The sequence below is a fragment of the Thamnophis sirtalis genome, unplaced genomic scaffold (assembly GCF_051295495.1).
Source record: "Thamnophis sirtalis isolate CommonGarterSnake01/CBP01778 unplaced genomic scaffold, rThaSir2_p1.2 scaffold_9, whole genome shotgun sequence".
Classification (NCBI taxonomy): Eukaryota; Metazoa; Chordata; class Lepidosauria; order Squamata; family Natricidae; genus Thamnophis; species Thamnophis sirtalis.
The window spans coordinates 56904172-57192529 of record NW_028261389.1 but is presented as its reverse complement, the minus strand read 5'-3'; the positions used below and the strand labels follow the sequence as shown (position 1 = coordinate 57192529).

Genomic DNA, 288358 nt, shown 5'->3' with positions numbered 1-288358 from the left:
GTATAAGAAAGTTACTGATGGAACAAAGACTCCAGCAATCAGTATTGTCAAATGCTATCATAACCAACATACAATTAATTTCATTTCTTTTATGCATTAAAGGTCCAACATTTTGGTTACTCCATTGTGCTGTAGCAGTCCTTGGACTATATTTATTTATCAAATTTATTTGCTACCCATCTCACAGTTCAGGTGACCCTGGATGGCAGACTACCCCTTCTGGTTATAGTAAAATCTGTCTTTTGCATAGATATTAGAAGGGATGCTTCCTTTTATATTAAATGGTTTGATCCAAGAGTGGTATTCACCTACCTTCGCTACTGGTTCACAAATGTGAGCATGCATGCAGGACCTTCCGCGTATATGCAGAGCATCAAAAGCAGGATATGATGACGTCCAGGTGGGTGGGCAGAGCCTCCTGTGGCCGCCGCTATTGGTTTGCCCGAACTGAATAGTACCAGCTGAATAGCACCACTGAATTGATCTCAAAGATTGCATGTCTCATGGGCAAACTGGACCCAACCTTCCCCCTCCATGTGTGTACCATCAGTTCAACACTTCATAAGATAGCCCTCTATGGATTGGGTTCTTCTGTAGCTGGAAAGACACCTGTATAAGTTCATCTTTCAAATATTATGCTAAATTCAAAATGAGTGAAGATGCAATGATAGCCCATTCTCCCACCACTGTGTTGAACATTATTAACAGTTAACAAAGCCATTAATCATTAATGACTTTAAGCTGGGATGGGCAGTAGCAATAGTAGCAATTGGAAGACTACTACTGTACTTCTAGCATTTTTTAATTGAATCCTTTCAAAATCCCAAGAATTACTTTTTTTTTAAAAAATGACAACTATTCTGGCTTTATGTCAACCTATACATGTTCTTATCAGCAAGAAAAAAAGGGAAAGCTGAGAAGGCTTTCATTAAAAAATTATCCATTTGTGATTCTTGTTAAATTTAATACTGCATTTTGAGCAAATAGAAGCTTACAGACAATATAACATAATTTCCTCATTTAGCATTTGGTCTTGAAAAGTATATTGTTATGCTTTTTACATCAAACTCTGGATGGCTGAGCACTGGCTGATTAGTTACTACATAATTTTGTCAGAATATTTCAGAAAATTAATATGAACATGGGAGGACACTCAAACAATAGGAATGCCCGCTGATCTTCTATTAGCATAGTAAGTGAAACATTTATGTGATAAACTTTAGAAATAGATCTTAATATGGCTCAAAGAGAGAACTATATAAAATGGTAGGACTTTTAAAATTAATTTTAATCTGTAATAGCTTTCTAGAAAGTTATGCAACTCTGTGTGTGTCTATGTGTGTATATGTATGTGTGTGTCCTTCTTTCTTTTTCTTTCTTAGTTTAGTGACATATTCAATATAAAAGAGCATTAAATAGAAATTGGTCACAATTACTATATATAAAGAAGGAATTAGATTGGCGCATGTCAAATTTCCATGTATATTATAAAACTATAGCAGCTTTGATGGATAAAAGACAGACAGTAGATCTCTTCCTCTAAGGCTAGAAACTAGAGGAGGAGGACATCACTCAGATATTATATAATCATGCCAAAAGAATCTGCCAATTATTCTATTGGTCTAGGAAGCTATTTAACCTAATGGTAATAATTGCCTGTCTTTTTAAAATACAATAGAAATAGATATTTCTAGTCAAAACCATCTATTTAAATCTATTCTTCCCTTTTCTAACATTATTCCAGTAAGTGTCAGAATATGATCCATCTCTGTGTTCTCAAGAACTGGGTATAAAACTGGTACATGTATAATACTTGAATCAAAAAAGTAATCCTACATATTCCAGTTTTTCAACCTAAAATTAAATTTGCCTGGGTTTTGTATCTACCCAGAATATTTTCTTAGACCTCATGGTCAGAAAGAGTTTGGATATTAATTATCAGTGATTATTTCAAGCAAAAAGTGTAAAGAATGTGTGCAGAAATATTGTTTCCAGCATTGATACTCTCAGATGGTCTGCAAATCACCCTCTAGGTTTTTATTAGTGCAAGTCATGGTTTTAGTTACCAGTGATCTAGAAAATCCTCAGAGCCTAGAGGGGCTCCCAGGCAAACCTGATATGGTTGGTCTTGATATTTGAAACTAGATTGTTGTCATATGGTTTATTTAACAAAATTATTTCAGGTTAATGCACAAGCATCTCTCCCTCCCTCCCTCTTACCATTGCCATTTAAAATATCTCTTTTGTGTTATGAATATTGGTTTAAAGTATTGTTTCTATAAACTATAAAATAATTTCCTGCCAATAAATATACTTATGCAGAATATAATCTTTGAGCAGCAATTGTGGCATATTCTTCTTCCTCTTAGTGATTAGGCATCCCATAAAACTCTTAGTAAACCTTTCTGGTGTTAGCAAGCAGACTGTCTCTGAACATAATTGCTTACTAGTATCTGTTAAAATAAATTCCTATAACTTTAACCATATTTTCTCCATAGGAAAGTTTGGAGTATGTCTGGAACTCTGAATTTCTTCTCTTAAGATTTTTCAGACATCTGTGAAGCGCAGATCTGGTTTTTAATACATCTTATATATTGTATAATCATTTCTAATCATGTCTAAAATAAACAGTTCTTGACTATCATTTATTGTGCTTTTTGATTAATTTGACTGTCTAAACCCAAGAGAAATGACTAATGATTCTTCTAGCCATCGTGTTTCCCAGCAAATTGAAGAAGAGAAATGGAGGATTGAATCCCAGACTTTTATTATTAGCTCTTCTGATCTAGCACAGCAGCAGCAGGTGACATTCAGAAAGGAGGAAAGGGAAGTGACAGTAGATGTTGTTAGATCAGCTTATATCACCCCCCCCCCCACTTAATAACACTTTCTTTTGATTTGTTTCTGTCTGCTTTTCATCTGTTTTGTTCATTTTGTGGCACAGAATTTTTATCTTTCTGTGACATGTACAAACAGGCAGATTTTGTCTTCTCTTGGTTTTCTGTATAAAACATTTTCTCTAAGTTTGAAGACTAGTTTTTCATTTTACCAATGACTCAATGCATCCATCATTGACAAGAATTTTGTTTTTGAATTTACTCTGATTGCACATCTGCTTTCTTATAATGTGGTAATATAGCTAATATAGAGCCATGTACAGTGCTCTTCAGACAGTTATACTTTAGAGTCCATTTATTTAGTGGGTGGTAATTCAGCAATAATTTATTATTTTATTTATCCAATTTATTGGTCACCATTTATTGGTCACCAGTAACTCTGGATCAGTGACGTGCGATGAGGTTTATGACTGGTGAGGCACTGACACAGTGGTGGGTTTCAAATTTGTTTAGACTTGTGGACTTCAACTCCCAGAATTCCACAGCCAGGCATGCTCAGTTCCTATTTAAAGCGACAGCATTTGTTTTTCTCCTTTGCGAAAAAGTTTCTTTCATTCTTTTTCTTCTCCCTCCCCCTCCTTCCTCCCTCTCTCCTTCCCTCCCCCCCTCTCAAACAGACACAGGCACACAGAGAAGTTGGATCCTTCTCTCACTCACTCACTCTCAAACAAACACAAACACAGGAGTTGGATTGGATATATTTTCCAATGGCTTGAAAGCAGTTCCTCTGCCATACCCCCCCCCATTCCCCTGCTGCCTTCCCCAAACACCTCCACCATTGCAAATGCAGCCTGCTGTATGGGTGGGAAATGCTTGAAACGCAATAAAGCCCACCCACTCACCTCCTGCTTGCAGGCTGGGATGAGAGAAGAGGCAGAAAGCCAGAGGGGAGCCGATCCGAGCCTTTGATTGCAAGCAGAGCCACGTTGCCTTTTCAAACTTGTAATCAATGAAGCTGGGCTTATATAGTTTTATCCAGAGATATGTGTGTGTGTGTGTGTGTGTGTGTGTGTGTTGTGTGTGTTGTGTGTTTGAAAAGGCAACATGGCTCTTCCTGCAATCAAACTACACTTGGGGAGGGATCGACACTTGAGGATGAAGTTTTAATTCCTCGCCCTCCCTCTGACCCTTCTCCTGCCTCCTCCTGTAGAGGGTGCTTTTTTACAGGCTTTTTTAAACAGTTAAGCACTAAGCAGAATCATCCACTGTGACTCTGGCAGCAACTAGTTCAGCCTGACCTCAGATCTTGCCTTTTTCCTTTTACATTTTTTTTTCTTTTCATGATGACAGTGGTGAGGCTCTGCCTCCCCTGCCTCCCCTGACTGCACGTCCCTGCTCTGGATGGCTAACAATATTAAAAAATAAAACTAGATAAATAAAATACTACAAAAGTATAAAAATACAATAATGATGTAGAGGGAGGGAGTAGGATGAGTGTGTCAGCTTCTGCTTTACATCTAGTACACCTTTGCACCTTACATCTAGTCAAGAGGCAATTCTGGTGGCCCTCTTTGAAAAAGGACATTGAACTTTATGTGGCCAGTTGCCCGGTTTGTGCTGCCGCTAAGAGGCCGCCTGGGAAACCACAGGGGCTGCTCCAGTCTGTGGCACGACCTGTCGCCCCTTGGAAGGAAATTTCGATGGACTTCATTGTCGAGCTTCCTGAGAGCCAGGGGCACACCGTCATTTGGGTCGTTACGGACTTATTTTCCAAACAAGTTCATTTTATACCTTGCCACAAGATTCCTTTTGCGAAGGCTCTCGCCAAACTCTTCATCTCCCACGTTTACCGGTTGCATGGAGTGCCTGATCGTATTATTTCTGATAGAGGGGTCCAATTTACCTCAACCTTCTGGAAGGAATTTCTTAAACGCATTGGCTCCGCCCAGGGCCTTAGCTCCGCCCACCATCCTCAGACTAACGGGGCCTGTGAGAGGACTAATTCTGTTCTAGAACAGTACTTACGTTGTTTCATTAATTATCAGCAGGATGATTGGGTGGACTTGTTGCCGCACGCTGAAGTGGCCTACAACAATTCTGTTCATACCAGCACTGGTTTTACCCCTTTCCGGGTTGTTTTTGGTCAGGATTTTGTTCCTGTTCCTGAGTTGCCTCGTGACCAGCCGCAAGTTTCTTCCGTCGCTGATTGGAGTGAGCGTCTCAGCCGTGTTTGGCCTTTGACTCTTGCTACATTGGATGCTGCTCATCGCGCTCATAAAAAACAAGCTGATAAGAAGCGTGCTCAGCCTTATCAGTACAAGGAGGGTGACTTGGTCTACTTGTCCACAAAGTTCCTTCAGACCACTCAAAAATCCAAAAAATTGGGGCCTAAGTATGTTGGTCCTTTCCCCATCCTCAAGATCATCAATCCTGTTTCCGTTCGTTTGCAACTACCTAAGCATCTCAATCGTGTTCATCCCGTGTTCCACGTTAACCTCATTAAGCCTGTTCGTGTTTCAACTTTACGTCCACCTGATACTCCTCCTCCTCCTCCATTGTTGATTGATGGTGAACAACACTTTGAAGTCCGTGAGATTTTGGACTCCCACAGGCAGCGTAACCGCATCCAGTACTTAGTTGCGTGGAAACATTTTCCCCCCTCCCACACGGAATGGGTTGACAAGTCCCACGTTCGTGCTCCCCGACTACTTCGGAAGTTTTATGCTGCTTATCCTGACAAGCCTTAATTTTCTCTCTACCCCCCCCCCCCATTTTTCTTCTCTGTTTTGTTATGCGTCTGTTTGTCTGTGTTTTTTTCGTTTTACAGGCCTGATCGCCTTTTTTCCGGGGGACGGCTGGATGTCAGCTTCTGCTTTGCTATCGCTTCAGCTGCCATGAAACGGGGAGGGAGGGCATGGTATTTGGGAGGGGTTACTCATTGTGCTGGTGGAAGTTTCTGGAGTCTATTGATTGATTGGACTACGCATGCGTGGGTGTTTCCTGCCAGCTCTAACAGCACTGACATTCCATCTTCGTGATGCCTTTTGAAGTTATCTTGCACCTGACATTTGGAAGACTTATGATTGGACTGGGTCTATGATGCCAAGGGATGGGGAATGGGCTATTCTATATATCAACTGTGTTCGCGCCTAATTAACCAGACTTCGCTATGCATTGCCTTTAACCATTTTTAATTAGTAAAAGTACATTTGATTTCTACGCATGGAGTCTCATGGTCATTCTTTCCTAATTAACTAATGGAGAGGAGCTGACAGAGTGTGTGTGTTTGAGGGAAATCTGATATTAATCTATCAACCACCTCAACAAGAAGTCCCTCTTTTGGTGCCCCAAACCAGTTGGCAGAGCCAGGTATTTAGGCTCTTGTGGAAAGTCAGGAGGGTTAAAGCAGACCTCACTCTGGGTGCCAAGATGTTCCAAAGGGCAAGCTGAACAGCAGAGTTGGCCCTTCTCCTAGATCATACCAGTCAAAATACCATGGCTGATGGGCTATCAGCATTCTTCCTCTGATGGAGGCAGACCAATCCCAATGAGATGAGATGATCCCTTAAATAGAGGCTATGAGACGGTCCCCCAAGTAGACAGCCATGCCATATATGGCTTTAAAAGGGATTACCAATACCTTGAATTGCATATGGAAGCAAACTGGCAGCCACTGCAGCTCGTGCAGTAGTGGTGTGATATGGGCCACCTTTGGGCTACAGGAACAGCCCGTGCCACTGCATTCTAAAGCTATCAGTGGTAGCTTTAGAATGCTCTTCAAGGCTAGTCCCATATAGAGTGCATTGCAATAGTTCAAACACAAGATGATTAGGTCTTGAATGACTGATTGCAGGATTCCTGAGCGAGGAAAGACCACAACTGGCACACAACCCAAAGTTATTCAAAGGCTCTCCTAGCCACGACTGCCATCTATTCTTTGAGCAGGAGTTGTGAGTCCAGTAGAACCCCCAAGTTGTGAACTGGATCCTTCTAGGGTAGTGCCACCCCATCCAGCACTAAATATCTCAAAATTATGAATCTTGGGGCTCCATGACCCCAAGCTATTCGGTCTTGCCAGGATTCTTACAGCACAACCATTATCATCTTCATAGTTCACGCATGAGATGACTAGATAATCCCTTTGCTGTGAAACCTCTTATTTTCACACTATTTTTGGATACTCATTGAAACAGTATTTAAATTGAAGGAATATCCTTTTTGTTGTTCGATTTGGTTTTAATAAAGTCTGTTTGCTCCACTGCTTTCTTGCTGTGAACTACAGAATACAAAGTCACTGTAGTTATATTTTTATTCCACGGGTAAAATATATCAGGAACCGAGGTGGCGCAGTGGTTAGGGTGCAGTACTGCAGGCCACTTCAGCTGACTGTTATCTGCAGTTCAGCGGTTCAAATCTCACCGGCTCAAGGTTGACTCAGCCTTCCATCCTTCCGAGGTGGGTGAAATGAGGACCCAGACTGTGGGGACAATTTGCTGACTCAATTTGCTAAAAATCTGTAAACCGCTTAGAGAGGGCTGAAGCTCTATGAAGTGGTATATAAGTCTAATAAATAAATAAATAAATAAATAAATAAATAAATAAATAAATAAATAAATAAATAAATAAATAAATAAATAAATAAATAAATAAATAATAAATAAATAAATAAATAAATAAATAAATAAATAAATAAGAAAATAACCAGCACATATGTGTCTGAATCATTCGAGTTATCTGGAATCGTCCAACATTTGGGAAAAAGCCTGCCTCAGGCTGAAACATATCCACTGCAAGGTTTTTTGTTATTCTGACGGAAAATATACAAAAGAAAACAAAAGGAAACAGAATTGCCCTGCTAGTAATTTCAAAAACTGAAAGCTTAATAAAAGGCAGAAAAGGGAAGATTTTGATACTTAATTTTCAAAATCTCATTTTAGTGTGCAGCAACCAGAGTATTAATAAAGCAGTAGAAGAATTTACAGGGACATTTTAATCAAAGTTAACATTTACTGAACACTCTGCCTTAGCACCAACATGTGGTAGCAATGTATGCTACAGGCATCCTTCTGCAGTATCATACCATCTCTGGCAGGGGTGGGTTCTGGCAGCTATTACTGCTGGTTTGCTTGTGTTTGTGCCCCACGCGCACTTGATGAGTGCTATGCAGGCATGCACAATACAATAAAAATTGTTCTGTGCATGAGCAAAACCAAAAACCAAGATGGTGGTGCCTACAGGAGAACCGGTTCAGGGGCTTGGCAGGCCTGGGCCGCTGTCGGTTCCAGCGACCCAGGCTGCCAAGCTACTACCGGTTCGGCCATACTGGTCCAAACTTGTAGGAACCCATCACTGGTCTCTTTCACCAAGCATTTTCTCTGGCAATATTGCTTGAATCTGATGAAGAACATTTCAGAACAGATTTCTGCTTGTTCTAATATGACCAAAGACCATAAAATATTACACATGACCAACTGGACCATGTTGAATTTTGTGGTTCACTCAGTAACTTTTCCTCTGTAGTTTTGCTTCTGCCTCTGAACTGATTCCACAGTAAGCCAGAGATGGTTGGCACATGTGTGCCAATAATAGGAGAAATCATACAGGTGTTACATATTTTTTGCATTGCTCAGCAGATATATTTCAATTGAAGGAATTTATGGGAAGTCACTGGCTCTTATAGAGCAGAATATTTCATTTGTATCTCCAAGAGGAACTTCCCAAAAGTTGGCAGATTCTATAGAAATAATTAAAATGAAAAGAGTTTGTACACAAATGAAGATTAAAGCATCAAGCATTTGATGGAACAAAATGTGCTTCATAAAGTTATACCAGCTTTAACAGCTCAGGGTCTGCCAGCAGAATACAGCCCAATATCCCTGCAAAGCCTTGCTTGGTAACTTCCATTCTCATCCTGTTTTTGTAAGCTGGCAGTGAAATCAGGAAATATATCAGTCCTATTGAAGCTGCCACACTGTGCCAGTGGACTCTATTAACTTGGCAAATCCACTGAGCTGCATTGTCCCAGCCTGGTTATTCTTATTTGCTTCACATTTAGCAAATTGTCATTTTTAAAAGAAGCACAGTATGACATTTCTGTGGAAATTTTGCCAGAGACATTAGAAACAAATAACTACATTGACCTGGTTTGTGAAGACCATCTGACTTGACTGCTGTTCCCCAAAACAACTTATGCCAGTTCTGTTGTCAAATGAATCCATTTTATTGTTCATGCTTATTATTCCGTAGTTTTCTGTGCCATTAGTGTTTTGGGACTTTGAGCCAGCATATGTAGGACATTATGCATTTTATACCTATAACTGGGCTGAGATTTGGTGACAGATGCAAAGTTAGCCAATTAGCTTCTGTGGCTCAGAGCCAGTTTGAACCAGCTTGTTTGTAGTCCATCGTTGTAAATACAGCGTTATACTGTTGATAGAACTTTTGCCATAAAGAAACCCCTATTAATGCCTAAAAAGAAAGTGGAACATTAGGTTCTCAGTAGAGTTCAGCTTGACTGTTGGAAGAACTTATATTGACATGTATTGATAAGAGTGGTTCATGTGATGGGTTCATCTTTCTGAAGTAAATTCATATTTTATATAGAAGCCTTCCCTCAACTTGATACCATTCAGACTGTAAATCACAGAATTACCATTCCTCAAGTGTATTGCCAATAAATACTGATGTATAATGTACAGTATGTGTGTGTGCTTATAAAACAGTACTCAATCAAAGTAGGTGATTCAATGCAACTTCTTCAAACAGCTGATTTCCATTAAAGTATTGCAATACTGCTTCGCTGTTTCATTCGCTGTTTCATATAAGAGTACCCTCTTATATGTATATTATACTTTGGTTCCTAAATTGATACCATACAAAGTAACTAGTAGTGTTGAATAAGAGTTACAAGAATCAAAATCTAGTGAAATCTCAAAAGCCAGCAGATTAGAGAAAGCTAGTTACTCAGAATATGAATCAGTCCCTTCGCTTGGATAATAAGTTAATCTTCTGACAAACCTGCCGATGGTATTTTGCAAATCTACACATGAAGGACTTAATCATGTACCCTGATAAAATGACTCTTAAAAGAGGAGAGATGGTGGAAGAAAAGAATGATTCTGAGTGGTGAGAGCAGTTGTTATTAATTACAGGTTTCTTGGTACTCAAAATGGTAATTTAAGAAAGCTGCACGTGGTGCAATAGAACCCAAATCAAAGTTCTTTTGAACAAAAGCTGTAATGAATACAATATTTGTGCCAGATGAACAATGCTGCAGGTTCCTTGTGCTTCCTGAAAAATATGGTGACATTTTAAATCAGTACCACAAGCCCTAATCTGAAACAGCTTGCTCTTTATAAAATTATGTTTTAGCTAGGAAGTCTTCAACTGATGCTTATAACTGATTCTTTCTGGAATAGGTTGTAAGGAACCATTAACATTTCCCAGATTTTAGTCTTGCTATATGGGAACATCCTGATCTCTCAGAGGAAGGAAAATATCACACCTTTTTCACTAAAAAAAATAGGCATATTGTTCATTATTATCAACACACACACACACACACACACACACACACACACACACACACAAATCAGTTCAGAAGAGGTACATTGGCTGATTTATTAAAATAAGCCCATTGTTTGTTCAAGATCAGGCAGTTGCAAAGCTTCCAAAATAGTTGCACAACTTTAGTAAAAAATATAGTGGCAATTTTAATAAATCATTTGCTGTGTTCTGATTCCCAGATATCCAAAGATTTCCAAAGCATTTCTTCCAAACCAAATTCCTTAAAAATATTTTGATTAAAAAATTACAATTTATTATTATTCTTTCTAAAATATTTTATTGGAGATTTTGATAACAATTATAATAACAATTATAGACACATACAAACTAAATTTGGAGGAAAAAGGAGAAATCGAAGGATTAATAAATACAAAGAAAGAAAAATAACAAAGAAAAAAGAAATATATAAATATCACAACCTGGCAAATTAGCTAATTAGTTAATAACTAAAGTAGATTCATTTGATTGTACAAGGCCATCTCTAGAACTGAATTGCAATCAGTATACTTGTTATATATCCTATAAACTAAAAAGAAAGTACTATGATCACATTATAAGTGTTTTGTGTACAATGTTCTGGAAACAGTTCAATATGTACACTGCAGTGGGATTCAAATAATTTAACAACTAGTTCTCTGCCCTAATGATCAGCAGGGTAGGTGGGGCTTGGTGGTCATGTGACTGGGTTGGCATGGCCAACTCAACATCACTCACATTGATGGGCGCTTCACCTTAGCTGTTACAATGTAATAAGAGTTAACCAGAGAGGCAGTTTCTATAAGCAGAGCAATAAAGATTAGGCTAGAAACAACACCAGAATGTTTCCTTCCAGCCTTCCTTACAGGATTAGCCCTGTAAAGTAGAAAAAACAAAAGGAAATTTCTTCCAACAACTGGTTGTCCGAACTGCTTGGAAAGTTACCAACCGGTTCTCCCAAATAGGTGCGAACTGGCTGAATCCCACACTGGTACACTGGTCACTCAAAACAGGAATAGATGTCATTTTTTAAAAATCCCACCTTTATTCTTTTTTCTAAATAACTCAAAGTGGCAAGCATATCTAATATTTTTCTTCCTCCTGTTTTCCCCATAACAAGGAAACCTGTTGAAGGGATTGGGCTGAGAGTGAGTGACTGGCCCAAAGTCACCCACCCAGCTTTTCATACCTTATGCAGGGCTAGAACTAATAATCTCTGATCCCAACCATGTGCTTATTGTTAGATAGCTAAAATCCAAGGGGTAAGGATTTAGGTGATGGATTAGTGCGCACTGAAAGACACTCCACCTGACTATTAATTCTCCTTTACATACTTGCAATTTTTTTTTAGCATTAGCATTATTAGCATTAAATGAATGTCCTTTATAGCAAATGGTGTCACCTCAGTAAATCCAAGTCTGAAATATATTTTATTAATGAGTTGTAAATCGAATGCCTCTATTCCTAAAAGGTCAAGCTTCCTGTAAATGGTAAAACAGATTTTCCACTTGAGCATCTGATTCAGAATTTCTTGTAATTTGCCTGCTTTAAAATGATACTTTGAAGACAAAACCACTAATATCATTATAGCCAATCAAGTGTGTAAGTGTCAGTGTGGCTTCTCTGTAACCAATTTCTGCTAAATATTATTTGTGGTTAACTGATCAAAGCAATGCAGAAGACCACTTTGAGTCCCCTTAGAACACAATAACCCAATCAATCATTTCTTTACACTCCAAGACCAGCAGATATAAAAACCGACAATCAAGTTAATTGCAGAAAGGTAAAATATGAATCTAACATTCCAAAAGTCCACACATTTCCATCTGTTGTAAAGTTTCTTTGAGTATTCTCAGTAGCATAAGGTATCTGTGCCCCCCTCCCTTACCAAGGAACATCTGAGGGGATACAGCATCCAACTTATCTTTATCTATGCTTTACTATACTTATGTCTGATTTGGCATCTAGTAAAAAACATCTGTAGTTATCTTTATAGTACATCTTCTTCTAGAAAATGAATAGCTAAGGCCACGGGGATCTGTCTTAATGGGTTTGCTACAAGGGATAGAATATTTGTATTGTCTGCATAAAAAACACAGGAATGGGTCATCTGCCAATTTTGGAAGCAAAAACTAGAACTAAAACTGTTTGAACCACTGAACATATATACAGTAAAATCTAAGAACAAACAAGCCAAAATATGCCCTATGTCAGCCCTCTCTGAGATTAACTTTGAATCATGACAAAATTTCACCTTATTTGTAAACAGCTATTTGTGTGTAATTCTTAAATAAGAAAAAACTACTATAACCTCAATTGGTAGAGAATATTTCCACATTTTTTCTTCAGTCTATCTCTGAGTGCACTGTAGAGTCAAGTGCTAGTTAAAATCAACAAAGGCAGCAAATTTGTTCCTTATTATCTGAAAATATGTATTTCAGATTTATGTTGTAGAATTAGGCACTGGTTTACAGGAGTGGAAACTTCCTACAAAGTCTGCCTATTCTTCATCTAATTAAGTAATCTTCATCCAATTAACTAATTATGTTCATGTTCCAAACAATCTAATTTCATGCATAAGATGTTTTGAATAAAGTCCATTGCTTCAGCAAACAAACAGGCTCATAGTTAGAGAGTTTTTGTGTGGTAGCAAATTGATTAACCTGTGTAGAAAAAATCAATATGAATCAATAATCAGTAGTTTCAGTGAGTTCTGAAAAGGGAGGATGTATCTCAAGTGACTTAGCTATTAAAGTAAAAGATCAGAGATAATGAACATTTGCTATGCCAAAGCTATCCATGATGTTTTCCAACTTTTTAATGATTTTTAAATCATCACAATTTTATGCATCCTGCTAAGAGGTAAAGAAAGAATTACTCTCCACTACATGATTTTGTTGGTTCTTGTTTGAATCACCAGGGAGACAGGAGGAAATCACTTTTGTGTAATGACATAAAGCACCAATCTATGTGAAATTCTATAATTTATGACCAGTGACATGCGGTGAAGTTTATGGCTGGTGAGGCAAAAAGGAAAGAAAGCGGCTTTTGCTCGCCTCGCAGCTATGTCCGAAATACAGACATCCCGCGCTCCGCAGCTATGTCCGACCCAGCTGTGGGGCGTGGGATGCCTCTATGTCAGACAGAAGCGGCGGGGCGCTTTCTTTCGGCTTTTTCCCACCCCGCAGTGCAAACACTTCTATCTTGCAGGCGCCGGAGCCGCAGGCCACCAGAACTCGGAGGCTGCTTGAAGCCATTTATACCAGGCGACAAGGCTTAAGGCTGCAGCCTGCAATCATTTACCTTCTCCCTGAAGGTGATCTAGTTCTAAGCGTGGAACAGCATTGCATGCTTCCGTCTCCACAAGAAAGAGGCATTTCCAGCGCAATCTTGCTGTCTGCCATTGAAATCGTTCTCCCACTTCTAAAAGTTACTTTAGTTGGGATCGGGGATTGCTCTTATTTAACAATGAAAGGAAAAGCACTTTAGACATACATAGCCGCTTCTGTCTGACATAGAGGTGTCCCGTGCTCCGCAGCTAGGTTGGACATAGCTGTGGGCTGTGGGATGCCTCTATGTCAGACAGAAGCGGCGGGGTGCTTTTTTTTGGCTTTTGCCCTGCGGGGTGGGCAAAAGTCTCTTTCTTGACAGTGGCCAAAAGGCGCTTTCAAGAAAGAGGCTTTTGGCTGCTCGCCATAGACGCGAGACGCGGGGAGTAGGTTGGGCGGGGGGTGGATGGTCTGGCTGGCTGGCTGGCTGGGGAGGAGGGATCATGGCTGCTCAGATGGCCCCCGCCGCCACCGCCAGCAGCTTGGGTGTGCCAGCTCCATCTGAGCTGAAGAAAGCGGAGGATTGTTCATCGGAGGAGGCGGGAGGGGCAAAGTGGCAGAGCATGGTGGCGGTGAGAAGCAGCATCCTCTGACGAACAATCCTCCACTTTCTTCAGCTCGGATGGAGTCGGGGCACCCAAGCTGCTGGTGGCGGTGGCAAGGGCCACCTGAGCCGCCATGATCCACACACCCCCAGCCAGCCCACCCAGGCAATTCCTCCCCTGGCACGGCGAGCTCCAGCGGGCTGGATGTGGGTGCGAGGGGCCTGGCAAAAGAAGGAAAGCACCAGTCCGCTAGCAGAGAGAGAGAGTTTGTTTGAGTGAAGTAAAGAAACAAACAAACACACACACACACACACACAAATTACTTACAATAAAAAATTACTTACAAATTACAATAATTTTGAATTCCTCCCCCCTCCCTTTGACCCACATACCTTTTCCAGCTGTGTCACAGAGGATTTCAACTCTGCTCTTGCCTGCCATGATGAAAATGTAAAAAGAAAAAGGCAAAAGCTGCTGAAGCCACAGGTTCTCTCTCCTCCTCCTGCAGTTAAGCACTAAGTAGAGTCATCCACTGTGACTCTGGCAGCAACTACCTCAGCCTTTTTCCTTTTATTTTTTTTTCTTTTCATGATGACAATGGTGAGGCCCTGCCTCCCATGACTGCACGTCCCTATTTATGACAGTGTTTCTCAACCTTGGCAACTTGAAGATGTGCAGACTTCAACTCCCAGAATTCCCCAGCCAGCCAACCTGGCTGGGAAATTCTGGAAGTTGATGTCTGCACATCTTCAAGGTGCCAAAATTCAGGAACATTGATCTATGGCACTACCCACCAGGATTTGGTTAACTCCTAATATTATCCCTTCTAAGTCATCCATTATCCCTTCTAAGTCGTCCATTGGACTGGGAATAGAGAAAGCTAGATTCAAGCCCACCCTCAACCATAAAAGGTATCTTTGGTTAGACATTCTTTTTTTAAAAACTTTTCTGGCTTATTGTGGGGATAATTGGAAAAGAGAATGCTGTGTATAATAACTTCTGTTATTGGAGTTATGGGACAAAATGAATGCTGCCAATCAGAATACCACACAGTAATTCACTATTTTCTTAGCCATGATCTACTGAGAGTAGTCTTCCAACAACCCATTTCAATCTGAGAGTAGTCTTCCAACAACCCATTTCAATGACCTGCCCCATGGAGCCAGGAAGAAGTGAACTATCAAAACAAACAAACAAACACCAACAACACCATTTTCTCCCATTTACCAGGTACAAGGAGTATGCATATAAATCTGAATCCTACTTCAGAATAGGAGTGTTTTTGCCAGTGCATTGGCCACTGAAAATGCAGACTATATGGGAGTACACTTCTCTTCAGAACAGAAATAGTTGGCGAAAAAGGTGACTGAGATGAGAGATAAGAAATGGACAATGAATTATTCCCTCAGGAGATGTCAAGAACTTTTCAGAAAATAGATTGATTGAACAAGATATGGGGGACACTTAGTTGTTAGCAAGAAAGGGATTATTCCTTTCCAGATATTTACAAGATACAACACAAACTAGAGATTATTTTGATTTTTTTAAAAAGAAAATACAAATGTATAGTATACTTACAACCATATAGTCATATTTCTTCTGTTATGCACCTTCACCAGCCTATTTCAGAATTAGAGGGAGAAAAAAATAGACCACTAATTGGCCATCTCCACTTCTGTAAGGGAACCACTGTATACAATTCTGTAATACATCTAATTTCATGGTAATCAGCCTGAATTTTCATTTAATTATACATCATTATTCTTAATTACACACTGAATATATTCCTACATTCTTTTTTCTTCAAGGTTTATGCCATTTAGAGAAGTGTGTATCTTCTCTTTTTAGATATGAACATATCAGAATTAGCATATTTTATATAACTACAATTCTCACATTCATTACAAATAGTCCTCACTTAGCTACCACTTGTTCAGTGACCATTTGAAATTGCAGTAGTATTGAACAAAGCCATCATAGTGTCCCTGCAAGAACGGGAACACAATTCAGGGGCTTGCAACTGGCTTGTACTTATAACTGTTTTATCATCCCATAGTCACGGAATTGCCATTTGCAACACTCCCTGCTGGCTTCCCACAAGCAAAGTCAATGGAGAAGCCGTCAGGGAAGGTTGTTGGTTGTTCCTATAAGAAGCTCCCACTTCCACTGTTTTTCTTTCAGAGAGTCCTGCCCACCCAATTGCACTCGTGCCATGCTACAGTGCCCAATCTCCTGCCTACTATCATGTCACACTGCAATACCACTTCCCTGCCTGCATTAGTTTTACAACCCACTTAGAAAGAGTCAGGGGGAAATGTTGAAGAATTCCTTAAAGTGTTTAAGAAATAGAGTAATCACCAGCCATAAATCCATTTTTTTAAAAAACCAATTCGCCGCTAGATTCTTCTGTTCTTTGGTTCCAATTAGCTTAAATTTTAGTGCGGACCGTCTCTCTTTGAGTAATAAAATCAGCTTACCAGTTGAATCCACTCATACCATTCTTAGGGGCAACCTGCAGTTTCGGTTAGCATACAGCTAATCCAGAAAGGAGTTGGCAGGAGGGGTTAATTCCACGCCCCCCCAGAGACTTTGCGATCGTCTCTGAGGTCACTGGATCTCCCCTCACCTTTCACTGTCTCTACGGGACAGCTTCCCTGCCTGCATTCACACCATGCCAGAACACCTAATCCCCAACTTGCATTCTCACTCCACAACATGCCCTGCTCCAGAAATGTAGTCAGCTGGTTCTCTCCAGTTCGGGCAAACCAGTAGTGGCGCTTGCAGGAAGCTCCACCCACCCACCCCAATGCACACGCTCACATTTGCGAGCCAATAGGGAACATAAATGAATCCCACCGCTGCCCTTCTCCCTGGTTTATTTGTGAGCTACTTAAAGAAAAGCTCCTCATGACTGGGACCTGCAACTTCCTCCCCGTTTCCCATTGATTTTGCTTGTTGGAATCTGATAGGAAATTTCAAGTTGCAATCACATGAGGGGTTCAATTCTGAGCTGAAGAAGCTTTAAAAAAACAAAGAAACTCCAGTTGCCTTTTGAAAAAATAAATCTTTGGAATAGCATCAGATGCTTGCTTAACAACTCACAATCTTAATGGTGTCAATGAGTACTGCCATGGTATCACTCTTCACAACCACATCACTTAGTGACAAAAATTCTATTCCAATTGCCAACATTAAGCAAGGATTACCGGTAATTGAATTTGGATATTTTGGGATCTTTGCATGTTGTGTAGCAGAAAGGCATATAACTTTTAAATCTTTTAAAACCCATAGTGGTATAATGATTGTATAATTTTACTAAAATAACACAAAAAATTTTGAACAGAAATTTGAATTTGGGTAGTAATTATTTTTAATTTATACCAATTTTCTTTTTTATTATATTATTATTATTCTTTCTTCGGTAAGCTATACCTAGAAAAATATATATTAAATTTCATTGATGTAATGTATGTATTTGGACAGAGACATCATATTGTTAAAATACATTATTTATTTTCATTTCATAGAATATGGATTCATTTTGCAAAATATATTGAGTATTATAATTAGAACCATAAATCAGAGGTTCATGTAATATATATTTAGAATATATATTACACTAGCTACCACCCAACTGGACTACTGCAATGTGCTCTACATGGGATGCCCTTGAAGTATATTTAAAACCTTTAACTTTCTAAAATACAGTGGCATGTATGATTTTGGATGTGCCATAAAATTAAGGTGACCAGACATCCCGCTTTTGGCGGGACAGTCATGATTTCTAACAATTTGTCCCGTGTCCCGGGGCGTTTTTAAAAAGTCCCGATTTTTCGGGCGGGCGAGCTCTGATGCGGGCAAAAGAAGCCACTTTAATCAGTGGGGTGCATGCAGGGAGGAGAGGAGAGATTCCTCCCTGCACGCACCCCACTGATTAAAGTGCTTGCTTTCGCCCACCTGAGCTCTGATGCGGGCAAAAAAAACGTCCTTTCTTTCACCCGCATCAGAGCTCGGGTGGGCGAAAGAAAGCGCTTCACCCCACTGATTAAAGTGCTCTCTTCCACCCACAGGCCCCAACAACGCTGTTAAGCGCTGTCAAGAAAGAGGCTTTTGGCCGCTGGGTGGGGATTCCTGCGATGGGATTTGGAGTCCTAAGACAATTGCCATTGGGGGCTGCTGCGATGGGATTTGGAGTCTGATGCCCCTGGCGATTGGGGGTTCCTGCAAGGAGATACGGAAATATGGGGGAGCACTGCAGTTGTTAAGTTAGTAACACAGTTGTTAAGTGAATTTAACTTCCCCATTGACTTTACTTGTAAGAACTTTACAAAAGGTGATCAGATGACCCCAGGAGACTGCATAAATGTGAGCCAGTTGCCAAGCGTCTGAATTTTGATCACATGACTGTGAGGAATGCTACAATGATCGTTAGTGTAAAAAACAGTCAGAAGTCACTTTTTTCAGTGCTGTTGTAACTTTGAAGTTACTAAATGAACTCTTGTAAGTCAAAGGCTACGTGTAACCAAAACTGGGTCTGCAGTAGAGAGAGGAGTAAATGCAAGTTGTGGAAAATTTTCATAAGAAGAGCGAATAAAAAATATGCAACAACTCCTGATAGTTTCTCTTTTCTTTAGAACTTATCATTTGCTCCAAAGGAGAGGGACATTATTGGATTTATTATACTACAAACTGACTTCTTCCTTGTATTGCGATTTATTTCCCAAGCTACCAATTCAAATCAGAAAACCCAGATTTTGGAGGGAAATTGGGACTAGGTTTTTGTTGAATATTTACACATGACCGTTGTACTTTCATGAGGAACGATAGTGTTTCAACACAAGGAGAAAAAAATAAATGAAATCTCCTTGCAATTCTTTTTTCAGCATTGCTCAGTGTTGTGGCTCAGCAGGAGCTGTTGGAGGTGCCGCCAGACTCCGACAGTGAGGGGCCCTATGAGTCGGCTCTGGAGGATGTGGAGGACCCTGGACAGAGCCGACTCCGAGCAGGGCGCAGAGAGGCTGGTTGGCACCAGGAGGTGCCTGAGCCTTGGACCAGTGGAGAGGAGACAAGGGAGAGTGAGCCGGAAGCCAGTAGTGAGTTGTTCCTGGATGCACACCATCAAAGAGCTAATAGGCATCAGGAACAATTACGCAATTACAGGAGGTGATTGCACTCAGCTGGTGGTCATTAGGCTCCTCTCCAGACTACAAAAAGCTACTTGTGCACAGGCCCTCTTTGCAGAAGTCAACACAGAATCTAATGTAAAGCAAAGAAACTAGATACATTGTAATTATGTTCATGTTACATTTATTGAATTATGAGTTTTAGCCAATTACATTTTAACATGACAGACTGTATGAAAAGAGTCTATATGATTAGTTTATCGGTATAATGCAAATCCAAACATTGGATTAATTTGTAAACTATGGGCCAATTAAAGAGGTGAGGTGGGTGGTTAAATACCTAAAACAAATTATTACATTTGAGCATTATATTAATAATATATTTCAATGAAATAATGTAACTGAAGTTTTTGCATTTCTTAGGGACACATCTAAGATACAGTGCAATTAGATATACACAAAGATCTATAAATACAGACTGAAAGAATACTTGTACTTTCCACTCATGTAAATTAAATTCCTTCTGAAGTTGAGCTGTTTAAATTAACTTGATAAAAGACATGCAATACCATGAAGCTGAAGATTGAAAATGTCATTGTTATTACTGACACACAGTCATCTTTTTCTTGTAGGCTCTTATTGAAATGCTCTTCTCATGCGCCACTTAAAAAAAAGACTCTTGTACCTCCTTACTGACTTCAATTTAATTCTTCAGACCTGTAGTAGTTCCATATACAAAAACTGAGGGTCCTCACGTATTTTCAATATTATTTAAATTATTTGATCACTAATACAGAATGCTTCCAGTAAAGATTTTATTGTGCAAATCATCCTATTTTATGAGATCATATGGGGAATTCATGCAATAGCATCCTCTTTTCAGGTTTCTCTTTATCTTATTCTAGAATGTAGGATGGATAAAATGCCTTCTTATCATTATTACAGGTATCCATTCAGTATTTCTTCATCCAATTATTACTATTAAATCATTAATATGATGCTAAAGCTGACTCTCAGGGAATCCATTTGTTTCTTTTTACACTCCCTCTTCTTCATTTCCACCTCAGTAGAGCAGCCCAAGAAAGATTTTATTGCTTCTGCAGATTTCAAGATACGTGGCAAACACATGCACAATTTACTGATGAATGAAAAAATATTTTTTAGAGAGGGGATTGAAGGGCTTTTTGTGAATTTGTCATCTGAAACTCAGCAGGCTGGGCATTCAACTGTAGAAAGTTTGCGGACAGCAAAGAAGAGCATTGGTTGAGGTTTCTCTGTAAGTTCTAGGCTCATAAAATGTAGATTTAACTCTAATTGCAGAATATAAATAGAACCGAGGGGGGAAAACTACAGATAACCCTGAAGAAATTGAATTACCCAGATGTATGTATGAAGGCTTGAAAATGCTGATGATCTAGAAACAGTCAGAGAAGATGTTGGGTTATTATTTTCCATACATATCTGATTTAGTTAATAATTGCACTAACAGGTCCTAAGCAGATTTGATAAAATTCAAATTCAGAATGTATATGACATGTGCTCTCCATGTACATATGCTGTGGAACCTTTCTTCCCATTGTTTAAAGTTGGAAAAACTTAGGAAACCTTTAGCATAATAAGAAAACATATTTGGGATGGGCATGACTGATAGCCGTAGCATTTTAAACCTAGAGTTAAGGTGGAAGATGGATAAAGTAGTAGCAGTGGTGGCGACTTTGACTTCAGGGTGCCAAGAATTCAGGAGAGTGAGGAGTTCAAATATTAAGGGAAAGAGTTTTGGAGGGTGCAAGATATCAGCCCTCCTGTAGTTTTGCAAAGGAGTCTGTTGTGGCCCAGCAGGAGCCGTTGGAGCTGCCGATGGACTCCGATAGCGAGGACCCCTATGAATCTGCTATGGAAGATGTGGAGGACACTGGGCAGGGTTCAGACTCAAAGCAGGGACCAGAGAGGCTGGTTGGCCACCAGGAGGTGCCTGAGGCATGGAGCAGTGGGGAAGATCAAAGGGAGTTTGTCCCTGACGCCAGGCAACAGAGGGCGGAGAAACGGAGGCAGCAGTTACGGAGACAGACTCATAAGAGATAATCAAGCCCAGATGGTTGTGGCTTGGCCTGTCCCAAGAGAGTATATAAGAAGAGACTTTGGGAGGAGTCCTTTTGCAGGACACAACCATTCATAATAATCTGGAGAACTCCTTGTCTGGTCTGGTGAACCTTTTTTTTACAGCATGCCAAAGTTGCTACATGCATGCATGCTCACTCAATCTCCCCACCTACCTGTGCCTACACACGTGACACCCCCCCCCCCGTGCATACATGTGCAACCCCTCCCCAGCCTCCGGAGGCTTTCCTAAAGCATGGAGAGGCAAAAAACAGCCCAAACAAGCCAACCAGAAGTTCGGGAACTAACTTCCAGTTGGCCCATTGGGGCCACTTTTCACCCTCCCTAAACTCTGAAGACTTTCCTGACGCCTGGGGTGGGCAAAAATGGCCTCCCCTGGTCTTCTGGAAGGGCAAAAAAATCAGCTGGCCAGCACATGCATGCACGCCAGAACTGATGCCACTAAATATGGCAAACAGGTGGCACATGTGCCATAGGTTTACCATCACGGTCCTAAAGGATTCTAGGGAGTGGCTATCCTAACTCTCTTCCTCTGTTTTTTATCTAGCTGTGATGTCTGATCCCCTCTTGGAATTTGCTGCTTCTTTATAGTCCATCATGTAGTCCTTTCATAGGCACCATTATGAAATTAAACTGTTAACTCACTTAACTGTTTAACTTGATAATGGGCATAACATTAATAGGTTTATAACAATTTTTGAAAACCAAGATAATTAAAAGATGAAATTATTTGCCAGCATGATCCACAAATACATAAATGCATAGAAAAGAATAATTAAAACAGTAACAGTAATACTGCAGTGATCATAATAATATATACCAACATTCTTTCTCAACTCTTGCCAGGCTTGTTCCAGATAGGCTGCACTTTGTCATCTATAATGCCAAGCCGGCATGTAGTTATATTAGTTAAATTCTAAGCATGTGAGGAATTGACGGAGAGGCCCAAGTGTGATTATCTAAGAAGTGAAAACTTGGGCCAGATATGAAACACACAGAAAGAAGAAATTCAAAGAGATTCTGCCTTAATGATTCACTCCAACTGAAGCTGAGATTTAATTATAATTTTCAAGAAACTTGAAATTTAGCATACTTTTCGGAACCCATTTGTCTAGTGGCACAGTACTGGAATGCTCCATCCTGCCAGCCCCTCCTCACTCGCTCCCCCCACCTGCTCACTTGCTCTCCCTGCCCGCTTGCCCGACCCGCCGCTCACTGATTGGCTGGCTCACCAATCGCCCAGCCTCTACGAGCCCTATTTAAACCGCAGTGCAGATGGCCACTTACCTTTGTTTCCTTTTTGGCTCTCGTGTCATTGCTCACTAGCTGATCGGATCCTCACTTGCCTTCCCTTCTGCTATTGCTGCCTCCCTCTGATAAGTAAGCTGCAACTAACCACATGGGGCGGGGAGTGGCGGCAGGCCAGCTGGAGCGGCCTGCCATGGCACTGTGCTATAAGCAAGTCTGCTGATCTTTTGCGGCCTTCGCGAGGATCCCGGGCTCACTTACAGTGCAGGGCCATGTAGCCACCAGTAAACATGAGGGGGCAGCGGTGGTGGCAAGCCAGCTGGAGCCCATCTGGGAATGAGGTCCCTGCTGCCGCTTCATCTGAGTTGCAAAATGAGGCAAAGGGGCCTCGGTGCCCTGCCACCTGGGGGCTCACACCGGCCAGAGCTGAAAGGTTTTTCTTGTGGTGGCAAGTGCGAAAACCTCAAGGGGAGTTGTGGTGGATGGAAGTCGAGAGTGCCTGTACCCTGGGGGTAGGTGGAACTCCAGGGGGGTCTCCCATCCAGCATCAACACATGTCAGGGCTTCCACACGTGTGGCTGGGGCTCTTGGCTCACCCTTGTAAAACTGCACCACGGTGGTGACCGAGTTCTGGAAGAGGTGCCAGAGCTTCTGCTGCTTGGGCTCTGGGTGCGGGGTGGCAACACGGTGGTGGCTGCTTCGTTGTCATCCTGCAGTTTGGGTGGCAGAGACCTGCCCCCACCACAGCCTAGGCCACTGCAGTCATCTGGGTGGCCAGCCACTGCCATTTCCACTGGCTGAACCAGTGCTTGGGCCCATGCAGCTCCTGGATCTCGGCCTCACCTTCCTCCTCTGCTGCATGATCCTCCATCGCTCGCTCCTTCGCCCGTTTGGGCTGCCTCAGCGTGGCTCCAGCTACCTTCGTCAGACCACGCCTGGCAGCTGCAGTGACGTCATCAAGATGAAGAGTGAGAGGGAAGAGTCCGGCTGGAAAGAGCGGGATGGAAAGGAAACTTCAGAATGCGGCAGATGCCAGGCTCAAAGAATACGGTGCCTGGAACTACCTGAGAAGGGGCAGGAAAAGCGGGTGCTGTAGAGATCATGGTACCAGCATTTGGGTTGGTAACGCAGTAATCTCAGGAGCCAACGCGTTTGAATCAAGCTTTCAGGTTTTTAACTTCCCAATCTAGTGTTCTGAGAAATCTACCATCTCTGAGGCACCTTTCATTTTCAGGAGGAGGAGCAGGGTGACTTAAAGTGGCACTTCCTTAAAACAAAGCCTCTGAGTAATTGGGAAAGAAAGGCGTGCTTCTCGGGCGGCAGTTTTTGGCAGATTCCATGGGCGGATTTCTTTCCCAGTTACTCAGAGGCTTTGGTATACTCCGCCCTCGCTCTCCTCCTCCTACAAGCGAAAGGTGCCTCAGAGATTCGGCAGGCAGCTCAGTGGAGACAATGGTCACAATGACTTCATTCTCCAGCAATGTGAGGAGCCATTGCCACCGCCGCCACCCCCTAAACCCTCCTTGGAGCCAAGCTGAGAGGGAGTCCCAAAAGCGAAACCTCTCTCCTTTCCAGCCATCACAATCTCTGCAGCGCCAGCTTCACCTGCCCCTTTTTCAGACGACCCAGGCAGCTATATTCGGAGTATAAGATGCACCCAGATTTTCACCTTGATGCGTCTTATACTCCCAAAAATACAGTGTGTGTGTGTGTGTGTGTGTCTCCTTCTGTCTGTGTATTCAGGTATTTGCCATATATGACTAGTGCTCACATAACATGATAGCATGAAGCTCCTGAGAACTCAACAGCGAACTGATCCATTCACCTACTTCACATATAACTCAAAAAATCCAAATATATGTTCTACATGGATATATATACATACTGTACATACACACACATAAATGGGATATTTTATTTGTTTGAAGTTCTTGCCTACCAGTGAGACATAAACCTCTTTCTTCACTAGTTATTCATCAACTGTTGTTAAAATGTGAATACATGTCCAAAGCCGTTCCAGCCAGCTGGAATATAGCCCAATAGAGAATCATTCATTAATAGCAGTTTCTCCCCTGAAGTTTCAAACATTTCTTAGCCCTTTCCCTCTTCCCCAGCAATACTGAAAAGAGGGAGAGATTGAAATATCAAGCAATGCCACTGTGCACAGCATGCCATGTTTCACTCTGCAAAATCCTTCCTTTGATGGACCTAGTGCCAGGCAAAGACCAATAAAGCCTACATGGCAAGAGATATACTGCACTGAGCTCTCCGAAGTGCTGTTTGGAATGCTTTCTAAAGGGATGGGATATTATCCTTTTGGGGAAAATATGTGCAAATCAAGCAGAACAGATTGAGTGTGGTCAAAAGCCTTCACCTTTGTGTGTGGGGAGGAGGCAGGACTAGCTATTGTTATAATCACCTCCCCATTGCTTACATTCCAAGCATTTATGTTGCCACTTAACTCTAATTGAAGGATGCATTCATAGTGAAATTACTAGACAAGAGCTGGCAATAAGGATTTAATTTTCTTTTGCTCAATACCTTATGAGCTCAGGCAAGTTATTTAATTGCACTGGCCCTGATCCAGCACTCAATTGGGAAGACTTCAGCACCTTCTAATCAAAACAGTTTAATGAGCTTATCTCAACTATCAACAACATTGCTGTGTTAAAACAAATCATCATCATCATCCCCATCATCCACGCCTAACCTATTGACTCTCTGCGTGCAGAAATAGCAAAACTGGCAGATAATAGGAATCATAACTGGCTTGCTTGTTTTAACAACACTCTATTTATATTGATGATATTCAGGATTGTTCATGTATTTCTCCAGCTGGTAATATTTGACGTTTGCTTACAGGTTATTATCTTGCTTCAAAGTTAAATGAGATTACAACTATTCACATTTAGGAGAAAACAGATCTGGAACTGTTGGTTTTTGGACATATAGTATGTATGGAAGTTTTATAGCGTAAGGATTACAGTCCTGGATTTAGACTAAGGAGATCAACTTCAAATCCCTACTGCGTGACTTTGGCTAGTTATTCTATCCCCTGGTTGTGGGGATATTAGACAGATTGTGCCATGAGAACTTTCACTTTGAGCTCTTTGAGAAAAGGAAAAATATAAACACTATTGTAATCTTCAGCAACATATTTTATATTAACTATTTTGCTTGATTAAATTGCCAGAGATTGCTGAACTCTTACATAAGCCACTTTTTGATATTGTGCCTGATCATTTTCTTCTAATTAAACAAAAACATTTTTATCACACAATGTGGCATTTATTTTATATGATGAAGAAGGTTTTATTTAAATTGGTTCTCTGTGAGCAACAAAATGAGATGGACAAAAAAACCTACAGGTAATCCCCGAGTTACGACAGTTCACTTAGCAAGCATTTGAAGTTGCAACATAACTCCCCCCAAGTACTTACGACACAGTCCCAAGGTTACACATGTTGTAGCACTACGGCACTCGTTCACTCTTACGAATGACCGCAGAGACACTTTTCCTTGCCTATTCCCATCACTTACCTTGCAAAGATGTCTCCTCTACAGTCTCTCTGCTGCGGTGTCTTTGCCTGTGCCTGGCACCCAAAAGTGGAATGGTGAGAGCAGAAGGACAGCAAGACCCCAAAAGTGGCAGGCAGCCTCAGTGAGTCTCCTCCAAAATTTCCAGTCTTGGTGCCGAAAAGTATTTGCACGCTGACAGGAGGCTTTGGGACAGCAAAATCACCTTGCTTCAAGCCTCCTGTTGGTGTGCAAACACTTTTCATGCACAGAATGGAAGCTTCTGGATGCCCTGATCTCACACAACTTCAGGCACCCATTCTCTGCAAAAGCAGAGAAAATTCAGAACTGTAAGTATGCATTTTAACAGCTAGTTCATTCACTAAGCTAAAGACTTTGGCTTCACATGAATGAAGCAAATAGTAGCAAACAAGCATCAGGCATTTCGGCTACATGGTCCTGCTCCTCAAAGTAAAAGGCACTTTTTAAAAGATATTTAAGTAATCATTGAAATTTATGGAAAACAAATGGTGACAGAAGATAGCTCTTATACAAGAGAGTTGTTAAAGCTTTGAAGAATGAAAAGGATTAGGAAAAGAAAATTTTAAGAAAAAAAAGTAATTGAATTCTAGAACATTATTTGAAGGGACTAAAAGACAAGACTGGAAAAAGTAAAAGGGAGGAATCTAAAGTTTGTATATTCAATCTAACTAAGTTAAAATAAATGTGGTGTTATTGCTAGTAACCCTTAATGGACTCCGATAAAGGAGAGTATTTGTAGCTCAGGACTGGACCAAGGGGTATTTGGTGCTCTCTGATCTTGGTTGTTTTGCTGCAGACATTTCATTACCCATACTGGGTAATATACTAAGTGCACAAATCCTTAATGGACTTTTGCTGTACCATGACTGAAATGAAAAGACTATTTGTTTATAGATGGGATATGGGAAGAAGAGACCATTTGTTGACCGTTTTTAAAAGATGGTGATTAGTTAGAGCCGAGGTGGCACAGTGGTTAAATGCAGCACTGCAGGCTACTTCAGCTGACTGCAGTTCTGCAGTTCGGCTGTTCAAATCTCACCGGCTCAGGGTTGACTCAGCCTTCCATCCTTCCGAGGTGGGTAAAATGAGGACCCAGATTGTTGTTGGGCAATATGCTGACTCTGTAAAGGGCTGAAAGCCCTATGAAGCAGTATATAAGTCTAACTGCTATTGCTATTGCTATAGTTACTAAAATTGTTTGTACTTGTGAAGAAGAAAGTAATTTCTTTATATATTTCTCTGCTGTTTCTTTATCATATGCTTATTTTTTTCTTCTGATTTTCTATTCTATTTCTATTCTTCTATTTTCTTCTATGTTTAATTTATATTAAAAATTAAATTACCACTCATTGCTGTTATTGTAATTGTAATTTTAATAAAGTTACTATTAAAACACAAAAGGTTTAAGTAATTGTTAACTAAAATGGAAATCTTGATTTCATATTGATATAGCCAGTGGTTCTCAACCTTTTCTTCACCATAGATCCCCTTTAAATTTAAATATCTTTTATTTATTTAACAAATGGGGGTACAGACCATGAGCATGGACCCCCAAGACTTAACTCAAGATTTAAATCATAATATTTATTCAAGCCTTCATGCACCTCCTTTGATCACAGCATGTCACACACAGCCAGGCCCAGGGCTCTTTGGCCACAGGTTGAGAATCACAGATATAGGCAATTGCATATACCGATATATTGAGTAAGTGAATAAGTTCCCAGTCTAAGCAAGATTGCTTCTTATTTCTACTGGAGAGCCGGGGGAGAAACGGACCTGCTTAATTTCCTTCCTGACAGCAATTAATTCACGGAGGAGCTGTTTTGCATTTCTAGATATTTAATAACAGAGCAGTCCATCTGTCTCACAGCAGATCTTACGACAATGTTTGCTTCTGATTCAGCACTGAGCTCAGTGAATCTCTTCAGTATTCTAAGTAACGTAGGCTATCTCAGATTTGAAAGAAATCTGAAGCCATTCCTTTGGTTTCTAGCTGTCCATGATGGACACTGAGTTCAGAAGTATTTCTTCAAGAAATTCTGGCTTTTCAGAATATTCAATCAGACAACAAACTGGCCTTTTGTAAACACAATTTCCCTTTAATTGTTTTTACCAGAAGTGGGTTGCTTCTGGTTAGACCCTGATCTGGCAAACCGGTAGTAGTGGTGGTAGGAGGCTCCGCCCACCTGCCTGGATGCTTTTGCACACGCGCAGAAACATTGTGTGCAAGCACAAGCAGGCAAGTGCTCATGAGCGAACCAGTAGTAAAAATTAGCAACCCACCACTGGTTTTTACCCTTTATATATGTGAAATGTATCATACTGTCAGTAAAGAAGGAATGCAAGCAACAGGAAAAGTCAAACTCTACTTCAGAATTATTATTAATAATAATAATATTAATAACATGTCTGTATCATGTACTCCAACATTCCTCCTCCTTTTTTAGGAAATCATTTGTACTGCCAAAGGATATATTTATCTTTAAGGTTGAGAGGCATAGCAGCTATGTATGCATTGACTAAATAAAGCAATATGCAATTAATGTAACCCTTCCCGTGTAACTGAAGAACCAAGTCCTTCTTCACCAAATAAGGCTATCCCTGCTGAAGCTTCTACAGAAACCAACACATAATTCTTGCTGCAAAAGAGTATCAGAATGGGCGAGATATGTATAAGGCACATCAATTATTTCTGTGTGTGGAGGAAGGGAGAGGGAGGGAGGGAGGGAGGGAGGGAGGGAGGGAGGGAGGGAGAGAGAGAGAGAGAGAGAGAGAGAGAGAGAGAGAGAGAGAGAGAGAGAGAGAGATCTAAAATCTAACACTCATCCAAATCCAGCAATAAGAACACTTGACATGCAAAATAAATTTCTCTGAGTTGATGATTGTTACATTGCTGGAATACAGGAGAATGTGGAATTCTTGGGCATGAATGATATATTATGCATAGAGGCCAACTTTTCTTAGAAGAAAGCAAATTGTGATTCAGAGCATTGGGGTGGGGGATGTGTGCTTGTGTCTATGGTGTTTAACTTCTAACCTGCCTTCTGTTTTTTGCTAATATTCCCTTTATATCTTCTCTGTAAAGGCATATGTGCTTTTTCCAGATGTATCTAGTACTCTATAGAGAGAAAAAAGCTGAAAGGGCAGCCGTGGGCAACTAGCACTAGGACATTATAGAACCCTTAGCCTCCATGTGGTTGTTGGCCTAATTTTAAATCCCTCTCCAAGAAAGTAGGTCAAGCCAGATATCAAAAAATCTATCTGTCCTTTGCCTGCAGGCTGCTACTCAAAACAGAGAGAGAGAATGCCTTGAAGAAAAGGAGAATGGGGGGAAAAAAGGAAAAAAAATATGTTAGAGCAAAAGGGGATATCAGACGAAATTAATGTTCCAATCCACATTTGACTCTGTCACTTCCCACTAGCTGTTTCTCTATGTACCATACAAATACAGATTATCTCTGTGTGAACACAGCTTGGGGGTGGGGGTGGGGAATGTAATAGGAAAGAGGTAAATGAAAGAAAACATTCCCCTATCGTGTGTATATGTATTTTGTGTGCTTTTGTGCTGTGCTGTGAAATATTATACAAGAGACACAGAAAATAAGAATTTTAGTTTCAGAATAGAGCTTATTGACCAGGTACTTTCTCAATTAGTCTGTGTGTTTGTCGTGTACATTTTTTTTCCTTCCTTCCTTCCTTCCTTCCTTCCTTCCTTCCTTCCTTCCTTCCTTCCTTCCTTCCTTCCATCCATCCATCCATCCATCCATCCATCCACGGCATATCACGATAAAGCCAGTTTTGTATTGTTTGGTGAAGACAAATGTAATTAAAGCATTTAAAGGCTCTCTTATGAATAATTTTAAATTTTGAAAAAGTTTCTGCTTGCTTGGTCATACTTAATATGACCAAGATATGAAAAATAACCATATGAATCATGTGAATCTGGAATGACTTAATATCCAATGATTCTTAAAACTGTATGTCTCATGGTTATAATACAAGTCCTCACTCTCCTTTGATCCTGCTTAGCATTTTTCTACTTCATCTATATAGCCCTTTGACTATTTACTTCTTAAATCCCTTATTTAAACGCTGTGCATGGCAGCTGAATTGGATTGGGCAGTCCTTGTGGCCATGGGGTTGCAAAGGCCCCCAACTTGTCACCTCACAATTTAGCATCTGAGTTAGAGTTGCCAAGGCTGAAAGAAATGACCCACCTATTATTGGCAACAAATTGGGATACCTCCTTAGCCACCATGTTCTGATTGACCATATGCACTTAGTGTTTTGTCAGCTGTTTTCCAAGCTACTTAAAAAGACGGGTTTAGTACTCTTTTGAAAAAGTCCTAAACCCATTTAGTTTGGTCTTGAGCAAAGTTTTGCTGCTCTTTTATCAAAGTGGTGATAGACAAGGGAATGATTGCTTATAGTGAGAGAGTTCCTTCACTTGACCTCACAACTATTTCTCCTCACTCCTCTCTCCTTTTTTCAGACTATTTTTAAACAATGGGTGTTTAAAAGACTAGATCTATATTCAAAAGCAGATCAAACAAAGAGTGCTGATTCTAGTTTTACATTCAGAGCTGACTAATCCAAGTTAGTTACAGGGCATTTTGAAATGTAAATAGGATAACCCTGTGTCAAGAATTAGTGTGAAAGATACTTTTGCATTCTTCTTCTAACTCAGTTTTTTACCTTTAAATTCAGCCTGCTCATAGAACTCTCAAAGAGTTTATTTAAATCAGGTATATTCAGCTGGAGGGACGCGGTGGCTCAGTGGCTAAGACGCTGAGCTTGTTGATCAGAAAGGTCAGCAGTTCAGTGGTTCGAATCCCTAGTCCCACGTAAAGGAGTGAGCTCCCGTTACTTGTCCTAGCTTCTGCCAACCTAGCAGTTCGAAAGCAGGTAAAAATGCAAGTAGAAAAATAGGTAGGAAAGGTAGGAAAGGTAACAGCATTTGGCGTTTAGTCATGCCAGCCACATGACCACAGAGACATCTTCGGACAGTGCTGGCTCTTCGGCTTTGAAACAGAGATGAGCACCACCTCCTAGAGTCAGGAACGACTGGCCCATAAGTGCGAGGGGAACCTTTACCTTTTACCTATATTCAGGTGGAGGACCCTGGACTATGTCTACCATGCCCACCAACCTCTCCAAAAGTTACCAACATTTACCTTTTAATATAAAAGATGTAGATAAATTAATGGTTCCTCCACCTTCTTAGGGAGAATGATTGGCAGCAGTTTTCCAGCCATCAGTGCTTGGTGGAGAAGAAATGAAGTCAGGAGGTCTCCCAGTTGCTTTCCTAGTATGTTCCACTGTAAAATAATAAGAAGCACCAACTCCTAGCCTTGTAACTAAGGCAGAATATGCCTCATCAATCAGACAGCACGTTTTGTACCAGAATAGTTTGAAAGTGTCCTTTTAGCTGTGCCATATATTGTATTTAGCAGAATGCTGATGGATTTAAAACAGCATAGCAGATTAAAATATGACATATACTTGTCATATCAAAGATTATACTTCTCCTATAGCTGTGATGGTGAACCTATGGCACATGTGCCAGAGGTGGCATGCAGAGCCCTCTCTGTGGGCACACGTGCCATCGCCAGCTGTTCTTCTGGGTTCTGTCATGCGAATGTGCCGGAGAGCTGGTCTGACACACATGTGCATTGACCAGCTGCTCTCTTCTGGGTTCTAGCACAAAGACCAGCTGTCTGGCATGCACTGGCCAGCTGCGCTCTTCTGGTGTTCTGACATTCCTGCAATCCAGGACGCACCGGCACTCCAATTTCAGCACTCGGTGTTGAAAAGGTTAGCCATCACTATCTGATAGCATCCATCAAGCTCCTTGCTTACCTGACTTGGCGGGTTTTTTCCAGTTTATAAAACATTATGTGGTAGGTCTAGTCCAGTGGTTCCCAAACTTGGCAACTTTAAGACTTGTGGGCTTCAACTCCCAGAATTCTCCAGCTAGCTCTGCTGGCTGGAGAATTCTGGGAGTTGAAGTCCACAAGTCTTAAAGTTGCCAAGTTTGGGAACCACTGGTCTAGTCTATAGCATCCACATTATTAACAACAATAAATCCCAGATTATTTTTAAAATATAAAAATTATAGGAACCTTTCTGTTTATACTTGCCCAGAGAAGACGGAAAAAAGACAAAGAAAATACAATGGCAAAATGTCAGGCAGTAATGACACGGATTCCAAAATATGTTACACTGAATGAAAACGATCGGCAATTTTTTTAAAAAAAATCTGTGTAATATTCTGTGTAATATTGAAAGATATGTAGGCAGTAATCTAAGCAATCATTGAAGATGACCATTTTTTGCAAAGAAAGTTAGCATGGAAAATAAGCTGGTAATTTTATCATTCCAGATGTAGAACAGACCAAAAAAGTCCATGCTATCTTCTTGTTGCCTCACGCTTATTTATATTGAAAGTCCATAAAAGCTCAGTTTTTACTTGATTAGTCTGCCATCTTTCCAAGGTAGCAGGGAAAGGTTAGAAAGTTAGAAATGCAATGCTGTTTTCACTCACAGTTCTGTGCAAGGATGCCAGAAAACATCTTCCATCAGTTGTGTCTGAATGGATTCCTACACTACATCACTGATAGTGTGTAGTGATTTCACATATACTACATTGTCACTTGAGATCCATGTGTAAAAGCAGACTTCAGTAGAAAATAATAAAATGTACTTGCAAAAGGAGACCAGAATTACAAGTTGCCAAGTTACAAAACACAACATAAACCTGGAAGGAATTTGAGAACAGAAGCTGAAAAAATTACAACAATTAATTGCACCAAAGAGGTGTAAAAGAAATGTGTCTGCACATTGCCAGAACAGACTTTTGGTCACCTTTAGCACATTTTAACTTTGTTTCATGGGTGTTTAAAGAGATGTAAAGGCACTTAATTCCTACAGAATTTTATTTTAGCTTGAGTAGCTTACCACGTACAGATAACCACGCAAGTCTCTTGTTGCTGATAGAAAAGATAATAAAAGGATTAAAATAATTGAAGAAAACTACACACTTTCAAGATTATTCTTATGGGTTTTTTTCCCCAAAACAAAATGAGTGAATCAATAAGCAGCAAGTCCAGCTTTTCCAAAGTATAGAATTGTCTCTGAGAAAACTGGGTATCATATTTAATAATTTCACAAGTGCACATGTTCCTTCTAGACATCCCCCAAACAAACATAGGAGCACATTTCTTTTCAGAAGCCCATGCGTTATATGACTGCTGAAACGTGCTTCATTTTAAGCTGCTTTCGTGCCTTTGCAGGGCTAAAGAAGAAATTTGAGCAGTTCCACTTCAAATGTCTTGCACTTGGACGGCTCACCTATTCTAGGGTTGGGTGCTAATTTGGTAACCTGCAATGGATTTTCCACCCAAGAATGATGTTTGCAAAGTCACCTGTCAGACATTTTACTTTCTGCTCATTATGGCCTTCATTTTACCTCATCTTTACAAATGGCCTCTTGACTCATTTGCGTAGACATTTCTTTAAGAAAATAAAAGGACAATAAAAAGAACAATAAAAAAATTATTGTTGATCCTATACTACAGTAGGAAGGTGTAATAAAACAGTACAAGGTTTCTAGATTTTTTAGTATTTTTTGGTTGGACTGCAGAGTCATAATGTATAAACAATATTATAGATATCAACTGTACATCAAACATTTCCCCTAAAAGCAAGCACTTTGAACAGAAAACTCCTAATTCCTGGGCTAACCTGCACATTTCCTTCTCTAAAATTTCAGTTCACTCTGTGTTCTAGTAGGAAAGGAAATGGCAAGAGAAACTAAAAAGTAATGAAAAATATGCTTATGGTCCTCGCTATAGTGTCCAAAAGTGTGAGTCTGGTAAAATAGCCATACTTGTTTAATTTCTTCGGCCCCGTGAAGCTGGATGGTCAATGGTGACTAGATTTAGTTCCCCACTTGTACAATAATCACAATAGGCATTGTTTCTATCACGTCCCCCCCCCCAAGGTAAAAGTTAATGTAATTTCTCATTTTTCCACACAACATTCTCTAGCCTTTCACTATAGCTACTTGGTGGACCATATGATTTACAATAAAGTTGCTACTCTTGAAGGGCAGGAAATGACTGAGTTTTCTCTATGTCACAGCTAAACAATTAAAATTGATTTACTTAGACAGAAAAGACATGCAAAAGTTGATAGGGATTAGACTGGTTAATAGGAGCAGTCTAACAATCTCTCCTAATCATAAATTATTTTATAGTCGCTTTCATCAACCTGATGCCCTCAACATGCATTTGACCAGGCATCAGAAGACCTATAGTGCAACCACAGTGAAGAGATGAATTGTGGGAAAGTCTATTCAACAATTTACTAATGCACCAGGTACCAAGTGTGAATAGAAAAGGGTGGGGCATTTGTTTAGCTTCGCAGCATACTTTCTATTTGTATATATGCAAAACTGATGCAACAGTTCTCATTTCAATGTGTAAATTGTAGCACTAAGGTTGCTAATTTTTTCAGGTAGAATTAACTGCAAGTATTCTTTTAGAAATAGAATTTTTAAAAGGATTTGGCAGAATTTTCCCCCTGTATATTGAAATAGAAAAGCAACAACCTAAAAGTCTCTTCCTAAAATTCCTTCACCATCTACTTTGAAGAACATGACTTTCCTGAAGTGCCAAATAAGACTACATGTTCTTGGATTATCTGTGTAATCTGAAAGAACATCACATTGTGGTGACAAGGTTTACAAATACTAACTGAGAATTGCAAATTAGCTTCAGCTTTTTGTATCAGGGCAGAATGAACTGCCTTTTTTAAAATTTTTGCAGGCCAAACTGTGCTTAGTTTGTTTTTTGTAAAATGAGGACAAGGTGATTAAAACCAGAGTGCTTTTTCTAATTTCCTTCTTTAAAAGGGGAGCATTTGGAAAATTTCAAACGTGTTGCCATTGTACCTAGGCAGATTTACAACCCAGGGTTTTAATAACTGCGAAATCTAGGCTTCACTGACTTCATTTGTCAAATTTATCAATAGTAAAACTGAGCAGCCCATTGCCTTCTTAGAAGAGAAAAGCATATAGAGACTTCATACTGGTGCAGAATAAAGTCTATAATGCATCAGTTAGTAATGGATCCAACTAATAGCTTCAAAGAACACTTTGGATGGTAAGATCTAACTTATACAAACTTAGCCAGTGTTGTAGAAAGGGATGCAGTGCAACCACAAATGCTCCAGTGCCCTTCTTCCATTTTTCTCATATAACAGCACCATCATCCTATACTAACTCCTGGAATATTTCACCATAACCTATATGGCCCAACGACATTTCTCAATGGTTAGTGCCCCATATTTATTTTGCCTAAAATATTGCAAGCCTGTCTTATAACAGATGATTTGTGAGCATATCTGTGCCAGTTCTTTCAAAGACAGTACTGCAAGTCTGCAAATCCTGATCATTGTAAACAGAATGCTATCTTATATCTAGGTGTATTTGTCTAGAGGTTTTTGTTTCAGTGCAATACAGAAATGATTGTCATTCAAGGTCTGCATAGGCTAAATTGTGTGTGAGAGAGAGAGGGAGAGAGAAGTCACGGGATCTGTTAGGACCAGCCTTCCAGCTTAGGAATCCACAGTCCCGAGTGCTCCTACCACCACTGGGGTGACTTTGGCCTTCCCTTTCCACATCCTCTGGTTCTTCCTTCAGGCCCTGGTACTTCTCCAGCTTCTCATACTCCCTTTTTTCCCTGACATTGTTGTTCCACAGAATCTTAGCCCACTCATTCTGTGGAATCTCCTATCTGAACTTGCGAGGGTCTAGGACTCTAACCAAACACTATGTAGATGTTCCTATATGTAATGCCTCTGTGTGTGTGTGTGTGTATGTGTGTGTGTGTGTGTGTGTGTGTCTGTGTCTGTGTGTATGTGTATCTGTGTATAAATGTATATGTGTATCAGTGGTGGGATTCAGCCAGTTCTCACCTATTCAGGAGAACCGGTTGTTGGAAGAAATCTCATTTTGTTTTTTCCCCCCACTTTACAGGGCTAATCCTGTAAGGAAGGCAGGAAAGAAACATTCTGGTATTGTTTCTAGCCTAATCTTTATTGTTCTGATTACAGAAACTGCCCCTCAAAGGCAGTTTCTGTCTTAGAGTTAACCCTTATTACATTGTAACAGCTAAGGCAAAGCGCCCATCGACATGAGTGACGTTGAGTTGGCCACGCCTACCCAGTCACATGACCACTGAGCCAGGCCTACCCAGCTGGTCATTAGGGCAGAGAACTGGTTGCTAAATTATTTGAATCCCACCACTGATGTGTATACTGTATGTGTATATATGTACATTTAGATTTTTTCATTATAGTAAAACTATACAAAACGAAAAGGATAGTAAGTGAGAAAAAGAAAGAAAGCATATAATCATGCTTTTTTCATCCTTCTTTCGATCAAGTATTCATCATCTTAATCTTTTCCCAATCCTCTTTGATTCTTTTTAATCCCCAAATCTTGAAATAATCAATTCAATCTCTTTTTTTTTCTTTCAACAAAAAATCCATATAAAGTTTCCAGTCTTTTTTTTTTTAACCACCCATTCTATTTTTTTCTCTGACCAAATTGGTCAGCTTCACCATTTCTGCAAGTTCACTTAATGTTATAATGCAGTCATCCACGTATGTATTTCATTGCTTTTCCAACTTTTCCCATCAGCTAAATCATTTTTAATGAACTTGCACTTTTGCAAAATATCTTGCTTCTTGTCAAGGAAACAATTATGAAACTGGTTCTGTTCTTCTTTGTCAACATAAATAGACACCACTGGTAGCTGTTGTTATGACCCACGATTGGCACGCAAGCAACACTTGCTAGGAGAAAGCTTGTCAGTCTTCATTCAACCACCATCCCCACATACATCAATTCTCAATCCATTCTTCAAAGTCTCTGCCCACAGGGCACACCTACAATCCAACAAGGCTTGGACCCACGTGCCTGAATATGCTTTGTGCAACTTCCCGGCAGTGAAACTCCACCAATGTCAAGGCAAAGGATTAAATCTCGGTCTACACCAGCAAGGATTCTAGAGCAAAGTTCTTCTAGGAGCCAAGGAGAGTGTTGATGCGAAATACAACACTTGTTCCTGACAAAAGCCCCTCCTGAAATGCTTCTTTCCAGGTGATCACCATGAGGAGGAGCAGGGCACCCTCCTCCCAAGTAGTCTAGTCACCCTGCATTGACTCTGCCTCCTTTCCATTCTCTGTTCTTGGGGATTAGGCAGAAGAATTTGCTCATCTACGGAGCTTCACAGTTCCTCTGCTCCATTGCCTGCCCTTTCCATTTCCTTCCCCCTTCCTTTTCAGCCTGTGTTCTCTCTTCCTCCCTACCTATTCTTCCAAAAACCAGGGGATGCCGTCTCATCCCCTGGTCACTCCTACGGGCCATAGGGATTGCGCTTCCCCTCTTTCAGCACCAGCTCCATCTCTTCCTCCTCGGACCTGGGTTCCAATGGGACTATGACAGCTATTGTTTGCATTCAAAATTCAAAGCTGCAGTCAGAGGTACATGGTCACCTTCCAATAGTCTGTAATTGTGTTTCAGTTCTTTTAAACTGGTACAGAGACTTTCCTGCACAATATTCCTATTGTGCAGGAACAAAATAAAGTGCAACCAGGAAACCACTTAGTAGAGTACAAACATGTAATTGTAAAACTATTCTAAGTGGTTACCTTACTGCACTTTATTTTGTTCTTTGATCTCTTTGAGGAAAGTTGACTGCATACAGGCATACTAGCATCTTTCACTTTTCATGAGCTAAGTGAGAGCATATCTTGAAAAATTAGTGGGTTCCCTCCCTCCACTTTCATTGGACCAAAAATGTCTCTGTGTATGAGGCCCATTGATTTTAAAGGTTTGTCTTATTTGCATAAATCTGTGCTTGTGGATTTAATTTAAACATGCCATCATGTTTTATTGTAACAGGGCATGATGGCACTATAAATGTCTTTGTTAGTTGTTGTCTCTACAGTTCTTTTATGCCTTCTGAGTATCTATGACCCATGTCTTTTGCCACAAGTGAATGCTTTCATTGTGTTGCCTATTGCTGTGAGTATCACTGCATTTCTTAGCTGCATTGGCAATTAAATTTTACTATAACACTGGCAACAGGAGCATCATATTTCTTTAAAAAGACAGAAAACTATAGAAAGAGAAATGTCCAACATCTCAAAAAGGGTAGCCAAGGAGTTCTCATCAAGACTTTGTGGTGTTATTCCATGACATTTCTATAGCTTCAAGGAAATTCTCCATTTTGCCTATTGGTAGGGCTGGCCCTGAAATGTGTGCATCAAAAGCAGTGTGCATGTTTTGCCTGCGGAATCTAACCTCTAAAGTCTATACATGGCATATAAAAAGAATCTAATGGTTTTATGAAGATATTCTTTTTAAGCCATGCAAAATAAGTAATCTTTTAAAGAACACAGCAGAACATTAGTACATACTTAATCAGCTGGCTAGCATACTGCACATAATATTTCCCTGTTATTCCTGAACTGTACAAAAACTTCAACATATTTGTAACTTTTCCATATCTGGCTGTTGAATGATTATGCAATGTACATAATAAACTGTTAATAGTGTCATTTGGATATTTTAAAGCCAGAGAAATTTGCCCAAGAATCATTGATGCTGCATATATCAATTGTTCTCTCTCATCAAGCTGTGTCTTGCAAGATTTAGGATTTAGCATCTGTACTTTCACAACTTGCCACAGAAAAAGGACCCGTGACGATAATTAATACCTAATGGCATGTAAATGCTGCTGCTTTAGCTGTTGCATGGCAACCGACAAATCATAGACCTGTCAGTGGGCAAGAAAAGAAAAGAAAGAGACATTTAAGTCAGAAGAGGCATTCACCCTGTTCCCCCTACCAGCTGATCCATTTTCTTTTCAAGCAGATTTCTTTTTCTCTATTAGAAGTTAGTCCTGATTTTGTGGAATAAAAAAACAAAACAGCAAAATGAAGTGGAAAGCTTGAAACATATAATTCAGCGAAACAAACCTTTTTTTATTTTTTTAAAAAATATTTCTAAAAGCTAGTTAGAATGTTACAGAGTTGTATTTCTAAAATGAAGGCTTTAATATTCCTACAGTTCAGACCAGGATATATTTTGAGTTACTTTTGGTAGATTTTTAGTTTAAGTGATTAAGTTATGTTATGATCTCACAAACTATGGAAGAAGATACTGCCTTGATTGAATGCTTGCTTCTACAAAGCTTCCTTCCTCAGTCAGTTATTTTTAACCTCTCTAGGAAATAACTAGCAATTTCCAGTGTAATTCTGAAGTGTGTTGGCTTTGCAATGTAAATGAGAGCAAACAATAGTTCACTTGTCCTCCATCTAAATGAGCAGTGATAATTGCCTTCCATCTGGGTATGAATTCCTGTTGGTTATGTTATAATTAAAATCAAACTTGGCCCCTCTATTGCCATTCTATTATCACATAGTTCTAATGGGTTACATAAAATAAAAGAATTTTCTACTTATTGTACTGTGGGAGGATAGCAGTAGTTATCTGAAACTGTTGCCTTTTAGATTAGCATATAAGACATCATTTTTGTTTGTCTGGAGAAACAAAAGCATAAGATGAGTATTAGCAAAAAAAGAGAGAAAGTACAAAAGTCAGGAAAAACACATTTAGAGCACAAATCAAGTAAGAACATTAAATGGGTACCTTTGCTTAGTCTATCAGTGGAAAGGGTTGCAGTTTGTGTTGTGGTCCAAGCAATGAATTTGGACGTCTGCTGGAGTCCTTCAAGAGAACCTCAACCAGATTTAACCATGAACAGACGCAAAGGCTATTCCTTTGTGTCTGTGATAAAACTAACAATCCAGTGAAATTAGCAAGTAATCTCAAAAGTGCTTCATTGCCAAGCCATCTCTCCAGCAGCAAGCTTTAAACTTGGACCTGAAGGAGTTAATTCTTCCATGGTGAAGAGCTCTATTGACAATGGAAAGGATTAACACTGCTGGAGATCTTATTTTCCTAAATAATGGAGTTGATTTCCGCATAAGGCAGTTTGGGGAGGAATGAAGACCTATTTCTATAGCATCCTGTCATCATCTGCATTACAAGATGGGTACATCTACAAATAGTGCAACTTGGGGGTACTTCCTGCATTGAATAGACCTGTCTCTTTCTTGTTACAGGCACACTGATTCTCAAAGAGGTTTAACATCACCAATGTTTCTTCCTGTGAGGTTAGGCATGAAATTAAATGTAAGTTAGCATCAACTATTATTACATTAATTAGGTTTGGTTAGGTTAATTTGATAACTGAGGTGATTACTACACCTTCCACAATCTCTGATAAACTAAAATGCTATGTTTCTACATTGCTGATACTAACCTACTCTCTTCCATACACCTGCTGAGACAGTCACTGTGTTTTGAAACCATAATTGTTATACAGCCAATCTCTATAAAACAAGGTTTAGTGAAATGCGGTAACCCCTATACTGAAGATGTGAATGCCCTCAATTCTTTCTTTTTGTCTTCCCCAGTTGCTTACTGTTTTCCAATTTTAATTCTTCTCTTCAGGCCTTCAGTACTTGACCCATGAGAACCAGTTCAGTTTGGCTTGATAAAAATAAATCGTGGCTAATGTAAACCATGACTAAACATTTTTATTTTGTTTTTAATTAAGCAGAAAAAAGAGGAAAAGGGAAAAAGGGGGGAAAAAGAATAATGTACAGTATGTGTGTGAGAGATCACCTTCATTTTGGGGGAGGGGGAGAGTTCACAAAAAAACCCAAAGGATTACTAATTAATTTTTTTTCTTTCCGATTCTGAAAAAAACATTAAGTCTCTTAGCAGCAAGAAAGTAGTAGATATTTTTCAACTGTTGTACAGCCCTCAATTTCCATGTAGCACTGTATAAAATTTAAAAGAATATGAGTATCTGAAAATATTAAAACCTTAAAACCTAAATTAACAATATGACTTCTTTCCAGAATATAACAATTATTAAAAATTGCATGTGCTGAGTGAAACATTATTGGACTTCACATGATGGTTTACTTATTCATCTTCTGTGCTATAATTGATGTACAAAATGTCTGAAATATTTTTCTATTGAGTAAGTATTAGTTTAAGATCTACTGAAATATTTGAGACAAACATTAAGATAGCCTCCCATTATTTATTTACAATGGAGATTTCCAATTCCTTTTTCCATGTAGTAAAATAGTGGAAAATATTTATTACAAACCTTTGTAGTCATCAGGAAACCATGGTTTAACATGAGATGTAACCAAAAGTCTTTATTGGTATGTAGAGAATTGCAGCATTAATTTCCTAGATGGAAGGCTAGCTTGATAAATTTCTTCATTAAACACTAGAGCTAGAGAATTTAATTGAGCTCTGAATCAGCTCACAGATTCTACTTAATATGCTTCCTTTTTAAGCAGATACTGGTGAGTTGGCAACTACGCATATGAAACATAGTAACAGACATAACTGTGTAATTTATATATGTAATCAAAATTAAATACCCTTAATTAATGGATTCACTGCTTTCCAGAATCTGTTTTTTTATTCTTTTCCTATTTGTTGCACAAATGGTTAATTTATGGTTCAGTTTGTTGCACAAACTGAAAAATGGATTGAATAAATCATGTTTCATTATGGGTCTTTTGTACAAACATAGCCATTTTCTTGGGAACTGACCTAACTAAATTTGATAGGAGTTTTTCATAGAGTCTCTAGAGTCTCTAGAGTCTCAGCATGTGAGACTGAAACTTGTATCATCCCTGACTATTTGATGTAACCTGGATTTTAATAAAAGATGCAGATTCCTCATCCATATTCTATACAAAACTACCAAGTGTTTGCATGATCTAAAAAGATCCTATTAAAATAATGCATTAATGAATTTATTGACAAAGAAAATTCTCTTCTCATCTGTAGATAATATGCCTTTGATTGTTTCTGTCGCAAAAACAAGTTAAATAATTTCAAACATTTGGCTCATATAGTAGAAGCAAAATTTTTAGGGCTAGAATTTAGCTAAAATCCTGCTGGTTTGTCTAGTCTTTTAATGTTATTTTTAGATAGATTGGAAAATGGCTTTCTCTGAAATAAAAAAAATATTTTTCTAAACCTGTCTTCTCACAGAAAGGGAAAAGAACATTTTTGAAGTAATGAGCAAAGAAATGAAAGATTCATTTGGATTATGATAGTTGTCATGCTCTAAGCAATAATGTGAAAGCCTCATTGGAGTAACCCAGGTCAAAGTTCACCCTCAGTCATGGAGGTTTAGGAGATGATGTTATGTCAGTCACAGTCTCTCAACCCAACCTGCCTCAAAGGTTTGTTGTTATGAGAAAAAATAAGAGAACAGACATTGCGACTTTAGCTCCTGAATAAAAGCTGGTATTTAATCAAGCAAAGACAATAAATAATAATATCTAGGTCCTAGTATTACTGTTATGTAATTATTTGTAGAAATCCACAACAAGCTATGGAACTGCATACCTTGGCTCAAACATACCTTGTATCCTGAGATGGTATGGTAATGTGAAAAACACTCACAGAACTATAATATGTAAGTCAACAGTGTCCATCCAAGTCTGATAGACTGCTTTTCCATGAAATGAACATGAAACCTCGATGCTAATTTTACTCCAAATGTCTCCTTAATCTGAAGTTCAAAGGAGATGACCCTTTTAGTGGTGGCTTCTTACTTCACTAAATGATAGCAACCAGCTGATCACATTGCAGCCAAGAAAACTATATTAATGTATTTGTGAACTCAGCAAGAACTGAACTCTACTCAATGTTGACTTTTACTTTTAACCTCAGTTATGATAAGTATAATCTTTATTGTCATTGTACTTAAATACAATGAAATTGATGGTTGCCACCTGGTCTGTTCATTAATGTTGTTTGGTACAAAAGACATTTCTGTTCTCCATACCTTTTTAACATCACTTCTACATTAATATTTTGCTAATACTGATTTGATGGTATTTACATTGTAACATTTTTTGATCAGTCTATTTTCATTAGTTAAAAGCTTTGCATGTGTGATACACTTCTCTTTTAGCCCTGGGGGTCACTTATAATTCTTCCAAATAATGGGGCACACTCCAAACTAGAAGTGGGGAGAAAATAAGATCATATTTGTGCTGCAATAAAGCAATGTATCATCTGTTGTGTTGTGATATCCACAGTCCTTGGAAAGCAAAGGACTCTCTTCCGTCAGCTGTACTGGAAGGCGGGTTTCAAAAAACCCTTGTGCAAAAAGGATGAGTGCCTGTCAGACTGTGTACATCAAACTATTGACTCATATATTACTCTGTTTTATCTCCTACAGAGATAAGGGGAGTGAGCTCTTAATATTCCCCATCAGACCACTCTCCAGACTACCAAATGATTTTTATCCAAGTCTCCTTCTGGCAGATAAGAGATCCTAACATGACACATACTGTGGTTAATTTTGCATTTGCAGCCTGCCGAATTCATTCTTCTCTAATGGGAAATTCATTTTAGATTGGGCTTGGATTATACTTTGTCAAGCAGAATATTGCATAGATTTTATTGATTGCTTTTACCTTCTTTTATTGTTATCTTAGTTCGGTTTAGGGGTGAAATCCAGCAGTTTCTGACAGGTTCTGGAGAACCGGTAGCAGAAATTTTGAGTAGTTCAGAGAACCGGCAAATACCACCTCTGGCTGGCCCCAGAGTGGGGTGGGAATGGAGATTTTGCAATATCCTTTCCCTGCCATGCTCACCAAGCCACGGCCACAGAATCGGTAGTAAAAAAAATGAATTTCACCACTGGTTCAGTCCTTCTGTTCATTGAATATAATTGTCCTATATTGTATATTATTGTTTTTATTCTGATATATTCGATTAGTTTGTGACATACAAAGTAGTATTCACAAAGACACTGTGCTTTGTAAAGCATAGTTAAATCTAATGTTTTTCAGTATCACATCTAGATTCTAGACTGAAATTTAGTCCTGGGGCTGGATGATATAGAAAAGGCATTGCCCAAATTCCAACATTTCTAAGAGAAAGCCAATAATTCTAAAATCAGGAGTTTCTACTGAAAGTGAATGTTCTGGTTTGTGTAGTGACTTTGCCAAGTGATTTAGCAGCCTTTGTGCTTTTTGCCTTTGTGGATTTTTTCTATATAAACGGACACCACACTAATTCCTAACTAAGGCCCAGTTTATTGTTAACAACCAAGTGAATTGTTTATGTTACTATGGCTGTTTGGGCCACCTCCAGTTCAGTGGCAGTGAGGAAACAAGTAGAACTTATGGCTGCTTAAATAGGTTTAGTGACAATACCTCTAAGTTGGTTACATTGATTTTCCATGGTACTGCCTGCTTCTTTTAGTGTTTTTTGAACACAAGTGTCAAAACTCTTTTTTTCCCCTTGAGAATCCACTATCTGGGCCTCAAGCAGCAAAATTCTCTGGATCAGCCCTGGGGGTTGGAGAGTTAGCAAACTTCCTCATATTATTTCCAAAATCAGCTGTTTTGTTACAATCCTCTTTACATAGCTTGGCACTTTGGATGCTAAGATTCTTGAGGGCCAACCAATTTGATTCAAGCATACAGAAAAATCTGTCTTAATCACCTTGAAAAAGAAAAGAAACTCTCAGAAAATGCCAGACAGGATCACTAAATCCTTGTGTATCAGTTTGTATATCCAGCTGTTAGGAATCCTCAGAGAGGCAATATGTCATTGGATATTAAGTATCTTTTCTACCTCCCGTGATTCCCTGAAAATAAGGCAGGATCTTATTTTCTTTTGACACCCCCCCCCAAAAAAAATAAGCACTTGGCCTTATTTGTGGGGAGGTCTTATTATTTTTGAGGGGCAGGAGGTGGTGAGTGTGGTCACCTCAAGGCTGCTGCTGTGTTGCAATATTTTCAGGGAGATCTTGGCCTGCAATTCATCCTCAACCAAGACAGGCTTCAATAAACTGGCGTCTTCCCCTGCCCTTTCCACACCCAACCATCTAACAAGATTTACAAAGTATATGTCTTCTGTTGGAGGCAAAGTAGAATGCTCAGTCCTGCATGGGATCAGAGACACTTTCTGTAAGCATAGCCCCTTTTGTCTCTGGTCAGTTTTATCTACCAACAAGTTGGACAGTGAAAGTGTGTGCTGATTTGTAGAGGCGAGATAGCTATACTTTTTCTATCACAAATGTTTCCTTTCTATTCCCCAAGCATTTCTACTCTAGCTCCGTGTAAACAGTGCCCTGCTATAAACACTCATCCATTCTTGTAGGCTGCCTTTTGGAAAAGCACCTTTGGACAACCAGCAGCTGGTAAATTTATGGGGTGGTCTACAATGGAAAGACTAGAGCTTTCCATGGCTTAACCAGATTTATTAAGGTTTAACACTATGGTCCATCTTTGTTTAACATGAAGCTGAAAGTTTATGGGATCATTATGTTCCAAACAGAAAATGGAGGGCTCTGAATGGCTACACTTGTTGTCTGTATAAGGGAAGGGAAGGGAAGGAGGAAGGGAAAGGGTCAGTAAAAGTGATGTTTCTAATTTCCATGATATTATTTTAAAATGTTTTAAGTCTGAACTACAACAAAATGAGGTGTCAGAAGGGAAACATAGCTCAAGAAGGAACCTAGAGCTGAGGCACCATTTACTTAGAAAGACCCAAATGGTTTCTACTGTGGTGGCTGACCGGCGAATGCTGGTTCGCCAGCTAATGAAAAGGAAGCGAAGATAGTGAGATAAACAAGTCCCTCGGTTTATGATAGGCTGCACACGCAGAATCAGGACAGCACCCAGTGGTTCTGAATGGACGCACCAGGGCACCGCTGGCAAGTGTTATGTCAGCATTGTTTTGCAGCCACTTAACCATGCCAGCAGCCCCGCAGTCTTCCGTTGCGTAGCTGCTTTGTAAGTCCCTCTGCTCAAGGCGGCATGTAATCTAAGCCCACAACATCCGACATGGGGATAATATTATCCGACCTCCAAGAGGCCATTTCGAATGAAAGCAATCGGGAAAAAACACCAGGACGGAAAATACACATCAACGGCTCCACCTCCCGGGCTGCAGCTCGGATCTCGGGGCTGGAGGGAGGCGCTCCGCGCTGGGGCCGAAGGAGTTAAGCGGCGGCGGAGGGTGCCGCTGCTGCTGCTGTTGCTGCTGCGGGGGCCGCCGTCGTTCGTTCGGTTCGGCGCCGTTCTCCTCTGCCCAGAGTCGGGGCTCGCTTTGCCAGTGGGAAAATGGCGACGGAGGGAACCAGAGGGGAGCCCGGCTCCAGCGGCCGCGACGATCCAACGGCAGCGGTAGGCGAAGCAGCTCGCGGAGCCCTGCGGGGAGGCGAGCCCGCGTCCTTCTTCCCGCTCGGCCGAGCCCAACCGAAGTGCCGAGGCAGGGCAGGCTTGGAAGGGACGGGAGCCTTGGCGTCCGGCGTGCGGGGCTGGCGAGGCAGAGCGCAGGGAAGGCGCGCGGGGCCCAGAAGGGGCTGGGGGGGAGAGCGCGCCGGCTTAGCTCGCTCCGTCCCCGGAGGGCGTCCTGTCTCCTGCGCTTTTGGGGAGGGGAAGCCTCGGGGAACGCTGAGCGGGAGTTCCGCAGTCCCAGGACTGCCCCCCCGCCCACCCCGGCTTCGATCTCGGCCAAGATAAGAGGATGGGCGCGGGACCCTGCTCGGAGCCGATCCTGGGCACTGCAACATGCGTGGGGAAGAGAGAGCGAGCGCTCGGGGAAATATGGGCGGAGAGCAGGGACTCCTCCAACCACCCTGCTCCGGGTGTCTTTCGATCTAAGGGCGGCCGGTGAGGGTCTCCTCGGAAGGAAAAGGTTAGGCTGGGAGACCCGGAGCTCTTTCTCCCAGGCGGCTCCCCATTGTTCCTCTGCGGCTCTCTAATAGGTCTGGCAACGCGACCTCCTACTTTCCAGTGGGACGGGGCCATCGACGTCCACAACCTGCCGTGCCCCCGGGGTGGACGGGTGATCGGAGCGTCTCAAGGAGCACACACTACTGTCCCTTCTAGGGTTGACGATCGCCCTGCCTCCTCCGCTTTCCATTCGAGTTGCCTTCCCCGCCCCGCCAAGCCTGGGGGTATTGTGCGAAGCCTTCCAGATTTTGGAGCGCGGCGTTGCCTTTCAATCCCTAGCTTTCTCGAATGAGGATCGCTCCAAATTGGGAAGGATACGCTTAATAGGACGGAGGGCGCTCACTGAAGACAGACGGGGAATCAGCCTGCTCGGGCTGTCCTTTCTTCTTTTCCCCGTATAACGTCAGGCAGACATTTCAAAGTGGCAGATCTGGAATGGTCTATCTTTTTTTATATCTTTGCTCGGGGCTTTCTCTCACGCGAATACAAGCTCTTTCAAAATCTCCCCAAATACAGATAATATTAGGTTTGTCACTTTATCAAATATTCAGCTTGGCAGTCTTTCCCATCCAATACCCCTTCTCCACCCCCACCCCACCCCAGTGTCCTAGGCATGCCCTTAATAATTCTATAATTCTTCCCTCAATTTCTAGTTCACTTGTTTATCTGATATAATCTGGTGGCGATTCTACGGAACTGCAGAAAAAAAATCCATGCTTTGATTATTCCCCTGAAAGCTGTAAATCAAAAACCCCTTGTCAGCTGAGCAGCGTGTGTTGCTTGTCCATGAGTTGGAAAAGGTATTTCTCACTAGCACACTTTGAGGGAAAGGAGCAGAAAGTGAGGTTTTATCCCTCCATTTAAGGTTGTTCTTTGGAATTAGTATTGCATTTGCTCCAGTTGGCTCTTTTCGGTAATTAAAGCAAAAACGAAAACAAAATAACCTCAGAGCAGCCTTTCACAGTCTGGTTCTCTTCAGATGTGTTGGAGAGCAGATTCCCAGATTCCTGTGTGGTCTGGAAATCTTGCCCTTGTAGCTCAAGACATTTGGGGGAGGCGGGGGGGGGGGGGGGAGAGAAAGTTGAGGAAATCTGATGAGACGATGGTTATAGAACTTGATCTTTAGACAAAATCTCTAGGGCAATGAGATGATTAAAAAAAGCAGTCAAAAAGAAAAGTAGGTCACACCAGTATTTCCTGCACAAAGCACAGGAACATCAGGATGTGTATATATTCATTCGTACTAAAGACATGAATTTGAGAAACTAAATTGGAATGTGGAATCCACAATACTGATTGTTTGGAAAAATAATTTCTGGGGCTGATGAAAAAGAAATACCAGTTTTAAGTTTTTTAAAATATATAATTCACTGTATTTATTAGTTTTACAATACACATATTTTGATTAAAATCATTAACTTGAAATATTGCTGATCTGCTGAATAGATGCTGGGGTAGCAATAGAGTTACCCTGCTGAATGGATTGTTCCCACCTAAAGCCAGGCAAGCTTCATAAAATAAATATTCAAGTACTGTATTTAGGAAAGGAGAAAAATGCCATTGAAATCCATGATCCATCCAGTCAAGTCCACCTGACCTATCAGTGCTTTTTGCCTGCAGGATTAGGCTTCATGTAGAACTATTTCTTTCTGACTCTTGCATGGAAATGCTTGTAATTGAACTTGGGATCAAAGTGCGCTATAATTAAACTAAGGTCCCTTTCCATATTGCAGAATGAATTAAACATATATGTAGATGACATTAGCAATGCACTATGAAAGTGGAAACATACTTTATATACAGAAAGTCAAGGTATGGAAATGGATTTCTACATGTAGAAGGAAATTTTCCTGCCTATGCACCCACCCACATCCTCCCAGTATAAGTCTTCTGATCTGTTCCGGAGAGGCTTACCATCCTCTGGAGCCAAAGAATGGGGAATTTATCAGCAGTCAGGTATCATTAGATCCTATCCCTGGAAGGCTATTTATAAGCAGTTCCCTACTAAAGGTTGCTGCCTTGATCAATGAAGTATTTTCATTCTTATAACTAGTGCCTTTAAATTAACATAAAAAGAGAGCCAGCTCCAGTCATAATGGCATTTTTAAAAAAACTGGGGGGACAGGGGACGATCACATCTTGGACTAAGCCTCATTGCTATGAGTGGAACTTGTATCTCATTAACTGTACCTAAGATTGGCCTATACAACAGTTACTGGTGTTTTGTATTGAAGAAAAGCTGATTTCTTTATTAATAGCTAAATTTTGTATTGTTGGCCAGGTCTCATACTGTTTTGCAATTTAGCAGTTATCTTTCTACCATTGGGCTTTCAAATGAACTGAAATTTGACTTGGTTTTTACAGAATCTAGCAATATCATGTTATAAACGGGGGGGGGAGCAATTGTTGGACAGCACCCTTCTTTTGTTATTAAAGTTTTGGGATAAGAATACCATTTTGAATTTGTTAGCCCTCAATGTTTTATTCTGGCTCCTGCTTCAAAACATATTAATAAAGGAAAAACCAAACAGAACCCAGTAAGTTTTAGCAACAATGTTAGCAGGGTTTTGCTGGGGAAAAATGTATAGAATATTATGAAAAAATAACTCTGCCTTTGAATGTCAGCAGGAAATTTATGACTGGGAGAGGAGTGAAGAGGAAAGCTTTTTTAATAGACATATTTGGGAATGAAGCCAAAATTCTTCCCAATCTATGTTTTCCTGAACTAAGCAAAGCTTAGTTGGGGGTGGGTGGGAGGGGGGTTGCAAACCTTAGTATCTGCTTTGTTTCCATGGTAATACTGACAAGGGAAAAACATGAAGCCATGATTCACCCCCTCACACCTACAAGAAGCTCTAAGACACCTTCTCAGAAAAACATCTCTAGAAACTGTCCTGGAGGGTTGATGTCCCCATGATGTCAGACAGGCACAGGTTTCTCATTCCGCCTTCTCAAAAGGAACACAGGTTGGATGCTTTCCTGGTGCCTTTTAACAAGACATTACGAAATCTGCAGCAGAGCGGATTATAAGGAGATACAGTAGTATAGTAACTGGATTTTCTTCAAGACAGATTCTGATTTTTTACATGAGATGAGCAACCTTTGGTTTTTCAGAGGTTTCAGCATCCACAGCGTCCACTGGTCCTTGGCCATGTTGGTTGCCACTGATAGGATTACCTTCATGTGATTTATGAAGTCACATTTCCTGAGTAACAACAATGCTAATTATTGCTCCATTGCATAGGAAAGTTCTTGACTGTGCTAATTCCACATGCCCCCCATGTGAAATTTGTTTTAAAAAATTTGCATGCAACTATTCATATGTAGTGATGGTACTATGTGCTACAGATTTTTCAAGAAGCTTGTTTCTCTTGGTTTCTATTTTATAATAAGAATATAATAATCTGCCTGAAACTGCTTGTGAGCTATAGTTCAAGGATTGTTTCAATCACTACATTATATAACAGAGCTGCTGCTTTCTTATAGTCATAGGCATTGTCAATTGATGCTAATTAGTTTACAGTAAATTAATTCACTATTAAGTTAATGCAGGTATTTCTGGATTTTAACTTTTTCAGAGACTGTACAGATCTGTGAATTGCAATTTTTTCCCCAAATCCCCTCTTGGGAATCCATCCTTATTTTACAGACTCTCATGTGGTACCTTTTCATGGATCTGATTATATTGCAGTAAATTCTAGACATATTCTAGAACCACAGAATGTGGAGGGGTTTTATGTAGAAACATAAGAAGGGGATTTCTGGTCCTAAGTGCTATGTCTCCTGATGGTCAGTTCCATGCACTTAGAGATTTATAAGAATTAGCAAGAAAATTCTCTCTTAGTTCTCTGGCTGACATTCTGCAGTAGTGATTTTATATTGCCTGTGATTCAAACAGTGATTTTATATTGCCTGTGATTCAAACGGTGGCACACAGCAATCTAGATTAGAATCAATTGTCTTTTCTGAATAATTGGTCTAATTCTCTTTGAAACTAGTGTTAGGGGCAACATCACATCGTGGCACGACATAACCGCGAACGTCAAGCGCGCCGACAACACCGCGGTGCTAAAACCGCGATGTCAAAAGCGCGCCGACAACAGCGCACCGACAACAGTGCGCCGACAGAAGCGCGATTTAACTTAAGGTAAGGTTTAGGGTTAGGTTTAGGGTTAGGTTTAGGGTTAGGTTTAGGGTTAGGTTTAGGGTTAGGTTTAGGGTAGGTTTAGGGTAGGTTTAGCGTTAGGGTTAGGTTTAGGGTTATTTTTAGGGTTATGTTACAGCGCGCTTCTGTCAGCGCGCTGTTGTCGGCGCGCTGTTGTCGGCGCGCTGTTGTCGCGTGGTTTTGACGGTGCGGTTTTGTCACCGCGCTTTAGTCACACACGCTTTAGTCTACCGCGGTTTTGTGGTGGAACCACATCACATAGGATAGCAATAGCAATAGCAGTAGACTTATATACCGCTTCATAGGCCTTTCAGGCCTCTCTAAGCGGTTTACAGAGAGTCAGCATATTGCCCCCAACAATCTGGGTCCTCATTTTACCCACCTCGGAAGGATGGAAGGCTGAGTCAACCCTGAGCCGGTGGGATTTGAACCGCTGACCTGCTGATCTAGCAGTAGCCTGCAGTGCTGCATTTAACCACTGCGCCACCTTGGCTCTTATGGCAGCAATTTCCAACAAATTCTTGCTTCACAAAGAGCAGAGACCAAATTTTTAAGGCAATATTTCTCTCAACCTTGGCAACTTCAAGATAAGTGGACTTCAACTCCCAGAATTTCCCAGCCAGCAGTGTAGCTGGAGAATTCTGGGAATTGAAGACCATGTAATTTGAGGTTGGCAAAATTCAGAAACATTACTACAGGGACATTGAGCTGAGAATATATATGTATGTATGAATGTGTGTGTGTTGTGTGTGTGTGTGTGTGTGTATACATACATATATACATACATACATACATACATACATACAGCCATATGCTATCCTGCAGTTGCACTTTGCAAAAAACATGGTGAACAAACTTTTTTCTATGGCACTTGTCCTTAGCTTCACTGGGAAAGTCTTGATAAGTTTTCATGGTTTATTTAAATATAATTGGTTGCACATGTGAATCTTGCAATAATATGCATACAATCCCTAATCATGGAACCAGCAGACAGTAGTCAATGTTCTTCAGAAGAAAGCAAGACTTTTCATTCTTTTCAAAATAAAATGGCAAAAATATTGTGATCTTATTGCCTCCTCCATCAGTGCCATCACACATTTATGTTAGGTCTACAGTTACAGACTTTGTATATAATACATCTTGGTTTTATGAAAGATGTCCTTGACACTTAGGTAGTATACTAACAGTGTACTTGAAGCATCTTGCAGACTGGGAATGTAGCTGACATCTATTTTGGATTCATTATAAAGTTGCACCATGGAAAAGCAGATGTGTTATTTTGATTTTACTCTTGCTTTGAAACACCTAATTAGGTCAACTAGCAATAAGGGCTTTATATGTAGTTTGAAAGCTTGCACTGAACAGAATTGCATCGGCAAGAATTGTAAGATGGGTATGGGTTAAATATCCCATTTATGATTTATTTTAATACCTGTAAATAACTACTTAAAGGTTATATTTTGTAGATATGGGGCTATCGGCCTGCAATCTTCCAGGTTCTTGCAACTCAGATCTGATTTTTATATAAATCACCAGCAAACACGCTCTTTCATATAAACCATAAGTACTTGTTTCCTAAATAATATGTTGGCTGCAGCTATTATTCCCAACCTTACCCATGCAATTCAGATAAGAATGCACTGAAATGCATTTGGGGCTACAGCTAATGGTTGCATATGTATATGTATATGTATATGTATATGTATATGTATATGTATATGTATATGTATATGTATATGTATATGTATATGTATATGTATATGTATATGTATATGTATATGTATATACCTGGATCAGCTATCACAAGCTGCAGATGGGAAACATCAGCAGCTATCAAAATACTGAGTTTGACAGACCAGTGATTTCACTGAATGCACAGTATCTTTTTTGATGTTCTTAAAAGGACTGTGGCGCAGGAAGGAAACTCCTCTTTTCTACTTAATTGTGAATATAACAAGATAGCACAAAGCTGTTAACAGCCCATCTCAAGTGTTCAATGACCTTGAGAATGTACCTGTTTAATATTATTCATACTATGGTTTAACAATGTAAATAGAACCAGCAGAAGTGTAAAAATGTCTTACTGAGCATTTTCATTTTTCTTCTAAAACCTACTAGATTTATACACAGGATTTTCAGATTTCTTATGAAGACCTTGCTGTGCTAAATGTTTAATATATTTAGACGTTTCTAGGTAGGCTGATTCTGGCACAGATGTTATCCTTGTGTTATATTGGCACAGTGCTTGCTGCAAACATACTTTGATTTTTCCCCCCCAGCACAGGTGAGCTTTTAATGATGCTCAAGAGCAGGAACAGACCTTCCCATAGGAAATAAAAGCTATTATAAATGCACCTACTTTCCTTTTCAAGAACTTTATCTACCACCCATTCTGACAATTTCAAATCAGCTTCTTTTATTTTGCCACTTTTGAAGTCTTGGGAATGATTTGTCAAATAACTTGGTGGAGAGCACTAGGAAAAAATAATATCCCCAAAGGAATAAGTTTGAAGAAGAAATGAAGAACTGTAGTTATACTTTTGTTCCTTTTAAGCAACTGAAATCTACTGTTCTGAAATTCAGAATAACAGAATATACTTTGAAGAGAATTTGCAATAATCTTGCCCTACTCTAAATAATAACAAGATGGAAGCAAAGAAAATAGGAAAACTCTCTTTGATATCATGCAGTTGCCTGAATTCTACAGTCCAAATTTAGTAGCTATAAGTATGTAGCCTTTTTCATGGATATGCAGACTCTTTACCCATCTGAATGTGCAATCTGTCATTAATGTAGCATATTAAATGAGCTGACCCATACCTCTCTACACTAGCAAACTCTACATTGCTGTATAAATAAAACATATGTCACCATTCATATACATGACTGCAATAAACTCCTTGAAGCTAAACTTGTTACTGAGCAAACATGAATAAATTGCTGAGTGAAAAGTTATCAAAGATTATCATAATCTGCCATCTCAATTATAACCCCTGTCCAATATCAATAGCATGGACAGGACTTAATTGTCAGGTGAGTGCAGATATATTGTCATAAATTACTGGTGCATTTGTGCATGTCTGTAAGGCTTGGCAGTGAAGTCACCAGGAGGCATCTGGTTATTAATGAAACTATATATATAGGTTCGATTCCCAGCAAGGGTATGGCTAGCTGATGAGAGCTAAATAGCTTGAAACAGATCTATACTAGTCTCCCTTTATTTATTTATCAGCACAAATATAACATTATATATATATATATATATATATATATATATATATATATATATATATATATATATATATATATATATATATATATATATATATATATATATATATATATTACTGATTGTTTCTTTGAATTGAATATACTATATTACATAAAATGATGTAACAACTAAAACTGTTCTGTAATAGTACAGAAAAAATTACATAATATTCCTATATAATATATTTCTATCAAAGGCTGAAATACCTCCAGTGTTATAGTAGCTGCAGGATCACAAATCACACAAAAGCTAATATGAAGAGAGAAAAATGTTTAAGGTGTGCTGAAAGACAAGAGAAAATGCATGTCCCTGCGAAGAGGAGGTCAGAGAACCTGTGTATTTGTTGATACAGCTGCCTTGGCTCAGAATAAGGCAACCTAGGGCCCTCCAGATGTTGTGGATTGCAAGTCTGATAATTTGAATTGCTAACGCAGTAAAATTCTAGGTAGGTTTGTTGTGAAGTCAATTCAACAAAATTTACTTTCCTGTTAAGTACACTTAGGTTTCTAGACATTAACTTAGTCCTTAGAATCAAAAAATAAATAAATAAGGAAACAATTGGTCCATTGCTGGGAGAAAGTGGCAAGAAGGTGACAAGCAACAGGGAGAAAGCAGAACTATTTAACTCATGTTTTGTATCTGTCTTTACACAAAGGGATAAAACATCCAACATATCAAAAACAGCACCAGAAAAATCAGATTAGGAACACACGTTGAAATAGGGAAGAAAATGGTGAGTGAGCTCCTGTCTACCCTAGATGAGTTCAAATCACCAGGACCATCCAGATTACACCCCAGGGTTCTGAAGGAACTGGCAGACGAGATCTCAGAACCACTGAACTATATCTTTCAGAGATCCTGGAGCACCGGGGAACTGCCAGAGAACTGGAAAAGAGCTGATGTGGTTCCCATCTTCAAAAAAGGGGAAAAAACAGATCCAGGAAACTACAGACCTATCAGCCTGACCTCAATACCAGGAAAGATTCTGGAAAAAATAGTCAAGCAACATAGATTTAAAAAGAACCCCAATGGTAGTAAGCAACAGTGGACAGGTGAACAATTTAAGTTTGAAGATGTGTGATGAAATCAAATAGATAAAATGTAATCTTTATTGTATATGGTATCTGATCCTAATATGAACAAGTAACCACCAGGAAATCAATCAATATGAATATTAGATTTAAACAACTCTACTTCAGAATATTGAATTATAAATATACTTAGTGAGAAAATAAAAAATCCATTCAAAGTGTCTTGGAACTGGATTGATTTTATTGCATTATAACTTTATTCTTATTTAAACATGCAAATGGAATAATCTAGCAATTACAAATCTTATATTCATCTTGCAAATAAAGTCTTAATCAGATAGGATTTCTGAATATATTTGCTAATATAAAGAAGGTAGGTCCCATGGAAAATGCACCACCATACACACAAAGCAGAAGGCTTTAGTGAGCAAGATTTTGTTTTGTTTTGTTTTATTTTCCCAATCACTGATTCAGACAATTCAACAAATAAGTTTAAGACCGGCCTTGAGTGACTGTATAATTAGAATGGTGTAATTACATATTTAAATAAATATTTCCGGAATAGGCACTTTTGGGGACTATAAAAACATAAAGTGCTATCCAGGATTCCTCCTTGCTGTAAGCCAAAGTCAGAAACTGCAATATAGAAAGTCAGTAGTAAAAGGTCCAACCTTTTAGTATAGATATTTTAAAAGACTTCGAAATCATGTCTGTCTTCAATGACCAAGCAAAATATATGGCCACAGTACTTCCTGTGTTTTCCCAACATGGCAGGTCTTTAATGTGTAGAAAAACACCTTGGGTTCTGTTTAGCTTCATGGTAGTTATGGTTTTTGAGATCTTCATGTAGCCAGGAAACCTCAAACTGCTTACCTACTTCTTAGAAACAGTGTGACTTGAATTATATATGTGCCTTAGACTCTCCTACATGGAAGATGAGCAGAGATTAGCTCCTGTATTTACTGAGAGTTTTATTGATGTTTTATTGCAGTGGGATTACTTGCTGTTTCTAGGAGCATTAAAAGCTAGATGTAAGACATGAATCAATCCAAGCTTTCCACTGTGGGGTGGATAGCTGTCAAAGCAAACCCATCATAATATATGGCATTCTCAAATACATTGGCATTTATGTAGCCACAATTATTAGTGGATAAACAAGGAAAAAGTAAAACATTCAAGTTGAGCTGAATCCCTGATGAATTATTGCAGTTTCTTGATCATTTTGGAATTGTTCAGTTTCTTGCTTGCTGAAACTGAAACTTACAAATGAACCTTGTTGCAGGAATAATTTTATTTTACTACTTCATTAGATGGAACATCTTCGTCGAACCTCATTTATTTACTTTTATTTTGCAGAAAAGAGAATTCGATTTGGACAGCCTCAGCAAATCAGAATTGAGGATGCTTCTGAGTATTTTAGAAGGGGAGTTGGAAGCACGAGATCTCGTGATTGAAGCTTTGAGGGTATGTCACTTATTTATTTATTATAGATACATTTTTCAGTCTAGAACAAAAAGTGTTGCTCAGATGTAGTAAAGATTCTATTAATTATAGATGTATAACTAAATTGCAGTAGCAGAATGAAGGGTACTTGATGAACTTTGGAATTTTTGTTCAGGCTCCAGGATTGTTGGCATAGTGTTAAGGCAAGATCTTTCAAAAGATTATGCTGCAAAGTTTGATTAAACAATACACTAATAATGAAGACAAAAATACTGGGCATGTTTTACTATGGTCAAATCCTTTGAGGTTCATAAATTCAAGTACCATTTGGATTTCTTGAAAAATCTAGTAAGCTAATTTATCAAAATCTTGCAAATTACTACCAAAATAATTTTTGTATATACTGTATTTTTCAGAGTATAAGACGCACCCTTTTTCCTCAAAAAAGAGGTTGAAAATCTGGGTGCGTCTTATACATTGAATACAGCATTTTTTTGCCTCCTGAACCCCCCCTTTACCAAAATGGCCATGCATAGCCTTATAGAGGCTTTCAAAGAGCTCCTGGGGGCTGGGGAGGGTAGAAATGAGTAAAATATGGGCCATTTTTTGCCCCCCCAGCAGCATGCTCTAAGCCTCCATAAGGCTATGCATGCAATTTTTTTTTGACAGAAAATGGGCCCATTTTCGCAAAAAATGGGCAGTTTTTTGCTCATTTTTGCCCCCACAGGAGCACTCTGCAAGCCCTCCCCCAAGGCTATTAATGCCTTTTCTTTAAAAAAAAACCTGCCCATTTTCACGAAAAATGGGCCGTTTTGGGGAGGTTTGCAGACTGTAAAAACTTTTTTTCCCCTTTCAGAAACCTCTTTAGTTAAAGTGATGGATTAGAATTAGATTGATAAAGTGCTGTGCCAGCAGAACAAAGTCTTAGGTGCTGCAGATTGTCAGTGATTTCTTTGGCCATCACATGGATATATACACCTGGAAACCTCTCCCTACCTACCTATCTCTTTCTATTTCTCTCTCTCTATCCCTCTACCTACCTACCTACACCCTCTCTCTCCCTACCTACCTACTGTATTTCTCTATTTCTCTCTCTCTATATATATATATTTCTCTCTCTATTTCTCTCTCCCTTTATCTACCTACCTAACTACTCTCCCTCCCTCCCTACTGTATTTCTCTCTCTATCCCTCTATCTACCTATCTACTTTTTTTTTTAATTTGCCTCTTCAAAACCTTGGTGCGTCTTATACTCCAGTGTGTCTTATACTCTGAAAAATATGGCAACTAAAATCTTTTTCACACCCATTCTCTTTCCCACCTCACTCCCTCTGGAATCTCTTCTGTAATAGCTTTGTTTCCCACCTGAATTGCCTTAGTGCCACCTCTGTATTTCCTAAATCTGTACGCATTTCATCACAACCAGATGATTTTTGGGACTGGGGTGGGGTAGGGGAAATCTCTTTTTTAATGAATGGATAGAAACCATACACTCCATAGAGGAACAAAGCGTGAAGGTTTATTCTGGTTGCTACTAGAATGGCAACTAAAATTCTCAGCACCAACTACTGACAGTTAAGCTTCTTCTGCCTGTCTATATGTGGTTGTTCCATCTTGATTAATTAGTGTGGGCTGTGATGTCTTGTATTGTTTTATATTTTATTTTATTTTTATTTTTGTTGACTCCTGGCAACTGCCTGCCCTTCAAATTTTTTGGTAAGATTTCAGAAATGGTTTGCCTTTGCCTGCTTCCTAGAACTGAGAAATTCTGACTAGTCCCATGTCACCCAGCTGAGTTTGTGCTTACATTGTAATCCCGACTCCTGGTTTCTAACCTAGTGCCATAACCATTTCCCCAGACTGGCTCTCTATTCTGGACTGTGATAGAAACAGCTAAATAAATAGTGAGAATCCTGTGTAATGTTTCTATTTGCAGATGTGGATTTTCTGAACAGAACTGAAGGGGCATCCCCCTCCCCACTCTTGCAGTCCATCATTTTTGCATCTCCTTGCATGAAATGGAATGTGTCCCATAGACACTTTTGCATAAGAAGATTCTATTAACTACTTGAAAAGATTACTCTAATTTAAGTTTTAAGTGACAATACTTCATTTGCCTATAATGGCTTTTCATATCCACTGATCTCTGTATCATTCCAATTTTAGTATATGTGCTGCTGAAGCAGTGGTGGGTTGCTAATCCCGTTCCAACCAAACCGGTTGGAATGGGGCCGGCGGCATCCTCGTGCACGTGCGCAGTTCACACATGTGTCTTAGCGCCTGCGCGATGCTCCAGCTGCTCGCGGAGAATCGCACAGGCGCTGTATGTGCCATCCAGCTGCTCGCGGAGAATCGCACAGGCGCTGCATGTGCCATGCGCCTGCGTGGAAGCGCAGAAGCCTTCAAAGACCAGTAAGGAACGCAGGCAGGCGGGTGGGCCCTTCGCTGTTCCCGGAAGTTACTTACTTCCGGGTTCGCCGACCAACTGGTTCGCAGGGACTGCCGCGAACTGGTTGAAACCCACCCCTGTGCTGAAGTGAGCACAGATATCCACTGATCTCTGATTTCTCTGCTTCAACTATCATTATTTCACTTTACCATACCTATTAGGTTCAAAATAAATTTCTTCTAAATTATAATCTCTGTCAGATTGAAATCTTATGTTTAAAAAAAATCCTTCCACATCCTGAATATTTTTGCATTTTACTTAACAGAGGTATTCACTGACATTATCTGATTCTCTTCTGTTGTGAGTTTTTATGGGGTTTTTTATATTTAATTTTGTGCAACCAAGCAGGCAACACAAGTCAATCACGGTTAATTTAGGAAACAAATGAATGTTTTTGTCATAAGTTATCTGCCAGCAAGAAGAATCATATATGGAAATTGTTTCAGACCTCAGAATACTCAAAATGTGATAATTGGATGTGGCAGTTATATGTCATTCTGAATTTACCGGTATAAACAATTGTCATTGTTTTGGAGTTACATATGATATTTGAGATAAGTCCCATGGGATGAATGAGATTTCTTCCCGAATTTACATAGAATTTAAAAAGGAATTTCTTAAACAGTTACTTCTATCATCCTCTGTAAAAACAACCTCAAAGTATACCTATGTGAATTGCCTTTTCATAAAGGTTTAATTTTGAACATATTATTGGTAAATGTGGGAGACTGTGTTGAGGAGATGGGGGAGAAGGATAACTCTAGATCAGTGTTTCCCAACCTTGGCAACTTGAAGATGTCTGGACCTCAACTCCCAGAATTCCCCAGCCATTTGCTGGCTGGGGAATTCTGGGAGTTTAAGTCCTGACATCTTCATGTTGCCAAGGCTGGGAAACACTGCTCTAGACCCAAACGAGCAGCAGATGGAAGAGGCCCTTTATGGCTTATCAGAGAAACCAATTCTTAGCTTGTCATGAAAAGAGTCTAGGAAAAAGAAATGAAAAAGCTTCAGAGACATTAATGAACTCACTAATTAAAGAGAGCTGGAGTTTTCCTACCTCAGTCTTATTCTATACTCTTAATTCTTGGCAGTAAAACAAATTAAAGAAAGTCTGTGTGAATCTTGCTTCCTGAGCTATGTTCTGCAGTGAAGGGCTTTATAGTAAGATTCAGGGGAATTTTGCACTTTGGGGAGGCAATGTTTTCATCTGAGTCCCTATGAGTTGTGAGCTATAATTAGTTCTCAGTAAGCTTTCTACCATGTTTGTATCATGTTAATACAAGGGTATTGAAAGGGAGATGTCAGACTATCTAGTGTGACATTTAAACAATTTTCTTCTCACAAATATATAGGATTGTGGTATTTAAAATGATATTTGTCACTAGCAGAGTAAACAGATTTTCTTTAGAGTCACTTTTCAGGGTTCAGGTGAGCTAGGTAGCATATAAATTTAATAAATTCATAAAATAAATAATGCATGCTGTGAATAACTAGCACATGAATATAATCCATCTAAAAGACTTATATTGTGCCACAGCATGAGCCACAACTCTGGGTAATTCACCAGCAACAAAAGAAACAGGACAAACCAAAGACAGTAAAATTGACCCTAGTGTTGGACCAACCTTCTCCAATGCATCAATAAAGACAATTTTCAAGCTGCATAATATTGACCCTATCCCAATGCTAAGTAACAGCCAGCTTTTTATGGTCTTCTAGAAGTGTACGAAGGGGATGCATCGCAGAGGGGGAAAGTGTTTCACAAGACATGGGCTGCTATGGACTGCCCTCTCCCCATAGATGCAGATTTAAGGGGGAACAAAAAAACAGAGTTTGGAGCCCAGTCCCCTGCTCAGGCTGAAAATCCTATAGAGATGACAGACAATGGGTTGTCCAATTTCTTCTCAAACCCCCCCAGAACATCTGGAGGCAAGTCATTCTACTGATTAATTGTTCTCACTGTCAGGAAAATTTCTCTTATTTCTCTCCTTAATTATTGCTCCTTCTCTTGTCTTCTTGTGCTTTGAAAAGTAAGTTGACTCCCCTCTTCTTTGTGGCAGCCCCTTAGATTAAGGTGACCAGATTTTCAGATTGGTAAAGAGGGACACTATTGACCGGGGGGGGGGGGAGGGCTTGATTAAAAATTTTATATTTTGTCAAACATGACCCAGGGCACTAAAACCATCAGAAATATGAATCTGTTGCCAAACATCAAAATTTTGTTCACGTGACCATGAGGATGCTGCAACTGCTAAGTGTGAAAATGGTCGCTAAGTGTGAAAATGGTCATCAGACACTTTTTTCAATGCCATTGTAACTTTGATCACTAAATGAACTGTTTGAAAGTTAAGGCTAGCTTGCATTATAATGCCTTATGCTGGCTTACATTTTCAAGAGAGAGAAGCTAAACTCCTTGTTAGAATTGAAATAGAAATGAATAGAGTAGAGTAAAATAGAATAGAATAGTTTATTAGCCAAGTGTGATTGGACACACAAGGAATTTGTCTTTGGTGAATATGGTCTCAGTGTACATAAAGAAAAATGAAATAGTAAGATAGTGGGATCCTTGCTGCACCAAGCTCAGAAAGCAGCGATCCCACAATCTCCTCCACATCTCCTCTTTCTGAAAGAGGAGGTGGGGGTGGGGGATCCTTGCTCACCAAGCTCAGAAACCAGCGATCCCAGATCTGCCCCACACCTCCTCTTTCCGAAAGAGGAGGAGGTGGGGAGATCCTTGCTCACCAAGCTCAGAAACCAGCGATCCCACGATCTGCCCCACACCTCCTCTTTCGGAAAGAGGAGGAGGTGGAGTGTGGGATACTTGCTCACCAAGTTCAGAAAACAGCGATCCCACGATCTCCCACATCTCCTCTTTCTCCCCTTCATTCTCTTTTTGGGGGGAAGTAGGAGAAAGGACAAAAAGGAGAAAGAGGGAGAAATGGCTGCAGGGAGAGCGGCACCTGAGAGAAGTGGGCAAAAAAAGAAAAAAAAGAAAAACCTTCCAACGGCTGAGCCTCTTGGCCCGGGACCGAACCTTCTCCTTGCCGCGCTGCCTGCAGAAAAATGGTGTGCATCAGTGCACGCACGCACAGGAAGGGAGGGAGCAAGCGGAGAGAGGGAAACCACTGCCCTCTAAAGGCCACATCGGGAATGATACTTCAGAGAAATAAAAACTTTTTTTTTAAACGGCGTCCTTTTTAAAATTGTTTTCTTTCTTTTGGAAAATCGGGACTTTTTGAACACGCTGCGGGACATGGGACAAATTATTAAAAATCATGACTGTCCTGCCGAAAGCGGGACGTCTGGTCACCTTACCTTAGATATTGGAACACTGCTAGCATGTAATCCCTCTAATTCTTCTTTTCATTAAACTAGAATACCCAATTTCTGCAGCCCTTCTTCATATGTTTTAGCTTCCAATTCACTAATCAACTTGTTTGCTCTTCTCTGCACTCCTTCTAGAGTCTGAACATCTTTTTTATATCATGCCGCTCAGAACTGGATGCACTAGGACTCCTTAATGGAAAGGATCCAGTGTGTGCCCACACTGTCTGACCTGGTAGAATAGGAAGATACCCTTAAGGATAGGTAGTGCTGCAAATTGCCTTGACCCATGCTATGAAGGGTTTTAACAATGAAAAGCACCACTTTGTATTGCACCCAGAAAAAAACTAGACACCTGTGTAGCTTACATAACAGCAGATTACTTGGTAGTTAAGTTGCTTGCAGTCTCCATAATTGCCAGTAGCATGCCTAACAGCCTATTGAGAATACTTGAATTTGTAGTCTAGCTCCTGGAGGGGTTCAAAAGCTTCTAATAATGCATGATTATTTAGGCTATACCAGCTCTATATTACAGAATCCATAAGAAGATCCATAGAATCTCATCTGTTCCACTATATCTGTTATTAGTAGCCACAAGTCATATGGTGCCTGGTATTAGTAATAGCAATATGTGTATATTCCTTCATAAATCTAGTGGTCTCTGCTCTTCCTAATCAATGAATATAAGTTCCAGGTTTGCTGTAAAAGAGAGAGATGGAAGCAGATCAGTGATTTGACAATATCTAATGTCAGAATTCCAGATTTAATAACTGGTATCTTTAAATGGAACTAGAAAATCTTTTGCTTGAAACTCTGAAATGCTGCCATCAATCTGTAAAGATGCTACTATGTTTCCTCCAAAATAAGCCCTATCAAAAATAAACCCTAGCTTGATTTTTACATGTGCACCTAAAATAAGCCCTACCCCCAAAATAAGCCCTAGGTTATACCCTGCCCACTCCATCCCACTGTCAGGTTGTATGAGGTGGGACAAGGCACATTTGTAAAAATAAAGTTGGGGTGGGGGTGGAGCTGCCCTGGATGCCCCGCACCAGTTTATCTTAGGACTGCTGCAACCAGGCCTCCCGTAACCCGGCACCTGTCATGCTGCTTCCTAGCTTCTTCTGTAGCCGCTTGCAGCTGCTTGCAGCCAGACACCATGTGACTAGTCATGCCAGACGCCGTGTGGCTTATGCTGGTGCTGCCACTCGCAGCAGGAGGCCACATGGCACATCACACTGTCATGATCAGAAGCACTGGTGCAATGTGCCATGCGGCCTCCTTCTGTGAATGGTGGCACTAGCGTGATGCGCCATGTGATGTCTGGCTGTGAGTTGCCACAGAAGAAGTGGGAGGCCTGACTGTGAGTAGTCCTAAAGTAAATGGGTAAGACATTCCCCCAAAATAAGACCTGGTGCTTATTTTGGGGCCCAAAAGAAAATAAGACGGGATCTTTTTTGGGGGAAACATGGTACTTTGCTACATCTGATTTGACTTGCTGTTTCGTTTTCTTAATATTTCATATTTCATATAATCTAGTAGAATTTGGATAGAGAAATTGAAGCCATGCATAGATCTTATAATATAAGGTCCATGCATGTCTTCACTTTCTCTATCTAAAGCATATCATGCCCCCCCATTCCCCCTTCTCTCTCACACACACACACACACAGAGACATACACACACACACACACACACACACACACACACACACAAACACACCACTGCTATGAAAGGAAAAAAGATCTGAGAAACTGGATTGGATTAAATCATTGGACTAGTTGTTTGTGGTTTATGCATATGGTGATTTTTTAAAAATAATTAAAGCATCAACTTTATTTTGCCATCTCGGCTTAGATAAGATTGTTGCATTTTCACTTCTAATTTCTTTTACTTTTTTACAATTCTTCAGGTGGCAAAATATTAGCATTCTCTTAGCTTGATCTAATTTACTCTTGTCATTCAATTTTAGCTACGTTTATCAATTAATGGCCCAGATAGAGATGTACTTTCCTATTTGCATTAAAAACAATATTCAAGCAATCCTATTACTTAGGAAGTACCGTGTTTCCCTGAAAATAAGACAGGTTCTTATTTTCTTTTGACCCCCGAAATAAGTGCTTGGACTTATTTCCAGGGACGTCTTATTATTTTTGAAGTGAAGGAGGCGTGAACATGGTCACCTCATGGCTGCTGCTGTGTTGCAATATTTTGGGGGAGGACTTATTTTCAGTGAACGGGTTATTTTAGCACATGCGCTCAAAAGCCCGATTGGGCTTATTATCCGGGGAGGTCTTATTTTCAGGGAAACAGGGTATTGCAATGCTTATGTAAATGTATATGGAGAAACATAGCCATATTATACCATTCTTTATGTAAATGAAAGAGTGTTTTCAAATCTTCCTCTCCTTGCTAAAATTAATAGGAATATTAATGCCATCAACTGAGCATCAATGAAAATATTAGTGTTTAAAAATACAGAACCCTCTAAAATGGTTTGTGTGAAGCCTATAAAACACAAATAACTTGTCAGAAAAATATTTAGTTTTAAATGCTGTTTCTGTGTCAGGCTTGAAGATTAACATAGCCCACGCAAAATACACTGTGTTCCATAAATGGTGATGTTTCTCTAATGAAGCAGCATATGTATAATAACTCCTGAGAATTGCATATTCTGTATAAAGATGCATTATGTACACATTGTACATGGCTTTCTGTAGGTATTACATTTCATGCTTTATAAACCAGTTACATTTTGTTTAGATTTTATCTTGTACAATTAAACAAGAAAAATGTTTTATGACTACCAGTACACTTTTTGGTGATGGTAGGAATGCAAGAATATTTAGCATTTTTTTTTCTTTTTGTTACGTTCGTTTCATGTGGCCTTTCTTTACATACTATCTTAAGATATTGTTATCAAGTCTACTTAAATTCAGAGGCTGCCTTTTGATATGAAACAGAATCTAATATCAAGACCACATTGCAAGGAGTTTCAAATACTTTGACCCTAATCCTGAAATGAAATGCAGAATCCTCGGAGACAATTATGGAACTTTTTCCTGGGATAACTGCGTGTAATTTGATTGACTTTGTCTGATATTAATAGTAAAGTAAAAATGCTAAAGTCTTTGACTTTAGGTTATGTGCAAATTCCAATTTGTAAACTGGGAAATAATCTCAAAAATACACTATTTTTTTTCCTTTCCTCTCCAGATAACAATTCTCCTTTTACTTATTTGATTCAACCACACTTCTGTGAGCTGCTAAGTGTGAAAAATGCTGTTGTGATAATTTCCCAACTCATTATTTAGAATATTATTTTTTTGCATTTAGAAGTCCAGGTTGAATTTTCTGTGTTCTGCTATTTCAAAATACTTAAAAAGGCATTTTGCCAAGAGAGACAAAAGAGCAAAGGGCTGATTGAGTAGAAAGAAGAGGGAATGAAAGTCAACAGAATGTATAAGAAATTAACCCAGGGGGCTCGGATTTTAGGGTTCCAGAAATAGCTTCTTATTTTTGAAACACAATTTAAAGAGGATAATTTCTAAAAAAATTGTTCACCATTATAAGCTTGTTTGATATTTTCAATTTTGAAGCCAAATTTATAGAGACTTTGTAATATGCATCACTTCTTTTGTGAAAAGCTAGAGAGAAGTATAGAGAGAAGAATGGATTTCTTTAAAATCCATTCATTCTTCCTCCTTAATGAGACTACATGTGTTGAAACAATTAAATAATTTGGTTCTTCAGAAAACAATTATGTATACCAAGAGCCCTAATTAAATATAGTAAAATTAGAATGCAGGCAACTTCATGCAACAGGTTAAAGATATATCCACCAATAAAGTGGCCTCAAACCTTTGTGATACCAGGTACCAGTTTCAGGGAAAACAATTTTTCCATGGTCCTGCAGTGGGGGTGGGAGGGGAGATGGTATCCCACACATTCCATGGCGTGGTTCCTAATAGGCCACAGAGTGGTACCAGCTCACAGACTTTGGGGTGGGGAATCCCTGTAATAATATATATATGCATGTGCATGTGGGCGCAGATGCGTATGTTAGCTGAAACTGCATTTATTAAATTGCTTGGAAATTTGAAGATTTTTTAATGAGAAAGACTAGCTTTTTCATCTGAAAAATGTTTTGGAGAAAACTATTTCTTTGTTTATTTGTATTCCACCTTTATTATTTTTACAAATAACTCAAGTCAGGGAACATACTCATACTATTGATATGCAATGCTCGATCCTTGCATTTATATAAAAATTTATATAAAAAGTGGAAAATCCTATTCTTATTCTTCATAGCTAAATGTATGATTTAAACCAGACTTATAATTAGAGTAAACTTTATTGTTAATATTTTAGATTTGAAAGACCATGTGCATTGAATCAGAAAATTAAAGAATGAAAAGTTATGACAATATACAGTAGCACTGCAAAATCCTGAACAAAATTTTTAAAAGTGAAATATTGGAATGATTTCTCTTTAGGAATCTAGTATTATTTTTAAATGTACTAGTTTAGTTTTTGAAATTGTGGGAAGAAAGTCTGGTCCCGTTCCAAGCTGGGAGAAAGATGCTGGAAATAAAATGGAGGCTGATTGGAAAGAAGGCCTCTGTTTATTTGGATACCAGAAACATCAGTGAGAGAAGCCTGTTTCTGGAGCAGCTGACAAATGCCTGAATGAGTGGATGGATCTTTATAGGTTTCCGGGGGGAGGGGTATTTGAGATGCTCCAGAGGTTGTGCAATAGTGTCTTTTGCTATTTCAATCGTGGTGGGTTAATCCTATTACCTACTGTTCTGACACCAACCCCCCCCCCCGTTCCACACCAAAGCACACTCCGAGCCAAAGATGAGTTACAGCATTTAATTAACAGACAGACAGGTCCTTGGCAGCAAACCAGCATAGACAAGCTTGGGCAGCAATAAACACAGATAAGGCTTGGCAGCAATCCAACCTGCCAAGCTCACAGTAATGTCTTCCGACATTCAATCCTGCGTTGACTTCTGCAAAGAGGGGTGTGTGCACAAGGACTCTTTTTATAGTCTGGAGAGGAGCCTAATGACCACCAGCTGAGTGCAATTACCTCCTGTAACTGCACAACTGTTCCTGACGCCTAGTAGCTCTTCGATGCTGTGCATCCAGGAACAACTCGCTACTGGCATCCAGCTCACTCTCCCTTGTCTCCCCCCACTGGTCCAAGGCTCAGGTGCCTCCTGGTGGCCAACCAGCCTCTCTGTGCCCTCCTCGGAGTCGGAACCCTGTCCAGGGTCCTCCACGTCCTCCAGAGCCAACTCATAGGGCCCCTCGCTGTCGGAGTCTGGTGGCAGCTCCAATGGCTCCTGCTGGGCCACAACACCTACTGGTCCTAAAACAGTGGTCACCAACCAATGGTGGTCCGCGAGAAAATTTTGGTGGTCAGCAGAAAAAGTATTTGCATTTTTTATATTGCACTAAATACTATTTATCTTTTTTTAAAAATTCATATTAGTGGTCCGTGAAATTTAAAATTATGAATTTAGTGGTTGCTGAGGTCCAAAAGGTTGGTGACCCCTGTCTTAAAGGTTTTAGGATCTTTAGGACCTGTCCTTCTTAATCCCATCAACTGGAGCTGAAGGTGTTTTGTTTATGAATAGATTCACCCAGTCTTTCTTAATGGGCACAAAATACCATCTCAAAAGACTTGAGTCTTCTGCTGAAGGCCGCTAAGAAAGTCTGCGCCTGCTTTCTGCCTTTAAAGAACATGTTTTCTCTATTTCTCCTTTGGGTAAATATTCGATCCTACTTCTTTTAATATTAAGAATAGAAAATATTTTAATCTGTGGAGGGGGGCTTCCTACAAAATAAATAGCAATATTATTGTTTTTGATCTTTGTCTTTTTTTTTATTATTATTATTTTTTTATTAAATGTTTTTTTAGTTTTAGTTTAAAGCTGATACAACATCTTTCTTAATATATCAATCAATTACAGATAGTACAGAAAAAAAACAAAGACAACAATCAGAGAAACAAAACAAAACACAGGTATCTATTATGAAAAAATAGGAAGTATATCAACTGGTTACAACATGTTCTGGTGCTTCTCTTCGATTAACTCCCATTAATTCAAGTATCTTAACTCGAATATTTGCCATATCAACATCATTATACCTCCGGTTTTAATTATTGTAATTATTTAAACATCCTTCATCCTTAGTTATGCTAAGGAATTAGTCCATAACACATGCTGGCAGTTCATTTACTTATTTGTAAAATCCTCTATTATCATCAAATCCTCATATTCTATTTTAACTAGACATCCATAATATTCAATTATATCATATATCCTAACATTTTCCCAATATTGATTAACATTTAATTATATGGATTTTATTTAATTTTTTAATAGTGCTAATTATTATAGTTAATACTCTTTATGTATACCCTAAAGGTATTTTCTCATATCCAATTGTTAGTTATCATATCGACTCCACATTATATACATTACTATTAATATCAATTATTATTCAGCAATATCTGTTACACAAAAAAGCAATTAGATTTAGCTAATTTTCAGTTATATTCATCAATCTATCAACCAATTCCAAATTATATATATTGCTATCTATATCAATCATTATTCAGCTATATCTATTACAAATTGAAGTGATCCAATCTAGATTCTATTTTAGCTAAACATCCATAATATTCAATTATATCATATATCATAACATTTTCCCAGTATTAATTAACATTGGATTGTATGGATTCTATTTAGTTTTTTAATAGTGCTAATTATTATAGTTAATACTCTTTATGTGTAATCTAAAAGTATTTTCTCATATCCCATTGTTAATTATCATGTCAACTCCACATTATATACATTGCTATCAATATCAATTATTATTCAACAATATTTGTTACACAGAAAAGTAATTAGGTTTAACTAGTTTTCAATTGTATTCAACAATCTATCAGCCAGTTCCAGATTATATATATTGCTATCCATATCAGTCATTATTCAGCTATATCTATTACAAATTAAAGTAATTCGATCTAGCTAATTTTAGTTTTTATTGTCCATCTGTCAGCCTGTGTCCCTCCAGCCACAAGGTTTTCTCCGTCCAGTAGCCATTCGTTGAATAAATTTACCAAATGTTTCCATAAGCAAGTCCAAACAAAAATATTTCGGCACCTTTGGATTCTGAATATCAGTGATGAGGTAATAAAGTTGTTCTTGGTTTATAAAGCTTCCCAATTTAACTTTAATTCTCAAGGGTGGATTCTCCATTCCTTCTGCGCACTGTCCCTTTAAATGAGCCGTCTTTATGGCTTCCCCCTTCTTCTCTTCCTCTGAGATAGACCAGACACCATTTCTCACATTTTCCATTTGTGTTTCAGGAACATTTAAGCATTCAACGTTCTCAGTTTTAGCTTCATATTTTAGAATAAATTGATCCATTTTTCTTTCCAATCTTTGGTAAGAATGAAAAAGTTCTCTACACGCAGAGAAAAGAGTCTGAAATGAAGTCTTGGAAATATCTTGGGACGCCATGATGTGTCGTAATTAAAATAAAGGCTCTCTTTTTTTTCCCCCAGAGGCTTCAAAGCACTTTTTAACTTTTTTTTTTTTAATCTCTTACCAGCTGTCAATCTTATCTAGTTGTAAACAGAGCTGGATAGTAAAGTAATAAAAATGTCGAATCGTAGCGGGCTAGTTAGTAGGAAATAAGTTTTACGATCCACTTAGGAAGATTCAGAGGGGGGAGAATATCGCGGAGTTTCTTGAAGCATTTAAGAGGTAGAGTAACCACCAGTCATAAAACCATTAGAAAAGCTAATTCGCCGCTGATCTTCTGTTGTTTGGTTTTCAGTTAGCTTAATTTTTAACAGGAACAATCTCTCTTGAATAATAAAATCAGCTTACCAGATGATATCACTTCTTCCATTCTTAGGGGCGACCTGCAGTTTCAGTTAGCACATAGCTAATCCAAAAAGGAATTGGCACGGGGAGTTAATACCCTCCCCCAGAGATTTGCGATTATCTCTGGGGTCCTGGGTCCCTCCCCACCTCCACTGTCGTCTCCGGGACAGCTGGGGTTCAAAGAACCCGTCCAAAAAATCCTTTGGTATAGAGGAATTTCAGGAGTAGCCTAAAACTCCATCTTCTCACTGCTAAGCCCCGCCTTCTTCCGATCTTTGTCCTTGATATTCTATAAAAGTATTATGTACAGTATGCTTGGGCCAGAGCCAGTCTCTTTTAAGGCTTTGGAAGAAACTAAATAACAATGTAATAAAAATGGATTTTGAGTATTACCATTGGGGTCAGGAAGAAGAATTGTTTTGTACTTTTATTTCATTGGATTTTTAGAAGTGATTTTCCCTGTTTCATCCTTGTTATTGGGTTAAATATGTGGTTGTTAAATACTTATTTATGTGTGTTTTGATGAACAATTTATTATATGCTTTTTAGATGCTGTTTTTCCAAATAAATGTCATTTTTTTGTTTGCAGATGTCCTGAATGTATTTTTTATGTGTGCATGTCTTGATGGCATAAAAAAAGTTAAGAAAAATATTTGTTTTTAAAATGTAGTATTAAATAATTTATGTGTTCCTCCTAGACAGGAGTAATCATTTCATGGTAGCTGTTCCAGTTAGTCAGAATTCCCTTCAGTTTATTAATGCTGCCCCCCTTTTTTCCCCCCAGAAGGCAGGTGAACACATAATGGGTTAGAATACTTTTGATTTCCCATGAAAGTTTAATGATTGTTGACTCTGCATTATTCATCTGAGAATATGGTTTTACTGTATTGCATTGGAGTGTTTTAATTTTTTAATGCATTTAATTATTAGAGGACATTGATATATTGTGTGTGCGTGTGTATGTATCTATTGCAACCACCTCCCTTGGCCAATAAACCCTGCCAAGGTTTAGATATGAATTTTGCTGAATCAACGTAACACGGAAGCCAATGACCCTAATTACATATTATGCCACAATATGGTTTAGCAAAAGATAGCCTGCCCTCTCTCTGTCCAGGTTGTGTTTTCCTCTCCTCCCCTGCAATCACTGTATCAGTTATCAGTGAAATAGGAGCCCCAACATTTTTGTAGTGATGAGCATACAGTACTGGAATTTTGAGAGATGTAATGGAGGCTCTCACAACACTGCTGCCACAGAAGGAAGAATTTCCTGTTCCCGTGCAAGGTGTATAATGCCCACCTATTACGATGGTCATTATAGACACAAACAACAAAATGCCACTGACAAAATATGCTCCATTTCTCAGTTAATCCCTTGAGGTTAAAGACAATTAATTTGTTCCAGAATTTGCTCGAGGCAGAACTATAATGGAACTCGGATTCTATGGATCTTATGATAAACTCCAAATTTTTGCTCAGCAGAAAGCCCCATAATTGACTACCAGAGATAGGTTTCTGCCTCCAAAGCCAACCTAGCCATGAAAACACAGAAAAATATGTGACAACATTAACACCTCCCACCAACAGGGAAAAAAACAGCCAGTAAAACATGCCTACATACCTACCTACAGTACATAAAATCTAGACAAAACATCCTATCCCATTTTATACCAATACTATGAAATTATGGAAAACTTTGAACATTGCATTTTTTTTTTAAAAAACAAAACCCTACACATAATTAGAGATGCACAGCACAGCCAAAATTCTTCCTTTGTTCTCCACTACCCTGAGACTTTTCCCACAATCAATATGGAGTTCATTGCCTAGTTCATTGTCTTCTGTCCACCAGCATACCTTTTTAAAGATAGTGGTCAAATTTTGAAAATGGGGGATTATAAGAAATCAAAGGTATTCTTCGTAATACAAATAGCATTTGTAGCATTCTATCCTCCCAAGAAAATCAGGTGAACTAGAAAGCCATGAAAAGGGGCATTCCTAGAGACAAATAGGTATCTATAGTTCCTCTGTTGGATTCCCAGATTTAGGGAATCACAAAGGTTAGATGTTACGAGTTTGTCACATGGATGTTACTGCAAATAATAACACACTTTTCTTGGTGGATACATTTAATTGTCAAGCATAGAATAAATGAATTGCCAGTTTCAGCCATGGCTATAGAAATGTAAGGAACATAAATAAATACTTGTATGTCTGTGTGGGTGCCATTTTGCACATTCTAACATAAATTTAATAAAATAGCCCAAAAGTCAGGGGTGTGGCCCTATAATGTACTTAGGGAAGGTAATTATCAAAATCAACTAAAACATTTTGTCCTTTTGGTTAAGTTTACATTAAAAAGTTTTTCCTCCCACAGAAAAATGGCATTAATTTGCAGTTATGTTTGCTTTGGTTGTTTTTAAAAAAGATGTCTTTGTTATTAAAAATCATAGTGTGTGTAGGCAACAAATCATTGCCTAAACTCAAGTTAAATAATAGGCTCTCGGGAATTTGCTCAGAATATCACTGCGTTTTAAAGCAGTTCAGGCAGACAGCTAGGGAAATTATTTCAAAACATGTGATTTGATTTCAGAGCTGAAAGTTCTCACTTAATAATGGCCTATAACTTAATAGATACTTCAATTTGTTGACCTTGGTTCAGTTTATTTGGTATCTGGAAATGCGATGCTTCCCATGTAGATTGCTAAAATAATCTTCAGATTCCTCTATTGAACTTTTTGAAACAAGAGATGGATCTGTAACTAAGAGTTACATGGCAACCTAAACTCTAGGTCAGATCTGGAAAAAGGTTTCCAAATGTCATCTTGTCAATATAAAAAATATTCCTTTCTACAAGTAATTCCTGAGTTACGACAGTTCACTTAGCGACCATTCAAAGTTATGAACTAAATGCCCCAAGTTTATGTTTATGACAGAGTCCCGAAATTACAAATGTTGCAGCATCATGACAGTCGTTCACACAGAGCCTCTGCATCATTCGCTCTGCCTATTCCCGCCATCCCCACCCCCCCAAAAAACCCAGGTCTCTACAGGCACCAGACCTACGGATATTTGCTTTGTGAAGATCTAGGGAGCTGTCAGTTTCTTGGCCTGTTTGGTGTTTCAGGCTTTCGGTGCATTGGCAGAGAATGGACGCCTAAAGTACTGAAAGATCATGTGAGATCAGTAGTGCAAGATCTCCATTCTCATCAGCAAAGGGTTGAAGAGGCCTTTGCTGACAAGAACAGAGACCAAAAGGGATGTAAGCAGCCATCCCAGCCTCAATTCTCATTGGCAAAGGCTTTTTGCAAAAATGACCAGAGCCTATAGAGATGTAATCTCTCATCCCTGTAGGCCTGGGCAAGCCTTTCCTCCAAGTGAAAGCATGGCAGAGAGGCTGAAGAGGAAACAGCTTCCTTGAGCATCAAGAGCTGCGTAAGTGACCCAGTCAGGTAGGATGGGAAGGGGGAAGCATGAGATATCTCAGTGGGTCAGAGGTGGGTTCCTACCAGTTCACACCAGTTCAATAGAACTGGTTCGTCAAATCTACCGAACCGGTTAGAAGAGGTTCCACCAGTGGACCCGGAAAGCAGGCCACACCTACAGAAGAGGTTCCAAAATTTTTTGAAACTCACCACTGACACACACACACACACACACACAGAGAGAGAGAGAGAGAGAAAGAGAAAGAGAAAGAAAGGAAGAAAGAAATAAAGAAAAAAGAAAAAAAGAAAGAAAAAGTGAGAGAGAGATGAAAGAAAAAAAGGAAAAAGGGACAGAGAAACAAAAGGAAGGAAAGAGAGAGAGAGAGGAGAGAGAACACATGGCCGGCAAGCCACTCCCACCAGATCACATGGCCGGCAAGCCACTCCCACAAAGAAGGCCACTTCCACAGAGAAGGTTCAAATTTTTTTTGAAACCCACCACTGCAGTGGGTTGAGGAAACCACTAGCCTCCCCTCCCCCATGGTCTACCCTATCCTGAGATACGTTATATGCACTTAACAACCCACACATTTGGTTAGCAAATGCATGGGTGAAAACAGAGAGCAGTCATATTTGAGTTATGTGATTCACTCTTCCGAATCCTTGGATTATGAATGTAATTGGCAGGCTCCATTACATTTGTAACTCAAGGACTACCTGTATTACACACCCCATCCATCCAACACATGTTATTCAAGCATAGGATTCCTAAGGAATAGGAAGACGTTTTGACTTCCAACTCAGGACTCAAGTTTTCTTTCTTGCTATTAATAAAGGAGATGCTTCCTCCCCCCCCCTTCCTTCCTTCTCTTAGTCATAAAATGTTATTTGAACAACCAAGATTCACAGAGCCTGTAAAAACAGTTTTAGTTGCTTCCTTGGTAGCCACCTGCTTTCATGGTCATCCATCATTCTTGTCAACTGTAGATATTGCACCAACAATTGACATTCTCCAGGTACCCCTGGCTCCATTGGTAGCTCTTTTCTAGGAATGATGACTACTTCAAAATAAACATAGAAGTGTTGATGATAAAGAGTGAAAATCCTGATTAAAAAGCAAGCTGCAAAACAGGCCTTCAAAGAGCTGCTAGCGATTATATAGTTAGTCCTCATTTAGCAACCACAAGTGAGTATGGCAATTTGTTCATTAGGTGAAGCAATCACTAAGCAAAACCATGACTTTCGACTTTTTCATATATTTCATATCTGTGAATGGTTGCTAAACAAGGCAGTTCTGCAAGAGAACTATCTGCACAAATTAGGAAGAAGTAATCCTGTCCATTGTGTTTAGTACAATTGTAATTTCTTACCAATTGCAAATGAATATCCCAAGATCACAAAGTGCTCTAACTGAGTTTCTATTTTAAGATGTTCTTTTATGGAGGGCAAGCATTTCAGTCCCTGGCTTTCATTACAAAATTTAAGTGTAGCGAGTTAGAACATTGCTTAATAGCTCTCACCTTTGCCAGCCAGTATGTTCTGCTATTCTGGCAAGAGTTGATGCTTATTGTCTCCTGACAGTTTGGAAAACTGCTTTTCCTGCTGGTAAGGCAGGAGTTTGGTGTCGAAGCTATGAGGGACAGGAGATACAGCCACTATCAAGAAAACAGCCTGATTTAAAAAAGACTGAATCCAGGGCAGGAATGTGAGATGAGTAAACATATCAGACAAATGTATATGGAGATTCTCAGTCATCCAGGTCACAGTTGTCCTAAGATGCTTTTTCAAGAGGCACCTGGACTTTCTGGTTTTTTTCTTTGAAGACATTTTGCTTCTCATCCAAGAAGTTTCTTCAGCTTCTGAAAAACCAGAAAGTCCAGTTGCCTTTTGAAAAAACATCTCTGGGAATATCAGACAAATATTTCCCTAGTTCTCAGGAAGATAAAGAGAGGGAAGAGGGAAGTGCATTCAGACTTGCAAGATATTGATACTATAGCTTTACAATAAAATGGCATTGAATATCAAACCGGATCTAGAACTTGAGAACTGATACTTATATTAGTCTTTCCAACTCCTGTATGGAAATTTCAGAATTATATTGGAGACTGACTACATATAAAATGTGTGCTCTAATTATTTAGATGAAGGCCTTCAGTTTAAATTTCAATACAACTTTAATCTATTTTTATGAAATTTATCCATATTGGTAAATGAAAAGAGCATACATTATTTTTGGGATGTGTCCATGAGTAACTCCTTTCTGCATTAGAGATCATCAAAGACTTAGAAGAATTGGGTAGAAAAAAGGATTACCCTTGTGCTGGATTATTATGTAAAGAAATGTAGCTGTAACATTCATATCCATTTTTGTTGTTGCTGTTTGAAAAACAGAGTATCCTTTAATTATAATTTAGAAAAATCCTTCCCTATCTTCAGTGGCTTTGTTATAAATTTGAAATTGTCCTTTCGGAAGCATTTCAAAACATATCTCAATAAATTAATGCATGCAACACATAGAGGGAGAATGAATATTGATGCCTAGACAATCCTGGCACCTGTTGAGTCATGCTTTGAGAAGTAGTACAGATATAACCATAATTAATATTAAATGTTAGGCTAACCATATATATTTTTTACACCAATGCTGGATGGAACAATAGATCTGGATTTTTCTTTACACATTTTTCGGTTACCAGATTTTAGGTACTTTGATTAAAAATTGTAGGCTAATCATATAAGTTTTGGGGGGAGGGGTTACAAACGAACAGACAGACAGACAGACAGACAAACAGACAAATACAATGAGAGTTTTAATAGCAGACAGTAGCTGTAGAATGTACTGATTTCAGGATGCACATAATACAGTTAAGATTTTTGTCAGATGAAGCCAAGAACGAAAAGTGTCTAGTTTTTACAGTCTTTCAGAATACAAACATTACATCTTGAATAAGTTATATATGAATATCTTGAGCAATATCAGTTTTACTGATTGAAATCAGAATTATACATTGGATCAGGAAGCTAAGAAACAATCAGCTTAGTAGCCCAAAATATTGCTTTAGTCTTTGGTTTGAAAAATGATATGATTCTCATATTGAACTAATTAGGTTTTTTTTTTATTAAACAAGAGTTTCCTTTTCTTCCATGGGCTGCATTTTCTGTTGACTTCAGTCCGTGAATGGTGTCCCCAGTACATATTATTTAATGTCAAGCTTTCTATAGCTGACTTTTTAAGGCACCTGCTGCAATTTAATCTGTCTTCTTGGGCAGCCAAAATTACTCATGAACTTTGCTTTCATTCTCTACTCATTTCTAACTAGCACCTCCCTTTTGACAGAGGCTACTACATTAGGATGGAGGAATTGATTCGAGCAAGATATAAGGGTTTATGTGCATATAATTGAATATTCTTTTTCCAAGGTAGTTCCTATCTGTCTTTCGTAATATACTAAGAAGAATTCTTAAGTCAAATTAAATTTGAGAGAACTTTGAATCTGGCAAATTATGCCTAACCAATTTTAGTGTTACCTGGTAGTAAATAGAGCAATTATCTCTTGTGATAACAAAGATGAAATCTAATGGCAACAATCAAATGGAACTTGATAATCCCACTGAAATCAATGATACTTAGGGGGCTTCACTTTTTATTTTTAAACAGTATATCAATTTAAAAATACAAAATGTCTTCCACAAGTACTTGCTAGTAAAAAAAAAAGGAAAATATTTACAAAATTAATTATGATTCAAAACACAGTAGAGCATTCTACTGGAAGTTTAGCAATAAAAGATATAATTTACCCTTTTATTGAATTATCTTTTGAAAGTAATAAAACTGCTTTAAGCTCATAAATGAAACTAAGGAATAAGGGAAAGGCATATCTCCCTAGGATACTTCTTGAAACTTTTTATTGCTTCAGTGATAGCAATTGCCTATCCTATAGCACTTGCCATATTCACTGGTGGAAGAAACAGAGCAGAGCATCAGCAGGTAGCTTGAAATGTTGGTCTTCTTTGAGTAAAAACAAGTTATTCTTGGCCTATGTGGGTCCCACACACACATAATTCCTTGAACATCGTTAGAATTCAGATAAATGCATTACTTACCTTAAGACAGGGGTGGTCGACCATGGCAACTTTACAACCTGTGGACTTCAACTCTCAGAATTCCTAATCTAGCAGTAGGGGTATGGTTGGCTCAGGAATTCTGGGAGTTGAAGTCCACATATCTTCAACTTCCAGAATAGCTGCCCACCATAGTTGCCCACTCTTGCTTTAAGGAGTTGACTAAAACAGATACCATCATCATCATCTCATGGACAAAATGAATAAACAATATAAATTTAATAAAGAAATAAATAAAATATTAAATAGATGACAGTTCTGGGACGAAGTTGCTCCATAGTGCTCATCTGGTTGTATAATTGTTTTGCAATATTTCAAAATAGATAAATTTATTTATTCTGCCCTTGGATTTGAGAATGGGTGTTTTATACCTCAGCAATAAGCAAACTTGATTGATGCCCAGATTGGTCAAATAGAGTTCAGGAATTCAGTAGAGCACTAACACACATGCCTGGGTCGTCTGACAAAAAGGCAATGACAAAGCATTTTTATTTGCTGCCAAGAAAACTACATGGGCACAAACATGTATTTACCAAGGCTTTGCGTTTGTCTCAAAAAAGTATTCACTTTTTAAGAATAAAAATCAACTGGTTGATATAGTGAAAAGCCTTGTTGCAACCATTTCAACCCTACAGTCAATGATTCCAAATTATTGAACTCATTGGAAGTTGTTCTACTCAAGTTAAAGAGAAGAAAGTGGTGATATGATAAATATTTAAAATTTATTCATTATGGGGAGGGGTAATCAAGGAGTATCCTTCCCATAACACCATAGTCCAGTTCATTTAACAGTTCCCAAAGTGTTATCTGTGGATAAGTCCTTGATTTGTATTTAATCCTTTATCTGATTTTTCTCCTTTCCTTTGGCTGTCCCAGCAGCTTCTTCTTAGGGTTCTCAGGCAGCCTAGCCACTGGATTTGAGCGTAGAAGGTTTTCAACACATGTTTATGAGAAATAGGGAAGGATTCATCCTGCAGACTTACTGTTGCAATAAGTCACTCCTGGTATATATTTCTCTGGATATGAAAAAGTATAGCTGGTGACAATATCTCATGAAAGACACTGATTAATGATCTCCTGGATTGGTAGAGGGGAAGGTGAACTCTAACTCACATCAGCTCTAACACATTTAGAAGTATGGTTTATTGGTGCAGTGGCAGTGGGTTGAAAGAATGTCTGCAATTCAGCTCCTGAAATGTCAAGCACATATGTAAATGTCTCCTGAATACATGTACATTACTCATAGTTTATTTTTGGTTCCTCTGTAATGCAACTCTAAATTGCTTTCCAAGAAAACATGATCTCAAAGCAGCTCAAAGATTGCTTTAAAACTGTTATATACATTTTCTCCTCTCAATCTAAATAATATAAAAACTGAATAGCTAAGAATATTTGACTACTGAATGCCAACCCCTAAGGTGCTTTCAGTTTGTTAAATAGGAAACATAGGTTTGTTAAGTGTAATCTGGTAGACAATGGAATATACTGGATAGTAATTTGATAGACTTGTTTTCTGGCAGGGCTCTTTGTACATTTGCTCCAGGTGTATATCACATAGTTTTTCAACAAGAGCAATTCTTATATCTTTCCTTTCCTTTCCTTTCCTCCACTCCCCTCTTCCCATTCCTGAAATAGCTCAATGTTTTATGAAAATTAATTCATATATTCCTCATAGTATGGAGACCAAATTATAATATAAACAAAGTTTTATTTAGCCAATCATTTAACAGATATTCCATTCCATTTTGTTCCTTTCTTCTAGGATTTTTCATTTCATCTCCAACGTTCAGTGTTCTGTATCATCTGGGCACAATCAGTCTGCATAGGTCAGCAATGGTGAACCTTTTCTGGCTTGCATGCCATAAGCAGGGAGAGTGCATGGGTCATGCGCGGGCATGTCACACCCATAATGCAATGTGTGATACATACCCTAGCACGTGTGTATATAATATTAGCCGAGGAAATGGAGAAAGAAAACAATCTGGGTGCAGCCAAAATAATTTATTGAAAGTTTGACAGATTCTATTAGACATTTAGTTGATTAAAGCATACTAGATAATAAAAAATTGCAAGATCTACTGATTTATGGTTGAAATGCTGGTATTACATTTAAAATACATTTTTTTACATTCTGAATCTTGTTATTGATAATTTAGTTTGCTTATTGTGAATTTCCTTGAAATTAGTTTCCTTTGGGGAACAGTTGCATTTAAACTAAAATCTAATCTGAGTTGGGACTTTTCATTTCTCTAAGGAGAAAGGTTATGTAATTATGATTTTAAAAATACAAAATCAACATTAAAAAAGAACTATTAAAGAAGCATAACCTGATTGTTCTTATTATTTCCATTCTTTAAAAAAGCAAACTTTTTGAATAAAGGAGGTTTCCTTGGCAACCACTATTTCAGCTAATTCTCCAGTGATATCATAATTGTATATGTAGCAATATTCTGTTACTATGGAAACAATGGAAAAATGAATATCATTGAACAAATGAAAACAGTTTATTCATGATCAAGTTTCCTATAAAAACACATATTTCAGAATTAAGTATTCAGAGCAAATAAATTGATATTGTATGTGTTTGTATAATATAATCTCTAGAAAATAGTCTCTGATTTTCAGCTATTACAAAGAGAAATACTGAAATCTAATGGATGCACATGTTCTTCAAAAATTTAGTTCTTGGCCATTCTTTCTTTATAGCTGTGCCTCACCTGAAACATCAGTTTTACCCTGAATTGTAGGGTAAGAACAAGATGGAGATGAAGAAGGTTTTCTCATATATTTTTTTGCATGTTCAAAGTATGGATCTTCTCACAGCTTGTTTCTAATACTTTTAAATATGTGTTAGGCTACAATTTCCAAGGAATTTGACTTAAACAATCAAGGCTAGAATATTGTTTTGAGGATAGGTCAGGGCAATACTGGCAATGTTCCCTCTATTTTTTTTTCAGTGTTTGCGGAAAAGTATAGTGTTTGAGCAGCACATTTTCATGCCTGAGCACCTGAATTTTTTTTAGCTATAATTGCCATCAGAGCAGATGTTGGGGAGGGGGGCAAGGAGGAAAAGGGTCACCTCCCTTTCCCTCAGACCTCCAGGAATGCAATGCCTGAGAAACCCCGGATGTGCAGAGAAACGCAGGCTACAACCAGCAAATCGCGTTTTCCCAGGAACCGACGAAGCCCCAGAGGACCAATAGGAATTCTCCGTTCTGCAGCGTCATCGGTCTCCAGGCAGAGTCTTTGTTGATTTCACCAATCACCAGATGGAGGACAGAGTTTGGTGCAGAGAAAGAAGGGAGGGAGGGGAGATATTTTCAGTCATATTTTAAGACATTAAAAAACACTGCGCGGCAGTTTGAAACTTCTGCACGATGTTTTCTTGTTATGTGCACGGCCACGCAGCCACGCAGCTTAGAGGGAACATTGAATACTGGTAGCAATGGGAGGGAGGCAGACCTCCATAAAAACAGTATACATAATCCTCGTTTAGCAACCATTCATTCAGCAACTGCAAAATTATGACGGCACTCAATTAGGAGAACAATGACCAGACCTTGAAGTGGTTACAGTGTTTCATAGTCACAAGATAGCAGTTCAGGTACTTGGGAATCATTGTGCAATTACAATGATCACAGCATCCCAGTCATATAATCACCAACCTTCACTGCTGGCTTTTGACAAGCAAAGTCAAAACAAGCAAATGGGGAAGCAATAATGTAACATAATGTTTAAGGATCACATCTGGAACTGTTGTAAGTTGGCATGGTCATGATTATTCACTTTATGATTGTGTTGCTTCATGATGGAGTTGTCAGTCCCAATCAAGATTGCTAACAATGTATTTTTCGGAGTATAAGATGCATCTTTCCCCCCAAAAGCGGCTGAAAATTTGGGTGTGTCTTATACACCAAATTCGCCCTGCCCACCCTTTGGCTTCTGCCTCCTAGAAATTTACATCCTTGCAGCAAATGGAGAAAATGGGGCTTGCGGAGGAAGCAATAGGCTATGGCAATCCCTGCAGCCTGAAACTGCTAATGATCGGGAGGCTGGTGCTGAAATCGAAAGTGAAACTTGCTGTTTGCTGTACAGAGGTAAATAGCTGGGAGGCAGAGGCAGAACAGGTTTTATTTTTCATGCTAATCAGACAGTTTGCTGCAAGGAGCTAAGTCAATAACTATAAATGCTTATAGAATGTTCAAATTATTAGATTTATTTTTTAAAGACTGCTTTATTATTGTTCTAGACAACTTAACAAAATGAAGATGCATTTAAAATAAATGCTTGATCTGAAGAGGCCTAATGCTGTTGTATTTTCTTTTAAACAGCAGAAAATAATGTATACTTCCAGAAAGCCACATCAATTTTAACAACATCTGTACAAGTATAGTCTGAAATGTAACACCACAAACAGTATATATCTTCTGTACTGTTTGCTGTTTGCTGCAAGGAGGAAAATTGCCGGGAGGTAGAGGCAGATTTTTCTCCCCTTGTTTTCCTCTCCAAAAGCTAGGTGCATCTTCTATTTTGGAGCATCTTATACTCCAAAAATACAGTATATGTGTGAGGCTGATGGAATGCAAATTTAAGAAGAAATGTAAATATCTTTCTTTGAAAAATTTCTTTCATATCACAAATATGTTTTAGAGCCGTGCTGGCACAGTGGTTAGAATGTAGTACTGCAGGCTACTTCTGCTGACTACCAGCTGACTGCAATTTGGCAGTTTCGAATCTCACCAGGCTCAAAGTTGACTCAGCCTTCCATCCTTCTGAGGTCAGTAAAATGAGGACCCAGATTGTTGGGGAAAATATGCTGAATCTGTAAACCACTTAAAGATGGCTATAAAGTACTATGAAGAGGTATATAAGGCTAAGTCTTATTGCTATTGCTAATATCACAATAGCATGCTACATTTCTGCTAATTTCATATTTAATTTATTTATATGAATAATTAGATCCAAGATATATGAGTGGGATAGTCCTATCTTCAGACTTTGTGGTGAAGGACAGAGTTGTTGTTTTTTTACTTCATTCCATGGGAAACTATTAGTAATGTCATTCCTAATGCAAAATAAAGAATAGAAAATAAATGATTGTAGAGCTACTCAGAGTAGATGTAGGTCAATTTCTTCCAGAAATACCTAAGAATAAAAATTTTCTAAAATAGTACAATTTTGCATTGAGATTCCTAGATAAATAAGATCAGTGAAGGAGCAAATCAGTAGCTGCTCCCCTGCTCCTCATTTGGTTTTGGTTTTTTTGCTCTAAAGGGCAATTATTTATCAAAATTCAAATGAATAATATAATGAAAAAATATACATATTCAAGTTTATACATGAATTTGGTATCCCTAAGAACTACTGTATATTCTGTGCGGTAAATTTTGTATGTGAGGAAGAGATTAGTCAAGTTTGATGAGTCTTCTAAATGTATAATTCTAACTGCATAATACAGTCTTCAGTAAGAAAAATGTATTTCTAGCTGTTTGCTTATTCCATAACTAAAACAACTCTGAAATAGCCAGACTACATAAACTATATACGGTATGTGCTTGTATAATTATAAATTCAGGACCTTTTGATATAATACTTACTGTTCTTTCTCTCTGATAGTATTTTGTCTTGTATGTCAGCAGCAAAATCACTGTGCTTTCGAGTTGATAGGAAACATTTCAAGGTTTTTGAAATATAAGGTGCTTGTGACTCATGTAAAACTAATTTTTTCTATGGCCAGTTGAAGATACTATTACTATATAAAGACAAACTAAACATGCATTCCCTAGAAAATGTTTCTTAAGTTGTTTGCAAGGAAAATGTTTAAGGAAGTTTCCAGTGAGTTCTAAATTGGTATGTTGATCTTGAAGGAAGTATTAGGTTTAGACCTTGGCTTACAAAAAAAGGAACATTTGAGTATTTTTAGGAAGGCAAAGAGTTTTTTAGAAAAAATAACTCTATTTTCTTAATGAAATATGATCTGCTTATAAACCTCTGATTTTTATTTAAAATCTCATCACATACAATTGAATTTATTTCTTAAAAATCATAAGATTGTATTGTTGTGCATACAATTCTAGGGAAGGGAAGTACTTGTGTAAATACCTTAGATTTAGATCCTAATTACACCTGATTGAAAATATCAAGAGGCTCATATGTGTTTTGAATGGTGGAAGCATCTTGGTGGTGGGATGATAGAAGTGAAGATACCTGCTGCATAGTAGAAGATAACTGAAATAATTTATTCCACTTTCTCAACTCTCTGAGATAGGAGGATGAGGATGGTGTGTGTGTGTGTGTGTGTGTGTGTGTGTGTGTGTGTGTGTGTGTGTGTGACATTTCCAACTATTCCTGACTTGCACCCATTTTAAAGCCTTATTTCCCAAGGTTTTCAGAAAACATACATTTTCAGGCAAATGATTTGTGCTAGCCATGTGAACTGTATTTGACATAGTTTTCTCTATAACTGCTATACATTGTTATTGTGCAGTTAAGTAGCCTCCCATATTTGTCACCTCCACTCTTCCCTGGCAATATTTCTAAAATGAGTTGTGTCACTCTCTCATCAATATTTTTTTTTCTTATCTGAAATCTGCTTGAATAGATCGTATGAGTTGGTTTAAATCTGAAACATACACATATCTCCAGACTGGTGTATTTATCCACCAAAATTTACTTACATAACTCAAAATATTTTGTTTCACTTGTAATTGGAGATCTACTGTAGTACTGTTTTAAGAGCCGAGGTGGCGCAGTGGTTAGGGTGCAGTACTGCAGCACTTCAGCTGACTGCAGTTCTGCAGTTCAGCGGTTCTAATCTCACCAGCTCAAGGTTGACTCAGCCTTCCATCCTTCTGAGGTGGGTAAAATGAGGACCCGGATTGTTGGGGACGATATGCTGACTCTGTAAACCACTTAGAGAGGGCTGAAAGCCCTATGAAGCGGTATATAAGTCTAACTGATATTGCTATTGCTATTATGCAGACTGATCTCTCTCTTTCTCTCTCTCCCCCTCTCTCTCTGAAAGAAATTAAAAATTGTCTCACTTTGACCTTCTTTGGTATAAAAGAGAAATGAAAAACATTGCCAAGCTTTCAATATTTTCTTATTAAAGCCTGTATTAGTAGAATTTTGCATTATTTGCTTGTGACTTCAATTTCCTGACATGGCCTCCCTTGAAGTAATCACATATATGTATATATTGTTTGTTCCACACGGAATGCTACATATCCCAGTGGCATTTGATTCTATTTTTTAAAAAAATTACTGGTTAAAGAACAATCATTTTTATATCCATAAGACTGATTAAAAAGCACTGCTGCCTCTATTCAACTTAAACATGCCTATCTTCTCTTCCTGAATACTCTTAAAAATCTTGGTTCTATGAGGGCACAGGAATGCAAGTTGTGTAGCACTGATTGGTCAATCTCACTAATGCTAACAAAAAAATCTTGGTTTGCAAAATTTAAAAATGAAGGAAAATAATAAACATTTTTTATGAATGCAGTATACAAAAAGGGAGGTAAATCTATTTGCCCTAGAAGCCAGTTGACTTTCATAAGTACTACTTTAACAAAATCTTGAGAAGATTTTTGAACACTTTTTATTGATATTTCTTAAAAATTCCATTTATAAAATAGTGAGTTACTCTCTGTTAATATTTACTTTCTGTGTTATGCTTCAAAGGAATGACATGTTATAAAGATAACTGGCACAAAACATACATATTCTAAAATGTGTTGATTTATTATTAAAGACTCTGAAATAATTTGCAGTCATCTAAACATGATGCAAGATGTTGATTGCTTTACAGCAGCAGGTATGTGTGGTTGTTACGTCTATGAATATATAATTCAACTATCATTAATTATTTGTGTTTGTCTCTTAATTTAATATTTCAGGCACGAAGGAAAGAGGTTTTTATCCAGGAACGGTATGGAAGATTTAATCTTAGTGACCCATTTTTGGCTCTGCAGCGAGATTATGAAGCAGGGGCTGGTGCTAAAGAGAAGAAGTCTATCTGTACCAACCCACTCTCTATTTTGGAAGCTGTTATGGCGCATTGCAGAAAAATGCAAGAGAGGATGGCAGCTCAGTTGGTTACTGCAGAAAATAGGCAAAAGAAGGTATCCTTTCTCTTATTTTCTTTTCTAGATGTTTACTAGGAAAAGAGGACATATTTTTTTACTTAAGTCAAAATAGACTTCTGTTTTAAATGCATTTTATTATTGATGGTGTAATGCTAATAGAAGAAGGTAAAATACTAGGGTTGGAAAAGACATTGGAGGTCTTCTAGTCCAAACCCTTGTTCAATCAGGAGACCATATATATTCTAGACAAATGATTGTCTAGTCTCTTCTTTAAAACCTCCATTAATGGATATATTGCCTTCCTCCCAGCACACACATTTCCACCCTCAAATTCCATCCTCAATGGTTTCCCTTTGAAGAATGACTGGTCCAAAATCTCTACAGTTCAGGGCAGAGTAACTCCAATTCTAGTCCAACACCATAACCCTGACTCCACGCTTTAGTTTAACTGCCTTTGGCAAGAAGAATTGTTTCTTCTACTATTTGTGAATAGGCAGAAAACACATAAAACTTTACAGGTAGCCATTGAGTTATGACACAATTGGGACCAGAATTTCCATTTCTAATTTACATCAAGGAAGATAATCCTACTGAGATAGAGAACCACTATCATTCACAATTATAGATGGCATATTACAGGTAGTCCTTGATTTACAACCACAATTGCTGCAATGGTCATGTAAGTTTGAAAAGCAGTCATAAGTCACTTTTTTCAGTGCAGTTGTAACTTTGAATGATCACTAAATGAATTGTTGTAAGTCGAGAATTAGCTATAGGGTATCCTTTGAAGATTGTTCAGATATAATTTTATTGCACAATTCAGCATCCCTAGTTAGTAGGTCATACCAGATATAGTTCACGTGAAAGACAAGGAGTATCCTTTTTGTGAATAAACAGGTAGTATTTGCGTACTGAATATTTTTTTAAGCGACTGTTTGATATCATAATGGTTGGAAAAAAGACACTTTTGTGACAATCCTCACATTTATTACCATTGTAGCATTTTGTGGCCACATGATTGCTATTAGGCATTTCACAACTGGAGGTCATATATGATAATCACAGCCTCTTACAATCATGTGATCACCAGATGCTGAAATTAACATGCTGATTGGAAAGAAAGTTTATTGATGGACAGAACCACACACAAAGACAGCTGTGCAGTTTTGGGTCAGCTGAACAACCAGCTGCGCATGCGTGAGAATGGGAAATGGCTGCCGAGCTTTATTGCTCAGGCTTGCTGGAAAAAAAACAGAAGAAGCTCTGGAGCCAGGACCTCGGACATGGTAAAAGAGGGGATCCTGCAAGAGACCGGCTTTCAGACAATCCAGGGGGGCAACTACCTGGGGGGCTGCTTTCGGGCAGCTCCTGGACGGTGTTGCCACCCTCGGTGGTTTCTCTGTGCTCTTGTGCTGGGGCTGGTCGGCGACGGAGACGGCATTGCGCGGGCGGCGACAGTCTTGGCCTCGCTGCCGTGGGAGGCGTCGGTGCCGGCACGACAGTTTGTGCCCCGAGGAGGGGGTGAGGAGTTTTACAGTAATGTGTACTGGGACTGGGCAGCTGGTTTTCTGCCCCCGCCACAGCTCTTTTGCCCCCCCTCCTTCCTTCTTTGTGCGGTGTTTCTTCTACCTTGCTGTTGCCGCTGCAGGGCTTTGTGCTGCCCTACATTCTGCTTGTTTGGACTGTGGCTCCGGGATCTTCGCGCCTGGCCTTTTGCTGCGACCAGTGTCATCCGCTGCTACCTCAGGAGTGCCGCCTCAGACAGCGCCACTCTTTGGACCATCCTATTCCTGGCGCCATTACTCTGAATAGGCGGTGTGCCTGGGGATTGGGTGATTATTTCCTCCAGCAGCCGCCATTTTTGGTCCCGACTGGTGCCTTCTTCGCCTTCTTCTCTTCAGTCTATCTTCTGAACAGTACCAACATTGCAACGGTTATAAAGATCTTCTGGCGTGCTGGCAGCTTCTACAGCTGGTTCGTGTCACACGCCCTAGATGAAAGGAAACGACAGGAAGTGGTGGAGACACGGGCATGGATTCAGCACCTCTTCCAACTGGCACACCCCTGCAGCCGCTCCGGTCACCCTAGACTCTGGGCCCACTGGCCTTTTTGCCCCATTTTGCACATTTCTGGACCCACAGGAGGGAAGAGAGATCAAGGAGCTCTCCCTTCTGCACCATCATTAGCTCCGGCTACCCGAACTTACGCTGATCCACTCAGGCGGAATTAAGACCTGCGCCAAATTTTGCTTGTGGAGTGTGTGCTGTGTGAATGAAGATGAATGAACCCACTTTTAAATTAGGCCCCAATTTTTGGGATTTCTGAGTGGTCTGAAGGAACTTTGTGGACAAGTAGACCAGGTCACCCTCCCTGTACTGATAAGGTTGTGCATGCTTCTTATCAGCTTGTTTCTTATGAGCGCAATGTGCAGCATCCAAAGTAGCAAGAGTCAAAGGCCAAACACGGCTCAGACGTTCGCTCCAGTCAGCGACGGAAGAAACTTGTGGTTGGTCACGAGGCAACTCAGGAATAGGAACAAAATCCTGACCAAAAACAACCCGAAAAGGGGTAAAACCAGTGCTGGTATGGTCAGAATTGTTGTAGGCCACCTCAGTGTGCGGTAGCAAGTCAACCCAATCATCCTGCTGATAATTGATGAAACAACGTAAATATTGTTCCAAAACAGAATTGGTCCTCTCACAGGCCCCATTAGTCTGAGGATGGTGGGCAGAGCTAAGGCCCTGGGCGGAGCCAATGCGCTTAAGAAATTCCTTCCAGAAAGCTGAGGTGAATTGGACTCCCCTATCAGAAATAATGCGATCAGGCACTCCATGCAAACGGTAAACGTGGGAAATGAAGAGTTTGGCGAGTGCCTTAGCAGAAGGAATTTTGTGGCAAGGTATAAAATGAACTTGTTTCGAGAATAAGTCCGTAATGACCCAAATGACAGTGTGCCCTTGGCTCTCGGGGAGCTCGACAATGAAGTCCATCGAAATTTCCTTCCAAGGGGCAACAGGCCGGGCTACAGACTGGAGTAGGCCTTGTGGTCTTCCAGGTGGCCTTTTAGCGGTAGCACAAACCGGACAACTGGCAACATACAGTTCAATGTCCTTTTTCAAAGAGGGCCACCAGAATTGCCTCTTAACCAGGTGTAAAGTTTTGACGAAACCAAAGTGACCCGCCAATTTGGAATCGTGAGCCCGTTAGAGGACGACGAGACGGAGAGAGGTGGGGACATAAAGTTTGGCTCCGATCCACGGTAAATCGTCCCTCATCGTGCTCTCATCCAGATGCTTCTGGAACCAGTCATCCTGGGGAAGGGCGCGTTTGAGGGGGGCATTCGCCCAGGTACGCCTGGTGCGCCAGTTGCGTCCCTACCTGAACCGGGAGGCCCTCACAACAGTCACTCGGGCCCTCGTGATTTCTAGGCTGGAATACTGCAACGTGCTCTACATGGGGCTGCCCTTGAGGTGCATCCGGTGACTTCAGCTAGTGCAGAACGCAGCCGCGCGAGTGATCGCGGGTGCACCCCGATTCACCCGCATTACACCTATCCTCCGCGAGCTGCGCTGGCTACCTGTCGATCTCCGGATGCGCTTCAAGGTGCTACTGATCACCCATAAAGCCCTACATGGCAGTGGATCTGGATACTTGAGAGACCGCCTTCTGCCAATTACCTCCCTACGACCTATAAGATCTCATAGGTTAGGCCTCCTCCGTATTCCATCGGCCAGCCAGTGTCGGCTGGCAACTACAAGGAGGAGGGCCTTCTCAGCAGCGGCCCCGACCCTTTGGAACGAGCTCCCCGTAGAGATTCGTACCCTCTCCACCGTCCAGGCCTTCCGCACAGCCTTGAAGAACTGGCTCGCCCGTCAGGCCTGGGGATAAGGACCATTACCCCGCCCGAATGTTGTATGCATGTTGTTTGCTATTTTATTATGTGTTGTCGTCTTAGTGTTGTATTCCCCCTTCCCTGGTTTTCTGTGAGCCGCCCTGAGTCCCCTCAGGGAAAAGGGCGGCCTACAAATAAAATCAATTCAATTCAAATTCAAATTCAAATTCAAATTCAAATTCAATTCAAATTCAAATTCAAATTCTCGGAACAACACAGGAGCAGTGACTTTAGGGCGTGCAGGCTCAATGAACCCCCGTTCCAAATTTTTATCGATGAATTTTCTCATCTCTTCCATCTCCCTTGGGGCTTTGGGAGCTTCACCCCGGGTAAAATGTCAATTGAGCAATCAGTAGGCCTGTGGGGCGGAAGTTTATCTGAAGATTTCTCACTGAACACTCCTCTCAGGTCCCAATAAACCTTAGGAATCTTTTCCTCTCCTTCAATCTTCTCCTGCCCTCTGGCGGCCAAATCAGAACTGCAGCTAACAGGCTCTGAAGAAACGCCCTCCCCCTCCGGAGGTGTTTTCGTGCGAATGCGTAACCAACCCTCCCTCCAATTTATGCGAGGGTTCCACTTTCGAAGCCAAAGGAGGCCCAAAATTAGTGGTCTGTCCATCCCAGGGGCCACAATAAAAGAGATCAGTTCGGTATGGGAGCCCATTTTCATCTCTAGGGGTTCAGTAAAGAAATGGGCGGGTCCCCCCCCCTGCTATGGACCCATCTACCTGGCAAAAGACAATAGGGGTTTTTAAAGTTCTCAACCTGAGGCCCAGTTTCTCCACCATAGCAGGATTGATCATTGAGCGGGAACAGCCTGAGTCAAGGAGGGCGGGAAGGCTTTCTGACCCCCCATCGGGCAGAACTCTCAACTCTATTGGGATTAGCATGGGGCCTTTGTTTGAACTCACCCAGCGAGGCGAGGCGTCATCATCGGAGTCATCAGAGGAGCTGGTGGAGACATCAGCTTCTCCCTCCAGGGCCTCGCTGAATTGCAGGGGGTTGGAATCCACAGCGAAGGCGGCTTCCTTTTTCTTCTTGTCTGGGGCCTTGCTGGATCTCCCCTCCCTCTTGGCAGGGGTTGGGGCGGTCGTGGGTAGCTTAGCCCGGCATTTTGGCGTGCGATGGCCTCCCTTCCCACAACGAAAGCAGGTGAACGGTTTAGCTTTTCCAGAGGGGCCTCCCCTCCCTTCGCTTCTCACTCCGAAAGGGGTTTTGCGGGTTGGGGGGGAAGATCTCGATGTTTTTTCTCTTTCCCTCTCTCTTTCTTCCTTTGCACATCGGAGTCTTATTAAATCAAGTTCAATATCAGCTGCATTTTCATACCAAACTGTGAGGCGTTTGGGAAGGTGGCAATTAACACATTGTTGATAAATATCTTCATCCAAGCCCAAAGCAAATTTATCCAAAAGGGCTTCCTCACTCCATCCTCTCATATAATTACAAAGGTGTTGAAACTCCTGAATGTACTGAGTCACCGGCCTGCGTGAGGGTCATAAATTTCAGTTTGCCCCGTTTCTCAGTTAGGGGGTCATCAAATCATCTCTTGAACGCATTAAAATTCCTCAGGAGGGGGGAATTGGTCTGGTGCAACCCTATCCACCAATCAGCGGCCTCGTCTTCCAAAGCAAGCAAAATCATGCGCACTCTCATGGCATCTGATTCAAAATCGGGCCCATAAATTTCCATGAAGTTATAAACTTGCATGATGAAAAACCCCAGCTTCTTAGGATTTCCATCATACTTTACAGTTAAGGGGGGGACATTAGCCATTCTGCGTTTTCTGGGGGGTGGGGCCCCTGGCCTGGCAGCACCCCTGACTGGGGGGGTGAAGCTGCCCGTGGGTTTTCTTGCTCCCACCTCCTCTCAGCCTCTTCTCCCTCCCCGAATCTTTGCCCAGAGTACCTCTGTTCCAAGTAATCAGGTTGACCTCTTTCCTGGGGTCTTCGTTCGGGCCCCGCTTCAAATGGCCTTTCCTGATGTTTCCTTCTGGTAACGGCCGCATCCCAGTTTGCACTATCTTCTCTTTGTCCCACCGACAAGGACCAATGGAGGGTTTTTTTTTGCAGAGCTCATTATGTCCAGCTGAGCCAACTCCTCGGGTAATAATAAATCGGCGGGATCTTTTTCCATTTCTTTATTGCTAGCATGCGAAGACATTTTCTCTGTTTCGTCTTCTTGTAGTTTTCACCCCCCACGGAAGATTGTATTCTCCTGGTAGGGTGTTGATGAGACTTCGCTATCTGTCAGCTCCTCTCCATTAATTAATTAGGAAAGAAAGACCACGAGACTCCATGTGTGGAAATCAAGTGTACTTTTACTAATTAAGAATGATTAAAGGCGTAGCATAGCGAAGTCTGATTATTTAGGCGCGAAAGCGATTGATATATAGAATAGCCCATTCCCCACCCTCTTGGCATCATAGTCCCAGTCCAATCATAATTCTTCCAAGTGTCAGGTGTGAGATAACTTCAAAAGGCATTACGAAGATGGAATGTTGGTGCCGTTAGTCCTGGCGGGAAACACGCATGCGTAGTCGGATCAGTCGGTGAACTCCAGAACCTTCCTCCAGCACAATGAGTAACCCCTCCCAAATACCATGCCCTCCCTCCCCGTTTCATGGCAGCTGAAGCGATAGCAAAGCAGAAGCTGACAGTTGGATTACAACTCCAATTAACAACTTTGATTACTTATATAACACCAAACTGGTGTTGAATCATAGCAATCAGACATATTTTTTTCATGAAATTACCAATTTATCACTCAAAAATCTCCCAACATCATTCAGTATTGATCATTAGTATAAAGCTGATGGTGATACATTTGGACAATCATCGTTTCATGATTTCTGCTCTAAATCTTAGAAAATTATTGTTGTAAGTTCCATATCCAGATACCTTTCAGCAAAGATGTAGGAAAGCAAAATACTTCAGAGGGTTAAGTTGTTTCTTCTGAATGGCCTTGGATTTATCAATTCCAATTTTCCCACTTCTTTCAAAGGGAAAATTAGTGCACAAACAGGAAGAAAATCCATTATAGTTTGTGACATCCAATCCTTAATTTAATAAACTAAATGTTGAAGAAACTAACATTTTTTAATCTCAGTATTAGAGACATTATCCCTTTCTTTATTCTAATTCTAAGATTCTACCATTATTGAAAGCAAATTAAATCATGCTTTTTGCTGAAGTTTTCATCCTTTCACAAATGGAATTCATGTAGAGCACATGTGATTATTGAATTTATAATCTGTATTCAAGTTGCAGCTCTCAATCTAATAACAGTGTTGGAAGACACACAGAAGGCAAAGTGGCTGCTTTTTGAACCTGACTAAAGTCAAAGCAAACCCACAAATGGCTAACATATGAAAAATAACACTTTTGGGCTTCTTTGAATGAGAGGGAGGAGGGAGGAAGAGAGAGCATGCACGAGCCAAATAGAGGGTTTCTGCAGTTTGATCTAGACAGGTTAATATTAGGACCCTTTTTTATGAAAGCAGGAAGTTTGAGGATCCTGGGCTGAAAGTTTGATAATGGGTTGATAGGTAAGAAAATGTCCAGAACTTATTAAATCAGTCTTTTCCAACCTGTTTAAAACTGAAACTTGTATGTATATTTTGGAACAGTGGGAATTATATCAAAACAGCTGGCAAGATCCAGGTTGGCAAGAATTGTCCCTGATGGGATCAGATATTTAATCAAAATTCTCTGTTAGGGAAGTTCCCCGTTGGAAGAGTGAGTGCGTTCAGAGAAGCGTTGTGAGAGTGGTGTTGGAGAACACCCAAACCACCATACAGAGACACTGCAGTTTAAATAGGCTTTTACTTTCGTGGAAATAGAGGTACCAGAGTCCATCAAACAGTCCAAGTCATACACTGTTAAGTCAGTCAGTCATCAATGTCTTTCAGTTAAGGGATAATCCAAATAACATAGTCCATAATCATACAAACAGTCTGGTACACAAAGTTTGCTAGCAGTTGCAAAACATACAATAGCTCATGCTGATCACTATACGGCACTTCTAACAGCCAGCTTCCAAACACTCAGATCAGATCAGCATCTAACAGTGATTCTGGCTCCATCTTATGGCTGATTGAGGAAATAGCAACCAATCGCATTTACAGCATGATTTAAAGAAACAGGTACAATATTGTTACATGATTTATATATTGCCAACCCAACCATTAGATTATATTCCTAATATTCTCTATGACAGAAAGGAATAGAATTAATTCCTTCCTTCCCTCCCTCCCTCCTTCCTTCCATTGATTTGCTGCCTATCTCATTTCAAAGTGACTCTGGATGGCTCATAGGATTAAAAACGTAAAACCACAAGATAAATATTTCTCAAGTGATAAAAATGGAATTACAATCAAATATAAAATCATGCAGTATAAAGATTGTCTGGAGGTGTGGAAACTTCTAATGTAATTAATAAGATTCTTTACATGGATTGCCCCTGTTGCTATATAGGACAGATGGGGAAGAAGCTAATCACCAAATTACAGGAGCGAGTAGTTAGATGAGGAGAAGTGATTGATAACCTCATATTGCAATGAACAAGGACATGCATTCAATTCCACAGCTACTAAGATTGTTGTCTGTGCAGGTACAAAAATTGCCAGAGAAATTATTGAAGTCTGGGAAACAGGCCCTTTGTCAGTCAACAGGAGTGCGGATTTATCATCAGTTTACCAAATACTTAGGAGCTGAGGGCACAGCTGCATTAGGAAACAACAATCAATGACTTAATAACTGGCTATCAACACCCCAGTCAAGAACTAAAAACCACGCACAACCAGGCATCACATAAATACTACATGTAAAACAGCCCAGTGCTGACATACTGGAGATCGAGAAGTTCCCTGAGGTTGGGCTCCAGCATAAGTGCAAAACTTTGGGAAGAATAAATCCTTGGTTTATGTCTTGTTATTTTTCATATCATTTTCATTCACAACCCAGTCTGTGACCATTTCACAATATAGTATGTTAAAACAAACCACTGAGAAAAAAGCAAAACTAAAGTAGATTGATTTATGCAGCCTATTCCATTTTTCTTTTTTAATTTCATTTTTTAAATACATTATTTAAACATTATCAAAAGCTATCTGTCCTCTTCTTCACGTTACCCAATGGTCTGAGTTATGTAGTGCAATATGATTTTAATATATTTAAATGGCTTGCAAGATGCAGGGTAGTAATTTTTGAAGGGTTAGTTTTCTACACATGAGAAAGTTCACTTTTATTACTCCTAATTGTACTGATGCTGCTATCTTTTATCCCATCTTCTGTCTTATAAACATTTGTGAGAGGTTATGAGAGTGTCACTCCACAGACAGGCAAATCTAGATGCACCCCAGAGATGATGCTGGCACACTGACTGAAAATTTCATTGGAAGGGCATTATCACGGGGGCAGGGTGTGGGAGGCAGGATTCAAAAGACCTCTTGCTTCCTTTACATGACATCAATAAATATCAATCCAGTTTCAGTAACTCTCATTTTTCACTTGAAATAATATCCTTTGTTCATTAAGAAAAGAATACATATAATTTTTAATCCTACTTTATAACTTACTATATTATGAATACTCCATTTTTAATTAATTTGTGCTATCGAGTTGGTGTTAGCTCTTAGCAACCACGTCAGTTAAATTTTTTACACATGATCTATTCACAGCCACAACTCTTAGCAGTGCATACATCACTACTCTAATTGAGGTCATCCACTTAGCTCAGTGGTTCCCAAACTTGGCAACTTTAAGACTTGTGGACTTCAACTCCCAGAATTCTCCAGCCAGCAATTCTGGGAGTTGAAGTCCACAAGTCTTAAAGTTGCCAAGTTTGGGAACCACTGACTTAGCTGATTGTCTTCCTTGGTACCTTCCACCTTTTCTTGCATTATAGATTTCTCAAGGGAGAAGGCTCGAGGGCTTTGCATAATGCATCCAAAATACAATCATTTGAACCTAGTAATCTGTGTTTCAAGAGAGACTATTGGATTGATTTGCTTTATTATCCATTTTTGGTTATCTTGGCTATTCAGGGTATTTTCAGCAGTCTTCTCCAATACCACATACCAAAGCATCAATATTATTTCTATCCTACTGCAAAGTCAAACTTTCTGTTCACCTGAAAACCTGGTGCTAGAAAAACTCTGTTCTTTATAGATACAGACATATCATGGTATCTGAACAGTTTTTCCAAGGCCAAGGTGGCGCAGTGGTTAAATGCAGCACTGCAGGCTACTGCTAGATCAGCAGGTCAGCGGTTCAAATCTCACCGGCTCAGGGTTGACTCAGCCTTCCATCCTTCCGAGGTGGGTAAAATGAGGACCCAGATTGTTGGGGGCAATATGCTGACTCTCTGTAAACCGCTTAGAGAGGCCTGAAAGGCCTATGAAGCGGTATATAAGTCCACTGCTATTTATGGCTGCTATACCAAGTGCCAATCTAAGACATACTGTAAATATATTTTGTCACTCTCTGTGTTCGTGTGCATGCATGTGTGTGTGTGTGTGTGTGTGTGCATGCAAACAAATCCCTGCACTTTTCTTGACAAGATTACAAAAGTGATTTGCCATTGCCTCAGAGAGAGAGGGGGGAGGGAGGAAGAAGGAGGGAGGGAGAGAGAGATTGGAGCAAGATTACACAACTGGCTTCATGCCAATGGCAGAACTAGAATTTAAGATATTTTGATTTCTAGCCTGATACCACAACAACTGCACCAAATTGGTTCTCTTGACAGGGGTGTGTGAAACATAAACAGTTGTCTGGAGTGGCAGTTGCGCTGCCATAGCTACTTTCTTTATTTTCTACACCCTATGGGGCTTCTCTTTAAGATCATCTTCTTCTTGTGCTCCACGAACAGAGGAGTGGGAATGACTAGCAAGAGATCTATTCAGTAGTGCTTCCCAGCTGGCTTGCCTTTTCTATATGGAGCAGGAAGCAGATGAACCAACATCTTGCCCTTCATCTCTGGTAGCAACATGCCATAAATGCTCCCTGATGCTGTTTCTGGTTTTATTATTAATTAAATATATTTAACGTGGAAGGTCCTAAATTCTGGAGAATGAAAGTGGAAGAAAACACTGCTGGTTTTAAAATTTCAAACTCAAGGTGTTTCCTATAGCTAAGCATTTGACATTCCAATATATCATAATGTCGATGAATGTTCAATAGAAAGCTTTTGTGATTTGTTATCCCAATGGTAAACATTCTATCCTAAAGACATTGTCTCCTGAGCAAGGACATGGGAGATCTTAAATATGGCTATGTTGAATCTTCAAGTGGTCTCAGATGCACTCTAAAGCATATGCACAGGAAAGTACAGTTAAATAATTTAAATACATAAGGTTATGGCTGACAAAACATTGTTTTGATTTGATAGCCCTTTTGAGAGATGTGTAGGATTTATCTCTCCTTGATTATGTGTTTACTCTTGAAAGTTCATTAGAGTCATATTTGGCATTGAATTGAATTCATTGACTTATTTGCTTGTGGGAACAATTACAATGAAATTCGAAAATATGGGAATTGCACTGTGCCAGCCAACAAACATGCCTGCCAACTTTAGCTTGTTAGGAAAGGAGCAAATCAATGTCTTGATTCAGATACCCTGCAAAAAAAATCACCAAAGAATCTTGCATTTTAGAGGAATAATTTGTACCAGCAAGATAAGCAAACTAAGTATTTGAGCAGTCGGACAGCAATATATTTTTTGATCATTTAAATGTTGCTGTGTCTGAAATCTGTGATACTACTTACTGTATTTGAAGGAGAAATAAAACTCTAACTCTAAGGATGGCGTTAATGTGAAGCTTTACCTTTATCTATTTTAGTTCTTTGCACCACCCAGCAGTGGTCACAATAATGCAAGTTTCTACTGAGATTCCCAAGCTTCTCAATGTGAAGCATTGATAAAAATCATAAGAAAATTACAGGTATTGTAGTTCTTGAGTTACAACCATTCATTCAGTGCTCACTCAACGTTACAGCCATGCTGAATGAATGGTACTTATGCCTAGTCCTGAAGTTTGTTTATTTATATCTTGGTTTTATTCTATTTTCCCTACTACAACAACCCTATGCAGTGTGTTGAGCTGCGAGACAGTGAGTGGTCCAAAGTCACCCAGGTGGCTTTCATCTCTATGCAGGACTAGAACTCACAGTCTGGTGTCTTACCACTACATCAAATGGCTGTCAAATTAATTAGAAGTCATGGTTGTTACAGCACCCTTGTAGATGGGTATGTGATCAAAATTCAGGTGCACTTACATCCACAGGCGCATTTCAACACCTCCCACCCACCTATCTTCCTCCCCACTTCTGCACTCCCCCCCCCAGTTGCCCATCACAATCTTCTTGCTCTCATTATTCATCAAACACACCTGGGCTGACACCCTTCACAAAGGACTTGCTGGCCATGGGAGGCCTTTTTCCTGAAGTCATATTTGAGGGCCCAGGCTAAGCACACCCCATTAACAGTGGGAGCAAAAAGACAGCAATGGTGGTGGGGCCGCGGGGTGCAGGGCAGCCAAGCCAGAGTGCAGAGTAGTGAAGGTAGCTTTGAGGGGGGCTTTATGCCACATTGTAGGTTGGGCTGAATTGAGCTGGACTGGGGCTTTGAGTTGGAATGGCTTGACTTGAGGTGGGACGTTGGCTAACAGTTGGTGGGATTCAGTTAACAATAGCAATGAGGAATGATAGGATTGCCATTACTAAATAAGGTGGTCACATGATCTCAAACTTTATGACCATTTCACTTAGTGGCAAAAATTCCAGTCCCAATTGCTGTTAAAACTTAGGACTACCTGTATTTTGTTTGTGCCCCATTACACTTACTCATATGCTCTCCCACTTGCGAAGGATGATACTTCAGAGATTCTGATGCCTAACATGACAAAGTAAAAGGTAATTGACATGCCCCTCAAAAAGCATAAGGGTAGAAATCTATTATCGAGTCTCAGTGCTGAGAGAGCTGTTAATTGCAGCGAGCTATAATAGTCCCATGATTCTTATTACGACAGTAGCTTTCTGAGAACTGGAGTAGCCATGTACATCTATTTTATCTGGAGCTATAACTTGACAGTCCTGGGAAAACTCCATCACTTGAGAGACTTCTGGTAATTCCTAGCAATATGAATTTTGAGACACTACTGAAAATATACATTTACAGTATTGGTTTGAATAGTACATTTTTAAACATGTATTAAATCAAAATAGTAAGAAAACACACAGAAAGAACTGAGACATGAACAAAGGCAAATATACATGTCTCAGGATAATGTTGCAAGATTTTATCTGGGTCGGTCACCAGGACCAGAGATTTACTTTTGGACTTCTGCTGGAGTCTGCAACTGAGATCATTTTTGTAAGTTTTGTCCTTACTTATCTCTTTGAACTTTGCTGGAAAACCAGCAAAACCAAATCTTTCACCCTCATTTAAACTTAAAACTGACTATTGGCAATTGTTATAATAGTTTGAGTATTATTTAGATACCATTACTGCTTCTGAATATGCACTAACATACTTTGAATATTTCTTGTGGTAATGAGACTATTCTGCATTTCTTTGTAGTTGGAAATGGAGAAATTGCAGCTACAAGCCCTTGAAATGGAACATAAGAAGCTCTGTGCTCGGCTGGAGGAGGAGCGTGGCAAGAATAAACACGTTGTCCTGATGCTAGTGAAAGAATGCAAACAACTATCCAGCAAGCTGGTAGAAGAGGCCCAGAAGCTGGAAGAAGTCATGACTAAATTTGAGGAAGAGAAAAAGAAAGCCAGGGAGTTGGAGGAATCTCTGGCTGTGGAGAAACAACGGAGCACACAGATGGAAGCCCAAATGGAAAAGCAGCTTTCTGAGTTTGACATTGAGAGGGAGCAGATGCACGCCCGCCTCAGCAGAGAAGAAGCTCACACAAGTGACCTCAAAGAAGAGAGGGAGAGAATGAGAAAAACAATTGAGCAGCTCAGCAAGGAAACTGATGCGAAACTCCACCTTTCTCTTCCACGAAGGAATAAAGAGAGAGGCTTCGTTTCTGTCGCCACTGGAACAGAGGGGCCCATTTTGAGGACGCTTTCCTGCCAGACAGATGCAGTATTAATAGACAGTGGAAATGAAAGTGTTAGAAAGTTGCCTTTAACAGTACCCATAAAGCCTTCAACCATCCACCCTTTGCTTTCAGGGCACGCAAAAGTGAATATATCCTCCAATGCAGCATTTGTGAAGCCCATCATAGACAGGCATTCATCCTGCGGCGACCTTCATCTGTCCCCTGTAACTTCAAATCTATCTCATAGTCAAATACGAATTGAGGAGAATGGACCAGTGGCTTCAACTGACTTAACAAGTCTGCCTTCCCCATTTCCAGATCACATTGCATCCTCTCCGGCTCCCAGTATAGCACCCCAAAGCTACTTACAAGCATCATCTGTCCCTTCCCCACATTCTCCATCTGTTAGCACTACGGGGCATCAAGGTCTGAATCCAAGGGTCCAGGCAGCCAGATTTCGATTTCAATCCAATGCTAATGATCAAGATCAAAATGGAAACACGACTCAAAGCCCTACATCAAGGGACGCCTCACCCACAAGTCGAGACAACCTAGTTGCCAAGCAGCTGGCTCGGAATACAGTCACCCAAGTCCTTTCAAGGTTCACGAGTCCTCAGGGTGTGGCACCTGGGCGCCCAGGAATGTCACATTCAATAGATGTTGGCACTTACCCTCCCCCCATTAGCAGAATGAGTTTAAAGACTCCCAGTGTTTCGAGGATTGACAGAGGGAATCCCCCTCCTATTCCGCCCAAAAAGCCAGGTCTTTCACAGACTCCGTCTCCGCCACACCCACAACTTAAAGTAATAATGGATAGTGGTCGCTCCCCTAATGTAGGTGCCAAAACTGAAGGCAAACTCCTGGTTTCATCTTCTTCCTGTTCACCTCAAGGAATCAGGGTAATAAATGAAGAGGTTATGTCTAGGTCCTCACCACAGCTGCCACCAAAACCAACAATAGATTTATCTGTGGCATCTGCAGGCTGTGCCATTCCATCCATGGACATGCCTCAGGTGGGTGCCTGGCCTCCCCCATCCCCTGGACTGAGCCAATCTGCATGTTCTGACAGCTCCTTTGTCATTCCCACCACCATTGCCTGTAGCTCTTCCATAAACCCTCTTAGTGCTTCATCCTGTAGACCATGTGATTCAGACAGCCTCCTGGTAACAGCCTCAGGTAAAGGGTGATGTACCCACTAAACTCCTTCCTTTTTTTTACATTGTCATATAAATATATATACATATATATTTTTCTCCCTAGATTCCTTTCCCTAAGATTTCCTTTTGCCTTTTTCTCTTTCCTTTTTCCCTTTCCCTGTTGCACTTCCACTTAATGCCTACTAGGTTTCAGGGGCATGGGAAATTCATTTGCTTTAATGAATTCTGGTTATTTTGTGCAGCCAACCTGTTTCTTTTTTCAAGGAAGTTGAAGAAATATCTTAGAGGCATTGTCTTAAAATCGGAAGTATTTTTCACCTGTTGTTTGATACTGTAGTATTTGGGGGTGGGGGTCTGTTTGTTTAATCCATCCCTTTATAGTTCTTTCCTCCGTAAGAATTGAAGGTACATTTTCAAAATAACTCCCAGTGCAAAAAAAAATAGGCCAAATGAAGAGAAAGGCCAGAAAATCCTTTATTGCTTTTGCTGCTCACCAGTCTTTGCTTCCTCTTTGTTAACTGCTTCATCTGATACAAGAGAGCTGCCAAGAAGCAAAATGATTGAAACATTTATATCCTGCCCTTTTGGAGAAGTAGTACTGCTCCTAGTCAGTTATACCGTTTAAAAATGACAATTTCATAACAATGATAGTACAAAACAAATTGGCCAAAGAGAAAAGGTCAACTGTTCTCTACTGTCTGCAATAAATCTTCATCAACTGTTAAAAAAAACAGCAAAGGAAGAGAAGAGTATATTCCCTGAGTGGGATACAGTGGGATTTTTTTTAAAAATGAAAACACTTCATTGGTTTTATGGTGTGTTTTCTCTACTTTTCAGTAATGCTATTGATTTAATTTATTTCTATAGCATTCTGCTATAGTCATTGTAGTTCCCAAGGGAGAATTGCATTAAGGGAACTAGGTGGAACCAGGCTGTTCTTATGCCATTAGTGGCTTGAAAGATTTCTGAAAGATGCTGCAAAGACTGGGCATTTGCTTGGTAAGAAGGCTCTTATATGTTGAGCTCTTGCTTTGAGCAAGGCACAGATAGAATCATGCAGCCCTGTGTTACATAATACAGGTGGTCCTTGACTTACAACCACAATTGAGATCAGAAATCCTGTTGCTAAGTGAGGCAATTATTAACTAAATCACACTTGATTTTATAACCTTTTTCTGCCTTTGTCATTAAGTGAATCACCATGGTCATTACACAAATCATACAGTTATTAAACACATATGGCTTCACTGTTGACTTTACTTCTCAGAAGTTGGCTGAGAAGGTCACAAATGGAGATCACATGACCTGGACACTGCAACCATCATTTGTCCATGCCAGTTGCCAAGCTCCCACTTGACCATGAGGATGCTGAAATAGTCATAAATGCAAAGACCAGTCCTAAGTCACTTTTCTTCAGAACCACCATTGTAACTTTGAATAGTCACTTAACAAATGGCCATAAGTCAAGGGCTTTGAGCTGAAAGTCACGTCTGCAATAGCTGCCTACCTTATTGTGTGGGTCCAGAAGAGTCCATTGGGGATTACAATAAAATAGGGGCTATCTTGCAAATATTTGTGACTGGGGAAACTTTACTTTTCTCTATCAGTACTGTATAACAGTAATGTAATTTTCCAAATGAAAATCTGCAACTTTAAGAATATAATTCTATAGTTTAGCATGATATACATAGCACTAGCAATAGCACTTAGAGTCATATACTGCTTCATAGTGCTTTTACAGCCCTCTCTAAGCAGTTTACAGAGTCAGCATATTGCCTCCAACCATCTGGGTCCTCATCATACAGATCACTAATATGCTCATGCTCACTACACATCCAGCTCTAATCCTCAAAACTTTGGTATATCAGTTCAAATAAGGATCATTCCTCTTATGGAATTATTATTATTAGAAGAATAAATTCTAATTATAATCTGGAAAGTAGTGATGCACAGCAAAATGATGGGCAGCATAACTCTTTAGCACCTAGGATCTGATGTGACATGGGAAGAATCCCTAAAATATGCAGAATTGCTCTAATATTCATCTAATGTCAATAGGAATAGAACATTAAGAAAATATTCAGTCATAATCACAAACTTTTTTCATGGTGGGTATGTGCTGTGCTTGCACAAGATTTCTATTCCCACCTTTATGGCTGGAGAAGTGCTAATTAAATAATTAATATAAAACTGAGTGGATGGCCTGATTCAGTGTATTATACATTTGGTTTCTTACAGGCTTTTTGGGAAGATAAAGCAATAAACTAAATAGAATTAAGTTAAAGTTTTCTTCTGCGTGATTACATTTGGGGTTCCTGTTAAGATTTAGCAACATGTAGAACAGGTCATAAAAGAAATTGCATTATTTTTAAGAAACACTGTATACAGTCCTTAGATCAGTAATTCTAGAAATGTATTAATAGCTCTTCAGAACAATCTACTATAGTTCAACTGAAAATGGCTATAAATTATAGCCCTAACTAGCCTTTGCCATTTTATTCACAAAACCCTTATACTTCCAAACATTTTTTAGCATGCAATTTTCTGAGAAAATACTGTTTTCATTTGCCTGCCAGATATTTCAGGCTTACCTGAAAACTAGTTTATCAGCTAGGTATATGGTTAGTTTAAAACTTATTAAAAGTAACACTTGATTTCAATTAAGCATAATTATTTTCTCAGTCTAAAATGCTTTAAAATGTTTTTTGTTCTAAACTCAGTGTAAAGTCTTAGCACTTCATTAAATGATCTTCAACTGAAGGTACATTAATCATTCTGAAAGGATCTATTAGATTAATCACATAACCATAGTTGAACTTATTGTGGTTAAGTTTTGCCATATTTAATGTTTTGGTAGTTTAATAAGTCAATCATGTTTTTGAGTAATTGCTTTCTATTTTCAGTGATAAAAGCAGACTTAAAGAGTTATTGGTCTGCTTTGTTTTGATAAAGCCAGGACAGTGTAACTTCTAAAATTCCTATTCAACAATTAATAACCAAATGGTTCACCTATTAACCAGGCCTCTGCGGGTATAAAATTCTCATATTGCACAATATTTTATTTACTTTTCATGTGATGATTGCAATTCCACGTGGTTGATTTCCCCCCCCTCACTTGTGATATCATGTGAATTAGGGGTTTTGCCCAACTTCATGAGGATAGGAAGGGTACTCTGTATTTGTGTGCACTGAGTACTTAAAGAAATTGAATCTGGCATAGGACCACATTTGCTCTTTAGGTTGAGTGTGTCCAGTTACATTCTGCTGCACCCCCAAAAATAGCATATGAAGCTATTGGAGGCTTCGCTTCACTGATCTAGAATAAATGAATTGCTTTCTCTCTAGTCTTTATCAAAGCTATTAGTTATCTAGGAGAAAATGGTGGGGGGAGGAGAGAGAGAAAAAAAGAAAGAAAGAATTTGTAGCTCTTTACAGCTTTGTAAACAGACTTTAGAATTTATTGCCTTTAACTCTTTATGGAAGGTGTTTTGAAGATTAGCATAACATTTCTTAAAGCCAATATTTGCTAAGTTTATGAACAAAAAAGATAAATTCTATAATGCTCTGAACAATTGAATTTCCCATGCCCTGAGCTTATATTTTCTTTTTTCTTTTTTAAACATCCTTTCAATCAACCTACATGATTCCATGTGGTTTGTTTCTAATATAAATAATTACAGGAAAATTTGGGAATGAATTCTTTATTAACCATCTCCACAAACTGAAGCTGATGCCAGAAGCTGTTTTTTCTCCTTGTTCCTTTCATTCTTCATCACTGCATGCCCAATTCTCCTTTCCAGATGCTTTATGTTTACTAACTTTTGCATATAAAGCTGCAAAGCTTATTCATGTTTCCTACAACTCCCTCAGTGTATTCAAAGCTCCTGCTTGTTTATAAGATATTTGAATTTAGCATGGATGAACATTATACTTAATTAATATGCAGTGCAACTATTACTACTTGATTTTTAACTATTTAACGTTGTTTTATAAGACTTTTTAAGGTCTGTCATGGGGCTGCTTCATTCATGTGTCCCTACATTGAATTCAGGTTTCCTTTAAAATATATGTGTGTGCCATGTTTTGCATGCAGCAATCTACCTGTAAAGTTTCAGGGATTTTTCATAGATACTGCATTTAACATTGGAATCCTATTAATTGCAAACAAGCTTATAAAGAAGATGAAATGTAAGCATTGGCAAGAAGAACAATACTGTATAATTAATAAACACATAGCCCATAGTACTCAGTTGATCTTTAATGAATAACTGTGTTCCTGAAATAGAAATATTTCCTAGAGCTTTACTCCCAACATTGTTTTCTGTGTGGTCTCTACAGATAGTTCTCAACTTATGATGACATTTGGGACTGGAACTTTTGTGGTCATAAACCCAGTTAGTCCCAATTTTATGACAATTTTTACAGTGATCATTAATTGCATCCATTTTCCCCAATGGTGTTGTTTGTCATTTTTTGTTTCTGGAAATCAGCAAAAAAAGGCCACAAATTGCATTTATGTGACTAAAGGATGCAGTCTGCTATAAATGTGAGCCGACAAGCATTCAAATTGTGCTTAAGTGATTATGGGAGTAGTGCAGTAGTCATAAGTGTAAGTCACTTTTAAGGCCATTGTAACTTTGAACCATCATTAAGCAAATGGTTATAAGTTGAGGACTACCTTTATTACAAACCCATGCTATCATTTGATTGTCATAGTTCACAATAGTGCTGAATAAGATATTGATGCTGAAAGTTTATTTCCTTTTTCTCCTCCTTTTGATATTTAAAGAAAAAGCATCCAACACTGTAGGGAATTAGGAATAAATTCATCATTAAATTCAGTCCATAAAAATAAGTCTTTAACTCTGTGGTAGACTGTGAAGTGGGTTAGTCTTCTATCATATATGGGCTTTGAATTATTGCTAAGAATATCATCATAGCAAGAATGGGTTTCTTCCACAATAATCATATTACCTAGAATTCATCATCCTTGTTTATTCCATTTTAAGAAAAAATGAAATTATTTGTCAAATTAGCATCCACCACTATATTTTCAGAACCAAACTGGGTTGCTTTGTGACAAGAATAAGGACTCTATTGTACAAACATAATTTGATGAAAGTATATAATTGTTTCTATTATTTGTATTTTAAAGAGGGAAGCATGAATTACAATTTGGTATTTAACATGAAGAAAATAGCTGATTCTCTCCACACAACTGGTCTCAATCGATCAAACTGAACAATGACAAAATTGAGACATATTCATCGAAGTTCTAATTCGTGATCTATCAAGGGAAACAAAATGGTTTAAACTACAAAAGTTGTTATTCTGATTGTTTTGCCTATATTCTGTTTCTTGTTTTTAATTATCATGAATGATTTTGATAGAAGCTTTCAACAATTGCTTGTAGTTTTGTAGATAAAAGAAATCTTGTGAAATTCACATGATATGGTTCTGTATTGTTTCCTTTCCTTGGTGAAACACAAAACTTTCTGTGATGGCATGCTCTGCAGGAACTTGGTGCTTCAAAACACAACATATTTATGTTCAGAAAAGCTAGCCCTTGGGTAAAGGAGTCATTTGTGTCTTCCATGGATACTGCAACCAAGAAGCCAATTATCCTGTGCTACTGAGAAATATAAGTTGTCTCCTTCTGCCCCCAGCATCAATGATTAGCCTGACCGTGAGATCTCTGTTGGAATCTTGGCTTGGGAATAGAATTATCTTCTTTTTTTTTTTAATAGAATAGCTTTCTAGAAGGATGGCATACATTAATTAGGAACAAAAGTAATATTTGTAGAGAAAATAAGAAACTATTGCTAGCAGTGTAGCAAAAGATCGATTACAAGGCAAACTTCAAGGTGCTGATAGCCTTCTTGCTCATTTTCCTGCCTTTTATTTACTACTTTATTCTTTGTTTACCTTTTTTTAACCCATCAATGTGCCTTGCTATCTATTTAAGTTTTCAGTGCCTCCCTTTTGGCCCACTAAATATTATCCAAGGCCAAAGAGACCTACTATGACTCCACTATCAAGAACCAATGTGGGAAACTATGGCCCATTTATGACTTGTGGACTTTAATTTCCAGAATTATGGCTGGTTTATGGCCCATATTTCCCCACCCCTAATCTAGAGACTGATTTTATATGCTGATTTTATTTTGTATCTATATATTTGAAATTACTTTCAAGCCCAATCTTCTTTATCTTTTGTAGACAAATCTGATTATTACCATTGTAAACATGCCATCTTTAATGAAATTTACTAATATTTCATAATGGACTAGAAACCTAAGTATAAATGCATTGCTCTACTTGGAAATTATTAATAATGAATTGTAATATCAATATGATATTAAATTGTTTTCTACATTGATATTTGATAGCATAAATGCCAAATTGCAATGCAAATGTTACTCTAAATCCTACATTCCCATCATGGTACCCTCCAGATGTTTGCAAGGAATTATGGTGATTGAAGTTGAACGTACTGGGAAGACATCCTGTTGTGGAAGATGGCCATACATAATGCTTTACTTTAAAAAAAATTAATGACCTCTTGGCAATAGAATAGGAACAGCTTATATATAATGAATGTTCTTCAAAAAAGAAGAGACATTCCTTTGTATTTACTCATTTTTAGTGAACAGTTCACAGTTCCAAGCTTCTTTATTTTCATTCCTCTTCTCTATTTCCTTTTGCAGCCTTTTGATCAAGGAAGAGTTCACAAAGTTTTCCGCACCATATACAGCAAACTTCATGTCCTTAATAAGCTGTCCTCTAAAGCTGTTAACCTCTGATACTTGGAATGTCTAACCAAGATAACCTTTATGATTTTCTAAAATTCTGCTCTGTCAGTTGCCTTTCTTAAAGGATGATGTGGATCTTTGCCCAGTAATGTTTTATGACTTTTACTAATTGTGCACTGTAATATTCTTTTTAAAAACATCACAAAAAATGCAGCAGTGCCATTAAAAATGAAACTGCAGAGTGATTAGACCACCAGAAAAACAAGTTTGCATCAATTATAGGGCTTTCAATTGTTTCTTCTGAAATGCAAATTTCTTTAAATGTTATTTGTAAGACATGGTATTTCAGAGTTTTTAAGAAGGGGCATAATTCTGTGTGAAATATCTCACAGTTTTCCTGCTAAATTTAGCTAACTTTAAAATTGGAGAAACTTGCTATTCAAATAGCAGTAGCAATAGCAATAGCAGTAGACTTATATACCGCTTCATAGGCCTTCAGGCCTCTCTAAGCGGTTTACAGAGAGTCAGCATATTGCCCCCAACAACAATCCGGGTCCTCATTTTACCCACCTCGGAAGGATGGAAGGCTGAGTCAACCCTGAGCCGGTGAGATTTGAACCGCTGACCTGCTGATCTAGCAGTAGCCTGCAGTGCTGCATTTAACCACTGCGCCACCTTGGCTCTGTATATCTATATATAGAGAGAGAAAGGAAAGCAGTAGGCTTCCTCCCATATTTGGGCATACCAGGGGTTGTGACACTAAATACATATATATATATATATATATATATATATATATATATATATATATATATATATATATATATATATATATATATATATATATATATATATATATATATATATATATATATATATATATATATATATATATATATATATAGTTTCCTTGTGCTCATAGAATTACTTTTTCAGTTTTAAATAACAATAAATATAATCTTTTAGAGCTAAGCGTGACTTTAATTCTCTTGGGATGCAGGATTTCAAATAACACAAGAGCTGACCTCAGTTTTTACAAAGCCAAAATCTCAGAGTTTTCATTTGTTGAGCATTATGTATAACTTGCAAAGTGTGCAGCATTAACTTCTTGTGTGTTCTCTCTAATGGATGTTGCTTTTAACTCACAGGCTGGTCTTCCTCCCTAACCCCTTTATTAATGAGTGGTGGTCCTGTTCCCCTGGGTGGCAGGCCCACCCTTCTTCACCAAGCTGCTGCCCAGGGAAATGTCACTTTATTGTCAATGCTGCTTAATGAAGAAGGTCTGAACATTAATGATTCCTGTGAAGATGGCTGTTCTGCCTTGTATTCTGCTGCTAGGAATGGACATACAGGTGTGGCATTTCTCAGAGATTTTATTATATTGGGCCATTATCTAAATGCTGTTTTCAAATTAGCAATTTATATTGCAGTTCCAAATATTATGAGTAGGTAACCTATAGTCTATAAGCAACATATGCCCCCAGAGTGGTTTCTGCAGGTCTCAAAGCCATCAAAATTACATTGCTGAAATTGATGAGAAATCACTGATTATCAGCAATGTAATTTTACTGTGTATTTGTAAAAAAAGAAAGTGTGTTAAATTTCATAACAATTATTCTGTGGTCCTGCAAAAAAGACATGATAAAATCTTATACAACCATTGTACAGGCTGCGTAGCTCCTCTTCTAGTACCATGAACAGCTCCGGCTGTTTAGCATCAGGATTTTGTACGTAACACCAACAATTTTGCACTTTGCATTGGATGTTGCATATAGAGATTTGTTTCAAAATGTTTCTAGCTTCTGATTCAGACTGCTGTGAATTCTTCATCAGCACTGAATAAAGGAGACTTAGAAAGTAATTTAGTGGTTCCCTAGGCCCACAATGGCTAAGAAGGAAATAACTCTCACAACAAATATGGATATTTGTTGGGAGCAAATCAACAATCTATATAATCCAGTATCTTGTTTCCCACAGAGACCAATTCTCTGGGAAAATCTTAAGCAAGGACAAAACATAGTAATCAGCAAGAACTCTGCATTTTGATTCTCTAAAACAGCCATTATAACTAGTAATCTTCTGTATACTTTTTCTTTATGTGTTTGTCTAATGTCATAAGCTAAAGGTCCCTATTACATCTTGTGGCAGAAAATCTAATTGTCAGGAAATTTCCAATCCATTTTGCTGATGCCTAAATTCTTATGGCAGTGCACATAGTTCATTAAGGCTGCTATAAAATACAGCATGCATATTTATTTATTTCATGAATTTGATAGCTGCACAATACCAAATGGCATTCTGAGTGGCACATATCCCGGTGACCTAGGATTTAGTCTATTAAATTTCTCAAAACCTCTGAAGAATTACACTGCAGGAAATTTTAAAAAGCAAAGACTTTTGGAGCTGGCATTAAACTTAATTGTAATTTATTCCTCCTCTTCCCATTTTCCCCTCCATATATTTCAACTCATAGATTGTGTAAGATTGCTGCTGACTTCAGAAGCACAAGTTGACCTTATTGATAAAAACGGATTTACCCCCTTGTGTTCAGCAATCGCTCAGGGACATTGCAAGTAAGTAATTTGCCAATTATATCTTTCTTTTTTGCCAAACAAAATTGCATATGTTCTTTAAGTTTCATTTTTGGGGTGTATAAATTTTGTGAGTGAATTAATGCAAAGAAATGCTTAGCCCTCCTATAATTCTTCCTGAAGTATGCATTATTGAAATGATTTAGGGCTTTTTAAAAATGATTATGCTACAGGGAACTCATGCCTAAAATTGATTTTTTTTTAAAATTAGAGATGGACACCTCTCTACCTGTCAGCTACTCTTTAAAAAAGAGTAGCTTTTTTGGTACCTCTTCCTGGACTTATGCCATGACTCCATGGAATCAAGGGGAAAAAATGCTTGGGATAAGCAGGTGGCAAAGGCTGCAACCATATCACTTTTCTCTTAGTGCCTCAATAACTGAAATATGTATTTTCCTGAGCACCGCTATTCCCACATAGCCAAGGAGAAGTCAGGGGTTCTTTAAGGAGCAGTCAAAAATAGAAAAAGGAGGTCCATCCAGGCACTGCACATCATTAGTTTTTTTATATGTGCAGAGACACATTTAAAGGTTGTAGACCCCTCTCCACCACATAGTTCACATTCTTGCTTTCATATGTATGTAGAAAAGGGAAAATTGGGGTACTGTACTTTCTTTTCTTCAAGAGCATCTCTAAAGTGAAGCTTTATATTGATTTATAGTTGGGTTTTTCTTGACAGCCTCATCAGACATTTCTTTGCAAGCACAAATTAAGATGAAATGAAAAACATGGGCAGTTACTGGTAGTCAGTGAAGAAATTGCATGCATAGAGATTTTCCCGTTGAACCTTCAAAACTAATCTGCTTAGAAGACAAAACCTTCTATCAACTCCACTTAACTGCAGACTATTGGAATAGAACAGGGTGGTATATTTCATTTTCTGCAACACCTGAAAAAAATGTGTAAAAGTTTAAACTGTTTGCAAGAATGATGGATTGAAGAAATCTTTAATCTTTTAAAGAAATTGATAAAGATGAATATTTGATGTCCTTGTGCTAGAATTGTTATTGGTGTGCTTGCTAAGAAGCAACAGTGAGAACTGGACATGGAACCACTGATTGGTTCAAAATTGGGAAAGGAGTCCGGCAAGGCTGTATACTTTTGTCCTGCCTATTTAACTTTTATGCAGAGCACATCATGAGAAAGGCGGGGCTACATGAATCAAAAGTTGGAATTAAGATTGACAGGAGAAATATCAACAACCTCAGATATGCAGATGATACCACTCTAATGGCAGAAAGTAAAGAGGAACTCTTGATGCGGGTGAAGAAAGAGTGTGCAAAAGTTGGCTTGAAACTAAGATCATAGCATCCAGCCCTCTCAATTACTGGCAAATAGATGGGGAAGAAATGGAAGTAGTGACAGATTCTATTTTCCTGGGCTCCAAGATCAGATGGGGACTGCATCCAAGATATTAAAAGAAACTTGCTCCTGGGGAGGAAAACTATGGCAAATCTAGACAGCATACTAAAAAGCAGAGATATCACCCTGCCAACAAAGTGTGTATAGTCAAGGCTATGGTTTCCCAAGTTGCAATGTATGGCTGTGAAAGTTAGACCATAGGAAAGGCTGAGCGCCAAAGAATTGAGGCCTTTGAACTGTGGTGCTGGAAAAGACTCCTGCGAGACCCTTGGACTGCAAGTGATCAAACCGGTCCATCCTAGGAGAGATCAACCCTGACTGCTCTTTAGAAGGTCAGATCCTGAAGATGAAACTCAAATACTTTGGTGACCTAATGAGAAGGAAGGACTCACTGAAGAAGAGCCTAATGCTGGGAAAGACTGAAGACAAAAGAAGAAGGGGACGACAGAGAATGAGGTGGCGGATGGAGTCACCAAAGCAGTTGGCATGAGCTTAAATGGACTCCAGAGGATGGTAGAGGACAGGAACGCATGGAGGAATGTTGTCCATGGGGTCACAATCAGTCAGATATGACTTCGCAACTAACAACATACTTGCTAACATACATGTGTAGGAGATAAAGATGAAGTATCTACAGTAAAATGCATAATTCTCCTGACCCTCAGAAGGCAATTATAACCTCAATCATCTCTTCCGTGGGGTGGAAGCAAGGGCAGCTTCTTTTGTCTGCCAGGTAGAAGGACCCATCCATCTGTAGACTGATTTTATCTTGGAGGCTAACTAGACAGGGTGGCAAAGAGAATCTCTTCTCTAAAGATGTCTGCAATATTAATTAAATCATTTATTGACTAAGTGAAAGAGGTTTTCTTTCTTTCTTTCTTTCTTTCTTTCTTTCTTTCTTTCTTCCAATCTGAGCAGCATATTAAAACGGCACAGACTTTGATGGTGATTCCGGTTGGTCTATCACTGCAAAACTGTTTCAACAAATTAGCAACTCCATAGCAACAGAAAAGGTAGCATTGCAAAGTTGTGAGCTCCAATGTGCATTCATGTTTGCCCTTACCAGCTACGTATGGGCCCTCCCAACTCTCTCCCTCCCTCTCCCTCCCCCCCTCTCTCCCCATATGATGGGAATGAAGTAATGGATTAACTACTCGAATTCCAGCACATGACAGAGTCCAATAGAATGGAGATCAGGGAAGGGGATGGGAAAAAATACATTGCCATAAAACATGAGAGCTGCCACAACTCTAGAAGGATTTAATGGGCTCATTTTCTAACCAATAATAATACATTAGATAATGGGCTATCATCAGGCTATGCCACGGTTACCCTGAGGGAAACATAGAAGCAAAAGGCAAGTGGACATCTTTTAAAGCAGACCTTTGCAGCAGATCTCTTCTAAATGATTCAGCATGTCTCTTCACAGAAATCTCAAAAGTAGAAGACATTTCCAAATTTCCCTGTAGGCCTCATTCTGATTCAGAAGGCCATGGCGGTTCAGTGGTTAGAGCGTAGTACTGCAGACTACTTCAGCTGCCTGCCGGCTGCCTGCAATTCAGCAGTTCAATTCTCACCAGCTCAAGGTTGACTCATCCTTCCATTCTTCCAAGCTCAGTAAAATGAGGACCCAGATTGTTCGGGGTGATATGTCAAGTCTGTAAACCACTTAGGGCTGTAAAGCACTGTGAAGCAGCATATAAGTCTAAGTGCTATTGCTATTGCTTCCTTTTTAAATAAGAACCAAACAAATTCATAAAGAAAAACAACAATAAGTATATCAGCCAAAGAGCTTTCTGTGCCCCAGGCTTTCACAGCCATCTCTTCAAGTTATTGGCCTGCTCATATATCTCATGTTCATATAAATATCAGTACTTTCACTTGGACTCCAACATCATAGATAAAGGAGACATTCTCTAGTGATCAGAATAAAAGGATTAGGTCCATAAGCCACCTAAATTGTAATAACATCCTCTACAAATTTATTGTTATAGTAGAACTATTAAGAGCTTAAATTTCCTAGAAGGATTAGTGAATTAATCCTACAAGCACCCCACCTCTCAATGCTCCTTCTTATTTCTTCCTTAGAATTGGCTAAATAACTATCAAAAGCATATGGGAATTTGGTAGTGAAAAGGAATAAGACAATCCAGCAAAAGGACTATACAATAGGGACCAAAATTTAGTCTTTGTGTTAGAATCATCCAGACCTTCCACTTGGAATCACCAAACTTTGATATTCTTCATTTCAACATGTAGGCAAAATGTACAAGCAATCTGCCACACAACTCTGCCACTTTAAACCATGGGTGTCAAACTTGATGGCGTCACATGACGTATCACAATGTATTGTGACTTTCTTGCCTTTGCAGAGCTGGGGTGGGCGTGGCCTGCACATGATGCATCCGGCCCGCCAGTTTGACATGCCTGCTAAACTCTGCTTGATAGGAAACAGTGCAAGGCTTTCAGCCCAAGTGCCATACATTCTCAATGTGGTGTAGCAGTCAGCAGCTTGTCCACCAATTAAGGTTCTGAACACTTCTCAAGTGTAGCCCAATCCCTTCTCAAGGCAGAGTGCATTGTGGCAGTCCCTTGAGCAAGAAGATATTTGGGTTTCTAGAGAGCAGTAAGAAAAGAAAAGGGAGTCACAATCCAGCCATACTAACCGTTTTCCTTTGTATCATATTTTCCAGGTATTTGGAATTATAATACCCAGAATTTTCCCCCAGGAAGGGCATGTTAAGGGAAGGGTTCCTGTTTACAATAAAACAAAATGGAAAGTTCACAGTACCACATTTGCCAAAGCAGGAACTCTGCCATTCATTATAACTTTCTGTCAAATGGCACTTTGCTCCTGCTCTTAAAAATACATTTTGAGGCTGGGTGAATAAGTGGGTGGAGTTGGGATTTTTTCCCCTCTTTAAATACAATTAAACTTTTAAAAATGCTATTAACACTAAGAGCATCATATTATTTCTGTTAAGGCAGATACCTTCCGAATATTTAAACTAGAATACCCATAGGCTTCATCCAGCATAATTAAAAGACTTCCAAGAACTATTGGAATTGTAGCCTTAAATATCGAGGGGCACACAATTTGTTCATGTGTTTAGCAACAAAATGAAAGACCATGTATGCACTGTTCAGCCAATCTGTACCTCTGACATAAATAGCAGAAAAATTCTCACATCACATTGCAATTATTGTAATAGATGTTTTAGAAGTTTTTCCTACTAAACTAGAATTACAACACTCAAAGGTAATTACTGTATGTTTTATCAAGTGCGTCTGTAGATAAGTTTCAGTCCACCTTTATTTGTGTATATATATATATATGTGTGTATGTATGTATGTATGTATGTATGTATATACTTATTGTAGCAATAGAAGTGCTTACTTGCTACCATTCTGTCCAAATTATTCTAAGCTTAAAAAAATGGAGTTAAAGCAATGTAGAACAGTGTCCAAAAATGTTATATCAGCAACAAGTGACTTTATACTTGCCTTTCTCAGCAGAAAGCATCATACTTCTTTCTCAATGGATTTCTCTATCATTTTTAAAATAAAGCATTATAGAGCAGGAGTGTCAAACTCAAGGTCCAGGAGCCAGATCCAGCCCATCATGTGGTCAGATCTGGCCCACGGGGTCATCCCGGTCTACTCTCTGATATTTTGAAAAATCCTCCTTCATTCTTATATATCTTGAGGTCCTTTGATTAAGTCTTGCTATAATAGATGCTTTTTATTCCTCTGTTTTATGCATGAATATTATCTCATCTTAATTTCAAATTGGTTCAGCTAGTTCTTGCTCTGCTGATCCCTTTTCTACAGGCTCAAACTTAAGTTGCTTTTTAGTTCATGGTATAAACACTTCCTTATAATTGAATCCAAGATGGGGGCTGCAATGCTGTTTGTGTGTGTTTCTGTCTGTGTGTGTGTGTGTGTGTCCATGTGCCCATGCATGCACAAACACACATTTATCACCAGTGTAAGGGTTTTTAACCTATGGTCCATGGACTCCTGGGTGTCTATGGATAGATTTCAGAGGATCCCTGAACTAGGATGGGGAAAAATACAGTTTGATTTTTTATGACTTTATGTATTTAAATATATTTTTTCTGAAAAACATTTTATAGATTTGACCAGATTTTCAAAGAGGTCGATTGGAGAAAAAGATTAAGGACCCCAGTGGATCCACGTAACTAAAAATAATCTTTGAGTGGTGCAAAAATTACAAATACGGAGTAGAAATGGATTTAGATCATTTGAAATGTATTTTTGGTTCTTACATTACATAATCGGAAGACAGTACAGTTATTTAATAAACGTTTGTGAATTCTTATCCAATAACTCATCTGTAATCACTTCAAACTGAGAAACCAAGTAGTAAGGCTGAAGTATTTAGAGCTCATATTGAAAAAATTCTGGAAAGGGATTTGGCTTAGGCATCAGAGTTAACTACTGTAGAATTGCCATATGTGGACCTAAAGTAGATTTTTCCTCTGTGCCAGAGGAATTTGGTTTTTTTGCCTGTAACATGTGCTTTATCATTCTGTCTGAGAAAGACATGCAAATAGCAGTGCCACTATCTTCCAGAAAACTCTTTTTAATCCAGCTTTATTTTTTGAAATTTGGATCCGACACGGTGGCTCAGTGGCTAAGAAGCTGCACTTATCAGTAAGAAAGGTTGGCAGTATGGCAATTCGAATCCCTAGCTCCACGTAACGGAGTGAGCTCCCATTACTTGTCCCAGCTTCTGCCAACCTAGCAGTTCAAGAGCATGTAAAAATGCAAGTAGAAAAATAGGAACCACCTTTGGTGGAACGGAGATGAGCACCGTCCCCTAGACTTGGGAAAGACTAGTACATATGTGTGAGGGGAACCTTTACCTTTACCTTATTTTTATTTTCAGTGTTTGCTGGTTAAGCAATGAAAGGGCTGAGAGACAACATTGTTGGGCATTAATTGGCCTTAATGGAGTTCTGCTTCCTGGCATAGTGCACAATAACCAGTTGGAATGAGGAAACTTGTCTACAATGAAATATAATTCAGAGATGTACTAGACAGCACTGCTTGAACATGTCAGAAAATGTTATTTTATGATGCATAACAGAAAAGACAACAGATATTGTTTTCCCAGTGGGCCGGGTGCAGAGCAATAATGATGCTGTGTAAAAGTGCCCTTAGCGCTGTGGCCCATTCTTCCACAGGAGAAGCTGGTCAGGTGCACTAACCCTAAGTCTTCTCAAGCCTGGCTCAGGCTTTTTCCAATATTCCTACATTATTTATTGACAGTGTTAGGGATGTAATATTAATCTTGGGTTGGCTTGTTTTGGAGAATGTTTATCCTACTTTATTTTTGTTACAACAAGTAAAATTATCCTTTTTATTATTTTTATTTTTATATTTATTATTATTTATTAAGGATTATTAACCCAGGACTAATGTTTTTGTCAAGGGGGGAAGTATGTCAGATCTGCCAGTCTTGCCTTGACGCCCCACTGGCATTCTGCCAGTGTGTGTGTGTGTGTGTGTGTGTGTGTGTGTGTGTGTGTGTGTGTGTATGGCACAACCAAGGACCAGAAGCCAGACTGCAAATGCACAATTAGCCTCTTTAAACCCCTCCTATTCTTACATGAAACACAAACCCCCAACCAATCAGAACATACCTCCACCCAATCAGGACACACCTCCACCCAATCAGGACACAGCCAAGCTCTCACCCAATCAGTTCAAACCCCCACTGGCAGTTAAAAGGAAGGAACAGCCGAGATCTCACATTGCTCCTGGAAGCACCAAGCCTGAAGATGACGAATGAGACTTCGTCGAAACATCGCCAAGACATCACCAATTTTACGTGGGAGAAAACCCAAATAACTAGAGACCTACATGTATCTGTCACTTTAAATGCTCAAGTGAGATATGATTGGATGCTGTTGCTTTAATCAGCCATAAGAGGGAGTAGCAACTACTACTGTTCTGTTCCTGGTTGTTCCTGTATGTTCTCCGTGCTTGTTATTGGAGTTGAATACTGTATATCGGATGGTGGCTACTCTGTATGTTAGTTACCTGTTTACATGGTGAATTGTGAGTTGAGCATCTGTGTAATGGCTCCTCTCCTAACTTGAGAAAGTAAAAACTCTTGAAAGGGATTATTTCAAAAGGAACCTTTAATCAGGCAGGATGGAAACCATTAGAGGCAAAGCAGCATCTGAAAACCTTTCGGCCATGCAAATGGGATTAAGCTGATAATGACCCCTCCCCTTTATCCAATGCAGATTCTGACCAATACACAAGTGTGAAGATGCTTCCTTAACTCTTCTGCCCTGGGAGTCAATAAAGCACACGTTCCCATGGCTATTTCTAGTTAGACATCAAAGTTATATACCCCACATGGCTATCATAAGAGATGGTGGGACCTTCAGTCTCCTGGTGACAGGAAACCAGTTGTAAAGTTGTAAAACTCAGTTGTTTCAGATGTAGCTAATGATTTAACTCTGAGGCTCCCCTCCTCCCAATTGAATGGCAGTATCACTTTTGGGGATCTGACAATCTGTAAACCAATGTGTTGTATCATAGACTGTGTATATAATTCAAGACTACTTATCGCTTGTTTTGGAGAATGTTTATCCTATTTTATTTTTGTTAAAACAAGTAAAGTTATCCTTGTTTTAACTTCGGCAGCTGTGATTGATAGTGTGACTATTCAGCAGCACATTCCTTGCTACCTTCTGCTACTCAACTCTAGTCTCCAAAAGGAGATATACTTAACAGACAGGAAACCTATTTTTGCTGATTATATTTTGCAGAAGAATTGGCCAAAAATTCCTTCCTTCTTCAGCTCATGAGGTGTCCTCAGTTTTCTTAAGCTTATGATATTTTAAACAGCCAAGAATATTAGCAATATGTAGAATATTAGCAATATGTAAAGCACAAATAGATATCATTAAAAATAATAGGAATATGCAAAACTCATGGTAAATGTAACAGGCTGTCTCAAAAGTTTAAAATTTTTTGAAAGAGAACTGTGATTTAAACATGGTGAGTAGGCTTGGGACTGTATGGCATAAGCCATGGTGGCACAGTGCTTAGAATACAGTACTGCAGTAATACACTTCTGCTGACAGCCGGCTGCCTGCAGTTTGGCAGTTCAATTCTCACTGGCTCAAGGTTGATTCAGCCTTCCGAAGTCAGTAAAGTGACGACCCAGATTGTTAGGGGCAAAATGCTGAGTCTTTAAACCGCTTAGAGCTGTAAAGTACTGTGAAGCAGTATATAAGTCTAAGTGCTATTGCTATTGTTACAATATTTCCTTCAAATCTATTTTGAAGGAAATAGGATTCTATAGAAAAATAATCAATAAACGGTATTATTTCTTTGAAGCTGCATTTTATCAAAGTCTGTTTCTCTTGTGGAAGTATAGTTGAATGCTTTTAAGGAAATTGGAAAAAGTACCCAATTAATTATTTTGGAACAACAATGAGAAGCAGAGTCTTGAATTAAGGACTGTTTTACTCTCACTTATTCATTTATATTACATTACACCTGTCTATGAAAATGTTTTTGTAAGAAATATTGAATATGGATGTTTAAAATTCTGTATCTGCTTTAAAGATTGCAGTCTCCCTTATATATTCTTGCAAATTCTGCATTTTAAAGTATTTGCTCCTGTGTAATTTTGTTTGTTTGTTTGTTTGACGCTCTTTATTTATGTTTGCTTCTTATATCTTCTAGGTGCACTGTTTGTTTGGAGTTGAATTGCTCTGATTTATTTATGTATTGGATTTATCTAGCCAGTTTATATAACTGATCAACCCAGTTTAAATGTGTGCATGCTTAAAAAGATTGTAGTTAAATGACATTGTAAAGGTCAGGTGTTTTTCCAGATTTTTTTCTTTTTCCTAATCTGCTTTTGTCAATTTTTCTTTCCTTAGATCTGCAGAATTATTAATCTTGTATCATGCCAATGTTAATCATGCTGCTGAAAGAGGAGAGACTCCTTTACATTTGGCCTGTAGAAATGGAAATATTGAATGTGTTAAACTTTTACTGGAAGCTGGAGCAGGTAGAAGTGCAAATACCTCTGTAAGTCTGAACTCTTTTTCAGTCAACATTTCTGTTGAGATGTATCTAATTTTTGTTGGTTTGTTTTTTGGACATAATCTCCCTTTTGTTCAGGAGTTTAAGGCACATCTATATAGTACTTTTCTTCCCCATCATAGGAACCTGTTCTGACCCCCTCCTCCATCCAGTAACGAATGCCGAGACAAGCTTAACTGGAATGTCCTTTAATAGCAAGACCAAAATCTCGGTGGCTGAAAGCCAAGCAAACAAACAGATAAGGACCTTGACAGCAACTCAGACAAACCTTGGCAGCAATCCAGCCTGCCAAGTTAGTTACAACAGTTCTCTTTAGTCAATGCATTGACTTCTGCAAAAGGGCTGTGTGCATAAGCAGTTTTTTTATAGTCTGGAGAGGAGCCTAATGACCACAAGCTGAGTGCAATTACCTCCTGTAATTGTGTAATTGTTCCTGATGCCTAGTAGCTCTTCGATGGTGTGCATCCAGGAACAACTCGCTGCTGGCTTCTGGATCACTCTCCCTTGTCTCCTCCCCACTGGTCCAAGGCTCAGGCGCCACCTGGTGGCCAACCAGTCTCTCTGCGCCCTGCTCGGAGTTGGAACCCTATTCAGGGTCCTCCACATCCTCCAGAGCTGACTCATAGGGCCCCTTGCTGTTGGAGTCTGGTGGCAGCTCCAATGGCTCCTGCTGGGCCACAACAGGAACCCTACAAGATGCAATGGGCTGAGAGAGAGAGAGTGACTGCTAATAACCAAGCAGACAACTTTGTCTCCCAAAAGTAGAGAAGGGATCTAGGGGATCAGCCATATTGGACTTAATTCTCACTAACAGAGATGAAATGATGAGAAAGTATTGAAGCTACAGGAACCTTGGGGGAGGGAGAGAGTAATCATGAAATACTGGAATTCAACATTATTCAAACACAAGCAATGGAACAAAGTCTAACTAGAGTCTTGGACTTTAAGAGAGCTAATTTCAATAACCTTAGAGAGAGCTTGGGAAGGATTCCATGGATGAGAATCTTCAAGGAGAAAACTTGGGGAAAACAAGAAGCTTGGGAAACTTTGAAAAGTGAGATTATAAAAGCCCAGTGTAGCACAATACCAAAGAAGAAGAAAAATAGCAGCTGTCAAAAGAAACCAGCATGACTGCATAAAGAACTCTCTAATAAATTGAAAGGAGAAGTATAATAAGTGAAAAGAGGGGCACATAACTAACAGAATATCAGCAAATAGCCCAAGCCTGCAAAAATGAAGTGTGGGAAGCTAAGACTTAAAATGAACGAAGGCTTGCGACAAAAGTAAATAACAAAAAAGCTGCTTTCAATATGTAAAAAACAAGAAAAAAGTCAAGGAAACAACTGGTCTATTAATGGGAGAAAGTGGCAAGAAGGTGACAAGCAATAGGAAGAAAGAAGTACTGCTCAACTCATTTTTTGCATCCATCTTTACACAAAAGGAAAAAACAGTCCAACCTATCTAAAACAGTACAATAAAAAAACAGATTAGTAAAACAAGTTAAAATAGCCAAGAAAATGGTAAGTGAACACCTTTCCACCCTAGATGAGTTCAATTCACTAGGACCAGATGGATTACACCCCAAGGTTCTGAAGGAACTGGCAGACATGATCTCAGAACCACTGAATTATATCTTTCAATGCTCCTTCAGCACCAGGAAACTACCAGAGGACTGGAAAAGAGCTGATGTAGTTCCCATCTTCAAAAAAGAAAAAAAATAGATCCAGAGGACTATAGACCTATCAGCCTGATCTCAATACCAGGGAAGATTCTGGAAAAGATAATCAAGCAACGAATCAGCGAACACCTAGAAGCAAACAAAGTGATAACCAAAAGCCAACATGGGTTTGTCAAAAACAGATCATGCCAGACAAATGTTATTGCATTCTTTGACAAAGTGACAAAATTAGTGGACCAGAGGAATGCTGCGGATATAATTTACGTTGACTTCAGTAAGGCATTTGATAAAATAGACCATAACCTACTACTAGAATAATTAGAAAAATGTGGGTTAGACAGCATCACCACAAGATGGATTTGTAACTGGTGGACCAACCGCATTCAACATGTAGTCCTTCAATAGAATTTCAGCTACATGGAGAGAGGTATGCAGTGGGGGACCCAAAGGCTCCGTTTTAGGCCCAATACTCTTCAACATCTCCATCAATGATTTGGATGTGGGAATAGATGGGGAATTCATAAAATTTGCAGATGACACCAGGCTGGCAGGAATAGCCAGCACTCTAAAAGATAGTTTACAGAAGGATCTTGACAGACTTGAACATTGGGCCCTACCTAACAAAATGAAATTCAATGGTGAAAAAAGTACAGTTCCACATTTAGGAGGAAAAAATAAATGTACAGGTATAGTATAGGTGGTAACTGGCTCAATAGTAGTAACTGTGATAAGGTTCTTGGAATCCTAGTGGAAATCACTTAAATATGAGCCAGCAGTGTGCTGCAGCTGCCAAAAAAAGCCAACTCAGTTCCAGGGTGCATTAACAGAGGGATATAATCAAGATCATGTGAACTGTTAATACCACTTTATAATGCCTTGGAAAGACCACACTTGGATTACTGCTTCTAGTTTTGGTTGCCACGATGTAAAAAAGATTTTTAAGATTCTAGAAAGAGTGCAGAGACTAACAACAAAGATGATTAGGGGACTAGATACTAAAATATAAAGAATAATTGCTGGACTTGGGTATGTCTAGTTTAATGAAAAGAAGGACCACGGGTGACATGAAACCTTTGCTAGTTGACAAAAGCAGTGTTTCAATATCTCTGGGGTTGCCACAGAGAAGAGGAATTCAAGCTATTCTCCCACTCGAGGGCAGGAAAAGAAGCAGTGGGACGGAAACTAATCAAGGAGAGAAGCAACATAGAATTAAGGAGAAATTTCCTGACAGAACAATTACTCAGTGGAACAACTTGCCTCCAGAAGTTGTAAATGCTCCAACACCAGAAGCTTTTAAGAAGAGATTAGACAACCTTTTGTCTCAAATAGTATAAAGTTTTCTGCCTGAACAAGACTAGAAGATCTCCAAGGTCCCTGCCAACTCTGTTATTCTGTATTCTGTTATATATGTACTCATATCTACTCTACGCACTATAAATACCTGTTCCATGACATTTTTGGAATAAAAGAAATATTTCATTTTTATATGGCAAACCTTAAACTAGGGGTATTACTGGGCCACGGCCTGTTTGGAACTGGGCCATGTAGGTAGCAGGCAAGATCATGCGATGACTATCTTGCACTTGCCCACAAAGCTTCCCTCATGCAAGCAGGGGCCATTCTCAATCACAAGAAACTATCCTCCCACCAGCCGGGCCGCCAAGCCAGAAAGGTTGGGGACGGCTACTTTAAACAAGTTTTAATTGGCACTTTTCCCCCAAGATTCCTGAAATAACTATCTTTCTTATTCTCATGCTTGGCAGCTATAAGATAAGAAGTGACATTGTTCACAATGTTTTTCTGTCATCTTCATTTGCATGATTTCAGTGTTAGAAGAGTTTTGCTTTATGTCTGCAACAAAATCTTGGACACGGCACATCACAATAAGACAAGGGTCTTTTATTGCTCTGCCTTTGCAGTTTGTCTAAACTTTCCACACCTTCATTTTCTACATGGAGTTACCCATTTTGTATTATGAACAAGTTAAGACATTGCCACACTTCAAAGCCATATTCACAAAGGACACAATGAATAAAGGTGAATCTTGAATCAGATGAACTTCCATTGAAAGGAGTGTGGTGCATTATACAATATATAAAGAGATCATCTGCTTTAAATATCCATATTCTCCTCTCCTTACAGTATACGTTTCTATTTCTAGGCACAAGGATTCAAACATGTGCATATCTGTAAGCTGTGGCTACAGTGACTTTCATGATAGGCTATTGCATTTCACAAAGTAACAATATATATCGTGCAGACTTGATAGAATCTGATTTTGCTGTATGTTATAAATGTATGTATGTATGTGTGTGTGTATGTAATGCAATGTTTAATCTTACATATGAGTGTTTTGTTACATGCCATGTTAGATATTCAGAAATAAATCTACTGATTTCAAAGCAGATATATTCAGGAATGTTTTTTTTTCTCTTCAAAATTCAAGTGCAATCCCTAAATCCAGGGATATTTTTAAGGGATATACAGTATTATTGTTTTTTCCAAGACAGTTTTTCTTTTCTATTTCTATAGACATGTGTATATGCACACACATATACCAAAAGAAAAAAGAAAAAAGTTGCAATTGTCTCATTTGGACCTTTTTGCTTACCTGTTGTTTTTCTTAATGTCCTGTCCTCCATTTCAAAACTTGAGCATTGTTTCTAAAGCCTCCAAAGTATGATATCAATTTATATAATAATCAGATGAATATTATTGATAGGTAAATTAATTTGCACAAGCATAATTTAACATCAAAATCCCATTACATTTCCCCAGCTGAGCCACACCATTTAACAAGCCTGACAAATTTCATGAAAAAACAGCAAATTCTAAATTATTTCTTTTGTTTTTAATGCATGTTTAATATTCAAGAAAAGGAGAGAGATGTGGTAATTTATGTTGCAGATATCAAAAAAGTAATGACATGGAAAATGGTATTCTGGCAGCAAAATGTATGTAGTCAGTCATGCTGTTAAGATGAAGTATTGTTTTTTATTCACTTCCATTGAATTTCAGTCAAATAGTATAATGAATAATTATAGTTTTAATTACTTTGGGAGATAATCCACAAGGCATAAAGAACTGTTTGAAATGGATCTTTAAAAGTAATACCAGTTATCAATATTATTCTTTCATCCTTTATTTGTAATTGCATTTGTGACAGGAGAAAAAAAGCTAATTGGCAAAACTATTTCCCAATTGAGCTTGACCACTTGACTTTTGACTTTGGTTGAAACACAAATTGGGGCAGTCAGTTGCATTTTGAAGAAGCAGGTTGCACTTTCCCCCCCAGAATAAGGAATATTGGAAAATACTGTAACTTGTAATTTGCCATTTAAGGGCAGAGAAGCCTTATTCTGTCAAATGTACTAATTGGGAAAAGGGGACGGATTAGTAATAAAAAGTGTAAGATTTACGTAATTTGAAGAGAAACCAGAGAACAGTAATAAAGTAAATATATGCATTCAGAGGTTGGTGTTTAAAAGAAATGAATCAAACAAAATTAAGGTTTGAAAATTATTTCCAAAGGAATTGTACTTTCTTTGTGCTTTGTGCTTTCTACATTATGCTAAGGTAGAAAAAGACTTCTGGCACTGCATAGTGCCAAAAAATAAGCATACACCTATATAAATATATAAGATTTGCAATAATAATAACAACAACAACAATAATAATAATTAAAAATATTGTGAAAATGTCCATTTCAGAAGAAACCAACACCTCTTCTACCAGTCCTTGATGAAAATCGAATCCAAACTAATATTCACCCATGTAAAGAAAAAACTTTTGGAAAGAACTGTGGGAAAACCCAGTGGTGGAACATGATAACACTGCCTCCTGGATCTAGGATATTCAACAACAAACAACACAAAGCAAGATGGAAAATATTGCAATAAAAACTGACATGGTGGCAAAACAAGCAAAGAAGGTCAAGAACTGGAGTGCACCTGGCCTGGATGAACTGCATGGATACTGGCTAAAACACCTGACAAGCCTCCATCATCGCATGGCCACTCAATTTAATCAAATGCTTCAAAATGCAACAAGCGAAGAATGGTTAACAGCTGGTCAAACATATTTGATAATGAAAGATCCAGAAAAGGGCACAAAACCAAGCAACTAGTGCCCAAATACTTGTCTGCTGACAATGTTCAAACTTTTTACAAGGATACTGGCAAATTCAGTATTCAATCATCTGATGGAAAACAGTTTGTATCCAGTAGAACAAAAAGGAAATTATAAAAAATCAAGAGGAACAAAAGATCAGCTGCTCATAGACAAAATAGTACTAAAAAATGCAAAACAAAGAAAAACAAATTTAAATATGGTGTGGATTGATTACAAAAAGGCATTTGATTCATTACCCCACAACTGGATTAACACCTGTCTGGAAAATTTTGGAATCAGCAAAAATATTTGCACATTTTTGAAAGCAAATATGCAAAAATGGAAAACAGTTCTAACAACAAATGGGGAGAACATTGGTGAAGTCAACATCAGACGAGGAATCTTCCAAGGCGATTAACTTTCACCACTACTGTTCAACATTGCATTAATTCCACTGACAATAATCATATGAAACACAGAACTGGGATACTAAATCTCAAGCCAACATGGCAAGATAAACCATCTACTATACATGGATGACTTAAAAATGTATGTGAAAAGCCCCACTGAACTTAAATCAATACTCAACACAGTTCAACTGTTCAGCAGTGACATCAAAATGAACTTTGGGCTTGAAAAATATGCTATATTATCCATGTGACAAGGAAAAATTGGAAAAAAAAACAACCAGAAGGAATAGAACTGGGAATTGGAAATATAGTAAAAGCATTAGCAAAGGATGATGGTTACAAGTACCTAGGCATATTGGAAGCAGATAACATCTTGAATGGAAAAGTCAAAGAGTCAACGCAAAAGGAATACATCAGGAGAGTCTGCAAAATATTAAAATCAAAGATGAATGCTGGAAACATAATTAAAGCCATTAATACATGGGCAGTTCCAGTGATACGCTACTCAGCTGGATTCATCAACTGGACTCTGGCTGAACTGGAAAACTTGGACTGGAAAACATGCAAACTTTTGAATATGTATTATGCTTTACATCCACAAAGTGACATCGACAGGTTGTACCTGCCAAGAAAAATAGGGGGCAGGGCGCAATTGCAAATCCATCAAACTGTAGAAGAAGAAAAATGAAGTTTAAATGATAATGTGAACCAAAGTGCAGAAAAAATTGCTGCAGGCTGTGAAAACTGAGAACAGCATAAAAACAACAGAAACAAAGGCAGAATATAAGGAAAAACAGCTGGATGACAGATTAAATAGATGGAAAACCAAAGCTTTGCAGGAACAGCACTTGAAAAACATTGAAGGAAAACGTGATGACAACTTAACATGGACATGGCTTAAGATGGGAACCATCAAGAAAGGAACAGAAGGTTTAATACTGGCTGCTAAAGAACAAGTACTACAAACTAATGCCATGAAAGCGAAGATACAAAAATCCACTGACAACCTAAACTGCCGACTTTGCAATAACAACGTCGAAACTGTTTCACATTTAATATGTGAATGCAGCAAAATTGCACAAACTGATTACAAAGCTAGACATGACTGAGTTGCTAAATTAATCCACTGGTCATTATGTAAAAAATATGATATACCTGTATTCAAAAAGTCATGGGAACATAAAGTGGAAAAAGTTATCAAAAATGAGAAGGTGAAGATCTTGTGGGACTTTCAAATACAAACGGATCATCATTTGGAGCACAAAACGCCATATATCACGGTTGTAGAGGGCCAAAATGTACAGCTTATTGATATCACTGTTCCTGGAGATGCCATAGTCAAAGAAAAAGAACTAGAAAAAATAATGAAATATCGCAACCTGGCCATCGAAACTGCACGGCTATGGATGAAGCATGTAACAGTGATACCCATTGTCATTGGGGCACTTGGCACCATGTCCAAGAATTTTACAAGATACAGCAACAAATTGCAGCTTCCTGCAATAACACCAGCGGAACTGCCAAAAAATGCGCTACTCAGAACATCTTATATTTTAAGCAGGGTCAACCGTATCAACCATTAGCACCAGTCACTGGTATTTGTAATGCATTTTTTAATGTTCAGTTGGCTGAATTTCATGTTTAATGAATAAAGTATATAATAATTTTTTAAAAATCCACGTATCAAAGGTAGGACAGTGAATAAAAATGCCAAGTATAGTCTAAGCATCTAGCAACCAACCAGAATAATAAATTAAATATCTGACAAGGTTCCACTAATGACTATAATTGTCTTACCGGTGAGCTGCACAATGGAAGTATAATGTATAACTGGCAATGAAAAAATCCCAAAATTTATTCCACTATCAAGAAAAATATGATCCATATAATAGAACTTGCAAATATTTTATCCAATAAAGAACAGTAAGTTGGAAATCTGGCCCAATTATATGTGATCTACTGGAGCCCTTCTTGAACTGATATTATTTAAGAGATTAAAATGCAATTTCTAACATTTCCAGATATTTATCCCTAGATCTGGCATTAATTTTGCCTAGATTAATGTGTCTGTTTTACCTCTGAAACTGCTACAAAATTAAAAGGTAGTGCTGGGGAAGAAATATAGAGGGTTTCCTCAGGGACTTATACTTTCATACCACTTCAGTCTTGTGTATCTCACTAATAGAGGTGAACCAGGAGAGTTCATCACCTCCAATGCCACATTTAGATTTAAGTGAGGACATGAATTAAAATACTTGTTAGAGTCATAAGAATTGCCTTTAAAAAAACAGAACCAGCATATATGTTATAAACGGTTATATCTGTAACTGTAATAGCGGCTGCAATTTTTAAAGAGGCTAAAATATATTTTATGCAGGGACATATGAAAGATCATCATACCTCATATTTCTAGAAGTTAGTGGGAAGTGTATAAAATAAAGCTGAAGTTAAAGAAAACAAATGCAAAATGCATTTCTCCAAACAATAGAAATTGCTATAGTAAGCATATATTTATGCCTGCATTAATATTCCCATGTGGAAAGGTTTTTTATACATTTCCTAGGAATACAAGACATTCTTATCAATGAGCCTCCTGTACCATGCTTTTTTAAATACGAGTTTGCTTCCTACAGCTAAAAGTATCCTTTGCACTCATTCAACTCATTTTGCCCTATTCCCTAATGTATAGTCTTTTCTCTCTCTTTCTAAAAGCAGCTAGTGCTATCACTAGGGTCAAAAAGTCAGATAAAACATTTTCTTTTCTGATTAAATTCTGATATGTGGAAGGTAGTAGTAGAGTCTTTACCAAAAGTATTGCAAAAACATGAGTTATTAAGAAGAGAACAGTTTAAGAAAATTTTTGCTTATTTGTGCATTCATTCATTCATTCATTCATGATACCAATTCATTTATCTAGGATGCTGAGCTTGTTTTCCATTTGTTTTTAATTGATCTAGGATGGCTGGACTCCATTTCATGCTGCTGTTGATGCTGATAATGTTGATTGCCTGAAGGTTTTGATGTATTATGGAAAATCAAGAGATGGAAGCATTGAGAGTGAAGCAGATGCTAACAACATTTTGAACTTAGAGAGTGAAGACTTCTTTAGCCATAAAGCAAAACCCATTGTTTCTGCAGATCTCATCAATCAAGTGAACAAAGATGGCTGGACTGCAGCCCACATAGCAGCGTCAAAAGGCTTTAAGGTCAATTTGTTTATTTAGCACATTGTTTAGGATATTGAGCAATCAGATTTAAATGACAATTGTGCTGGTATGCATAGCTGATATATTTGAGGCAAAATTTTGTCTTAATTTAGGATGCTATTTAAAAAGGGGACAAGGTTAGTCTTTGGGATTAAAAAATATGAATGTGTTGCCATGAAGGTGAAGGATAATGTAAACCAGTTTTAAGATCGGAATAATGATTGAGGTAAATATCCTGCATTATAGAATTCAAAATTATCTAAACGAAAGACAAACATAAACATTATTTACAGATTCATTGTCACCGAAGAAAGATAAAGCAACTACCTATTAATCTAATTCATATGTTTGTATTCTAATAATTGTGGCCAATGTTGTGCCTTGTGGAATTAACAATAGGGATTGCTGGTTTCCTAATCGTTGGTTTATATTAAGATTACTTTCTAAATGCTATGCTATTCCTTATCTTCGAAGGGACATAATAGAAACATTTTAGCTGGGCATAATGGAAAGATTAAATTAGATGGGCAGGTCATAGATCTTGTACCAGTATTGCCCCTTCACATACAGTATCCTAAAATAGCCAGATCAAACTGGTGTGCTACTTGGCTGATTATATAAACTGCAATGGACTCCACAGTAGTAATGGCTATCTGTTCTGACCCCCCCTCGTTCCACACCAAAGCACACTCCGAGCCACAGATAAGTTATGGCATTTAATTAACAGACAGACAGGTCCTTAGCAGCAAACCAGCACAAACAAGCTTGGGCAGCAATAAACACAGATAAGGCTTGGCAGCAATCCAGCCTGCATAGCTCATAACAATGTTCTCCAACATTCGATCTTGTGTTGACTTCTGCAAAGAGGGGCGTGTGCACAAGTAGTCTTTTTATAGTCTAGAGAGGAGCCTAATGACCACCAGCTGAGTGCAATTACCTCCTGTAACTGCTCAACTGTTCCTGACGCCTATTAGCTCTTTGATGGCCTGCATCCAGGAACAACTCACTGCTGCCTTCTGGATCACTCTCCCTTGTCTCCTCCCCACTGGTCCAAGGCTCAGGTGCCTCCTGGTGGCCAACCAGCCTCTCTGCGCCATGCTCGGAGTCAGAACCCTGTCCAGGGTCCTCCAGAGCCGACTCATAGGGCCCCTCGCTGTCGGAGTCTGGTGGCAGCTCCAACGGCACCTGCTGGGCCACAACAGCTATCTGTATAGATGGTGAAAAAATTGCCTGGTTATAAACTGCCTTGTTTCCAACTTAAAGCAAAATAGTCCTTAGACTTTAAAGCTGATAAACATTCATCAGATTTATTACAATCAACTCATTGGGCTTTTTGCAGGAAGATAGTATAAATCATTTTTCCCCTCTGAAGTAAATGAATGCAGAGGAAAACTTTTTCAAATCTGGGTGCTGTGACATATATTTTTTCCTATTTAGTTATATCATAAAAAGCCTGTACCATGGTCTTCTTCAACCCAGTGCTTTTTGATAAACACTATAATTTCTATCATTCTCCAAAGTTCACTTTGCATATTCACTCTTTAGGAATAATGGTGCCTGTAACCTAATCCAGTCTATTTATTATCTGCATACGTATTGGGTATGTTTTGCTTATAATAAAAAAATAAAACGCTTTGGGGTGGGGGTGGGGTGTTGTTGCAATATGCTTGTCCAAATAATTTGATGGAATCTCATAATGCAAAATGTCTGAAGGAAAGCTGGTTCTTTTTATACATAACTTATTTCAGTGATGAGAAGCATTCATTTTAAAAGGCGATAAAAGCTGAATCCAGTTCATATCGATCCCTTCTACCCTTCAAACTATATTGTTATTATCTTTCCAGAGCTGTCTAGAAGTTTTATGTAGCCATGAGGGACTGGAGGCTGAAAGAAAAGATAAGTGTAACCGAACAGTACATGATGTTGCTACTGATGACTGTAAACATCTTCTAGAGAATTTGAGTAAGTTAGCAGTCTTATATGAGTACCTGAATGTTTCTGTGAAAACCCAAAAAAGATTTCTCTCTATTTCTATGTAATATGACAATAGAGAATGTTCTCTGGTAGAAAGCCTGAATGAAGGAATGGTTATGGTATTGTCCAAAGACTGGGTCCAAAGGAACTGGGCCAGTGAATGACCATGGCTCAGCCATGGTCATTCACTGGCCCTGTGTCTTTGAGATGTTGACTAGATCTTGTAGTTGTAGAAAGATTGCCATGACACTTTCAAATGATATAATGGTCTTTAGAGATTAAATGTAGCCCCAGAGAGATCTAATTTGTTTGATATTAAATCCGGCTTCCCCTATTCATCCTTATCAAAAATAACAATGGAGAATAAATGCTTCTTATCTTTCCAAAGATCAAAAGACCATCCTAGGCAGATATGGAGCTACTCTAGTAATTACTTGCTGGCATTGTTTGGGCTCCTCCTCACAGCCAGATAGGAAATAATGAGACCATGAGACTATGAAAATATAGATAAGATGCAGGCTCTCCATGATGGTGATAACTGTTATCATAGCACCACTGATGCTTTTGTCTGGACTTTCTCTGGCAAGAGAAAAAAGAAGAGAGGGGAGGCAAGAGAAATAAATCTTCGACAGGAATGTTGGAATGGCCTGGGTTGTTCATATCATGTGAAAATGGCCAAGGAGAGAAGCTGTGCCAGTTTCTGTTTATCAATCCAACCTACTTTACAGAATTGTTTTGTGAGAAAAGTTGAAAAGGTAAAAGCTCTCTATGCCATTTGAAGCTCCTTGAGGAAAACAGGACATAAACCACTTCATCTCTCTATGGAGATGGTCTAAAATATTTTTAAAATAAGGGTGGATTTTGTAAATAGAAGGTAAAATATGCTGTTACATTTCAGACATTCACCATGTAATACTTTTTATGGTGTTTGCACTCTTTTCTCTTGAGCCATCTTTGTCAGAGATTTTCAGACTTGCCATAATTTTTAGCCATACATAGTACAGATTGAAGGCACCTTAGAGCACCATTGATTATTCATGACATTTAATCATTTTAGCACTAATCACTTACATTCTTTTATGTCCCATTGACAGTAAAGAAAAGTTGTATAAACCGCTCTTATTATTTCATGCCAAATTTGTATTTTCTCAAGGTAATTCAGTGAGACGATATCATTATTTCAATTTTGTAGACCAATCTTATACTTGTTTAGGGTTTTCCACTGAGACCATTCTCTATTGCATTGCTCATGGCTTCTTGCCAGTTTATAATCATGTTACTCAAATGCCAACGTGAGATGCGTCCTTTGAAAAGACTGGTACTCCTCCTTTCCCAGGGATACTGTTTTTCTGTTATCTGGAATTTGGACTTTGGAAAACAGTCAGAGAAAATTCACCATATATGCTCTTTTTGTAGTCATCCTTGTGAGCATTGTGGTTTGGCAGAACTCCAGTGTTAACCCCTCTGTCCCATTTAAAAATTGAGCTGTCTGAAGTAGCATATCTAGACACCTAAATTAGCATGGAATGGATTTTTCCCCAAGGCTCTCACATGGAACTTTGAATGGGAGGGTTAATTACATTTTGAGCCTTTTTACATCAACTGAGAATTGGCTTATGTAACAGCAAAGTATCTTCAAGCTTTTACCTATTGTAGCAAACCACAACCAGCATTTTAAATGAAGGAATAAAGTAGATTTTCCCCACTAAAGCAGGGGGGGGGGGGAGAGAATGTGCAGAATACAGGCTGTGCTGAAGAAAATAATTTTAAAGTATTCACTTTTGCCATCTGTTGCAACTTTCTTTCCTAACCATACACATTTGGAATGCCATCCCACTTCATGGACCAGAAAAAATTAGCAAGAGTGTGTTGGGAGAAAAGATAATCTAATGGTTCCAATAAAGTTTCCTTTTTGTTCTCTTTAGAGATGAAGAGTGTATGTGTGTGCACATGTGTGCGAACAAAGGCACAGGCATATATGCATGCTGCCATATAGGGCAGCTTATTAAGAAATGATCAGTAGAAATACATGTATATTTTAATAAGAAGTATTCTAAATATACATATTTTTAGTTTGGGATTTTAAAAAAAATCTACTTCTAATTTTTTTGAATTTGTTCTTAATTGTTAAGCCAGCATTTCTCAATTAGATGACTTGTTTATATAAGTTGGATGGCAATTATCATAAACACTAGTAAAGATGTGCTCTCTGGGGATTGTGGATCTGTAATCCCAATATATTTGAAGGATGCCAAGTGAGGGAAAGCTGATATGCAGTAGGGTAAAGTTATTATTAGAGCAAGAGCCTTCACAAGATGTAAAATTTATGATTTGGTTAGAATCATAATAATATGGTTGGATATTCTTGAAATTTAAAATAGGGAAAGCAATGGCCTTCATGGTTTTTCTTTTGTACAAAGATTAAGATAAAAACCGATAAAATACAAGTAATATGGATAAAGGTGGAAAGAGCTGACTAAAAGTAAATAGATACTTTAAAAGATAAACTCTCTTGAACTGAGCTTGATTTCTATTAAGGGGAACATATCCATGCAGTTTTGTTCATATTGTAGCTATTGTCCTTCATGGATATTTTTTTTCAACTTCCCATTTTAACCTACATCCCTGAAGTTTTCCACAATAGGTGAGGCTAGACAGGAAGGAAAAGGACAGCAAGAATCTACTAATCAACCAATCACTGTCCTGGAAAAAGGCCCCCACCCCATTATATTATTTGTGGGCAAAGTGTGTAAAGTTGGAGCATTGTAACTTATTAAAATACTTTCCCCCATCATAGCTCTGAAGATTCTCCACACTCTTCATTTCTGATTCAAACAGCACATAAAGCATGAAATGAAAATATAAATTTGTAATATTTCACCTTTTTGTCAAAATGTAAATAAAACTTTCAGGTGATCTATCCAGCCATAATGTTTTTAAACTGTACTATGCAAATGGCTACTGTACTGTCTATTATGACCTGAATCATTTTAGATATATTTGATATCCATCTAATGAAAAAAAGGATCATAAAATAATCAGATTATAAAGCTAGATCTGAGACCACTGCTGGGTACATTTTTGCTGTAAAGTAAAATACTTTTGATTTGAAAAATCATAGCTTCTCTTGGAGTCATATTTTAATGTATTTGCAGAACTAGCTCTTGAATCCAGGAATGAAAAACATTTGAAAATGTACTAGTAAATGCTATGCCTCTGTTGCAGATTTTTTCAGTTTTTTAATTCTACCTAAACAGATGCTTTTAAGATTCCTTTACGGATTGCTGCAACCCAGATTGAACAAACTTGCTATGGTACAGATGATCTTGATATGGAAAATACTATATGGATGTTAAATATACGAAAACAGACAACCTGGGATGATTTTTCCAAAGTGGTGACTCAGGCAGTGATAAACCATTTCCAAGCAATTGCCTCTGATGAATGGAGAAGCCTGGAAGACTTGACATCTAATAACACCACAGAAGTCAGTATCGGCCTCACTGAGAACAGTATATTATCCATCAAACTGGGTAAGCGCTGGTGTTTTGCAGATCTTTCACATATAAAAAGTAAAACTTGGGTAAAGCTAAGCCAGTTACAAGAAGCTGGTAGAATATAAAGATTGTCTTGAGATATAGCACTCACCAGAGAACTCAAGGAAAACTTGACCTTATCTATTATTTCCTGCATCTGAGTGATAATAAACCTATACTATAACATCACATGCTGCTATAATGTTGATATTTGGCTTTCTAAGAAAACTTACTGTCTTGTACTAACCCAGTCATTGATTTGTAAAGCATGTGACTTATTCAGAGCATCACATTTTAATATAATGTATAATATAATGTATGTACCCTGATGTGTGATCATTCATCCTTCCCCCTCCCCTCAGTATCTGGCTTATTGGTTTATTTGGGAATTGATTTGAATCTGTGTTAAACCATGATTCCTGCTAAGCATATCAGAAAAAATTAGGAATTGGAATGGAGTCATTGTTTATTTTGTTTGTTTTTATCCCATCTTTATTATTTTTACAAAGAACCAACATGACTAATACACTCAATACACCTTCCTTCTCTTTATTTTCTCCACAACAACAATTCTATGAGAGGGTTAGGCTGAGAGAGAGTGAATGGCCAAAAGTCACCCAGCTGACTGTCATGGCGAAGGCAGGACTAGAACCCAAGTTCTCCAGCTTTGTAGCCTGGTGCCGTAACCATAACCCAAGCTGGCTCTATTTCTTTTCCTCAGTAAAGGAGAAAGTGTTGACAGGAATACACAAGTCTAAAACTTTTCTTAAATAATAGAAGTGATAGATTGGTTTTGAATTACATATGGAAAGGACAGTGAAGTTTATTTACTTACCTTTTACTCCAGAAATCAATTTATACCTTTGTGATGTAACTAAATAAATAACTTCAAACACTCTGCATGAGGTACATCCCTTCTGTCAACATTCTTTATAGAAAGGTATAGGAATGAATGTCAAGTTTTTCATCTAAAAACCAGAACAGGTTTCAGTTTGATTAGCTGCCAATATCTGCACTTGAGGGACCTAAATTCTTTCTCAACTATAATTCTTCTGTTAAAGTAAATTTGGAACAAATTATTATACATATCACAAATTGCAGTCCTATTTAATTATTATTGTAGGAGTCAAGTTATCGCTGATAAACCATGTGGAATTTATACAATTCATGTGGTCTATAGAATAATATGCAAAATGAATTTATATGTATTGTCTCCTGTAATTTTTTTAGTCTGCATTAATCTTTGCATAATAAAAGATATGAATGCCAAATTATAAATTAATAATAGTTACAATAAAAAGTAGGGTAGAAACTTCATTAAATAATCTTTACCTTTGTTTGCAGAAATCCAACAATTTCAGTTATCAATTTTTTACCTGACCTTTATTTCAATTTCCAAATATGATGGGGAAAATAATGGACTGTTTAATCTTCCTTAGTTGTATTGTAATATAAAAGTTAAAAGTTATAAAAGACAAATATAAAAGTGTGTGATGTATTATATAAATTGCATCATAATAGAACTATTATGTGCTGTGGGTATGCCTCTGAACTTCTTTCTTTCTTTCTTTCTTTCTTTCTTTCTTTCACAGGTAATATTTCATGGTCAATAGGTCAGACTTTTCCTCAGCCGCCTTGGGAATTTTTGAAAAGCAATGAGGTGGAATACATCATCATATCTTTACTTGGTAAATTAATTTATTTCTGTTTATTTCAAGGCAGTTTGGATTAATTAATTTAATAAAAACCATAGGTATAGGTGAATGCTATGTATTTACAGTAGTGTGTAATTTAATATTTAGCCTCTCCTAACCTTGAAATTGCATTCATTATTTTTTATCCTAAAGGTCCCCAAGAAGGATATCTGCACAGTGTGACTTATTCATCTATGATCCATCTTCAAACATTACAGAATTACCTCAGGCTGGTATGGGAATGCTTAATTCTTCTTAATGATATTACATTTCTTTCTGACTCACCATGTCTATAAATATGCTGAAACAAAATCCTCTAAAATACTCTCATTTCCTACCTAAGCATTTGAGAAAAGATCTATTGAGATCTACTTCTGTCAGGACTCCCTGATGTAAATGAGAAAAAGAGAATCAGGAGTTTGGCCACTGAAACAAACTAATTTCTTCCTCTGGAGTATCATTTATGGCAGGGATGGGCAACTATAGGTTCTTTATGACCTGTGGACTTCAACACCCAGAATTCCTGAGCCAGCTGGCTCAAGAATTCTAAAGTTGATGTCCACAGCATGTAAAGGGCTATAGTTGCCCATCCCTGATTTATAGCATTAAGAAGCAGATTGTTTGTGACAAAAAGTAATGGTAACATTATATTTAGCTTTAACTGTTTGAATAACTATGACTGGAATTTGTGACATTATTTTGAGATTGGAAGGTTGTGTCTACTTTTCTCCCTTTGGCTATGAAAATTTTATTTTCCTCCCTGGTTCCATTCAATTGTCTTGCAGAAAATCTATATATGTGGTGACTAGGAGTTGGTGGGACATAATAAGTCAATCAATCAATTCATTTCATTGCTTAGAATAAATTGTGAAAAGAGCCATTCAGGAGAAGCAGAAGCTTTTTCCTGGATATTTGACTGTGATGAACTTACTCTAAATTGAATCAAAACATTAGCCTATCCCTAAGATCACCAAGACTGGTGATCTAGCATGGCCTATATTCAGGTACAATTGAAGTTTAGATTATCTACATCTAGTGAATCACAGATTCCCCACCGCTGCTCTAAGAGTATTAGGAAAAATGTGCTGGATCAGATCAAGATTTGAGGCAGTCTTTTTCTAACAAGGTGCTTTAGTTAGGAACCCACATATACCAGCTGTCCCCATGTTCTGCCACAGAATATGAAATCGTAACACTCATGACATCTATAAGGCAGGAATTCTGGATCCTGCAGGGAGCGCAGTGGCTCACAAGGTTAATGGGCTGGACTGATGATCAGGTGGCTACCATGGGACAGAGTGAGCTTCTGTTACATTTGAGATCTAGTTGCTACCATGGGACAGGGTGGGCTTCTGTTACACACACCAGCTCCTGCCAACCCAGAAGTTCAAAAGTGAGCAACTGCAAGTAGATAAATGGCTACAACTTAGGTAAGCAACTTAATAGGGATGTGAAGTGATGGCAGCAGTGATGTTACCATTCAAGTCTTTCAATCCAGAAGTTCTTCAGGGCTCGCAACACAACTGTAGTAGTAGTACTGGAGCCTGCAGTTTAAAGAGGGGGAAAGAGTTCAGTAATATTATTCGAATTGTCCCAGCTCTAAGTGTAATCATTGTCCATTTTGATGTTTCTATTGGCTCAATTTCTGATGTTACAGGAAAGTTATTTTGCTAAAAAATTAAGAAGCTGTTTCCTACCAACATTCATGAAAAATAAAAGATGAATGCCATCTATTTAGTCTAAGCATGAAAGCTAGCTAAAAATAAGGAATCCACCTACCAGATGGTTTAGAGATCACCATTGTTCAATGCAAAAGGAAAGGGAAAGGAAGGGTTTTGTTAAAGGCTGAAATTGTATTCTTACTTTCCTGGTAATAAAAACAACTGAACTCTACTTTTGAGTATGGACTTAGACATTTACCCCATAGAACAATATGTGTGTGTGCCTGTGTGTGTGCCTGTGTCTGTGTTTGTATGTCTATTCATTTTGAAACAGACCTGCCAAAAATACCATCTCTTAGAATTGCATATTGTACGTCAATATTACTGTGTTTCTCTCCTAGGTGGAACAATACCGTAATATTATCTTTCATGGTCCAGAAGGAAGTTTACAAGACTATGTGGCTTATCAGATAGCCCTGTGTCTAAAGGTAAGAGGATAAAACTGCACAGCATTTGGAAAAATGAAAGAACATACTATCAATATTTATTATATTTGTAAATTTTTGACATAGCACAAGCAACTGGCTGCAGGATTCTGCTGTGATATAGTCAAAGTGAAGATAGATGCTGATTTATCCAAGAAGCAACTTGCAGAAGTATTCATCAACAGTGGTATGAATTAATTTCTGACTTTAAGCTGTATGTTTATTGGTGTTTTCACTGGCAAAGCTACTTTTTAATTCAGAAAATCTTGGAGTTACAGTATTTAAAGTCCAGCAAACTATAAGAGAAGCATTTTTTTAAATTGGATTGTTTCATTGGGGACATTGATTCTTTATAGTATGCTATGTCGAAGAGTGGCTTATTTTTTTTTCTAATGATTGAGATGTGTCCAGGGTAGGGAAAAGAGTAGATTCAATAGATTAATGGCTTTTCTCTAAGATGCTTTGTTTATTTTCCCAGCATGACAAAAAATCCGCCATATGGAACATGTGTGTCCCATAGGTATATGGGACACGGAGGGCTATTCATTGTAAGGCCCTCCTCTCTATGATCAGAACTTTTCTCAGGTCATTTTCTTCCTGATACTGATAGGCCACTTCTGAAAAACCCAGTCATCTCAAAGGGACTTTCCAACAATTGGAATATGATAGGCCACGGATGCAAACAAGTAATTATATGAAAGTATACTCCATATAACACCATCGAACTTATTTCCAAGAGAAATCAATTACATTATAAAGCATGCTTTTATCAAAATATTTGAAAATTAGAAAAAAAGAGAGAGAGGCACAATGAGAACTATTAGTATTTTTTCAGGGATACTCATTAAATGTAACTTGTGAACTATTTTAAAGAGTACAATGTTGAAAACATTGTTTTGGTTTTTCATTTATATAGTTATTTTATATGGAGTCCCCTTGTGATGGAATATCCATGTGTGTGTGTGTGTGTGTGTGTGTGTGTGTGTGTGTGTGTGTGTGTGTATGAAAAGACTGGAGAGCTTGAAGTCCTTGTAGGGAATGAAGCAATGGAGGCCATATCCCCCCCCCAAACTGACTATTGCCAAAGAGAATATAGCCAATGTCACCAGATTGATGTCAGATGCAAGGAATCACCATGAGCTGATCAGGGTTTCTTCTTTATTGTTGCCTTCCTATTTACAAAAACCTCAGCAGATTGAATATATTTTCTTGGGAACAACCAGAAAAAGGCTTCAGGAATTCTCATTGGGGGGGGGGAGAGAAGTCACCTGTCGCTTCATTCCCTGGAAGGATTCCAAGCTCACCAGTGTTTTTTATTCCTCCCCCCACCACACTTTAATTGTAGAATTCACCACACTTCTATGTGTCTTTTCCTGCTGGTAATTCATTATAATTAGAATAACAGAGTGTTAATAATTAGTGTATGGAGCAACCATATAATTTTGTTCATGTGCTATCTTTAGAGCAGTCATCTGTCCTTCTCTTTTTTACTCATCATTAAATAAGTATCAGCTCTTCATGTTTGGTAATTCAGGTTGTTCCATCCCCCATCAAACATAATGAGAATACCCTCTAGGCATGTGAAATGGGCTTTCTTTTTCCAGACACAATAAACTCTTGTATATTTCCAGGTTGCTTGATTCCAGTGAAACAGCCTTCAATAAACAACAGAATCATTATCATTTTAGAAAATTTAGAAAAAGCCTCACTATCAGAATTACTTGGGGAGTTTCTTCAACCTCTTGAAAATCGTGGCTTGGATAACCTCTACACTGTAAAAAAAGGTATACAATGCATTATTTCCTTTGGATGGGTTGTAATCAGGAGTTGACGAGAAAAGAAACATTAAAAGAATAGGATTCCATTTTTTTTCCTGTCTCCTTCCTATAGTGATTTTTTTAACTCCTTTAATTGATTTACATTTGGATTGTGATTCTTTATACTAGAACTATATAAACTTATATTTTAAAATTATTTTAGCCAATGGAGTGTCATATGCATATTACTTCCATGAGAACTGTTACCTTATGGGGACCATTGCAAAATCTCGGCTTCAGGGCTCCGACTTGATGGTTCAGCAACATTTTCACTGGGTTCAGCTAAGATGGGATGGAGAACCAATCCACGGCCTTCTGCGGAAATTCTTGCGAAGGAAGGTTTTAAGCAAGGTAGGAATCTCACGTTTATGTTTGAGACAGTTGTTCACAACCAAATATATTTCACATGATTACTAAAGTCAGCTTCACATTATGTGAAGCTTCACTCCTAGTGATCTCACGTACACATCATTATGATTGAGTAAATTGGTGCAGAGATAAACTTTTAGTTTTGATGGATAAATTTTAGGAGTAATCACTATCAGAGGTAGTAATTTTCTAGAGCCCAGAGGCAGACTGTACACCATGCTTTATCATTTTTGAATAGCATAGCTGCAGACCAATATCAGATTATGGTTCATCAATGATATTGTCAAACTGTTAAGCTGACACTTACTGTATAATTGGATTGTTTCCAATGAAGTTATTATTGCTTTTAAAAACAATTCCATGTTACCTTATTTTTTATCCTGATTCATAGTCAAGCCACAGAATAAAAGATTGTCTCTAGGCACGTTATTCAAAACCTACTACAGGTTTTGATAAGAAACAGTATGTTTTTGGTTTGATTTTTTTTTTTGTAATAGAAGAGAATATGTGTAGTTCAGGGTTGAACTTCACAGTAAGTTTTATGCTGACTGCAGCATATTTTGCTAATAAGGAGAGCTCCAAATCCTCAAGTCTAACCAGTGAGAGATGGTACATCATCTTATCTTCAAAGTATAGTCATAAATATTGCTACTTAATAGAGTGAGTGGGAATGCCAGTTCCTAGTGCAAAAAGGATATTCTTTGGCCTGCACTATTAATCAGACTTGTTCCTCAAAAGAGGCCATGTCTGATTTACAGCGATTAAGAAGGACATTAATACTTGGCAACCCCAAGATTGTCTCTTCATTGCAACTAAAAGTTACTCATAAGTTTGTGTTTTGCTATTTAAAAAAGTAAGCTAAGCTTATTGTGATTATAACACTTACATTCCCCACTTTAGAATGTTCAGAGCCCACATATTATTACAATAATCACTACAATAGTCTGTAAAAAGTAGGCTCAATGTGAGTCATTGCAATAATTTGCAGTTTGAGACTGAAGTTGAAATTTCCTGGTTCTCGATTCAGTTTCGTACAGAATGGGGGGGGGGAATCTTAATGCAAAATTAAAAATGTTGTGGCATCACAATGCTTGCTTCAAATATGGGACAAGGGTAGCAATACTACAGTAGTTCTTGGTCTTGTAGTTGATCATAAGCAAAAAACAAGCCAGTTTGTTCTTCACTTTCCCCAATTTGATTAATAAAAATCCTCCAACCTCTTTCTTTATGTCCTTGTACTCCTTTAATGGACCATTCATGAAGTTGAAAGGCGGAGAGAATTGCAGCAGTGACGTGTAGTCAGGGGAGGCAGGGGAGGCAGAGTCTCACCACTGTCATCATGAAAAGAAAAAAAATGTAAAAGGAAAAAGGCTGAGGTAGTTGCTGCCAGAATCACAGTGGATGACTCTGCTTAGTGCTTAACTGTTTAAAAAAGGTTCTAAAAAAGTGCCCTCTACAGGTGGAGGTGGGAGAACTTCGTGCCTCATTTAGTCTGACTTTATGATCACTCGAGCAGAGTTAAGCAAGGGTTAAAAGCTGAAAAATTCTTTATGTAGATGAGGCACTCGGTTCTCTTGCCCCCTCCTGTAGAGGCATTTTTTTAGAGGCTTTTTTAAACAGTTAAGCAGAGTCATCCATTGGGGACTCTAGCAGCAGCTAACCCAGCCTAACCTCAGCAGGTCTTGCCTTTTTCCTTTTATATTTTTACATTTTCATCATGGCAGGCAGAGTTGAAATCCTCTGTGATTGTGAAACAGTTGGAAAAGGAATGTGGGTCGGAGGGAGGGGGAGGAATTCAAAATTAATGTAATTTGTAAGTAATTGTATTATTGTAAGTAATTTGTGTGTGTGTGTGTGTGTGTGTGTGTGTGTGTGTGTGTGTGTGTGTGTGTGTGACCCGCTTCTGCTGGTGCGCAGTCTGTCACTTTTTTTAATGTCGGACATAGCGGCAGGGCTTTTGGCGTCTCGCCTCTATGTCGGACATAGTGGCAGGGTGACTTTCTGCCTCACCAGCCATAAACCTCACCCCACGTCACTGAATTGGGAGAGGAGGTACCTGCACTCCTCTCCTGGTTGGAGTTTTTGAAGTAGCCATACTCAGATAATTGAACAGGGGATAAAGGATAACTAAAGGGGGGTAAGAGTTTTCTTGGATAAACCCCAACTTTTGAGTCAGAAAATGCAGACCAAAATAGATGTTTTCCAAAACTAGCATAGACAATGGCATGCCAGGAATATTTAGGTGGAGGAGCTAGGCTTTCCAGCTGGGAAGACTCTCTAAAGGCCATTGACATACTTCTTTTCACAGTAAAGGTAGCTGTATTCTGTAATAAATTTGCAGCCATGCCCAAAGTCTTTGAATATTGTAAGTGAGTTAGCCCCAATAGCGATCTGGGAAAATCAAGATTTGGGTACAGTTTAACTTAAACCTACAATATTACCATGTTCTTCTTTCAGTTAAAAGGTAAGTTCTGTTTTACTAAAAAAAAGAGAGTTCTGTCTTAGCCTTTACCTAGAAAGTGTGTATGTGTTTGTGTGTATTCAATAAGATTAATTTGAATAAATTGTGGATGTATATTCAAAAAGCTAATCTCCTTAAGTCACAATGCATTCATGCTCCTGCCTGTTCTACTTTACTGAAGAACTATATATATTTTAAGCCTAGATGGGCATAACAATGCTAAGTATATTACCTTTTTAAGAGCAATTTCAGTAAATGCCAACTTCAAGTTAGCCTAGCATTTAAAAAAAAATCTTTCTATAGTCAGTTTTCCCAATCCTGCTATAGGCTATAAAACACCGAGATTAGACAGTTGTGAGTTTTTTCTCCTTTTTGAAAGGAATTTCCTTTATAGCTGTTGCTTCAAAGCATGATATTATACCTTAATTGAATACTTAGGTCAAGTTCTTCTGCAACATTTTGGACTTCATTTCTATCTCTATTACATCTCTCAAGTGCTCTTGATTTTGTACAAATGTTATCATTAAAATAAGCCAAATCAGACAAGGATATCCATGGGCCCATCACTGTAGCACATTCACAAAGCAGCACATTCAAAACTGAATAAATCATTTTAAGTTCTTAACAGCACCTGGCTGATAGCTTGTGAAAATGTTTGTTTCCAGCAGCTTATTAATAGTGTTACAGATTTAAGAGGATGCTACATTATAGGAGACGTAAGATATTTACCTTGAAAGTAATAGTGATGTTATGTAGAAGCTAATTAAATTACACTTAAATTATTGTAGCTTAGGGAGATGTCATAAGATGGTGCAGAAGAAGAGATTTAATTCTTTATTGATAATCATGGATTGGCTCATGCAAAATTGAGATCTGGGCTGCAGAATTCCATTTATTGAGTTTTTATATCCTTCACATTGATTTGTCTTAATCACTATAAAAATATTTCTTAGTAGGACTTTTGGGGGAAGCTTTGATTAATGGTGTATGGTAACTGGTCTTCCACTGATGGTACTCCCAAGTACAGTAATAGGAGTACCATCAGTCACTATGAGAAATGTAAAAATCCTAGAACCAGTAGCTTGGAGTGTTAGAAACCTGGTAGTTGACCCTCTCTAACATGCTAAAGCTGATCCTACTTCTCAGTGCCAATTCATATATCCTTGGACAAGGATATTTGGAGAAGGCCTTCAGGAAGCAATGGTCTATAACTGTGATGGTGAACATATGGCATGCTTGCTGGAAGTGGCACCGGTGCATCGGCCAGCTGATTTTCACATGCACAGGTGCATCGGAAACTGGAAGAACAGCTGGCCAGTGCGCATTCACACACCAGAAGATGACGGGGGCCAGATGGCTGTTCTGGGACACCCGAGCCGGCCAGGTGCTCCGGACCGCAAATGCACCGCAGGCTGGGGCAGTGCAAGAAGCCGGCTCGGGTGTGGGTGGGAGGGAAGCCCTGGTGACTGCCCCAGGAGGGCCGGAGGAGAACATAGCTCCTCATGCATGGAGACACACCAGCCAGGAGGCAGTCACACTCCCTTGGAAGAAGTGGCAGGAGACAGGGGGTCTGTGTTGGCTTTTTCTGAGGCCGGGAAGGGGCTCTGGCTTTCCAGTGGAGGGAGGCAGCATTCCCTGCCAAACTTTCTCTCCATGTCCAGAGCTGTGTAAGCAGGTAATCAGTGGGGATGTCCCGCCACCCTGACAGGGACCAAGGGGCAGGCAGGAAGCACAAGGACCCCAAAAGGGAAGGTGGAGCCAGCGCATGTATGCCAGACAGCTGATCTTCATGCAAGCCAGAAACTGGCAGATCAGGTGGCATGCATGCACCAAAAGCCAGAAGATTATCTGGGTTTTGGTGTACGTGCACACGCGCACATACTCTCCCATTTTGGCACTCAGTGCCAAAAAGGTTCACCATCACTGGTCTATAATAATTTGTTAATCATACTTACAAGTTCACATTTCTTCTTAGAAAAAATGCTATGCACTGGTATACTTTTAAAATTGAGAAGTCTGAACAATTGAGCCAATGTAGCATATTCCACAATGACCAGGGACGTGCAGTCACTAGAGGCAAGAGAGGCAGAGCCTCACCAGTCTCCTCAGGAAAAAGAAAGAAATTTAAATATTTTTTTTTAAAATAATTAAAGCCAAGATAGTTGCTACCAGATTCCAGGTCACAGTGGCTTGGTGTCTGCTTAAGTGTTAACCAAAGCAGGAGGCGAGAGAACTCGGGGCCTCTTTTCCATAAGGAATTTTTCACCTTCTAAAAGTTAATAAAGAGTTAAAAGGCAAAGAAGTTCAGATGGAAAAGAGGCACTAATTCTCCTGCCTCCTGATTTGGAAGCAGCCAATCGTGTCTTCTTGAGCACGCTTACGTTGGGCGGGGCGTGCTTCAGAGGAGAGAGGAGTGGGCGAGAAGGAGGAGGCTGCCTCTTTGCTGCAGACCTGGGCGCTTGGCTGCTCCCGCGATGCAAAGTGCCCCACCATCCCCGATGCTGCCGCCCGCTGCCCCGGCCTGCTTCTCCAGGCTCCGCCGCTGGAAGTCCCGGATCGCCTCTGGGGAAAGGCTGGGAGAGAAGCGGAGTGAAGCTTCTCTGCGGCCTCCTGGCACTGCCCAGAGGCTCTTGCAGGAGCACGTGTCAGCGGCTGGCGGCCTGGAGCGGCACAGCCGGGGCCACTCCAGGCCGCTGGCCGCTGACACGTGCTCCTGCAAGAGCCTCTGGGCAGCGCCGGGAGGCCGCAGAGAAGCTTCGTTCCATTTTTCACTCAGCCTTCCCCCAGAGGCGATCCGGGACTTCCAGCGGCGGAGCTTGGAGAAGCAGCGGACGCAGGCCGGGACAGCGGGGGGGGCAGCGGGGCACTTTGCATCGCGGGAGCCACCAAGCGCCTTTGCTGCAGACCCAGGCGCTTGGTTGCTCCCGCAATGCAAATCCCCCCCCCGCCGAGGCCGACCGCTGCCCTGCTGAGCCTCACCAGGTAACAACCTCACCGCACGTCACTGACAATGACATATACATAAGTAGCTCCACTCCCCCATTATACTGAGGTAATCTCACTTTCCTAATTAAAAGATTGGATTTTTCCTCCTCTTTGTGCATTAAACCACTTTTTTCCTGTTTTGACTATTATATTTGAAAGTCACCTTCACCTCCATCTGGGCTAATTCTGAACCAAGCTCCTTTGTGATCTGAATCAATAGTTTTACAACTCAACGTGTGAATGTCTGAGAATTTTTTCACCTCATCAAATTAACTATTTTCTCTGGCAACATTATAATGATGTGATTAGACAAAAGAGTCATTAGGAAAAATGTTTCTATCCCAAATGCCTTTTATTTTTGCCCAAACCATGATGTGTAACAGTCACCTGCCCCAAGATCACCCCCGTAAGATGGTTTAAACAGCACATTCTGCAAGTTATCATTTGTGTAATATTCTATCCTGTTTCCTCTTGTGACTGCATGTCAGTTGTAGGAAATATGTGTAGCAAACATTTCTGTAATGATTCAGTGGGAATTTAGCACAATAGTTTCCTATAATGTTGACAGGGTGTGTTTATTAGACTGGGCTGTTTCTGGATCCAGTCCAATGGGATACAAACTCCCACTGAAATGTGCAAGAACCTGTCTTTGTACATATTTTGCTCATTCTTATAGGGCTTGTCTGGTTCTTCATTTATTATCATTGGCAGAACCAACAACATACTTACAGTTTCAGCTGTATACATATAAATGCAGATAGTCCTTGCTGAACAATTTGTTCAAAGTTACAATGACGCTGAATGAATAGTAGTTAAGACCAGGCTTCAACGTCATAGTCACATAATCAAAACCGAAGCACTTGGTAGCCTGCCCACATTTACAATTGCAATGTGTGCTGCAAATCCCTCCCCCTGCCTATGCCCCCCCCGCATCTTTGCCCTTTTGACTAATATGCACTCTACCCTCTATCTGCCACACCTTCCGCCCTAAGCTGAACTTTGCTATCTTCCACTGCTAAAGGGGCACACCCAGTTGAGGCAGCTGCTGGCCCTTTGCAAGGTAACTTGAAAAGTTTTTGGTCTACGATGCACCATTTCACCCAGTGCAGACATAAAAGTATTAGTAATATATCGATTGTGAATCCAGTTACCATTATCTAAGGACTTCTTTTTTGAGAACATACCTATACAAATGGCAGAAGGAGAGCTGAATAACTGTGTAGTAACTAAAAATCAGAAGACATCTTATAATATCTTTATAGAGTAATACAATAAAATTCTAGCTGGCTAGTGAGATAGGTGGCATAGAATATGGTAGGGTAGGTAGGATAGGATAGGATAGAATAGAATAGAATAGAATAGAATAGAATAGAATAGAATAGAATAGAATAGAATAGAATAGAATAGAATAGAATAGAATAGAACTCTTTATTGGCCAAGTATGATTGGACACACAAGGAATTTGTTTTCGATGCATAAGTTCTCAGTGTACCTAAAAGCTATAAGTGATCAATCATCATCATTGTCATCATAAAAATGCATTCATCATACATCATAACACTTAGTGATAGCCATAGGATACTAGATAAGCAATCAACATAAAACATACTAGGAAACTAAATAAAACGATATAAATCGGAAAGATACAAGCAACAAAGTTATAGTCATAAATAGAAAAGGAGATAGGTAATAAGAAGCATGAGAATAGTAATACAGTCTTAAGGAATAGTTTGACAGTGTTGTGGGAATTAGCACCTACCTCCCAGAAAAATGAAATATTTTGGGAAATATTAAAAAGGCAGAATATTATATTTCTCTAAATGAGAATTAGAGAAACATGTTTTTAGAGGCAGGAAGTAACCCCAGATCTTTCTTAATATATCACAGCAGTTGCCAGTATGTAAGAGATAAAGTTCTTATTGAAAGAAGAAGACAAATTCATAAGCAAAGCAAATACTGCAGGCAGAGATCCATTCAAGACAGGCTATTTCAAAACTGTTTGCAGCAACGTTTGACAGCTAACAAAGGCAGAGTAATAGGATCAGAAGCAGCCCCTCACCCAAGATCCAACACAGGATGAAAGCCACTAGGCACAATAGGAATTGCCCAACAACCTTTGAGAAAACAAGCCCCTTCATTGTACCATATCAGAGCAGTCCAAACTTCATCTGGGAGCTCAGACAACTAGCGATTGATCAGATTAGCTCAGACAATCACCTAGGATTTGCATTTCCTCTTTTGCCTATAGAACTTGTATACGTTTTCCATCTATGGGAGTTGTCCTCAACTTATGACAAGAAGGGAGCTCAAAATCTGCATGATCAGTCATTACCATTTTAAATCAAGTCTCCACATGACTAAATTCGATTTTACAATCATTTTGCAACAGTTATTAAGTGAATCACATGGTGGTAAATCCAAATGCAGATTATCCAGTGGCTGTTTTTCCCCATTTTTTAAAAAAAAATTGCCTCAAAACAATTTAAATATTTCAAACTGCAATCATCTAACCATTGGATGCTGCAAAGGATTATATGGTGACATTAGTGTAGGATTGGTGTGACTGTTGTAACTAAGAGGACAGGTCATAAGTAACCTCACCCTCTTCCCTTAGTGTTCTCAATAAAGTTACTTTTATTGATGTATTAGTAGGTGGTTCCAGCCTGACAGATTCTCCTGGGAACATCTGGGAAAGCCTGCTGGGCTTCATCCAGCTGTAAAGAAAGAACTGCCTCACATTGTTGCCAAGTGTCTTGGAGAGTAATTATCCTTCCCTTGGCCTATCACTCAAATATTACTAGCAAAACAACCTTCCTAGAAATTCCTCAAGTGGAATAAGAGGAAAAAGACCACCACCATCACCCTGCACTGTCTTTGGCTCCAAGAGGCAGTTTATTTGAGGGTGGAATCCCAAGAGCTGCGGGGGACTCAAAGGCTACAATTCATGTTAATTTAGTTTTGCTACTTACATTGATCCTGGGATGATGGTTCCCACAGTAGAGGGGCTGGTTCAGTGTCAGCAAGAAGAGTTGCCCGTGCAGGTCCAAGTGCTGTGAAATTGAGAAAGAAAAAAACATGTTTGCTCATTTCTGAGAATCAAGAATCTCTCTGCCAAAGGATTTCTGGGCCCTTACCTTCAGAATAAAAATGAACTGCTCTGTGGTGGGAGACTGCCGAAGAAGGCTTCTGAGCATGAGGCCAAAGGCCTCCTCCAGCAACTTCTTCTCCACCCGAAAGGAAACATAAGAGATAATGCTAATACTTCAGGAGAACATTTTCCCATCCATGCAATCAGAAAGGAAATCCCAGAAATGTTGGTTAAAATGGTACCTCAGAAACATTGTCCTGTACCTCCAGGGTAGCCATTCAGTAAAAAACAGAAAGGTCCATCAGCCTGGATTCTATCGGTTCATCCATCGTTGGTGTGATCTTGCTGTGGGACTAAAAGGAGGAAGAGACATCAGTGCCCATATTAGTGAGCAAGCCTCAATTTCATTTTTCTCATAAGAATAGGATAAGATGGCTCAACTGAATGGCCTTCCCTTTCTTACTCACTGAGTACCCCAAACAGAGTTTCCTCACTCACTACAAATGTAACCAAAGACTGACCCGAGATTGTACATCAACAAGGCAGTTAATCTGGTTGTGAAGCTGTGGTCCTGCAACAGAGCCTGCCAGGAAACAGAAGTGGAGAGAATCACAAAATTCAAGCTCAAGCAAGTTGCTCCAGAACTTCTTCTTTGTCCCAGCCCATTTTAATCTGCTATGTTGCTGCAACACCTCTCCTTTCAGTCCAAAGGAAAATTGCCCCCATGTTAAGGATCCTTTGGAGCCTTTTCTAAACCTTCTGATAATTCATAGTAGCTTTCCTTCTCTCCCTTTCCCTCTGATATCTCCCCATCCTCCTTGACTGCCACCCATTAACTCCTCCCCCTTCCCATCACATTTTTTTTATTTCTGGGCATTGGGACCCTCATTTGTTCACTTTTCTTAAGGCGAAACAGTGCAGTGATCGCACTGAGTACCTGAAACTGCATTCTCTATACCCTCCCTCCCCAGTTCCCAGTATATAGATTTGAACATTCCCAGAAGAGTCTCATGGAAGCATAACAACTTGTGGAAAGTTAATGTGGATTCAGAAGCTTCGTGAGGAGGGGTGCTTGGGGGGTTGTCTGGGTTATTTTATTTCCTTAGCAGTTTAAATTACATTTTTATTCTCCACCCCTTTTTTTCCCAACCACTGGTAGAATGAGTTCCATGTTTGGTAATAATCTGTATCGTCTTTCTGTTTAATCTTCAGTGTAAGTCTGTGCTTTAACACAGGTCCACCATATGTGGTAATATATCCCTGTTTTTTGGTTACATGTCCAACATTTGCTAGACATTTTTTAAAACATTTTAGCTAACCTAGCAGGTGGTAAGTGCCATCTATAAAATATTTTATATAAGTTTTCCTTATAAGACATTGCTATTGTTAATTGATAATTACTTTCTCATAGGTTTTGCCATTTCTCTAATTCTATATTATATCTAAAGTCCCCCCCACACACTGTATCATTGTGTCTTTTTACTTGTCCATCCTCCATTTTCTGATTTAGTAAAAAAATAATAGCAATAGCAGCAATAGCAGTAGACTTATATACCGCTTCATAGGGCTTTCAGCCCTCTCTAAGCGGTTTACAGAGAGTCAGCATATTGCCCCCAACAATCTGGGTCCTCATTTTACCCACCTCGGAAGGATGGAAGGCTGAGTCAACCCTGAGCCGGTGAGATTTGAACCGCTGAACTGCTGATCTAGCAGTAGCCTGCAGTGCTGCATTTAACCACTGCGCCACCTTGGCTCCTTAAAAATGATATTTTTAAATTAGTTTTCAATAGAATTCAACAATATCTCATCAAAGGCAACTGTTTCCTTTATAAAAGCTGTACATTTTCATGTCTTTATCATATCTAGATTGTATTTGCAATTGAGGCCCACCGTGTTAATTTAATACCCTGGACCTCAAGTTCTTGCTTAGATTTTAATTTCTCTTCAATGTCAAAAATGTCTTTATATGTCACAATTTTTTCAAACTTCACCAGACTTGGTGAACACTTCCATCGTTGAGAGCCATTCTGGGATTCTTAAATAGATCTTAATTTTTATTTTTTCTCAGACAGATAATAGTGAGTATCTTATGTAGTTATTTTGAAAGTATCTATGAATTTTATTCTTCTCATACCATAAGAAAGCATGCCATCCCAGTTGTAGATCATGTCTTTCTAAATATAATAGTTTCTTGTTTCTGGGGGTTATCTATTCTTTTAGCCATGTTATAACACATCCTTGGTAATATAAAAACCAATCGGGTAGTCCACAATCCTCCATTTTCTTTAGATTCTTGTAACATTTTCAATTTAACTCTAGCTTTTTCCCTTGCCAAATAAATTTCAAGATCAATGTGTTCAAATCATCGAAGAATTTCTTGTTTGGAACAGAAAAAATAGTTTTGGTAGGATATTCATTTTTACAGTAGCAATCCTTCCCAACATTGATAGATGTAGATTCTCCATTTTTCTAAATCTAATTTTATTTGGTTAAATAATTTTATATTATTATCTACTTTTATGATTGCACATCTTGCTGTTAAATATATTCCCAGATATTTAACTTTCTTAACTATTTGAAAGTCCACTGTTTCTTCCAGTTGTTCTTTTTGTTTCTGTGTGAGGTTATAACTTTAGGTTTTTTCCCTCTGTTTATTTTCAGTCCTGCTACTTCTCCAAACTCCTCTATCTTTTTTAATAGTTTAGGAATTGTCTCCAACAGTTATTCTGCAATGAATACCAAATCATCTGGGAATGCTTGTAGTTTATATCTTTCCTCTCTTATCTCCATTCCTTTAATTTCTGTCTGATGTTCCTGTTCAAGAGTTCCAAAGTCAATATAAATAGTAAAGGTGATAGCGGATATCCTTGTCTTGTGCCTTTCTTTATATTAAAATTCTCTGTATAGTCCCCATTTACAATTACTGTTGTTGTTTGTTTATGGTATATCATCTTAATTACATTTATAATCTTTTCTCCAAAAAATGCAATTTAATTGATGTATCATAATTGCCAGCTTACTTTATCAAAAGCTTTCTGAGTATCTAAAAAAATTGCTGCCATTTGTTTTCCTTGGTGTATTTCATTTTATTTAAAGCAGCAATCCAATAAATATTCAGATAATTAATGTATCCATGGTAAATATAATTAAAAATCAAAACTGTAAAGAACACAGAGTACCAGCAGCAGTAATGGTAGAAGTACAACAAATATACAAGAATAAACAATGTTGAATTAATATTTTTAAACTTAGCAACAATTAACTATTCATGAAATAAATAGTTTAAAAGAAAGAACGTCTGGAACATGAAGAACGACCTTTGCTACCTTTGGTTACAAAGCATTAATTGAGAAACAGCACCTTGTGTTTGAGTTTTAAATTTTGTGTCATCTTTTTCTGTATTTAGGGTGAGGGCAGGGCAAGAGGAAATCATTTTGAATTTAGAGCTATTCCTCTTTGGGATAAATACAGTATTTGTAACATATTTTAAAGGAAGATGTTTGTACTGGTAATCATAACTTGAAGCTAATTATCAAACAGTAAATTCCCAGGTGCTAACCTGCTCTCAAAATCCTTTTTAAAAATTGTTATTTCCTGTGATTTGCAATGTAAATGGAAATTGCTTACTTTCTTTAAAGAGCAACATAAGATTATCATTAAAAAGTAATCATTTGTTCTGTTCTATGCAGTTCAGGGGACAAATGCCACCTCCCTGTGATCCTGTGTGCAAGATGGTTGAGTGGACGCTTACAGTGTGGGATCAACTGAACTTGTGTTTGTCACGGCTTGGTGCACCCGAAGCTCTTGTTGGGCCCAGACATTTTCTTTCTTGTCCGGTGATGCCTGGTCACAGTCATGCAATAGTGAAGTAGGTCTTTTATATAATTCTTATTAATGCCATCCCATCCTTTAAAACATTTTAATCTCCAGTATGTTCCAGCCCTCCAATTAATCACTCTTTGCTCAGTCATTAACCTGGTTAATATATTACTTTTGCCCAGGTAGAAATAGTTGGTGCTGGGACTGCGGAAGCTGCTGCTTGTGCAAAACCAGTTCTGCCATTGCCTGCTGCAGTGGATGTGGTCGCTCTATCAGTCACTGAGGCTGGATGTGGCTGATTGTCAGACTGGGAGGCTTGGACAAGGGCTTCGTGCACCTTGAGGGTCTCAAAAGCCCCCCCACATACACACATACATAAAATTGCATGGACTTGTCCAAGACAATCAAGAGTGGTTCAAAGATACCTAACTAGCTAACTAACTATTGGTAACTAACTAATTAACTAACATTTGTCACTAAATATTATTAAAAGTATATTAATCAGCAACATATATTTTAAGGGTATCACTCAATATACATTTATATGACGTGTAAAAGATAACCAAAATAAGATAAGGTAAGGTAACATTATGTAAGATGATAATAAGATGAGAGGAGAGGAGATAAGGATTTTAAATTTCAACATTTATATTTAATTATATTTTCAGAAAATTAGAACTCATAGTATTCATTAATTCATAGCTGCTATATGGATAATAAGTTCTGTTTTAGGAACCCCCCAAAATATAAAGATCTTTTTTTCACTTTTATCATTGATTTATATATCATTGTTAGTTTTTGAGGTTTGTGCAAATGCCGATATAGGATCTTAGACAAAATTCCACAAACCACAAATCTTAGTTTCCTATTAGAGAGTTTTTTAAAGCCCTTGCAGCAGAGTGTATCATTCAGCATACATTTATATGACATGTATAAAAGATAACCAAAATAAGATAAGGTAAGATAAAGAACACGCTTGACCACTTGTGATCCCAGAGCTATATGCAGGCTCCCAAATCTAATAATCCAGAAGCCATCTAAATTTTGCTGCTGAATTTTATCATTTATTTTTACCCCAACATTTTTATTCATAAAACAATCCCAAAATATTAAGTTTTTAATACTAGTATATAATTTTTAAAACATTTAATAACTTTCAGTAAAATTTTATTTATTATCATTACTTCTATGCCGCTTCCAGCATATGACTCTAAGCAGCTTATAATGCAATTACAATACATCAAAATTATTAGTCATATTTAAATATTGACTGTTTAAAAAAAACTAGGGTCACTGTGCCAGACTGGATCAGATGGGTAGGGTTGAGATAAGCTTAACCAAATCTCTGACAGAACAGATGTTTCTTAAGCTGTTACTTTTTAATATTCTCAAAGGGAAAGCATAAAATACTAGGAAGTAATTATACTAAAACATTTAATTACTTTAAATCAAATTCTAGCTTTTGCCTGATCTTGTTCATCAGAGATGAGTTGTGGTCCTTTGCTCCAAAGCGCTGGGCACTTCTGCCTTCCATTAGTAAGATGGATAGTATGGTGAGCAAGTTCTGCTTACTTTTGGCCATCATATCTAACACTGCTTTTAAGACTTCCCAATAGCTGAACTGTAGCATACAGATGGTTGTTATCAGAAGCCTCTCTGTCAAACTTTAAATTTGGAATAAGGATGCATCTTTTGGGAATTTTTGCTCTAAAGATGAAAAATTATATTTTAAGTCTCAGCATGTTATGGAAGAAAGAAAGGGGGGGAAATCACTTTAGTAAGGATTTTTCAAAGGTGGTGAGTGACTGTCAGAAACAGTATTCTGTTTAAATATTAATTTTCTTGGTAAATAAAACAAGGTGCTAAAAATAAACAAGCAGAAAAATGGCGAAGCATGTGTTTATCCCACAAATGTCAGCATTGCTGATATTCTATGCTTCAGGGGTGGGTTACTACCGGCTTTGGTACTGGTTCACTTCCCATGAACGTTAGATGTATTTAAAAGTTCTAATACATCAATGCTTCTCTTTTTGGCTTTAATTCAGACTTTTTCCATTTCAATTTATAAGCTGGTCATAAGGAATATTTTGAAACACAGCCAAAAGGAGCTTTCTTAGAGGAATGGTTAACGTAACCACTTGCCTCTATCTGTCAGAAGAAGACTTATGGTTTTGTTAAGACTAGTAAATCTATCATAGCATAAGCTATCAGCAGTGCACTTCATTAAATGTAAAATATTTTAGCCCAAGGTATCTCTTACAATGATCCACAAGCTTAGTTGTGAAATAAGGAGTTATAAATGCTGAGGTTGGAGGAAAATTAAATGCAGGAAGTACAGCCTTCAGTTTAACTCTTCTCTTTGTGAAGAGAATTAATTCCCTCTTTGTGAATTAGGGAAGGCAGATTTGTTCAAATGCAACATACACAACAAAGTTAGTACCACTCCCTATTTTTAAATGAAATCCTTTTATAGTCTTGTCCCTCTCCCACCCACTCCCCAAAAGGGGGAGAACTCACATTTTTCTAAGTTACTTAAGAAATCCTAAATGCAAGAGCCAAAATCTGCCCAGCATTAATAGGAAAGTGTGAACTATAATGAGATTTATCTTTACTGGTATATAAGCAATGAAATGCTATAACTAACATTAAGTTTCCTGATATTTTTCACTTGTGTATACCTTGCTTTCTGTTTCAAAAATATTACTTTTGTGAAATAGTTGGGAACACTGTTATAATTTTCTGAGGCTTTTGTGTGTTTTAAATCAAAGTCATTCTCTAGCGTTGAAAAGCAATATTGTGGAGTAATACACAGGGGAGGACCCAAATACCTTATTTTTCTGAGTATAAGACGCACCGGAGTATAAGATGCATCAAGGTTTTGAAGAGGCAAATTAAAAAAAAAGTTTTTGCACTCTGCAAACCTCCCAAAAACGGCCCGTTTTTGGTGGAAAAGGGCATGAATAGCCCTTAGGAGGCTTGTAGAGTGTTTTGGGGGGGGGGGGCAAAAACAAGGAAAAACTGGCCCATTTTTTGTCCAAAAAAAAGGGCATTAGGAAGCTTATAGGGGCTGAGAGGGCAAAATTGAGCAAACGCCAGCCCATTTTTTTTGTCAAAAAAGGGAATTAGGAAGCTTATAGGGGCTGGGGGGGGGCAAGATTGAGTAAAAAATGGCCCATTTTTTTGCTAATTTCTGCCCTCCCCAACCCCCAGGAGCTCTCTGAAAGCCTCCTACATGCTATACATGGCTATTTTGGTGAAGGGGACAGGGTTTCAGGAGGCAAAAAAATGCTGTATTCAGTGTATAAGACACACCCAGATTTTCAGCCTCTTTTTTGAGGGGAAAAGGTGCGTCTTATATTTCAAAATACAGTAAGATTCTACCTTCACCATAGAAATGCTCTGCTTTACCTTGACTAATTATTCTTTTTTTGACCCGCCTATCTACTTCACAAATTCATTATTACAGGAGGAAAAAAGAATGGAGTGCTGTGTATGCAGCCACCTGAACTACTGAATAAAAGCATCCAATCAGGGTCAATCACCAGAGTTTTAGTATTCAGAGCTTTCAGACTCATGCTGGAGCCCATCCTCAGGCAACTTTTGGTGGAGAGAAGCCATAGTTTTTAAGTGAATAATTGCAGTTAAATCAGTAACTTGGTTGTTAAGTTAATTCGGCACAAGAAACCATTGGTTGTCCTCTGACACCACTGGGTGACATCGCCAGATCTCACTGCTTTAGCAGAGTAAGGAAGATACTCAGAGATGATTCACACCCTGGTTAGTGTGTCTTTGCACTTCTACCATCAAAGTATAGCCAGCCGAACAAACAAGTTTAAAGATAGTTTCTATCCTTGGGCTGTGAGACTTTTAAATACAACCACAATCACTCCATGCACACGCTAGTTTTTTTTCTTTCTCTTTCTTTTTTCGTTTCTGTTTTAATTTTGCACCAGTGAGGTTAAAACTAATTTCGTTGCATTTAAGTACAATGACAATAAAGATTATACTTATATTTAAGTGAATCTGACTTTTCCATTGACTTTGCTTGTCAGAAAGTTGCAAAAGTGATCACATGACCACAGTATGCCACAACAGTCATAAATACAGCGGGCAAGCATCCAAATTTTGATTGTGTGACTAGGTGGTGCAGTAACAGTTGTTAATGTTAAAAGCAGTCATAAGTCACTTTTTCCAGGCCCGTTATAATTTCAAATGGTTACTAAACAAACTCTTATAAGTCAAGGCCTACCTGTATTTGCCTTGATTCGTTCTAAATAAAAGTTGGAATATAATTCAATTTTTTTATAAAAAATGACCAACACATTCCTTTTCTATAATCCATTGGTTTTACAGACCAGGCCTTTTTGTGCCAGTACAATGTCAGAGTTCCCTTCCCCTTCAACAGCTTTGGACAACTAATTCCTTAGCAGTTTGAGGAATCAGTGCTTTGAGTCAGAGAGCATTTGATGCTGATTTATGACCCCAAACTGCAACTAATATTTTGTCAAAATTATGCTGCTTCTTTGAGTACTTTTTTTTAGTGGATCTCACTCTTGTTGGAAAAATAACAAAATAGACATGCTGCCACATTGAATGAACTACTATAGATAAAATCATTGTCATTTGAATAGCAAACTGGTGGTTAGAGCTGTGTTAGCACTGCCCTTTTATTTATATTTGCACCAGTATCTGGAAATGACAGTTATCTCTTCGTCCTATTTCTTTTTTTTATTGAAAATTTAAAAAACTTTTATAAATATTTATCTCCCCTTCCCCACCCTCCCCACCCAAACCCATCTCCCCCCCCCAACTTCCCAGAGCAAATACAGGGTATAAATCTTTAACAATCATATTCTAAAGTAAACTAAAAAAACTTTAGCATCATCCTCACTTGTACTTTAACTCCTCTTTTGCTAGGCTAACTCTAAACAAATTATGTCATTCCTTGCTTCTTCAATCATAGGCTATCTGGAGTTTCTTAGTCCCATATTTATTTTGAATATAATCAATCCATCTTCTCCACTCCAGTTTATATTTCTTGTCTGAGTGATCCTTGAGATATGCTGATATTTTAGCCATCTCTGCTAAGTTTGTTACTTTTAATGTCCATTCTTGAATAGTAGGCAAATCTTCCTTCTGCCAGTATTGCGCCACCAATAGTCTTGCTGCCGTTGTTAGGTTCAAAATCAATTTAGTCTCTATAACAGTACAATCAGTAGTTATACCTAACAAGAATAACTGAGGGGTAAACTTTATCCTCTTTTTAAAAATATCTTGCATAATCCACCATCCTATTTCTTTTTTCGTTTTGCTTCAAGGTGGATGTCAAAATTGTGGAATGCCATTATTGCTCCCCGAGTTCAAGAAGCAATTATCTCCAGAGCTTCCCTTAGAAGACCACCTGTCACACCTGGACAAATGGCAGTCAAAAAACGCCCAAGCCAAGGGCAGCAGGCAGTAGTGAAAGCTGCACTCAGCATCTTGTTAAATAAGGCAGTTCTGCATGGATGCCCTCTTCCCAGATCAGGTAAACTGTGGGAAATGTGTAAATCTCTGGAACATTTACTTTTGCTGTTGTGATCTTTAGTTTTCTTTGTATAAGTTTTTTTTGTTAATCCCTGGGATCATGAGCTTAGAATGAAAGTAAGGCCAGAATGAAACTAAGTGGGAAAAATACACTTTTAAACAAAAGACTTAATACCTTGACAATCACACTGCACTTACTTAATACTTTGGCAACCACATTGGACCACAGTATTGTCACCTGCTTCTTTCATTTCCATTGTTACAGAAATGGAGCTGTACATTGCAGACTTTAAAGGAGGAAACTTTCCTCTCTCTATGGTATCAAACTATAAGAATTGCACCAAGAAAAAAGGAGAAAATGTTGCTTGGAGAAAAGCAAACACAAGTCCACGTAAGAAGTCACTCCACTCGTCAGCCCAGTCCTGGAGTAAGGTAGAGGGAAGTGCAGAAGGTAAAATATTGGTGGAAATTGGGAGGCAACAGAGATAATTTATTTGGACACTTGAATGAAAACTCCTTATTGACATTTTAAAAACCCAGTTAAGGGCTTTCATTTTTTTTACCTTTTTTATCAGCTCTGCTTAAAGTAACTTTGGAACATAAATTTTCATACTTGTCCAGGGATAGTTGTAACCCTGTTCAAAGATAGGGGAAAAAAGATGGGCATAAAATATGAGTTTTTGACTTACGATCCTTTCTCTCCCATAGGTATTAAATCAAATAATATATTGAAGGAAAATGGGAATAAAGTGTCTTCCTTAGAAAAAAAGTGAGTTTTATGTTTGCATGTGATGTCTGGTCCCTCCTCAAGGAGATTTAAGATTACAGTTTTTTAGCCATCGAATAAATCAATACATCGTACTTGTCACCTAGTGTATGTTTCTCCATTATTGCACGGAAATTATAGCAGTCAGTACATCTTACACAATTTTAGTATGATGGCTGGATTTTGTATTTAAGACCATGTTCTCTTTTGCAAATATAAAAATCTTTCCAATAGTGCTAAAATATTGCAAAACTTTTTTTTAAATCAGTTGGGAAAATGTGAATATTTTATTGTGAATATCATATTGGAAAATTCTACTAAATTAAATTCTATTCTATTAGTATCCCAATATTAATGTGTGAGTGGGGGCAGTTTTAGAAATTCTTTGCTTGGTCTATTTGTTGATGGCTCGTGCAGTTTCTTGACTGGAATATTGTTTACTTGATCGTTGGTCTGAAATTCCCTGGCATTTTTGGACTTGGCCTGGTCTACGATTGTCATATTTTCCCAATTGAAACTATGGTTAAATCTATATATATGTTGTGAAATTAAAGAATTTTTGCCATGTCTTCTGACTGCCAGTTGGTGTTCAAGGAAGTGTTCTCCCAGTCTTCTGCCTGTTTGTCCTACGTAGTGGTTGTTGCAGTCCTTACATTGTATGTTCTGGATGACTCCTATTTTTTCTTCTGGGGTTGCTGGGTCTTCTGATCTGCTTAGGATGTTTTGAAAGTCTTTAGTTGGCTTGTGTGCTACCCTGATTCCATGTGGTTGTTGTAGTCTATTTGTGGTTTGTGAGATATTCTTGATGAATGGCAGTGTAATTCATATTCGTGTTTGTGTTTGTTTTGCTGAATTGGTTTGAGTGGCCGGGGATTTTTTGATAAAGTTGCGTGGGTATCCATTTTGCTGGAATGTGTTGTACAGATGATCCATTTCCTTTTTCTGCTGTTCTGTGTTGCTGTAGTGTGTTTGGGCTTATTTGAATAAAGTCCTTACACAGCTTGTCTTGTGGAAGGTTGAGTTGTTGCTTCGGTAGTGGAGCACATGGTTAGTAAGGTTGGTTTTTCTGTTGACTTGCATTTCTAGTTTGTCATTGTTGTCTCTGCTGATCAGGATGTCCAGAAATGGTAGCAAGTTGTTGTTTTCTTCTTCCCTAGTAGATAGTTTTAGATATGAATAAAGTATGTGCAAACTTTTTTCCAAAATATTCCATTTGGATTGATAATCAGCTACTGTATATTTCATTTCCATCTGAAATAGATTTCTATTTATACACTACTAAATATTTTTGTGAAGTCCTTAGTGATCTCTGAGTTTTGTTGTTTATTTTCAGACATTTCATTCCCTGAGTAGATAACATCATCAGTCACTCTAGTGAGTGCTCTCTGGCACTCACTAGAACTGATGATATTACCTAGCTGAGTGGTGAAATGTCTGCAAGTGAAGAATCAAGCTAAGACAGCACCAAGGACTCCAGAGTTGAACTCTGAGCTACGTATATTATCTTCAAATGGTACCCTTTATTTTAAAACCTGTTTGGAAAAAAACAATGAGTTCCTTTGAATTGAAATTCTTTCAGCCAACTAAAAATTGTCTTAGGTTGAATTTTTATTACATGAATCTAATTAACTTACCCTGTATACTTTCTCTATTAAACTAAAAGAGATAAACATTTTCTTAATTCCATTTTATAGATTGTCATCTGATATGTTTTGCAACATAATTTTGTTTTTCTTTCCAAGATCTCCCGAAGATGATCCATTAAGTGTGTTAAACCTGGAACAGAGACTGACTATTGGTTCAGATGATGAAGTGGATTTTCTACAGGAACTTCAGAGTATTTGTTTAAGCAAATCAGAATCTGACATCAGTAAAGTATGTATTATTCTTTTCCACAAATAGCAGTCAGATCTAAGTTTCTCTATATTCTATTTTCTTTCCTTGTATTTTCTCTAACCCCTGCAACAATTTCCAAGCTTTCTTATATAATTTTTCTTTTGATTCTTACAGTTACATGTATCCTGTGCCCTATTTTGCCCTATACTTCAGCCTTCCTTCCTCTTACCATCTGCTGTGGCAGTTCTTTTCAAAGTATCTTGCATACAATCTGTCTTAATCCAAAACAACCATTCCAGGGGTGGGTTGCTGCCGGTGTTACTGTCAGCTCGCAACCCATCGCACAACGTGCATCTGGGAACTAATGAACAGCATACGCATGCTGTTCAAAGTAAATTGTTCTGCACGCATTTACGGCACAATTTACAGTGAATTGTGCATGAGCAGTCACTAAAATCCAAAATGGCGGTGGCCAAGTGGCAGTGAGGGAACCAGTTTGGGGGCTTGGCAGGCCTGGGTTGCTGCCAGTTCTGCGACCCCAGGCCTGAATTCCACTACTGGTTCAGTCGAACTGGGCAGAACTGGTAGCAACCCACCTCTGAACCATTCCCTATTATGTTGCCCTGTAGAAGTCTGACTAGCACTGAGTATATATTTGGCATGTTTGTTTTAAAATGTTTGCTCATACCTAGCTGCTGTTCTTTTCTGCTACTGCCTTTTCAGTTACATGATGACTATTCTGTTTTAATTGAATTTTAGGGCTATATGACCATTTTTTAAATTTCACTTTCATATCTCTGAATGAAGGAGCGCTGATACATTTTTCATTATCATCAGGGTCATTAGGTCAAATTCAGCATGTCCAATAGTGTATTTTTCATCTTTCATCCTCCTTTTTTCTCTTCATATATTTTGAGTATTCATAAACCTTGTTCTCTTCCATTTTAGACACAGCTTTGATTTCTGACCCTCATTTTGCTCTGATAGTTAAGCCTTTTTTGCAGAGATTACGGGAATTATTCCACCTCCATGCCAACTATAAGCAACATTTCTGTGCTGTTGGACATTGCCTTTGGGGGAAAATACAAAATTGACAACTAGCTGGTGTTCTACTCCTTCTTGTTCTTCTTTTTCTTTGTGCACACACGTACAAAGAAACACACAAACAAACCCAGACAAAATAACCTTTGGGGGGGGGGGGGGGCAGAAGAAGAAGAGGCAATAGCAAAACACAATATATCTTCACTACCAACAATCCTGAAAACTGGATAGTAGAGTAAGGTGGAAGTACTTACTTGTGAGAAATTGCCTGTCCCCAAAATGTCTTTGTATTATTTCTTCTGGAGCATCAATTGAACAAAACTAATTGTCCCTTCCCTCTTTTCAAGTGTGTGTCTCCTCCTTAGTGTTTCAGATTTCATTTTGCATTGCATAAATTAACTCATGCTCAGACAGATGTCATCATGCAGAAAGTTTTAAACATTTAAATAGTGATGACAACCAGAGGTTTTATATTGGGTTAAGATTTTGTTTACAAATTGCATTTGTCATATGGGGAATTGGGGAAACCCCTATATGTGTGTCTCCTCTGTGTTTAGATTTCATATATATTGTATAAATTAATTTACCACACAATGAGGAGACTTTCCAAATTTCACTAACAAAATTCTTGTGTGGTCTTTGTGCTCTCTGAGCTTGGTTGTTTTCTTGCAGACATTTCATTATCAAACTAAGCAATTTCATCAGTGCTAAAAAGATTTCTTGCCAATGTCATGGATTTATTTGGCTGGAGCCAAAGTTGCAAGACAAAATCTGAATCCCAAACTTTCTCACCCAAAGTTTGCAAGACTTTACTAAATAAATATAGTAATTTAAAAAGGAAATATTGGCTTATCGATGTTATTTAAACATTACATTTTAAATTGATGGAACATTTAACATATATTTATAAAAGACTAGGAATACATTTGGTAATTCAAGACAAAAATGTATAAATCTTTCATGCAATGGTGTATTTTAATACAGTATCCCTATGAGTATATTGTTGGTAAGGCTTTATATTTTAAGAATTCCAATGTAAGAATGATCCTCCCCTCTTCTTGCTTTATCCATTTTTCACAGATAATAGATTCAGAGGATGAGTTACTTCTGACAATCAGCACTCCTCAGAAGGATCCAGTCTTTTCAGCAAACATCAGGAATACAAACATCACATCACAGCAGGTACATATGAAGCTGCAGGTCATGTGATAGAAGTTTGCAATGTATGTTCAGCTCTTTACATTTGAAAAAAGTATGATAGTTCTGAGCTAAACTGAGCCTATGTTATGGGTGAAATACAATAGTTCAATCCCAGTTAATAATCTAATAATCCTATTCAGGATTAATTGCTGTTTTCAAAGGGTTTTAAATCCTATTCAGGATTAATTGCTGTTTTTAAAGGTTTTTAACAAAGTCCTATAGCTATAGCACTTTATTGCAATAATTTAATAGATTATATAATTGAGGCCAAACTATCTCCATTCCAGAATCACTTACTATCTTGAATCTATAACAAAATTATGGAACGGTTAGATGAAATTGGCCTTGTATATTAGATGTTTTCTATCAACGAGACAAGGAAAAGCATTTTAAAAAGAACACCTTCTGAAGAAAAGAGTTGAGCAGCTCAGCATTTAGAGGAGAACATTGGTTTTTGGCCATTGAAATACACTGGTATCATGCAGGGAGCTTTCCAGATGGCTGCTATTGTCATGGAAACCAAGAAGACGTAAAGGAAATGATTGCCTAAAATAGAACTGAAGGAGGAAGGCTAATAGAAGATGTGGAGTTGTTGAAGGGCTTCTCTGTCCTAACCAACCTTTCCCCCCCCCCACACTCCCCGCCTCCCCAATTTTTATCTGGAAAAGAGGGCAGAAGGAGACAAGCAGAGAGTCCAACTTAGAAACATTTGCAAAAAAACCAAAACACTGAGAACTCTGAAAGGCTGAGGCCTTTACGAGATTCTGGTTTTAGGTAAACAGGAAGATCCAGAAGAAATTGACAGAAAGGTTGCAATTTAAAAAAGCAGGCAATGTGCAGAAATGTTCATCAGTGACTGAGCTAGTAGATGTATTCTGGAATTTTGCATTATTGATTTGTTTAAAATTTACATAGCTTATAAACTGCTTCAGCCAAAATACCTCTAAGCAGCATATACAGTAAAGGTAAAGGTTTCCCTTGTACATATGTGCTAGTCATTCCCGACTCTAGGGGGCAGTACTCATCTCTGTTTCAAAGCCGAAGAGCCAGCGCTCTCTGAAGATGTCTCCGTGGTCATGACTAAACGCCAAAAGCACATGGAATGCTGTTACCTTCCTACCAAAGGTGGTTCCTATTTTTCTACTTGCATTTTTACATGCTTTCGAACTGCTAGGTTGGCAGAAGCTGGGACAAGTAACAGGAGCTCACTCAATTACGTGGGGCTAGAGATTCAAATCGCCGAATTGCCGACTTTTCTAATCAACAAGCTCAGCGTCTTAGCCAGTGAGCTACCATGTCTCTCTCCATATACAGTACTCCCATGCAATGACAGAATGAAAAAATAGAGTAATAGACAAGCTCTTGGGTCATCATTTCAGCTATATTTATTGACCAGATTTCTCAATGCTTTCAACAATCGCAACACTTCTAATGTACTTGAAAAGTTCTTAAAGATTTACGGAGACATTTAGAGATGGATCTGCCTTGAAATTAGCCCTTATTGAACTGGATAGCACAGGCAAACTTTAGCACAGGATATATTTTATGATATTTAGTCTTATGTCATAAAGTGTTTTAGGATCATGTTTATGTCATAACATGCTTTATAAAATTTACCAAATGTCATTTCCTTGGAAGTCCTGGGTCGTAGGTTTTCTATGCATTCTGTAGCTTTACCCATTTGAAGTAGGTTGGTTTAAAAATTGTTGCCCGGTGGTGCACCATTTCACCCAGTTAAAGGTCACAAGAACATGGGTTTTAGAAGTATATAGATGTCTATTGCAAGAACCAAACGGAATCATTCTCATCTCATGGCATATAGTTCCCAAAACAACATAGTTTGTTGCTTAGTGTGGTAGGGAGACTCCATCTCTTAAGTCAGTTCCTGAAGGGTTTCTGAAATAGCGAGGTCAGGAGAATTTTCTATAGCCCCACAGGCTGGGTGGTCATTTTATCTCAGAGTTCCAAAGGAGAAGAGCACCAGTGGAAAAGTAGGGATTCCCTTCCTGCCCATTAATGTGTCAGTGACTTGGAAATTGATTGTTATAGGGACAAAGGAGAGAATCCTTTTAATTCTTTCAATTCCACTTTTGTATTATGTGTGAGCTGCTTAGAGCCTTTGGGGAATTAGACAGCATACATATTGGGCAGGCTAAGATTGCTGGGATAAGAAGTCCTGCTTGGGTCCTTCACCATGTAGGACTTCAAAGGTGGCAACCAGCCACTTTGAATTGCATCCGGAAACCTTTAGTTCTGATCCAGATAAAATGTGAAGAACCTGTGAGTACTGGACCAAATGTAGCTTTTCAGTAGTCTTCAAGCATTGCTCCATATAATTTGAGAGGTGACCAAAGTACCAATGACTGCAAGCAGGATGATCATAGCCGATGGGAGTTATGCAAAGGCCCCTACTAGTTATAATGGCACCTGCTCAAATCATATCTCTGAGTTCAGAAGAAATGTGCAAATCAGCTGGAGACATTTTATGGAACTTTTGACAGAATTGCCTGCTGTCATCTTTAAAAATATCTCCCACCACTGCTGCCTTAAACTGAAGAAATTAAAACTCACATACAAAGAACATTCCATTAGGACAGCCACAATAATCCAGGCACTGCTACTTAAGAAAATATAACATTTCTGTTCATTTGGAGGGAAAGTGATGCTCCCAATATCTGAATGATTTCTTACCCAAACAATATGAGATTAATACAATTCCATCTTTAATTTACAGGTGTCATGATCTCATAATAATGAGATGACAACTATATAATTTTTGGATATATTTAATTACTACTACAGTAGTGCTTCTGTTACTGCGTCTACTGTAGATAAAAATTAATTACAGTGACTTACTTGCTTAAAAAGAAATAAAATATGTCTGAATCATGTCCAGAATTGTGCTCTGATGCAAAGAAATCTCAGCAGCATTTAGCAGCTTTCAGCTTTTCCTTGGAAGGTCATGCATTTATTAGCAAGTTTCTCTCCAAATTAGAAAGCCGCAGACAAGCTTTGAAAGAATCTGAAATACAGAAAGCAGATGGCTGAACCTAGATACGTCTTCCATCTTGCTTCTCCAAACATATTCTCTACTTGAAAGATGGCAAAAGAGGGGAAGAAGAGACATACTTTCAAAAATATAAATAGGAATATTATCCTCATTTCCAAGCTTCAAGATATGGTGGAAAAGAGAATCAGCGTTATCTGAAATCAGTAGAAATCCTGTTCGTTTCCTAATAATTTCTATATGGAACTAAGCAAAATGTATTGCAATTCTTTAACGTACAGATTTATACCTGCTACATGTTTCTGGATTACAATTCCCATCAAATCATGTTAGAATGTAATATATTGATTCACTATTACAATTCATGTTTTCCCATTCTTTCTTCGTCTGTGGTTTCTCTACCATTGTAGAGATAACATGAGAAGCATTAGGATTCAAAGACATTAAGGTGACCTGTGAGTTACAGAATGAGAAGGGAAGAAGCTAGACCTTATTTTTATTTGTTTGTATTCCACTTTTATTATTTTTACGAAATAATTCAAGGGGCCTATTTTCCTTACAACAACCCTATGAAGTGGTTTACACTAAGAGAGGGGGAGAGAGAGACTATCCCAAAGTCACCCAGTTGGCTTTCTTGGCTAAGGCAGGAACTACCCCATTGGTTCCCTATTGTTGGTTTCCTCACATTTTAGACAACCCCAAATTCCCAAATCCATAAATGGAAATTAGGAACATTCAGGAAAATGATTTCTGGTTATGTTGGCTACAGAATATATATATATATATATATATATATATATATATAGATAGATAGATAGATAGATAGATAGATAGATAGATAGATAGATAGATAGATAGATAGATAGATAGATAGATAGATAGATAGATAGATATAGATATAGATATAGATATAGATATAGATATAGATATAGATATAGATATAGATATAGATATAGATATAGATATAGATATAGATATAGATAGTGAGTGTTATATTTGTGCTGATAAATAAATAAATGCACAAATGTAACAAATGTAACAAAAAGGCAACAGTAAAAAAATATTGGGTTTCTGTCTGGATGGTCTCTTGTGACGAGCCGAAGGACAGAGAATGGAAGTAGTGATCTTCCTCCCATATTTGGGCATACCGGGGGTTGTAAATCTAGTAGATGATAGATAGATAGATAGATAGATAGATAGATAGATAGATAGATAGATATAGATAGATAGATAGATAGATAGATAGATAGATAGATAGATAGATAGATAGATAGATAGATAGATAGATAGATAGATAATTATAATTAACTGCAGGACCAGTTTGTTTGTTTTTTTGGTTGGACTTTTTCAAAACATCTGGATGCTCCATTAGGTGAGTCAACAAAGATTGTATCTGTGTGTATAGTTTTTAATCAGATAAATTTTTACACTTAAAAGATAAACGCAAAAATATAGAAAAGGGTAAGAAAGAAAAGACATAAAAACATTTTGAGAACCATAGAAAATGAAGCAAAAGGAAAAAATAGTTAAAGATGTGATTTCCAATCTTCTTTACAGCAGTTATAGATTTGCTTGATATCACTTTCCCCCTTCAAAATTATTTAACATACTTTACTTCCCTCCATATACAGTCTGTTTTTAATTTAGAAATCCAAAAATCACCACTTCGTTTTTATCCTTTCAGTTAAAGTTCCACAAAGTGCTTTCAGTCGTTCATAAAAGTAGTTGTTCCCTCCCTAATCAAACAAGTCATTTCTTGTCAAGTCACTTAGCCATTTCTGCAATTCTACCATCTTCACAGTCTATTCCTCCATTGTGGATACTTCTGTTTCTACCTTTGAACATATAACAACTTCCCTCATTTCATGCATAAAAGTAATCATACATACGTCTTTTCTAATTAATTATCCATAGTAAGAAACATGTTGGTTTCCTCTGAATGTTGGTTTTGCAATTTTCTGAATCATTATATGAGAGGTAGGTAGGTGTGTGTGTGTGTGTGTGTGTGTCCCAACCTCTTTAAGACTTGTGGACTTCAACTCCCAGAATTCCCCAGCCAATCATGAGAGTTAAAATCTACCCACCTTAAAACGACCAAGGTTGAGAAACAATGTCTTAGATCATTCTTTTCATGATACGTATATCAACACTACATTATTTTATAAATGTTCTTTCCAGAGTTATAAGACAATGTTATAAACATTTCTGATGCTTTGCACTATGGAAGACCCTTGATGCCTGTCACATAGGAGCTCTTACCATCCTTGGCTTGCTCTCTATCACCAAAGAAAACTCTCACATTTAGCTGATTTGGAACATCAGTTAAAAAAAAACAACTTTGTGTGAATTCAGGCTGCTCAATCACAGACTGATGTACTTTCTTTGCTATTGTTTGGGCAAATGCATGTGATGCTATAAAACATTATTCTGTTTGCAGGATGAAAATTCTGGGGTCTGTCCTCTCAACAGCAGCAGCCAGTCTGCGGAATGCAGCAACCATAAATCCAAAAAGGAGTCTTTTCAGAGTGGCGGCGGCAGCAGCATTTCAAGAGTGAAATCTTTTCTTCCTGTGCCCAGAAATAAAATCAGCCAGTTTTCTCAGAACATTAAACGCAGCAGCAGCAGCAGCAGCAGCAATACAAGGCAAACGCAGGCAATCTGTGACTAGAAAGAAGAAATTTGGAACATGCACACACCCAAAAAAAGCAAATAAAGATTTGTTTCCTTTTCTGTCTTTCCTAATGAATTATCTTGGAAAACAAAACTCATCTACAGGTGTAAATAATTTTTAACATGATTTTCTCAATTCTGATACACCCATGGGACCACAGTTTTACTTTTATGCGAACAAGCTGTTTGTAATGAAAATATTATCCTGTATTATATTGATTGATCTTTAGAAGTAAATGGTGATAGCTCCATAAATGCTTTTTTTAAAAAAAATCTGAAAATGCTTTTCTGCTTAGTTATAATTAAGAGATCACCACAGAAAGTGTGTGTGGGGGTATGGGTGTGTATAATAAAAAAATTAAATAAATATATTGGATCTGATCCATAGATACTTGTATATAATAAAAGTAGTACTCTATGGAATGCTTTGGTGAAAATGGGGTGTTTCCACTGAATACAGATGCAGATAACTGGTTTGAAACAAAAGGCTGTCTATCAATATTCCATTGTTAGTGTAGCCAGTTGTAAATGTGCATCATTTTACATACTCCAAATTAGTATGCTGGTCCATATTGCTGATCTGTATTGGATTTCCATCTAGTAGGATCTGATGTAGATTTCTCTGCATGGAAAGCTAAGCAGTTTGGTCTGCTTTCCCCTCCTTCCCCCCCCCCCTTTATCATGAGATCCTGTAAAGTGTTTCTCATGAATAAAGTCTATTCTGTGTAACTTCCCAATTACCTACGAAGAGGCTCGCTTCATTAGGACAATAAACTTTTATCTACTTATATACTGAATTTCAGTGTTAAATTTCATACTTTGGGTTACATAATTCTGTACAGAAGTGGCGTAAAGTTAATATATATGTCAAAGCAAAAACAAAAAACAGGTTCACTTTCTGAAAAGTGGATGGCATGTGGCAATAATGGGAAGAACTGAGACTACAGTCTAGTTATTTTTAGTGAAAAACTGCATTAAATATTCCAGTTACCTATACTATTGGGTAGTTTCATTTATGTTTGTTGTTTGGATTCTGTGTCCTTTTTTGTTAAAAGAAAAAATCCTACAGCCATCCTTAAGAATAAAGTCTGATTATTGATCTGGTCATTGGGGTGGAGTGGGGAAGGGCTAGAGAGAAATCTTCCTTAAACTCACCTCTAATTATATCATTTCCTGTAATTATTATGGAAAGTTCCTCCTATTTTCCCAGTATTGACTTGCCAGGAATTTATGCTATTTTACTCAGAAAATTTTCTTCCTTGTTAGCAATACAGCTACACACAACTGATAATCAAGAAAGAAAGAAGCTGCAATAACTTGGGAAATGAAAAATGTACCTCTTTCTTACATGTTGTCTGAAATGACATTTCACCCTGGGGAAAACTTCTGTCCTATACTGCATTCTTTTCCTAGAGTGTATCTTTTCAGTATTCATAGTGGACCCTCCTATTCCTTCTTCCAGGGATATCTTTATGAAAGACACAAATGCCTTAAGAAAAAGGTTACCTGAAAAATTGCTAGGTACTGACTGACAACACTCTAAAGCTATTCAACCCAATATCTTTGCAAAAGCATTTGTAAAAGTCAAGCAGTTAAGTTAAATAATCTGGAATTTCATCTGTCATACCAATAAAACATTTTGTACTACAGTTTCTGCAATACCTTTGTTTCTGTATTATGTGTGTTTGGGTAGTCAGGTTTTTTTATTCTGTGTCCATACCCTAAAACTGGAATTTGACACTAACTTTATTTTTTGAATGCTTACTGTTTTCTTATTTTAAAGCAGAATGAAACAACTTTATACCCCACAGGCTGCAGGGGAAGGTTAATTAGGGCTGAAAGCTGGCAAGTGAGGCTTGGGCTAATTTGGAAGGATTCTCAAGATAAAACCAGTCTTGACTTCCAATAAACACTGAGCTTTCCTCCTTCCACAAAAACATTTTCACACACACCTGGTAGTCAAATGCATTTCTGGAGACAATTGGAACATGGAGAAAAAGGGGGATAATTCTATAATCCTCACATTAAGAAGATAGAAATATAGCAATACTGCTACAATACTGAATGAATGAAATTGTTCTCCCCCTAGTACTGATCCATTGCTTTGGATAAAATTTTTAAACAATTTTGTCAACCACATGGACAAGATTCTGAAGTCCACATGTGCTTGAAGTGTTCCATAGGTATTTTTCCACCATACTTTTATACACCTTGGTCTTTCAGCATTATGCATGTAAGATAATTTCTAATAAACAAAAATTTGTTTAATATGATTGGGTTAGGTGTGTTGAAAGTTGCCTTTGGGTAGTTCATACAATATGAATTTTGAAGAATTCAAGCCATTTAACAGGTTTCTTAAGCAAAAACAATAAGCATGAAAGTGTCTATGGAGATTCTCTGTCAGCCAGGTCATGGTCAAAGAATGCAAATGACATGCAAGGAGTATAAATGCTTCCATTCCCCACCATCCAGTCAGAGCTGAAGAAGCTTGTTGGATGAGAAGTGAAATGTTGTCAAAGAAAAACATCCAATTACCACTTGAAAAAGCACCTTTGGGATAATAAATAGTAGATAGTAGACAAAATGAAAAATTAGTTAAACCTGACTTACATGAATGAAATGGAAATGGCTGATGCCAAATAGCCAAGATTTTAATAGCTTAGTTATTAGTCCTAATGCATCCACTTCTCATTTAAATTCCTGTAAAATAGAAGAGCACCAGCCTGGAATTCAATCTAGTCATTTTCTTGAGTAAATTCATCATATCGATGATTGAAACTAACAAGTTATTTTTTTGGTAACTCCTGCTACTCTGCACTATTATTGACTTAGGGTGACTTAGCCATTAAATTGCTGCTATCTGTCAACAGCCCCTTTTAAATACAGTTTAAAAGTATTCAGGCTGTCGCAATTCCAAGATAAAGTTCTTCTGTTAACATCTAGAAAGTTATCTAAATGAAGAAACACAGATTCAATATTGTCAGAAAGATGTCAGAGGTCTGAACCAAATCGCAGGTAATAGAAAGGATGCTTCAGGTAATTTAACATTTTCCACAATCCTCTGCAATTGGTCTCTGCATCTGGGAGAGATGGGAATGGTAAAACATCTGGAAGGCATCCGTTGTTTATCTCCCTGACTGTAGTCTTGATATGGTCTTCATCCTAGGCTCAGTGTTTTTAAAATTAGCTTGCCTCTCATGCAAGCTCTGTCAGAATGTGAAGCTCAAATGTTTGAATGCCCACTGTGTTCTCAAAATAAATCATTGCTGTGAACAGGATCAGCACATTATATATCTGGTCCCAAATTGACTGTTGTTCAGAAATCTCTACACTCCTGCAGTTCAAATTCCTGAGAATACAAGAGACTAATTGACTAATGTTTTTCTCAGTTTGATATCAAGTGGTGTATTTGATTTTTAAAAGATGCCACACACTGGTGTATTAACCATTACGTAGACTAAGCACATGCTTAGGGCACCAGGCCCAAGGTGGGGGGGGGGACACCACAAAGTTGAGAAAGAAGAAAAACCAATGAAGATTTGTACAGTATGTATAAAGGAGGGGCACCAAGTTTTGTCAGTGTGTAGGGCACCAATGAGCCTTAATCCACCACTGATGCCAGGCAATTCTTTCCCCAAATATATAGAAATGAGCATCACTATTTGAAGGAGTTTAGAGTGTTTCCAGAGTTGACTTACATTATGCTGTCCCTCTGCCCTGTTCATGGAAACTCAGTTAATTCAAGACCCCACCCATAATGGGGGACACACGCTTGAACTGATTTTTGTCTCTGGGCAGTGGATGAATGATCTAGATTTAGGGGATATTTCTATCCAACCCTTGTCATGGTTGGATCATTTCCTCATCAGGTTTGACTTCCATACTGCTACCCCTCACTGCAGGGAGGCGGAACCGACTAGATGGTTCCGCCCCAGCCACCTGATGGACCCTGAAAGATTCCTGATGGAGCTTGGGACTTTTCCTGAATCTCTTGCTCACAACTCAACCGAAGCCTGGGATAGGGCGGCCACTGGTGCTTTGGATCATGTTGTGCCTTTGTGGCCTGTGACCCGGTGTCGATCCCGGGTAGCTCCCTGGTTTACCAAGGAGCTTTGGGAGATGAAACGCCGGAAAAGACGCCTAGAGAGTGGTTGGAGGGTCAGCCAGTTCGAATCTGACCGAACACTAGTAAGAATTCATATTAAATCCTACTTAGTGGCGGTAAAAGTGGCAAAACAGCAACATTTTTCCACTCTTATCGCATCCGCAGATAACTGCCCAGCTGCCCTGTTTAAGGTGACACACTCCTTACTTAACCAAGGAACTGGGAAAGACCCCTTGCAGGGTAGGGCTGAAGAATTTGTTCAGCATCTGCAGGATAAAATCACTCAGATCCGGACCAGGCTTAGACTCTGATTGGGTAGATTCGGGCGAGTCGACGGGGATGAATCTTATAGAGACCATCTGGGATGAGTTTGACCCTGTGACCCCTCGAGGGCATGGACAGGATAATGGGGAGACTCAGTGCTGCCACTTGTGTGCTAGATCTGTGTCCCTCTTGGTTAGTCTCAGCTTCCCGGGAGGTGACATGAGGCTGGCTCCAGGCTATTACCAGCACTTCGTTGAGAGAGGGGTTCTTTCCCACCACCTTGAAAAAGGTGGTGGTGAGGCCCCTCCTTAAGAAGCCTTCCCTGGACCCAGCTTCTTTAGCCAACTATTGTCCGGTCTCCAACCTTCGCTTTGTACCGAAGGTTGTCGAGAGTGCGGTAGCACATCAGATTCCCCAGTACCTGGATGAAGCTGTCTACCTGGATCTGTTTCAGTTGGATTTCAGGTCTGGATACAGCATGGAGACATCACTCGTCGCGTTGGTCGATGATCTCTGGCGGGCCCAGGACAGGGGCTGCTCCTCTGTCCTGGTCCTATTAGACCTCTCAGCGGCTTTCGATACTATCAACCATGGTATTCTACTGCGACGACTCGGGGGTTGGGAGTGGGGGGCACTGTTTTATGGTGGTTCTCCTCCTACCTGTCGGATCAGTCGTAGTTTGTGTTGACTGGAGGGCAGGGATCAACCCCGAGGTACGTCACTTGTGGGGTGCCCCAGGGGTCGATTCTCTCACCCTTCCTGTTCAACATATATATGAAACCACTGGGTGAGATCATCCGTGGTTTTGGGGTACGGTATCATCAATATGCTGATGATACACAACTTTTCATCTCTACCCCAAACCACCCAAACGATGCCCTCAACGTGATGTCCCGATGCCTGCAGGCTGTGCGGATCTGGATGGGGAGGAACAGGCTCAAGCTCAATCCCTCCAAGACTGAGTGGCTGTGGTTTCTGTCATTCCAATTTGTGCATCTTGTTCCATCTTTGATGATAGGGGGAGACATTTTAGCCCCCTCAGAGAGGGCCCGCAATCTGGGCATCCTCCTGGATACATGGCTTAGTTTAGAAGAACACCTGACGGCCGTGACCAGGGGAGCCTTTTACCAGGTTCGCCTGGTACATCAGTTGTGCCCCTTCCTGGATCTGGATGCTCTGTGCACAGTCACTCATGCCGTCGTCCTTTCTCGCCTGGACTACTGTAACGCTCTCTACATGGGGCTGCCCTTGAAGAACACCCAGAGGCTTCAACTGGTCCAGAATGCGGCTGCGTGGGTTATCATGGGGGCACCTAGGTGCTCCCATGTTGCACCCCTTTTAAGCGGCCTGCACTGGTTGCCAGTTGTCCTCTGGATGTGATTCAAGGTACTAATTATGACCTTTAAAACGCTCCATGGCTTAGGCCCAGGATACCTGTGAGACCACCTACTGCCACCGGTAACCTTCCACCGTCCAGTGCGATCCCACAGAGTTAGCCTCCTCAGGATGCCATCGGCCAGACACTGTCGGCTAGCGACCCCCAGGGGGAGAGCTTTCTCTGTCGGAGTGCCTTCCTACTGGAATCAGCTGCCCCCGGAGCTTCATATAATCCCCGACCTCTGGTCCTTCCAACGTGCCCTAAAAAGTTGGGTTTTCCAGCAAGCCAGCCTGGCCTGAACAAAACAAAATAAATTATTGATCATTGTTAATTTTAATTCGAATTTTTTAAAAAAATGTTATTGTTAATTCTAATTGGGTTTGTTTGGGATATTCTATTTAATTTTTTTAGCTTCTGTATTGTGTGTTTCTTTTAATGTTATATGCCGCCCTGAGTCCTTGGGAGAAGGGCGGCATATAAATCCAATAAACCAAACCTAAACCAAACCAACATACATGAAGTCTACCATATTCCTCCTGCAGACCTGCACCCTTCTTGCCAAAACAGTAGAGCTGTACAAAGCTTTGTGATCAATGGTAGGCATCCTTCATCAGAAAGCAGATAGATATGGCTTAGAATTGCTATTCTAATTTAATTATATCCTCTTCATTTCTCTTAGTTTTTGCTTTCTTAAAATTTGTAATAAATTTTTCATCCTTGAAAGAAAAGTATTTCCCATGTCTTGTTGTGCATTTGGGATTATTTTTCACAGAGCAGAATTCAACATTGTGCATTTGTTTTACTGCTGGAATTGGTGGTATTGCCAAAAAATAACAAAGTTTAGTCATAGTTTAGGTTTCTTCTCTGTCTTTTTCCCCATTTCCCAATTTCTGCATATATTTCTGTCACACTCACGTCACAAGAATAGCTATTTTTTGCACGGGTATCTGCAGAATATGGTTATAAAAGTGAAAATGGCAGCCATAAATATATGATTGAAGCTTTGCCTAATTTTTTAGTGAATTTTATTTTATTTAGTGAATTTTATTTACTATACTTTGTGAACACCTCCACACATACAGTACGCTTCAGAGCAATTCCGCTATGAAAATCTCTTACCATTTGCTTACACTGTCTTTATAGCAACCTTTTTCAAAAACCTTTCTCTCTTTGCTCCATCTCAATCTCTAGGTGCTACCTTATGTTTTAAACTGAATGCAAGTAGTCAGTCTTTGTTTAGTGACTGCCTTGTTTTAGTGACCATTCCCAATTAAAGGTGATGAAAAAGTAACTTTACCACCACTCCTTACCTTTACCATCTTTGCAGAAAAGAAAAACAAAAGACAGCTGAAGTAACATCATTAGCAATTTCACTTAATGACCACTTCACTTAATGATTGAGTTGCCGGTCCCAATCAAGGTTGCTAAATGAGGACTACCAATAGCTTAAATAGGATATTATATCAGCACTGTATAATTTGGTTTTTTTTTTGCGTTTTATCAATCATCATATTGATTTTATCATTTCCTATAACCTTCTGTTTTATGAAGATGAGGAAAGTCATCCCTCGTAGAAGAAAGAAGTACTTTGAGAAATATTTAAAAAGACAGAATATTATATTTCTTAATATAATATTTCTCTTAAAAGATAAATAGAAATCTTAAGGGAGACAGAAACTCAGCCCTAGCTGCCTGCCCCCAGCAGATATTTGGTCCCCATTAGAAAGACTGGGCCACCCTATCTACAAGACAAAAGACGGTCAGCCTCAGGGAGATGGGATAAGCCCTCACTCAAGATCCAAACCAGGACAAAGCCATTAAGACACAATAGGAATTGCCCAACACCCTTTTAGTACAGAAGGCCCTTCATTACATCATCACCCTCCAAGCTTCAACCAACCTGGGAGCGCAAGACAAACATGGCCCCACATGGCCCCATGGGAGTCTGACAACAGCCAATAGAATACATGGCCTTGCACAGGAACAGGAAGTTCAAATGCAAAGCCCAAGAGAAGGTATAAAAGCCACCCTCTCTCAACTCCATGGGTTCAGATACCCAGAACCACCCATGTGCTTCTGCTTCATAAATAAATGGGCCCTCTTTCCAATCAGCCTCCAGTCTCCATTATGTCTCCAGTGCCTTTCTCCTGGCTTGAAACTTAACCAGATAGTTCTTCCAACAAAGACGAGTATTACGTTTGAATTTTTCTCTTTTTGTTCTTATAGTGTATTGCTTCATATTAAGCAATATCTTTATCATTTTTCTGGCTGAACAGATGCAGAGTTTGGTTCCTTTCCTTTGGTTCCATGAATGAAGAAATTATTTCTTTCCAAAATTTGAATAAAATCCTGTGGTTATATAACCTTGTAATTTGTAATACCTGATAAGATTAATATATATTTTTTAACGGAGCTTTTTCCAGTGGGTGCACATTTTCCTGTGGGTAAAGATGCACAGTAAAAAACCTGACACAGCAGTGTGCGCTCCAGTTGTGAATTAATTCTAGAACGTGTCTTAGTGCAATGAATGCTCAGGAGATGCATTTTGGCAAAGTAAGCCAAGGCATTGAAAGAAGACAACAGGAGATCCTTTGGTGCCTTATTACATTTGCTGGCAACGTTACCTAGCATTTTATCAGAGCCTGAATATTCCGTGCCAGAAAAAGACAAGGTTTAGATAGATTACTTAAGCTGGCCTTTAGGATGTAATTATCCTTCTGAAAACACACTTGGGATTTGTTCTGCATGCTGCTGACTTCAGGCTGGGACTGCTTTGTGTCCTTTTGCCTCAGACAACTTCTTTTACCTTCTCCTTGGTTACATGATTCGTCCAACTGCCGCTGTTGCAGTGACCAGTATGGATTCTTAGTAACCAAAATTTCTCTGACAGCTGCTTTCTGTATCAGAACTTGCATCCCCTGATGATGCACCAGATTTTCTGAACCACATTTCCTAGCAGCTGCAGCCAATAGTTCGATGGCATCAGAACAGCACATGCTTCACATCTGAAGCCTTTCTTTTCAGTACTGTAGTGTAGGCATAATAAATAGTAAGATTTCCACATTTTGCAAAAGCATATTAGGGTATCTTCTTACTCTTTGGTTATAGGAAACTGCAAATAAACATAAATCATACAATATTTAGATTGTATATTATGAAAAAATGAAACAATTTTGTAGGCATAATCTTTAATAAGCTTTTGTGCTGCAAGCTTCTTTTTACCAAATGAAATGCACAGGTGTTAAGAGAGCTACCACATCTGGGCCACAAAGACAGATACAGAAAACTAATTCTAATGGTCACCCAGAATCTTTGAAACTTAGACCTTATAGATGTGGAAGTAAATATGTAATTAGATTGTGATTGATAAGTACTTTTCCATATACAAGTAAACTGTGTAACCATGTTTGTCTAAAATCAAGATACAAAACACTTGCAATAAGAAGTATCTGGAACAACAAATAAAAATGTGTCAGCTCTTCGGCACCATCTAGTGACAAGAAAACAAAACATTATTACCCTGCAAATTATATAAAATATAGAGATTTTTTAAATAAAGGTTTTGGTCATATATTGGATGCTGGTAGACTGACAATTCAGGAATTTTCATTTAGCACGGTTCACTTGAACAGTGCCTCATTTAATTTTTATTATGATCATATAGCAGAGGTTATAAACAATACTTTCAATTTATTAACATATGCTGTGCAATAATGTCAGTGAATCATTTCAATCATTTTTTTTAAAGTGCCATGTTGGCATAGTGGTCTTTTATACCACCTGATTATAACCACAGCAGCAGATGGTTAAGCCTGTTGCAAGTGCTACCTAGTATTTTTATACTGATAATATGGTCAGAGATCAGTAAAAAAGAATTACATTTTCTACAGTCTTCATTTAAATCTGCAGTGTATATGATCTGCCAATTTATCTATGCACCAGAAGCATATTCACAGCAAATAAAACATGGAGGGTTGTGTCTCTGTTATAGTCTTGTTATCCAACCAGCTCTTTAAAACATACACTGAATGGGTAGGACTCAAATACTTTAATAGCTGGCAGCTTAGATATTTATTGGGACCAATTTCTTTTTAATAGAATGACTGATCAGATGTTTCTGGGAAGCCCACAAGCTAAGCATTGAAGCCATAATTTTTTGCTTATTTTCTAGAATTTTTAAGGTTCTTCTAAAGGAGCATTTGGAAACCTTTGCTCAGGAGAATCTTTGTGCAGCTCTGGCTGTGTAACAGTTATAGATGTTTCTGGAATAGAATGCTATGGCAATAGTCAATCATGTCCACTTGATACTGCAATGCTCTCTGTGTGCATCTACCTCAGAAGCTGCAGGTTGTAGAGAATAGGATGGCCAGAACTTTACAAAACAGATCAGCAAAGAAACACCAATGTTGAAGTCATTGTGGTAATTGCTGGTAGGCCTTTGGATCCAAATAAAATGCTACCGATTGCTTAAAAAGATCTATAGCATAGGACCAGGATAGGTCAGGAACTGCCTTGTGACACTGCTGATCTGATTTCAACCCTGGCTACCAAATCAAGACTACAGCTAAAGTCACTGTAGAAATAAAATAAAATAAAAATTGGTCTCAAGGTGTTGCATTACACAACTTCATTGATCAGGATCAATGTCAATACTGCACATTAAAACAATTAAGATGACAAAAATAAGCAAAATGTATAATGCAGCAGTTAGTAGCTAGGATTTTCATTACAGATTTTTCTCTAAACGTATAAAAATGTAAAATAAAAACAATCGTGATGGCCCTTTGAATTCCAATACAATTTGTAATACATTTTATTTCTAAAATATAGAACATTCTTATTAAAGGACTGCCACAGTAACTTTTAATAAAGTTATGAAATAAATATGCTAGAGAAATTTCAGTTAACTATAAAATAGTGTGGTATAAAAGATCACAAAAGTCAAGTAATTTTTTTTCTTTCCACTAAAAAATTACAAATTCTAAAAATTAAAAACAATGTTAAATTTTAAAAACTGAAAACAATGCCCAGACTCATTTTGCTGTCTATAAAAACAATAAATGCTAATTGCTCCTGATCCATACTCAATAGAGAAGTAGACTAGCAATTAACCCTTTCTTTTACAATGGTTATGAAGCATCAGCTACTGTATCTTACAGGAGCAATCTAGCAAAGGGTACACAGCACAACTTGATGTCTTTCCTCTAATATAGGAAGATATTAATCTGACAAACAGAATGGACCAAATACCAACAAAGTTGAATTATTACAGAGCAACACAAATGCAATTCATTAATTGCATCTTCTTATTTTTAAATTCATATTTTCCTGGCTATTATAACAGATAATATATTTAAAATTAAATATAATGTCTATCACATGAATGGATGTAACTTTGTTTTTTAAAGTTATTCAGCTTTCATGTATTTGCATTACAAAAACTGTATACCTTTCAATCACATTTTTTCCATGTCCTTTTCATACATAGGAAAAACAATTTTAAAATCCCTAATTAAATTTATGTTCTTTTGAATATTTAAATGCCCAATTTTGTCAAAAACTAAGAGCTGCTAATTCCTGTATTTATGTTAATCCAGAACATAAATGTTCATTTTGGCTGACATATCTATAATTTGCACAGCAATAAATACAGTTAATGACCCCTTTTGCAATGATTGCAAAAGATATATGCTTTGTCCCTGGTCTGTTCTCTGATAAAAACAACAACAACAGACCTTTAGAATCAAACTTGCTTATGGATTTACTGTAGATTAAAATACAAGTGCAAACTATGCTTGTTTTGTATGACATTCACATACTGTAAAAATATGTACTGTGATATTTAAAAATTCAATTTATGAACTTAAAAAACTTGATTATCATCCTGATCATCCCATGTCTGTAAAAAGAAGATATTTCATGAAAAAATTCTTTGGGATCAGGTCTGACATATATGTCCTTGATACTTAATTTGACCCTAGCATTGTAAAGCATTTTATGCAGACAGATCACACATTCATTAATTTAAATTCCTAAATCTGTTCTTGTTCTGTCATTTTTAGTCTTGTTCTTTCTGTTCCCATTTGTTCTGATATTTTTTCTCAGAACAATTCAAGGAAGCTGTATGCAACAGCATCTTGAGGCATCTTCACAGCCGGGTTTCTTGGATGTCCTCCTCTGTTTCCTCTGGCAAAGCACTGATTTGAGGCCTTGACCTTTGCTTGCTTGAGTCCCTGGGATATATTGGGGCGAGCATGGCTCGATCGGAATAGCTGATTGCTTTACCGAAAGGATTCTTTTCAAGAAGCTTCTCTATTGTTTCATATTGCTTGACTTTATTTTCTTCTATGACCTAATAAATGAGAATGAGAAAATAAAATTTAATTATTTATTGATATTTTCAGGAATCAACTGCTATGTTACAGAATGACAATAATCACCAAAATATTGGTGGTTTTTGCATTCTTCACGTTGTGCAAGAATATTATTTCATATCTCTAGAAAATATACATTTATATATTACACAGAATGAATTAATAACTGCCATAAGTAGGCATCTTGGACTATAATTGTAATAATTCTGTAACTAACTAGGAAATAAGCAACATTAAAATCAATGAGTTTTTAAAAATATATTTCTATCACTTTGTTGACAATTATCTTCAGATTAGTTCCAAGAGCCAGACACAGCATTTTTCCATTCAGCCTGCTATTGTCTTCCTCCTCCTCCTCTTCTTCTTCCTCCTCTTCCTCCTCCTCCTGCAATTTTATTTTATTTGAGCATGGTATCTACATTATCCATAAGCTAAATAATATTATTATAGTAGACTCAATCTTCAGAAGGTCTTACACTTCCATCACATACTAGTTTCCCTTTTCCACCATATGTTGAATCTCTCATAAATTATGGGTTGTGCACATAACAACATTGCATATTAATATGCAGTTTTACTGCAGCTAGTGCCAACTTGCTTTAAGAGAAGGGGAAAAGGGGCGGAGGGGAAGGGGAAATGGAAGAAAATACAGTCAGGAAGGCTTTTTCACTGTTACTCATGAAGAAAATTTCCGCAAGCTTTTCTGCTGACCTCACCTTCAAAGAGTGACTGTGCACATGACAGGTGGGTAGCTGAGAACTTCATTTGGAGGAGACTGTTGAAGGCCCTGACAAACTTGGTATCATTGTTAAATAAAACTTATGCAATGAAGACAAATTCTTCTCCCTTTCTGCCAAAAATACTTTTATGTGTTTGGGTGCAATAAACGAAGAAAAATAGTGAAGTAATAGAAATAAACATTTGGAATAGGTATACATCAAAGCATTCAACACACAAACATAGTTGATTTATAATGTTTTCGCTGTGAATAAAAGTATGCATGAAACAAGTTTATGAAACAATATGTGCTGTTTCTGACTTATAGGTAACATGTTCTTGCTAGCATAATTGTGCAGTTGAATTATAAGGTTTTTTTTAAGGAAGGTTGTGTTCAGGACAGTTAGTGCTTTAATACAAAACATGGTGTTTCTTTTTATGATTTCTTTTAAAAAAAGCCAAAAGCATTTTGAAGGTCGTCAGTTTCAAGCCAGCAACAGTAGCATTCAAGCAAAACTGTGGGCTATTTCACTTTTTGTTCCAGATTTTCAATTCCTAGCATGCATAGAAATTGTTGTTTAAAAATATTGTTTTGAAAGAATGACTATTTAGTTTGCCTAGTGAACTGTAGAGGGAGCCGAAAACAAAATACTGCTTAGTTTCCTATTGTTATTCTGTCATATTCTCCAGTTTCTTCTTCAGATTTTGCCTGGAATCTACTTGTGTGTATTTGAGTTTTGCCAGCTTGGCCTTCACCCTTTCTTTCTCCCTGCAAGAATAGAAGAGGAGGAAGAGGAAGCTGATTTTACCAATAACACTTACTTTCTAATTAGTTCAATTAGTTCAATTGTTATGATGCCAACTTGCTTTCACAGTCCTCCAAATTGCTGGTTGCCTGTTATGTAAACTGCCAACTTTCCCAATATGCTGTATACCTCTTTGCCTGAAACGGGTCACTCTGGGAGGAGGGATGCTTAGCTTGGCACATAGGAGAAAGAAATCCTTCCCAGTTCTTCCTCTTCTATAGAGAACTACCTTTTACCTTTTAAGTGTCTAGGCGAGAAGCAATATATTGGAGCTAGCAAAAGGAACTACATTAGATTGCTGAGTCTCTAATTAAAGGTTGTAATGTATTAAAACCTGGAAACTCCAGGGAAGGGAGCAGAAAAACATTTACTATCAAGACATATTTATCTCTAAATATTGGGTAAGAAATCTGATCTAGAAATACTATGTTAGATCACTTTTACTCTGGAATGTATGTCCCTGATTTCTACTGTTTCTGATGCATATTTTCTCTACAGAAATTCAGTGGTTATTAGCCTTGAATAAAAGACTATGGTTAGCTCAGAGCTTTTTTTCTTCCTTCTGCATTATCCCATTGGAGTTTCTGTTGAAATACTATCTGGAACGTTCACAGCTCTCTATCGTTAGCTCCCCTACCATTTATCTGTTTGTCTATGAGTATCAAGATTGAAGCGCACTTGCAAACATTAGCACTTTCAACTTGCCAAAGAACTAGGGAGGAGGGAAAGGCGAGATGGAATGCAGGCTCCAGACTTCAAGCAGAAGATCTGTGAGAACCGAGGTCACATCAGCAGGTATCTGCCAAGACCAGAGACTTTTCTCAAAACAAAATAATGACACTCAATTGGACAATGTGACCTGCTTTAATTGGGGGAGGATCCATATTGCAACTATGTGGGTTAGCTAGAGCTGGTTTTGTCAGCGCCAAAATGATGTACTCAAAAAAGTTTTGCATTCAAACTTTGGAAGATCTCAAAGGTGTTTGCTTTGATTGGGTTCATCAGTTGGAACGTTAACAATGAGTACTGTACATAAAGTTCAAAAAAGAGTTTTATTTTTCTTTTTGATTTCTGTTTTTCTGAAAGTAAATTAATTCTGTATAGATGTAGAAAGCTTGATCTATTTCTCAAGCAAGAGAAGATTCTAGTCACATGTCTCATGTTATGAGCCAGGCGGTAGACATAAAATTTATTTTATTTTTATTTGCCTTCCTTTTCTTTACTGACTAGTAAAAATAGGTTATATAATTCCTACCTATTTTGCACACCTGAGTTAGGAAGGAGGATGCCAAGTAAAGATGTGTTCCTAGAAGAGTGGCTTCTATTAAGCAGCTATACCAAGATAGGGCAATTGAGCCCAGGATGTATAGACCCAGAGTGCTTCTGAGACAGAAAATGTAAGGCCTCAAGCCATTTGTCCTAGAGATACAACTTTGCTACTTCAATAGCGTTCGCCACAAGGCATTTTTCACATGTATTGGATCCACACTGACTAGCAATTCTGGAAATTCTAGTCTGGGAGTGTCAAGTTGTGGGTTGTTGTCTTCCTGCTTGCTATTAGTTGGAATCCAAAGATGAATGAGGTTTTCAAACTGGCATTTATACAAACACAATAAGCCACATCAGAGATTGTGGGGATTCTACATAGTAGTTTCTGATACTGGGAGAGGTAGTGGTAGCTGTAAAAATAAAATGAGGTAAAATGCATTGGGTGCAGTAAATTCTATTATATCTCTTAGGATTTACTTTTTTAATCACCACTCACCAAATATCGCTGGCATTCTAGCAGAGCTTCTAATCTATGTTCTGATAAAATCACTGTACAGTTTGCAAATGCTTGCTTGAGCGTCTTTTTAATGACTTGGAAAGTCCTGAAAGAGAAACATTTTTTAATATGTGAACAAAGGCAATATAAAAATGTGGTCAGAAGCCAAGATTTTTAGCAGACATTTTTACAATGTTTGTCCACTTTTATTACATTACTCTATGGTGGATAAAGTTCAGATGCAATATCATAATGATACAAATAGATGAAGTTAGGCCTAACTAGTTACTAAGATAACTTTCATAGCAAAACAAACCAAAATTAAGTGTGTGCTTATTTTATGTTCCTGTATATATTTTATTTCTTGCCTTAGCCAAAGAAAGTTAGAAAAGGTTAGTATTTGCTACAACAAAGAAAAAAAACAGGCAATTGGTTAAATAGTTATTTTTTCGCCTAAAGCAATCACAAGACTATAACAATAGTCACAAAATTACAAGGATCAAACAATTATCAAAGATCAAACATCATTACCAAGCTATTTCCTACAGTTTAGTGAAAAGTTGTAATAATTAACTTATTAGCTTACATTATTGTACATCTATAGTGTTTTTATAACAAGAGAATATTGCATATTGCCCTTTATATTACATATATTGCATTATATTGCAGACTGACTGAACTCAACAATGTACATTGGGATATCATTGGATTAACTGATACATGTTGACAATGCAAAAATGTAGTTGAATTTGATAGAACTAGACATCAGAGGTACCAAAGATGGACGATGTGCTGGAATTGGTTTTCTCAACCAAAAACTTTGTGGTACAATTTGAAAGTATATGCCCAATGTATCATTCAATTGGACAAACAATACAAGCTTATGCTCTAACAATAAGCTACAGTGATGATAACATCGAAGAGTTTTACAATACTAATGGTGACTTTAATGAAAGAATAGGAAGAACAATACCTGGGGGAAAAGTGACTGGTCCGTATGGAAGTAATGAATGAGTTAATAGAGGTGACAGACTAGTAGATTTTGCTGAAGGGTAGAAACTTTATATCATGAAGTACAAGAAAAAAGCTAGCAGAAAATGGAATTAGAAGAGTCCATCTAGGTCAGTGATGGCGAACCTATGACACGCGTGTCAGTGCTGACACGCGTAGCCATTTGGGGTGACACGCACAGGATTTCATGCGATTCATCCTCGGCTCCTGCACGGCCGTCGAGGATGAAAGAATCTGTGCTGGAGGAACGGGGGGGCAGGACGTGTGATCTCCCCCGCCCACACTCACTTACTGTATCACCGCCGCCCCTTTCTGAGCGCAGGGGCTGCTGGTAAGGCGTGCGTGCCGTGCGCACACACGTCATCAGCGCGGCGAGGGAGGACCCGCAGGAGAGGAGCGCGGGAACAGTGCGCGCCTCTCTCCAGTCAGGCCGGCACAGAGAGTCTTATGTTTTTGTCGAAGTGACACACAACGCGAGTTATGCTCGATTTTTTGCCGATTTTTGACACACCACGCCAAAAAGGTTGCCCATCACTGATCTAGGTACACAAATGAAATTGACTACATCAAGTCAAGTGATAAAACCATATTCTGCAATTGTACTGAGTGACATCAATTGTTTTAATGTTGGAAGTGGTAGAATGGTATGAGCTAAAGTGAAAATAACAGCATATGAAAATGATAAAGAAGTCACAAAACAAAAAACAAAAATAAAGAGTAATAAGCTATTAGAAGAGACCAGCGATTTCGAGATTAATCTATCAAATTGCTTTGCTCTATTGCAAGATTTGGAAGAGATTAACATTATGGACCAAAATGAACAAACAGCCTTGAATTTGCTACTTCTACAGTACCAATCAAAAAATACTTTGTACAGTAAAAAATCTCTGATGAAACTATTGATTTAATGAAAAAAACAGTGCACAATGAAGAATATTGGAAGTTTCACTAATAAGGTGGAATATGTTGAACTTTGCAAGACCATAAGAAAATGTATCCAAGAAGAAACACATCAGTTTAACATGAAGCTTGTGAAAAACATAACTGTAAAAAACCAAAGGGATTAATAGAGCAAAATGTAAGTTTATAAATACAAGAAAGAAGCATTTTGAGTTAAAACGTGAAGAACAGGACAGGAAGTGTTCGAAATAATTGGAAAATTCTACTGAGAGCTATACAAAGATCAAGAGTAACAAAAGTGTTCATAAGTAACAACACCCACCCACGAAAGAGGAAATGCCAGATATCCTAGTGGAGGAAGAATCAAGTTTGAAGGTTTGAAGGTTTATTATTTATAGGCTGCCCTTTTCCCTGAGGGGACTCAGGGCGGCTTACAATTTATAGGGAGGGGAATACAAAACAATAAGATATAAACAATACATAAATTAAAATAGAACACAACATTCATTCATCATTCGGGTGGGGACGGATTACAATCTTTATCCCCAGGCCTGACGGGATAGCCAGATCTTGAGGGCTGTGTGAAAGGTCTGGATGGTGGTGAGGGTACGAATCTCCACGGGGAGATCGTTCCAAAGGGTCGGAGCTACTACTGAAAAGGCTCTCCTCCGCGTAGTTGCCAGTGCCATAAAATCAATTAAAAATGGCAAAGCTTCAGGAAATGATTGTGTTATGGTTGAAATGCTGAAAGCTGGCAGTCACAGTTTACACAAGATACCAGCAAAACTATACTCTAGGTGCCTCAGAGACGAAAAATATACGCAATGCATGGGAAAATGCTGAAGTGATTTTTATGCACAAGAAAGGGAACCAAGATGATTTAAAGAACTATTGCAACAATAAGCCTTCTTTCAGGCATCTACAAGGTTTTCACCAAGATAATATAAAAAAGAATATTGAGAACATTAAGTGATGCACAGCCAAAGGAGCAGGCAGGGTACAGAAGTAGCTACAGCACAATAGATCACATCCAGGTTGTTCAGCAAGGTGAAAATGTGCCTTAATGACCTTAAAGTGGAAATCAACATAGAAGAAGGTGTATAACAAGGCGATACAATATCACCTATCCTTTCCTCAGTGTGCTTTGAAGAAGTATTTTGCAAACTAGAGTGGGCAAAAGATGGAATAAAAATCAGTGGCCTATTTAAATCACTTAAGATTTGCAGCTGGTATTGTTCTTTTCTCAAAAGATCCAGAAGAACTACAAAGACACATACAAGAGCTACACAAAGCAGGAGAACTATTTGTTTTAAGTTTATTTGTTAAAAATAAGCCTTAAAAAGACTCGGGTTATGTTTAATAAATTCATCAAAGAAAGAAAAAATTGTATCTGGAAAAGAACAAGACATAGTAGACCACCTCATATACCTTGGTCAACAGAGCTCAATGGAAGGTGGTACCATAAAGGAAATTGAATGGCATGTTAAATGTAATTGGCAGGCATCAGGCAAGCTAAGTATAATTTTCAGGAACAACCTCCCCTATGTCTGAAGAGAAAAGTTTTCAATCAGAGTGTGCTACCTGCTCTAACATATGCCAGTGAAACATGGACACTAACTTCACAATTGATACAAAAGCTACAAATGACACAAAGAGCCACGTAAAGATACATGCTCAGCATTACAAGGCAAGATAGAAAGAGCTGCACATGGATTAGAGACCAAACAAAAGTATACGGTATCAAGAGAGTAAAAGAATTGAAGTGGAAATGAGCTGGTTACATAGCAAAATGAACTGATGGCCAGTAGACCAAGGCATTCATAGAATGGATCCCACTTGATAAAAAGCTTCCATGAAAGAGACCTAAAACAAGATGGATCAATGACATCACCAAAAATTGTGGGCCCAATTGGCAAAAGAAAGTTCAGAAGAGTATTCGTTAGAAACATGCAGAAGAGGCCTTCATCCTGCAGTGGATAGACAATGACTAAAATGATTGCATACTGACCTTTATTGTTGGAAATTATTACACTATTTTAAAGCTTGAAGAGTACCAAATATTACTTCTGGGCCTAACTAAATAGAAGTTTAGCTTTAATACTTTTATACTTGTTCAACTTCTGCCTATCATCTAAATGTTAAGGCTGCAATAATAATCCTGTGACTACCAGCAGCAAAGGGGATTAGAATGGTGATGGGTGCACTTTGGAAGATCTGAAGAATCAGATTGGAGACAGATTATCTTGAAAATAGTCTGCATGATCACTAAGATTGGCACCAACTTGATGGTACACAATAAATCAAAACTCTTCCAAGCTCATAGCAAGAGACCAATTCAACTAGCAAAAAGTGAAAAATGAATACAGCACAAAATATAATACTTCTTTTTAAGGTAGAGGTAACTTACAAGTACCTTAGTTATGATTTAAAAAAAAGCTGTTCACTGCCTGGGCCTTAAATGTTTTTTGGGATGTAACACATACTTAGGTCCTGTTCTTTTGGAGACTTCATATGAATCCCAGGTGTCAATATGAATACTGGTCTTCCATGGCATATGTCTGCTAAATTTACACAACTACATCACCCATCCGTTATAATGCTTTTAGGCAAATACTTCAGTCTAGTGCCACCCAATCGTTCATTCCAAATCATGACAATGCAGTATTAAGATCAGGTACTGAATCTCTGTAGGTTGTTTTCAGATAATAGTGAATTTCATTCCATTGATCTATTTATTTAAGATGCAGTTTTGCGTAATGCTAACAGCATAATTAACATTGCAGAGAGTTGCCATATATTTTATATTTATTCTCTAGATCAGTGATCTCCAACCTTGGCAACTTTAAGACCTGTGGACTTCAATTCCCAGAGCTTTGCTAGCTGAGGAACTCTGGGAGTTGAAGTCCACAAGTCTTAAAGTTGCCAAGGTTGGAGACCACTGCTCTAGATCATTTAAGCATTATGTATTCAATGATGGAATTGGGAAGGGTAGTGCAGGCAAGAAGGTCTTGGAGATTGAATGAAAACTTCTTTAGATATGAAAAGTATATTAATGATTGTAAAAAATTGTTATCTGAATATTTTGTTTTGAATATGAATAAGGGTACATCTATGGAATTCATATGGGATGCAAGCAAAGTGTATATAAGAGGAGTGCTGATGAATACAAATAAAACACATAGATATAAACAAGGGCTAAAACGAACAGAATTGGAAGAGGAAATTAAGAGAAAAGAGTTGGAGTTAACAATGAATCCAGGCGATACAAAGGTTAAGGAAGCTATCACCATATTAAAATCTCAATTTGACATGTTGATCTCTGACCAGGTAGCCACTAATTTATTATATGCAAAACACAATACTTTTTGTAATGCAAACAAACCTGGCAGATGGTTAGCTTATCAGACTAGGAAGAAAAGGAAAACTCGAAATATATCTAAACTGATTTACAGAGGGAAGGAGGTGTTTCAACAGGAAGAGATTCAAAAGGCATTTCGGGAATTTTTTACAGAATTGTATAAAGGGGATAAAATTAATGGTTTAGATATAAACAAATATTTAGATAAAGAGAAAATACCCTCAGTTAGAGAAGAGCACAGGCAAAAATTGAATCAACCAATAACCTCGGGGGAAATTTTGCAGGTAATTAAGCAATTAAAGTTAGGGAAAGCACCAGGTACAGACGGTTTGACAGCGGTTTACTATAAAAATGTACAGTTAGAAATGGTAGAACCTCTTAGAGAATTATTTAATAAGATTCAAACGGAAGGTAAAGTGCCTCCATCTTGGAAGATAGCGTTTATATCTTTGATACCCAAAGAAGATCCAACCAAAAAATTATAGACCTATCTCATTACTTAATGTAGATTATAAAATTTTTACTAAAATACTAGCAAATAGGTTAATGCTGGTTATTCAACAATTGATACACACCGACCAAACAGGTTTTATACAGGGGAGACAGATGAAAAGTAATGTCAGATTAATTATTAATGCATTAGAATATTTGGGAAAGAACAACCAAATCCCTGCTGCATTCATATTTTTGGATGCTGAGAAGGCCTTTGATCGAGTTAACTGGCAATTTCTGTTGAAGATACTGCAAAAAATGCAGATAGGAGATAATTTTTTACAGTCAATTAAAGCAATATACCAACAGCAAACAGCACAAATCATAGTCAATGGAAGTTTAACATACTCTTTTCAAATTGGAAAAGGTACAAGACAGGGCTGTCCTTTGTCCCCATTATTGTTTATTATAACTTTGGAAGTATTGTTGAATAAAATACGGGGCTTGGATGGTCTAAAAGGAATCAAGATTAGTCAGCAAGAATACAGAGTGTGCACTTTTGCGGATGATTTGGTCATAATATTGGAACAACCGCAGGAATCCAGTATGGTTTTAATGAATACGATTAATCAATATGGTCAAGTGTCTGGTTTTAAAATAAATTTAGGAAAAACAAAAATATTAGCTATAAATATGAATACTAAACAAAAGGAAGAACTAGGAGTGATGCTAGGATGTGAGGTAGTTAAAAAAGTCAAATATCTTGGAGTTAATATCTTAACTTCAAATGGGAAACTATATAAGCATAATTATGAACCACTTTGGCATAGTATACAGACAGAGATGAAAAAATGGGAGAAATTGCACTTATCTTTGTTGGGTAGGATAGCGGCAGTGAAAATGAACATCTTACCAAAATTTTTATTTCTCTTCCAAATGTTACCTATACTTTAAAAAGATGTGAATCTTTTAGAATGGCCGAAGGGTATCAACAAATTTGTATGGGCAGGAAAGAAGCCGAGGGTAAAGATGAAAATAATGCAAGATGTATGCGAGAGAGGAGGCTTGAAACTACCTAACTTAAAACTATATTATGATGCAGTGGTGCTAACTGTAATTAGTGATTGGACTCATTTAACTAATGATAGAATATTGAATATTGAGGGACACGATCTGATATATGGTTGGCATGCTTACCTGTTATTCAACAAAAAATTGGACAAGAATTTTAAAAGTCATATTTTAAGAAATGCTTTACTGCGGGTCTGGAAAAATACCAATACAAATTAAATGACAAGATACCCATGTGAGCAATTCCTAGACACGCAATTGAAAATATGAATATAGCACAAAAACAGGATAGAATTACCTACAGACAGCTTCTTATCTTGGAAAGGGGGGTACTACAACTAAAATCTTTAGAGGTATTAAAAGAGGAGAAGGTAGTTCAAACATGGTTCCAGTAAGGGCAATTACAGGCTAGGTGGAAAATAGATCAAAAAATTGGTTTTATTCAAGTTGAGGATAATCTGTTTAAACAAATAAGAGATCAAAGCTTAATGCATATAAAGAGGATATATAATGTATTAATACAGATGGATTCGGAAACAGAATTAGTTAAAGATTGTATGATAAAGTGGGCTCAAAACATTGAAGAACCAATAATGCTGGATACATGGGAAAGAATCTGGATAAGAAATGTGAAATTTACACAAGCTCAAAACCTGAGAGAAAAATTTTATAAGATATTCTATAGATGGCATTTAGATCCTAAAAAGCTGGCTTCTATGTATCCGAATTTACAGCCTAAATGTTGGGGATGTGGCTCTCTCGATGCTACATATTTTCACATATGGTGGACCTGCCAAAAGGTTAAGGCATTTTGGATAAAAATATGGTGGATTATGCAAAATATCTTTAAAAGAAGGATAAAGTTTACTCCTCAGTTATTTTTACTAGATATAAGTATTGACTTTACAGTGGTAGAGACTAACTTGATTCTGCACCTAATAACGGCAGCAAGACTGTTGGTGGCGCAATACTGGAAGAAGAAAGACTTGCCTACAATTCAAGAATGGACATTGAAAGTTACAAACTTAGCCGAGATGGCTAAAATATCGGCATATCTTAAAGATCACTCAAATGAAAGATATAAACGAGACTGGAAAAAATGGATTGACTATATACAAAATAAATACGGGACCAAGAAATTCCAGTTAGCCTATGCTTAAGATCAGAAATGATTTAAATTGTTTAAAGTTAGCTCAGCAAGAAGAAGCTAAGATCAATGTAGAGATGTTATTAATTTCTTTATTTCTTTTTTCTCAATAGATTTTAGACTGTGTTTGTTAAAAATCCATACCGTGTACGGGTTCTGGGAAGTCGGGGGGGAAGGAGGAGGGGGGTTGGGGGGGAGGGGGGAGGGAGGGAGGGGTATACATTAGGCTAGACAAGAATTTGGTGGTAAACTAGAACTATTTTGACACACAAAAAAATTGTACTCCAATGTCTCACTGATTGAGGAATGATGAAATGTTTGTTTTAAAAGAAAATAAAACTTTTTGAAAAGTGAAATCAGTGCTAGAAGAAGGAATTGCAAGATGGTATCCAAACTGTTGAAAGCCATTTTTACATTGAACTATAAATATCATACACTTTTTAAAATAAATCCAGTATGTACTTTTGTAGTGTAAAATTCTGAATGCCGGAAAATCAGAACCACTTCACTATAGCCAATATATACAAATATAGGTAATCCTCAAATTACAACCACAATGGAGCCCATAATTTATGTTGCTAAGTTAAAAATTTGTTGAGTTTTGCCTCACTTTATAACTTTTGTTGCCACATTTGTTAAGAGAATCACGGCAGCTAAATTAGTAACACAGTTGTTAAGTGAATGTGGCTTCCCCATTGACTTCTCTTGTCAAAAAGTCACAAAAGGGGATCACATGACTAACACTGCAGCTGTAATAAATGTCCATTGTCAAGCATCCAAATGTAAATTATGTGGCCATGGAGACACTGCAATGGACATAAGTGTGAAAAATGGTCATAAGTCAATTTTTCATTGCCGTTGTAACTTTGAATGCTCACTTAGCGAAATGTTGTAAGTCAAGGACCCACCTGTAGAGTATTTTTGTGGTACTTACATTGGATCAAGATGAGCACTTGGTTCATCAAGAAGAAGAATCTTAGCTTTACTGAGAACTGATCTGGCAAGACACATCAACTGCTTATGTCCATGGCTGAGGACATAGCCACCATCAATAAGAACAAAATCAAGCTGGCCTGGGAATTGCTCTATTACAGATTTCAGTCCAACCTGAAAGCATAACAATTGTACAAAGAGAGGAGAGAAAAAGAAACATTTTGTATCATACAAATGGGTTTGTTTTATTTCAGCAATTAAAGCCCTGGAGCATTATTCATAGAGCAATGTAATACTTCATATGCCACATGAGATAAAGCTAGTACAGGGTAATGACACAAAACCTTTGGAGGACATGGAACTCATTTAGCATATTTGGGAATTAACATAAAGGTACAATTTGTTATCTTAATTCTGACTTTGTAATTCTGGTGCCAATTTCTGGTTTATTTGTGCTCTGCCCTATGAAGTTTATAATTCATCTGGACTTAGTATCTTGAGTTATAGAAATTCTATTTTATATGCTGCTTCATTCTATACCTCCCTAACTATAAAAAATAAATGTGGCTTGAAGCAGAAGTACTCTCACAGCAAGGAAATGTTTGTTGCTGGCGCTTTAACAATTTCCCCTTCTTTGCATCTCTCTCCATGGATTCATTTCCTTGTTCAGTCCCCAGGAGTCACCTCAGTTGCAGTTGTGCCATGATTTTTTTAAAGAGACATAAGGGGTTTATATCTGTATCTAATAAGGATTACTTGTTAAATACAAATCTTTAGTCTAAGTAATGTATGAGAATAATTCAATAGATGCAATTCCACAATTAGGCATAAAACCCCAATTACACAACGTCAGCATTCTATCATTTCCTGCTAAAATCTGTTTGGCAGATGTACTTTTATATACTGTATATTAAGGAACCAAGTATCAACAGTTCTTCTGTTTCCATACTAATAAAGTTTTAGTACTGAAAAAAGTGAATATTGACTGAAAGAATGACAATAGAGAAAAGGATATTTATACAGGGGAGTTTGGCAGAAACGTTTACCAAGTTAACAAGCCTTTCTGGTGAATGCTAAAAATGCTAACAGAAGCGATGCTTCAAGATATTCTTTCTTAAAGCTGAGAACAGCCAAATATTGAAATGGACAGGTATGCCCATTTTTCTCTGCCCCATTTTGGTTTCTACCAAGTCCAGCCCAATGGTGGCCATGGCCACCTAATGCATATGCAAAAAGAATAGGGCATTGCTTACACTGTTTCAACTACCTCTTGACTTTTTTTTGACTCCCTTGCAGATGTCCCTGCTGCTGTCTTATGGTAAGGAACATATTGATGTTGAGGTTCCTTTGGCAGTCTTAGATTGTATAAAATACTTCAGTCTACCAACTGAACATGCACAAAAAAGGCCATATGATGAACAGTCTTAGAAAGACTTATTTTGGTTGTTCAAGAATCATATGCAGTTCTTCTCCCAACTATATTTTAGGATCTTAGGGGAAAGAGGGTTGTAAATCCCACAAGCAAAACAAAGAAACCCTGTCCTAACTGGAGCTTTAAAAAAATAATGTTCAAAAGTGATGTTTTCATGCTTCAGAGTTCTGTTTGGTTTGATTTCCATAGAAATTCTGGCAATCCCGTGTTTCTATTTCAATTGTAATTTGAAGTTTGCTTCAATTTTGATAAAATGATGGGAAATAACTTTCTGCTTTCTTTCCCTTGTTCCATCCAACCATTCAATTTTACTTGGATTTCTTGGTTGTAATATGTCTCAATGATATACCAATCATGTTGTTGTCTGCTTTCATGATTATCTTTTCATCTATGCAGTCTGAGATTATGGACAATCTGCTCAAGGCTATCTCTCAACACTTATTAAATTATGTACTTATAATATGATACTAACTATTCGTTGGATGATGTTCTAATCTATGCTGGCATTTCAGTTCCAGGTACTCTTGATAAGGCTAAATAAGGATTACTGAAACAAACAATGCAAAGAATCAGTTTCATCTAGTGGTTAAGGCACCAGGCTAGAAACCAGGTGACCATGAGTTCTAGTCTCACTTTAGGCATGAAAATCAGCTAGATGACTCAGTTCCTCTCTCCCAGCCCAGCCCACCTCACAGAGTTGCTGTTTTGGGAAAACAGGAGGAAGAAGGAGTTATGTTCACAGCCTTCGGTTCTTTACAAAAAATAATAAAGCTGTGTTCTAAATAAATATTTATAAAATAACCCCCTAGTATCATTTCTGTAACCCTTACAAAAGACCCAGAGAAGATGGGATTGGATTTTTTTGTGTGTCTTTTTAAAAATATACTTTTGAGTTGAGATAATAGGTAAATAGTGTCCTTAAAAGGTACCATTGCAGCCTTTTATTATCCCCGAAGACTGGTCTCAAAATAATCCCCAAACCACTAAAATAAAAAAAAAGTCACTTGTTTCCAAAGAAAACATTAAAAATGTTTTATCACCAGATGGAGCCATTACAATGTAAAATATTACACCCTCGATTGATGAAGGAAAAAGATGCATCTTACTTTGTGTGTGTGTTTTTACTTTAACTTCATTAAAGTAATAATGTCAAAATTAAAACGTAATTAAATAAATAAAGTGAAGGTTCAGTTTGTCTCACAAAGATATGCTGCTGTCAAGCCAAGATAGCTGTGCATTGGTCTCACTTCAGTCTTTTTTCACGCTTAGTTTTAGAGCAGAAGTACCTATGATAGCCTTGATAAATTATCTACACTTAGCAGTTAAGGACACTGAGCTTTCTGTCAGCTAGAAAGCTGACAGCCTGGGTTCAAAACCCTAGCTAGCACCAAAGGATTGGGTGAGTTCCCATTATTTGCTCCAGCTCTTGCTAACCTAGCAGTTTGAAAGCATGCAAATGTACCACCACCTAGAGTTAGACACAATTGGACAGGGAAACCTTAATCTTTACCTTAAGGACTTAGAGTGTTATAATAAAAACTATATGTAATTTTAAAAAGTACAATAATATTTTGTTTTTCTGAATCTCAGTATTCAGTGGTCCGAACTATGCTACTTGTGAGACTGCTGAATAGATTGGGATTGATATATTCTGTTTTTTGCATTTACATGCCACTTTTCCTCTTTGATAATTCAAAAATGCATATATCTGGTAAGATGAGTAAAGTTTCCTTTCAGTCATATTACATGTTATTTTTTTAAATTATGTCCTTGTAGTTTTCTTGGCAACAATGCAGAAATGTTTTGCCATTTCCTTCTTAGGCGTTTTTCTCTTTAATTACAAGTCGATAGCCCTGGCATACCCTGAATGACTAATTAAGTCTGATTCACCTTAGTTTCCAAGCCCAGTCAAGATCCTCCTAACTCTAATCCTTCTAAGACACATGAAAGGAATCTCTAAATTTCATCCTTACCACAAACCTGTAAGATAGACAGAGTTGAAACAGAATGACTACTTCAAGGTCATCTAGTAAACTAAGTAAATAAGAACTGAATCAGTATCTGATCCAATTTCAATATTTTAACTACCACATTATCCTACAAATATACCCCAACAATTGTAGGTTTTTTCCTTAAGATGCTTGTGTTTCATCTCCAAACACTGGCTGAGACACACTTAAGTTGTCCTTAGTTCTTCTGAAATAATAACAATAGTATTAGCAAAAGCACTTAGACTTATAGGGCTTTACATCACTCTCTGAGCAGTTTATAATGTCAGCATAGTGCTCCCAAACAATCTGGGTCATTTTACTGACATTGGAAGAATGGAAGGTTGAGTCAACTTTGAGATGGTCAGGATTGATCTCCTGGCTATGGGCAAAGTTAGCCTGCAATACTGGTTTCGAACTACGTCGCCATTACAGTGCCTAATAATACAAAATCTATTTTTTTTACCACCTATTACACAGGAAATGAAATAGTTTCAGGTCAATGAATGATACTAGTGTTTACTGACCATTTCAAATTGATGCAGTAACACTCCACACATACATGCACACTCCCATCTGTGGCCATTCTGTTATTGTCTCTCTAAAGAGATTAACATAGATGAGTTCTATTTGGTGATCCATCTGAACTGGCAGATAGCAAATATACTGCAAGTGCTTGTAACTATTTGGACCTTATTTATTTAGCACAAGACTGAAATAAGAAAACAATGGACAAATGGGAACACCCCTCCCATTTGGAATGGGAGGGAAGGTAAATTTTAAATAAAACTCCGTTTGATTCATGTTATCAGCTTGATTTATGGTAAAATGAGTAATAAGATGAAAGGAATCTGAGGCTTAAAGATGGTAAGCAAAATTCTACAGACAGAACTGCTCTGTTCTTGCTCAGAACAATAATTGGCAGATGGTTTTCCTGCCAGCTAGTGATGGGCAGAACTCATCATAGAAGGAAATTTATTTTCAGATGAATAATCTGTTTCGTGGCAAATATAGTTTTAGGCCTGGGGACTCTTCCAACACCACTGCACCCACTGTTTTGAAGATGATTAGAAAACTATAATCAGTTCACAAATTCCAATTAAGGTTACTGTGCTATGGTACATCATGACTTCCACTCTATTTCCACCCAAATGCTGATGTTTTTTCAAAAGTGTTTAAATCTTTTATATTTCAAGGATCACCTAACTACATCGACCTGTGGGCTAATTTGTGAACTGCCATCATCCTGACACATTAAGTGGTAAAGAGATGCTTATATAAAGAGATGCCTTAATTAAGCTGTGCATAATTTTTTGTCTGTCTTCTTAATTTCCAAAGACTTAAAAGTTTTCAAAACATTAGCATGTTAGCTCTCTTTTATATAACCTTTCATAGCTTATTATATACAGTATATTCAAATCAGTGGTGGGTTGCAGGCGGTATGCCCTGGTACGGGTGTACTGGAGCCAGCCCGGAGCACTGGATACCATTCCAGGACGGTGCTCCGGAGGGCCCAGCCATCTGCCCGAGCTCCTTACCTGTTTTAAAGCTTCTGTGCTGCTGTGCACGTAATGGCACATACAGCGCCTGCGTGATGCTCCACAGAGCAGCTGGAGCATCATGGAGCATGGTGGAGGAGCTAAGATGCATGTGTGCACTGCATGCATGTGCACGCATGCTGCACGCATCCATGAGAACACCGCCAGCCCCGTTCCAACCGTACCAGTTGGAACAGGATTTGAAACCCACCACTAATTCAAATCTACAACTCCAGATGAATTCAGCTGGAAAATGATATAAAACATATTATAAAATAAACATTAGAAAATACATTAGAAAAATTCAAAAAAAATGTCATTTTGAATAATGTTTTATTTCTAAGTTTATACTAGTCATGGAAGGTACTGGAAGCAGTAAGTTACCAAAATATAATATGATATCTAGAAGTGCTTAAACATTTTTTAAAATCTGTTAAATTTTTAAAAGCTTCCGCTGAACAGGATTTCCAGATTTTATTGTGTAGGAGCATACCTTATGATGATAGTTTATTCAGAATTCTAGTTTTGACTTTCTATCCTGCTTTGATTTTACTCATTCCTGAATGTATCTTCACAATCAGAGCATTGTACATTGACCCAGCTCTTTGCCACATTTCCAAATCTAGCTTCAAGTTCAAACCCAATAAACAAACAAATGTAGGATATAAAGACAATGCAAAAGTAAAACAAGCAAGAGTAAATAAACCCACCAAGGCAATGGAGATTCTAATGTTATTAACTTTTGAGCAAGCAAATAAAATGATTTAGTGATTTTCCTAATTATATGTGTAGTTCTTTTATCAAGGGAGTGCATTTTGTAAGGAACAAGGAGAAATCTATTTTATAAACTGTCAGATAGATGAAAAAGTTCTTGGGGCGAGTATCTTCTCCTATTTATATGTAGAAGCCGAGGTGGTGCAGTGGTTAAATGCAGCACTGCAGGCTACTTCAGCTGATTGCAGTTCAGCTGTTCAAATCTCACCGGCTCAGGGTTGACTCAGCCTTCCATCCTTCCGAGGTGGGTAAAATGAGGACCCGGATTGTTGTTGGGGGCGATATGCTGACTCTGTAAACCGCTTAGAGAGGGCTGAAAGCCCTATGAAGCGGTATATAAGTCTAACTGCTATTGCTATTGCTATTGTTTGCTTATTTATGTGAAAATTGTGATCTGTGTTTCTAAAATGGATACTCATTCATGTGTACCTTATAAAGATCTTGCTTAAGAGTTAAAGAACAAAGGTGGACATCTCCTACCTCTTCAGCAACATTCCATAGTTCTTCATCACTCCATTGTCCATAAGGATCCAAGTTTTTTCTAAAAGATCCAGAGAATATGAACACTTTCTGTGGAAGCAGAAAAAAAATTGAAACAAAAATATTGTTAAAAATAATGTCACAAGCTAGAAATAAGAAATAACTTTTAGTTTTCTCTGAATTAACAAATCAGATACTTGAATTTGTTAATAGTTTTCCTTTTCCCAAACAGTGATAATTTTCTAAGAAGTACAACCAGGGATTTGTTTCCTTGAATAACCACTATAGATAAACTTTATGAAACTTATCTATTAAGTACCACAGAGTTCACTGGTGGTTTTCTATTTTCTATTCTCAAAATAAATGAAGATGTTTCAGTCCTCTATAGTTTTCATTTTGTAGCTATATCATACTTATATACTATCTAGAAATATATAGGACATAATAGTATAGCATACCATAGCATACCATAGCATACTGTACAGTACAGTGGTGGATTTCAATTTCTTTTACTACCGGTTCGCTCGTGCGCACACACTCGTGCAATACTTCATGCGCAGAAGCATCCGGGTGGGTAGGTGGCGCCCCCTGTCACCGCCACTACCCGTTCGCCTGATCTGGCACGAACCAACAGAAACCCATCTCTGATACAGTAGAGTAGGGTAGGATACAGTATATGATTATACTATAATTGGCTGATTTCTCTAAACATGGCTGCTAATCAGAGTCAAGATTCATAAGTACCGTACCTTTAAATACATTGAGAAGAAAAAGAAATTCCAGAAGATAACAACAGCAAGTTATTAATTTATAGCCAAGACAACTGCTTAGGCATGCTCATGAAGTCACAAAAGTTTCAACTTGAAGATGACATTACATGTTCAGTTTTATTGGTTTTAGGTAATAAATTACTTTGTTAATTGTTTTAAATAGTAAATAATCAAGAATCTAGTTGGCATAGACTATTGGGTCATTTGTGATATGGTAAAGTTTTACTTTGATTTCTTAAATTTGATCTTCTCTACTAAAACTACCAAGAGTTTCCTTGGCAGATAAAACGGAAGTTGAAACCTTTGCTTCTTCATTGTCTTGCCTAATTCCAGCAATTAGGTTGGGTTGGGTTTCCATAAATTTAATGGCTTTTCCTGTGCCTGAGACAATCCATTATTGGCAACTATAACTTCCAATCAGATCACCAGCCCAAGTCTGCTCAGTCTTAGGGGCACTAACCTACTAATCTCAGCACAGAGGCAGAGCCTTCTGTATTGTGGCACATCAATTGTGGCATTATATCCCCCAAGAGGTGCCCAATAGGTCCCCATCCTTTCAAACTGCTATGAGCTGCTCCAATATTTTATTTTGCTAAGTTTTTGCTTTTTGTCATTCCTGATCTTTTTTTCCCCTGCATTTAGTTGTATACTTGGGCACTGGGTAGGATGAAAAACAGCATGTAAATAATTATATAATATATATAAATACTACATAAATAAAATGGTAATTTTTACTGAGGAGGGAGGCATGTTTGTATTTGTCACATTAACATTTGCCATTTGACAATGATCTTTAATCAAGCATGTACATATTCAAAGCACTCATTTGCAATACACACTTGCAAATCAAAATCTATGCTTGTTGGCTTAATTTAATGAGCTTTATTTTTCAAGTATAGATGCATAGAATTGCAGCCCTAGATTAATACTCCAAAACAGCTTTCTAAATTCCCTTCAAGAGAAAGGGAATGGTTCAAGGCCCACAGACCCTGTTCAACCAATATCACATACCTATCCAACATCAAGAAACAAACACTTCATGAGAAAATGATAGGAAAGCCTTTCTTTGATCTCTGCAGAAAATTCAAATTATCCTATGGTTCCTGAGAATAGGTCCTAAGTACAGAACTTCAGCACTGATGATAAAAGAGAAATGCTTGAAACAAAAGAGCACATGTTCTTCTTTATTAAATTTATATGGAGCATTATTTGAAAATCTATTCCTAGTTAGAGAAAAATAACTTGCCTGAGGCAGGGCCTGTTGATTAAGATCTTTGTTGTCTTATGCTTCTGTAGGTTTCTTTAACTTAATGGAATTAGCCGTGTTCTCTATGGTATTAGTTTCTCGAGATTAGTGGGTGTGGTTGTACTAATATAATAGAGAAACTATGTCTGGCATAGTTTACACTTGGCTAGGTTTGTGAAGATCAATTAAATAGTTTGGAATCCTATGATGACCATGAAATTTAACTGAACGAACCAGTTTGGGTTTTGTTTTTTTTTAGAAAAGGAAGCAATAGCTTCATAATACCTACAATATCTCTTACCAATAGTTATCTAGTATGCATGAGATGATGTATTTGCTTTCCCAAAAGAGATGAATTTCCTAATTGCACTGCTCAGTTTGCAAAAGGAGACCTTGTAAAATATTCCACTTCTATTCTAAATTTAGAATATAATTTTTCATATAGTTTCTTAATCTGTTAAAATTTATTTCAAAACGGTTTCTGTATTGGTATGTTCTAGGAAGTGGGAGCAGCAAGTTAAAGAGAGAGATGCCTATGCTATGCTTCTTACAATTTCAGAATTTAAAATAAAGTATTAATTTGTATTATTTTTTATTTTATTTCTGGGTTTTGCTCTGCAAATTTTCTTAACACTTCATATATGCAAATTAGAAATAAGGGCCATTTGCTCAATTGGCTGAACCCAAGGCATTGAATTACATAAAGTTTATCAGAATTAAAATGCCATATTTTTACATCCAAGTATAATTGCATTTCAATCTTTAGGGAAAGATATAAGTGTAGTATAATCAATTAATCATAATCAATCAGCTGTAAAACTAAATAATGTCACCATGTAAGTCTTCAAACTAATTATCCACTAATATTTGAATCACAATATTTTGTACTGTTTTATCCCAGATGGCACATTTTTAGGGTTGCAGGTAAGCAATTCAGATCAGTCATTCTTTCTGGCATAATCCACCATTTCTTGCTTTATGAACCAGTGGGAGGGTGAGAGTGGTTGGTTTTGCATGAATGGTGGGCAAGTGTAAGCGAGCAGCTCCATTTGCGCAAGCCACGGGCATGCACACCCGCTGCTTATGTAAATGGAGAGTGCACAGATGTGCTTGCACTTGCCCAATGCTTCCATGGCCCAGTTCCAAACAGTTCTGAATGGTCTGGGGTTGGAGATCCCAGTCTTAGAAGTCATGAAAGATCAAAATGACATCAGGCATGTCAAGAAACAATGACACCATTTGTGCAAGGAAGGAACCTGTTAATTACAGATCAGTTCAGTATTGCTTGACATTGATGCCAGACATCATGTTTGAACAGTACATTAAGTAGGAATGAGCGTATCAAGAATAAATCATGTCAAACCAAACCAATTTCCTTTATTTGATAAAGTGACTAATGGACAAAGTGTACTTTGAGTTTAGCAAAGTCTCTCCTGAGATTCCAGTAAAAAAAGATATGACAAAATGTGGATTGGATTGCACCATCCGGTAGATGGATACCAAGCTGGTTGAATCACCCCAACTGAACAATAGTTGTTCTGTGTCAAGTTGGAGGAAAATGTTGAATGACATATTATAAGATTCCATAATAGGTCATTTATTGTTCAACATATTTGTCAAAAGATTTGGATTAGAAAATATTATCAAATTGGCAGTGACACAAAAATTGGGGGGGGGGGGGAATAGCAAACGGCTTAGATGCCAGTATCATGATTCAGGAGGATCCCTATAAACTGGACCAATAGGAAGAAATTAATAAGATAACTTCCAACAAAGGGAAATGCAAAAGTTTATATTTTAACATTAATATTCCCTGCAATGTAGAATCCTGAAGATCCTAGGACTTTTTGCTTCTTGTTTCATAATTCAATGGTGTCCTTTAAAGCCTATTATTCATGCTTGCTCAAAAACATTGTATGAAATTTGATTGTATCTTCTATCCTCTCCTTTTAATTAATTCCTGTATTCAATTCAATTCAGTTTATTGTTGTCATAGGCCATTTCAAGCAAAGTGCTCTGTAAAAATATGTGTATGTGTGTGTTTAAACTGTTTTAGTGGGTGATAAATAAAGTTTAAGACAACATTAAAATATATTTATAAAACAACCTAACTACCAGCTTTAAGTGAGATTCAGGATTCAGACTACATTAAATTGTAATGTAGACACTAAAATTTTACTAAGTATGAGATCTAAAATTACAACAAAGTGACTCCTGTACTTGTACATTTCCTTTCAGTTCTGGGTATAACTGTTAACATTGAAAGCTAATCTTAGCTAATCTCCAAACGCTAAGCATGGTTAAAGTAGGTGATTACTTTGAAGGGGATCACTAGAAATCTCTCTGTAAAAGAGACTAAAAAAATTGGATTAGAATATATATGATTTTCATCTGCACTGAGTTAAATTATATCCTATTGATTCATGTCATACTGGAGAGGAGGAGAAATGCTGTGGATTAGAAGATCCTTCAGCCCAGAGGTGGGGAGAGCAATGTTGGTTGTAATTTTGATTGTAATTTATGAAATGAATGGCTTATATTCAATCTTATCTGATGCATCTTTGTCTTTTTGCTGAATTTTCATCTGATTCAGAAGAAACATGCAAACTATGTCTCCATGAAAGACAGTCATTCTTCTGTGCTTCCTTCTCTAGTCACATACTTCAGTTTGTCCACTAATTTTCTACTGTGTCATGATTTCTATATTGGGAAAACTACAATTTGCATATGTATTTGCCTTACAAATAGATTTAGTTTGAACTGCATTTCATCTTCTTTATCAACAAAATATATGCATTTAGACTTCGTCCACTTTGAAGTATGGTGAACTGTGATTTAGCTGAAATTCAAACATATATGAGTCAACCAAAGCAATGAGGTAAAAGACACTGCAAATTCACAACTGTATCAAACAACTTATATTCGCTTCCTGTATGTCTCTTAATGAAAAATCTTAATATTGAAATGCATCTGAAGGTTTTATATGAATAAAATATATTGATAGGTACACTTGGTCTGGTCACTTTCTCTCAGCCTTAGGAGGGAGGCTCTGGCAAGCTGCTTCTGAAAAACCGTGCAAGGAAACTATAGAGATTTGGCCAGGCAGGCTCTGAGAATTGGAAACCATTGAATGGAAGAAAAAACATTCACAAACTGGTACAGATTTACCTGAGGTATTACTCCAAATGCTTTTCTCCACTGCTGTACAGGGATTGTGTTCCACGAGACACCATCAATCTGGATATCTCCTTCTGTATTCAAGATTCTTAAAAAGGCAAAGAGCAAAGTACTTTTCCCTGAGCCAGTTCTTCCTAGAAGGCCCACCTGAAATATTGATTAACATAAAATATTGAAGGAACTGGCATTCATAAATTTGGTGAAATTAACAAATTCATAAACTAACATTTAAAAAAAAAAACATTGTTGGCTCTTCTGTTTTGTGGTTTTTGTTTGGATAAGGTTTAAATTAAAATATTCTTACCCTTTGTCCTGGACCTATTGAAAAGGAAATATTTTCTAACACTGCCAATCCTCCATCTACATATTTAGCAGTAAGATTCTTCACTGTCATTTGCCCACCAGATGGCCAGATGTGTTCTTCCTTTGCATGCACATTTTCAATGATGACAGCATGAGAAAGCTCCTTATTTTTTGATGCCGGTAAAGGTTTAGATTCTTCTGTTGGCAGATCAATGAATTTAAATACTCTACTCACTGACCGCATCTGAAAAACCAGAGAATATTTATCTTAAATGCTATCCTTCTTTAATATATCTCTTGGTCAAACATGTATAGACTGATATCACAGAGAAAGTATGAGTGAGAACATCACATGTTAATACGTTTATCTCTATATTTTGTTATTCATATTGTGAGTACAGACTATTTGAACTGACATTTCTTTCTTCCCAAGCCAGTTCCTTCTTTAATGATATCTTCCAGACCTTTGGAATTCTTGGCTACTGAAAATAAAGCACTTCCACACTGTTTAGAGTCCCAAATCCGGGATGCCACGGTATGGATGGTCATTTGATGATAGCAAAAAGCTATGCATATTTCTTTGCAGTAATTTAGTGGTGAGCCTCATTTTTGCAGTCCACTTAGGCTAGTCCAACACTGCCGGCATTTTACTTCCTAACTCAGTGATGATTTCATATCCTTGCTTGGAGATGCCATGAAAAGTGAAAGCCACTGTCCACCCAATCACATTGGCACTTTGCAATTTGATAAATTTAGTGCTGGAGAAGGAAAGTGATAAAACCTCTAGATTTCTCCCCCATCTTTTATCCTGAGCTAGAAAGACTCAAAACTAGCAATGCCATACAGGACCTGAAGCTTACAATTAGCAACAGGAGTTTCCTACGGTGGGGAAATTGAGCCACAGCATCTCTTCCTCCAACTGCTACTCTCCACTTAGTCCTTCAACACTTTCAGTTGTGCTGCAATTTTTAACAACCTTTTAAAGCATCTCAGCCCTCAAGTAGCACTCTGCAACACTGCTGAATTGCCAGAACACAGAAATCCTATGCTCTTTTCCAATTAGCAAAAAAAAATATGTGGCACAAATCAGTATATAAAATTGTAACAGCTTATTGGTTCCAATTAGAATTAAATTTGATATCTAATTTACTTTTTATGAAGTTGTTTTGGATAGAGGGCATGTTTCCACAGTTGCGTTAGTCATTCTTCTAAATGTACAATTAAATAACTTTTCTAATAAAAAAAACTATAAAGAACTCTTGTCATTATTAGTATGTATACTGCCAATTCATGTATTTGGAAGGAAAATATAATGAAATTTAATTTTAAAAATCTGAGATTACAATGAAATTACAGCTTTCAAAATTTGTTACATTCTATTGTGAACAATTTTTCAGAAATGCTGAGATTTGGAATGTTCCCACTATATATAGAAAAACATAATCTTTTTTCCCCCAAAATTTTATTTTATTCAAAAGTAAGTTAAAATACAAAACTCAAAAAAAAACCAGAAGAAAAAAATCCCACAACACATTGAAGACATTAAAAAGGTGCAAAAAACCCCAATGCATAGATACACATTATCCGCCCAATTGAATACCGATTAATACAATATTAATTCCCACCCCTTGCAAAACAGCCTCCCCCATTTTTTTAAAAAAAAATGGTAAATCTATTTGCAAATTATTGGTCTGTCTCTATGTACTATATTAATGACAGAATAATTAACAGGAAGAAAGATAATAACACAAAAGATGATATTAAGCTTTCAAAACTCTGTTATCAAACTGTTATTGTAAACTACTCATAGAAAATTTACTATGGAATCTTATCTACTCCAAATCATCCCAAAAATTAAAATAATTCATCCTGGATCAAATATCCATGCTTGCTTCTTAATCTTTTATTAATTTTGTCTAATTAAGTATAATAGATTTAGTCTCCCTAATCAGTCTATCTTCCACAAAAGTTCAAATAGAAGTGATTTCCAGTTAAGTGTAAGTCCTTTTGTGCACCTAATTTGTCCAAAATTAAATGTCTCTATATGTCATCTGATCCATTGTTGCTCTGTGTAACTTGATCAGGCAATTTAAAAAAGCACAGAAGCAGAAGGAAACAGGAAAGGCATTTTCTGGATATTTCAATCCAAGGTAAAAAACAAAAAAAAAACAAAAGAAATAATCTCCAAATATTTTGCAAATTCAAATAAATACAGAAATCCAATATCAATATAAGTCAAATGAAAGACTTTACCATCCCCAAAAACCCAAACCCGCACCTTGTTTCCTTGCAGCAAGAATTAAGGTTGTTGAAAACAACATAAATAAAAGTGAAAGCAAAAGAAGAACGAACAACTAAAGTCCAGCAAGGAGTTGAAACAAATCAGAATTCAACCAGTAATCAACTTTCAAAAGCAAATAACAAAATGAAACACTAAATTCAAAAAATGAAAGTTAATAGTTTATGTGTGCGATACGCCCAATGACTTCCTACATAGGTCCATCACGGCGGTCCAAAAGTCATCTTGGCTCATTCCTAAGTGCTCCCATTCAAATCCTGCTAAAACATTGCCAAAAACACTGGCTCTGGCAGCAAAAACAACAGATCGTGGTATTAAGAGAACAATTTGGGATTTCTTCAAGCCAAGGATAAAGCAAGAACAAACCAAATAAAATTGAAATCCAGATATACTGTGTGAAAGAGGATTTTATTCTCAAGAACAAAAGTTCTGCTCTTGATGGTAGGCTATGGAGAAAATGGTGCAGAAGAGCTTGGTTTTATAGGAGGACTGGTCCTTTGTGTGAATTTGGGGTGTGGTTTGTGTATCTGTTGGTTTCAAAGTGTCCTTCCTATGCAGTTTGGGATGCCGCTGCTTTGAGCTTTGATCCTGTGTGAAATCCAGAAAAGGTAGATTGCTTTCACCCTCAGATATGCAGATTCCATCTCTGGTGTCTCCCCGCACCTCAACAGAATTCCTAACTTCCCATGGAGCCAGTGAGTAGCCAAGAAAGGGGGTGGGGCCGATTGGAGGCCTTTTAAGTTTCTAACAGTGGGTAAGAGAAAGAAAGTCCCTTAACATTCAGCAGCCATCCTGGGAAGGAGTTATTTGTAATTTTTTATTCATTGATAATAGAGTTAAAATATGTAGATGGCATATTTGTACTGTATTTAATTCAACAGTAGTGATACTTAAAACACAGCTATTATGCTGACCTGTTAATTCTAAGAAAACAATATGAGCAATTCTCATGTACAGCATAAAGTACATTTTAGGAGAAAGAATCTATTCATGGTGGCGAAATAGAGGAAGAATTGTGGTTAGCTAATTACTTTTCTGTTAGTCTGTTTCTTATGCAATGGAATGTGAAAATAGCAGCTTGGATTTAAAGATCACTAATAAACTTTTTTCAGTACAAAATGCAGCACTTGCTATCTAGCCTTAGACATGATGAACATATTACACCTGTGGGGCCAGTTTGAATTGAAGCTGAAGTTCATATAGCCCAGAGAACTGAAGCAGAAGTCCAAAACAATTATTTCTTTCTCTTAGAAGCACTGCAAATATAGGGGAATGGATTGTACGTGCAGAATGATTAAATGTAATGGATGACAACAGTAGTGATAAACAGGTAATAGTTACATTGTTTTAATTGTGTAGTGCTGATAACATGGCTGCAATGGAGGTCTACAGAAGTATTTATTAATTTATTCCACCAAGAAAGCCATTTCTCTGTGCATCAATGCAGTGGTCAGTTTCTTGGCAGGTAAGGGTTATTGCAGGTATATGATTCCTGTGTTGCAGCCTCTGCATTGGCTTCCAGATACTATACATTTAAAATATTGGTTTAATTTACTAATCCTACATGGTTTGGTTCCCAGGGACCTTCGGAGCTGTTTCTTCCAAGTGGAATTGACTGATCCAATATGCTCTTGATTTTATTTTTTTTACTAGTCCCTCAGTTTTGTGAGGTGAAAGTCTAAGAGTCTGCAATTAGTGTTTTTATACAATAGCCTCTATTCTATGGAATAGCTTACTCTGAGTATCTACTTTAATGGCTTTTCATAAGTCAGTGGTCTCCAACCTTGGCAACTTTAAGACCTGTGGACTTCAACTCCCAGAGTTCCTCAGCCAGATGGCTGAGGAACTCTGGGAGTTGAAGTCCACAGGTCTTAAAGTTGCCAAGGTTGGAGACCACTGTCATAAGTGGTAAGGCCAGAATCGTTCAGGTAGGCTTTGGGAGAAGCTAGGAAGATTTTCTTTGTGATGGAAGGTCAAGCAAATCGGACGAATCCAAAGGAGGGAGCTCTGTTACAGAAAATATGTCTTAGTTCAAGGCAGATGATATGTGTGAGAAAAAAAACTAAGACTAAGTCTGATTAGAGAATTGCTTTAGAAAGCATCAACCCTTTAAGGTTGGCCAGTTAAGGAAGCGAGTCCAAAAGGAATAATGTCACTGTGGAACCTTGAAAACCTGATATAATTTTTCTCTTGCCCTCTTACAAAGCAAGGCAATCCTGAACATCTTTCATGCTCCCTCTTTCCTTTAAGGACTAAGCTGGTATTCATGTAACCATCCTTGAATTCCCTCTTCAAGCCCATTTCTGTACTCCTCTGTAGACAGGTCTTCAAGATTTGGTTATTCTACCCCTTAATAAGGAAGAAGATCATTCCAGAAATGCATGTGATTTTTATTTCCTGACTTTACCAGCCTCATAGTACTTTAAATATTGGTTTGATAGATAAATTATTGTTACATTCTGAGTTTTAATTAATTGCTGTGTTTTATTGTTTTGTTATTTATTTATGCAAGTTGTATGGCTGCCCAAGTGACTCTAAGCAGCTGACCACAGTTAAAAACAACAATGCTTTTATATTTTGTGTATTAACTGCTAGGAATCCATTACATGCTTACAGAGGTATATTAAATAAGTAAATATGAAACTTTCCAAATTGAAACAGTTCCCTGACTTGAAAATTAATCATTTCCAGCAGTCTCTTAACTGCAACTATGCAATTTTGCACACTGATGTCTGTAAAAATAAAAGGTACAGAAGACTTAGGATGTGCTAAAAAATAATACATGCAATGATGAAAAAGCAAATTTAAAGAAAATGTGTGTTTTACAAATCAATATATCAATACATGCATCTTCAATTATAAAATTAACAATTGCATATTCTACAATGTAAGTTATTTTATAAGCTTGCTAAATTAATATAAAACATTTATTTTCTTTTTTTCTTTTAGGTAATTATTATTATATCTTTTCTTAAAATATTTACTTTCAAAGAAATGTTTCTTACCAAACTGTCTACATCGATGCTTGTGTTAACAGCCCATTGCAATGTTCCCATAATGTTCATGGCTAATGTAAGAATAATGCCGACTTTTCCTTCCCCGCTACCTATAAGTAAAAAACATGTATAAAATCCCAGCATAAAACAAAATGTGCATATGTGCAAGCTTGCAATTATACACACATATAAAACTCATCCACACCTTCATACATGGGTAAAACTGCACAGAGGGAAAGAGAAGTGATATCAGCTCATTAGCAGCCCTTAAATTTAGGGCAATCACTTGCAATGGGAAATTAGCAGTAACAGTTTCAGATACACATGGTCAGAAAATGTTATCTCATTTGTAACAGCTGCTGTCTCGTGGAACAGTTTCCATACCCCAAAATATGGCAGATTCTGATATTTTTGGCCTTTTGGAAGTCCATGAAGACGTAACTCTTCACCCTAGTGCTGTACTGAGATGTCAGATGAGTCAATTAAGAATTCTGGCTTGCATCATGGGTTTGTTATATGCTGCCTCAGTTATTATATAAGTAATCCTGAAACTTATAACAGTTTGTTTAGTGACCATTCAAAGTTACAATGGCCTTGAAAAAAGTGACATGACCATTTTTCACAGCTATGACCTTTGTAGCATCCCCATGATCATATGATCAAAATTCAGATGCTGGGCAACAGGTTCATATCACAGTTGCTGTGTCCCGGGGTCATGTGATCACCTTTTGCAATCTTCTAACAAGCAAAATCAATGGGGAAGCTACATTCACTTAACAATCAAGTTGCTAACTTCTCAACTGCAATGATTCACTTAACAACTGAGTCAAGAAAGGCCGTAAAGTGGGGCAAAACTCACTGAACAAATGTCTCACTTAACAACAGAAATTTGGGGCTCTTGTGCTTGTGAGTCAAAGATTACCTATATTGTGATTATTTTAATTTTGTTTTAGTCTTCCCTTGATAAATATTTCATGGTTTTTGTGCACTGTTTATGTATGCAATATAGGCAGCCGTAACTATTCTATATAAAAAAATAAAATAAATACCGGTAAATACATTCATTTGTCACTTTTGATTAAATTTGTTACTGATTAAACTATCAGTATATAGTGTCCATTAATTACTTAAATCTGCATATATTTTTCTACATGTAACATGTCTTACTCTTTTTCTTTATTTAATATAAAAGCAAAGATATATATATATATACCTGTAGTAAAAATAGACACAAAGGTCACAACGATGAAGAAGATTACAAAAATCATTTCTATTCTCATCTGAAACCAACGTAAGGTAGATAAATACAGGAACCAATTCGCTGTATGCAAATTTAGAGCTTTATGGAATAATGTTTCAAAATATGGTTGCCTTCCATAAGCTCTCAATGTCCAGAGTCCCTTTAAGCTGGTAACAAGATGTGTGAAAATTGGACTTCTAGCTATAAGGAATGCAAACATGAAAATAAAAATAATACATGTTTATTATTTCTTTAAAAATGAATTGCATAAAGATTCAAACATAACTAATACTTGTGTTTCCATCACATAGAGCCAAGGTGGCGCAGTGGTTAAATGCAGCACTGCAGGCTACTGCTAGATCAGCAGGTCAGCGGTTCAAATCTCACCGGCTCAGGGTTGACTCAGCCTTCCATCCTTCTGAGGTGGGTAAAATGAAGACCCAGATTGTTGGGGGCAATATGCTGACTCTCTGTAAACCGCTTAGAGAGGCCTGAAAGGCCTATGAAGCGGTATATAAGTCTACTGCTATTGCTATTGCTATAGATTCTTTACTAGTTACATCATGTCATGGAACATTAAAAATTGTATGTAATCTTCTGGCGGCTATATTTGTTTTGATACTATAGCCCTTGATAATACTGTTTTTAATATATTTATTTTAATTTTTTACATTATGTATTTGAAATTATACAATTGTAAGTTGCTAAGTGTTCTATGTGAGACAGTAATCATTTACTAATGTAAACTTTCTATAAACAGATAAATATACCAAATTTATTTTTTATCTCTGTTGTAGTATAATTATGTGTATGGTTCTCTTTCTTTCATCCTCAAATTTAGCATTCTTAGTCTTACAGTGTGTGTGTGTGTGTGTGTGTGTTGTGGCCCAACAGGATCTGGTTGAGCTGCTGGTGGACTCGGATAGTGAGGAACCATATGAGTCTGCCAGGGAAGATGTGGAGGACCCCGGGCAGGGTTCAGATTCGGAGCAGAGACCAGAGAGGCTGGTTGCCCACCAGGAGGCACTTAAGGCATGGAGCAGTGGGGAGGATTCAAGGCAATTTGTTCCTGATGCAAGACAAAGAAGGGCAGAGAAACGGAAGCAGCAGCTCCGAAGGCAGACTCAGAGATGATAATTAAGCCCAGGTGGTTGTGGCTTGGCCCCTCCAAGAGAGTATATAAGTGAAGAAGTTGGGAGTGGTCATCTGCAGGACACAACCATTTCAAACAGTATTGGAATGCTCTGTCTGTCTTGTATCTGTGCCTGTTGGATTTTGGGTTGCTGCCAACTATTATTGCATGTGAGTCTTGTCTGGGCCTTCAGCCAAAGGAGTCAATAAATCCATGATTAAAGAGTGGCAAACAGCCAACCCTGTGTCTGGGTGATTTGCAGGTCAGAGGGGGGGGGGTCTGAACATTAGTTATATATATATATATATATATATATATATATATATATATATATATATATATATATATATATATATATATATATATATATATATATATATATATATATATATATATAATCTTGACAAGGATTGAATATTTGTAGAGAACATTATTCAGAGAGATGAGATCTTAAAATAGGAGTTGGATAAAAACAACAGAGAAAATATATTTTCATTTTATTTGTAACTATAATAGATCATACCTTCAGACTCCAGTTGTTTTAGTTGTTGAGATGTGTGCAGGAAGTATGCTCTTAACATAATGAAGGCTCCTATCACAGGCGCAGCTGCCAGGAAGATATAGGGTTCCATGAAAGAGACGACTACTATAGCACCAATCACAATGAACATTAACTGCAAGTTGAAAGAAAAATACTACTGATATAGCAAACTTTCCACAAACTTTTACAAGTTATGAGGAAATAATTTTGCTAAGATGACTGTTGTGGCCCAGCAGGAACCGTTGGAGCTGCAAACAGACTCTGATAGCGAGGGGCCCTATGAGTCGGCTCTGGAAGATGTGAAGGACCCTGGACAGGGTTCATACTCCCAGTAGGGACCAGAGAGGCTGGTTGGCCACCAGGAGGTGCCTGAGGCATGGAGCAACGGTGAAAGCCAAAGGGAGTTAGTACCTGACGTCAGGCCCTGGAGCAGTGGAGAGGAGCCAAAGGAGTTGGTTCCAGGTGCCAGGCAAAGACGGGCAGATAAGCGCTGACAGCAACTACGGAGATATAGGAGATAATTGGGGCCAGGTGGTTGTGATTAGACTCCTCCCAAGGGAGTATATAAGAAGATACTTTGGGAGGAGGCTGTTTACAGGACTCAACTATTATACTAAAGTTGGAGAAGCTCTGGTGTGTATTTCTTATCTGTGTGAAGTCTGGGTTGCTGCCAAAATCTTGTCGGCATGTTAATTTACTGTGAATAAATTGTCTAGCAGTAATCTTGTGTCGGCGTGACTCACCTTACAGAGGGGATCAGAACAGATTACTATGATAATATTATCCTCCTTCCATATGATGCCATTCAAATGTTTTGAATTACCATTCTAGTCTCTGTAGTCAGATCAGTACAATTAGTCCTTGACTTACAATCACAATTGAGACCAAAATCTATATTCTTAAGTCAGACATTCACCTCATTTTATGACTTTTCTTATCATAGTTGTTAAGTGTATTAAAGGTAAAAGATAAAGGTTCCCCTAGCAAATATGTGCTAGTTGTTCCCGATTCTAGGGGGTGGTGCTCATCTCCGTTTCAAAGCTGAAGAGCCAGCGCTGTCCGAAGACATCTCTGTGATCATGTGGTTGGCATGGCTAAATGCCGATGGCGCACGGAACATTGTTACCTTCCCACCAAAGAAGGTTCCTATTTTTCCAATTGCATTTTTGTGTGCTTTCGAACTGCTAGGTTGGCAGAAGCTGGGAGAAGTAATGGGAGCTCACTCCATTACACGGCGCTAGGGATTCGAACTGCCAAACTGCCAACCTTTCTGATCGACAAGCTCAACATCTTAGCTACTGAGCCATCGCGTCCCTTTAAGGGTATTGCTGCAGTTGATAAGATAACCTAGTTAAGTGTATCTGGCTTTCCCATTGACATTGCTTATCAAAAGAGTGCAAAAGGTGATCACATGACCTTGGGCTACAGCAATGGTCATAAGTATGAACCAGTTGCCAAACATGAATTTTGATCACATGATCATGGGGATCCTACAAAGGTTGCACTTTAAAAAAATGATCATGTCACTTTTTCCAGTGGTGGTGTAACTTTTTATGGTCACTAAATGAAATGTTGTAAGTCGAGACTATCTGAAATTATACTTCAAAATATCTGAAGGGCAATAACAGATATTTAGCATTTTGAGTTTGTTTTCAATGTCCCTTCTCTTGAAATCTAATTTGATCACTGTATGGATCACTCAGTCTAGACTTCTTACATTTTGATATAGATCCTAATGATTTATTTCTACCATGCAAAATTACACAATTTGCAATCTTGTTAGCACAAGTCTTTGATTCCTACAAATATTTTAATGATTTTCAAGATCACCGATACAATTCCTGGAATATTTGAACTGAGAGTATATACTGCTTTCATATATAGTAAATCAAAATAATCATGCATTTATTTAAAATTAGATATTTATTTTAATAAAAGGCAAAAGATTTATATGATTTGAGGAGGACTGGAGGATGAGCTGTTGCTAAACAGTGAGACATTAGTTTGTAAAAATGTATTTCCTGGCTAGTATATGAAATGGCATGACATGCATTGTTGCTAAATTATGAGATCTGAACCACATAGAATTGGTTATAACCAAGTCTCGGCTGGTAGCAGGAAGATGAAATTTAATAACAATAACTTTATTGAAATATTAGGTTAAATTTATCATAAAATAATTATATTATTTTATTCAGCCAAATGTACCCCCTCAGTATAGATAAGAATCCTACTGGACAGTACCATCACCACCAAGTCATAATGATGGCAAACATGATGAAATCATGACCGAATTCTGCTTTTATACACTGTTGTTCCAATGGGTACATAAATATATAAAACATGCTGTTTACAATATAAATTATAACTGAGTACCCAGATTATTGGGATCAATGTGCTGTCAATGTAAACTGATCAGAGTGTGCTATAAAGCAGGGGTCCCCAACCCCCAGGCCACAGCCCTCTACCAGGCCCTGGCCTACTCAGAACTGGGCCATGCACATAGCTTGACTTGCACAAGTGATGGCCTGGTTCCCCTCGTCCCCACCAGGCCACCAAGACATAAAGGTTGCGGACCACAGCTATAAAGCACTATGAAGTGGTATATAAGTCTAAGTGTTATTGCTATTTCTGGCCAGGAGTGGGCTGCTACGGGTTTGCCCAGGTTTGGGAGAATCCATAGCGAATGTTATGGCCAGGTTGGGGGAACCTCCAAATCCTACCCAGCCCAACCCTCCCACCCTGCCTCTCCCCCTCCCAGGAGTCTCTACACAGCCTGTTTTGTATGCAAGGTAAGTGCTGGGCCCACACGGAGACTCAAGGTGGGCAAAAAACGGGCCTCCTGGAAGTACTTGAAGGCTGGAAATGGACCTGTTTCTGGCCTCCAGAGCCCAGGGAAGGCAAAAATACTCCCCACCATGGTGCAGGAGGCTGACTAGGCCAAGCCCACCATGGCCACATCCACCCAGCAGCCGGGTAGAGAACCCGTTCCTGAAATTTTGAATCCCATCCCTGGTTATGGCACGTTTTCTCTCGCGAGAATAGAATAGAATAAATAACAGATTTGGAGGGGACCTTGGAAGTCTTCTAGTTCCTGCCTAGGCAGGAAACCCTACACCACTTCAGACAAATGGTTATCCAACATCTTCTTAAAGACTTCCAGTGTTGGAGCATTCACAACTTCTGGAGGTAAGTTGTTCCATTGATTAATTGTTCTAACTGATGTGTATCAGCTAGAATAGATGTGCATCAGAGTACATTTCACCCAAAACAGTATCCTAAGAAAATCATATCTTTCTAAAAGCTACAAAATGAAGAAAATAGTTGTCTTTACTTTTGTCTAAGGAGCTACTGTTCAGTGGTTTGCTGAAAGGTATTTTTAGGGACAAAAAGTTCAGGATAATCCTAACATAACTGAAGAATCATGATTTATGCTGTCTGAATTTTTGCAATATTTATCATAATATTTACAAACCTGAATGAGGTCAAACATTGTAAGTGGCAATAAGTCATCCAGTATTGCTATATCCTTTGAAAACCTGTTAAGTATTCCACCTTTATGTTGAAGGGAAAAATAAGTTAATTATCAACTGTATATTTTATCAATATTGGTTAAACTAAACAATGAGATTTTTGAATAACTAAAAAGCTAAAATTCTACTTAACATTCCCAAGCTTATTTGCAGTATATTTAAGTATATAGTACTAATTAATACTGGATTAGTTTACATTTAGATTAGCTATAGGAAAATGTTTACATAAAAAGATTTATATACTAATTTAGGATTGTGAGAGGACATGTACCTAATAATTTTAAGTTTTTTACACATGGGATAACAATTCACATAAGTAATGCAAGATGGCAAACATATATAATACTCGTTTCCTCTTTTTTTCTCACAACATCCCATGAGGTGGGCTGGGTTGGGAGAGAGTGACAGGCCCAAATTACCCAATCAGCTTTCATGCCTAAAATGGGACTAGAACTCAGTCTCCTGGTTTCTTAACGACTAGACAGAACTGGCTCTATCTACTGTATCCTGCTGTGTCCTTCAAACTTAGGGCAGATTATAAACAATATAAAATGAATAAATATTTGACACTATAGATGAGTTTAAGCAAGCATAAGATTTACCAATTGTTTCCTTATCACTTAATACACTTATGACGGTGTTCAAAAATAATTACTTCTATTTTTATCAAACCTCACTTGTGAAAAATGTGCTGTGTGGTGAAGATAAGTTCTGTTTACTTAATTTTTTAAAAATTGAGCTTGCAATGACAGAATGGGGACCACTCAGCGCAACCAACTCACTGCCGCCAGCTGGCTACCAAGTCACCTCTGCCAACTCACATCACCAAGTTGTTGCAGGACAACTCAACACAGCCGGTTCACCACAGGGACAATTTGCCCTGGGCAGCTGGAGAACCAGGCATGTGGGCAAGTGAGTGGGTGGGCATAGTGGGAGCAGCCAGGGGCTTCCCATTTTCACACGCCTCCATTACCACTGCTGCCACCGCTGCGCTGAGCTCCAGGCTGTTTGGAGTTCTGGCCATTAGACGGCAGTGGCAGTATTTGGGTTGTTTGACAGTGGTGGGCAGGGGAGGCAGAATAGGCAGCGTATGCAGCAGGGAGATGGTGGAGACCTGGCATTTCCCATTTTCAAACACATTTTGCCACTGCTGCATCATGTTCCTCCCATTCATTCACCTGCCCACCCAGTTCTCCTTCCAGCTGCCCATGGCAAGGTGTCCCCACTGCAAATTGGCCATGATGTTCTGCAATGACTTAGTGGTTGCAGTTGGCAGAGGCAATTGGTAGTGGTGAGCTGGCCATGCTAAGCTGGCTGTGCCAAGTTGTCTCATTCTGCCCTAAATGCCTAGCAAATGCCTTTGCTATAAATGCTTTAAGATATCTCTGTTGCATTTTAAATTCGCCACACTTATACATACATTAAGGTGACCAGATTTTAACATTGGTAAAGCGGGACATCATTGATCGGGGGAGGGGGGTTCTTGATTAAAAAATTGGTCTATAAGACTCAGTCTCCTTCAATGTAGTATGTAAGCACAATCATATTAGTTCTCTTTAGGATCTTTCGGTATGAGAGGACTGGAAGATAGCTATTATGTTCTCGGGGATTTTTTGGTGTCTTTTTTCTCACTGCCCCAGATCCACTACTTGAAGATAAGACATACTGGTAAGCAAGGTTTTACTTCTAATCTAAATAACGGTTAAACAAAAAATAAGATCGAAGGAGAGCAAGTTGTTCTTCTGTTAAAGAAACAAACTCACAATCTTTGTCCCAAGGCTTTGATGCCGAATGCTAATTCAGCAGTGGGTTCGTCTGCTCAGCTATACAGGTTGAGTCTGTACAATCCAGTATTTCAAAAGAAAAAGAAAAAGAAACCCAAGAGGTTTTAGGCTCATATCTCCCGATCAAAATTGTGTGTGAGCAGACCAGATAAGCGAGCGCTGGGGCATCCACTCATAAAAAACAAATTTTAAGATAATCAGATCGTTTTGAGCACCGACTTCTCCTTCACGCACCCTGTATTCGCTTCGCCTTGCCTCTTTCCACACCTGCGCTCTGCATATGCCTCCAAGATGCAGACCCCCTTCGGACACGCCAGGTTTCCCAGAGGCTGACAGCCCAGCCTCTCGGTAACCCAACTGCCGATGGGAGGGCAGCCAGTTGCGAACATAGTGGAGGGAAGCGGGGAGAAGAAGCCCACCTCCTCCTCTCTCGAGGTTGGACAGTGGTAGTGGCTCTGCAGGTGGCAGCAGTGGTATCATTTCAGGATTGGGTGACTGTTCAGTTGCTTATCTCCCACCCGCTACTGGAAGGGTTTGGGCATGTCCTCAGCCAAGAGGTAGTTGCTTCGCTGCTGCCGCTGCACCCCCATGCACCCATTTTCCTCTGTTCGCTCCTGCATCATGCTTGGACAGAACCACTGGGGGTTGCTGGTGCTGCTGCCATTCTTCGTGCTTCGCAGCGCAAACCCAGAAAGGCGTCCAGCTACTCCGGAGCATTTGAGCTCTTTTCTTTCTTTGCCGGCTGCTCCGGTTCCAGCGCAATAACGATGAGGTGGCACAGGTAGTTGCTGGAGTGTGGCGCTGCGAACACCCTGGCCGAGGCTGAGGGTGAAGGCTGCGGGGGTCCTGAGGGCTCGAAGCGGGGCTCTCTGTGCGCCTGCTGCCACCATCACCCCCACTGCGACTGGCTCTATAATACGAGTCGTATTATTGCATGAGCCAACAACACCCGCTGCTTGTCTTCCCACTGCTCATTGTGATTGGCGCCTGCCTAGCTTTGCTCGCCGTCTTCTTTTTTGCCTCGGGGCTGGTAAATTGCCCATCGCTTAGAGTGGCGCACTTTGGCAGGCAAAGAAATTTGCCACCACCTCGAGGAAGCGTCCCCAGCCCTGCAGAGTCCCCGGCAGTCTTGCGGGAGGTGGCCTTCCGTTTCGCTCTTAAAATCGGGACTTTTTAAAAACGCCGCGGGATGCGGGACAAATTGCTAAAAATTGGGACTGTCTCACCAAAAGCGGGACGTCTGGTCACCTTAACATACATGCTGTCCAATATGCTACATAGCATGAGAGGATCTAATGCCAATGCTAATATATGCAGACATGTGTGAAAGCTGGGTAATGGACCTTGATTAAGAATTAATGCCTTCTATTCTTAAATATCCAGACTGCATCCTTTATCAAAGATGGTCTATCTATGATATTTTTGGATTTTTTAAAACTGATTATTGCAACTTGTTTTGAGAGTGTTTGCAAATTTTGAATGATGGAATAAATCACAAATGTCTCCTTCGCCTAAACTTAATATTACCAAAGCATGTAAAAATTATTGCAATTGCATAACATTTAGTTACCTGCTTTGAGTTTGTTGAAGGAAGACATAGGCGCCTGAAGTACTGCATGAAGCATCTTGCGGTGAAGTATTTTAGAAATTGTTATAAGAGTATGTACTAGGGGTATGCCTCTAAAAATCCCCAGGGCTAGCAAGGTATCTGCCACCCCTACATAAATGTAGAAGATATAAAAGCTGCTATTGCTAGTAACAATAACTGGACTGTTTCCCAGTACTTCAGAGGAATAGTTGTTTGTTGATTCTGTTGTATTTGGGTGAGGCAAACGAGCAGATCTATAAAATAGACACAAACACATAAGTTTATAGTCATTCATAAATTTACTGTCACATACTGAGTTTCATTTTTTCAAATCATGATATGTCATACTAGCATTGAAATCACAATTTAATAGTTTCTGAGAATGCTGTTTTGATAAAATTGATTGTTTTAAAGAGACATGATTTGAATGTATGATTAAGTATTAGAAAAGAACCAAATAATAATGATTACAACAGCAATTTTGATGTCTTATAAAGTTAAAATAAGACGTCAAAGTTCTTCTTGTTAGCATTATTCCTCATTTATTATTATATTAGTAATATTATTATATTACCACACTTGATAAAAAATATTCCAGGACAACAGGAAAACTGCTATTTATACATTTACATAGGAATAATCCCACTGAATTCACAGAATATATTTTTAGTAGACATCTGCAGGTCATCTTTGAGAATAATTGGAAAGCACAAAAACCTTTAAAAGTGCAGAATTGGGCTGTAGCAAATAATAATGAATTATCCATGTAAAACTAAGCAAGGCCTGGATTAAAAGAGTTTCCCGTTAATAGATTTTTTAAAAATGAAAGTGGCAACCAGATGAAAATTTGAAATGTAGGAATAAATTAAAGGGAGCCCAATTGGCGCTCATGGAGAATCTTGAAATACAAATAGCAGTTTTATCATTTTATGGCAGGGAGAGAAGGAGAGAAATTCTATTCAACCTTCTCAAAAGTACCATTGATATCACAGAACAAGCCATGCATTAATTATATTTATGCATTTAATATTATGACTAAAAGATAAAATCTTTGAGTGGAGCTCAACTGCTGATGACTCCATGGGACATCCATGACAATGGAATGGAAATGGTTTTCCATTATCATCTTCTGATATGTCTTTTTCAACTTCTTTGCATCGCTTGTTCTGGGCATTTACTAGCATACCAGCTGAGTAGACCAGGCTTAGCTTGTTGAGATCAACCATCTAACTGGACATGTGATAATTACTTTGGCTTTAAATATTAAAACTAAGTCCCATTGAAATGTTAGAGTTACATAACATAAACAAATCTTTAACATTGTGCAATAAATACTCACTCCCTGAAATGCCATACCCCAACCAGGGAAGCAGCCACCTAAAATAGAAAATTGATAGTTAATTCATACTTAGACGTCCCATTTTTGGCATTATATATATTTCCCAAGCATTCTATAAAATGTATAAGTTCACATATTGATAGTAACATGTATAAAGTCAGCCAGAGATTTTATGCCCAGTGTTACTGTAATTTATAAAGTGACCAATTATAAAACAGAACTGCCAAACTGCAATTTAATAATTCTATACAAGGAAATTATTTCAGATGCTGTAATTCTATTATCTACAGGCCTGTTGAAGTGCCCCTTGAAAATTGGATGCATCTGTCAATTTCAATTTCACTCAGTTCCCAATTTTATTTCTTCCTGTTTCCATATTAGCTTGATGGTTTTTTTAAAAGAATAAACGTGTATATATATTTGCACATTTGTTTCTCCCAATGTATACATTTCTGTATTTTATTTTCTCTATGTATATTTTCCCGATGCATATTAAGTTATGTATTTATGTAGATCACTCAATTAAAAAGTTAACAGTATCAAAATATCCTGGTGTCTAGGCTAACATAGTGAAAAATTTACATTTGAGGTGATAGCCTTTTGGTTTTAATGTGTTTAATGGTTTTTATAGTTTCTTAAATATTTATTGCTGGGAGCTGCCAAGTTTTAAGATAGACAGCCATAGCAATATTTTAACATAAATTATAATAAACTTGTAAAATACAAGTATCAATACATTTGGTAAGTTTTTGTTATATAGGTAGTCCTTGCTTAATTACTATTCAGTCAGTGACTGTGCAAATTTAGGACAATGCTAAATGAAGGGAGCTATGGCTGGTCCTTGAAATTATAGTGATTGTGATATCCCCAGTGAAAGCTGCAAAAGGCTTAAGGGAAGTTTTGTGGTGACCTCACGAATACCCTGCAAAGTTCTAGCAGGTACCTTGACCAGGGATGTCTCATTAGAAGAAAACGGTGAAAATCAACTGAGGAGGACATGCAGGTGGCAGTAGCAAAGTAGCCAAAAGAGCAGAGGTAAAGGGCAAAATGGGTGGGGAGGGGAGACTTGAAGTGGAGGTGAACACAGCAGAGAAGGAGTTTGGCTAATGACCAAGGAAGGAAGTTTCTATCATTCTTTTTTTTATTAAGAGTCCTGTTCTTCTATACATCTTGTACAGCATTTACGAAATGAGAAAGCTTTTCTTTACAATTGTCACATAAGCAATTTTAAAGTAGAATTTATTATTATAATACTCTTACCTCAATTAAAAAAACAAAAAAACATATAAATAATACAAAAATCATTTTTTTGTGGATGCTTATATATCTGAAGTATGTATTCCATGAAGTGACTGCATTCATGGTGTCTGAATCATCAAAGAAACATTCCTGGCAAAATAATGGAGAATACAATTAGACTATTCTATATAACTACTCCTTATTTGTACTCTATTGGTTTCATCAGTATAAGCCTAGAAGCTATTGCTATTGGTTTTCATGAGAACTCATATTAATGAGAATATGCTTACAATTTCGGTTTCCGGCTTTCTTTTAGACAATAATATGCTTAAGAATGTTATTTTTACCCTCTTATTCATTCATATTCACAGCTCTTTAAAAGAGGGTGGAATACCCTTTGAGATTTCTCCTGATGTATTCTTATTGAAACAGAATTTCTATTCAGGATCAATTACTTTAAAAATGAAAGTACACTTCCAAATGCAATTTCCCCTAATGTACCCTTTTTTTGTACATATTTCCTTAATAAGTGTATAAGAATATTAAACTAAAAGCTAATGATTCTTTGAATTAGAAGTATTATCTTGCAATACCAAGCTGGGTATCCAACAAACAGGGCCACATACAACCGTTTAACTACAATAACTTGGAATATATACCTTTAAATCATCTTCATTAAGTTCTTCAGTTATTTCTACCAGACTGCCACGAGACAAACGCCTTGCATAGATGTCTGCTTCAGAAGGTCGTTGAATGCCTGATATGCTGCCTTTTTTGTAAATGCTTTGATTTGGATGAATTGATGTTCTGGTCATTAAATTAAGTACAGATTGTCTTCTCTGGCCTCTAAATGTGGGTCCTGAATTTAATACATTGCTGCGAGGCAGAATTGCCTCCCCTTGTTCAGTCTCTGGCACTAAAGACAACCTTCTTTCTACTGCTTCTCCGAGGCCTTCTTCCTTAGCATTGACCAGCAATGATGTTTTTCGCATGAGAGAAAACTTGCGGCTAGAATTTAGTGCATTCATTACAGAGTTCTTCCTTTTCTCAGTAAAATCTGATGTTTGTTTAAAAGATGTTTTTTTCATGTCATGTCGTGAAGCCAGGCCATCATTATCAATAGAGAGACGCCGCAGTGTTTCAGTAAGAATGGAGTTTCTTCTTTCTGCATTATAGTGGTCAAATCCCATCAGCTCAGAACTTAAGTTGGGTCGCTGACCCTGAAGTTCAGAAAATGTTCCATAGAAATAACAGCATCCTCCATGGAGAATCAGTATCTTGTCTGCTTTCTTTAAGTGTTCCAACTTTGAAGTGACAAGTATTCTAGTTTTATTGACAATAAGCTTGCAAATGCAACTTCAGAAAAAGAAAGAAAAATGCAGATATGAAGTTAGATACTACATATTGATGACTTTATCATATGACTGCTTTCTAATTCAAGAAAGCTAGCCTACATTAATTTAGATGGCAATAAAATTAGGGGATTGAAAAAGAACACTATTTTCTAGGCAAATCATAATTGTGTTGGATATCTGACTATAGGTAATTGTCAAATTACAACTGTTCATTCAGCTATCATTCAAAGATATAATGGAACTGAAAAAAATTACTTACAACCAATGGTGGGTTTCAAATTTTTTAGAACCTCTTCTGTAGGTGTGGCCTGCTTTGTCACATGGCTGGCAAGCCACTCCCACAAAGGAGGCCACACCTACAGAAGAGGTTCTAAAAAAATTTGAAACCCACCACCGGCCCAAGCCAACTCCCAAGGTGGTTGTTGTGGGGAAAATATGATGAGGAAGGAGTATGTTTGCCACTTTCAATCATTTATAAAAATAATAAAAGCAGGATAAAAATCAAATAAATAAAGAAATCCATCCATCCTTGTGTTCCTTGATTTTCAGTGTCTTTTAATAAAGTCAACCACAGTAACCTTCTAGATTGGCTGTAGGGATTGAGAATTAGGAAAATCCTTTTATGTGATTCTCTTCATGTTTAATAACCACATGAAAGCACTGAATGGGGTCACCCACCATTTTAGATTTTGGTATCAGCATGAATATGATACCCAATTGTATCTTTCAAACCTAATCTATGCAGTTCTGGATGTGGGAGGAATTGTCTCACGGATCAACTAGACCATTCAGAAGCTTCCATTGGTCCAGAATGCACTGGCACAGGTAATCTGGGCATCTCTTCATGCAGCTATGTGACATCTCCACTTTGCAAGCTATACTGATTTCTAGTATACTTCCAGGTATGATTCAAGGTCCTGGTTGTTGCTACAAAGTCTAAACTTGCATAAGGCTAGGTTATTTGAGGGACTGCCTATCTGCCATGTTTTGTATATGGACCAAAAGACTTTGCATACTCCAGGTATTCCCCCCATTTTCCTAGATCCATGTGGTAGTATTACTGAAGGCCTTAAAGACTTGACTATTTCCCCAGGTTTTGGATTATGGGATGTGTTTTGTAGATGTTTTTGTATGGTGTCCATCTGTAGATTCATCTTGTGTTGCATTTGTATTTTAAGTTTTTTTTTCCAGTTTTGCTATATTGTTAATCACTCAGACTTATTTGGTAATCAGGTGGAGCTTAAGTCAACTAAGTCTTCTGCAGACTTCAAGTGATTAGAAAAATGAAGAAACAATGCATCAATGGCAGGGAGAGGGGAGGGGGGAGGAAGGAAGGAAAGAAGAAAGGAAAAAAATAGGGAAAAATTAACAGTAAAAAAATAGCAAGTTTCAAACTAAACTTTCTACATGTCCAGAAAGTTTTACAATATTATATTGGTCAGAAAGAGAAAATGAACCTGGTAATCACATTCATGATGGGTAGAGGATGAAGTCAGAATAATGGCATCCATTTCTGCTCTCCAAAAATGATTGCTGGCCTATTCTGGACATGAGTCAAGCTGGCTATGAGGATAAGCCTTTTATAGCTCTATTTCCTTTTCTATTCTGGTTCCTCAAGAGAAAGGGTGTGATGGTAGTTCTTCACCTGGATAGCACGGTACAGGGGTGGGTTCCTCACGGTTCTCCCCTGTTCGCATGAACCGGTTCATCGGTGAACCCGGAAGTAATTAACTTCCAGGAACGCCGGTACCGGTCCTGGCCCCTGTCGCTGCAAAGCGCCCTTTTGCCGGCGCATTGCAGCTCACTTGCTCATTCCCCCGCCCATCCGCAGCTCGCTCCCTCGCTCGCCCGCCCACCCGCACTAAGCCCAGCCTGCCGCTCACTGATTGGCTGGAGTCCAGCCAATCGGTGAGCGGGCTGGAGGCGAAGCGAAGCTTTTTTCGCGCTTGGCCTACATTTGAAAATTCCCTTCAGCCTTCGCTTGCTGCTTCCCTTTCCGGTAAGCAACAAAGCCCAAGCAGCGGGACTCGGGAGGCTTCGGGTGGGTGGCGGCACTACACGGCCGAAGCTGGGTGGGGGGGCAGCATTAGCGTTAGCAGCGTTAGTGGTGGCGGCATTAGCGGCGTTAGCAGCAGCAGTGGCAGTAGTGGCGGCGGCGTTAGCAGTGTTAGTGTCGTTAGCGTCGTTAGCGTCGTTAGCGTCGTTAGCGTCGTTAGTGGCGTTAGCGTCGTTAGCGGCGTTAGCGTCGTTAGCGGCGTTAGCGGCGTTAGCGGCGTTAGCGGCGTTAGCGGCGTTAGCGGCGTTAGCGGCGTTAGCGGCGTTAGCGGCGTTAGCGGCTAAGTGGGGGGTGGCGGCCTAGCTTACGCAAAAGCCACGGGCTCGCGTGTACTACGCGACCGAAGGCGGGTGGGGGCGGCGGCGGCAGCAGCAGCGGCATTAGCGGTAGCAGCAGTAGCAGCATTAGCGGCGGCGGCATTAGCGGCGTTAGCGGTGGCGGTAGTGGCGGCGGTGGTAGTGGCGGAGGCAGTAGCGACGGCGGCGGTAGTGGCGGTAGTGGCGGTAGCAGCTGAAGTGGGGGGGTGGCTTACCTTTCACGAGGGAAGGCCTCGGGCTCGCGTACCGTGGGCTCGCGTGCACTACACAGCCGAAGGCAGGAGCGGCATTAGCGGCAGCGGCGGTAGCAGCGGTAGCATTAGCAAGCCACTCCCATCCGATCACATAGGTGGCAAGCCACACCCACAAAGGAGGCCACGCCCACCGAGTAGGTTCGAACAAATTTTGAAACCCACCCCTGGCACGGTAGTATGATCCAAATGACTACCAACAACTGGCAGCCAGACTACATTGAAGAATTGGCAGTTAATGACAGTTGGCAGCCAAACATCTTTGTAGAATTTCCATCTCTCTAAATACATGGCAACGGATAAACAAAATGGGCCTAACAGGGTATATTGAGGCTGGTTTCCAGCGAGGCTTAAAAACCACAGCTGTGTCGTAACTTCAGTTTACGATACCGTGTGGAAGATGTGGGGTCTTGTCTCTACCCCTGAGTGTGACTGTGATGCTCCTCACCACAGTCACATTACCACATTGTGTCCAATACATAATCTGGTAGTGTACCACATTATGTATCGACATATGTGTCCCAATGTCCATCAAGTGCTTACACTGGCCCAATGTCTGATAGATAGACCACCCTGTCCTTGAATGGCTGGATGGACTGGACATTAACATTTGAACTACTATAAGTCCATGTATTTGCCATACGCTAAATAAATCAATCTTCAAGAGAAGAGTCCTCCAAATGGGTTTTTTATCTGCTGTGGCTCTTATGTTTGTAAGTGATCAACAAAAGAAGCCATCATATTCCAGTAGGTTTATAAAGAGGATTAATAGATCTTCAATTATCTTTTTCAGGCCCAGTTACACAAGCATTTGTAAAGGATGGTGATCATTTAAATTCCATTATAAACCTGATAATGCTAAATTACAAAGGAAGTTTAACAAGCAGAAAATGTTATCATGCTTAATGGAATGACTAATGTGCACATGTTAATGTAAAAAAATAATATTCAGATTGGAATAATGAAATGAAAATGAATACAAGGATTTATTAGAATTGGAGCAGTTGTTTGCTTTTTTCATAGGCCCTTAAATAATTTAACAAGTACAAATTTCCTAAACTGATGTTCTCCATTAGATGTTTTTACTGGATGCCAACACTGCTCTTCATAAATCATTTGCTATGTCCTTGTACAATATCATTTTATCTAGTAGTTAACCAAATATATCAAAACATATCCTACCTTTTAAATATTTCTTTCTCTGTTAACATGTCTAAATAACCAAAAGGAGAATCCAAGAGATACAAATCAGCATCTTTATACACTGCTCTAAATAGATGAGAAAGAAATTTAGTTAGCTTTCATTAAGATATATGCTAAAACCTAAATACTGTTTTGATTAATTATTTTGCTTTAATTACAATCTTGAATTATTGTTATATGAGATAAAATATATTTAACCAAAGCAAATTCAATTAAACAAGAAATAGGCAAAATGCAGCAATCGACAGTTATAAAACTTTAAAATACAGGAATTATGTAATATTAAATTTTAATCTTATATATCCATTCATCAAAAGTAAGTTCCATTAAACTAAATGGTACAATATTCTGATTTTACAAATCAAAATATTTAACATGTATTTAAGAACAAGTGAAATTTAATTCTATTTATTAAAAACCACATACAATTATTTCCACTCACCTAGCTAAAGAAATTCTGGCTCGTTGACCTCCACTGAGAGTTATTCCACCTTCTCCTAAAACTGTGTCATCTTTCTCTGCAAACTTTGAAATATCCTATTGAAATATTGTATAAAGATCTTAATTTTCCATTTTCAGAGCAACATTACTTTTCAATATACAGCATCTTAGGTAAAAAAAACCAGAATGATAAGTTTTCATAACAATGCTCTTGTTTTAGGCTAAGAAGATGTATAGCAAACCCCACACTCAATCACAGCAATGTTATTATCAATTGGGTAATAAAACATTTGCACGTAACAACCAAGCTTGGAAAACACCAAGGACTCTACAGTCCAGTCCTGAGTTACATATATTTTCTTCTTTTGGAAATATTTTTTTCACATGACTGAGCAAGAGCCAATGATTATAATAATAAAATACCTCAGAGTAAAACTCATAGATAAAGGTAAATGTTCCCCTTGCACATACAGTATGTGCTAGTCAGTGACATGCGGTCAGCTTTAGGCCTGGTGAGGCACTTTTTAGACTTGTGGACTTCAACTCCCCGAATTCCACAGCCAGGCATGCTCAGTTCTGATTTAAAGCAACAGCATTTTCCCCCCTTGCAAAATAAGTTTTCCCATTCTTTTTCTTCTCCCTCCCCCTCCATCCTCCCTCTTTCCCTCCCTCCCCCCTCTCTCAAACAGACACACGCACACAGAGAACTTCGATCCCTCTCTCATTCACTTTCTCAAAAACAAACACAGAAGTTGGATTGGATATATTTTCCAAAGGCTTGAAAGCAGCTCCTCTGCCATACCCCCCCTTCCCCTGCTGCCTTCCGATCAAACTTTTTGAATTCCTCCCCCTCCCCACACACGCACCTTTTCCAGCTGTTTCAGAGATGATTTCAACTCTGCTTCTGCCTGCCCTGCCCTGCCCTCCCCTCATGAAAGGCCAGAGCTCTGTCAGACTGAGCTAGTTGCTCCCAGAGAACTCTAAAAAGCCTCTAAAAATGCCCTTTACAGGAGGCGAGAGAATACGTGCCTCATTTGCATAAGGAATTCTTCGCATTTTAACCCTTGCTTAACTCTTAAAAGGCGAAAAATTCCTTATGCACAAGAGGCCCCTATTTCTCTGGCCTCCTCCTATGGTTAACACAAAGCACTGTTCCAAGTCACTGTGAATCTGGCAGCAACTACCTTGGCTTTAACTATTTTTAAAAAATTCTTTAAAATTCTTTTTCTTTTCCTCATGACTGGTGAGGCCACGCCTCCCTTGCCTCTAGTGACTTCACGTCCCTGGTGCTAGTTGCTCCTGACTCTAGGGGGTGGTGCTCATCTCTGTTTCAAAGCCGAAGAGCCAGCGCTGTCTGAAAATGTCTCTTTGGTCATGTGGCCGGCATGACTAAATGCCGAAGGTACACAGAATGCTGTTAACTTCCCACCAAAGGTGGTTCCTATTTTTCTACTTGGATTTTTACATGTTTTTGAACTGCTAGGTTGGCAAAAGCTGGGACAAGTAACAGGAGCTTACTCCATTATGCAGCACTAGGGATTTGAACTGCCAAACTGCCGACCTTTCTGATCGACAAGCTCAATACCTTAGCCACTGAGCTACCGCATCCCATAGACCTTAATAAAATGTCATGAATAATTCATAAATAAAAAGTATAGAAGACCAAAATAAAATGAAGTAACTCATTTTTAAATTATTACACACATGTTTCAGGTTAATATAGGTTATAATAGGCTAAATGACATATGGCTTCTAATGAAAGAATGACAATTGTAAGGCAATCATTACATGAAACTGTATGCTCAAACTTTTTTCCAAAAACTTATAGCATAAAATTTGTTTTGTTTATAGATACAACATAGCAACAAAACATTTTTTGTTAGCAATTGTAAATCTGAATATTATCAGTACAGTGAATTCATTATTTATTTCATTTTGTCAACATTCACATCACTTCATATTTGCATTAGCCATTAATAGATTGCTTGTATTTAAATTTTAGCTAATGGGACTCAACATAATATTTGACCCTTGAACTTTTTTGAATAGGATAATACTCCAGCCCTATTTATGTAACCATCTGGAATCTGCTAATTCCTTCCTTTTATTACAATAACAACTTGTTTTTAAACTTTGTTTTCCTGTAATTCAACAATTTCTAAACCAGAGAAAAAACAGTTCTCTTCTCCCACAATGCTTAGTTTATTAAGTAGGCTTCACGTGATGCTTGACAGATATTCTTGGCAGTATTCTGATGTATAATAGCTAATGATCACTCCTAGGCACATTCTGTTTGACACTTTCATGGAATCCCAAGGGGCTGATGAATTAGAAATTGCCTTTGAAAAAGTCTTGGACTTCTTCTCTGGAACTAATGACATAGGTAAATTACTTTTCCTTTAATTACATTTTCTACTGATTTGTGATATTTCCTGAATTCTTTTTGTTTTATATCTAGCATTACATTGATAACACTTAATATTCATTTAGTGACAAAGTCAGTAATTTCACATGAGGTTCTTTAAGAACAGGCTTTGTTCTTAAGAGACTGGTTTTAATTAAACTCTAGAAATGTGTTCCCTCTGAAGTTCTGCTATATTGCCTCATAGTGACTGTTTGTGGGAGTTGTGGGATGATGGCAGTGGTGAGGTCAGGACTGTTCCAGAAGGGATGAATGAAGAACAGTGAGAATATATGGCAATGTATTTCCAGCAGTGTCATTCAAGGCATGAAGTTTATCTCAGTTGCCCAGTTGCCCAGGTAAAAGGGCAGGCACTTACAGTATAGCAGGCAGAGGTGATAAAAGAAGCTACTAGAGCTGGGTGATCATTTTAATGATAACATTAAAGGCATCATTTCATACATTCATGTGTAGGAGAAGGCAATCATAACTCACTAAGATGGAGGGACAAGATAGGTGGACTCAATTACAGCAGTGACACTTGAATTGTTGGAAAACCTGAAGGTTCAGCTTGGGGAATGATATATATGATGACTAAAAGTTAATGCAAGCTTGCTAGTACATAATCAATAAATCAAATCTGTCAATTAAGGATAGATGATAGATAGATAGATAGATAGATAGATAGATAGATAGGTAGGTAGGTAGGTAGGTAGGTAGGTAGGTAGGTAGGTAGGTAGGTAGGTAGATAGTAGATAGACAGACAGACAGACAGACAGATATTGATAAACTGCACAAGCCTGATTATTACTGCTTTAGTCCAAGTCGTTTCATTTTCAATAAAACAAGCCAACAGTTACTATAATTCTTTCTTTCCACATTCCCATATCTGATTTTTGTAATCTGTGCAATGAAAAAATCAGCACCTGAATTTCAATACATAAAGACTCCCTGAGTACACAGTTAAACATTGTTGTTTATCAACTGCTAAAGATTCCCAAACCACAATGTATGTTTACCAAAGGTGTGTGAGTAGAGGTTTCAACATGACTTTAGTGTTGATCTTAACACTAACACTCTTGCATAACATAAATTAGAGTCATAAATTCTATTTCAAAGAACTGCAATTTAAGTCTATTATACAGTATACTAACAAGACAATGTTATTCAGTTAAACAATTTATTATGGCATTTTGTCATCTGAAATATTTGCCTATAATAGTATAATTACTTTGCAAAACTAATATACATTCTGGATTACCCAAAAGTATGGTTGCTCACATGACTAAGTTTATAACAGCCTTCCTGTACCAGTAAAAACATATTTTACCAGTAATTCAGAATTTTGCTTTTCACAATGGCCAACTAAAAGCCTTGAGATGCTTGTAGGAACATGACGGAGATATAGACCCATTCCCAACATTACATTTCAACTGATTGAAGGGATGTTGTCTTTAATACAGAGCTAACATTAACTCTTAAGAACAAGTAGTCTTGATAGACCTGAAATTACTTTATACATTTCCTTTGAATGGATTAATATATTCACACTGCGCATAGGTTTTTGTCTTATACTAGTGTTTTCATGTTTATCAAAAATAAATCTTAACATAAATGGAAAATAATCCTAAACATCTGTAGAGTAACATTGTGATAATTCTATTGGGATCAAATATTATATGTTATTAAATAGAATTATGCACACATTAAGTAAAAAAAATCAAACTATAATTTACTAACCAATCAATATATTTTATAAAATGATATTTGAAGTTAACAGATACATCCTTTAGGATTGAACTGGGGTATCAATGAAATTGGTAAATAAATTCTGTAAACCATAAAACAGTCTACAAGCTACAAACATAAGTTAGCAACATGAAAAAATGCAAGATAATGCTGTAAGGAATTTAATACTCAATTCAATCTGAAAATGATAAAGAAAAAGATAGTATGAAAATTCTAGGCAATGAATAAAGAAAAAGTTTTTAAATATTGGCAGTCTATAGATTAATATTAAATTTAGGGCTCCAGAGCCACATGCCCAAATTGGCTACAGGAAAAATAGGAAGGTGTGGATAAAGGTAATTAGAGAAGGAGAAAAGGAATTTACTGTATGACTGTATTCATGTCAAAACAATTTTTCAGCATATTTTTTCACAGCAATTTAAACACAGCTTAGACTTTTTTGTAGTCTAGTTTAAGCTTTTTTTAAAAAAAACCAATCCATATTCAAGAAGCTTTACTCATTAAAAATACAGCATCAAAATCACAAAACTACAAGAATAGTTCCTAACCATTTGAAAATGTGTAACTTTACAAGCTATCAAAACTTTTCCTGTGCAAAGCTCAAAAGTTTGCAATTGATGTAAAACTTGAGTTATCCCAATAAGAGTATTAACCCTTGGTCATATATGTATTTTTAACAATTCATATTCATAGTGAGCACATCTATTATTAAATATCTGTATTAGAATAGAAACATGTCCTGATTATGAAAACTCTTTATATGGAAGCCGCCACTATTTCTTGGGTTTAATCAATAAATTAAAGTTCAGACACAAAGAGGTAACTTAGAAGTAAGGCCAACTGTATTGATTGCGAATTAGGAAAAATTCTATTCTATTCTATTTTTTTATCTACTCTACTCTACTCCACTCTGTTCTATTCCATTCCACTCATCTTGGATGGGTAACTGTCATTCTGTTTTTTTGTCTACGTGTTAACTGAAATTCATCCCACTTGGAATATTTGGATATTTTTATTATATTCTCATTAGAACCTATATTAATTTAAGTCCCAAGGTTTAAATGTTTATTCATGTTGTCCTTGCTTTTTTCTACTTCCAGAAACACTTTAAGATGAGTTCGCAAAAAGAAAGCACCCCTTTAAGAAGATGTTGGATAGACATTTGTCTGAAACGGTATAGGGTTTCCTTCCTAGGCAAGGTCCCTTCCAACTCTGCTATTGTATTGTATTGTATCCAAATAAAACCTATTTCACAAAATAATAAGGTGATTCATAGTTAAACAGCACACACCTTTAAGTATTCCCAATTCTAGCTCAAAGTATTTTTGTACTGAAACCTATACCACATTTCTTACGCACAAAATCAAAAACTAATAAAGTACTACACCCTCTGAAATATGCTTTCATTCCACATTACAGAACGAACATTTTCTCCTGATATCTCAGACCTAGAAAGTTATGTAAACTATTTTCTTCTGCTTTCGTAAGTGCATAATTGCATTTGATAAAATGCGGTACCTGACACATCTCCTGTAATTGCTCCAGAGAAATTTGATGATAAATTTATCAGGAACAGATTGCACACCAGTCAATCTTTCAATGAATAAATGTCTTAATCCAAGATGCCAAATAACTGAGGTATGAACGGAGGAGAAATTACATAACCACTCACTTGACAATATATAACACAAATGACTTTCAAAAACAGGATATTTCCAGAACGCATTTAAATATGACAGCACTATCTTGCAGGTGTAATACATGAGCAAAAGAGGAGATGGGATAGTACTGGATATCACACTGTAAACTTATTTTGAACTGGTATTTCCAATTCCTAAAATATACAGCAGCTTATCTGACTTTCTGTATGCATGGCTTTATGTGGATTATCAGATGACATCAGAACTATAAGATGTCCAAATTGTACAGCACTATAAATGAGTTTTGTATTTATTTATTAATAAAATTTATATGGTTGGTAAATTCACATATAGTGACTCTGGACGGCTTACAGAAATAAATCCCAATACAAAAGCCAATAATTTCCCACCATTCCTTGCCGAACAATTAAACCAACCTCACAATTGGCTCCATATCACCATGGGATTCCCAGGGTCATTGACAAAACTATGTTTTCAGGGCCTTTTGAAAGATGTCAAACTGAGGGCCATTTATTTTTGCATGATGTTCCATAGGAAGAATGCTACCATAAAGAAGGCCCTTCTTGATCCCACCAGATGGAGCTCTTTAAGAGTGGGGACTTGAAACAAATCCTGCCTCTGCACTCTGGTTGAGATAACTGTGAAAAGATAATAATTGATCTCAGGGCATGTCAAACTCCCAGTCCATGGGCCAGATGCACCACTTGCTGGCCACGCCCACACCTGGTTTAGCGAAAGGGAAAAAGTCCTGATACATTATGTGACGTCACCATGACGACATGAGTTTGACACCCCTGTTTTAAATCCAATACCTTGAATTGGATCCAGAAGGAAATCAGCAGCCAATGTAGCCTCTGTAGAAGAGGTAACAGATGCGCAAATCTAGATTCTCACAAAATTGAGCCACCACATTTTGAGCCAATTGGAGTTTCTGGATACTTTCAAGGCCAGCTCCATGTAGGGTATATTGCAGTAATCAAAATAGGTGGTGACTAAGGCATGGATGACTTGTGAGCAGGATTATTAGTCCAGGAAAGGGCATAACTGATGCACAACCCACAGATGCTCAGAGATCTTCTAGCCATGACCACCACCTGTTCCTACAATTAGCATTGTAGTGATACATGAATCAGGCTCTGTCTCTGAACCTTTGATTTAACATATTGGAGTTTTTTAATACTTTTCTTTGCAGACCATATTCAGCAACCAAGTGGCATGCATTTGACTTTGTGACATAGTTTACTTATCACTTTTGGTAGCAGGATCACAAAGCAGAGTGCCTGACAATAGGGTTTATTCATGAAACCGCAATATTTTAGTATACTATAAAACACAACCAACCAATTCTTCTTCAGGTATACACATTAATATCTTGCAGACTATCATATAATAGCTCAGAGTAATATTTCTTGATACTACTTCTTTCAGATCATACTTTTAATAAGCTATACTTAAATATAACTATATATTTCTAAAAATTGGGTGTTTGTTTTTTAAAGTAACTTTACGTTCATTGTAATTTAGAAATATTCATTTCTTTATTTAGAAATATTTAGTCTACTTCTGTGTAGATTGTTCTATGATCTTAATACACATTGCTCCATTTATAAGATCAGCATAAGAAATAAAATTGCCTTTTTTCAACAACAAAAAATATAGCTACAACAATTAAGTGAATGGCACATGTATGGGGTTCATATAACGCCATACATGTTATAGACATGTTTTAATTATTTAAAAGTTACACTGTATTTTCCATAATGTGCTACAATTAATTTTTATTGTATTTTATCTTCAAGTAATTTGTTTATAATCATGAAGAAAATGTAGAAGATTGAAGACTGACCTCTTCTAACTGACAGGCTTTGATGACACTCTTATATCGGTATTCATCATAAGAAACACCAAATATTATGTTTTCTTTAATTGTTCCAGGCATGATCCATGACACTTGAGGGCAAAAGGAAATCCTTCCACTGTGTTTGATTTTACCTTCTAAAGGTTCCAACTCTCCCATGATCAGCATTAGAAGAGAAGTCTATTATTAAGAATGTTAGCAATAATTAATATATGTTCATTAGGTCTGTACAACATATACATTGTTCTACTAAACTTAACTGTTATTATTCTGCTATTTGTAGACTAATGTAACATACCAGTCAGATTTAATCTTTAAAACAATATCAAATAAATGTTTAAATGTCTGCTTAATTCTAGCAGAGCTCAAAATGTACAATTATTAAAAACTCAGGAAAGACAGTCTAGATCAGGGCTGTAAAACTTGCAGCCCGCAAGCCAGATGCATCATGTGCTGGCCATACCCATGCCGATTTCGCAAAAGGGAAAAAAGTCCTGATAAATCATGTGATGCCGTCGTGATGACACGAGTTTGACACCCCTAGTCTAGAGAAAAGGTAAGGATTCCTCTTGCACATATGTGCTAGTCATTCCCAACTTTAAGAGACAGTGCTCATTTTTGTTTCAAAGCCGAAAAGTCAGTGCTGTCTGAAGATGTCTCCATGGTCATGTGGCTGGCATGACTAAATGCCGAAGGCACACGGAACACTGTTATCTTCCCACCAAAGATGGTTCATATTTTTCTATTTGCATTTTACTTGCTTTTGAACTGCTAGGTTGGGACAAGTAATGGGAGCTCACGTGGCTACGTGGCACTAGGGATTTGAACCGCTGAACTGCTGACCTTTCAGATCGACAAGCTCAGCGTCTTAGCCACTGAGCCACCGCGTCCCTCTGGTCTAGATATTAGCATTTAATTGCAATGTTTCAACTTTAAAAGGCAAAAGAAATGCAAAAATGTGAAAATGTAAACTCTAAATCTGATGCTTACCTGTGCCTTTTAAAAATACAATTGATTAATTTTAATATCATTATATTATATAAATAATCTGTGCTGGTCTTGCATTCCGTGATATTTATTTGAGCATTTTATTTCAATATTAGTTTGAAAAATCTTCAGAAAGCTATGGAATACATATTCCAAAATCAAATACCAAGAATCTACTTTAATTGGAAATAATAATCTACTAGCAATCAGCATATATCAACAATTGAGAATATATGTCAAAAACAAATGCAAGCACCAAAATCTGATTTCCTTAATTCTTTGCAGAATTTACTCCTTTTGACATTCTTAGCATGGAAATAAATATGAAGTCAGGCACAGTATGAAAAACTATTGAGCAGAATAAGAGTAAAAAAAAACATGTTTTAACATGAATTAACATGTTTATATTTTAGCAATCAGGGATTTTTTTTACCTTGCCTGCTCCAGTAGATCCAGCAACAGCAAGCAGTTCTCCCTTTTCAATCTTGAAGTTGATGTCTTTAAGGACAGGAGTAAAATGAAGAGTGAAATTAGTGAAGAAGAGACCACCATTTGTTGATGACATCTTATTATTATCGTTCTCCTGTTTTGTTTTTGTAAAGATCTCTCCACTTCCCTGAAAGAAAAGAAAGAAAGATAATCCTTCAAATTGTAAAACACCAAAGAGTAATGTAGGCTTGTTTGATTATATCTGACTTTACATTTTGGACATTTGTCATATATAATGTTCCCACCTCCTATTTTTATCACAATAATGATATTGTTATTGTTATAAGAGCCAAGGTGGCGCAGTGGTTAAATGCAGCACTGCAGGCTACTGCTAGATCAGCAGTTCAGCGGTTCAAATCTCACCGGCTCAGGGTTGACTCAGCCTTCCATCCTTCCGAGGGGGGTAAAATGAGGACCCAGATTGTTGGGGGCAATATGCTGACTCTCTGTAAACCGCTTAGAGAGGGCTAAAAGCCCTATGAAGCGGTATATAAGTCTACTGCTATTGCTATTGCTATTATAGGTGGTTTGGCTGAGAGACAATATAGCCCTCTGCCATTCCTTCTAATATTTACTTCATATCCTTTGTCCATTTCTTTATCCCATCAAAATTATTTCATTTGTTGTTGTTATTTTCAAAATATCTGGCATATCTGAATTAGTAGTTAGTTTACAGTGAGACTGTACCATGTGTTTGTTTATATATGCTTTTTTAAAAATGCTGTAAGTTCAATTATCTTTTGATTTAGGATAGAATCCTCCTCCCTCTATAAATACACTGCTGGCAATTAAGCAATTTTGCAGCCCATTTTTTAATTCATCTTATACTCTGACATGGAGAGGATTGTAATATAATAACAATAATGCTACTTATTAGTGTTGTTAGACTGCAAATCATTTTCTTTTAGTAATAATGAACTAGTTGAAGTAGCTCCAACTGCTGCTACATACTAATCTATCCATTTTTATACTATTGCCAAAGTCATTAAATATTGTCATATTTTAAGGGTGAAACTATTCTGTGAGTGCTGTCAGCCTTCCTAGAGTGTGGCATGGTGCCATGCAACAATAATCAAATTGTAGTATTACCTCATCCCAAAAAGCTGTTACTTTATCCAGTTCAAGCCCCGTGGTTGTTAAATTATATTCCAGTGTTTTGTATTCTTCTTTTTGCAAAAAATCCTGTAAATTTAATTGTGAGAGTTTTAAAGACATATAACATACTGAACTTTGTATATTTAAATGCTTCTTTTTTATTTTCCAGTTCTCTCACCAAATAATGTCAATTAAAAGATGGAAATGAATAACTATAAATAGCATACCTACTCCAATGAAAATGTATATTGAAAGCTGTGCCATGATATGGTGGGAAAATGTCATTATATAAACTGTTATTATATCTGAATTCTTATTACTTCTTAAGTCAAAAATATGAACCAGCCAAACTCACCTCTATTAACCCAAACTATGCCATAGTCGCTTCCTATTACAATAGTTGGACTAGTAATGTGCTCTATTTGGGTCTATCCTTGAAGAATAAGGGAAAGCGGGTGGGACATGGTTGAAATCTTTAAATATTTTAATATGAATAAGGTTCTATATAGCAGATATTTTCAATATTAAGCAAAATGACAGGTGGAAAGTTCAAAAGTAATGTTAGAAAGTTTTATCAGAGAAAGAGTAGTGGGGGCTTAGAACCAGTATCTAGCAGAGGTAGTGGGTCAATCATCTGAGTTTAAACATGCTTGAGATAAACACATGACCATTATCTGACAAAAATATAAAAAATTTAAAAAACTCAAAGGGAAGACTCAATGAACCACTAAATCTTTTTCTGCTGTCAGTTTTCTACGTTTCTATAAAGAAGCTACCATTGGAATGGAAAGAGGCAGCATTTTTCTTCTCCCTAACAAATTTATGTGGCTGCCAATTTTAATGAAATAACTCTGGGCAGTTAACAAAATACATGCATAAAAATACCACACTATAAAGTCATGAAATATCAAAGAATTTAACATCAACCAAAGTTCTCCACCAAGTGCTCTCAAAATACAGAACAGGCCACAAGTACTGGTCTCAACTAGCATGGGGATCTCTGCATTTGAGCTAGGTCTTCAAGACTTTCCAGAAGACTGACAGGGTTGAGGCCATCTGAATCCAGAGATGAGGCTGTTCCATAGGGCAGACATTAGAAAAACTAAACACACTGACGGATTCCACTAGATGACATGGTTTCACAGAAAATACCTGCAATATATCTACTCTGCCATAACTGGTGGGGTAGGGAGGCTCTAGGACCCATCTGTGAGACAATATAATGAGTGTGTCCCGATATATTTAGGTCAGCTCTGGGAGATCCATTAGTTGCCTATGAGCTTCTGAATATGATTCAAGGTGCTATTTGTCACTTACAATACTATAATACTATCCAAGACACCATTTCCTTTGGCAATCATCTACCTATCCAGCCACTCCTACTGGACTAGGAGAGAGTTGATGCTATATAGTAGTGGTCTCCAACCTTGGCAAAGCAAAGCTGACTGAGAAACTCTGGGAGTTGAAGTCCACAAGTCTTAAAGTTGCCAAGGTTGGAGACCACTACTATATAGCATCGACTCTCTCCTAGTCCAGTACGGTAATTTAATGAAGCCTCAGTTCTGGGCTTTTTCTATCACTACCCACATCATCTGCAACACCCTCCTGTGGAATTTTTGTCTGCTCAGTTAAAACAAGTTTCCCAAATAGCATGTAATAAAAGTCAGTAAAATAATACCCTATTTTGTATGATAAATTGGCAAAATAAAACACCACAAAATAATAAATTATAACTTTCAAGGAATTAGGTTTAAATACTATACCTGTATCTTGTTTATTGTTCCAAGAGAATCATACCATGTCTGCACTGCCCAAGGGAATTGTCTAGTGACTGTCATTCGAAGAACAATGCAGTATGATATGGTAGTAAATATTTTTCTAAGTATAATTCCATGGTTCAGTGCGTATGGAAGGACAGCCAAAAATACCACAAAAAAACCAGAGAAGAAGAAAGCTGAACTATTGAAGTATCTCACATAAGCAGCTTTTCGAGTCAGCTTCAGTTCACTTCTGTAAAATGATAGGCAAAAACTGAAAATCCAATACAAAAATTGAAATTCTACATCTAGAATGGCATAATTCTAAAATATGAAGCAATTATGAATACAAATAAGAAAGTTTTGAAAGTTACACTAGTTTGGAATGTGTATTGGAACTATGTTTAAAAATGCAGCTGCCAATCCTTCATCAAATTATATTTTATTTAATGTGCATCTCATCCTCCCTTTGGCATCTTAGGTATAATACCTAAGTTGTCCTTTTTTATTCATAACAATGAAACTGAGTAATAGAAGTTGACAAAAAGATTGTCCAGTAAGCTTTAGGGCTAAGTGGGAATTTTAAATTCAAAATTTTTGCCTCAATCCTATAGTTTGCTTGAATCAATATTTTAACTGCTGCTACAACAACACTATACCTTCTAAGGCACAGTGCAGCTCTATAACTTCAAATTACACTGAAACCATCATTTAGATATACAGTAGCTGGCAGGTTATGACATATTGTATTTGGTACTATATCTGTTTTGCTGTCAAAATGCTAGGGATTTTAGAAAATCATATAAGCCAAAGAATCTATGGGTAAGGCCAGAATAATTATTTTCCCTGGGTAAATATGGGTATGTCTGTGCTAAGGAAGAGTGATACATTATAAAAAGAAACAAGAACAATGAAAGCAACTTCCCATTTCTTTTGTCTTAAAATTTATTTTACTTTATCTCTAATATGGCTTTGAAAAGATTCTAGAGCTAAAGTTTTCAAACTAAATACTGCCAAATAAAATAATCAAAGCATTTTGAGAAATTATCTCCTTGCATTACTTCTAGAAAGAGGAGTCTTGAAATACATATTAACTGGAGAAGGAAAGCATAGTAAATGTTTGCCTGTTAACTTGTTAGAATGCAAGGGATTTTGTGCAAAAGTTCAGGAAACAACAAAACTCCTTATTACCTTAGAGAAAGCAGTATATTTTGTTTTAAAACAGCCTTTAGCATAATGCTGTAGTAATAGGAAGTTAATCATTCAAAGAGTTTGTACCATCAAGGTTGAATTGAGAAGAAAAGCTCTTTCCCCAGAGATTTTAGTATCCTTGAGTTGATATAACCAGTCAAGCACTAAAGAAGACTATGAAGAGTTTTAGAAAAAAAATTGCAGAACTAAATATCTGACCCAAAAGACAGCAAATCAAATTCACTCTTGATATTTGGAACATGATAAGATAGGAGTGGAAAATTCTTTGCCTCAGGATTATGCCTAAACCAGGTACAATTAAATGATTTTGATTTGGTTTCCATGGAGAGAAATAAGTCATGTAAAATGAAATATTATTGTTATTCTAAATAGCAATATCTAGTAATACATGATCAGTTGGACACTCCTCCATTTAAATATCTTTAGTACTGAAATAATCATTAGTACTAGTGAATCATTATAAGTCAAACAGTGAAGATATAAATTCATGGACAATTTGGAAAAAGTAAATGAGAAAGTTAAATACAATACAAATTTGAAACAAGAGACTGGTATTTTAATGACTGAAAGTTAGAAATAGCTACTACGTACTTTAAAAAAACAATTTAATGCTGACAATGTATACATACATTAAAATATTTTGATAAATACCAATTAGACCCTCACTGCCAACACTTTTCCAGTTCTATTCTGAACTCCTTTTATTCCTTTCATTCTTAAATATTGTATTGCAATATTTCAAGATATTCAGGATCTTTAAATTAGATTGAAATGTCTTTTTCCTTAGAACATTTATTTAATCTGGTTGCAATTTTAGCATTCTTTCTATTTTCTAAAGAAGTAGAGTCCCTAATAAATTTTAACTGCAGTTATTATTTATAATTTGTACACTGTGAACTAGATACTAAGTCTCCAAGTTTTCTTTTTGGAAAAAAAAACAGAATATAATGGCACACCCAGTTCTACAATAAGTTCTGCAAAACAAATAAACTATTTATTAAAGAATTAGAATTAGAATTAGTTTATTTATAGGCCGCCCTTTTCCCTGAGGGGACTCAGGGCGGCTAACAACTTATATGGGAGGGGATACATACAGTAACATATAACATAACACATAATTAAAAGAATAAACAACATTCATTCAGCATTCGGGTGGGGGCGAATTATAATCTTTACCCCCAGGCCTGACGGGATAGCCAGCTCTTGAGGGCTGCGCGGAAGGTCTGAAGGGTGGTGAGGGTACGAATCTCCACGGGGAGATCGTTCCAAAGGGTAAACATAGAGTAATCATACAATATTTATGGAAATGACTCATATAATTCTAAATAGCAAATAATATAGTCCCAGATATAAAGTCTGAGAAAAATATCTATTCACAAATATGGGCTTTTATTATTTGTCAAACTTTTTCAGCATAGGAGTAGAATTAAACATGAATGTGAAAAAATGATTATTTTCTGCTCCATTGACATTTGGGGTCCTTTTAAAAATAAAAATCCTGTCAAACAATATAGTTAAAAAAAACACCTTAAAGAAAATCTAAAAATATGTTCCCTAGACTAGTGGTTCCCAACCTTTGGGGCACCAGGGACCAGTTCCATGGAGAGAGGTTTTCCAGTGGACCAGAGGAGGCTGCCTGCATCCCATGGATGGGGCTTCACTTGTTTGCGGGGCCCAGTTTCTGGTATGCCACAGCCCATTGCCAGTCCATTGGAGATCCCTGCGCTACAGTTCCATGACAGCAGCGCCTAAAAAGTCGGCTGGCCTCCAAAAAATTAAGAAGGGAAGGAAATTGGAAACAGGGCTCAAGTTTAAAATGTTTCCATTTATATCATTATTTTTTAACAATCTCAGAATAAATTGCATATGGCTAAAGTTTCATTTTGTTCTGTATATTGGAGTTTCAGATTATATGAAATTCAAAACATTTCTACACTATCTAAATCGGGTGTCCTCAACCAGGGGCTGTTGGCCCACTGCTGGGCCATTGCTTATTCGGAACTGGGTTACACTCCTGGGTTAAGTGATTTTTGCAAAATTATTATTCAGATAGGCCATTGTAACATAGACAAAGACAGACAGCACACCAGCTAAAAATAATTGTTTGGATCAGCATGACCCAATAGTTTTATTACAAGGATAAACTGGCAATTATTATCTTACAAACTAAATTTTTATTTCATTGTTGGGTTATGCAACATATATGCCATGCATGTAAGATGGACAAATATAAATACTTACTGTCGCAGATTTTCGATCATATTTTCCATTGCATCTTCCCAACAATAAGCCTTTACTGATTGTATATTCTCTATCATTTCTGAGGTAATTACAAGTCTTTCGTTGATTTTTCCTGCTCGCTGATCTCTGTAGATAATTATGTTCTGTATTTAATACTTATCATACTGAAAATCTGGTAAACATCGCACACAACATACTACTGGTATCAATAAGGTTCATTCCATAAAATAGAAGTGTACAGAAAATTGCACTTGTTTGTTATTCTGATAACAAGTTCCAAAAAATTCTTAAAATGTCCTTTGACACTGTTCAAATGATTCTCCAACAGTTTTAAAAAGCTGCATTGGTATAGATGTGCCATTATGTAAAACACAATGCAAACTACAGAGCTAAAAACCAATAATTTATTTGAGAACAGTAACTTTATGTATATATGTTAAAAAAAACACTACCTTGTGTGTGTTTACACTAAGTCCATGAAATGTTTTTCCTGAATAACATGTAACAATAAACATTTAGAAGTATATTGAACACCATGTGGAAATAGCAAATAAGAATAGTACGAGTATAAGTTTTGTTGTACCTAAGGGGAAGTATCTTACAGTACAGCAATCACTCATGCCCCTTGCCATTTGGAAGTTGAAAAAGCATGCAAAGTATGGCGTAAACCCTAAAGTAGGACTTGCTTAATTTTAAAAAAAGATGCAGCGGGGACCATCAACAATTAATTCGTCTGTTCTTCCTACCTGTGCCACAACATTTCCTTTGTGGGTTTAAGTCTTTTTGCCCCACAAAAGGTTAAATATACTGTAGTTTTTAGGAGTCAAAGAGTTATCCACTTAACTAAATTTTGTTCTTTATTTCAACCACTTCCAGTTTCTCAAAGCATAGCTACTGGAATCAAGGAAGGAAGATATACTGTATTGTATCATGTCAAGACAGGACTTCTTGTTTGACATTATTCCTTTAATTACAAGTATATAAATTACATATAGATTCTATGCATTGCCCATGAAACAGAGTTAATGTTCCAAATATTCTTGGTCAGGCAGATACAATAGACAAAATGCTCAGCTGTTGAAGAAACTCTTAAGATGTTTCTTCCTTTATGAATATGGTCACCAATTACGCATGTCTTGCCCATAACCAGACTTCTGCTTGTGTTTTCCTACTCTGTGTTGAAGGTAGTTTTCTGGCTTCTTTATTTAAGAAGCTTTATTTAAGTACCTTATTACAGCATTCATTCAGCAACAGTTCAAAGTGACAGTGATGCTGAACGAAAGGATTAAATCCTTAAAGTTATGAGCATTGCAGCACCCATGTGATCATGTGATCAAAATTCAGGCATTTGTAGCCTACTTACACTTACAACTGCTTCAGTACTTCAAGTCTATCTTCTTATCTTCCCCCAATCTATGCCCTTTTGGCAGGCTGCATTCTGCAGTCTCTGATGCCGTTGCTGAGTTTCACCATCCTCTTTCTCCCACTGCTGACCAAGCATACCCACCCCGCCTTTCATGACGCATCTTCTGGACATGTGAGGCTTTCTTCCCAAGTTTACACATAGTGGATCCTCAGGAAACCTGGGAGAGATGACCTGATGTAGCCAGAAACTGATTCATAAAGGGCATAGGTGAGGCATGCCTCAGTAGCAGCAGCAGCAGCAAGAAGACAGCGAAGGCCAGCTGGGGCAGCAAAGTGCAAGATGGCAGGGGGTTCAGAGTGCGGGGTGATGTGGACGACTACAGCTAGGACTACCTGGAGTGGCTGAGCTTTGCACTATGCTTCTGGTGCAGCTGGAACTTCCCACACTACAGAACAAGGGCTTCTTGTTGCTCCAGAGTGAAAAGAGGCTGCTTGCCTCCATACGAGGCAGGATGCAGGGTGGCCAAAAGGGCAGACATGGGGTGGGGGGGGAGAGGCATTTGGGGAGAACTGCAGCAAAAGCAGTCATTTATCTTATAAGAACTAAGGCTCGAGGTTGGGAGGGACTAAACATGGAATGGATTAGATTATGGTGGATCCTCAGCTAATGGCCAGTGGAATTCAACTAAAGATGGTAACAGGGATTGTCAGGACTGCCATTACTGAAACTGGCTGAAATTCGGGTAAATTTGAAGACTACTACTACTTGAGAAAACTACCCATATATGCTTTGTCACCTGTATTTCATCATCATTCGTCCTAGATAGGCTTGAAAAAAGACAATAAGAATCAAGAATGCAAGCCCACAAAATGCTGATGCCTGCAACATCTCCCAGAGAAGCCCCATCAGCAGCACAACTTGTAAAGGTGCAATCCATACAAAATGAGCCAAGGCCAGACCCTGAAAGAAAGAAAAAATCACAATGAAAGCACAAGGAAACTATACTTAGAAAGCAACATGGAAGCTGGTAAGAGTGGCAGGTTTGTCCAATCCAAACTCCATTGAACTATCTTGGCTGTATATTCAGCAATGTTGAGCAGCTATTCCATTTCAGATGGTGTTTTTCCATGCAGCTTCATGTAAGGCAGTGGAATAGGCTGGCAGATGTTTTTAATGTTTGAGAGTCATGACTTGACTTATTCAGTATTATTGACAGAGGAGTCAGTGCAACGACAAACAGTAGTGGTGATAGTGGCCTTAAAAGACTTCCTTCCTTATCCCTGTCTATTACCAGCAGTAATGTCTTACACTGTGCCACTGATCTTTGTACAAATCTTCTCATATTTAATTAGAGTAATGGGACCACCATCATAATGCCTATTTTGTTCCTAAAAACACCACAAGCTGGAGCAGATAAATCTGCTTTTGTGATTTCAAAATGTGGGAATAAAAGCACAGAATTTTATCTAAGCCGGACTTAATAACCTGGTTAAAGGTGTCTTGGGAGTGCAACTTCAACAACTTTCAGACTCCTGAAATAGAAAATTGTATTCCACAATTTCATAAACAGTTATAGTTTCTTCTAGCAGAAATCTCGGCAGTGAAGTACAAAATTCTTTATGGTATGGCCACTTTAGTGAGAAATTATATCCATGCTGCTCTTGTTTGTTTTGACCTCAGCCTGAAAAAGATTTTATTGACCAATCAAACACTCCCTTCCATAAGCATAGTGGGAGGAAGAATCTCTCACTAAGACTGTTAACTATTCCTTTGTCCTACTTAAAGTTTAAGCAATTTAAATATCATCCACAAAAACCAGCAAATTTTCTGTATTTTCCTACTGCTATTAAATTACTGCTAGCCAAGGAAAACAATAGCACTAGGACAGTGGTGGGTTTCAAAAAATTTTAGAACCTATTCTGTAGGTGTGGCCTGTTTTGTGGGAGTGGCTTGGGAGTCATGTGACTGGGTGGGAGTGGCTTGGCAGTCATGTGAATGGGTGGGTGTGGCTAACTTGTAAAATGTGGTGAAACTCACTTAACAACACTCTTGCTTAGCAACTAAAATGTTGGCTCAGAAACTCTGGCATTTGAAACATGTAAGTCTTAAAGCTGTCAAGTTACAAGACCCTGGCATCCCTAACTCTTTAGAAAAAAACCCAGGGGTGTTTGACAGCTTTAAGTCTTGTGGACTTCAACTCCCACAATTCCTCCAGTCATGTTGGCTGAGGAACTCTGGCATTTGAAGTGTGCAGGACTTAAAACTGTCAAGTTACAAGACCCTTGCACCCCTAATCCTTCACACACACCCCCCAAAAAAACTAAAACTTTATTTTTAAACTAAAACTTTATTTTTTGCACACGGGGAAAGTTGGAATGGTGCACCAGCCACACACCACCTCCACTGACTTTGAAGTCATTCTCTCGCTGCCAAAACCCCTTGGCGCTCTTCACCTGTGCACCCTCAACCTCCCATCTGTGAAGGATACGCAGTGGTCCTCCTGGAGGGGCAGCCCAGGGACACTTTCCCACACCCTCTGAATAGCGTGTAGGCTGTGGAAAGTGACAGGGGAGAGGGGAACTGCTCTTTTTTTTCTGCTTCTCGGCCCGAAACAAAGTGGTGGTGAGGAAGGAGTCTCTGGTGGCTGCAGTGCAGCAGCAGCAGCAGCAGCAGAAGTGGCTGTGGCGGCTGAAACACAATCCCGGGCAGATAGTTTCAGGCTTTGGGCAGGAAGTCCAATTGTGGACTTCAACTCCCAGAATTGCTCTTTCCTTCGCTCAGCTGCTATTGCCAGGGTGCCGCCAGGACAAGCAAGGTCTTGGGAGGGATTTTCCCTCTCCCTCCAGAGAGCCCATATCGAAAGAGAGGAGGGGGCAGGCTGGTTTGAATGTGGGTGAGTGGGCAGTTTAGTGGCCTGCTTTCTTTGCTTGTTTGGGCAGGCAGAGAAAAAAAGGAGGCATGTGATAACCGAGGACAAAGATGCTCCCCTCTGCCCTTGATGGCAGGGGTGCTTTATTACATGCTCCCTTTCTTTCTCTTCCTGCCCAAACGAGCGAAGGAGGTGCCGGCCCCAAACCGCATTCAAACCAGCCCGCCCCCTCCTCTCCCCTGGCACGGCTCTCTGGAGGGGGAGCTGTTCCAAAGAACAGCTACTTTCCTTCCCTCCTGTGGCTGGCAAAACAAACATTTTCACAGCGGCAGCTGAAGCACAATCCCGGGCAGTCAGTTCTGGCTCTCCCTTCTCCAAGCATGTCCCGTTGCTGCTGGAGCTGCTTTACTGAATCTGGCATGGTAGTGATTGCAAGAAGTGGCTGCCAGAGAAGCTCTCAGCGATGGCAAAAGCCCCCTCGGAGCCTTGGCTGGGCAGGCAAAGGAAGTAGGTGGGCAGAGCAAGCATGGTGTGGATGGGCGGGGTGAGCGAGCGGTGAGCAGGCAGGCAGAGGGAGCGAGCAGAGGGGCAGGCCAGGGGAGGGAATGTTCCGGTACGGGACCTCTGGAAGATCAGGTACGGGAAGGCATGCTAAATTTTACCAACCAGTTCGCCCATATCGGTGTGTCCCGCTGAGACCCACCCCTGCACTAGAACATATAGCACTTGTTCCAAAAGTAAATCAACATTAAAATAGGGGAATATATAAATATAATATAGATACATCCAAGAGATAAATGTTATGGATTTAGTATTATATATCCTATTCTCAGAGTTTATTAATAGCTTAAGAAGTCACTTCAAAGAGCAAGAATAATGTAATACAAACAGATAACTTGGATCCAAACATTCAGGCAAGTGTGGTGTTGTTAGCATACATAATAATTTCTTTTGATTGGTTTTTTTTCTGCTTTTTATAATTTGCTTAGGACAATTCCCTTGCAAACCTATCCATAGCAAATAATTTACTTTAATTCCAGCGGTGTTAAGCACATTATAATGGATTGGAACTGATTCCTTCTCCTTCAAAGAATTATAATGTAATATAATGTAATAATATAACAAACATGATTGCCAACATACTTCATCAAATTTGTTCAGATTGTTCGAAAGGAGGCTAACAAGTTGTCCAGTACTTATGTTATCTAGGACTCTGCTTGAGAGTTTTAAAATCTGTAAAACAGAACAAAAGAAGTTTATCAACTAACCACATATAATAGCACAAACAGAAATAAAAACAACATCAGTGGATACTAACATTGTCTGTGCAATGTAATGTTTATGTTTTATTACAAACATACTTTCCCTCCATCTATTACATTGTTACTCATAAATACTCACAATATTCAGAAGAGTTTGCTCTATTAAAAAATTTCAATAGATCCTGATTTTATCATCACCAATCACCACCTAAGAACTACAAATTATGAGTACTATGAGGCTCCTGCCAGGAGGAAATTGAAAACAACATTTCAACATCAGTTAAAGTTAGGTGGCCTTATAATCTGGGAATGAAGTAAAAGCTATTTAATTGGGACTTGTTCTTTAGAAAACAATTAAGCATCTTTTAAGTATAGTTAAATGTATGTGTAGATAAAGCATCAGCATTTTTTAAACTATACTTTCCAGTTATGATTTTTAGAGTAAACAGACCAGTTTTTAGTTCCAAATTATTGAAATTTATATTTTATGCTTGTAATTGTAAATTAACTGTATTATTATTTATTGTGCATCCATTTATGGGAAAGGAATAAGTAGATTTTAAAATAAATAAAAATAATAAGTTCATAACCTGTTTCCCCGAAAATAAGACCTCCCTGGATAATAAGCCCAATTGGACTTTTGAGCACATATGCTAAAATAAGCCCTCCCAAAAAAATCAGCCCTTCCCAAAAATATTGCAACACAGCAGCAGCCATGAGGTGACCACGCTCACTGCCTCCTGCACCTCAAAAATAATAACACCTCCCCAAAAATAAGGCCAAGTGCTTATTTCAGGGGTCAAAAGAAAATAAGACCCTGTCTTATTTTTGGGAAAACACGGCAGTAGATGCAATAATTAGATTGGAGACTGTTTTTATTTTAATTTCAGATTCTTTTCGTACTTTATTATATTTGTAAGAAATTAACTGTACACAAATACAGGTTTTTTTGTTTTAGGTTTGTGCAATAGAATAGTTTATATGTAATGGTAAATTAATGTTGTCATTCTTGGCTCATTAGCTACCTTCTTTCCTAGCATAATCAGATTTTCTCCTTGATGAGGCAAAATTAGTCCTTATTGCTCCATGAAGGCTTCATTCTACTTACAACTATGGAAATTGGATGATGGTCATATAGCTTATGTAACAACTCGTACTTTTACTCTCATTTTCTTGGTTACTGTTGGTTTCAAAGAAATATTAATTAACCATCTGCTGATATTGCACAATAAACTAAGTGTAGATCATCAAAAAAGAAATTCTTCTTGCTTTCATTACTATAACAATGTGAGGCCACAGTATGTTATTATCAATCTCCTATGCAGTTTAATTACTCTTGAATTTCATTTAACCAAAATAGGAAACATACCTTTTTATAAATTAAACTAAACATGGCTATCCTTATTTGCATTCCAATGTGATGAAGGCCAAATATTGCTGGGTGGAGAAGCAACATTCGTACAATGAAGAGAAGACAGAGTCCTATGGCTAAATAGTAGGCTATTGATCGTTCGAGTGAATTAGAAGGATCATAAGAAGCAATTATTCTTCCCAGTAAAAGAGGTTGCACGGATTTAGTAACTTCCTGTGGTTAAAAAAAGTCAGATATTTTTGTCAGATTTTTTGAATAGTTAATACATATGAGCACTTATTTATTCAGCATATTTGAGCATGAAGAATTACAACCTTATCTTCAGACAATGGTTAGCAGTGAGAAAAATGGATAGATGTCACACACTACATTATGCTTCCTAAACTACTAATGTCCCTCAAGAACAGAAGGGAAAGAAAATAAAAATCAGCAGCTACCTTGATTTGTTCCTTTTTATGGAATTACAGGGGAAAAAGTAATGTTTGTCTTTTGGCTCAGGGAACATTCATACCCATATGTCTGTTTTTGGAACTAATGAATGCAAAATTGCAAAGCTATTCAATATTCTGTAGCATATAATATTGTCCCTTTTAATAGCCTTATGATCAATATGTTGCTGAAAAGGGAGCATCTTTCTAACCTGCACTTTATTGTAGATTAAAGGCTCTCTCTCTCTCTCTCTCTCTCTCTCTCTCTCTCTCTCTATCTCTATCTCTATCTCTATCTCTATCTCTATCTCTATCTCTATCTCTATCTATCTATCATATAGATAGTGGAAGTGTGACCTTCCTCCCATACTTGGGCATACCAGGGGTTGTGACTTTAAGTATATACCTCCCACCCTGGCTGGCTGATAAGGAGTCGTTCTCTGTAGCTCAAATGGTTAACTCCCTGCCTGGGAGGCAATGGAGCACAGGTTCGATTCCCAAACATGGGTATGGCTAGCTGATGAGAGCTAAATAGCTTGAAATAGATCTATACTAGTCTCCCTTTATTTATTTATCAGCATAAATATTATATATATATATATATATATATATGTGTGTGTGTGTGTGTGTGTGTGTGTGTGTGTGTGTGTTAGTTATACACTTTCCAGATTCACTTGTTTGTGTTAGTAAGATGGATGGCTATGTACATTCATTTAATAAATAAAATAACGGCTTATAATGACAGTGAGAATTATTGGGGAGGATAATAGTGAATATTTCAGGGGATCAAGCTTGCGCATGATGATTTTTTTTTCTATGAAAATTGAAGTTATGACCCTGAATTACTGAAAGGACTATAATTACAAGAACCATACTGCTTAGAATTACAAGTCTATTAAGGGATATTAAAGATCACCACAATAACAACTGTGGTAATTTTGGGTCCGATTACTTATCTAGTTGCAGGGAACAAAAATAATCCCATTCCTCCAAAAAGATCTGCTTCTAGAAAACATTCATCATAATTTAATAAGTCTTTAGTAATTATCTTATCTGGCTCTTTACATAGATTATTGTTAATAAATTCATTTTCTATTTAAATGAAGAGTAAAACAAATGGGGAAATTCCACCTTTAGCATTATTACAATATACAAAAGGATGGAAAATCTTACTAATAAAATTTTCATTAAACAATGTTAATAGTTCCCAGATGAAATATTAGGTATTTTATATGAAATGATCGTATAGCATACAATTAATTTTGTTAAAAATACATTGGAAGAATGTAAGTGAGGTCACAGTACCCTTTTTTAACTGTCCTTTAAATAACCTGAGATCAACATTATAAATTGATTTATTTTTATTATATATCATCATTTCCTAATGGGTCAGCATGAAAACACTGGTATTCATATGGGTTTGTTCAGAAATGAACTGAAACTGCTACTCTGAATCACAGAGCTCCTGTTTAAATACTCACATTGTTTTTCATGATTACATATAATTTTAGAAAAAGACAAACAGAACAGACTTATGTTTGACCAACAGAGCAATGTTTTTAGTACACAAGGAGGAATATTTATAAAAGAACAATTAAAAAAGAATTGGGCAGGTGTGTCAATGCATCCACATTTAGGATCAAGACTGTTTTTATATACAACATGTATATATATGCAATGAGAATGTTAAAGGACAAAAATTAAAAGTTAGTGATTAAACTCACAGTTGGACAATGGAAAGAACATTTTTCAGAACTAAACAGAGTCACAAAACATTGTGACTTGTACAGAAGCTGTCATCAGACCAGATGCTACAAAGGGCAGGATGGAGTAGGGTTTACAAAAATTAAATGAAACACTGTGGCAATAAGAAGAGCTTTATAGCTCACGCTGCCTTAAGAAAATTCAAAACATTTTTGAAGATCCATATCATCCTGGGCACCCATTTTTTTTTGAACTAATACCATCTGGCAGATGGTACAGGATAATAAAAACAAGGACAAATAGGCTGAAAAACAACTTCTATCCCAAGGCAGTAACTATATTGCATTCTACAGTATAGTGCAATATTAATGCAATATCGGGTTTTCAATTTTAGTTATATAGAATGTGAAGGATATGAGTTTGTGTTTTTATTTTTATAGTTATAATAAACTGAAGATGGCATTTAATTTCATTGTACAATGTGCAATGATAATAAAGTAAATTAAACTATAACTGCTAGAGAATGTAATGGAATTCTCTGAATCCTTAACTCCCTCTTCAGTTGGTTAAAAAAAAATCACATCTCTATGCCTCTGCCCTTGTAGTTACTAGTTATAGCACATGTGTAGAACTATAATTTGTATTTTACTACTGTTTGTTATGTGTACCATACAAAGATAGCAATGTGTTTTCAGATTATTGTTACAAAGTGATTTATAGATTTTTTTTACAACAATGAACAAGAAAAGGCTACACATAATACACTTTAACGATTAACAAACAAAAAAGGTCTACTATTTCCAAATAAGAGTGTTAATACTTGCTCTCTAGTTGCTTTTCTTATGATCTGAAAATAGAATTTGTGTACTATTTGCAAGACAGCTAGTGATATGGACAAGCTGAAATCAATCTCTCCAGTTCTCTCTCAAAACTAAGAGTTGTTCTAGTTAAAGATTTCTTCGCAAAAGTGCAAAGTCTGAATATAAAATGTGTATTGCAATTTCTAACTACCTTTGGTAATATTTGTAGACACACCTGGCATGATTAATCTTTGCTATATTCTCATTATACTTGTGAATGATAACAATATTGGCAGCATAGGATAATTCATACTGTTCACTAGCCAGATGATGGATAGAAATTAAGCATGTCAGTTTAAGAAAATATTATTATCCACATTGCTGCAGCTGTAAAATTGCACTACAATACAAAAAGTGAGAAACAACTTAAGTTTGGTGAAAAAAATTCTTTTTGAGCCTTCTGAATTGAATTGAAGAATATTTTTAACTCAGGAAAGCAAATTCCATATCTAGCATATCTCAATATTTTTTAAGAACATTGTTGACAAACATGGAAGTTTGTTAAAGAATTCTGACTCATCTTTTCATGTCACTTTGTTTATATATTTGAATTCTGAAGCAAATAAAAAGTATCAATATTTACATAGTTCTAGAATCACATTTTAACATTACCAAAATAACTTTTTTTATTTAAAATTCAATTTAATTGTAATTCTTTTTAAAGACATAATTTTAGCATGAAATCCATATGTACAATTATTGATTCCATTATGTTTAAAGACTTTTTGAAGCATCAATGTCTCCATCAATTTTACAACAGGTTTTGTTACTATCTTAATAAGCACACATCAGACACACATAAAAATGGTTATCCCAACTTTCTAATTCTTTATCAGCCTACAAACTAAAACTTAATTTAGATTAAATTTTTGTCCAATCTCTTTCTACAGAGATTAAAAATAATTCAATTAAAATATTTGTATGTAGGAACTATATGAATAAGCATGTTTTAATATAATTAATTTTTTCAATGTTTTACTTCATTTGATCTTTGTTGAGCCAGACTTGATTCCTGTTGCATGCATGCATGCATACTTGCATGCATGCATACATGCATACACTGCTTGTCCCAAAGTGCTTTTTCAAGAGGCAACTACACTTTTTTGTTTTTCTTTGAAGACATTTTGCTTCTCACCCAAGAAGCATCTTCAGTTCTGACTGGATGGTGGGAAATAGAAGGATTTATACCTTTATAGCACATTTGAGACAATCATGACTGAAAATCTCCATAGACAAATACAATGCTTAGAATTTCTTATGCATGTTACGAAAAGATACAATATTGCAATATGTTAACCGGAAATAAAGGAAAACTTACCCCTAAATATAATATTATTCCATAAAACATAAATTTCCAGAAGAAACACCTTCTAAGAGCATTGATGAGTTTGGGTTTTTTCTTTGAGGCCAATTCTCTGTCCCATTCTCTGAGGGGGAAAAAAGGAACATTGAATTATATGGCCAAATAAACCATTCTTTGGCCAGCATAGTTTATTTCACCCAAAGATATCCAAGGAGATTTAGTTAAGGAATCTATTGAATTCAAAGCTCTGCAAAGACCCCCAAGGACCTGGTCCTCTGTGACATGATAGCTCAATAAAAGTTCAAGTGTAGCTCAGTTAAATATTTGGCAATGGAAATACTTCGTTACACATCATTCTGCAGAAAGTTAATTCATTAAAAAGGTCACAGTGTATGTTTTAAAGAAACCTGTTGTACTTCTTCAGACCACTAAACAAATAATAGGTTTTGGATTGCTTCCAGTACCAAGGGAAAGCAAGGGAAAAAAGACAATTCAATTCTGTTTTGTTTGTTTTTAATAAAGCATGTTAGCTAACATTGAAAACCTGTGTAATTGAACTCTGAATGATGCATTTTTAGAATCAGTTTTAACAGATAATACAATTATTTATGAAATATAAAGTAATCACAACATTTAGATACTGATAAAATTTCCAATCAAAATGGAATTTGACCATTTTTTAACTACACTGAATATAATATGGGAATTAAGTAATACCAAAAAGCAACTGATATGACAGATTATACTCAGGCATTTTTTCAAAAGTGATTTAAGACATTACTCTGTCATAGTGTAGCCCAGCCGCTGCTGAAGACATGTAAAACCATGACTTCATTACTGTTATTTACAGAAGAGTCACATAAGTCTAGGAGAGACTAATGTATCTTTATGGAGAATTTATTTAAGCTGCATCTTTTAAAGAGACCACTAGAGTTTTCAATGGGATAACCATTCTAATTAGGAAGAAATTTCAGAGTATTGAATCCATGCAGAATTTTTTTCCAGGTCCAGCAGTTGGTATGGGGTTATAATTGTTTTAGTTTAGTTTATACTTTATTTGTATGCCGCCCTTTTCCCTGGGGGGACTCAGGGCGGCTCACAATTGAAGGGAGGGGAAAGACAGACAAGTTACAAACATAGAACCATACATCATTAAAAACACAACAGTCATACAATTCGAGTGGGGTTACAAGTTTTTAGCCCCAGGCCTGTTGGAACAGCCAGCTTTTAAGGGCTATGCGGAAGGCCTGGAGGGTGGTGAGGGTACGAATCTCCACGGGGAGTTCGTTCCAGAGGGTCGGAGCAGCCACCGAGAAGGCTCTCCTCTGGGTAGTTGCCAGTCGACATTGGCTGGCTGATGGAATTCGGAGGAGGCCTAATCTATGGGATCTTATTGGTCTAGAGGAGGTAATTGACAGTAGGCGGTCTCTCAAGTTGATAGGATGATTACTTTGGGGTGCAAAATTTCAAATAATCATCAAAAGTTTCTTTTTGTTTTTGGTACTATATAGGATTCTGTGGAGTTTCACAGTCAAATTTGATAGTTTAAATAAGTTAGCTTATTAAAAGCTGTTTATCCAACCTCAAACATGTTGACTTAAGCCTTACGCTTCAACATTCTGTCTGAACTATAATATGTGAACCAGGAGGCTCTGGCGCAAAACAGAGACCTCTAAGGTGTATTTCCTTGATGTATCAGTCTTTTTTATGCCAAAAGCATCATGCCTCTCAATGTATATTCATTGTTTCAAGTAAATAAAGTAACTAACCAGGAAACAATAAAGTAAAGTAACTAACCAGGAAATGATCTGATATTAAAATTTTCACTCTGTGGGTAACCTGTGATTTTATCTTGTACAAGATAAATGTTTTTAGTTGAACATCAAATCTCCACAAAACAAGTCGTTCATTTGGTTATGCAACTCCAGCTCTCTGACTAATGTAACAACAAGAATTAAGGATGTTCAGTTTGTGATCAGAATGACTCTTTAGTCAACTTCCATTGAAAAAGGAGTAACATAATCATAAATTACATAATCATAAGATGCTGAGCTTGTCGATCAGAAGGTCGGCAGTTCAGCGGTTTAAATCGCTAGTGCCGCGCAATGGAGTGAGCTCCCATTACTTGTCCCAGCTTCTGCCAAACTGGCAGTTTGAAAGCATGTAAAAATGCAAGTAGAAAAATAGGGACCACTTTGGTGGGAAGGTAAAAGCGGTCCGTGTGTCTTCAGCATTTATTCATGCTGGCCACATGACCATGGACAGCTCTGGCTCTTTGGCTTAGAAACTGAGATGAGCACTGACCCCCTAGAGTCGGGAACGACTAGCACACATATGCAGGGGAAACTTTCCCTTTAATCATGAATACTCTGATAAATTTTAAGTAGCTAAGATGCAAGGTAAGATTTTTCCATAATTAATTATTTACTTACTTATTATTTTACCCTGAACCAGATAAAGTTTTCCATTTATACAATAGCAGAGTTGGAAGGGACCTTGGAGGTCTTCTAGTCCAACCCCCTGCCTAGGCAGGAAACTTTATACTGTTTCAGACAAATGACTATCCAACATCTTCTTAAAGATTTCCAGTGTTGGGACATTCACAACTTCTGGAGGCAAGCTGTTCCACAGATTAATTGTTCTAACTGTCAGAAAATTTCTCCTCAGTTCTAAGTTGCTTCTCTCCTTGATTAGTTTCCACCCATTGCTTCTTGTTCTACACTCAGGTGCCTCGGAGAATAGTTTGACTCCCTCTTCTTTGTGGCAACCCCTGAGATATTGGAACACTGCTATCATGTCCCCCCTAGTCCTTTTTCTCATTAAACTAGACATACCCAGTTCCTGCAACTGTTCTTCATATGTTTTAGTCTCCATTCCCTTAATCATCTTTGTTGCTCTTCTCTGCACTCTTTCTAGAGTCTCCACATCTTTTTTATATTGTGGCGACCAAAATTGAATGCAGTATTCCAAGTATGGCCTTACCAAGGCACACTTGGTATTAGTGATATTAACACTTCACGTGATCTTGATTCTATCCCTCTGTTTATGCAGCCTAGAACTGTGTTGGCTTTTTTGGCAGCTGCTGCACACTGCTGGCTCATATTTAAATGGTTGTCAACTATGACTCCAAGATCCCTCTCACAGTTACTACTATTGAGGAAGGTACCACCTATATTGTACCTGTGCATTTTGTTTTTCTTGCCTAAATGTAGAACCGTACTCTTTTCACCATTGAATTTCATTTTATTAGACAGTGCCCAATGTTCAAATTTGTCAACATCCTTCTGTATCTTAAGTCTATCTTCTGGAATGTTGGCTATTCCTGCCAGCTTGGTGTCATCTGCAAATTTGATGAGCTCCCCATTTATTCCCTCATCCAAATTATTGATGAAGATGTCGAAGAGTACTGGGTCTAAAACAGAGCCTTGGGGTACTCCACTGCATACTTTCCTCTACGTAGATGTAGTTCCATTGAGGATTACACATTGAGTGCGGTAGGTCAGCCAGATATGAATCCATCTGGTGGTGATGCTGTCCAATCCACATTCTTCTACTTTATCTAGTAGTAGGTTATGCTCTACCTTATCAAATGCCTTACTGAAGTCCAAGTAAACTATATCGATGGCATTCCTCTGGTCCACTAATTTTGTCACTTTATCAAAGAATGCAATAAGATTAGTCTGGCATGATTGATTTTTGACAAACCCTTTGTCAGCACCTCTTCATTGAGTAATTAGGAAAGAAGACCACGAGACTCCATAGGTAGAAATCAAGTGTACTTTTACTAATTATAAATGATTAGAAGCGTAGCAAAGCGAAGACTGATTAATTAAGCGCGAAAGCAATTGATATATAAAATAACCCATTCCCCACCCCTTGGCCTCCCCGTTACAGTCCAATCATAATTCTCCTAAGTGTCAGGTGTGAGATAACTTCGAAAGGCATCACCAAGATGGAATGTCGGTGCCGTTAGCCTTGGCGGGAACCTCCTCCGCATGCGTAGTCCGACAGGCAGCAGAACTCCAGAATCTTCCTCCAGCACAATTAGTAACCCCTCCCAAATACCATGCCCTCCCTCCCCGTTTCATGGCAGCCGAAGCAGCAGCAAAGCAGAGGCTGACACCCTTGTTGGTTTTTGGTTATTACTTTGTTTACTTCTAGGTGTTCACTAATTCGTTGTTTGATTATCTTTTCCAGAATCTTTCCTGGTATTGAGGTCAGGTTGATAGATCTGTGGTTTCCTGGATCTATTTTTTTTTCCTTTTTTTGAAGAGGGGAACCACATCAGCTCTTTTCCAGTTCTCTGGCACTTCCCCGGTGCTCCAGGATCTCTGAAAGATATAGTTCAGTGGTTCTGAGTTCTCGTCTGCCAGTTCCTTCAGGGGTGTAATCCATCCGGTCCTGATTATTTGAACTCACCTAGGGTAGACAGGTGCTCACTTACCATTTTCTTCCCTATTTCAACTTGTGTTCCTAAACTGATTTTTGTGGTGATGTTATTGATAGGTTGGACTGGTTTATCCCTTTGTGTAAAGACAGATGCAAAAAAATGAATTAAATAGTTCTGCTTTCTCCCTGTTGCTTGTCACCTTCTTGCCACTTTATCCCAACAATGGACCAATTGTTTCCTTGACTTTTTTCTTGTTTTGACATGTTAAAAGAAGCTTTTTTTGTTATTTTTTTACTTTTGTCACAAGCCTTTCTTCATTGTGAGCCTTAGCTTTCCTCACTTCATCTTTACAGGCTCAGGCTATTTGCTGATATTCTGCCTTAGTTATGTCCCACTCTTTCCACTTCTTATGCTTATCTTTTTTGTCTTTCAATTTGTCAGAGAGTTTTTTATGCAGCCATGCTGGTTTCTTTGGGGAGCTGTTATTTTTCTTCTTCATTGGTATTGTGCAGAAATGTTCTGTATCAATTAATTCCTTGTCCCCGCTGTTCAGTTTAAATGTTTATCCAGAAAATCTGTGAATTTAATGCCAAGTAACTCATTCCCTTTCTTGGAATGGTGCAAACCATCTCTTTTGCACAGTTTTTCATTGGACCAGCTGCAGGCATCATGACTAATAAAACCAAAGCCTTCCCCTTTAAACCACTCCTTTAGCCACACATTAAACTCTGCTACATGCTGGCCCTTCCCTTTTTGTTCCTTATATACTGGTAAAACCTCTGAAAAGATAAGCCTACAACCTATACTACTAAATTCATATCCCAAGCTCTGGAAATCATTCTTCATAGAAAGTACATTTTTGGGGGAAAGATCATTTGTGCCAAGATGTATAATAGCATCAACGTCACAGTCCTTACTTGCATTCTTGACTATCTTAAGAATATGCCTAATTTAATTAGCAGAAATTCAAAGTAGAAAAAAATCCATGCTGATCTTAGATTTATTAATGCAATTTGGTTTCTTTTTCATACAGTCTAGTCTGGTTCTTGGGTATGTACAAAATTTGTTTTTGAAACCATTTTTAACAGATTTTGGAAGCTTTTTTTAATTGTATAATCATAGATTATAAATTACAATATTTGGTTCATATATTAACCTTGAACAAAATCCAACCATTAAATGATTGTTTACTTGAAAATAGAGAGTTTTTTTTATCATACGATAAATAAATATAGAGATTTGTTTATCATAGGATGTGGGGGAGAAATGGTTCATCCTCATCATTTTCATTAATATTATATAAATTGAAGTTTTGATGGTATATCAGAAATGATTTGTTAAAAAGCTTTTCACTGGACTGGGATCCTAAGAATCTTTCAATTTCTAAGTGGCTTACAAATATAATTGAAGGCTATTTTCAAATAAATTTCTAGATTATGTATATGAAAATAATTCCTTTAAAGAACTAATGCTGCAATCCAAGTATTAATGTCTGAGCAAGATTTACATTTGAACATATGCCTGAGATTATATTGTAGAGAATCAGTTTGATGTTGTGGTTAAGGCATCAGGTAGGAGACTTGCATTCTAGTCCTTAGGCACAAAGTTAATTAGGTGACTTTGGATAAGTCACTTTCTGTCAGTTCTAGGAAGCAGGCAATGACAAAACACTTCTGAAAAACCTTGCCAAGAAAACTACAGGGACTTACCAAGCAGTCAGCAGGAGTCAAGGTTGACTTGAAGGCACATGGACATAAAAAAAGGATTATACTGTACATTAATATTTTTTAAATCAGCACTATATCGATTATGATATCTGGCTGACTAAAATGCAATTTGTGTTAAAGGGTCTTCGACCTGAACTGAGGAGAATCTATTTCTAAATTCCACTCCACAATTTATTGGGTAACAATAGGCCAGTTTTTCTTACTCAACCCAATCGCCTTTACAGAATTATATTTCTGAAAATGAAATAAGAGACCACTAACATATGCCATGTAGGATATTCAAAAGAAAAGTAGGAGAAAAATAATAATTGGCATATAAATAACATTATACGCTTCCAAATATGTAATACATACCTTTCTAATTTTTCAGAGAGATTATCAGCAGAATCTGAAGCAGGGATTTGATAAATATCTGATAATTCCAGACGTTGTCTATAGCCCTTTTGCAAAATAGGCTTTGTCCATCTGCAAAATAATACAAGTGTTTTAAAATCAATCTACACATTTATATAACATATGACATAAGTTGGTTTTTAGTTTTCTTTTTTTATATAGCTTTTCCTAGCCCTCCAGTATCACATGATGATTGCACAATCATGCATGTTGGTGTAATAAATAAATAAATATTAAGATGCAGAACAAATCTGCATAATTTGTTGCAAGTCCTCAAGGGGCGCCTATGGATTACTGATGTTATATGGTCAACATAGTTTTCAAATCCAGTGAATGTTTAAATCTGTGAAATTTGAGAAAAAAAGAAACTTAATATAGCACTGAATGCATCCAAGATCCTAAATATATCTGTAAGTATTATTTGGATCATTACCTCTTGAATATCCATTACATAAAATTTGTCCTTTTTAAAATCACTCCTCATAAAGTTTTCAGGACTTCTTCAGACTTCTCTTGTGAATCCAGAAAGCAAAAGTTATTCAAATATTTTTTTCTGGTTTAAAAACTGTACATTTCTTTAAGCAGTGAAACGTCCATCAGTTCTGTTTGTATATGTAGAATATATTTCTCCATATTCTCTTTAATTCACACATTTAAGTCCACATTCCACATTCCAATTAATTTCACACTTATCAATTGTAGTTTGTTCATTTTCTGTAACTTCATTGACACAAGATCTAGATATCAAGTAATTTTGAAGAACAAAATTCAGAAACATCAATCAAAGATTTTTGCTCCAATCTTTCTTAATGAAATACATTATCATCTATCTTCCTATAGTGTCAAACCTTCAAGGTCCCACTATCATGTTTCTTCTTTTTTTAAAAACCAAATAATCACCATTTTCCACAGGAAAAATTAATTCAACTCTATAACTGCAAGTCCATATGAATCCTTAGTCCATTGTTAACTTTCTAAAAACCATATTCCATTTATGCTTTCAATATTTAATCCAAAAATATTATTTTCCAGAACTTTAAAAATGTTAACTACAACTATTTTTCAAAGAGAAAGACAAATCACTTGATGATTATAATAAATTTGCCAATCCAAAGAATCTTAATAATTCCAAAACAGAAAAAACGCTCCAGAAACTGATTAAGAAATGAAGTTCATCTGTGCTTTATGTCTTTAAAAAGCAGTGTTACAAGTGTGAATTTGGTGGTGGCTCTTGACTCCCAGCCAACCACAAAACAGCAAATTCCTATGGTCTAGCTGTTTGGAGCCATATAGATTATCTCAATGATCTCTCCTTCCTCCAGAGATATTTTGCCACTCTGGACCAACCATTAGCTGTAGTTTTCCTAGGAAGTGCAGTCCCAATGCCAACAGATCACCATAGCACTCACCAGAATTTGCTCAACAACCCCGATAATTTGCAAGGCCTAATATGTTGGTTAAGCATTTAGGAAATGAAATTAATTTAATTTATCAATTAAATTATCACAAAAAAGAGCATTACAGACATGGTTTAAAAAACTATTTAGTATCTTGTATTCGGATACTATATGACAGAGTCAGTTTGTGCTACTGGCTAAGGTACCAAGGTAGAAACCAGAAGACTATGAGTTCTCGAACCAACCTTAGGTACGAAAGCTATCTTGGTTCCATTAGCCAACCTATGTTGTCAGGCTCAGGCAACAAGGCAATTGCAGTTTTTATTAATTATTAATAAATTAGTTAATTAATTAATCAACAGCTAAAATTATATTTATTTATCTGTTACATACAAGAGGTCTTTCTGAATCAAGCAGTTTCCTAATATGCCAAATGCTATATTGGCTGGGAAATCTGTGACTTGCAATCCTTAGCCGGTTGGACAGTACAGTGTTGAGAAAGCTTGCCAGAAAAACAATCCAAAATATGGAAGCTTCTGAAAAGAACTAAAAACATGCATCAGTACCTCCTCTTCATAAATGCAATTTTATCTTTCAGATAAGAAAACCCTGAACATTTATTTCATTTCCATTGATAAGAAAAAGATAAAGAAGTAATGCAAAACAGAAATGTTCCAGTGTAGTACACGTCCTGAATAATTCTGATTTTACTCATATGACTAAAACATTTCAACAGTTTTTAGAATGATTATAAATCATCCCAGCCTATTTCATATCATATTTGGGGAAAATGTTTCTAATAAGCCCTATATGCTTATTTAATTTTATTTAAAATCTGATTAGCATTTTCCCAATATTAAAGAAAAAAGATGAGGTGACTCTTGTATCATTCTAGGAAAACACCATGTGAATCTCAAAGATTGCTCTTTGAATCAAGAGGGTGTTCTATTTTAATACAATAATAGAATAGCAGAGTTGGAAGGGACCTTGGAGGTCTTCTAGTCCAACCCTCTGCCTAGGCAGGAAACCCTATACCTGTCAGCCTCTGCTTTTCTGCTGCTTCGGCTGCCATTGAAACGGGGAGGGAGGGCATGGTATTTGGGAGGGGACTGATTGTTGTGCTGGAGGAAGATTCTGGAGTTTCTACTGCCCGTCTTACTGCGCATGCGGAGGAGGTTTCCCGCCAAGGCCAACGGCACTGACATTCCATCTTGGTGATGCCTTTCAAAGTTATCTTGCACCTGACACTTGGGAGAATTATGATTGGACTGTGCATGGGATGCCAAGGAGTGGGGAATGGGTTATACAATATATCCTTTGCTTTCGCGCCTAAATAATCAGACTTCGCTTTGCTACGCTTCTGTTCATTTATAATTAGTAAAAGTACACTTGATTTCTATCAATGGAGTCTTGTGGTTTTCTTTCCTGATTATCCAATGAAGAGGTGCTGACAATACTGTTTCAGACAAATGGCTATCCAACATCTTCTTAAAGATTTCTTTCATCTTATACTTCTTATTTTATCTTATACTTCTTTTATACAGCTACAATGAAGAAAATAATATATAAATAATATGTCTTCATGCATGCCTAATCAACAAAAGTTACACTGGAATACACACACACAGAGAGAGGGGGGAAGGGAGGGCACACCTAGTTCATTTTCAACTTTAAAGAGGACATTGGCATGGACTTATTCTTGAACAAAATTGTACTCAACTAAAGAAAAATAATGCTGCACAGTTTTTTATATGAGCACATTTATGTTTATCTAGCCATCCAAGTCATATTATTTGCAGATAAAGTATATAGCTTATTGCTGAAATAAAACTTGGTAGATAAACATAGTCCATTGTTTAAACTGATCTTAGGTACAAGCAAACATTTGCTGCTACTACTGCTGCTGCTATAACTCCATGTAGTAATAGGAAACAATTCATTCTTACTTTATTGGGAATGGATTAAGAGTTTGAAGTTAGCTACCATTTGTACATTAAATAGTTTTACCTTCTATTTCTTTCTTTGTTGCCACAATATGTAATATTTTGGCAAGGATAAACTTTCCCAATAGTAATATTTTTATATGCCAAAGTACGTTCTAAGATGCATGTGATTATATCAATATAAGGTAGATTCTTGCACATCTTGTAATTCATGTTCTTGATTTCACTCCTGATGAAAAATTGTTTTTGCTATTCAGATTCATTGTCTAATAGAATGACAATTAATCATTACTGGTACAGCACTAAATGGGATAGTATTCTAAGTTGGACATTTTATTTTGCAACTATAACATTCCAAAAATATGCACTGTTTTACCCTGCTGATCAGTGGAAACCAATGGAAAAGATGAGATTGAGACAATACTTTGAAGTCCCCAAAGTGTTGGGGAGGATTCAAATTCAAGCTACTGTAATTGTCCAGGTTTTCCAGTATTTCAACACTAATGCTTCTACCTATCAATCTATCACTTTATGGAAATCCAGTCCAGTACATATTCCTATTTACATGAGCTGATCATGTAATGGTTATTTATCAAATTTTGCTACTGCCCATCTCACACACAAAGAACATATTTCCCTATTGGAATACACTAGCACATTGCAACACTATTTCTGGGCTACCAGAATTCTACAAATAATTTTGAAATGTCTCCTTGGCACCTTGGCTTCAAATTATTTGAGTTTGGCTGGTAGGAAAATTTAAAACCATGGCTGCTCAATAACTTTCCATTTGCAATAGCCACTGTAGTAAGTTTGGCAACCTACATTATTACCTATAACAAGCAGTTAGACATCTGCTCAAATTTCATGAAGGCATATGGCTTTTCCATATGTTCTCAGTCTTCGTTATGACTTGAACCCTAACCCTAACCCAACCCTACTTCAGTGGGGCAACAAAGGCTAAAGATCTCATTCCTACTAAAGTTCTCATTCCCTCATGCAAGGCTTTATGTACATCCTCCATTCAGAAAATTCTGGGCTGGTAAATAAGCATATAAGCTCTTAAGTGAGTCTCAATCTTTAACCAGAATAGCCTTTTCAGTAGGTAAAACTAGACACAGAGTGATATAATTAAATTCGATTGTCTAAAAATTGGTAGAGCACATCAAAGCACAGAGAGTAAAGGCATCTTGGAACTCTCAGATTTATTATTCCAAAAATTATTCCAAAAGCCCAGACAAGATAGTGCAACTCTGACTTTATTCTACTCATAATAATTTCTTATTTCAAACACAAAGAATTATAGGTAGTCCTCAACTTACAAATAGTTCATCTGAAGTTACATCACTGGAAAAATCCATTTTTGAACCTTAAACAAAAATTGAACCCTTCAGTACAGAGTATACTATCTTAACAACAGCACTTAAGAAGTATATTTGTTTTTATAAAACTTTACAAACAAAAGGGTTATTAGTGTTTAAAGGACATCAACATTCCTCATTCTTGGAAATAAATGTCAAACAGAATGTAAAAACAATAGAATAAAAAAGGGTATCTTATTGTCAAAATTTGTGTTTTGTGCAATATTCTGGATCTACATTTTGCTTGAAAATGAAGTAGACAGGAAAGAAATACAGGTAGTTTCCTTGACTTACAACTACAGTTGAGCCCAAAATTTCTGTTCTTAAGTGAAACATTTGTTAAGTGTGTTTTGCCCCATTTTATGACCTTTCTTGCCACGGCTGTTAAGTGAATCATTGCAGTTGATAAGTTAGTAACATGATTGTTAAGTGAATTGTTAAAGGAAAAGTAACCATGAAAATAAAAAGAATAAATAGCTAAAGGTCAGGTGGTAAAATATTTGAAAACATTTTAAATATTTATTAACTCAGTGAAGGTGACCAGCTAAACCTATAATTTTCATGGCAACTTAGTCTCTTGTTCTAACATTACTGGCATAATAACATAGCAGCTTGAATTTGCAGCTTAACCAAGTATAAAATAACAAGCTGGATTTGGTTCCAAATCTTTCAGGGTGGAATGTTCCCATTCAGCATTTCAGACAGTCATAGCATGCAATATTCATTATATCCATTTGCTACACTTCTCCACCCAATTGGTATTCTGATTTTGCCATAGCTAAAAATTAGCCTATTCATTTGCACTTATCACTTATTTTTCTGAATTTTTATAAATCTCCGACACTTAAGAACTTCTTAATCACTCCCCCTTGACTCCATATCTATCACCTAAATTAATTATTGTGTATGGGATTGTATGTGTATGTGTATAGCGTATACACCAAAGAAAGGTGGAATTTGTGTATCTCGAAAAACCACATATTTGAAAATTGTAATTTTGATGCATTTTGATCCACTCTATAAGGTTTAAATTCAACCCCAAAAGTAACACTAATGGCGGGATGTGGATATAATTGCACAAATTCAAAATGACATTTTCTGTTTCAAAAAAGTTACAGAAAAAAATAATGAAACCAGTTTGCCTATCAAGAAAAGAATGTGGCATGATTACACCATACCATACAAACATGGTTGAGATTTTTTCTCCTTATTTTTATGACCATAGCAAAATAAGTAGGGAGCATTATGCTCTTATCTTTCAAAGGCACTCTCAAAAGTATATCTATATACTACACACTCATTTAAAAAATTGTTCTGCATTTAACAAAGAATTTGATACTAATTATTAACACACTTCTTTCTCCTGTTAAGCGCAGCATGATTTCTTGGAATCAATTACAAAACAATAATCTAACCTATAATTCTCTCAAAATAATAATTTTGAGTGGTCAACATTTTAGGATTCAATACGGTGACCCAAATTAAAACAGAAGTTTCTACATGATTGCTGGACTCTCTTAAATATGGTAAAGACATAATTTAGTCAAGCTCATTGCTTCTTTGACACAACTCACTATGGAAGCATCCATGTTCTTATGGGATGTTTTTCTGATTTCCCAATCTAACCCATATTCCTGCAACTTTATCTTTCTCTCTCATCTATTAACCAAGCCCAACAGTTTATTTTTCAAGTTCAGCCAAGGTCAAATAGACCTTCCCAATGCACTAAAAGGTATATTGTACATTTGTAAATTAAAATTATAGATTCCCTTCTCACCCTCTATGGTGGTTATGTGTCTTTCTCAATCACAGGTCTTCTATAAGATGAAAGTTCTGTTCAGTATCTTGGCTGTTCCTAGCATTGCACTATTCTACACAAGAGCTCTCAGGTTGTTCCTAGGATTGTTGGTGCCATTCTTCCAGCTTAGCAATCATATCCTAAAATGCTCCTACCACCACCCAGACCACCACCCAGACCACTCAGGCCTTTACTTTCCACATCTTCTCAAGTTCCTCCTTCGGAATCTGGTACTCTCCAGCTTCTCATACTCCTTTTTTGTGATGTTGCTGTCACCTGGCACTGCCACATCCATCACCACAACTGTCTTCTTGTCTTTGTTTACTACCATGATGTCTGCTTGATTGGCCAGTATCTGCCTGTCCATTTAGATCTGAAAGTTCCATAGGATCTTAACCCTGAATTCTCCATGATCTTCTGTGGAATCTCCAATCTGGGCTTAGAAGGATCTAGACAATAAATTCTACAGATGCTCTTGTACACAATGCCACATACGTACTTGGTTCTGTCATTCAGTATATGTTGTTCCTGCCTGCATCTTACATCCTGCCATTATATGTTGGATTCTCTATAAGCCTCTCTGTATAGTCTGCATCTTGGATCCTGTCTATTAATCCCTGCTTCTATAGATCTGGTGTTTAGTGCCTGTTCCTATGCTGTTATGATGACATCTCAGTGCCGTCTTTTAGCTAGCTCAAGACAAGAGAATCTGGAATTATACAATTTAAATTTGCAGGATCTATGAAGATAGATAGAGATAATGTCTTAGCTATCACCACTGGGCTACCCCTTCACTGAAGCATAAAAATAAACTTCCTATACTTCCTCCTTCCTATAATTGATTTTTCTTCTACAGATTTTCTGAGTCAGGAGGACAGAAAATCTTGACAGATGAGAAGAGGTTTTAAATCTTTTGGCCCACCAGAATCACACATTGTCATTCAAGCAGATCACTCCAGTCTATCCAGAGTCTAGGGGGGGGAAGTCTTCAAGGTCCATTTGAAGGATCGTGAAATGAGGAATAAAATAAAATAAATGGGGAAGAATAGGAGAGGAAGTAGAATGTATTGCATTGCACTAGTATATGATTTCAGTAGCATATCTAGGCATTTAAAGGATGTCTTCCTGAAACAACTGGCTGCTGTCAGTCGTTTGACAGTAATAGTGCTGTTATTATGGGCACATATTCAGGAAGCTTAGAAGAAACAAGAGTATTATATAGATAAAGAAGGAAAACAAGTTCCACCTCTTCTTTTCATTATTAAGTAACCAAATACTCTTTATAAGAATGATACAAGTTCCAGTGTAAATAGGGCATTGTCTTAACTCTTATTTGCTTTATAACTTTTTTCCCCTTTTAAACATTTCCTCCTTTAATCAATGTCTTTGGTTCTGTTTGTTCAACTTTTCTCAACTTCCTATATCAGTAAATGAAAATACAGAAGGTTTTCTTTTTTTCTGTGAAATTGCCTCAAGACTTTTACAATTCCTGTCCTTAAGTACAATGTTTACCTATCTACTCCATATAGGGTTATAATGTTCCAATAACACGCTAAGCAGCAAACTTTATGTAATTATCTTAAATTGAGAGTCTTGGCAAAATGTACTGACTTTTCTTTTTCTTAATGTTGACAAATATGCTTGAAAGAGAAATAGGTGCGTTAATATTATTGAGTGTGATATTTGTTCTCCAGGAATTATTTCTCTAAAGTGTCCCACAGTAATAGTTGAAAAGGTATGCTGAGTAGTTACAGCAGCCTTTGTCCTTCTTGAAGAAGCTCTCTTATCTGTGCTTGAAATTAGGAATAATAGAACAACATTTTACTCAGGCTTTAAAATAGCTTTCTCAAACATTGCTTATGTGCTGGAGCTGCACTTTGCTTATGTGCTGGAGCTGCACTTCTCAGAATTCTGGGAAGTACACTTCAATATCTGGAATATGCTAGGTTAGAAAAGCTAGTGTAAACTGAATTCTGCACACCTGCTGGTTGTTCCATAAATTGAAGACAGATTGGTACTTCCCAGCAGTGATATTTCTAAATCTATGTAATTCATGTCACAAGTAAAAAAATAAAGACTTCATTTGCAGCTGGAAAGCTCAATAAGGTTATTTTAGAACAGCTACCACCTCCTAAGCAACAGCAGCACTGGGTGTTTCTCAAGACAGCACTGTCTCCTAGCAGGTTCAGCACAAGTAATCTTGCACACATACCATTGCATGTGCCAGAATGCTATCAACACTATCATTTTCCAACTATTATATCCAGCAACTACCCTTTTCAAATACTCTACTTTATTCCAAAACTGGTGTGGAGAATCAAAATAAAGAGCTTCCAAACACCAGATCATTGACATACTTTTACATATATGATATATTATATATAAGGCTTCTAAAGAAGAGCAATGGTTTTTCTACATGACGATCAGTTAAAACATCTGCATCATATTTCCACCACTATGCAAAAGTCCTTGTGTCTACACTGGATCTTCAGGAAACAAAAAATAGGAAGAAAAGTTCATCAGATTAATCAATGGAAGAGCGGGAATATCAATATTCACCTACTTCTCTGAAACCCACCTATCTTATTTCCTTACTGTATTTTCTTGCACTATTAAAAAAAAACAGGGAGTGGTGCTTACTGTGGGAGCAAGTGACAAATATATATCTTACAGTAATTCTGATTTCAACATGAAGGAAATCCAAGAACTCGAGAGAAATAAGAATTTTCATCAGTCGCTAATGCTGTAATTCTTCAGAAGTACCCTCAGCCTAGCTATTTGGAACCTTCAGATTATTATGAGTATATGGGAGACCCAATATTACATCAGCTTAGAAATGCAATAAAAAAGTTTCAGAACCAGTGGAGAGCAATAATCATTCCTGTAAGAGTTTCTATCTGTGCTTTCTTTTGCAGAAAGGTTCCTATTGCCTAATCATTTTTCTGTCAACAGCTACATTCTCTATGAGCTAATCTGTTGGTCTCCTCATCTTAGGCACAGCACAAGTAATCAGTGGGTGAGTTAGAATAAAAAAATAGAAGGGGATGCACATTATTAATAGGCAATCTCTTTCTTCTGTTTCTGATATTCTTTTCTTTTCCTGTTGAAGAAGCAGTTTGCCGTCATGGATAAATAGCTCTTACGAGAAGTCTGGAGTGCAGGTAGATCTTAAATTAGGCCATCATCAACTTTTTAAACTATGTGGGGGACACAGTTAAGTACAACAACTTTAAGGGTTTTATTCTATCAACTTATAGTATTCATTTTGGGACAAAAACTAATCGACCACAACCCACTTTGAAGCATGTGCAGAAGAATTATATTTATATGGATGGATTTTTAAATATCTTAAATGATAATAAATGAATTCTCAAATCCACAATTCACATATGTAATTTGTGTCAGTCTATATTGGTTAATGTAACATACAGAACTAATTACAGAATAGTAAAAGCTGTAGAGAAAAGCAGGCATCTAAATGCCTTGGAAATATTTATATCAAGCTTCTACAGATAAGAGCTGTCCTGCAGTGCTCAGCAAGACATCTTTTTAAAATGATTCTATTATCCTCCCTCTATTGCAGGTCTACAGAAAAAAATCCTAGAAGGTTCCTTAATTAATAGATGCTTTCAGTACTATAATGTTTCATACATAATAGCTTCAGCAGCTTTGAGTGAGCAAGAACCATTAAAAACTAATATAGAGAATTGGTAGGGATAAATTGGTGTCAGGGAATTATGCTAAACCATTTATACATCACACTCAATCAGATTTTTTTTACTACAGTATGATTTATTACATGTTACAATTGGATAGGTTCAAACAATGAAAGTTTCCTTTGAATCAAGCTTGACTCCTGGTGCCTTCATAGACAAATACAATGTAATTTTTTTAGCAACAATACTGAAATGTTTTGTTATTGTACTCCTTCAATATATTTATTAATTTTACTTCCCAGTCTAATCTATAAGCCTTTGATTTATTAGTTGCTTATTATTCAATCTTTCTGATCATTTTGAGCTCAGTTAAGATTGATTACAAAAGATTTGTAAACTATAAAGCATGGTTTCCAAAAATCTCAATAGTTGGGTTCACATAATTTACAAACAAAGTCCAAACAAAGAGATCAGTGGTGTGAATCCTGTCTCAATGTCTCTAAGTCAAATTTTCATTGGGTTGATTGGCTCAAATGCCAAATAAAGTTAGAAATATCACTGTCTCCTGGGCATTTGCAAAGGCATTAACACATAATCAGAATGACTTATATTGATTATATATATTACTGGCCTCACAATAACATCACATTAAATTCAAGTGCCATATGAGGCTCAGTATATTTCAATCAAGCATTTATGGATCAGTAGAAAATCTCATGCAGATGCTATATGAAAGTAAGGCTGCTGAGGATTACATGGATTGAAACAGATGGCATTTCACTTCTTTTCAACTGCATAATATTCTATGAAAAGAATTCTCTACCCAACTATTTCTACACAAGAGAACAAAAATTGTTACTCAAAGTTCTGGCTACCAGCATTCTTCTCACCTCTTAACACTTAGTTACTTTGAGCAATAAGCACTGTAAAGCAAAATCAAGTAAACATAATATTTTCTTTGTGTTCATATGCAGTGAAAACTTTCAGTTATAATAACATAGGACAGAATCATTGGGGTTTCACTTGAAATTCCATGACTCTAATAGCAATTTTAATGAGCATAATTCACTAAGAAAGGCTAGAAAGAATATTTTGGCACCTTAATTCTGCCAGAGTTCAGTTTCTACAAAGCTATACATACATTACACAGACTTTTTTTCAAGCAAAATGTTATTCTCCTTCAGTAGTGAAGTACCAAAGATTGTATAACTAAACTAATGTATGAGGATATAATACTAAAATACCAGGGTTATAATTTGTTTTTCTAGGAGCAAAACATGTTCAATGTGAAGAGTAATAATAACAAGTAAACTTTCATAAAGCTTGTATATACATGATAATTCTCACAACACTAACCACAAGTATTATTTTTACCTCCAGAGCTGCCAATTATTTGCATTGTGTTATAGAAGAATAATCCAATGAAAATATCTTCTGGTGAAAGATATTTTGTCTGTTTATAAAATTATACAGATAGGTATCCTGGAGGAATCCATTTTCAGAACAAAGATTTATGTATCATTATTCATTTCTTATCACATGTATTTGTTGGCTGAAGACATAAAGACCTACAGTTCAAAGATAGAATGCCTACCTTGCAAGCATATGGTGTAATGTCATGGGGAAGACAGTAATGTCCTCCTGGGAAGACAGGAGGAGCAGTCACAAACTACGTAATGACAAATAAGAGTCAACTCAACAAGATACAGAAAGATGAAAGAAACAATGTAATCTACAAAATCAACTGTAACCATTGCAACCAATTCTATGTGGGACAAACATCACATCAATTAAAAACCAGGATTCACAAACACTAGCTGGAAATCAAATGCCACGATCCCAAATCCTAAATCTCTATCCACGCCAACACAAAACAGCACCAGTTCGATTGGAGCACCACAGAAATCATTGGCCACACTACCATCCACCATGCTTGTAAGTTCACCACAAGCAATTCCATCAACAGATACATTAACCTACAATCAGCCTATGAACCCCTTAGATTCCAAATCAACCACACAGCCAACCTGAGACAGCACCAACCTCAAGTTGGTTGTTTTAAATTCCCTGTACTTTTTGTTGTAGCTCTTGTGTTTCCCTTCCCCTCCTTTGGGTTTGTGTGCCGTCCTGAGTCCTGCTGGGAATAGGTCGGCATATAAATAAAATGAACCTTGAACCTTGAACTTTGAAGCAACCCAGACACCCCCCCCCCTCCACACCAGCAGTTCACCTCCCAGTGACCCTGACCTGATATAACCTCCTTTTCACAAGACCCATCACTGATGACTCACATCTGACCCACCACAAGATCCTCACCCACACCTAAAGCCCTTATAAATAGAAGAACATTGACACTGATAACCCCGAAACTCCACTGAAGATGTTACCTAGCCTGGTAATGAAACATTCAAAAATCAACCCACAAGCTTGGACACCATCACCTTCAAGAGTCAATTTAGCCTACAGAAGCAATAGGAATCTCAGAAGAGCCTCTTTCTAGTTTCTTGACTGTAAAGTCGAAGGGGGAGGAGATATACTTTTATATTTGCAAGACTCTGTTAATTTAACCTTATAATTAAATTAGAGCTAGTACTTCTGGGTGTCCTCCTTATCTGGACTTCTGATCATATGACAAAGCTGACATGGTTCCAAATTCAGTATTAACACATACTAGGACTACGAATGACCTCTGATTTTAAAAGGTTGTGTTGATAATATTGCTTCCCATATTAAGGTAAGGTAAGATTAAGGTACCATAACTGGGCTACAATACGAGATATAGTGTCCTCAGAAGAGAAGCTGGTGTTGATGGTCTACAGTGACTCCGCAGTTTTCCAGGAATGAGAGACCATACACCAGAAAGGGAGCTGGTCAGACAAGAGGCAGCACAGTCCAGAGATAGATAGAAAACAGAGGAAAAGAGTAATGATGGTCACTCACTAGAATCCACCAGGGTATATCTGTTAGGGTTAAAGTAGTATAGGTTTAGTCTGGCAAGAATCTGTCTATTGTGTGTATGTTAAATAAAGAATTGAACTCTTATTGAATTGCTCTTCATCATGCTTTGGTCTCAACCTGACATGCAAGATATGGCATGATCACTAGACAATAACAAACAGAAATTTCTTGCTGTTTGCTGCTGTTCCCAATGTTTGCAATTTAAAAATGATATTTCTGCACCAAATGCCAGGAATATATGATGCTCTGGATTGGACCTCTTCTTTCAAGTCTCTTTATGCATAGAGAAAACTAAGGCTCTTATTGGTGTCTCTCTTTGGCATATATGCTATTCTTTTCCCCATGCAAAAAGATTTTTTAAAGTGTCATGGAGTAATACTATTATTCAGTTGATCCTGGGTAGGCATTTCAGTTAAACACAAGGGCTTTAAAATATTGAATTGTCTTCACTTAAGCCCTTAAGACCAAATATGAATTTCTTGCAGGCCAATTTGAAACTCAAAGCCAGAAACTTCCACTCCAAAGAAAATAAAAATACATTTGAAAAAGGCTGGAAATCTAAGCAGCAGCACTATCTTTGGTATGTAATTCAGAAATTCCTGAATTTGATAACTAACATCAAGTAGAAAAACTCCTGTTTCAACTGTTGGAAACTCATTGCTGGGGATATAGTTTGATCTGATAGAAGGGAAGTGTCTATATGCCAGAAATACTTGAAAAAGCCTAAGAGGGAAAACAGACTTGTATTCAAAAGGTTTGATCAAGAGGGGAGGGCAGCAAATAACTCTTTGCTACCATCTAATAGACTCATGGATTTTTGTTGCCAATTTTGAAATTATGGTGGGAAAAATGTATGAAGGGGGGAAAAAACCCTAATTTTTTGTCTTCAATCTTACATTCAAGAAAAATTACATCTTTTCTTACATTTCTTACATTTGAAAAATTAAAATGGGGAAACTTAAAAAAAAGAAATAATCTGTTCACGATTACTACTTTATCCTATTTTTAAATGTAACTGACCACCCCAAAAGAATACAAATAAATTTCTGAAATGTTAAAGATTATTATTATTATTATTATTATTATTATTATTATTATTATTATTATTATATTCTCCTTAAGTTCTACATACTAGACATTTGAATTACCAGTAATAGGTTTCCTAAAGTTCTGTATTGTTATAGTATTGCAGAAGAAAACACCAATTCAGTCATACCAGTACTTTGATTTAATTTGAATCAATGTTAAATTGTATTATGAATTTAAATTCCAATATCTTTGAGCCCATGGAGTTCAAAAAAGATTGTATATAGAATTAAATGGCTATTAGTTAAACATTAATTTTAAATTCATGAATATTAATTTGGAAATTACCCATCCTATTACTGTATTTAGAAATGACAGTTTTTAAAAATTATAATACGAATAAGTGAAATAATGGCCTTTAAGAAGATACCCCCAAACATGCTTGCAAATAACTGTGAAATCAAAATAATTCAACTTCCATTTTTATTTTCCAGTAGTAATGTAGAAGTTGAGATAGGGAAGGAAAAATTACAAGAGATAGATTTGTTCTCTCCTACACAAACAAGGCTTCTTAGCGGACTAGTCTTTTCATACTTCAGACTGGTTGTATCCTGCTTACCTGTAACCCATGATGAAAAAAAGCTTGTTTAATGTAAGCAATAAAAGCTGCAGAGAATGGAGGGTTTGGGCTACACTTCTGCATCATCCAATCTTAGCAGGCCAAGTTGTGAATCAAAGATAAAAATGAGGATAGTTGGTTGCCACCTAGTTGTATAGTGTTACATAGCAATTGCTAATGATTATGAAGAAGTTGGAACATCAGGATAATATTGTAAAAGATTTTAATATATTAGGCTGATTTTTTTTTTTAAAAAACATGTATATATGAAAATAATCAAGCCACACATGGTATAAGTTTTATTACGTAAATTCATTATTTGTACTCTTTTAATGTTTACATATTTTAATTGGTTGCATAGCAAAAATAAAGTTAACAAAAGAGGAATTGTAGACTATAAACATACTTCATCCATTAGCATCAGCCTCTCTATAGAAGGAGTGTTCCTGATTTAGATCACCTGGTTTATAACAATAATATATGTTTGTTGTTATCCAAGGAGTGCTCTTAAGTGAACTTTTACTGCTCAATGAGCTATGAAAATATTTACATACCTCCTATAAGTATAAACTAATCAGAGGTAAATACCCGGAATTAGTCAATTATTGCCAATTACAATTATATTGCTCATTGGTTCATAATTCTAGAGAAGAGATAAGGTATAAACCAGGTATGTGAAGTAATGAGAAATTGGATGTTAGTCAAACAATCTATAATTAAAGTAGCATAAATTGACTTAAAAAGAATAGATGTGGTGATTATCTCTTGTCCTATGAACAGAATGGAATTCATCTTATGCTAAGCAATCATTTTTCTGATGAAAAGCACTTTCCTCTAGAGATAATCTGTTGAGGGACTCAACAGCAAATAGAGTGAAACAAGCAATGGACAGGATCAGAGTCATGAATGGAGGTAACATTAAAAAAAACCTTCCCCCCTCCTTCTATTACTCTTCAGTTTCTCTTTCTAAATCACACATTGGGATGAAGGAACCAAGATCTTAATTAATCTTTTGCAGTTAGCTTTTGAATTTGGGCCAAAGTCCCTGTGGATTGAGGTCAATGATGCAGAGTGCCCACTCCAACTTTGTCTTTTTTATCTTATAAAGTCTGCCCTGGACAATTATATAACCCTCTAAATGTGATTAGCATTATTTTCTGCCAAGAGCAGTGGTCCCTGCTGTTTGGGGCACCAGGGACCGGTTCTGTGGAGAGAGATTTGTTCATAGACTGGAGGGAGTATGGTTTCGTGAATTGCCCACATCCTGCAGGTGGAGTTTCGCTTGTTTGCATGGCCTGTTTTCTGGCATGCTGCAGCCTGGTACCAGGCCAAGGACCAGGGGTTGGGGGCCCCTGGCCTAGAGCATTGGGTTGACCTGTTCCCAAATATATAAAGGGGAAAAGATAAGTCCATGGTGTCTTTGGCTCATGGATTGTCCATTTTTGTTTTAGAAGACAGATATCTTGTCATCCTGACTTAGAAGAAGTATGCCTTGTGTACCTCACATGGGAGGAAATTCATTATTCCAGATAGAGCTTGTGTTGTCATATACCTTTTTCTGTATTAGTATCCTATATTATATAGTAGAATTATGCATATAAAAATATACATGAGTATAGTGAGTAAACAACTAGATTAAAAGACTTCATCATTTCATAATGACGAACTAACTATAACTGCACCAATAAAATTCTTGTCAAAACAGATAGGGAAAAATCCAATTTCATTTCCCCATTTTTCCAATCTTCTGATTTCTGCAATCAAAAGGTTCATTTTCATTTCCCCTAGTACAATTTTTTTCTAAATATATGCATTTTGTGAAAGTTATGCTCTATAATATAATACACTTCTTCATCACACTTTTAATACACACCTTGCATGCACATTTAGTAATTAAACGTTTTTTTAAAAAAAAATATTCTGAGATTGCTGAAACTCAGGATATGAAGTAAAATGTTGAAAGCTGGATACTAAGTCATATATTGGTCAAAAATGGAAAATTTATTAACATCATATTAGCATATCTTTCTTTTTTTTGTCCTTAAGATAATACAACACACTGGCTATATATTCATAACAATTGAATGCCATTCTTCCATTCTATTTCCATTTAGTGGAAGAGAAGAAGTGGGAGAAGGTTAAATCAAGAAAATGTAGGAGACGGTTAAATGTTCTCCAATCTTAAACTATATCCCCAATATAACCCCAAATTGTACACATTAAGAAGATATTTAGCTATATTTAATCTGTTGTTCATAAAACAAAAAGCAAGATCAATTATCTCTCCCCTTCAATGTGGCTGTGTAGAGTAGATATCCTAATTTTGTGGATACAGAATTATAGACAATAGACTATATGTTATAGTTGTTTTAAGTTAATGAAGTTAATAAAGTTGTTACCATTCAGTTCCTTATGTCACTGTCTGTATCTTTTCTACCTACAGAAAATCCCTACCTTGAACCTGGCATTTGACCAGATATTTATCAGCAAACCATAATGAAGCAAAGAGTCTTTCTCTGCACTTACATGCGAAGAAGAAAGAAAAAGTTACCTAGGAAGTATAATTTGGAGCTGAAAATTACTAAAAATTATCCCGAATGTAAGAAGAGCCTGTTGTTTCAAACCAGAATCTCATCAATGAAGCCTATAGGCAGCTTTAAAAGCATTTTAAGTAACAGTCTGTCTCTCATACAGAATGTAATATACAGTTATCATAGCCCTATTATGTTTGTCCAATCCTGTTTTTAAATGATGCATGCAAACCCAAAGAGATGTATGGACATCAATTCTTAAATTAATAGGGTAATATGCATAGTGGACATTGTGTTTTGTCCATCCTGAATCCCTGTTTTTGATAAATGAAAATCACAGGCTTCTCTCTTTCTCCATCATATAGTCAAGTAATTCTTCTGCCACAAACATTGTCAACAGTTTGTGTTGGCTCTGAAAATATGCATGTAAGACTAAAGGGGATACCCAGTATTGAATGGCCCGTCATTTTTATTTATTTTCCTCTTACATTTATATCCTGCCATTTCAATCAAGAACTCAAATGATACACATAATGCTTCCTACTATTTCCTTTATAAATCTGTGATATTGGTTGCGCTAAAGATTGTGACTTCCCATAGGTAATCTAGAGCAGTGGTCTCCATCCTTGGCAACTTTAAGACCTGTGGACTTCAACTCCCAGAGTTCCTCAGCCAGCTCAACTCTGAGAGTTGAAGTCCACAGGTCTTAAAGTTGCCAAGGTTGGAGACCACTGATCTAGAGCATTTCCAAGACTGACAGTCAATTAGACTCTCAGTCACAGTCAAAGACCTTAACCACCAAGACCACACTGTTCCCTCCGCTCTGAAGATTATGGTCTTTATGAAATCCATAAGAGATCTGATTTTAATTAGGGCATAAATTATATGGAAAACGCAAGGACCCCTACCTTTGGCTTTATGATGGAAGAAAGCTTCCATTGCTAGCATATTATTGAGAAATATGGTAATTTATTAATAAACACTCATTAATAATTAAGGGATGTGGTGGCTCAGTGGCTAAAACACTGAGCTTGTCGATCAGAAAGGTCAACAGTTCAGCGGTTCGAATCCCTAGTGTCGAGTAAGGAGTGTGTTTAGACAATGACCATTAAGGCATCTTCAGACCGTGCTGGTTCCTTGGCTTTGAAAAGGAGGTGAGCACCCCCTAGAGTCGGGAACGACTAGCACATATGTGGAAGGAAATTAGTTGCATTAGTTGCATTCAACATTGACTACTCTGAGCTCACGTTTTTAAAAGTTTAGCAGTACCTCCTAGAAGCTGTTGCTCGCTTCTCCCTGGACAGAGTTAGGAACTTCAAGCACAGAATTGCTTATAAATCCTGCTTCACGAGCAAACCATCCTCAGGAAGAGTTTCTCCCCCCCCCCTTTCCCCCGCTTTCTCTCCCATCGGAAGGTGGCACGGGGGCATCTTGCCTGCCAAAGGTTACTTGAGTGATCTGCTTTAAATCGATTTCCCTGGCTTCGGGGCGAAATTTATGAGCCTCGCAGCCGAGGAAGCGTTGGCGAGCATTCAAAGGAGCGCTCTGTGACCGGCGCGGGGACCAAAGTGTACAAAGGAGGGGGAAAAAGTACAGAGGGCGGGCGGGAGGGGAGTCCTCCTCCTCCTCCTCTCCCTCCTGGAACTACCCAGCATTTCCCTTTCCCTTTGCCAACTGTTTTCAGGGCTAATTACTGGCATCTCAGGCAGCGGTGCGCGATGGTATTTGCGCGAGAGAAATCCAAGCAGGAGGGGACGGGAGGGGGGCTCACTTCACAGCTTTCCACTTGACTCCAACCATGAATACCCGCGGGCTACAGGATGGCGATGAACCATTTGCAGCAGGAGGAGGAGAGCAACCATAAGTGCACCCTTTTCCCAATAAAAAAATGAGCGCTCGCCTCTCCCGCGGTCCTTCCAACCTCCTGAATGAAGGTCCCGGTGTCTAAGGCGCCAACGTCACCCTCCGGCAGGCGCTCAGAGCTCAGCCTCGCACTCCAGTTCCCGGTCGAGAATCCGCTTTCGCTGGTTTGCATTTCTCTCCCTCCCGCTCGCCCACCCAGTCGCACGTGCGGCCCGGCGGCTCACCTGAAAAAGAGCTTGGAGAAAACGTTCGCCTTCTCCAGAGGGGACCTCTGCATGGCCCCCCGCCGGCGGGGCTGCTGGGCGCAGCGAGCAAAGGAAAAAGGAGGGACGGGTTTCCCTCTGCTGACTGCGCCGTGGATAAGTCTCGCCTTCCCCCCATAAAAGCGGGACAAACCACTGTTTGCACCGCTGGTCTCCTACCTTATCCGACTCTGAGGTCACCGCCTCCCTCCTTCTCCTGCCCCCTCACCCCGCCTCTGCAAGCCGGCCCCGGCTTCATAAAGCCGGCCCTCCGCTCCACGCCCGGGACAGCGCAAAAGGCCCCGCTCTCGGCGCGCGCTCAGAAAGGCGCTCCTCGCGCCAGGTGCCTCTCGCTCTCCTTACTCCGCGCGAAGAAGCCGCCGTTCCCACGGCCGCCTCCCTCCCTCTTTCCTTTCAGCCTGGCTTAGCGGTCGCTAAGAGGAAACGGGTTCCCCTGAACGTTGTTGCCGCCGGTGGTTGCTTCACTTGGCGGGGGTGGTTGGAAGCCCGCCGTCTTCAGAAAGCGCCTCTTGTCAGATTGAGCGAGGCTTCCCGGAGTCGTTGCGCTACAAACGGGACTGAGTATCGGTCGTGCGCTAAATGTCAAGGCTTTAGAGTAAAACTTATCCAGCGGTAGCAATGAGGAACGCGCGCACTCGATTGCCGATGGCTTGGCGTCTTGCTAGACGCGCGTACGCGCCTGGCACCTGGGTTTTTTTTTTCCATAAAGTTTCAGGTGCCACCCTTTCCCGCTTAGCTGCTGGATTTTGAACTTACTGGAGCATTCGTGGGCCATGCTATGTTGAGCTAGTGTTACTTTTGGCTTTTGGTTTTAAAAAGCTGTTGTGTGAAGAAGAAGCCCATTTAATTTCAGGTATTGTTCGACCTGTGTCCGAACCTAGAAAAATGGTCAAGGCAGCTACCCTGTTAAATGCATGGCACGAATGTAGTTTGCTGGAAGGGATTTATGGTCCTGGAGCTGCTGTGCTTCTTTTGAACGTCTATGTTTTCGTTTGTGTGACGCAAAGGTTCACACCACATCCATTTCCTTATGGAGTCACTCCACTAAAATGTATAGTGGCAGCTAGTTTTTTTATAATAGTAAAGTCCTCACTTTTGTTACATAATTAGGTGAGAATAGGGCACATTTTTGTCTTCCTACACCAGTTGATCAAACCCTAGCTTGGAATGTTTGCTCTGAATGAAACCAGGCATCTTCATTGGTGCGTCAAACAGGCAAACACACATTCAGCCAACTGACAAGAGAGCCCTCTCTATTATCCCACCCACCCATTTCCTGCTCACTTTGTTTTTTTCAGGCAGAGTTAATTTTACTCTGTGAGAACATTTTTTAAAAGTGCTCTGTCAACTGGGTCCAAAATGATGCATGATTCCTAAGCATTATTTACCTGGGTGGGCTAGATGGGTAGGGAACAGTCTTTTTGGCTAGCAGTGCAAAGACAGGGAAGAATAAAGGTTTGCTTTGCATCTGAAGGGAGCCACTGCCAGGATCCAAGAAGGAAGTCTCTTGTAGAACTGATTGGTTTCTTGGGAAAAAAAGTAGTCAAAGGCAGGGAGTCTGCAGGTTTCATTGTGATTTGCTGCCAGCTCATAAAATAAAAGCTGCTAAAACACACAAAACTTTATTATCTACAAGGAAATATATGGCCTAAGTATCCGTCAGTGGCTCACATGTATGACCAATTCATATTATGATATGGTCTTCAACTGTATGATAACACTGCTTATTGAATGACTAGTAGGTGCATGTTATATTATGCAATCATAGGTGTGATTTTGCTACTTCTGTCCCCAATTATCAAGTTGCTTATCCAACTATACAAATACCTGGACATCAATTATTTTGCTACATCAGACACATGAGAGCTATGGGTAGTACATTATACAATCAGATCAGTAGTGAAGATCTCAGAGGTAGCATAGAAAAAGGATAATTAAGATAATTTATTATGTATGGGCTAATGGGTGGTAACAGGGGACATGGTGGCTCAGTGGCTAAGACGCTGAGCTTGTCAATCAGAAAGGTCGGCAGTTTGGTGGTTTGAATCCCTAGCGCTGTGTAACAGAGTGAGCTGCCGTTACTTGTCCCAGCTTCTGCCAACCTAGCAGTTTGAAAACGTAAAAATGCAAGTAGAAAAAATAGGAACCACCTTTGGTGGGAAGGTAACAGGGTTCTGTGTACCTTTGGTGTTTAGTCATGCCGGTCACATGACCATGGAGACATCTTCAGACAGTGCAGGCTCTTCGGCTTTGAAAAAAGATGAGCACTGCCCCCTAGAGCGGGAACGACTAGCACATATGTGCGAGGGGAATCTTTACTTTTTTAATGGATGGTAGGAATAGTGAATCCAATGGGAGGTGAGTAATCTGGTATGTATGAGGTTTGGCCTGGGCCACAAAGTGGGAGACAAATACCTGTGAGCTTTGAGCCTGGTTAGGAGACCCTGGAAAGGTCCAAGCTCAGCCCAAGTAGAGGGAAACCATGACTTACCAGAATACATAAACTACTATTGCAACTGGATGGGAATTACTCTGGTAATTAACAAGAAGGTTGGATGTGCATGGAATGTATTCCTCCTTAGGTATAACCAACAAAATTGTAGTCAGTATCTATCCACTTTCTAAAGCAAACTGCCATATATTTTATTCATTTTATTTAAACAGCCCTGTTCTACCCCATCCTCCTTGTCCAATTCCAATAACCAGTGATCAAATAATAAAAGATGGGAGAGTTGCAAGAGATATTGATATAATCTAAGCAAAGCAGAAATCCAGTACTGTGACATTCTCAACTGATGGTCATCCAACCTCTGTTCAAAGAACAGAGGCAGCAGCAAAGAAGAGTTCACCACTTTTTAAGGCAGTTTCTTCCATTATTGAACAACTTTTATAGTTATGAAATGTCCTGCTGTGTTTCTTAATTCTATTTTCTGAAAGACCTTTGAAGACTTCTGCATAGTTTTCTGTCTGACTGAACATAGCCAGTACCTCCAACTTTTCTTGCAGTCTTTTGGACACACTCCTGCCAGAACGGAAGACAATATTTTGAACAATTTGACTAATGCAGAATAGAAAGGAATAATGATTTTCCTTGAACTCAACACTGTCATAGAATTTATGTAGGCTGGGATTGTATTGACTTTTTTCCCCCAACTACATCATACTGTGGCTAAGTAGCTTTTAATCTACCAAGACACATAACAGTAGATTTTTCTTTCCCTGCACTATTTCACTTCAATAAACCACTCTAGGTTAAGTCAGATCAGTAATAATCTATTATGACTCTCAGTCAACAGCAAGACAAAGATCTCTCAGAATTGAAACAAGTGAGACCAGGAAAGTAATAGCAGAAATATATTACTGAATAAACTGAGAAAGGAATTCAGGAAAACAAAGATATTTGGTTTCATTTCTGGATGAAGATCTGCCTTCCCACAAGTTTTAAACTCTTAATCCATATGATGGTGTGCCATAAACAGCAAGAATATGCCAAGCATTTTTTGGCATATATACATACATACCAGTGGTGGGTTTCCATTTTTTTACTACTGGTTTGTGCCCACACGCCATTGCGTGGGCACAAACCACATCTGCAGAAGCATCCAGGCAGGTGGTCAGAGCCTCCCGCCACTGCCACTACTGGTTTGCCTGATCTGGGCCGAACTGGCAGAAACCCACCTCTGAAACATACATAGGTTTATTTCTGAATAATGTGTGGGACTATATTGCACTATACATAAGTTAAAAACTAAAAGTATTAATTTTATTTTATATTTTATATCATAATGACATATTAAAATATTAATAACACACAAACACATGATTATAACTTACATTAAAATATTAATACTATACACACATATATACATATATTCTATTATTACACTACAATAATGGAGAGCAATTTCAGAGTATTTTCTTTTATACTTCCAATTCCTGATCAATAATAATTAATTTCAAACAAAAATAGATCTTACAACTGCATTGGGAATGAGAGAAATAACAGAGGGGGGCAGTTAAAGATGCTGAGTTTGTCACCTGGAAAACTGACTACTTGGATTCAATACCCAATCACTGTGTGACAAGGAGATGTCTTGTTACTTGCCCCAGCTTCTGCTCACCTAGCAGTTCAAAAGCATGAAAACATAAGTAGATACATAAGTACTTCAGTGGGAAGGAAACTGAATCTTGGTGTATATTCATGCTGGCTACATGAAAATGTCTTTGGACAAAACAGACTCCCTTGGCTAAGAAACAGAGATGAGTACTACTTCCTACAGTCAGCCATGACTAGAAACGGGAAAGTTTTCCCTTCACTTTTAATCATAGCAATAGCAATAGCAGTAGACTTATATACCGCTTCATAGGGCTTTCAGCCCTCTCTAAGCGGTTTACAGAGAGTCAGCATATTGCCCCCAACAATCTGGGTCCTCATTTTACCCACCTCGGAAGGATGGAAGGCTGAGTCAACCCTGAGCCGGTGAGATTTGAACCGCTGAACTGCTGATCTAGCAGTAGCCTGCAGTGCTGCATTTAACCACTGCGCCACCTCGGCTCTTAATTAAACTCAGAGTTTAATCATAAACTCTGGGCCATTCAACACAGAAAACTACTCCATTGTGCTTTCTATGCACATTTTATAAAAAACTGATTTTGAAGAAAATGTTATCTTTCTTTATAATACGATTAAACCAAATTCTTGGCTTAAATCAAGAGAACACAAATAATCTGGATACGACCAGAATAATTTTAGAGGATATGTTATCCCAAAGTGATAAATGCATTTAAAAGAACTACAAATAATTTCAGGATTATTTTCTTCATAAGTGAATTTACTTTGGTTACACAGTGGCATTTTTACTATTTTAAGGATTTCTGAACATGTTCATTTAATGACGACAACGTTGGTAAATAATTAAAACCTTATATTTCAGCCAATACAAAGTCTTATATTAAGTAAAAGGAAATGTATCCTTTTCAGATAAATTTGTAAAAATAAGAAAAGTTGGTTAACACAAAGAAACTTGTTACCTTTAATGTCTCAAGGAAATCCAGAATGCCAAAGATCAACAAGAATTGTAATATTATCCTGTTTCACCTTTTAAAGTGCTTTGTATAGATTGTGTTAAAGTTAAAATATTTACTGGAAGTGCATATTGACAGCAGAAGTTCAGCAAACAGAAAATCAAGAGGCTTATGAAATTTGAAGATTTATATCTCCAAATTTATTATTTTTTAAAGAGTTGTTTACTTTGAAACTGCAAGATTAAGATAATTCCTAGCTGAACACACCTATCAACATTAAAGTACATTGATCCTGAAATCAAAGGTTATTTGGCAGGTACATTTTTTATCTTCTTATGGAGAAATTGATTTATTTTTTATTTAAAAGATCTATATCAGTAATGGTTAACTTTTTCAGCACCAAGAACTGTAACTGGAGCGTGTGCGCGCATACTGGAACCCGGAAGAGAGCAGCTGGCAGGTGTGTGTGCCCACAGAGAGGGCTCTGTGTGCCCCCTCTGGCATGCATGCCATAGGTTCGCCATCCTTCCTACAGATATTCCCTGATTTACAACCAACTGGGGCCGGAAATTCTGCCTTTAAGCAATGTAGTTATTAAGTGACTCCTACAATCTATTTTGGGGGGTCATTAAAAGAATCTGACTTCCCTATTGATTTTGTTTCTGAGAATTCTCCTGGAAAGACTATAAGTAGTGAACAGCACACGGCAACTGTTTTAAATACATGCCAATTGCCTGAATTTTCATCATGTCACCACGAGATACTCTGATGGTAAGTATATAAGCCAGGTTTTTTTCCAGGGTCATCATAATTTCAAACAGTTGTTAAACAAGTGGTCATATGTTGAGGATTACCTCTATTTCTCTGAAGAAAGAGAGAATCTGTGTCTCTGTGTGTGTATGGGTTTGTATGTGTGTACTCACACATGTACACACACATATACACGGCATATTTATAAATGTATGCACAAACACACACAAACATACACATAAATAATCTTACCTGGAGCAGAATGATTCTTCCTAAAATAACAGGAAATTATAAAAGCTAATAAAAGATTCTAAGACTACAAATATTTAAATAAATGGCTTTGGGGAAAGGTGATTTTTAGACTTCCTGAACAAATCCATGTCCCTGGTTTGTCAAATTTTTGGAGGCCATGCATCTTATAAGGCATGGGTAGCAAATTCCATCCTGTCACAGGCTAGATTGTGATGTATCATGATGTTTTTTGTCTTTGTGGATCTGGGGTGGCTTGCGCATGATATATTCAGCCCGCGAGCCATCAGTTTGACAGGCCTGTTACCATTATAACAGAAGTAAAACCTCCTAGCTTCATAGGAGTTTTTAGTTAATTAACAGTTAATTAAACCATTGAGTTGGTGTCTCGGATAATAATCAGAGTATGTGGGAGAGGAGGGGACAAAGGAAAAAGACAATCTTCCCATCTCCTTCCCTGAAGCATGGATTAGAAAGTCAAAGAAACAAATTTCATTTAAATTCAGAAAAGTTTAGCAAATTGACAACTTTCTCTTTAGCTATAATACAATAGCAGAGTTGTAGGTCTTCTAGTCCAACTCCCTTCCTAGGCAGGAAACCCTATACCATTTCAGACAAATGGCTATCCAACATCTTCTTAAATACTTCCAGTGTTGGGGCATTCACAACTTCTGAAGGCAAGCTGTTTCACTGATTAATTATTCTGTCAGGAAATTTCTCCTCAGTTCTAAGTTGCTTCTCTCCTTGATTAGTTTCCACCCATTGCTTCTTGTTTTACACTCAGGTGCCTTGGAGAATAGTTTGACTCCCTCTTCTTTGTGGCAACCACTGAGATATTGGAACACTGCTATCACGTCT

At 37.9% G+C, this 288358-nt stretch overlaps 2 protein-coding genes and 1 pseudogene across 3 annotated transcripts; 2 read left to right on the top strand and 1 right to left on the bottom strand.

The window, feature by feature from the left end:
• Nucleotides 1-46229: 46229 nt before the first annotated feature.
• Nucleotides 46230-171313, top strand: CTTNBP2 (cortactin binding protein 2). The gene is made up of 23 exons (XM_087723645.1): nt 46230-46628; nt 57004-57111; nt 86223-86447; nt 99879-101529; nt 109411-109614; nt 110736-110835; nt 120150-120300; nt 129471-129719; nt 131564-131681; nt 134951-135226; nt 136822-136917; nt 137077-137156; nt 138986-139072; nt 139157-139256; nt 140701-140853; nt 141050-141237; nt 153479-153657; nt 158927-159135; nt 159400-159585; nt 159843-159903; nt 161643-161775; nt 163858-163959; nt 169422-171313. The coding sequence occupies exons 1-23, from the start codon at nt 46566-46568 to the stop codon at nt 169650-169652; spliced, it is 4950 nt and encodes a 1649-aa protein (XP_087579771.1). The 5' UTR covers nt 46230-46565; the 3' UTR covers nt 169653-171313.
• A 3598-nt stretch (nt 171314-174911) lies between these two features.
• LOC148044154 (uncharacterized) lies at nt 174912-175700 on the top strand (annotated as a pseudogene).
• Nucleotides 175701-178572: 2872 nt separating this feature from the next.
• On the bottom strand, nt 178573-281813 carry CFTR (CF transmembrane conductance regulator). 2 transcript variants are annotated; one of them, XM_087723644.1, is made up of 27 exons: nt 281685-281813; nt 262023-262133; nt 255567-255675; nt 251254-251469; nt 249766-249855; nt 246550-246713; nt 244388-244513; nt 240941-241187; nt 239172-239264; nt 238027-238209; nt 236595-236786; nt 228939-229033; nt 228476-228562; nt 223974-224670; nt 223336-223464; nt 222076-222113; nt 220719-220990; nt 217307-217386; nt 213814-213964; nt 212132-212359; nt 210928-211028; nt 205625-205867; nt 205312-205467; nt 200128-200217; nt 193917-194089; nt 185064-185169; nt 178573-181753 (listed from the first exon to the last, which is right to left on the bottom strand). In XM_087723644.1, the coding sequence occupies exons 3-27, from the start codon at nt 255594-255596 to the stop codon at nt 181550-181552; spliced, it is 4191 nt and encodes a 1396-aa protein (XP_087579770.1). In that variant the 5' UTR covers nt 255597-255675; nt 262023-262133; nt 281685-281813; the 3' UTR covers nt 178573-181549. The 2 variants fall into 2 exon arrangements, with proteins under 2 accessions (XP_087579770.1, XP_087579769.1); XM_087723643.1 differs by lacking the exon at nt 281685-281813 and adding an exon at nt 281438-281640.
• Between the last annotated feature and the right edge of the window lie 6545 nt (nt 281814-288358).

Coding starts and splice junctions, on each gene's coding strand:
- CTTNBP2 (XM_087723645.1), top strand. CDS start 46,566: ATGGCGACGGAGGGAACCAGAGGGGAGCCCGGCTCCAGCGGCCGCGAC. Junction 161,776..163,857: donor CAGAATCTGACATCAGTAAA/GTATGTATTATT, acceptor CATTTTTCACAG/ATAATAGATTCAGAGGATGA. Junction 163,960..169,421: donor CAAACATCACATCACAGCAG/GTACATATGAAG, acceptor TTCTGTTTGCAG/GATGAAAATTCTGGGGTCTG.
- CFTR (XM_087723643.1), bottom strand. CDS start 281,490: ATGCAGAGGTCCCCTCTGGAGAAGGCGAACGTTTTCTCCAAGCTCTTT. Junction 246,714..249,765: donor ATCTGAACAAATTTGATGAA/GTATGTTGGCAA, acceptor TCTTTCTTTCAG/GGTCTGGCCTTGGCTCATTT. Junction 217,387..220,718: donor CTTCAACAAACTCAAAGCAG/GTAACTAAATGT, acceptor TTCAACATAAAG/GTGGAATACTTAACAGGTTT.